This window comes from Oncorhynchus tshawytscha, linkage group LG03, assembly GCF_018296145.1.
Source record: "Oncorhynchus tshawytscha isolate Ot180627B linkage group LG03, Otsh_v2.0, whole genome shotgun sequence".
Taxonomy (NCBI): Eukaryota; Metazoa; Chordata; class Actinopteri; order Salmoniformes; family Salmonidae; genus Oncorhynchus; species Oncorhynchus tshawytscha.
Window position 1 is genome coordinate 46,439,535 of NC_056431.1, and position 288,358 is coordinate 46,727,892.

At 41.3% G+C, this 288,358-nt stretch overlaps 1 protein-coding gene across 4 annotated transcripts; it reads right to left on the minus strand.

The window, feature by feature from the left end:
• Positions 1-89,783: 89,783 nt before the first annotated feature.
• Positions 89,784-201,924, minus strand: LOC112237355 (contactin-associated protein-like 5). 4 transcript variants are annotated; one of them, XM_024405957.2, is made up of 24 exons: positions 201,649-201,924; positions 175,571-175,681; positions 172,214-172,407; positions 165,605-165,752; positions 160,368-160,571; positions 136,984-137,168; positions 136,607-136,750; positions 135,283-135,550; positions 127,944-128,087; positions 118,601-118,754; positions 115,970-116,076; positions 112,974-113,093; positions 112,186-112,386; positions 105,996-106,152; positions 105,627-105,754; positions 105,250-105,420; positions 104,293-104,511; positions 103,115-103,354; positions 99,318-99,542; positions 95,709-95,842; positions 95,415-95,502; positions 92,343-92,546; positions 91,875-91,949; positions 89,784-91,709 (listed from the first exon to the last, which is right to left on the minus strand). In XM_024405957.2, the coding sequence occupies exons 1-24, from the start codon at positions 201,719-201,721 to the stop codon at positions 91,456-91,458; spliced, it is 3,948 nt and encodes a 1,315-aa protein (XP_024261725.1). In that variant the 5' UTR covers positions 201,722-201,924; the 3' UTR covers positions 89,784-91,455. The 4 variants fall into 4 exon arrangements, with proteins under 4 accessions (XP_024261725.1, XP_024261719.1, XP_024261732.1 ...); XM_024405951.2 differs by having other exon boundaries at positions 118,601-118,775; XM_042318116.1 differs by lacking the exons at positions 89,784-91,709; positions 91,875-91,949 and adding an exon at positions 91,956-92,158 and having other exon boundaries at positions 118,601-118,775.
• Between the last annotated feature and the right edge of the window lie 86,434 nt (positions 201,925-288,358).

Here is a 288,358-nt window from a genome sequence, read left to right on the forward strand (position 1 = left end):
TCTGTTCTTCTGAAATAAACTACATTTTCTTCATATCATGTTTCTTTAGACCTGTCTAAAATAAATAATGGATTGATTGTGAGGCTATATTACATCTATTTATTAGACTTTGTCAATGATATCCAGGATTAGACCCACCTGTGTCTGTCTAATCCTGAATGCTTATTGGTTAAAACTGCATTCCAGCCAGTGTCTATTCCACAAGTTACAACCAGCTAAATCCATGATGTTATTAAGGGCAGTTCTATAAGAAAATGCATTTGAAAAGAACAGCATATTTAGAGTTTAAATATATTACTGTGCTTTGAGTGTTGTAATCGTGGTGTAATTCTGCCAAAAGGTTACTTTGAAATAGAGCTCAATCTGTAATTTTTAAGAGTTATGTGGCAAGGTAGGTGATTTGGAAACAACAAAATCTGCTTTTTCTGGTACTATATAGAATTTAAAACGTCTTATCTGCTTGTGACTATAGGAGAATTTGAAAAAGACACATTTTGTCTGCCATTTCCATGCCTCTGTGTCAATTCCGAACTGCACTGTTCATCAGATTCTTCATATACAATTTAAACAACTGATAATATTGTCACACATCAAACGATTGTTAATTTAATATTGTATTTAGGCTAACTATTACTCATTGTGTGAAATGTATTTTTCTATAGTTTGGGTGTACAGTAGTGTCGATGGGCCATCATTGGCTCGGCAGGCTGACTGGTGGGGACCGCACCACTCTCTCACATGTTGACCCTGAATCCACTGTAGTTGAGCCAACTATGTCAAACCACCCTGCTGTTGCAATGATGCTGCACTCCTTTATCTTCTTTTGCACAATCTTTACTGTCCTCACTGAAGTTCACCTTCATTCACACTTTGGATATTTATTTCACTGCTTTCCTCTGTAGCGATTATACCGCAGGAGAAGTCTCTCAAAACGTCTGAACCACAGAGAACGTAGGGGGGAGAGATTTTTATTTTATTTGCGCCAGCAAAGAAAAAGGGAAATAATATTGTAAAAGTAACAACTTGCTCCTCTGAAAAAGTAACTACTGTAAGTAACTGATTACTTAAATTGAAAAACGAATGTGTTAAGTTACTCGTTACCACAAAAAAAGTAATCTGAGTACACCCAACACGTGTTACCCCCAACACTGCTTATATGTTATTAAATATTAGGAAAAAATGCATTGATAGTGAGCACCGTCCGACACCAATGTCCATGGACGGTGAAAAGACATTGAAATTTGTTCGTATGCCCTGGCCTTGATTTCAAAGTCCACAGACATAATTTTTCGGTCCAGACCAAATCTGAATAAATGATTGATGTCTTATGTGCTATCTTGTAAATTAGATCAGACTGAATATTCAGTTCGGATCTCTAGATCTTTGCAGACAATAATAGATGTTGGATACAGATCTGGGTGACAGACTAGGCGTAGGCTATTCAATGGCTCCTACAGTTATGGGAAAGCATATCACTCCTCTTCAGCGAATGAGACCTTTCCACTGGTGCCCTCTTGCAGCTTGGGGCCACAGGAAAGGCATGGGCCACAAACCCAGGTGAATGGTAGATGGCCTCTGGTGAAAGACCTGAAGGCCAGATATCCTTGGAGAGCTTACTCCAACCTGAATGTCAGAAGCCAGTCAATTTCATCGGCCCCGGCCCAGTGCAATCTAATTTCATGGTCTTTTCACCATGCAGCCTTTTCTAAACATGGTGTTCATCTGATGTATAGATTGCTCTATGGAGTTGTAGATTCTATTTGGAATATTTCAATGTAATGTTGTCATGCAGTTTATATGACAGAACAAATCATCTTTTGTATGGTTTGGCACAAAGTGCCACATTCACAGAAGATTTCACAGATTCACCAAAAAAGTAGCAGTTCTTGTAATCTGATACCCATACATTGAACATTTATAGTTGCGGTATATAGCTGTGCCTGCTATGCCCTTTTGTCCCCATTGTCATACAGTACTGTATAGAGGCATTCATTCACATTCATTTGTCAAACCTCATGTATGTCTGCCGTTTCGGAGAGATTCAAGATCGGAGTAATGTTGGCATGACAAGCTCAGATGAAAAAGTATGTCCAAAAGGCTAGATAGTTTGAGTATACAATAAAGTAAGTTTATACTGGTCGTTAATTCATCTAGAGGTCGTGTGAAAGACATATCACAACACAATAGCCGGACCAGAATGTAACATCCTATCTTCTCTCTCCCTTCCACACTCACAATGACCAAAGTCTCTTCAAGTGCGCTCATGCTACAGAGGAATAAAAGCATCACAGGGGGAGCGATCAATAGCCATTGATTGCTACAAGATATTTAGTTCATCCATCCAATTACGTGAGGGTAAAAAAAAGCTGAAGTCTGGATGGAGCTCTTTTTTCTTCTATCACAGACCAAGCTTTATAAATAGACCCTAAAGAATAACCCATTGCTTTGGTGAGAAAACCACCCAGCATGTCAGTTCAGCTGAATTGATTCAGCTTGGAATTCTGTCACCCCTTCCCTGCAAAACACATTAGAATACTTTGGTGTGCATGGGGGGAAAATCGTTTCTGCACATAACAATGTTAATAATCATGGTATTCACAAGTCTGCATTTCCATTCTATATCCGGGCTTGCTCAGTCCAATTATTATGGTTAGAAGACCTAATTATACGTTATACCATTATGGATGTATGTATTATTTATGAATTTTGTTTCGTTTTACCTGTTTTCTATTGATAGTTATTTGTATATATCCATAGAAATGATGCTGATTCAGGATTTTGACTGGCTGAGAAAAGCTACCTGCCTGTCTGTCTCATCCCGACTCCCGACACGTTCATTACTATGGGACAGCTGGAGATTGAATTTGAATATTCAAACAATGTTGCAAACGTTGGAGACAGACAGCAAGGTTTATACAAATCTCCACTGTTGAAAACTAAATGTTAGTCTAAAAGAAATGTGAGATAATGTCTAGATGCTTTTTACAGTTGAGATCAAGTTTGTAAATTGCCTGGCTGGGCTGATGAGACAGTGGAATGAGCAGTCAGACGGAAAAGAGTAAATAGGCATTTTAACCTCTCTGCGCACAGAACCCGGTAACCGGCTGAAATTCCACAACATACGGTGATTGCTACATAAATAGTCATATTAAACATTCATGAAAATACAAGTGTCTCACATGTACCGAAAGCCTAGAACCTTGCTAATCCAACTGCGTTGTCAGATTTAAAAAAGGATTTACCGCGAAAGAATACTATGCGATTATCTGAGGATAGAGCCCCATAAAAAACTATTTCAACCAGCACAAGCTAACAAAATCACAAACTGCATTAAAATAAATCGTTTACCTTTGACGATCTTCGTCTGTTTGCCATCCCAATGCTCATTGTTACACAATGAATTATCTTTTGTTTGATCAAATCCGTTTTTATAGACTAACACGAAACATTTTGTGAACCGCTTGTGTCGTGAATTCTGTCTCATTCCATTTTCGATGACACATTCTAAGGTAAATACCCACACAAAACGTGACTTTTCCAGTCATGTTTGGTTTCATTGCAATCAACTGGTTTGTTTGTAACACAACCAGTAACACAACCAAACCTGATGGGCCATTTCGCGGGATGTATTGACTGAAAGAAACCGATTTGAAGACAAGTAATGACATCACTGTGCACCAATGATATGACCACTGTTTCATTGTTTGACTGTATTTTAACCCAATGACCACTGATCGTCTTGAAATCTAGCTGGATAGATAGCCAATGAGCTGAGGTAAACGGCAATATGCAATGGTTATGTGTTGAAAGACCAACCCATGTAGTAAACTCCGGAGTAGAGAGAGTCATTCACTATTGAAGTTTTATACCGGAAGGAGAAACACATTACGCATAGCATTGTTTGGTAAACGCGCAGATTCAGCTGTTTATACAGTATATCAATCAGTATGGCGACTAAGTCAGGGAAAGCTAAATCGAAGTCTAGATATTCAGGTGTACACACAATTTTAGAAGAAATTGATCGGAAAAGTGAGACCGAGATTGTTGTAGGACGATTAATTTAGCGATTTCCAAGTGGAGGAATATTTTTTGAACGGAGAGAACATGTTTTGGACTGGTAAATTCTTCTCATGCTAATGCTCTTGTTTGAAATTAATAATCTAAAATATATATTTTTTTAGTTATTTTATTTTAGAAGCAATGTGAGATGCGTGTGTCTGCCGCCCCACCCCAACCCACATGAAATAGCCTATTTGAGGCTGTTGAAGGGAGGGCAGGCCCACAACAATGGCCAAAGTGAAATGGAGACAGTAGATACAGCTGGTCTGTTGTAATATAATAAAGACAGTAGATCTAGCTGAAATGTCATTATATAAAAGAGACAGTAGATCTAGCAGGTCTATAATAATATATTCAATCTTACGTTCTCTGTACTCTATATATATATATATATCTGTTTATTATACTTGTTGATACTCACTTTACAGCAGAAATAAACTGCTATGGCACCAGGCAACAGCAGCACAATATTGTGTAGAGCTTTGGCAAAGTGGGTGGGGTTATATCCTTCCTGTTTGGCCCTGTCCGGGGGTCTCATCGGATGGGGCCACAGTGTCTCCTGACCCCTCATGTCTCAGCCTCCAGTATTTATGCTGCAGTAGTTTATGTGTCGGGGGGCTAGGGTTTGTTATATCTGGAGTACTTCTTCTGTCTTATCCGGTGTCCTCTGTGAATTTAAGTATGCTCTCTCTAATTCTCTCTTTATCTCGGAAGAGGACCTGAGCCCTAGGACCATGCGTCAGGACTACCTGGCATGATGACTCCTTGCTGTCCCCAGTCCACCTGGCCCGAATGGTTGCAAGTTCAAATCCCCGAGCTGACAAGGTACATATCTGTCGTTTTGCCCCTGAACAGGCAGTTAACCCACTGTTCCTAGGCTGTCATTGAAAATAAGAATTTGTTCTTAACTGACTTGCCTAGTTAAATAAAGGTAATTAAAAAAATTAACAGGCATGCCTTGTTAAAAGTTAATTTGGGGAATTTATTTCCTTCTTAATGCGTTTGAACCAATCAGTTGTGTTGTGACAAGGTAGGGGTGGTATACAGAAGATAGCCCTATTTGGTAAAATACCACGTCCATATTATGAGAAGAACAACTCAAATAAGCAAAGAGAAGCAGTCGCAAAAACCATCAAGCACTATGATGAAACTGTCTCTTATGAGGACCGCCAGAGGAAGGGAGACCCAGAGTTATCTCTGCTGCAGAGGATAAGTTCATTAGAGTTAACTGCACCTCAGATTGCCGCACAAATAATGCTTCACAGAGTTCAAGTAACATACATATCTCAACATCAACTATTCAGAGGAGACTGCAGGAATCAGGCCTTCATGGTCAAGTTGCTGCAAAGAAACCACTACTAAAGAACACCAATAAGAAGTAGAGACTTGCTTGGCCAAGAAACACGAGCAATAGACATTAGACCAGTGGAAATCTGTCCTTTGGACTGATGAGTCCAAATGTGAAATTTTTGATTCCAACCGCTGTGTCTTTGTGAGACGAAAAGTAGGTAAACGGATGATCTCCGTATGTGTGGTTCCCACCGTGAAGCATGGAGGGGGTGGGGGGTGATGGTGTGGGGGTGCTTTGCTGGTGACACTGTTGGTTAGTTATGTAGAATTCAAAGCACCCTTAACCAGAATGGCTGGCACAGAATTCTGCAGTGATATGCCATCCCATCTGGTTTGCGCATAGTGGGACTATCATTTGTTTTTCAACAGGACAATGACCGAAAACATACGGTGGGGCAAAAAAGTATTTAGTCAGCCACCAATTGTGCAAGTTATCCCACTTAAAAAGATGAGAGAGGCCTGTAATTTTCATCATAGGTACACTTCAACTATGACAGACAAAATTTGAAAAACAAATCCAGAAAATCACATGGTAGGATTTTTTATGAATTTATTTGCAAATTATGGTGGAAAATAAGTATTTGGTCACCTACAAACAAGCAAGATTTCTGGCTCTCACAGACCTGTAACTTCTTCTTTAAGAGGCTCCTCTGTCCTCTAAATACTTCTTTGCCCCACTGTACATCCAGGCTCTGTGACGGCTATTTGACCAAGATAGAGAGTGATGGAGTGCTGCATTAGATGACCTAGCCCCCACAATTACCTGACCTCAACCCAATTCAGGTGGTTTGGGATGAAATGGACTGCAGAGTGTTGGAAAAGCAGCCAACAAGTGCTCAGCATATGTGGGAACTCCTTCAAGACTGTTGGAAAAGCATTCCTCATGAAGCTGGTTGAGAGAATGCCAAGAGTGTGCAAAGCTGTCATCAAGGCAAAGGGTGGCTATTTTGAAGAATCTAAAATATTTTTTTGATTCGTTTAACACTTTTTTGGTTACTAAATGATTCCATGTGTTATTTCATAGTTTTGATGTCTTCACTATTACGGCCGAAACGTATTACTTTTGGTGCATTCAAGACAACTGGGAATTCAGGAAACAAAACGAGATCCGACTGGGAAATATCCTTACATCAGTGATCATCAGGTTGGAGACATCGGTGCTCTAGAATAGTCCGCTACAGTGGATACGATATAATACCATACAACATTGCGGTTGAACACAGAAATGGTTCCAATTGTCTTTCCAGCATTCATTTTTCACATCGTGAATTTTACAAACACTTCAAATGAAGTATGTTTTTGGTGTAGGTTTACCGTGGCGTGACGTTTTGAAAACTCTCAGACAAGGTGAGTTTTATCAACATATTTGCCGAAATTTACTCTCAAAAATGTGAAATGCTAATTAGTAATGGAGAAGACCTCCTGCATGTCATCGCTAGCTTCTTACTTGTCCTTTCTCTGTCTTAGCTAGCCACTGACTACACTTTAGATAGCTAGTTAGCAGAGCAGTTGATACAACATTTTTGTTTTATTACTTAGCCTAGATAATTGTTTGTACAGTATGTCCACTTTGGTGTCTATTTCAGAGCTTATGTTATTTTTCAATGATGAGCATAAGAGCGTTCAAAGGGGAGAAGACCACTATAAGTCTGGCCATGTGGAGAAGTGCAACCATAGTGAGGGGCAACTTATCGGTTTGGTGAGGGCCTGCATGACGGATACTGTGTTGGTGAGTGTAGCTATTAAGTTAAGTTTGAGCATCTTAGCAATACAATGTGTTATATACAACTGTCAACATTCTACAAGGAAAGAGCCACTAAATCAGTTTTATAATCATTAACCAGATTACCCTGGATACCAGACTTAGATGAGTGATAACTCAGTTCTAGAATGTTGTCATTGATGAGAATGAATCTAAAAATCTTTTGACATTCAGAATTGACTTTGTTTAGAAATCCAGCATGTACTGTATGTAGTTGCATGACCAGAGACAAATCTTCAAAGTCACAGTATTTATTTATTCAGAGTGGTACATGCATTTACACAGTAAATTTATAGTTCTGATAAAATCCCAAGTTATAAAAGTTTATTAAAAAAACTGAACTTGCCCTTATATGATACTTTTGGTAACGTAGTGTATGTGGACACCTGCTTGTCGAACATCTCAGTCCAAAATCATGGACATTAATATGGAGTAGGTCATCCCTTTGCTGCTATAACAGCCTCCACTCTTCTGGGAAGGCTTTCCACTAGATGTTGAAACATTGCTGCGGGGACTTGCTTCTATTCAGCCACAAGAGACAATGTTTGTCTATGGCGATTGGCTGGCTGTGTGCTCAATTTTAAACACTTGTCAGCAGCGGGTGTGGCTGAAATAGCAGAATCCACTAATTTGAAGGGGTGTCCACATACTTTTTATATATAGTGTAATTACATATTTTTTATCAAATATTCTACAGCTGTAATGTCATCAATCAAAACTTCATTTATATAGCACATCTTACAACAAATGCATTTCAAGGTGTTCAAAGGCATGCATTGAAAGGCATGTGGCACTTAAAATCCTTGCTTTTGGCAGGTCTCTATAGGTGACCAGGGGATTCTCTCTACCACATGCAAATGCCTCCGTGGAGCTCATAAGTGTAGCCATGCAGCCTATTTTGGCAGTTCACAATATCGTCCGTACCGATGTGGAATGCGAGTGGAGGAAACCAGCCTTGACCAACCAGGTGCAGTCAGTGGAGGACCTGTACCCGGCCGAAAACTACAACCCTCTGTCCCGAGACCCCACAGAGGAGGATCTTCAGTGGCTAAGGAACCATCTCCCCGGGGCAGGTTCCGTGGAATATCATGTATCCTTGAACCTGAGGCAGAACAACCGCTACCCTCCCTGTCATCCTTGTCTGTACCTGACATTGTTAAAAAACAAGGGCATCTGGGGCATGCAGGCATCCTGGCTGGCATAGGCTGTCGGTGGAGCAGCAGGAGGCTATATGGCAGGCAACAGTTGGACAGCGCACCAGTCTCAACTGGCACACCATGAGGAGAGGGAGGTTGACGGCCAGCAATTATGGAGCAGTGGTTAGGGCCAAACGCATTACACCATTGCTGCTAAAAAGGGTTCTCAGATCACAGTTGTTGGATGGGGTGTTGTCAGATAATAAACAGATAATAAAAAGGTAATAAAAATGGCTACAGGGATGGATGTGCAGGAGTCAGAGCTTTGGGTCACGGGGTCTGGGATCCTGGGTGCCTCACCGGATGATCTGGTGGGCACCACAGCAGTGGTGGAGGTCAAGTGTCCCTATGGTGCCAGGTACCTTACCATTGAAGAGGTAGTGAAGTCGAAGGATTTCTATATCCAGGAGGAGGGAGGGTCTTATCGCCTTTGTGAAGACCATCCTTATTGGCAAGAGGTCCAAGGTCAGCTCCACATCACTGGAAGGGACACCTGCTTTTTTGTTGTGGGAATCACCAAAGCCTCCATCACCATCCCCATCCAGCATGACGACCTCTTACAGACTCATATTGCTCCTCCTGTCAGTACCTGTTTTCAGGGAAGCCAATAGTCCAAAAATATTCCACATAGTTCATACACAAACACTAGGCTCCTAGAATATGTTATATTACATTTAGTTTTGCTCAAAGCATACAAATACAGTAATGTAGTTAACTTTTGTTAAATCACAAATGCTGGTCTGAGTACTTCTCCTCACAGTTTCATTCAGTACAATGAACAATTCAGTACAATTCAGTACATTCAGTACAACACAATTCACATTGCATTTTATCATGGGCACAGTGGGAATTTATATCTGTAATGTTTAAATGATGTTTTAACACCAAAGTGAGACAAGGGTACATCACTTCCAGCAGATCTCCTTGCTGAGTGAGACGTTGATCATGGACTGCTCTCCTGTGGTGAGCCTAATGTTCCACATGTCATGCCTCATGTCTAAAACATGGGGAAAAGGAGACAAAGTCAACATTTCAATGCATCTACAAATTCAATGATTTACTCAATATTGTATCATACTGGATGAGTTACTGACCTGTCCGTCCACAGGCTCGCTGTGCTGCAGTCTCCACAACTGGAAGCCCGCACACGGATCACACTGGCACAGGATGTCCATGCATAGGATGGTCTGAGGGATGCACTCCTGTTGGACGAGAAAACAAAGAGACATTTGGTCAGTGGTAGGTGTTTTTCAATGCATATCAACATCTTCATCTGGACAGAAAATGCGTTTATCATGACACAAACCTTGGACAATGTGACAAGTGGTCCCTCAACACTCAATCCTCATGCCTCATTGTTTGTTCTTGTTTTCCAATCAGCAGACTCGATCTTCCCCTTCTTCTATGGTTGTGGAGCTACCGTTTCTGGTAAATACATGTCCACTACTCTTTTGAACTGGAAAATGGCAGCTGCAGACCAGAGCGTTGACACTGGGTTTCCGGTCCGCCCATCTGAAAGACAAAGCAAAGTTATGTTTACTAGCTAGCTAAGTGTATTACTAAAATAGTAAGATCTATACTAAAATACCATAACCCACAGACTTTACAATAGTAACAGTAAAATAGACTGGACTTTGGTCAATCTGCAATTCTAAAATCCTACTATGTGGATTGGACATTTCTGCTGGGAAGGAGTAAATATCTGGACAGTCTAGGGTACTATTTTCTCAAACAGGTGAAGTATTGCTATTAGCTATACGAATGTACTTCTGATTCTAGTTCTAAAGACCTTTAAACATGTCAACATTCACAAGGCTGCTGGGCCAGGCGGATTACCAGGACATGTACGCCGAGCATGCACTGATCAACTGGCAAGTGTCTTCACTGACATTTTCAACCTCTCCCTGTCTGAGTCTGTAATACCAACATGTTTCAAGCAGACCACCATAGTCCCTGTGCCCAAGAATACTAAAGGTAACCTGTCTAAATGACTACCGACCCGTGGCACTCACGTCTGTAGCCATGAAATGCTTTGAAAGGCTGGTCATGGCTCACATCAACATCATTATCCCAGGAACCCTAGACCCACTCCAATTTGCATACCACACCAACAGATCCAGAAATGATGCAATCTCCATTGCACTCCACACTGCCCTTTCCCACATGGACAAAAGGAACACACATGTGAGAATGCTATTCATTGACTAGAGTTCAGTGTTCAACACCATAGTGCCCACAAAGCTCATCACTAAGCTAAGGACTCTGGGACTAAACACCTCCCTCGGCAACTGGATCCTGGACTTCCCGATGGGCCGCCCCCATGAGGTAAGAGTAGGCAACAACATGTCTGCCACGCTGATCCTTAACACTGGGGCCCCTCAGGGGTGTGTACTTAGTTCCCTCCTGTACTCCCTGTTCAACCACGACTGCGTGGCCAAACATGACTCCAACACCATCACTAAGTTTTCTGACGACACAACAGTGGTAGGCTGTCACGAGAATTTCCAATCCCAATGATAATAACAATCAATCAATAGCTCTGACCAGTTCCCGAGGTTTGTAAGACCATGGGTATAATAATTAGTCAAAGACTCAGCTTATGCAAAAGGTTAGTACAGTTTATTCAGAGAACGTTGTAAAGTCAAGAATACAAAGACATCCATTTTATAGCTGCGCACATACTTCCACACAAACAGTAGATATCCTACGCACATACATACACACAAACAGAAGGTATCCTACAGTCTCACTACCCAGTCGACAGAGATTAGGGAGACCTTGACCTTGAGACGTACTCCCCGTTCTCTCCCAAATCTCTAGTCAGGTCGGCACAGAATTTTGCTCTGACAGTGTGTTTAAAATACCATAAAGACATAAACATTAGCTATATTGTTTTATCCTAAATCTGACTAGGACTACACATTTATTGATTATGGTTTTATACATTCTAATCAATTCCATACAATTATATGTTTCAGGGTGGAATATTCTAATCATTCAATTAACAGATAAATCCCATTAACATAGGCCTGATCACCGACAACAATGAGACAGCCTATAGGGAGGAGGTCAGAGAACTGGCAGTGTGGTGCCAGGACAATAACCTCTCCCCTTAATGTGAGCAAGACAAAGGAGCTGATCGTGGACTACAGGAAAAGTCGGGCCAAACAGGCACCCATTAACATCAACGGGGCTGTAGTGGAGCGGGTCGAGAGTTTCAAGTTCCTTGGTGTCCACATCACCTATGAACTATCATGGCCCAAACATACCAAGACAGTCGTGAAGAGTGCACAACAAAACCTTTTACCCCTCAGGAGACTGAAAAGATTTGGCATGGGTCCTGAGATCCTGAAAATGTTCTACAGCTGCACTATCGAGAGCATCCTGACCGGTTGCATCATCGCCTGGTATGGCAACTGCTCGGCATCTGACCGTAAGGTGCTACAGAGGGTAGTGTGTACGGCCCAGTACATCACTGGGGCCGAGCTTCCTGCCATCCATGTCAGAGGATAGCCCATAAAATTGTCAGAGACTCCAGTCACCCAAGTTATAGACTATTTTCTCTGCTACCGCACGACAAGTGGTACCGGAGCGCCAAGTCTAGGACCAAAAGGCTCCTCAACAGCTTCTACCCACAAGCCAAATTTCCACTGAGTATTTACATTGAACCCCCCCGACTTTGTACACTGTTTCTAATCACTGTTTGTTATCCATGCATAGTCACTTCACCCCTACCTACATGTACAAATTACCTCAGCTAACCTGTACCACCCCACACTGATTCGCTACCGGTACTCCCTGTATATAGCTTCGTTATTGTTATTGTTATTGTGTTACTTTTTATTATTATTTTTACTTTAGTCGGTATGGTAAATATTTTCTTAACTCTTCTTGAACTGTACTGTTGGTTAAGGGCTTGTAATTAAGCATTTCACATTAAGGTCCACACTTGTTGTATTTGGCACATGTGACAAATAAAGTTTGATTTGATTTAATTGGGAGTCCCATAGGGCGGCGCACAATTGACCCAGCGTCGTCTGGGTTTGGCCGGGGTAGGTTGTCATTGTAAATAAGAATTTGTTCTTAACTGACTAGCCTTGTTAAATAAAAACAAAATTAACTATGAAATATAACAAATCAGTTTTCTTGATGTGCTGGTTATTAATGTCAAAACCTCTCCCTCTAGAGATCTCCATAGGAAACCTACATTCAGGAACACCCTCCTAAGAGGTAACAGCTTTCATCCACTTATTAAAAGTCTTCCTGTAAGTCAATTCAGCCGCATCAGAACAACATGCAGCTCTGATGCTTCTTACCAGAAAAATACCACGGACCTCACACAAACATTTAAGGAAAGGGAGAACAAAGACAATTGGGTAAAACATGCCAATGATAGTGTTGAACGGCTAACACAGTGGTTGCTCCACTAAAAGTTTTCTGATCATGCAGCTGGTAATTTCTGGTTTAGTACGGTACCCTGCATCACCACTTCATTGCTCCAGACCAGCGCAAGGGGGAGTTATAGCACTGATTATGCTTTGAGTCCTACTGTGTCTCCAACTGACAATGAATGGGTGACATAAACCTAAATAGAAACTGATAATTGTGCACAACTTCAGTACTACTTACTAAAACTGTTGTTACACTAAGGTTTTTATTATTTTATTTTGTTAGGATTGTTTTTCTCTTACTGTAGTACTGTAGGCCACTCCCGACCGGTCACCTTATACAGTGCCTGAGTGGTGCAACAGTCTAAGACACTGCATAGCTGTGTCGTTACAGATGCTGGTTCAATATGCTGTGTTGCTACAGATGCTGGTTCAATACCTGTGCTGTCCTTGACTTGAGACCCATGAGAAGATTCTAGGTTTTTGGTTTCTCTCCCTCTAAAAACAGAAATAAATCATTCTAAATAACAAACTGGCCTTATTTTACAAATTAGTAACAATTTCTCACTCCATGTTCAAGAATGGCATTTTTCTCGCTAATTTTAAATGATTTGAAAATGAAATAATCTCCAAAATATTGTTATTTTTTAAACAAAGCGATTATTATTATTATTAATCATTTAGAAATATATAAAAGCCCGTTGGATATTCCCACAGATATATTATTAACACTGTTATTAGCAGGACAATATATATTGGTCCTAGTGTTCATGGCTGCCGAGTGGTACACAATGGGATTGCCTTGCAGTTCTCCAGCTGTATCCACTGAAAGCGTGCGAGGTTCAAGGCACGAGGGCAGCGGGCGTGGGATGGGCTGCAGAGCCGCGCACAGAATACCGACCTAGCCCACGGGGAAGGGGGGAGGAAGGGGGAGGGGGCTTTGCACTATAAATAGTGCTGACTAGGGAAATGTTCAAACTATAACAATGTGACTAATAATGGCATCTTTATGCTTTCGTTAATAAAATAATGATAAAAATACTCTTTAAAATGCAGATGTTTATTTAGTTATGGATCCATAACAAATTACTATGGGAATAAATATCACTGAATTACAGAAATATCATCCAATCCTCTATATGTAATTATTGGCGGAGAGTCAAGTCATATTTTTCGATATACTGTATGCCTATCGTAGGCAACATGAGTCTCACTAGTGTCGAGTAATGTGCTGATAAAAGTGTTGTAGGTGTTATTTATTTAAAGAGCATATTGAAGTTAGAAGCAATAGGATTTGAAGCATTAGAACAATTTTAGCCCCATTTCGGTCTTGATAAATCAATGAGATTTTTATTTTCACCAAATCTCCGTTTGCGTATTGGTTAGACTAGAATTAGACAATTAGGGTGTATAAATGTTATGCTCTTAGTGTAACCTTCATTTAACTAGTCAAGCCAGTTAAGCAAGTACCAGGAAAAATCTGACACAGCTACTCATTCCAGGGTTTTTCTTTTTTTTAAACTATTTTCTACATTGTAGAACAATAGTGAAGACATCACAACTATGAAACAACACACATGAAATCAGTTAAGAACAAAAGATTATTTACAGGGACAGTCTACTCCTTCCTCCCCATCAGGGAATTGAACCCCAATCTCCCGCGTGCCTGCATTCTAGTACAGCCACTATCAAATGATTCTCAAAGATGCCCCCTGGTGGTCAAACTAGCACTAATTAGCATTAATGGTACCAGTGGTTCACACTTAAAAATGTGACATACAATTCTGCTGCACCATGCAAGCTGTGCCGCAGCACGCTGCACAACTGAGCAAGAGGACAAATACATTAAATTGTCTAGTTTGAGAGACAGACGCCTCACAAGTCCTCAACTGGCAGCTTCATTAAATAGTACCCGCAAAACACCAGTCTCAACATCAACAGTGAAGAGGCGACTCCGGGATGCTGGTCTTCTAGGCAGAGTTGCAAAGAAAAAGCCATATCTCAGACTGGCCAATAAAAAGAAAAGATTAAGATGGGCAAAAGAACATAGACACTTGACAGAGGAACTCTGCCTAGAAGGCCAGCATTCCGGAGTCACATCTTCACTGTTGAGACTGGTGTTCTCACTGTTGAGACTGGTGTTTTGCCGGTACTATTTAATGAAGCTGCCAGTTGAGGACTTCTGTGGTGTCTGTTTCTCAAACTAGAGACTCTAATGTATTTGTCCTCTAGCTCAGTTGTGCACCGGGGCCTCCCACTCCTCTTTCTATTCTGGTTAGAGCCAGTTTGCGAGATCTTCAGTTTCTTAGCAATTTGTCGCATGGAATAGCCTTCATTTCTCAGAACAAGAATAGAATGACGAGTTTCAGAAGAAAGGTTTTTGTTTCTGGCCATTTTGAGCCTGTAATCGAACCCACAAATGCTGATGCTCCAGATACTCAACTAGTGTAAAGAAGGCCAGTTTTATTGCTTCTTTAATCAGGACAACAGTTTTCATCTGTGCTAACATAGTTGAAAAAGGGTTGGTGATTGATTATCCTTTTAAAATGATTAACTTGAATAAGCTAACACAACGTGCCATTGGAACACTGGAGTGATGGTTGCTGATAATGTGCCTCTGAACAGCTATGTAGATATTCCATAAAAAATCTGCCGTTTCCAGCTACAATAATCCTTTGCAACATTAACAATGTCTACACTATATTTTTGATCAAATTGATGTTATTTTAAATGACCAAAAATGTGCTTTTCTTTCAAAAACAAGGACATTTCTAAATGCCCCTAAACTCTAACTTGTAACTTTTTTCAAGCTATTTGAGATGAACACCCTACATGGGGCAAATCCAATACGACAAGTTACTGAGTACCATTCTCCATATTTTCAAGCATAGTGGTGGCTGCGTCATGTCATGGGTATGCTTATAATTTTTACGGACTGAGGAGTTTGTCAGGATAAAAAAATAAAAGGAATGTTGTAAAGCACAGGCAAAATCCTACAGGAAACCTGGATCAGTCTGCTTTCCACCAGACACTCGGAGTTGAATTCCCCTTTCAGGAGGACAATAACCTAAAACACAAGGCCAAATGAACACTGGAGTTGCTTACCAAGAAGAAAGTGAATGTTCTTGAGTGGCCGAGTTTCAGTTTAGACTTAAATCTACTTGAAAATATTTCGCAAGACCTGGAAATGGCTGTCTAGCAGTGATCAACAACCAAATTGACAGAGCTTGAATATTTTTGATAAGATAAAGGGCAAATGTTGCACAATCCAGGTGTGGAAAGCTTCTCAGAGACCCAGAAAGACTTAGTGCCAAGGGATGAGGGCCTGTTCGGGTGTCGGGAGTAAATCCCTCTCGTCCAATTCAATTATTCATCCAATTCAAGGTGAGTAATCGCTGTTCTGATGCCTGCCGACCTGTTCCTTTGCCCCACTTCTGGATTATTGACCTCTGCCTACCTTGACCCTGAGTCTGCCTGCCGTCTGGTACCGTTGACCCACCTCTGGTTTACTGACCCCGGCCTGCCTTGATCTGTCTATTGCCTGCCCTTTTGGATTATTAAACCATTGTTAATTTGACGTTGTCTGCATCTGGGTCTTACCTTCATACCTGATACATAGAAAAGCTGCCTTTTCATATTAATAAAATAAACTGGAAGGAAAACTACATTTCTCATATTGTAATTAATTATAGTAATGTTTCAAAGAAATCTGGAAACACTGGACAGTTACTTTACTTTAATTATGTACACCCTTCAGCAGCACTAAGTTAATAATTTGATATTACCCCTACTTTCTCTCTGAGAAGAGCGCTGAATAGTTCCTGTTTTATATTTTTAAATAGTGGCTTGCCTTTAAAACCATGTAGGGTGTTCATCTCAAATAGCTTGAAAAAAGTTACAAGTTAGAGTTTAGTGTAATTTAATCAGCATCTACATTTAAATAATTTCAACAACTCATTGTAATCCACCATTCAAATCCAAGTCTGATACAGACGAAAATATAGGTTAATCTATCGTGGGGACTGTGAAACATTTGTTTGGATAGACGCAGTTGCACAAGTAATATTTCTATTTGATATTACAATTACTTGTATTTATTATGGATCCCCATTAGCTGCTGCAGTTTATACCATTTTAAAAACATTACAACACATTGTGTGCCCTCAGGCCACTAATCTAATAACACATATCTACAACACAAAATCCATGTGTACGTGCGTTTATATGGTGTAGGTTTTTGTGTGTGTGTGTGTGTGTGTGTGTGCGTCTGTGCCTGTGTTTGTGTCTCTTCACAGTCCCTGCTGTCCCATAAGGTGTATTTTCTATATTTTTTTATTAACCTGATTCTACTGCTTGAGTCAGTTGATGTGGAATAGAGTACCATGTAGTCATGCCTCTATGTAGCACTGTGCACATCCCATAGTCTGCTCTGGACTTTGGGACTGTGAAGACACCTCTGGTGGCATGTCTTGTGGGGTATGCATGAGTGTCCGAGCTGCGTGCCAGTAGTTCAAACAGGCAGCTTGGTGCGTTCAACATGTCAATACCTCTCACAAATACAAGTAGTGATGAAGTTACTCTCCCCTCCACTATGAGCCAGGAGAGATTGACATGCATATTATTAATGTTAATTCTCTGTGCACCTCCAAGAGCCAGCCGTGCTGCCCTTTTCTGATCCAATTACAAGTCCCTCTTTGTGGCAAATTGCAAGTCCCTCTTTTACTCAAAGCCAGTGTCATGTCGTTAGTAAAGATTGAGAATAGCAAGGGGCCTAGACAGCTGCCCTGGGGAATTCCTGATTCTATGTTGGAGAGGCTTCCATTAAATAACACGCTCTGTGTTCTGTTAGGCAGGTAACTCATTATCCACAATATAGCAATGGGTGTAAAGCCATAACACAAGTTTTTCCAGCAACAGACTTTACTTTTTTTTTTTTTAATTTAACCTTTATTTAACCAGGAAGGGCTCATTGAGATTTAAAATCTCTTTTTCCAGAGTGTCTTGGCCACGATAGGCAGCACCAAGTCATTACAAAAATTACAGACAAACAACATGAAAAACTACAAGTAATCTAGTAAAAATCATAGAATTCACAAGAGTATAACAAAATCAAAAACAGCAAATTAAAAACATTGACAGGTCAGGGAATCAGTCTCAAGATCATTCATCAGTGATTTAAAAATACCAATCGGGACAAGTTCTTCCAGTATAAAAGTATTTTGTAAGGCGTTCCAAGATGATGGAGCAGAGTACATAAAAGCCCTTTTACCACTATGAGACTATGATCGAAGTCTAACAAAACAGCCCCCACAATCTTTTTATCATCAATTTCTCCTAGCCAATCATCAGTTATTTTTTTGTTAGTGCTGTGCTTGAATCTCCTTTCCTATAATTGTGCTGAAAATATGTTGTCAATTTGTTTACTGTAAAATAGTATTGCATCTGGTAACAGGCTGATTGGTTGGCTATTTGAGTCAGTAAAGGGGGCTTTGCTATTCTTAGCGGAATTCCTTTTATTTCCCAACAAGGCCTGAGGGCACACACTTTCTAGTAGGAGTGGCAATTTCGTCCACTATTACCCACAGTAATTTTCCATCCAAGTTGTCAGACCCCGGTGGCTTGTCGTTGTTGATGAACAAAAAAATAAATAATAATTGTAACGAGTGCGCTGAGAGTTGGGAAGCCAGTACAGGGAGTGAATGTTTTAACAAACACGAAACACAAACAATGCACCAACATGAAACTGAGTCAATAACACCTGAGGAAAAAAACAAGGGGGTGACAGATATAGGGAAGATAACCAAGGAGGGGATGGAGTCCAGGTGAGTGTCATGAGGCGCTGGTGCGCTTGACAATGGTGACAGGTGTGTGGAATAATCAGCAGCCTGATGACCTAGAGGCCGGAGAGGGAGTATACGCGACAATGATGATCTCCCATGCATGTCATCCTTTGGGTACTATACTGAAATGATCTAATAGAACAAGAGGAATTATAAGAATTCATCTAAGCAGCAATATTCTTCAACCAGGCAGACACAATTGTAATATTCCCTCACCTGGGATACATACTCTGCTTCAAAGGACAGATATGTGTAAGTAAAATACTCAAAATACCAAAATAGAGATTTGAATATAGGTTGATGCGATTGTTGATGCGTATAACTCACAACATGCAAGGCCTCTCTGTCTCTGCCTGGCTGGCTTCCCTCTCTCCATTGGGCTTCTTTGCCTCTGACCCTATTAAGGGTCAATGGCTTGCGAGTCAATGGCTTGCTTGTGCTCTCTAATATTGTCCCTAGGAGGGGTGCATCACATCGTGCCATGCATTCTTCGCTATACTTGACTTGAGTCTCTGACGTGATATTCCTGACCGGTTTTGTGCACCCCCGGGCTTGTGTGCGGTGGGGGAGATTTTTGTGGCCTATACTCAGCCTTGTCTCAGAGTAGTAAGTTAGTTGTATGTTGATATATTGGTGTGGGGCCTGTGCTTTGGCAAAGTGGGTTGGGTTATATCCTGCCTGTTTGGCCCTGTCCGGGGGTAACTTTGGATGGGGCCACCCCCCTGTCTCGGTCTCCAGTATCAATGCTGCAATAGTCTATGTGCCTGGGGGCTAGGGTCAGTCTGTCCTATCTGGTGTAAGTCTTTTTCTCTACACCTCTACACCTCTACACCTCTACGAAAAATAGAAAACACATTGTTCAAAACATACAATTCTCAGGGAGAAGTACATTTTTAATCGAAAAAAATATTCATATTTTTCCATCATTGTCTTTTGATGAACAAAAACATGTTCTATCATAGTAGCTCAAAATTAATCAGAAATTACTACTCTGCTTTGCAATTTTGTTTTTTGTTCTTCCTCCTCCTTGTACCCCTATTTTTACAGTACTGTACCCTGCATCTCACAAACTTGTCCTTTGTCTCTGTGATACTATAATTCTTGTTCTTTGTTGATATGAACCTGCAACCAGTCAAAATCTATTGAGCAATCAGTACTGTTAATAAATGGAAAGCACAATGTTCAGGGCCATACAATCTGTCCATTGTACAGTATACAGCCTACAATGCACTGTACTACAGTATCCATTCTCAGACTTTCTCCTTCCCACCTTCAACAACCTGTTTGCTCTCTGAACTGGCTTATATTGGTTGTGTCGCATCATTTGAAACAGGTTAAATCAATTTTGAGTGGTTGTGTTCAATCAATGACATATGTTCTCTATTTGTATTTGATTGTTGCCACTTGTGTTTACCAGTATGGATGACATGTGCATTAGAGTGCAGAATGTGTTTTGAGAATGAGAATGTGTTTAGAGTTTTGCTGAAAAGTCTAAGTGAGATCTGCAAATTGTGTTTTACCATGTGAAATGGTTTAAGGTATTGACAACAGACTGCATAGGCAACTGAGAACTTTGTTCAGCCAATGGGTTTTAGTGTTTTAGCAATTGAGAAAAACTGTAATAACCACTCATATTATTATTTGACCCTTCTGGTCATCTATGAGCATTTGAACATCTTGAAGAAGGATCTGTCCTTAATGGCTATGTACTCGTATAATTTCCACCCGGCACAGCCAGAAGAGTACTGTCTACCCCTCAGAGCCTGCCTTTCTCTTTGGGGTTTTAGGCTGGGTTTCTGAATAAGCACTTTGTGGCAACTGCTGATGTAAAAAGGGCTTTTTAAATACATTTGATTGATTTGAATGGCAATGTACTCATATAATTTCCACCCGGCAAAGCCAGAAGAGTACTGGCCACCCCTCAGTGCCTGATTCCTCTCTAGGTTTCTTCCTTTCTAGGGAGTTTCTTAGCCACTGTGCTCCTACATCTGCATTACTTGCCCTTTGGGGTTTTAGGCCGGGTTTCTGAATAAGCACTTTGTGACGACTGCTGATGTAAAAAGAGCTTTATAAATGCATTTGATTGATTGATTGATTGATTGAATGCTGTGATACTATCTACAAACACCTGAGGAATAACTTTCATAAGGCAGAACTTTTAGATTGTCAAATTGTGACAATGGTACTAATGTCCCTCTTCTCTAGTGTCAAGGTTCTGTCTTAGACTTGCCCATTGGACTTTAAGACGAATGGTTATCTCAGGAAGAGTTAGCTTCTCTATCAAAGCCTAATTTGTTTTAGAGAGCACTCGCACCAGTGTATGAGCCTGAGCCTCACAAAGACCATATTAAATCAATAAGAATACAAAAACAAACCAGTGGGAAATAATGTACTCCTTTCTGCTCAGTCCTTCAGCGTCATCCATTGATCCTTCCCCCTTTGGAGGCCTTCAGACGGAGAGAAAGAGAGAACTAAAATAAATGGTGTAAGTAAGCAACCCTACCTATCCCTTTACACTTCTCTCTGAAGGTGTGAAGACACATTTATACTAGAACATTAAAAGCACCTTTTTACACTTCTCTTGGTGGATTTGCACCTTCAGTGAGACCACACTGGAGCTCAAAGTGGTGAGGGAGGAAATTAGTGCAATGTTGCCCTAGGTGATGATAGAGCTAAGCCTTATGAAAAGGTACACGCGCCAATGCATATAAACAACCCAAAAAGTTTTAAGTCCTATTGGAATTATTTTAAAAGTGTGTATTTTTTCCTAATGTTCCATAAGGATTTGTGACTGGGAAGTGTCAGCCCATTGGAGTTTTGTTTAAGCTTGGCAAGGAATGTTTACTGAATGTTTGATTTCCACCAAGAGACGTCGATTAGTCAAGGATGTTTTCTCCTACATCTCAGGGGATAAGGGATGTAGCAACACGATTCCAATGAGGATCACACTTTTATTCTGTAGTTTATTTGGAAATCTAAAGAAAAGTTAAACTAGGTGAAGCATTGAATTTGGGATATTCCACTTTATACTTTGTAGCAAATGATAATGTAATAACTGCCAATAATGTAATAACGTTTGCATTTCTAACATAATAAATGCTGATAATGTAATACATTGCCAATAATGTAATAAATATGCTAAATGCATTTTTGTACATAATATAATATGATTATTACATTATGAAGGAGGTATTTATTTTCATGAATAGTGTCATGCTTCAGTAATAGCTGACTACACACCAAACCACATTCCTGAATCCTAGCTCTAAACCTGACTTTAGCAGTAATATTAAGACTTTCAATTGACCCCAATACACACCCACAACCCCTAACCTCACCCAATATAATCAAATAAATTCTTCACCTCCTAAGATGCTGTTTACTTTTACTAGTAAGACCAGGCACCACAGGATGAAATTATATTTTTGCACCAACCTATCAATTTTGGTCCATTAATATTAGTATTTTCAAAAAGTAAACATAAGAATGTCAAAAACTTCATGAAAATGTATATTTGGTTAAGTTTATCATACTACCGTCATCCAATAGAAAAAAAAAAGTTTAGTAGCTACGATCTTGTCTCATCGCTCCTCAACCCCTCCCTATCCCGGATGACACTAGGCCAATTGTGCGTCGCCCCACAGGCCTCCCGGTCGCGGCCGGTTACGACAGAGCCTGGGCGCAAACCCAGAGTCTCTGGTGGCACAGCTGGTGCTGCAGTACAGCGCCCTTAACCACTGCGCCACCCGGGAGGCCCGTCATCCAATTTTTTAAATCAATTTTAATCACTTTAAAATGGACATCAAAAATGTTAAAGCTCACTACATTGAATTACACATCATTTCAAACCCTGTTTCACCGAGAATGTTACAAACTGGACTACATTTAGTAACTTATTTTGAAGAGGTGATTAGATCTAAATAGGCTTTTGGCATTTGGTAGTACTAATTCAGTGTACTTGTCTTTAATTTGGTGAATGAAGATGCTTATTGTGTGTGGTTATCCTTAAATATATTCTCAAGACTTGCCCAAAGGGAATTGCTGATGTGTTGTAAATGTTTAATTCTTAATAACATTTTATTTGGAAAAATGCATCAAAAATAGTTTTTACAGATTGAAAGATTTAAAAAGTACTTATCCACAATTTTTTCACCCACCTGTTTTCACCTTTAGTTTACAGTCTAACCAGGTAGGCCAGTTGAGACCAAGTTCTCATTTACAACTGCAACCTGGCCAAGATAACGCAAAGTAGTGCGACAAAAACAACACAGAGTTACACATAAACAAACGTACAGTCAATAACACAATATGAAAATCTATGTACAGTGTGTGCAAATGTAGAAGAGTAGCGGGGTAAGGCAATAAATAGTCCATAGTGGCAAAATAGAGATACTGGGGTGCAAAAGAGCAAGAGGATAAGTAACAATATGGGGATGAGGTAGTTGGGTGTGCTATTTACAGATTGGCTGTGTACAGGTACACAGGTGCTCTGACAGCTGATGCTTAAAGTTAGAGAGGTTAGATCTAAGACTCCAGCTTCAGTGATCTTGGCAATATGTTCCAGTCATTGGCAGCAGAGAACTGGAAGGAAATGGGGCCAAAGGAAATGTTGGCTTTGGGGATGACCAGTGAAATATACCTGCTGCAGTGCGTGCTACGGGTGGGTGTTGCTATGGTGACCAGTGAGCTGAGATAAGGCGGCGCTTTACCTAGTACAGACTTGTAGATGACCTGGCGCCAGTGGGTTTGGCAACGAATATGTAGCGAGGGCCAGCCAACAAGAACATACAGGTCGCAGTGGTTGTCACACCCTGGCCTTAGTTATCTTTGTTTTCTTTATTATTTTGGTTAGGTCAGGGTGTGACATGGGGGATTTGTGTGTTTTGTCTGGTCTAGGGGTTTTGTATGCTTATGGGGTGTTTTCTAGTCTAGGTGTTTATGGAAGGATCCGCCAGAGCCGCCATTCAGCCAGGATCCGCCAGAGCCGCCATTCAGCCAGAAGCTGCCAGAGCCGTCAACCAGCCTGAGCTATCTCTCAGTCCTAAGCTACCTCTCAGTCCTGAGCTACCTCTCGGTCCTGAGCTACCTCTCGGTCCTGAGCTGCCCCTCGGTCCGGAGCTGCCCCTCGGTCCGGAGCTGCCCCTCGGTCCGGAGGAGTTTGTTTAGTCCAGTAGGGCCCTTTAGTAGGGTTGCCAATCCTAGGTCGGCGGCGAGGGTCGCCGTTCCTAGGAGGAGACTAAAGCGGACAAAGACTATGGTGGAGTGGGGTCCAGAGCCGCCACCGTGGACAGACGCCCACTCAGACCCTCCCCCTGGGGGTACTGTCACGCACTGGCCTTAGTTATCTTTGTTTTCTTTATTATTTTGGTTAGGTCAGGGTGTGACATTGGGGATTTATGTGTTTTGTTTGTTGTTTTGTATTTTGTAGTGTTGTCGTTTATGGTCTTTATTAAACATGTTTGACACTAACCACGCTGCATTTTGGTCCTCTCCTTCAACGGAAGAAAACCGTTACAGTGGTAGGTAGTATATGGGGTTTTGGTGACAAAATGAATAGCACTGTGATGGACTGAATCCAGTTTGCTGAGTAGAGTGTTGGAGGCTATTTTGCAAATGACATCGCCAAAGTCAAGGACTGGTAGGATAGTCAGTTTTACCAGGGTATGTTTGGCAGCATGAGTGAAGGATGCTTTGTTTGCGAAATAGGAAGCTGATTCTACATATAATTTGGAATTGGAGATGTTTAATGTGAGTCTGGAAGGAGAGTTTACAGTCTAACCAGACACCTAGGTATTTGTAGTTGTCCACATATTCTAAGTCAGAACCGTCCAGAGTAGTGAGGCTAGTCAGGCGGGAGGGTGCGGGCAGCAATCGGTTGAAGAGCATGCACTTAGTTTTACCTGCATTTAAAAGCAGTTTGAGGCCTTGGAAGGAGAGTTGTATGGCATTGAAGCTTGTTTGGAGGTTTGTTAGCACAGTGTCCAAAGAAGGGCCAGATTTATACAGAATGGTGTTGTCTGCGTGGAGGTGGATCAGAGAATCACCAGCAGCAAGAGCAACATCATTGATATATACAGAGAAAAGAGTCGGCCCAAAAATTGAACCCTGTGACACCCCCATAGAGACTGCCAGAGGTCCGGACAACAGGCACTCCGATTTGACACTCTGAACTCTATCTGAGAAGTAGTTGGTGAACTAGGCGAGGCAGTCATTTGAGAAGCCAAGGCTATTGAGTCTGCCGATAATCTGCTCTGGACAAGTCCGGTCCTGCAGTTTCTTATCAAAAATAAATATATATATATTTACGCTGACTTCATCCAGTGTCCAAGTTTTTGTGTGTTTTATGCAAATATGTGCAAATTTAATTAGATATAATCAAATATATTATTCAACCTTAACACAATCACAGATTTACTCAACAAATTTGGCACTATTTTAACTTGTGCTCAAATCTTTAATGAACAGAAATCTTTAATGAAAAAAGTAATCTTGTAAAACATGTACTGTAACCAATCTTTGCTCCACAGTTCTTACAACTAACTAAAAGGTTATACATTTGGGGATGACATTTTTCTCACAATTAACTATCACTTAACAATCAGGTATTTTACCTTTTATTCTCTACCTTTTATTCTTCCAGCAATTTATAAAAGAAAATATAAAGTATTACATCTGTTACTTTTTAATGAACTGTGCTGGAAAAATATTTTCTTTAATTATGTGCAAAAAAATATCTATTTGGGTTTTTTCTTTTAACTTCTTCCAGTAATCCATCACTTTTTTTGACCAAAGGCCACTGTATATGCCTGACCACAATCCAGCCCTTCATCCAAGACTTGTCGTTAGGGAATCATTTTATCCGTTGTTTAAATCCACTGCCACGTCCAGCTGCTTTATATAGCTTCATAATGATCATGCAACAGTAACTTCTGTTGTCCCGTACCACATTATCTACCATAGAATCTCTGATATGTTGAAAATGTGGTCTAGAAATTTCTCTGTAATGCAGCAAAACTCTTTTCAATGTCCCAAGCATGCACATATTCAGGTCAAGGGTTATGTTGAGAATTGATGACCAGATTTACAGTGTTTGTTTTATAGATATAACCCAGTTGTAGACTGAACTGAAGTGTAATCCTCTCTGACGGTCATAGGGGTGGTGTTGGTGGAGACACATCAGGCAGTGTGAGAGGGGCTACCCTCTGCCTCGCCACAGCCTGCAGCAAGTGCTGCCGAAGAGATGGTTGTCCCACCCAGACATGAGTCTAGTTCCATCTCCACTCTGTAAGGCAAAGTAGCCTGGCCAATTCTGGGATAAGGAGGAGTTAAACTCCTGTTAAATAGTTTTGTGATCATTAGAATTTAGCTAATCATATGACTGCAAGGTGTGTCCTCAAAATGAGGAGTTTTGTCTTGTTTTCTCTGACAAATTTGGATGTTTGCAAGGTCAAAACGGAAGTGTACTAGTAACACCCCCATTCCAATTCTGTTGTGGCAATGAATGCAAATGCAGAGTGTTCCTCGAGTGTGTGACACTTAATATGTATGCCATTAAAGAAAGCGAGTGATTATAGGTTGCTATTACATTATTGGTTTAAGTTATTACATTTGATGGATTTTTTTGTGCCACTTTATAATGTAATAATAAATGCATAAAGTAATCATTATTACATTATGCACAAATGCTATTACGTTATGTGTTCAGAATATTTATTACATTATTGGCAAATTATTACATTACCCTCATTTATTACATTAGAAATTCAAAAGTGATGCATCATTAGCAGCCATTACATTATTGGCAATTGTTACATGAACAATCTGCTCTCTGAAACAGTTTGCTCTCTGAATCACATTGTTCATGGCTGAGTAAGATCGAGTCATATTTAGACTGAACATCGCTAAGGGAGAATACTTTCTATTTGTAGTGAGTTCAAGTTATAACACTTACAACAATTGATCAGATTCACAATAGAAGCCTCCTCACTACATTGTTCACACAAGTGAGAAGAATGTGTGATAACACGATTTGTAGCCTACTCAACACCTGCCAATTCAGGAACACTGTACCATATAGACCTCTAGATAATTTTACATATTTGTTCAATTTCTTTCTTATTATTTCACTCTCTCACATTAGTCTTTATAAACCATTTTGTGCTAATTTAACCCTCATCACAAGTGTGACTATTGAAAACAACAGTGGGTGCAGATCATCACTAAACAATGGGCAATGCTCATATATGTTTAGCTCTGTTGATAGCATCCCATATGTGACTCGTTTCAGGAAAGTAGGCGTATGTCGCACTTCACTACTTCACAGGAGAACCATTTGAACCTAACCATTTTTTCCCTAAATCAAAATGTGTTTTTTTCTCTCGCAGAAATGCCTTCTGTAACATGTGAACTTTCATGTGCTTTAATAACAAACATGTATTCTATCCCAAATACAAATGAAATTGTTAAAATTAGTTGGTTTAGTCACCGAAAAAGACGCTAGCCATGATTGGTTGAGATAATGGGTGGGCTGGACATGCCGGGAGATGAGTTAAGATTGGTCTGCCATGTAGCAGACTTCTGTCTATAAAACTGAGCTGCTCAGTATGTGTTGATTGTCCTTTCTACCATGCCTTTTCTATTTTTTTTATACATTTCTAATTTTGTCAGTAAAAGCATAGTTAGCTACAGTAGCTAGCGAATGTTAGCTTGCTGGCTCACTAGCTAACGTTACATGAATGATCTGTGTAATAATATTATTAGAATCAGAAATCCATTTGCATTAATAGTTATAGCCTAATGTTAGCTAGCTAGCTACATGTCTGAACATGTAGCTATTTAGCTTCCCGCAGATTCAAACTTCAGCTATGACAATGTTTGTATTGGTAGTAGTATGAGTTGGGATTATCCTGGTTCATTGTTTAGCTAGCTAGCTACATGTCTAAACAAAAGACTCCACTTCGCCAGATGATTACATGACCCATCAAGTTAGTCAGGTGTGTCTTGTGGTGATTACGGCAATCTATTGTATTTCATGAACATGAACACATGTCGAGACAATAGTGACCCATCCACCCAGCTAGATGTGGCTGGGGAGTGGTTATAGCATTTCCTTCCTATGACCCATCAATTTAGACAAGTGTGTCGGGTAAGCGTCATCTAATAATTCTAAAATATTTTTGGACACTTTCTGTTTTTGATATTGCTACTATGCAAGTAACCACTTCAATGCACTGTTTACACCTTCTGTATTCTGTGCATGTGACAAATAAATTTAGATTTTATTTAATATAGTGTGTGTTTACCAGAGAGAGTAATGTGAAGAACAACATGAACTGCACCAAGATAAAGTGCATTTTTTCCTGGTGTTTTTCCTTATTGTAGGCTACTACTTTTACCACTTTGTCTTGAAATCTTTGGGTGTTTACTAAACTACTCACTAAGAGTTAGCGCATGGCCTCACATGTGAATCTTTAAAGAGATGGGTGGGGCTAAGGCTTAAGCGAGTGTGAACAATGCTGAATGGGTGTAAACAAGGAAGAAGTTGTACCGAAACATTGAGGGCCATTTTCTCAAAAGTTTATCAACATTCAAAGCAGAATTAATTTCCCATTGTTCCTCAACTGTAGTGTATGATATATCATTTTGTAGCTCTGAGTCTTTACTTTCACAATTTCAAATTTTGCTACAGAACACCGTATCGAGGCAGTCGGTCACATACATCGTCTGAAATCCAATTGACTTAAAAAGTCAATATATTGAATAAAGGAAAGCTTCATACTGTTCATATGCCAATAACGAAAATGTAATGGCATTTCATTTCAGCATTGGAAATCAAATCATGATAAAACTGAATACTTTGATAGTGCAAAGGAAAATCAAGGGAGATGTGTTAACATACTGTACAACATTTGGAGAATGGGTGCAATGGATAAGAAGCAAAACCTCAATTTGTTGCGTTAATACCTTTACAAGGGTATTCAATTTCAAATGGCTAGAAAACTGGTTGTCTTACATAAGCCTGCAATCAATTTCCCTCCTCCTATCTTATTGCGAGTAATGAGAACAGGTCTGGGAACAGTTTATCTCAGGGGTCACCATGCACAGAAACCATTATCCTTTTCCTTTGATTTGCTTTTAGAGTGAATATTACCTACAAACCAACGCCACTGCTGAGGGATTGTTCTCTTTGAATTCCTTTTAATTCTTTTGCAGTGCATCGCCGCGAGGAAGGAGAAGAATAAAATGGGTGGAAAAACAACCTTCTCCGCTGGGATTTCTCTTACAAGACTGTTTTGCGAGTCGGAAACAGAGAGGAGTGGAAGATAGCAGGAGATAAAGCACTCACTTTACACTTCTTACTATCTCATAAAGAAAGGCACACATTTAAACGTTTACTAAACTGTTAGTTACTTGCATTTCCCAAATGTCTCAACTGTCTCCAATTAAATGTTCACATGACTCAGTCATCTTCTATAGGGGGAAATGTTGTTAATTATAGATTACATAAACTGCCATAATGTCTTTGCCTGTATCTGAGAAGGAGATTATCTCGTTGTTGCGTAATCCCACGAAACAGCCACACAACTAAATCCTGCAATTATGCACCATTGTGCAGAATGAGACTGAAAGAGCTTTGCTTGTTTAGGTCATGAAGAGACCATTTTGGTGAGACTATTGGTTCTAATGTATTATTCTCATTAGTTCTCATTGCTCACGCTGCCAGCTATAGGGATACATGTTCGATTAAGCCACAGGCTTTCATTCTTGCTCTGGTTTGCCAGCCAACCATGTAATTGTTTTTAATTGGATAATTTATTCAGACTAATTCAGCTAGTAATTACTGCTGTGCCTTACTTCCTCTTACCAATTTGTGAGAAACATCATTGATTCACTATCAGTTGTTTGTAAGGAGCTGTATTTCTCTGTCCCTACACATATGGGAAGATGGATTGTGTGTACTTTTTGTTAATATTATTTCCTGCATGAAATTCAAGAAGGAGTTGTTGCCCAGATGAACACACAGGAATGGGCATAAATGACAAAATACAATTACAAAATACCCTGAAGGACAATGTACTAAAATAAATCACAAAATACAGTTGAAGTCTGAAGTTTACATACACCTACATTTAAACTCAATTTTTCACAATTCCTGACATTTAATCAGAGTAAGCATTCCTTGTCTTAGGTCAGTTAGAATCACCACTTTATTTTAAGAATGTGAAATGTCAGAATAATAGTAGAGATAATTATTTATTTCAGCTTTAATTTCTTTCATCACATTCCCAGTGGGTCAAAAGTGTACATACACTCAATTACTATTTGGTAGCATTGCCTTTAAATGGTTTAAATTGGATCAAACATTTCGGGAAGCCTTCCACAAGCTTCCCATAATAATTTGGGTGAATTTTGTCCCATTCCTCCTGACAGAGATGGTGTAACTGAGTCAGGTTTGTAGGCCCCCTTGCTCGCACACGCTTTTTCAGTTCTGCCCAAAAGTATCTATAGGATAGAGGTCAGGGCTTTGTGATGACCACTCCAACACCTTGACTTTGTTGTCCTTAAGCCATTTTGCCACAACTTTGGAAGTATGCTTGGGGTCATTGTCCATTTGGAAGACCCATTTGTGACCAAGCTTTAACTTCCTGACTGATGTCTTGAGATGTTGCTTCACTATATCCACATAATTTTCCTTCCCCATGATGCCATCTATTTTGTGAAGTGCACCAGTCCCTCCTGCAGCAAAACACCCCCACAACATGATGCTCCCACACCCGTGCTTCACGGTTGGGATGGTGTTCTTCGGCTTGCAAGCCTCCCCCTTTTTCCTCCATTATGGCCAAAAGGTTATATTTTTCTTTCATCAGACCAAAGGACATTTCTCCAAAAAGTACGATCTTTGTCCCCATGTGCAGTTGCAAACCGTAGTCTGGCTTTTTATGGCAGTTTTGGAGTAGTGCCTTCTTCCTTGCTGAGTGGCTTTCAGATTATGTCGATATAGGACTCGTTTTACTGTGAATATAGATACTTTCTACCTGTTTCCTCCAGCATCTTCTCAAGGTCCCTTGCTGTTGTTCTGGGATTGATTTGCAATTTTCGCACCAAAGTACGTTCATCTCTAGGAGACAGAACGTGTCTCCTCCCTGAGTGGTATGACGGCTGCGTGGTCCCATGGTGTTTATACTTGCATACATATTTGGAAATTGCTCCCAAGGATGAACCAGACTTGGAGGTCTACAGTTTTTGGCTGATTTCTTTTGAATTGCCCTTGATTTCAAGCAAATAGGCACCGAGTTTGAAGATAGGCCTTGAAATACATCCACAGGTACACCACCAATTGACTCAAATGATGTCAATTAGCCATTCAGAAGCTTCTAAAGCCTTGACATCATTTTCTGGAATTATCCAAGCTGTTTGAAAGGCACAGTCAACTTAGAGTATGTAAACTTCTGACCCACTGGAATTGTGATACAGTGAATTATGAGTGAAATAATCTGTCTGTAAACAACTGTCGGAAAAATGACTTGTGTCATGCACACAGAAGATGCCAAAACAATAGTTTGTTAAGAAGAAACTTGTGGAGTTGTTGTAAAACGAGTTTTAATGACTCCAACCTAAGTGTATGTAAACTTCCGGCTTCAACTGTACGGAAACGGAAACAGAGAGGAGTGGAAGATAGCAGGAGATAAAGCACTCACTTTATACTTCTTACTATCTCATAAAGGCACACATTTAAACGTTTACTAAACTATGTTAGTTACTTGCATTTCCCAAATGTCTCAACTGTCTCCAATTAAATGTTCACATGACTCAGTCATCTTCTATAGGGGGAAATGTTGTTAATTATAGATGACATAATCTGCCATAATGTCTTGGCCTGAATCTGAGAAGGAGTTATGATTATCTCGTTGTTGCGTAATCCCACGAAACAGCCACACAACTAAATCCTGCAATTATGCACCATTGTGCAGAGTGAGACTGATCGGCTAAAAGAGCTTTGCTTGTTTAGGTCATGAAGAGACCATTTTGGTGAGACTATTGGTTCTAATGTATTATTCTCATTAGTTCTCATTGCTCACGCTGCCAGCTATAGGGATACATGTTCGATTAAGCCACAGGCTTTTTTAAAGGTAATTCAAATATCAAATACAAATCACACATGTACAGTGCCTTGCGAAAGTTTTCGGCCCCCTTGAACTTTGGTGGGAGGTGGGAGACTCTGTCCATAGGGCAACAATCAGTCGTATATTGCACAAATCTGGCCTTTATGGAAGAGTGGCAAGAAGAAAGCCATTTATTAAAGATATCCATAAAAAGTGTTGTTTAAAGTTTGCCACAAGCCACCTGGGAGACACACCAAACATGTGGAAGAAGGTGCTCTGGTCAGATGAAACCAAAATTGAACTTTTTGGCAACAATGAAAAACGTTATGTTTGGCGTAAAAGCAACACAGCCATCACCCTGAACACACCATCCCCACTGTCAAACATGGTGGCAGCATCATGGTTTGGGCCTGCTTTTCTTCAGCAGGGATAGGGAAGATGGTTAAAATTGATGGGAAGATGGATGGAGCCAAATACAGGACCATTCTGGAAGAAAACCTGATGGAGTCTGCAAAAGACCTGAGACGGAGATTTGTCTTCCAACAAGACAATGATCCAAAACATAAAGCAAAATCTACAATGGAATGGTTCAAAAATAAACATATCCAGGTGTTAGAATGGCCAAGTCAAAGTCCAGACCTGAATCCAATCGAGAATCTGTGGAAAGAACTGAAAACTGCTGTTCACAAATGCTCTCCATCCAACCTCACTGAGCTCGAGCTGTTTTGCAAGGAGGAATGGGAAAAAATTTCAGTCTCTCGATGTGCAAAACTGATAGAGACATACCCCAAGCGACTTACAGCTGTAATCGCAGCAAAAGGTGGCGCTACAAAGTATTAACTTAAGGGGGCTGAATAATTTTGCACGCCCAATTTTTGTTTTTGATTTGTTAAAAAAGTTTGAAATATCCAATAAATGTCGTTCCACTTCATGATTGTGTCCCACTTGTTTTTGATTTTTCACAAAAAAATACAGTTTTATATCTTTATGTTTGAAGCCTGAAATGTGGCAAAAGGTCGCAAGGTTCAAGGGGGCCCAATACTTTCGCAAGGCACTGTAAGTAGACCCATAAAATACAATATTACAACAAACAATACAACAATATTCTCAGTAATAGTTAAATAAACATGTTACTGTGATTTGTGGTTGTTTAAAATTGAAAGCACTATGAAAAATGGTATAGAAATGTATTTCGTATTTTGAAAATGTGTAACATTACATGGTGAAAAATGACTGTTATAGCCAAGGATACAGCATGGCTGGGGGTGAACTACTGTATTTAATTTTTATTAAACAACCACATATCACAGTAAAGGTTGGTAATATTTTGGTATTTGGTATTTTATTAGGAGCTCCATTAGCTGTTGCAAAACCAGCAGCTGCTCTTCCTGGCGTACACACAAAACATGAAACATAATACAGATTGATATAATACAGAACATCATTAGACAAGAACAGCTCAAGGACAAAACTACATACATTTTTAAAAAGGCACACATAGCCTACATATCAATGCATACACACAAACTATCTAGGTAAAATAGGGTGGAGGTGTTGCTTTATCTGTTTTTTAAAACCAGGTTTGCTGTTTATTTGAGCAAAATGAGATGGAAGTAAGTTCCAGGGCTCTATATAGTACTATACGTCTTGTTCTGGATTTGTGGACTATGAAAAGACCACTGGTGGCATGTCTGATGGGATAAGTGTGTGTGTCAGAGGTGTGTAAATTGACTATGTAAACTATTTGGGATTTTCTTATAAAAAGAAGAAGTGATGCAGTCAGCCTCTCCTCAACTATTAGACAAGAGAGACTGGCATGCATAGTATTTATGTCAGACCTCTGGTTACAACGAAGAGCAAAATGTGTCGCTCTGTTCTGGGTCAGCTGCAGCTTAACTAGGTCTTTCCTTGCAGCACTGGACCACATGACTGGACAATAATCAAGATTAGACAAAACTAGAGCCTGTAGAACTTGCTTTGGAGTGTGGTGTCAAAAAAGCAGAGCATCTCTTTATTACGGCTAGACCTCTCCCTATCTTTGCAACCATTGAATCTATATGTTTTGATCATGACAGTTTACACTCTAAGGTAACACCAAGAAATTTAGTTTCCTCAACTTGTTCAACAGCCACACCATTCATTACCATATTCAGGTTTAGCACTTAAGGAAGGATTTGTACCAAATACAATGCTCATAGTTTTAGAGATTTTCGGGACCAGTTTATTACTGGCCACCCATTCCAAAACAGACTGCAACTCTTTGTTTAGGGTTTCAGTGACTTCATTAGCTGTGGTTTCTGATGCGTATATGGTTGAATCATCAGCATACATGGATACACATGCTTTGTTTAATGCCAGTGGCAGGTCATTGGTAAAAATAGAAAAGAGTAGAGGGCCTAGAGAGTTGCCCTATGGTACGCCACACTTTACATGTTTGATATTAGAGACGCTTCCATTAAAGAAAAGCCTTTGAGTTCTATTAGATAGATAGCTCTGAATTCACGATATGGCAGAGGTTGAAAAGCCATAACCTGTTGTTGAAAAAACTTAAGTGCTATGGTCAATAATATCAAAGGCTGCACTGAAATCTAATAGTACAGCCCCCACCATCTTCTTATTACCAATTTATTTCAACCAATCATCATTCATTTGTGACAGTGCAGTACATGTTGAGTGCCCTTCTCTATAAGCATGCTGAAAGTCTGTTGTTTATTTGTTTACAGAGAAATAGCATTGTATTTGGTCAAACACAATCTTTTCCAACAGTTTGCTAAGACCTGGCAGCAAGCTTATAGGTCTGCTGTTAGAACCAGTAAAGGCTGCTTTACCACTCATGGACAGCAAAATTACTTTGGCTTCCCTCCAGGCCTGAGGACAAAGACTTTCCTTTAGGCTCCTTAATTGGGGAGAATGGGCTCGTTGTAATGGCTGGAGCGGAATTGTATCAAATAAATCAAAAACACATGGTTTCCATGTGTTTGATGCCAATCCATTTGCTCCGTTCCGGCCATTATTATGAGCCTTCCTCTCCTCAGCAGCCTCCACTGGTGCCAGGCCTTCTCCAGTTAGATTCCCTTTTAAATCAAACTTTAAATGAGGTATTTCCAATGTGACCATCACTTTCCTGTGAACCTTGTGCTGCGGACAATAAAAGGCCAACATAATTTTAGACAATTTGGCAGTATGTCCAACTGGCCTCACAACTGCAGACCACACCAGGACCTCCACATCTGGCTTCTTAACCTGCTGGATCATCTGAGACTAGCCAGGGTAGGGACTAGCCAGACTAGGGTGCAGTCATAGGTGGGCCTGGGAGGGCATAGGCCCACCAATTTGGGAGCCAGGCCCACCCATGCCTGCACCCCTGCCCAGTCATGTGAAATCCATAGCTTAGAGCCTAATTCATTTATTTCAATTGACTGATTTCCGTATATGAACTGTAACTCAGTAAAAATTTTGAAATTGTTGCATGTTGTGTTTATATTTTTGTTCAGTATACATGGAGATAAGTATTTGAAGACACAATAAAATAATTACAAAGCACATAGAATTTTCTGATGTATTGTTTGGATTCTACTGGTTAAGCCTGTTTCTCTTTTATTTGAGTGACAAACGGGGACATCCTCCAACACACCATCTGTGCTGTATTAGGGCGCTGTAGAGGATGTCATGGTTGATAAAGCTTGTAACGGCGAGACCCATTTAAAACTACTGACTGGTTCTGGGTCGTGAGAGATTAAAAGAGTGATGGACTTTCACTCAGGCTCTCAGCATATGCTCTCACTGGGGGCCAAGTTCAGAGGAGAGGAGAGGGAAGAAAATAGATGTTAACTTTAATGTTTTCAATGTGACTGAATATGGCTTTCTATTTGTTTTGCTGTAGAGTACAATGTTTAATGGATGTATTGTGATGCATTATTTTTAAATTGTATGGAGATGTTACAAGGAAAAACTATGAAATGATTATGTGACGTTACATGTGTGCCCTTGTCACTATAGCTACCACAAATTAAGACTATGGTCATCTAAATTCTTCAGAAATCTCTAAAGCTTGACTTTCACAGAGAACCTCTGATTCATATAAACATCACACATAGCGTTCAACTTTTTTTTATCCTTCATCCCATAACGTCAGTGGTAATCTGTTGCTCTCCATCTCTGCTTTTGTTTTAGTGACTTTGGACGTAAAATTGCATCAGCTCATAGATAAGAATACGCCAATGTTCTTTTCTGACTTTCATGCCTCTTTTTTTATCAATAGATTGCTATTAAACCTTGTGTGTCCTACACCTCAGGGTCAAAAGCACCCCTTCAACAGACTCAAAGACATTTTATTTGTCAAATGCTTTGTAAACAGGTGTACACTAACAGTGAAATGCTTACTTACGGGTCCATCTCCAGCAATGCAGAGTTAAGATAAAGATTTTTAAAAATAGTGACACGAGGAACAAATACACAGTGACTAACAAAAAATAGTAATGACTAAAAGTAACATGGCTATATACATGGAGTACCAGTACCGAGTCAATGTGCAGAGTATGAGGTAATTGAGGTAGATACCGTATGTCCATACACTGAGTGTACAAAACATTAGGAACACCTTCATCGGGGCATGGACTCTACAATGTGTCAAAAACGTTCCTCAGGGATGCTGGCCCATGTTGATTCCAATGCTACCCACAGTTGCGTGAAGTTGGCTAGATGGCCTTTGGGTGGTGGCCCATTCTTGATACACACAGGAAACTTGTGAGCATAAAAAAAACAAGAAGCATCGTAGTTCTTGACACACTCAAACCAGTTCGCTTGGCACCTACTACCATACTCCGTTCAAAGGCACTTACATATTGTCTTGCCCATTCCCCCTCTGAATGGCACACATACACATTGTCCATGTCTCAATTGTCTCAAGGCTTAAAAATCCTTCTTTAACCTGTCTCCTGTGGATTTAACTGGTAACATCAATAAGTGATCATAGCTTTTACCTGGATTCACCTGGTCATGCTATGTCATGGAAAGAGCAGGTGTTCCTAATGTATAGGTTGAGTTAAAGTGATTAGGCACCAGGGTAGATGATACACAGTAGCTAGGTGTTTACCATTTCTGTGACATCAAAGTCTGAATTGCACACTTGCAAATTTAAGATGAAGTGTGCCAATGGCAGTGTAGTGTATTATTAACCCAAGTGATCTACTAATATCTGAACAGGTTCTCTCTCAGAGGCTTTGGTCGAAATATTCGATGAGCACCCAATAATTGGAGTTCATTCTGGAAGTCGGTACTAACATATTGCAAACAATGTATCGGCTGCTTCAATCCCCTCAGTTTAACTTTATAAAGCCTCAGAAAAAGAAAGTCAGGCTATATTCTTGGAGCTAAACTCCCAACCCAAGAATGTTAATAATCCTGCCATAGACCAATTTTCCATGTTGGTTTGAAATCCGCCCTCGGATCTGCCTAAACCAGAGGCTCACACAGGCTCTAAAAGTACGGACCAAATAATTAGGATCCACACAGCATATTGAAGAGTATTTTTGCTTGTTCTAATGGATGAAAAATGCTTGTCACCTTGCCATTGAATGTCCCACATCCTTGCAATAACAGTTTTCTAATTCAGGAAAAATCTATTCCCCTTGCCGCCCTCTTCTAGAGCACAAGCCACAAACAAGGGAGTATGCATCATGTCATTGATTCAATCTCCACCCCCTCCCTCAGAATAATTATTTTATTGAGTCCAGAGAATGTTCTGATTGATCCACACACAAATCACAAGGATGGTTTCATTTGTATACAATTTCGATTTGCTAACTTTTGTTTGACATGCTATTTATGTGCATTGCTGTTTGAAATTGATATGCAACTCAACAATAAAGGTCAGCATTGTTTACTGTGGCTTGCTGGAATAGGAGTGCGTCTCGATTACCCTAAGGACATCCACGTTCATCCTTGCCATGTCTACTGAGGTGGAGTTGAGGCCTAAAGATGAGTCATATCAGGACCAAGTCAGTCAACGTCTTCATTAGGGCAGGAAAAGAATGCTCTTCAAAGAAATGTCTTGTTTTGATAGGTAGACAGACTGTTGCTGAAATTGTTTAATCATCCATCCTGCAGTGGTATTGCGCAAGAGCAGAACTGCCCAAAGTGTGGCCTATGGGTAAAAAATTGCCAATGACAGTGTTTTGTTTGAGTCAAGTGGATTGGACATACCATACAAAAAGCTTGAAGGGAGGATGATAAATGTATTCTCTTTGAAAGACCACTAGACACTACCATACATCTTGCTACATAACCCATTCAGATAAATTAAGTTACTTCCATCTTGAACAACAACAACAAAAATCACAAGGCTAGGAGTTTTCCCATGCTGTTATACATTAAATAGATTATAGTGGACTCATAGACTAGATGTAACTTAGTAAAGGTAAATCTGGGACACTTAAATTAGTATGATACAGTATGTTATGTTTGGTATGGTTACATAAGACAGATAGTTACTTAAGGCAAAAACAAAAGTGGTTGCGAGTTCAAATCTCAGTGACAATGTTAGCTACTTACTACTTTTTAGCTACTTTGCAACTACTCAGCATGCTAGCTAGCCCTTCCCCTAACCTTAACCATAACCCTTTTAGGTAACCCTTCCCCTAACCTTACCCATTTTAGCTAACCCTTCCCCTAACCCTAACCTCAACCCTTTAACTTAAATCCTAAACTTAACCCTAACCTTAGCTAGCTGGCTAATAGCTAGGCCATGGGTTAACGTTAGACACCTAGCCATAATGCGTAACATACAATGCATTTGACAAATTCATAAAATATAGTACATTTTGCAAATTTGTAACATATAATATGAATTGTAAGTCCTAACATATGATTCGAAATGCGTGACAGACATCCACAAATTAATACATACCATATAAAATGTAACATATCATACTAAATGGAGTGTAACGGGCCTACGTACAGAATAACACAAAATGCCCTGAGACCAGGTTGTCTCAAGAGACATAGATATACAGTCCAAACTTTCTCACTCCCTCTATTGTCTTTGACGGTCCTCATATGTTTGCCACTATCATGGGTGCCATGGAGCTCTGTGATTTTATTGTTTATTTGGTGAAAGTGCACCCAAAGGGTGATTAATCATCAAAAGGCGCTACCAGATCAGCAGTGAATTATCTGCATCCTCCCCTAGTGCCTTATCCTGAGATAATTACCCGCTGTGTTTTCCTCTTCTCTGTGGCCTACAACATGCACTTAATTAGATTAAGACATTCTTGAGTGGAGATGAGATTAATCATTGTAATTAGTGACAGATATTTTGGGAAGAGCAAGGATGCACTCATCGTTGGACACTGATAGCAGAGATAAAAATATAAGCATGTATTTAGCTCATTATGACAGGCTTTGGTTTTATCATTGAGAGGATGCTCCATACTGCACATGTTTGGATCATGAAAACGATGCATTTATACCAGGTATTTATACCCCAAATCCTCCCTTAATCTGAAGATATTCCAAGGATTAGTTCACTGTCTGAAAACACAGTTGTTCCACAATGGGTGTGACATATCATTGAAAACAGCGACTTGACTCTGTTAGGAAAGCCCTGACTGGTAGCAAAATTTACCAACTTGGATTAACGATACATATAATGACAAAGATTGCAGTTGCTTTATTAGCAAGACAGCACAATGACAGGCTGAAACATGCTCTTGCAGATTGTATCAGATTGTTTTCAGTGTGATCTGGTTGTGAGTGGTAGCCAAACAGGTGTACTAATTGGATGAACATCCTGCGCGTGAAAGATGCTGAGCAATGCTTTTGTGGATGTCATTTAGCTCACAGCAAATGCATTCCAGCTCAATCGTCCCTTTAACACTACCCATGTTTTTGATGTACCACCTGGGATGAGGAGTGGCCCTTGTCATATAACAATCTTACAGTATCTGCAATACTTTGAAACCCACCCACTGGGTACACACTGGTTTTATCAACATTGCTTCCACATAATTTCCATTCAACTAATTTGAACCAATGTGGATAAGACATTGAATTGACGTCTGTGCCAAGTGGGCAATGAATATGCAAAATGTGGTAGCATATTGTGTAAGCTAATACAGGATAGGGGCCTTAGGTAGTTATATACATATCATCCTGACCAACCTGCCCTCTAAATACACCTCTGCTGTCTTCAACCAGGACCTCAGCGATCACTGCCTCATTGCCTACGTCCGTAATGGGTCATCATTCAAACGACCACCCCTCACTGTCAAACGCTACCTAAACACTTCAGCGAGCAGGCCTTTCTAATTGACCTGGCCCGGGTATCCTGGAAGGATATTGACCTCATTCCGTCAGTAGAGGATCCATGGTTGTTCTTTAAAAGTGCTTTCCTCACCATCTTAAAAATAAGCATGCCCCATTCAAAAAAATGGAACTAAGAACAGATATAGCTCTTGGTTCACTCCAGACCTGACTGCCCAGCACAAAAACATCCTGTGGCGTACTGCATTAGCATCGAATAGCCCCCCTAATATGCAATTTTTCAGGGAAGTTAGGAACCAATATAAACAGGCAGTTAGGAAAGCAAAGGCAAGCTTTTTCAAACAGAAATCTGCATCCTGTAGCATGAACTCCAAAAGGTTCTGGGACACTGTAAATTCCATGGAGAATAAGAGCACCTCCTCCCAGCTGCCCACTGCACTGAGGCTAGGAAACACTGTCACCACCGATTCAATAAGAATTTTTCTACGGATGGCCATGCCTGCAACCTGGCTACCCCTACCCCGGTCAACAGCTCTGCACCCCCACAGCAACTTGCCCAAGCCTCCCCTATTTCTCCTTCACCCAAAATCAGATGGCTGATGTTCTGAAAGAGCTGCAAAATCTGGACACCTACAAATCAGCTGGGCTAGACAATCTGGACTCTCTCTTTATGAAATTATCTGCGGCAATTGTTGCAACCCCTATTACTAGCCTGTTCAACCTCTCTGTTGTCTGAGATTGTCTGAGATCGTCTGAGATCCCAAAATTTTTGTCTGAGATCCCAAAATATTAGAAAGCGGCCGCGGTCATCCCCCTCTTCAAAGGTGGAGACACCCTAGACCCAAACTGTTATAGACCTATATCTATCCTACCCTGTCTTCAAAAACCAAGTTAAACAGATCACCGACCATTTTGAATGCCACCATACCTTCTCCACTATGCAATCTGGATTCCGAGCTGTCCATGGGTGCACCTCAGCCACGCTCAAGGTCCTAAAATATATCATAACCGCCATCGACAATAGACAATACGGTGCAGCCGTATTCATCGACCTGGCCAAGGATTTCCACTTTCGGGCCTGCTGTCCGGACCTCTGGCAGTCTCTATGGGGGTGCCACAGGGTTCAATTCTCAGGCCGACGCTTTTCTCTGTATACATCAATGTTGCTCCTGCTGCTGGTGATTCTCTGATCCACCTCTATGTAGACGACACCCTTCTATATGGATACGGTGTTAACTAACCTCCAGACGAGCTTCAATGCCATACAACTCTCCTTCCGTGGCCTCCAACTGCTCTTAAATGCAAGTCAAACTAAATGCATGCTCTCCAATGATCGCTGCCCGCACCTGCCCGCCCATCCAGCATCACTACTCTGGACGGTTCAGACTTAGAGTATGTGGACAACTACAAATACCTAGGTGTCTGGTTAGACTGTAAACTCTCCTTCCAGACTCACATTAAGCATCTCCAATCCAAAATGACATATAGAATCAGCTTCCTATTTCGCAACAAAGCATCCTTCACTCATGCTGCCAAACATACCCACGTAAAAAGGACTATCCTACAGATTCTTGACTCTGTGATGTAATTTACAAAATAGCCTCCAACACTCTACTCAGCAAATTGGATGCAGTCTATCACAGTGCCATCCGTTCTGTCACCAAAGCCCCATATACTACCCACCACTGTGACCTGTAGGCACTCGTTGGCTGGCACTCACTTCATATTCATCCAGGCTCCAGGTCATCTCTAAGTCTTTGCTAGGTAAAGCTCCGCCTTATCTCAGCTCACTGGTCACCATATCAGCACCCACCTGTAGCACGCGCTCCAGCAGGTATATTTCACTGGTCACCCCCAAAGCAAACTCCTCCTTTAGCCAACTTTCATTCCAGTTCTCTGCTGCTAATGACTGGAACAAATTGCAAAAATCACTGAAGCTGGAGACTCCCTCACGAACTTTAAGCATGAGCTGTCAGAGCAGCTTACAGATCATTGTACTCGTACATAGCTCATCTGTAAATAGACCACCCAACTATCTCATCCCCCATATTGTTATTTATTTTTTTGCTCCTTTGCACCCCAGTATCTCTACATACACCTTCTGCTCATCTATTACTCCAGTGTTGAATTGCTAAACTGTAATTATTTCACCACTATGGCCTATTTATTGCCTTACCTTCCTAATCTTACTTCATTTGCACACACTGTATATAGACTTTTCTATTGTGTTATTGACTGTACATTTGTTTGTTCCATGTGTAACTCTGTGTTGTTTGTGTCGCACTGCTTTGCTTTATGTTTGCCAGGTCGCAGTTGTAAATGAGAACTTGTTCTCAACTGGTCTACCGGGTTAAATAAAGGTGAAATAAAAATAAATGCTAAAAATATACACATATTACATGTTATTACATGCTTACTTTAATATATAACATCTTGGAATTGTGAACATTGATAATTTTATAATATTATTAATTCCCTCACAAAATGGCGCCGTAGAGAGAACACTGTGTTTCAGTGAGCTCCCGTGGCATTCGTAAATTTATATTTTTACATTAATCTCCTAGCTTGAAAAAGTGGTAGAATTGACTAAATAAGTTATCCTACAATGAGTCTTGACGGCTATTTCTCAAAAATCTCCGACAACATGCCCAACAGAACTACTAAGAACTTGACCAAAACCACCATCCCTGTAGATGTGCAGGAGGAACTAGCTAACGTTAGCGAAGCTAACACCATTGCGGATCCAGGCACAATGGACCTGGTGATTCAAAAGATGACAGATAACATTACTAAAGTGATTGATGTTCAGAACGGTCTTGGAAGAAATAGCAGGCCATTCAGCTGAACTACAGAGGGTTGTCAAACGTGTTGATGAGGCGGAAGGAAGAATTGTTACAGTGGAAACTTCAACTACATCTATGGACACTAAGATAAAAGCACTTGAGAAACAGGTGCGCGAAATGGCGGAGCACATTGACGACTTGGATAATCGAGGACGCAGATGCAATATTCGTGTTGTGGGACTCCCGGAAAATTCTGAAGGGACACGTTCTGTAATAAAATTTGAGGAATGGATCCCTGGCTACCTACAAATGGACACTAAGGCTTGTCGTGTGAAGCTGGACAGAGCCCATCACTCTCAGGCACCGATACCCAGTCCCAACCAGCGCCCACAGCCAGTGGTTATAAAGTTCCACAACTTCACCGACAAGCAGCGCGTCATGGATGCAGCTAGAAACATCGGCTCTGACGGTAGTCAACGTAAAGGTCCAAAGGTCTCATTCTTCAATGATTATTCCACAGCGGTTGTACGAAGACGCAAAGCGTTTGATGAGGCCAAGGCTCGACTCAAGAGAATGAAGATGGACTACACACTGCTGTACCCGGGCACATTGAAGATTATGGTCATCGGATCGCCTAAAAAAACTCTATACACCTGAAGAGGCTGCTGCGTTTATTGACTCTCTCGGGTAAATAACTTTAAGCTGCACCTCCGCAGCATTGGATAACTTTTATTTTATTTGAATCTGATCATGAAACTGTGGTGTGAGTTCTCACGTGCTCCGGTTGAGTAATATTTGTATCTTTATTATTTTTCTTGCTAAAGTAACTGCCGCTATAGCACAGGCTGAGATATGTGTGAATCTATATTGGTGCCCAGGCTTGGTTTTAGGTGGAAGAGCCTCAATCTTCTTCTATTGATTTTCATTTCCATATATATAAAGAATGAGGCTATTGAGTGGCAATGCGGACTTAAGAGTCTACATTGGAAAGTTGAAATCCCCTGCATGTTAGCTAGTGGGAAAACCCCCTTTTGGATCTTACATTTTTGGGTTTAGTATAGTTTGAGTTCAGGGTTCATATCGTTTGTGTTACGAAAAATGAAAAACACGCTTTAATGTCTCGGAAACATAACATGAACATGAATGTCCCGGAAACATAACATGAACCAAAAGTAGAAAACAAATGATCAGAAATATAAACGGACAGCGTGAAACTGCTTGGTAGGTGATCAAATACTTATGTCATGCAATAAAAGACACCTGTCCACACACTCAAACAGACTCCAACCTCTCCACAATGGCCAAGACCAGAGAGCTGTGTAAGGGCTCCATGCAAGATCTCACCTTGTGGGGGCATCAATGATCACGAGGAAGGTGAGGGATCAGCCCAGAACTACACGGCAGGACCTGGTCAATGACCTGAAGAGAGCTGGGACCACAGTCTCAAAGAAAACCATTAGTAACACACTACGGAATGGATTAAAATCCTGCAGTGCACGCAAGGTCCCCCTGTTCAAGCCAGCGCATGTCCAGGCCCGTCTGAAGTTTGCCAATGACAATCTGGATGATCCACAGGAGGAATGGGAGAAGGTCATGTGGTCTGATGAGATAAATAGAGCTTTTTGGTCTAAACTCCACTCGCCGTGTTTGGAGGAAGAAGAAGGATGAGTACAACCCCAAGAACACCATCCCAACCGTGAAGCATGGAGGTGGAAACATCATTCTTTGGGGATGCTTTTCTGCAAAGGGTACAGGACGACTGCATCGTATTGAGGGGAAGATGGATGGGGCCATGTATCGAGAGATCTTGGCCAACAACCTCCTTCCCTCAGTAAGAGAGGTGAAGATGGGTTGTGGCTGGGTCTTCCAGCATGACAACGACCCGAAACACACAGCCAGGGCAACTAAGGAGTGGCTCCGTAAGAAGCATCTCAAGGTCCTGGAGTGGTCTAGCCAGTCTCCAGACCTGAACCCAATAGAAAATCTTTGGAGGGAGCTGAAAGTCCGTATTGCCCAGCGACAGCCCCGAAACCTGAAGGATCTGGAGAACGTCTGTATGGAGGAGTGGGCCAAAATCCCTGCTACAGTGTGTGCAAACCTGGTCAAGAACTACAGGAAACGTATGATCTCTGTAATTGCAAACAAAAGGTTTCTGTACCAAATATTAAGTTCTGCTTTTCTGATATATCAAATACTTATGTCATGCAATAAAATGCAAATTGATGACTTAAAAATCATACAATGTGATTTTCTGGATTTTTGTTTTAGATTCCGTCTCTCACGGTTGAAGTGTACCTATGATAAAAATTACAGACATTACATTACGTGTTCTCCCCACTGTAAATATAGATTATTACGCAGGTATGTGTAAGTGAGTGCTTTTTTTTGTTGCTTTGTCTCTGTTGTTCTATCTCTTAATATGGGTGAAAATTGTGAAATTCCAAAAGGTACAATATAGATGGTGAATATGAATCTAAAAACCAGACATCTTTCACTGGCATGGAGACATGATAGGCTCCGGGAGAAATCAGGCAAAATAGCTGGTATCAAGGGACAGCAAATAAAGACATCAGAAGATCCCATTAGAAATAAAAGGCTCTTTGACTAAATGGCAGCCCACAGAATGTCTGTCAACTCAGGAGGGATCTGTTACTGGGTCTCTGATGGGTTCATTTATAGTCATCTTCACAACATCAAATGTTCCTTTACATTTTTTGTGACCATTACGAAAGCTAAAACTGAATAAAAAAATCAAAGCCAAGATCGTAGCTGCTATCCTTCGTTTCTAAAAATATAACTTTATTTTGATTTGTCATAGCTGTCAACTTTAGACATAGACAATGACAATAAATAAGGATATTCATCATAGACACTCTTTTCTCTTGGTTGATATCTCCACCCGGAGCCCAGTAAGAACATTTTGTGACCGTACTCAGTATATGTTCTACAAAAACTTAAACCACAAAAGTAATGTAGACATAGGTGATGTAACAATTAATTATAATTCACAACTTACTGGCTTCATCACCATACGAAAACATTAAGTATATAAAATAAAGTGTTTTTACTTTGTATTTTATTTGTTCAAAGTAAGGGAACATCATTCTTCTCAAAAGTCCCCTATTGTGTGCATAATAAATAGTTATTTTCTGACAAGTTTCTTAGCCTCTTAACAGTCTTCTGCTGAATAGGCTCCCAATCAAAAATTAACATGGAATTGCTGCACTTCGAAGCTACACTTCGACTGAGCTACCTACTGATGAGCTATTCTCCAAGAGAATGGACTGCATTTGAATAGTTCTTCCCACACTCAAATTACAGAAATCAGTTTGACAGCTTGTTTGACAATAGAGAACACAGTACAACAGTGCTTTACTGGTTTGAAGGTGTCACGTCCTGACCATAGAGAGTCCTTATTTTCTATGGTGGAGTAGGTCAGGGCGTGACTGGGGGGTTAGTCTAGTTTATTATTTCTATGTGGGTGTTCTAGTTCATGTTTCTATGTTGGTGATTTGTATGATTCCCAATTAGAGATAGCTGGTAATCGTTGTCTCTAATTGGGGATCATATTTAAGTAGTGTTCGTTCCCACCAATGTTTATAGGAATGTGTTTTGAGTTAGTGCACGTAGCACCTCTGTAGTCACGGTTCGTTGTTCGTTTATTGTTTTTGTTAAGTTTTCACTATTAATAAATTATGTGGACCTCAACATTCGCTGCGCCTTGGTCCGTCTCTACAAACGATCGTGACAGAAGGTCTCTAGCATTCACACTACTGACTGTAGGATCCACACCAATACCTTTCTGTTTATTTTCTGAGTATATGTAAGGATAACTTTTAGATTGTAAAATAAGTGTAACTAGTAAGTTCACAATTGAAGACTAATGTGAAGACTAAGTCAGGCTTCTATTCACAACTTAATTACAAATAATAAAACAACTCTGGTTCTGTGGGAATCAGGACCCCACAGAGACGAATGAAGGATGCCAACTTGTCCACTCTGCCCGGGCAGGCTGCACAAACTTCTGCATGTCCGCAGAAGGTCCCCCTTGCCATTTTAATTGTGTAGAAATAAGCTCTTAACAGGTAATTACAACAACAATTATCCTGTTCAATGGTTCATTATGCCTCCTACCAGCGGTCTATTAAGGGCAGATTATAGGGAGGTAGAAATACATGAATATCAACGAGCTTAGACCCACTATAGAGTCACTGAACAGGACTGATAATAACAATCACTGGATGATTAATATGCACAGTGGCATGGCGAGGTCAAGAGCCCCCTTGGATGGAGGTCAGTCTGTAAATGTTTGCCAAAGAGTGGCTTCCCAACTCCTTTGGGTTCCGTGCCTTCAAAATGCTTTCATTTTGAGAGGAATTTACGTCGATAATAGTGCTAGGATGACGCATGTTTTATAGTCATACTATAACATTTATAGTTGGACCAAACTTTCGTCTTGACCAACTATATTCTCAAAAGACTGCATGTTCATTTTGGTTTTGATGAGAGAGAAAAGATCAAGACATAAAATGTGACTGCAATCCCATGGCCATCATACAGAGCTGAAAGTAATACATGTTGTAAACATGGGCAGTGCTCCCCCTAAAACATAAACATTAAAAAACAACAAATACAATTAAGTGTGTCAGTGCAATTTATTGTATGAAAGCTTGTTCTTTCAGGTGAACACTAGCAAACCCTGAAACATTTTATGTCCATGCTTGTGGTGTTACACAGACAGAATAATTTCAGTTCATTATTTTTGCTTCAATTCAAACTTTGTGATAGTTTAGCATAAGGTACATTGAAAAAACTGTCACGCCCTGACCTTAGTTATCTTTGTTTTCTTTATTATTTTGGTTAGGTCAGGGTTTGACGAGGTGGTTTGTTTAGTTTTTGTATAGTCTAGGGGTTTTTGTATGTCTAGGGGTTTATATGTCTATGGTTGCCTAGATTGGTTCTCAATCAGGAGCAGCTGTTTATCGTTGTCTCTGATTGGGGACCATATTTAGGTAGCTATATTCCTTGGGTATTTTGTGGGTTGTTATTCTGTTTAGTTACCTGTCTGCACTAGCCATATAGCTTCACGGTTCGTTTGGTTGTTTTGTATAGTTTGTTCTGTGTTCGTTCTTTCATTAAAAGAGTTATGTATGCTTAGCACGCTGCGCCTTGGTCTCCTCATTATGACGACCGTGACAAAAACAAGATGTGTGAAAAAGTATTCTTAAATTAAGTTGATCAAGCTTCTGAAACAACATGCTGGAAAGTCAAAATCAACCAGAAAAATACTGTACTACAATTTTGGTAGTATTACATTACTTGGAGTACATCTGGTAACACGGAATTTTACAGGGTCCTTAGTGTAGTTACATATGTAATTACACTGTAACAAGTATTGTAAATCATTTTAATAATACATAGTTACACTGAAATAACAACATGTAACGGGTGGTAATTGCCATCTGTAATTACAGAGGTGTAATAATGAATGCTTATTGCCATGCTTGTTACAAATGGGCAAGTTTTCAATAGCATCACAACCATATATGTGACCGACCAGCTTGATTTCGTCTTACGTATAAAAATTTGAAATTGTGATTTTTACATTGGATAAAAGCAAAGACACAGAGCTACAAAATGGTATATCATACACTGCATTTGAGGAACAACGGGATAGTAATTCTGCTTTGAAAGTTAATCAACCTGTAACCTCACTTTTGAGAAAATGGCCTTTGAATGTTTTGGTACCTACTGGAGAGCTCTTTTTGTCTTCACCCATTCAGCATTGTTCACACCCTCTTAGGATTTAGCCCCACCCATCTCTTTGAGGATTGATCCAAGTGTTCTGTCCTAACAACAATGTAATACTTCCAGGTCAACTGTAATATGAAAACAATTGTAAAGCTCAATTTCTCCCCTTTCCAGCAAAAGCAATGACGAGACCTTCATGCTGCCCGTCTCTGTGTGATTGAAGAAGGCAATGAGCTCTGTCGGGTCTTTTTTTAAATGGCGGGTGGGGGAGCAAAACCTACTGCGAGATTGGGAAAAGGGGAGAAAAGCCATGTGGGGAAACAGCTTTATTCACCCGATCTGTCCAACTTATCACCTCAAATGTCAATAAAACGCTCTAAAGAGTTTATATAATGTATAGTTACATACCTATTTGAAGGTTTGTGTCGAATTTGAATCAGGTTTTTAGGGTGGAAGTTATCTTCAGAAGTAATCAGCGGCTGTCGCGGCTTTTGAGAGTCAAAAAATGAATGCATTCAGCTGTACAATTGACAAGGTATCACCCCTCACCCTGTCCCTTTCTTGATTTTAATCTGTGAGAGAAGCGCTTCACCTGGTGGAGAGAGGCTGTATGACACAGAATGAGTTGCATTATGCGTGCTGACCGTTACGTCATGACAAGTCAAAATTTAATGTACAGTGTCAGAGGGGTGAGTTTATTAAACTTTTTCTGATACTATCGGGCCATTACCATGTCAATCAATGTTTGAAAAGAAAGTTCACACTCCAGATTTTGATGCCAACACAGTCACTACAGTCCCATTCGTTTTCATTGCAGCCTCGTTTGAATGCCCCGGTTGCGCAAATTTGTACAGAATGGGGATAGTCAACAGTACTACCCTGCATGAATCTGCAGACGTAGCTAACGAGGGGAAAAATGTACCATAATCTCAACTCATGACGTTACTACCCTGCATGTATCTGCAGGTACAGTTGATGTCGGAAGTTTACATACACTTAGGTTGGAGTCATTAAAACTCGTTTTTTAAACCACTCCACAAATTTCTTGTTAACAAACTATAGTTTTGTCAATTCAGTTAGGACATCTACTTTGTGCATGACAAAAGTCATTTTTCCAACAATTGTTTAGACAGATTATTTCACTGTATCACAATTCCAGTTGGTCAGAAGTTAATATTCACTAAGTTGACTGTGCCTTCAAACAGCTTGGAAAATTCCAGGAAATTATGTCATGGCTTTAGAAGCTTCTGTTAGGCTAATTGACATCATTTGAGTCAATTGGAGGTGCACCTGTGGATGTATTTCAAGGCCTACCTTCAAACTCATTGCCTCTTTGCTTGACATCATGGAAGAATCAAAAGAAATCAGCCAAGAACTCAGAAAAAAAACTGTAGACCTCCACAAGTCTGGTTCATCCTTGGGAGCAATTTCCAAACGCCTGAAGGTACCACGTTCATCTGTACAAACAATAGTACGCAACTATAAACAACATGGGACCACGGAGCCCTCATACTGCCCAGGAAGGAGACGTGTTCTGTCTCCTAGAGATGAACGTACTTTGGTGCGAAAAGTGCAAATCAATCCCAGAGCAACAGCAAATGACCTTGTGATGATGCTGGAGGAAACAGGTACAAAGTATCTATATCCACAGTAAAAAGAGTGCTATATCGACATAACCTGAAAGGCCGCTCAGCAAGGAAGAAGCCACTGCTCCAAAACCGCCACAAAAAAGCCAGACTATGGTTTGCAACTGCACATGGGGACAAAGATTGTACTTTTTGGAGAAATGTCCTCTGGTCTGCTGAAACAAAAATATAACTGTTTGGCCATAATGACCATTGTTATGTTTGGAGGAAGAAGGGGGGGCTTGCAAGCCGAAGAACACCATCCCAACTGTGAAGCACGGGTGTGGCAGCATCACGTTGTGAGGGTGTTTTGCTGCAGGAGAGACTGATACACGTCACAAAATAGATGGCTTCATGAGGAAGGAAAATTATATAGATATATTGAAGCAACATCTCAAGACATCAGTCAGGAATGGACAATAACCTAATGGACAATAACCCCAAGCATACTTCCAAGGTTGTGGCAAAATGGCTTAAGGACAACAAAGTCTTGGAGTGGCCATCACACAGCCCTGACCTCTATCCTATCAAGAATTTGTGGGCAGAACTGAAAAAGCATGTGCGAGAAAGGAGGCCTAGAAACCTGACTCAGTTACACCAGCTCAGTCAGGAGGAATGGGCCAACATTTTCCCGACTTATTGTGGGAAGCTTGTTGAAGGCTAACCGAAACCTTTGACTCAAGTTAAACAATTTAAAGGCAATGCTAATGCTAAATTATAATTAAGTGTATGTACATTTCTGATTCACTAGGAATGTGATGAAAGAAATAAAAGCTGAAATAAGTCATTCTTTCTACTATTATTCTGACATTTCATATCCTTGAAATAAAGTGGTGATCCTAACTGACCTAAGAGATTACATTTTTATTATGATTAAAGTCAGGAATTGTGAAAAACTGAGTTTAAATATAGTTGGCTAAGGTGTAAGTAAATTTCCGACTTCAACTGTAGCTAACCAACAAGGTTCAATGTTAGCTAGCTAACATTAGGCTATAACTAGTAAAGCAAATGGCTCTGAGAAACGAATAATACGATCATAGCGAGCCAGACAGCTAACGTTAGCTACCTAGCTAACAGTACACTTTAACTTGAAATTAAAATTACTTTCTGTCAAAATAAGAAATGTGTCAAATCTGAAAATGTAGCTAACTAGACTATCTTACATCATGGATGGACTTTCCTCCCTGAGGAAAGGCTGCCCTTAGTTTGAAGATGTAATCCAGAGACAGGTGTTCTCTCCATCTCCTTAGCTATCATTCTCTAATACCACTAATTTCAAAGCTCGGTGCTCCAGAAAGTGGAGAGCAACACTTTTTGCAGTTCTACTACGCAATACATTTTTTTAAAGACACTTTAGACACGATAAAGGGCTCTGGAGTCTGATGCCCAGGCCTAATGGCAAAACAAGTTCACAAATGGTTCACATCAAATAATACTTTACATTGTTAAATGTGCATTATGCAGAAATCGCTCCACCATTTACTTGTTGCTAAATTTCTAATAGTTTTCCTAGTTTCAGTTTGTGACAAAACAAGCAAGTACAGTGTAGAGATTCATTGTACCAGCTAAAATGTTGTGAAATATATTTTCCATATGCACAAATATTGTATTTTCAGCTGTTTGAAGCTGTGTACAAAACCAAAAGTAAAAGATGCAAAAACAAACCTTAAGAACAGAAAGAATAGAAATAGAGCACATAGAACAGATCTACTGATTCTTAGATGGTGCTGTAATGGGAACCATGCTCCCGAGTTGCCGGAGTGCCCTGTTAGGGTAAAAGAGGTTGAAGTAGCTAGGATCAGGGCTATCCAGCAGGTCTCCTATGTGGAGGCAGTGCAAATAGTGGAAAGAGCAAGTGGAGATAAGATGAGAGTGGATATCCCACAGCCTGCAGTGAATACCGTTCATCAGAGGGATCCTGAGATACTAACAAGGAAGAAGGTAGACTTTGTTGCATTTGTCAAATTATATATTGCACTGGACATACTAATACAAAAATCAAAGAAACTGCAAATCAATGTGAGGGCGGCAAAACGATTTTGGGATCTTCAGGACTTCATGGCCAAAACGTTACAGGGAATACTGAATGAAGAGTTTCCTTCACTCCGACTCCTGAACCTGCGTAGGAATCTGAGAAGACATTTGAATCTGATTGAAGGGGTAAAGTTTTGTTTTTTGTTCACCCTTCCCCTATTTTTTCTGCATTCAAGTGGATCAGTTTTCATCCATCCAGTAGGTGGCAGCATGCACCTATATCATTGTTTGTGGACAGCCATAATACCACAAAATAAAAAGTGTGCAAAGAACACGTCGAGAATAAGTTCGGTGTGCAAAATCCAGATAACTAAATGTTGTAGACATGACAAAAATGTCAACACAGGAGATAGAAGTACAATTTGTTTTGCTTTTTTGAATACTTGAATTCTGGTGGACAATTTAGCATAGTTAGGTAGTTAGCTAGTTATCATTTGCCAGCTAGCTATCCTAGTGTTTGCTAGCTAGTTAACTGTAGCTAGCTAATGTTAGCTTCTCTCGCATTTTTGTTAGGCCTACCAGCTAGGCTAGCTAGCTAGTTACCATCTACAAAATAGACTTTCCATGTAATCTGTTGAGTGTTTTTGGATTAGGTTATTTTTAACCTTGACAAGCAAGCTGCCTAAAGCAGGCCAATAGCTATGTTATGGTCGCTACTCGCTGGCTAACTAGTTAGCTAAATTTAGATGGATTTGATGATCTTATCTTCCCCTGAACCTTGTTCTCAGGGTATATGGATAATACCCCAAGGCTATTATGTGAGACACACCCAGCATGTTAAATGTTACTTGTGTCAACACACTATGAGTAACATTAGTTCCTTTTCAATGTGGTTAAACATTAGCTAGTTTAGTGTTCGCAAGCACAATTATTGTTAGGTGGATAATACAACAACTAACTAGGTAGCAGGCCTAAACTATAGAAATGATGGTGATGATAACTAGTATAGGGGAATTAACATTTTCATAACTACATTCTTCTTCTCTACCACAGATTCTCACAAGGTCTCAGACTCAAGGATGGGATAATGCTTTTAACAAAGAAACCGATAAAGACAGAGTTGTCGATTTACATTGTAAAGAAAAAGGCAATACCGTTTTATAAATTTGCTATTTAGACTACTACTCACCACCACTAGAATATTTTGTTTTATGTTATTGAGTAGGCCTATATTTTTGCTTAATCTAATTAATCAAATGATCAAATTAACACAAACAAATCCTTTACATTCTTAAGTTATTTTTACATGTTGCAATAAAGTTGACTAAAGGAGAAGTTCATCTTTTGTTTGTAGGTATTTTTACTTGGTGATGAAAAATATAAATGCAACATGCAACAATTTCAAAGATTTTACTGAGCAACAGTTCATATCAGGAAATCAGTCAAATGAAATAAATAAATTAGGCCATAATCTATGGACTTCACATGACCGGAAATACAGATATACATCTTTTGGTCACAGATACCTTAAATCAGTAGGTATCTGGTGTGACCACAATTTTCCTCATGCAGCGCGACACATCAATCTGTCATACGTATCCCAAACATGTTCAATGGGTGACGTCTAATGAGTATGCAGGCCGCACAGTAAAACCCCTTGCCTAACAAATATCCTTTTCATTTTAAGCACGTTAACGCCAGGTTTGCATTATATACATGGAGATACACAGAATACATGAATGGCAATGTGACACAGCTTTTGTTTCTCATAGCCCGTACTTAACCTTATTGCAGAAATACAGTTTGACATTTGCTATCCTTGTTTTCTATGTTGAGTGCAGGCTTCAAAGTTTCCATGGTAACAGTCATAGGTATAATTTCATTAAATCATCTATCTTTACCATTCTAAAGCAAATAGTCACAGTTCAATGTAATGGCTGCGTTTAAAACACATGAAAGACACACCCTCCTCCACTTTCCCTCGCCTTATGTTCTTGGGGGAATCCCCACGGCCATCTTTGTCACCATTCCAAATGAATAGCCAAGCAAGGGAAGTTGGCAATGTAAGCCCCTCAGCCCTCATTTTTGTTTGAGTTTACAAGTGTACAATTATGTTCACTGCAGTGCCTGAAATGCCCCCTAATTCAAATTGCGATGATTGTACATCCGCTAAGAAAAGTCAGCCAAAACTTAAAACCAACATAAATACTGGAGAACAATTTAAATAAGTTAGAAATTGTGCTACTAAAGCACACGACAGCTCAAACACATATCATAAAAGTAATTATGTTTTTGTTTGGTTAGCTTTTGGAAATGTTAGCTAGCGCATACAACTTTCCCTGACATCACACTTATACATTGTAATTTTCGTTTTACCTGATATAGTCGAATGGCTATCATTCGATGTCTGCGGATGCATTGTCTTCTAGACATGATATGAAATGCAATCATAATTGACTGTAGCACATATAATGCACACACAACAGCTACCGGTGGTTCCATGATGACTGAAAACACAACTGTGGGACGAACGAGTGACACATTTATGGGCAAGAGCGGTCCATTTAAAATTAATTAATTCTTCCCTCGCCCCTTGCCCTGCAAGTTTAAACTCGTCAGACGTCATAATACGTAATCAGAAGTGTCCACTTAATTTGAGGGCTGAGGGTGTCTTTTACGTGTTTGGAATGCAGCCAATGTCTTGTTTACCTCCGTGCTGTCTCAGCAGCATGGATGCCGCGGTGTTCTGGTAAAGGAGGTCTGACCGGAATCCCAGGGTTAAAATATGGTTCCACCCGGACATTGGGAAATGCCAATACTCTGTTCACCCGGGGGAACTATTTTTTCCCCTTGATGAGTTTAAAATAGTGAAGTAGTTATACATTAATATTGTGTACTGTTATTGCTAAAATAATTATGGTATTTAAAAACATAATCCGTACATCTAAACATTATATAATTATTGTCTGAATGTAAAACTTGATGGTTCGCAGACTCCCCTTGGAGCATGGAATGGAACTGGTCGCTCCCCTTTTGGTCTCTGTGGAACATCCCTTCAGTTAGTTGATTTTGGTTTATGTATATTCTCTTCCGGGACATTAGAGCATGGTTATTTTTTAAGTTAAGACTTTATAGGGCTGCGCACAATTGGCACAGTGCTGGCCGGGTTAGGTGAGGGTTTGGCCGGGGTAGGCCATCATTGTAAAATAAGAATTTGTTCTGAACTGACTTGGCTAGTTAAGTAAAATAAAATAGTCTGTTTTTCATTTCTATTCATTTATCACTTTGTATATTTTAAAGCACTTTGGTTTATTTTCCACGTTTTGATAAATAAAACCCTTATATTGCACCCTACTCCGTTGTCTCTCGATGCCTGCTTGGTCATCCCTGACATAGTACTCAGTATTGCTTGCCTGAACACCAATTGGTCTAATCTTAAAAATACTTCCTCTATATAGCCTCGTACTTTCTCATGTTCTTCATATTTCTTATTTGTATTTCTCGTCTGATGTTGTTCTACCTTACGTTATTTTTAGTGCTATATTGATATGGATTACTGCACTGTTGGGTTTGGAGAAGGCAAGAAAGCCATTTCACTGTACTTGTGTACGTGACATTAAAAAACAAACTTGAAATATAGCCAAATAATCACTCCATGTGGCACTGCAATTAACGCATGATGGAAAAACCTGTTTTCTGAAACATTTGTAACATTACGTAATTTTCAAGCAAAAGCTCCTCAGAATATACATTTATTTGGAGTAAACATACTGTAGATATATATACTGGTTGCTACATCCTCATGTTCAAATATTTGCTGTATCAAAAATCGCAGTATCAAAAATCGAACACGCTGTGCTGAAATGGCAGTGCATCTAAGACAAGCCTGCAGATATGCCTTCGAGGGATACTCAATACTGTATCACCCAGTGCAGAGTCTATGTGTGGTCGAAATTACTATAGATATACCATGGTATACATTTGTTCCAGCTTCTCCACCACATTCACCAAGTTGTGCCAATGCACACACGTTGGTTTTACAAACACATTAATGACCGTTAAGTGGGAAATTATTAACATTTCCACCAACTGTAATTACTGGAACTGCATGGAATTTAGAGATAGACTGGACTGTATTTGACATATTATTAGATATCTTGACATGTTCCACCAGGAGCAAGGTCAAAAGGACAAACTAGCAGTGCCTGGCACTTTGGCACTGACTTTGATATCTGGAATTCATTTAAATTTCCCATTAAGTTTAACTTCCATCTGTTTGTCTTTCATTGTGAAATAGCATACATTTCATGAAATAGTGTTAGTTGCCTTTTTGGGTCAGGGTGAAGCTACATGAAACATTTTAATTATTAATAACAGAGCTTAAATTATTCATCCCATTGCTTTAAAGCTTACTGTAACAATGAGATCGCTGCATACTTGCATACTTACTGTAGACATCAGACCATAGAGAGGGACATTTGACAGGAAATAGTGACCCAGACTTTGCAATAATCAGTCGCCCCCTTCTCTTTTTTTCACATACACTCATTTCATATTGGAAGCATGTATGCATGAGGACTCTTCTTTAGGATGGATAAACCACCCGCCTCCCCTGATATCCTTTGAATGAAACAGTTTGCACAGCAAACAGAGTTCAGAGAAGAATTTAGAATGCACTGTGTCTCCTCAAACCATAATCCCTGGTGATCCCAGTAGTTGGCGGGTTCAAAGCAGCAGCTGCAAGGAAACACTCAGAAACCGGTGGTCATTTGAGGCTCACTACAGTACATGCTCAAACTTATACATTATGATTCATTTCATATCAACCTGTATGGCCAATCGACCCAGAGCAAAGGTGTCTGAAATCCACTCTCCTGGGCGTTAGAAAGCATCGCCCAGAAATATGATAATGGAATTATTTGCAGTTTTCCAGTTTCATAGTTATTTTGACAAATGGGCACACTTTGGTGAGCCCTATGGTTCTTTTTGGTTGGTCCTGGGTATACATCATTTCCTGAAGATTGTACTCTGAGGATCCCCCAAATCTAAGGAAATATATAAATATCTGGCTAAATGTACTACTAACTCATTGAATATTTGAACACATTTCACACTGCTAATATAAACCCGAGCATTAGTTGGTCTCAGGAAGTCAATGTCACTGTGGGATGCTAAACCCAGGTGGCTACGACTTGCCATCCACTTGCTATCCCTATACATCTTGGCTGTCCCTGAATGTTCTCAGGCAACTACCAGTGAATGCCAAAAGTATTTAATAGTGTGAATCATACTGTAGACTCTAGTCTTTGTTTTATTAACATCAGCTCACAAGAGATGTGTGTCCTTTACTAATAGGAAAATACAAGTGGGAGTTATTCATTGTAACTTTTGTTTGATGAGGTTCATTCATCTTGTCCAGCTGGCACTCCTTTTTAATTCTGCGGCTCTCCAAGTGTGGTGGCATGGTTTAGTTCAATTTATTTTCAAAAGAAACCCCAGAATTAGTGTTCCCCCTCCTTTCTACTCCTTTTCATATTTTATTTATTGATTTTGTGGAGAACAAAAAAGTAAATGTATGAAGCAAAGCCTAAAACACCAGAGAGAAGGAGGTAGGCATACATTATGTCTCATTAGAGGGGGATTTCACTAGTTACACTTTTGAGAACATCATCCATTAGAACTTCTTTCTTGTATCTTTTTAAACATACATAACATAGAAACGTCCCAATTTCACACAATCTCCACCTGGAGATAATGAATATGAGGTATTTAATAAAAATATGGAATTCCCCTTTAAGGCATCAAACTCTCAATTGAATTATGAAATCCCCTTGTATTTTTAATGCACACCTCAAATTATTTTCAGACACAGCTACTGTATGCACAAGGTTTAAATGGGGGTGATCAGAGTGTGATTTGAATGGATGCCTGTAAATAACTATCATGGAAAAGCAACCAATGCCAGGGACAGTTTCATCACTTCCAATGCCAGTAACCCCTTTGCCCTTGCATGTACCAAACCCAGTCTCCAAACTGTATGGTATAATTTCCATAATTGGCCCTTGAACATAATTATATTGTTGAACCCTCTTTGCTTGATAACCCTACTTGATGTCCCTCGCCCACTGCATTCAGAACTACAATGCAGGGGTTGTCATAAGATCACAAATTCAAGGCTTCAGTTACAGCAAACAAAGTATATCATTTACGTGTAGGTGTGTGGTCTATGATGGTCGACATTATTCCGGGGTGGTTGAATAACCGGGCAAGGACCATTTAAAGGTAGCGGTAGACGTATAAAGAGAGGAATTAAATAGTGGTGACTTTTCGCTGTACATGTTTAGGATATTTAGATTCAGGAGTAATACATTCTCTTTTGGAAAGTCTTCTTGGAGTTATTTATAGACCAGGATATTAAGTGTTATTGCGCAAATCAAATCAAATGTCATTCTTCTGTATAAAAAGGAGGAGGGTATATACTGTATGTTTGAATGTAGATGTGTCTGACTCATGCGGGATAAATATGTCTGGGCTATGTACTCATGAAAGAAAGGCATACTTCATATCTGATATAACAGTATCACTACATTTTCTCTCTATCTTTTAGAAATATGTAAGTTTTCTGTATGTGTTGCAAGACTAAGTGTGCATAGAATTTGATCATGCGGTATATTTCTGGATTTACAGTTTGTAGCACATCAATTAAATCAATATTGGTCTTGTTGTAGATAGGTACTGCAGGTACATGTTTCACGAGGTTCCACACGTTTTCATGTTTTTAACCATACATGGCAGAATTATTGATTTAATCAACAAATGCATTCAACTGTATAAATAACATGGATTACTGGCAACAGAGAATCAAATAAAGAGAATATGGGCCACTGCTTGTAAATTATCTTACATGCTATACAGTACAATTACAAGGACATCCACACTGTCTCTCCATTTTAAAGTTTAAGATACATTGTCCATAATAATATTTTACTAACACACTGGCAAAAAGTACATTCTATCATCAACATCATCCGGCCACAACAAAACTGTAGGTGGCAGACCTTTACTTTGTCACTCTTTTTCTGCTGCATCAGGATATTCAAATGAGCCTTGTGAGTCCCTGAGAAAGAACAGTTATCTTTCTTTCCATGCGGGGGCAGTCGAGTCATTGGGATCAGGGCTTGCTATCAAAATAACTGTATTTCTTGCTCGCTCAAACGCTAGACCTAGATCCTATTACCGCAACATTCAAATGTACAAAAATCTATCTGAAATGCAGCAATAAACATCAACAACTGTTGTTTTATATACTGTAGCTTAATAACCCAGCATAGATATTGGTCTCCACTGGGCTACGACATACAAGTGTCAAGGTTATCCCAAGGTCAAAATTAATTTCAATTGTGGCCTGGGGTAGTCTAGCGGTTAGGGACACTGCTTACAGCGCGCACATATAGACCTACCGTTTTGGCGTGGGTTTGTGTAACGGTTCTCTTGTGGTGAAGGAGAGTCGGACCAAAATGCGGCGTGTAGATTGCGATCCATGTTTAATAAACAAACGTAAAACACGAATCAATACAAACACTACAAAAACAAAGAACGTAATGAACGTAACGAAAACCGAAACAGCCTATACTTGTGAAAACTAATAAAGACAGGAACAACGACACTAAGGACAATCACCCACGAAACACTCAAAGAATATGGCTGCCTAAATATAAATAAACATATAGATATAGATAATATAGATAAACACCTGCCTCTGATTGAGAACCACTTCAGACAGCCATAGACTTAACTAGAACACCCCACTAAGCTACAATCCCAATACATACACACCACATACAAAAACCCATGCCACACCCTGGCCTGACCAAATAAATAAAGACAAACACCATATACTTTGACCAGGGCGTGACAGAACCCCCCACCTAAGGTGCGGACTCCCGGACGCACCTCAAAACAATAGGGAGGGTCCGGGTGGGCGTCTGTCCATGGTGGCGGCTCCGGCGCGGGACGTGGACCCCACTCAATCAATGTCTTAGTCCCTCCTCCTCGCGTCCCTGGATAGTCCACCCTCGCCGCCGACCATGGCCTAGTAGTCCTCACCCAGAACCCCACTGGACTGAGGAGCAGATCGGGACTGAGGGGCAGCTCTGGACTGAGGCAGCTCGGGACTGAGGGGAAGCTCGGGACTGAGGGGAAGCTCGGGACTGAGGGGAAGCTCGGGAGTGAGAGGAAGCTCGGGAGTGAGAGGAAGCTCGGGAGTGAGAGGAAGCTCGGGAGTGAGAGGAAGCTCGGGAGTGAGAGGAAGCTCGGGAAGCTCGGGAGTGAGAGGAAGCTGGGAGTGAGAGGAAGCTCGGGAGTGAGAGGAAGCTCGGGAGTGAGAGGAAGCTCGGGAGTGAGAGGAAGCTCGGGGAAGCTGAGAGGGAAGCTCGGGAGTGAGAGGAAGCTCGGGAGTGAGAGGAAGCTCGGGAGTGAGAGGAAGCTCAGGAGTGAGAGGAAGCTCAGGAGTGAGAGGAAGCTCAGGAGTGAGAGGAAACTCAGGCAGGTTGATGGATCTACCAGGTCCTGGCTGGCTGGTGGTTTCGGCAGATCCTGGCTGGCTGGCAGATCCTGGCTGACTGGCGGATCCTGGCTGACTGGCGGATCCTGGCTGACTGGCGGATCTTGCAGATCCTGGCTGACTGGCGGATCCTGGCCGACTGGCAGATCCTGGCCAACTGGCAGTTCTGGCAGATCCCGGCCGACTGGCGGATCTGAAAGAGTCTGGTTGACTGGCGGATCTGGAAGAGTCTGGTTGACTGGCGGATCTGGAAGAGTCTGGTCGACTGGCAGATCTGGAAGAGTCTGGTCGACTGGCAGATCTGGAAGAGTCTGGTCGACTGGCAGATCTGGAAGAGTCTGGTTGACTGGCAGATCTGGAAGAGTCTGGTTGACTGGCAGATCTGGAAGAGTCTGGTTGACTGGCAGATCTGGAAGAGTCTGGCTGACTGGCAGATCTGGAAGAGTCTGGCTGACTGGCAGATCTGGAAGAGTCTGGCTGACTGGCGGATCTGGAAGAGTCTGGCTGACTGGCGGATCTGGAAGAGTCTGGACTTGATCTGGAAGAGTCTGGATCTGGAAGAGTCTGGTTGACTGGCGGATCTGGAAGAGTCTGGTTGACTGGCGGATCTGGAAGAGTCTGGTTGACTGGCGGATCTGGAAGAGTCTGGTTGACTGGCGGATCTGGAAGAGTCTGGTTGACTGGCAGATCTGGAAGAGTCTGGCTGACTGGCAGATCTGGAAGAGTCTGGCTGACTGGCAGATCTGGAAGAGTCTGGCTGACTGGCAGATCTGGAAGAGTCTGGCTGACTGGCGGATCTGGAAGAGTCTGGTTGACTGGCGGATCTGGAAGAGTCTGGTTGACTGGCGGATCTGGAAGAGTCTGGTTGACTGGCGGATCTGGAAGAGTCTGGTTGACTAGCAGATCTGGAAGAGTCTGGTTGACTGGCAGATCTGGAAGAGTCTGGCTGACTGGCAGATCTGGAAGAGTCTGGCTGACTGGCAGATCTGGAAGAGTCTGGCTGACTGGCGGATGCTGGCAGATTGACGGATCTGGCTGCTCCATGCTGACTGGCGGCTCTGGCTGCTCCACGCTGACTGGTGGCTCTGGCTGCTCCATATAGGCTGACAGCTCTGGCTGCTCCATGCAGACTGGCGGATCTGGCTGCTTCATGCAGACTGGCAGATCTGGCTGCTTCATGCAGACTGGCAGATCTGGCTGCTCCATGCAGACTGACAGCTCTGGCTGCTCCATGCAGGCTGGCAGCTCTGGCTGCTTCATATAGGCTGGCAGCTCTGGCTGCGCTGAACAGGCAGGAGACTCCAGCAGCGCTGTAGAGGAGGAAGGCTCTGGCAGCGCTGAACAGGCGGGAGACTTCGGCAGCGCAGGAGAGGAGAAAGGCTCCTTCAGCGCTGAACAAGCGGAATACTCCGACAGCGCTGGAGATGAGGAAGGCTCTGGCAGTGCTAGATAGGCGGGAGACTCCGGCAGCGCTGGAGAGGCGAAAGGCTCTGGCAGCGCTGGGCAGACTGGCTGCGCTGGGCAGACTGGCGGCACTGGCGGCGCTGGGCAGACTGGCGGCGCTGGGCAGACTGGCGGCACTTGCGGCGCTGGGCAGACTGGCGGCATTTGCGGCGCTGGGCAGACTGGCGGCATTTGCGGCGCTGGGCAGACTGGCGGCATTTGGAGCGATGGGCAGACTGGCGGCATTTGGAGCGCTGGGCAGACTGGCGGCACTGGCGGCGCTGGGCAGACTGGCTGCGCTGGGCAGACTGGCGGCACTGGCGGCGCTGGGCAGACTGGCGGCGCTGGGCAGACTGGCGGCGCTGGGCAGACTGGCGGCGCTGGGCAGACTGGCGGCACTGGCGGCGCTGGGCAGACTGGCGGCACTGGCTGCGCTGGGCAGACTGGCGGCGCTGGGCAGACTGGCGGCGCTGGGCAGACTGGCGGCACTGGCGAGGCTGGGCAGACTGGCTGCGCTGGGCAGACTGGCGGCACTGGCTGCGCTGGGCAGACTGGCAGCACTGGCGGCGCTGGGCAGACTGGCGGCGCTGGGCAGACTGGCGGCGCTGACGGCGCTGGGCAGACTGGCGGCATTTGCGGCGCTGGGCAGACTGGCGACTCTGATGGCGCTGGGCAGACTGACGGCACTGACGGCACTGACGGCGCTGGGCAGACGGGAAGCTCCGGCAACGCTGGAGAGGAAGGCTCTGGCAGCGCTGAACAGGCGGGACACACTGTAGGCCTGATGCGTGGTGCTGGCACTGGTGGTACTGGGCCGAGGACACGCACAGGAAGCCTGGTGCGGAGAGCTGGCACTAGTGGTACCGGGCCACGCACCTCCGGGTGAGTGCAAGGAACAGGACACACCGGGTTGTGAAGGTGTACTGGAGACCTGGTGTGTATAGCCGGCATCAAATCCCCCGGAACTCCAACACACGTTTCAGGCTGAGTACGAGGAACTGACACGGGTGACATCGGACAGCTAACACGCTCCTCAGGGCGAATGCCGTGCATACTATGCCAAACCAACAGCTTTCTCTCTACTCTGTCCAATACATCCTCAACACTCTCAGACTCAGCACTCAGCTTCGCCGACAGCTCCAATTCCATCCATGGCTCCTTACGGTAAACAGGGGGAGTTGGCTCAGGTCTGACTCCTGACTCTGCCACACTCTCCCTGTGCCCCCCCAAGAAATTTTTTGGGGTGCCTCTCGGGCTTCCAGCCGCTCTGCCGTGCTAGCTCCTCATAATGCCGCCTCTCTGCTTTCGCTGCCTCCAGCTCGGCTTTGGGGCGGCAATATTCCCCTGGCTCTGCCCAGGGTCCTTTCCCGTCAAGGATATCCTCCCAAGTCCATTTATCCAAATAGTGCAGCCTCTCCCACTGCTGCTGCTGCCTCTGTTGCTTCTCCTGCTGCTGCCTTTGCTGCTGCTGCTGTTGCTCCTGCTGCACCTGTCGCTTCTTCTGCTGCTGCTGTTGCTGCTGCCTCTGTTTACCACGCCGCTTGGTCCTTGGTTGGTGGGTGATTCTGTAACGGTTCTCTTGTGGTGAAGGAGAGTCGGACCAAAATGCGGCGTGTAGATTGCGATCCATGTTTATTAATAAACAAACGTAAAACACGAATCAATACAAACACTACAAAAACAAAGAACGTAATGAAAACCGAAACAGCCTATACTTGTGAAAACTAACAAAGACAGGAACAACGACACTAAGGACAATCACCCACGAAACACTCAAAGAATATGGCTGCCTAAATATGGTTCCCAATCAGAGACAACGATAAACACCTGCCTCTGATTGAGAACCACTTCAGACAGCCATAGACTTAACTAGAACACCCCACTAAGCTACAATCCCAATACATACACACCACATACAAATACCCATGCCACACCCTGGCCTGACCAAATAAATAAAGACAAACACCATATACTTTGACCAGGGCGTGACAGTTTGATTCTAAGAACTCAATTGACTTGATTTATTTACACATTTCAAATGTAGACAGTCCAGGGATATTTTACCCCCAATGTTGATAAAAAATGACCATACCAGGCACTTTTGGATAACATAAATACGAAACAAATAGAAGAATAATAGCAGTAGGCTACACCAACATTAGTTTCCATTCATATAAATTGCCTGGTAAATTGCCACAGTAGATTTGCTTGTCAAATAGATAAATTGTCCTTAGTCTGTTCAAAAAGGAATAAGTTGCTCCGATTACAATACCAACCAGAGGCCGAACATATCTTGAAGTCTTTGGTTGCAAGCAGGCTAGGGTAACACCGACGTCATCTTTTAGGGAGCTGTAATGAGGTGGCCAATTGGTTGCAATTGAGATCAGCTGTGCGGAGGAATTTAATGTTTCTTGATGGTTTAACAGAATTGTTCAATACCAATTTCTGATTGGCTAGAAGGGGATTCTAGAATGAACATTAAAAACAGATAACGGGACAGTTGGAAAAGATATCAGGACACCTTGCAATCATGACACAATATTCACCTACACATGCAGACCGTACTTGCTACAAAGTTACAGAAAGTACACATACTGGATACAAGCACACAATTGGATACATTTTAAACGCAGGTCCAACAAAGACAAAATGACCTAGCTAGCTGGTGTAACGATCTGAGTGTAGTGGGTGAGGAGTCAAGCGCAGGAAGCAGAGAGTTCAGGTGAGTGCTATTTTAATGCACCGACAAACGGCGAACATAAGCCAACCCTCACGAACACACAGGGCGTAATGAACAAACAAATGCCCCCAAACAGGGGGACTTAAAACGGTCCAGGGAAAACCCTCAAAATGGGAAAAACACAAAACCCATAGACGTGCACACAAGTACACTAAACAGATGGTCACAATAATTAATCCCGCACAAGGAACTCTGCGGGCCGACTGACTAATAAAGCCTACTACCTAATTCAAAACAGGTGCACTCAATCAACACATAAGGAGGGGGAAGAAAATAATCAGTAGCAGCTAGTAGGCCGGCGACGACGACCGCCAAGCACCACCCGAACGGGAAGGGGAGTGTCCTTCGGTCGGAGTCGTGACAGCTAGCTAGAAATTTATTTGTTTTTGCAGAGACATACACTACTACAAAAGTTTTAGAACACCTACTCATTCAAGAGTTTCTTTATTTTTACTATTTTCTACATTGTAGAATAATAGTGAAGACATCAAAACTATGAAATAACACAAATGGAACCATGTAGTATCCAAAACAAGTGTTAAACAAATCAAACATATATTATATATATTTGAGATTCTTCAAAGTAGCCATATCAGGACGGCAGAGAGGTCAGAACAAGGAAGACTAAGAAAACAAAAACTAGAGCACAGGAAACACGGGAACACATCTGGTAAGAATTGACGGGACAAGACAAACTGGCAACAGACAAACATAAAAAACAGGTACAGTTGAAGTCAGAAGATTACATACACTTGGAGGTATATCTGTGGATGTATTTCTTGGCCTGCCTTCAAACTCAGTGCCTCTTTGCTTGACATTATGGGAAAATCCCACCCCAAATTTTGTAGACCTCCACAAATCTGGTTCATCCTTGGAAGCAATTTACAAATGCCTGAAGATACCACGTTCATCTGTACAAACAATAGTACGCAAGTATAAACACCATGGGACCACGCAGCCATCGCACCGTTCAGGAAGGACACACGTTATGTCTCTTAGAGATGAACGTACTTTGGTACGAAAAGTGCAAATCAATCCCAGAACAACAAAGGACCTTGTGAAGATGCTGGAGGAAACAGGTACAAAAGTATCTATATCCACAGTAAAACAAGTCCTATATCGACATAACCTGAAAGGCCGCTCAGCAAGGAAGAAGCCACTGCTCCAAAATCGCCATAAAAAAGCCAGACTATGGTTTGAAACTGCACTTGGGGACAAAGATTGTACTTTTTGGAGAAATGTCCTCTGGTCTGATGACACAAATAACTGTTAGGCCATAATGACCATTGTTATGTTTGGAGGAAAAAGGGGGAGGCTTGCAAGCCGAAGAACACCATCCCAACCGTGAAGCACAGGAGTGGCAGCATCATGTTGTGGGGGTGCTTGGTGCAGGAGGGACTGGTGCACTTCACAAACTAGATGGCATAATGAGGAAAGAAAATTATGTGGATATATTGAAACAACATCAGTCATGAAGTTAAAGCTTGGTCACAAATGGGTCTTCCAAATGGACCCCAAGCATACTTTCAAAGTTGTGGCAAAATGGCCTAAGGAAAATAATGTCAAGGTATTGGCGTGGCCATCACAAAGCCCTGACCTCAATCACATAGAACATTTGTGGGCAGATCTGAAAAAGCGTGTGCGAGCAAGGAGGCTTTACAAACCTGACTCAGTTACACCAGCTCTGTTAGGAGGAATGGGCCAAATTCACCCAACGTATTGTGGGAAGCTTGTGGAAGGCAACCCGAAACGTTTGACCCAAGTTAAACAATTTAAAAACAATGCTACCAAATACTAATTGAGTGTATGTAAACTTCTAACCACTGGGAATGTGATGAAAGAAATAAAAGCTGAAATAAATAATTCTCTCTACTATTATTCTGACATTTCACATTCTTAAAATAAAGTGGTGATCCTAACTGACCTAAAACAGTGAATGTTTACAAGGATTAAATATCAAGAATTCTGAAAAACTGAGTTTAAATGTATTTGGCTGTAACGGATATCGTCCTTTTCGTCTGAGGAGGAGTAAGGATCGGCGTGGTAAGTGTTCATAATTTTAATTAAAGAAAGCATTGAACACTGAATCAATACAAAATAACAAAATGAACGAACAAAACGAAACAGTCCTGTCTGGTGACATACACACGTAACACAAAGACAGAAAATAACCACCCACAAAACACAATGGAAAACAGGCTACCTAAATATGGTTCTCAATCAGGGACAACAATTGACAGCTGCCTCTGATTGAGAACCATACCAGGCCAAACACAGAAATAGAAAATCATAGATAAACTAACATAGACAACCCACCCAACTCACGCCCTGACCATACTAAAACAAAAGACAAAACAAAGGAACTAAGGTCAGAACGTGACATTGGCTAAGGTGTATGTAAAATTCTGACTTCAACTTCAACACAATATTTAATGGAGACAAATGGGAGACACCTGGTGGGATGTTCCACCCTTTGCCTTGATGGCATTTTCTCAACCAGCTTCGTCTGAAATGCTTTTCCAACAGTCTTGAAAGAGTTCCCACATATGCTGAGTACTTGTTGGCTGCTTTTCCCTCAGTCTGCGGTCCAACACATCCCAAACCATCTCAATTGGGTTTAGGTCAGGTGATTGTGGAGGCCAGGTCATCTGATGCAGCACTCCATCACTCTCCTTCTTTATCAAATAGCACTTATACAGCCTGGAGATTTGTTGGGTCATTGTCCAGTTGAAAAACAAATGATAGTCCCACTAAGCGCAAACCAGATGGCATGGGGCATAACTACAGAATGTTGTGGTAGCCATGCTGGTTAAGTGTGCCTTAAAGTTAAAATAAATCACCAAAAGTGTCACCAGCACAGCACCCCCACACCATCACACCTCCTTCTCCATGCATAGCTATGTGAACCACACATGGGGAGATCATCCGTTCACCTACTCTGCGTCTCACAAAGACACAGCTTTTGGAACCAAAAATCTCAAATTTGGACTCATCAGACCAAAGCACAGATTCCACCACTCTAATGTCCATTGCTTTTGTGTTTCTTGACCCAAGTAAAGAAAGTAGTGCTTTCTTTACAACAATACAACCATTAAAGCCTGATTCACGCAGACTCCTCTGAACAGTTGAAGATGTGTCTGTTATTTGATCTTTGAAGAATTTATTCGTGCAGCAATTTCTTAGGCTGATAACTCTAATGAACTTAGAGGTACCCAGAGGTAACTTTGGGTCTTCCTATCCTGTGGCAGTCCTTATGAGAGCCAGTTTCATCATGGTGGTTGATGGTTTTTGCAACTGTACTTTTTACCAGATTGACTGACCTTCATGTCTTAAAGTAATGATGGACTGTCGTTACTCGTTACTTATTTGAGCTGTTCTCGCCATAATATGGACTTGGTCTTTTACCAAATAGGGCAATCTTCTGTATACCACCCCTACCTTCTCACAACAAAACTGATGGGCTCAAAAGGACCATGAAGGAAAGAAATTCCACAAATTAACATGTAACATGGCACACCTGTTAATTGAAATGCATTCCAGGTGACTACCTCATGAAGTTGGTTGAGAGAATGCCAAGAGTGTGCAAAACTGTCTTCAAGACAAAGGGTGGCTACTTTGAAGAACCTCAAATATATATATATATATATATATATATATATATATATATATATATTGATTCGTTTAATAAACAGATTTTTGGTTACGACATGGTTCCATATGTGTAATTCCATAGTTTTGATGTCTTGACTATTATTCTATAATGTAGACAATTGTAAAAACAAAGAAAAACCCCTTGAATGAGTAGTTGTGTCCAAACTTTTGACTGGTACTGTATTTTGGTGATGATCTAACGTGTTGCTTGATAAACATGGATTTCTCCAGTCCTTACTGTAGTCATGACGCAACTGGTGCTATGCTGTCCTCCCACATGACATTTTTAGTTTGATCAGGTGTTTTCAGCAACTGATATTTTAGAATTTCGTTGTCATATTGGCAGGTTTACCAGCAACAAATTATTTAGCTAGCTTCCAGTATAGTATTTGATATGCAATGTCATATCCTCGTAATGAACAAGGTCGATGAGTGTCCTGACGAGAAAGCATTATGCCAGGCAAAATTGAGCCTTATCAGCTCATTGTTATGGATTTATCGAAATGATATCCAAAGAAAACTGTTTAAACTAACACAAATGCAGCTACTTTGCTGCTATTATTTGTGTCAAATCGGAGGGCCAGTTGTCCAGACCTCTGGCAGTTTCTATGGGGGTGCCACCGGGTTCAATTCTCGGGCCGACTCCTTTCTCTGTATACATCAAGGATGTCGCTCTTCCTGCTGGTGATTCTCTGATCCACCTCTCTGCAGACAACACCATTCTGTATACTTCTGGCCCTTCTTTGGACATTGTGTTAACTGACCTCCAGGCGAGCTTCAATGCCATACAACTCTCCTTCTGTGGCCTCCAACTTCTCTTAAATGGAAGTCAAACTAAATGCATGCTCTTCAACCGATCGCTGCCCACACCTGCCCGCCGTCTAGCATCACTACTCTGGATGGTTCTGACTTAGAATATGTGGACAACTACAAATACCTAGATATCTGGTTAGACTGTAAACTCTCCTGCCAGACTCACATTAAGCATCTCCAATCCAAAATTAAATCTAGAATCGGCTTCCTTTTTCACAACAAAGCATCCTTCACTCATGCGGCCAAACATACCCTCGTAAAACTGACCAACCTACCGATCCTGGACTTCGGCGATGTCATTTACAAAATAGCCTCCAACACTCTACTCAGCAAATTGGATGCAGTCTATCACATTGCCATCCGTTTTGTCACCAAAGCCCCATATACTACCCACCACTGCGGCCTGTATGCTCTCGTTGGCTGGCCCTCGCTTCATATTTGCCGCCAAATCTTTGTCGCCAAACCTTATAGATGACCTGGCTCCAGGCCATCTATAAGTATTTTCTAGGTAAAGCCCCGCCTTATCTCAGCTCACTGGTCACCATAGCAGCACCCACCCGTAGCACGCGCTCCAGCAGGTATATCTCACAAAGCCAATTCTCCCTTTGGCCGCCTTTCCTTCCAGTTCTCTGCTACCAATGACTGGAACGAACTGCAAAAATCCCTGAAGCTGGAGACTAATTTCTCCCTCACAACCTTTAAGCACCAGCTGTCAGAGCAGCTCACAGATCACTGCACTTGTACATAGCCCATCTGTAAATAGCCCATCCAACTACCTCATCCCCCATACTGTTATTTATTTGTTTTATTTAGCTGCTTTGCACCCCAGTATCTCTACTTGCACACTAATTTTCTGCACATCTATCACTCCAGTGTTGAATTGCTATATTGTAATTATTTTGCCACTATGGCCGATGTATTGCCTTACCTCCCTTATCCTACCTCATTTGCACACACTGTATATAGACTTTTTCTATTGTATTATTGACTGCATATTTGTTTATTCCTTGTGTAACTCTGTGTTGTTGTTTGTGTTGCTTTATCTTGGCCAGGTCGCAGTTGTAAATGAGAACTTGTTCTCAACTAGCCTACCTGGTTAAATAAAGGTGAAATAAAAAAAGAATAAGAACAATTCTCTCTGCAGAGGTCATGACTGCGTTTGCCGTAGCCACTTGGCTAACTAGCATGCAAGGGATAAGAACGTTGCCAGCAAGCATGGCAATGGAACATACAGTACAGAACAAACAACTGGGTCGCGTCTTTAAATATAGGACTAACAGAAAGAACGACTGGCTCGCGCGAGTCTCCAGGAACCAAATGATGAGAAAGTATGAATTTGATTAAAAATATATATTGTTTTAAATTATACTGGTAAATGTGTGCTTAAGTATTGCTTTCTTTTGTAACTATGGTATAAGAGGGATACACGCCACTGTTCTGTACAATACAGTATCTTGGAAAAATTAACTCCGCTGTTTCGTCGATTATTGGCAAGATAATGTACAGAAATTAAGTGTTGATTCCTTACATATAATTTTGGTCTTTGATGTGGATTGAACGCCTGTATTGTGGGGTTTTAATATTTCATTTAGTAAAGCTGACAAGATGTTTATGCATTTGAGCCTATCCAAAGACGATTCCGTTGAGCTGAGACATTTTTCTTAACTTTTTGAAAACATTGAAATAAATGCAATTAACTTGTGCCTAATGTAGTCTCAGGCTGGTCAGTATATCACCCAGCAGTGGACCCTGACTCATGAGACTCAGTACTGGAGCGCGCTGCATAGATCACTGTGTTACAGCATATCGGAATGCTCTGTCATGCACTAAGAATACTGATAATACACAGCCTTGTCATTTTTTATTATTTTGTTTTAAGCCTTCCCCAAACCATAGCCCTAATCTTAACCACTCGTTATTAATGCCTAAACTGATAACCTTTGAGTTGTTTCTGTTTTAACCCTGTAACCATGCAGAAGTAATACATGAAAAACAGATATTTTTCCATGGGCAGTGGGCCAGATTTGAACACATTCCGCCTCTGGAATATGTGTGCTAAGGTCAGTGGCTATAACCGTTGGACCACACAGGCAGGCCCTGAGGTAACTAATAATTTATTCTGCATATTGCTTGCCTTCAACAATCAGTGCCAGTCAAACATTTGGACACCTACTCATTCAAGGGTTTTTATTTATTTTTACATTGTAGAATAATAGTGAAGACATCAAAACTATGAAATAACACATATGGAATCATCTAGTAACCAAAAAAGTCTTAAACAAATCAAAATATATTTTATATTTGAGATTCTTCAAAGTAGCCACACTGTGCTTGATGACAGCTTTTGCACACTTGGCATTCTCGCCTGTAATGCATTTCAATTAACAGGTGTGCCTTGTTAAAAGTTCATTTGTGGAATTTCTTTCCTTAATGCGTTTGAGCCAATCAGTTGTGTTGTGACAAGGTAGAGGTGACATACAGAAAATATACCTATTTGGTCAAATACCAAGTCCATATTATGTCAAGAACAGTTAAAACATTTTTATTTAACTAGGCAAGTCAGTTAAGAACAACTTTTTTCAATGATGGCCTAGGAACAGTGTGTTAACTACCTTGTTCAGGGGCAGAACAACAGATTATTATCTTGTCATTTGAATAATGGGATTTAATAATGCAACATTTCAGTTACTAGTCCAACGCTTTAACCACTAGGCTACCTGTCGCCCCAGTCACAGATAGCAAAGAAAAACGACAGTCCATCATAAGCAAAGAGAAACGACAGTCCATCATTACTTTTAAGACATGAAGGTCAGTCAATCCAGAAAATGTCAATATCTTTGAACGTTTCTTCAAGTGCTGTCTCAAAAACCATCCTGCACCATGACGAAACTGTCTCTCATGAGGACCGCCACAGGAAAGGAAGACCCAGACTTACCTCTGCTGTAGAGAATAAGTTCATTAGAATTACCAGACTCAGAAATTGCAGCCCAAATGAATGCATCACAGAGTTGAAATAAAAGACACATTTCAACATCAACTGGTCAGAGGAGACTGTGTGAATCAGGCCTTCATTGTCAAATTGCTGCAAAGAAACCTCTACCAAAGGACACCAGTAAAAAGAGGAGACTTGCTTGGGCCAAGAAACACGAGCAATGAACATTAGACCGTTGGAAATCTGTCCTTCGGTCTGATGAGTCCAAATTTGAGATTTTTGGTTCCAACTGCCGTGTCTTTGTGAGATGCAGAGTAGGTAAACAGATGATATCCGCATGGGTGGTTCCCACCGTGAAGCATGAAGGAGGAGGAGGTGGGATGGTGTGGGGGTGCAAAGCATACTCAACCATCATGGCTGTCATGGTTTGTGCTTAGTGGGACTATCATTTTTTTTTCAATAGAACAATGACCCAACACACCACCAGGCTGTGTAAGTGCTATTTGAACAAGAAGGAGAGTGATGGAGTTCTGCATTAGATGACCTGGCCTCCACAATCACTCAACCTCAACCCATTGAAGATGGTTTGGGATGAGTTGGTGTGCAGAGTGAAGGAAAGACTCCTTCAAGGCTGTTGGAAAAGCATTCCAGGTGAAGCTGGTTGAGAGAATGCCAAGAGTGTGCAAAGCTGTTATCAAGGCAAAGCGTGGCTACTTTGAAGAATCTCAAATATAACATATATTTAAATGTTTTGGTTACCACGGGATTTCATATGTGTTATTTCATAGTTTTGATGTCTTCACTATTATTCTACAATGTAGAAAATAGTAAAAATAAAGAAAAACTTGATTGAGTAGTTGTGTCCAAACTGTTGACTGGTACTTTATAATTAAACAAATGATGTAAAAAAAAAGAAGAAAATCCGTGTTGAAATATACATCTACCCCCTATAAATGTCTATGTGTTATCATCTACATACACTATACATATACTATACTATACACTATACATGTGCTGAAGTGCTGAAGCGCGTAGCGTGTAAAAATGATCTGTCCTCGGTTGCAACACTCACTACAGAGTTCCAAACTGCCTCTGGAAGCAACGTCAGCAAAAGAACTGTTCAGAGCTTCATGAAATGGGTTTGCACGACTGAGCAGCCACACACAAGCCTGAGATTACCATGCGCAATGCCAAGGGTCTGCTGGAGTGGTGTACATCTCATCGCCTTTGGACTCTTGAGCAGTGGAAATGCTTTCTCTGGAGTGATTCATCACCTTTCACCATCTGGCAGTTCGTCAGATGAATCTGGGTTTTGCAGATGCCAGGAGAACAATACCTGCCCCAATACATAGTGCCAACTGTAAAGTTTGGTGGAGGAGGAATAATGGTCTGGTGCTGTTTTTAATGATTCGGGCTAGGCCCCTTAGTTCCAGTGAAGGGAAATCTTAATGCTACAGCATACAATGACATTCTAGGCGATTCTGTGCTTCCAACTTTGTGGCAACATTTTGGGGAAGGCCCTTTCCTGTTTCAGCATGAGAATGCCCCCGTGCCCAAAGAGAGGTCCATACAGAAATGGTTTGTTGAGATCGGTGTGGAAGAACGTGACTGGCCTGCACAGAACCCTGACCTCAACCCCATCGAACACCTTTGGGATGAATTGAAATGCGAGCCAGGCCTAATCGCCTAACATCAGTGCCCGACATCACTAATACTCTTGTTGCTGAATGGAAGCAAGTCCCCGCAGAAATGTTCCACCATCTAGTGGAATGCCTTGCAAGAAGAGAGGAGGCTGTTAAAGCAGCAAAGGAGGGACCAACTCCATTTTAATGCCCATGATTTTGGAATGAGATGTTCAACGAGCAGGTGTCCACATACATTTGGTAGTGTAGCATAAGAATTAACATGAGTTACGGTGTGCATTGTATACAAACACTGCCTCTAGCTTCCCCCCAGATTCTAAATATTTCTTCAGAAATTCTAATTTTCCTGCTGCAGGAAAGATGTTAATTTAATATAATATTACACTATGTGTACTACTGTACTTTAGTAAAGCTGTAGTTACTTTTTCTGTCCAAACATTTGGTATTTTTTTAAAATCCAGCTCATTAACTGATGTCAAACTCAACCTTAATGTGATTCGAGTACAGATCCAGACAAACCCCATTTTAACCTTTTTCAAAATATCAATTGCTTTCTCCCAGAACAGAGGTTGGCCAAACCTCATATTGACAGCGGTACAAATCAAAAGAGCAAAGCAATCACATCATAACTCATTTTTATTATAGTAATTTTGTTGGTGTCAAGTATGTCTATGATGAGCTTACAAAGCAACAATCCAGAGTGAACTAAAAAAGGTAAAGAATGGTCTGAACAATGCTGATGGTAGCAACCCTCATGTGGCTCTGATGTTGGGGCTGGAGAAAGAGCTGCTGCTTCCCTCCTTCCTCTTCGTGTGCCTGCGCAGGTAGACAAGTGTGGCTCCCAATGACCCTGCCGTCTTCACAATTAAACTTAGCAAATGTGCATTATGGATGTTTCGAAATGCTCCACGGATGGGAGTGCACATGTTCATATCTCTACTGAGAGTGACATTGTCACCAGAGCACTAATGGTTGAAATGAACCTCAGTCACAGGGTGTCTGGATGTCGCTATCATGTAAGTATTAAACGCAAAACAAAGATCCAATCGGCTGTTAAGGCACAGTAGATAACGACGTTGGTGTTCCTTCTCAACCAGATGAAGAGCGGTCTCTGGTTTGGGACAATCTTGGTGTAGTAGAACATGCCGAGCCATAAACATGAAGACATGCTCGACAATGTTGGGTACATTAAAGTGCAAGTGAGAGCATTATTGATTTTTGTGTTTGGTGGCAAAAAGCTGAAGCCTGAAGAACACACTTGATGCAGAAATGTTAATAATGTCAATAAATTACTGGTAGCTCAAATGAAATCAAATCTTATTTGTCACATACACATGGTTAGCAGATGTTAATGCGAGTGTAGCGAAATGCTTGTGCTTCTAGTTCCGACAATGCAGTAATAACCAACAAGTAATCTAACCTATCAATTTCACAACAACTACCTTATACACACAAGTGTAAAGGAATGAAGAATATGTACATATTGATGCAGTAGATGGTGTAGAGTACAGTATATACATATGAGATGAGTAATGTAGGTTATGTAAACATTATATGAAGTGGCATTGTTTAAAGTGGTTAGTGATTTTTCCATGTATTTTTCTATTGTTAAAGTGTCTGGAGTTGAGTCAGCAGCCAACATACCAGAACATGTAAAAAAATATACCAACAAATGAAACCAACCCCATTATTATTGTATGTACTATACTCATCGCAGATCTCTCTTGGAAGGTTCTGAAGTTGAGTAGAGAATATTTCCACTCATTTCTCCCCTGTTGCAGTTTCAATATAGTTGGCCCATGAAGCTTGTTTTTTTATGCTAATGATGCTAACAGGCTATAGGGAAGGAAGACTCAACAACATGAAGACCAAAATAAACAGTGACCTATAGGGATATTTATTTCCTGGATTCAAGCAAACGGCAATGCACCGACAGGGTACCGGCACAGAGTCAATGTGCGGGTCACCGGTTAGTGGAGGTAATTGAGATAATATGTACATGTAGGTAGAGTTATTAAAGTGACTATGCATAGATAATAACAGAGAGTAGCAGCAGAGTAAAAGAGGGGGTGGGGGTCATTGCAAATAGTCTGGGTAGCCATTTGGTTAGATGTTCAGGAGTCTTGTGGCTTGGGGGTAGAAGCTGTTTAGAAGCATCTTGGACCTAGACTTGGCGTGACGGTACCGCTTGCCGTGCGGTAGCAGAGAGAACAGTTTATGACAAGGGTGGCTGGAGTCTTTGACAATGTCTTATATGGGCAAAAGACCTGCCCATCTAGATGTGTGAAGGTTAGTGTCTTTTCTGTAGGGAAGCTAATGATCCACCATGTATGACATTCCTGGGAGTGAGTAAACTTACATTCTTTGTTACCATAGCATTTTTTTATGTTCTCTATAGTTTATGTACTTGAAAATGTATAAATGGACCAATTCGGCACATTTGGGCTAACTCCTAGCAAACTTGAAACCAAATGTTGTGTAGTGTTGTAATTCTTCACTGGATCAGTCTGAAATGTTGCACACACACTGCTGTAATTTTGTGGACAACATCTAAATTACACCTAAAATCCTATCTGAATGTATGGCCTTTCTCTTGCATTTCAAAGTTGATGGAACAAAAAACTATAGAAATTGCATGTTTTTTCGGTTTGTATTATCTTTTACCAGATCTAATATGTTATATTCTCCTACATTAATTTCACATTTCCCCAAACTTCAACGTATTTCCTTTCAAATCGTATCAAGCATATGCATATCCTTGCTTCAGGTCCCGAGTGACAGGCAGTTAGTTAGATTTGGGTATGTCATTTTAGGCAAAAATTGAAAAAAGGGTCTGATCCTTACTTCACTTAAAAAAATGTAACATTGACCTAATGAAAACAGTTCTGTAGGAATAAGGTTTTGCCGTAAGCCTATTACATTATCACAGCATATTGGTTATATGCCTGCCAATATTGCTCTTCTCAGACCATATCATATTTCAAAACTCAAACTTTGATAACAAAATAAATCTGTTGTTCTACTTTTTTTAACCAGACAAGTGAGTTAAGAACAAATTCTTATTTTCAATGACAGCCTAGGAACATTGGGTTAACTGCCTGTTCAGGGGTAGAACAACAGATTTGAACCTTGTCAGCTCAGGGATTTGAACTTGCAACACTTTCAGTTACTAGTCCAACACTCTAACCACTAGGCTACCCTGCCGCCCCACTTGAAAGGCACAGCTGATCATAAATTGAAATAATTCGCTTTTTTTTATCTTACTGGACTGATGGTACCTGCATCTGATGATCATGGTGGTTTCAGGACAATTGTGAACAATTGTGAAAAACCAAGGTAATCATGACATCAGTGATCTTCAGGTCAGAAAGTTGAAACTCATAAAACATACCCGAGTTTCCGACTTTGAATTCCGAGATGGATGACTGTTCAAAACAGTCGGATCTCATTTTTTTCAGTTCCCAGTTGTCTTGAACGCGCTGAAGACAGAAGTCTGAGATTTCCAAGTTTCCAGTTGTTTTGAACACGACATTACTCTCAGCGGAGGGAGAGAGCAGCATATTGTCTGCCTCTCACAGTCCCTGCTCATAAAAACAGCAGCTCTTTGCTGTATTCTTTGACAGTCACTCTCTGGTCATGGTTTTATAAAAGTCATGAAATCTTACGTAGGCTAGTTTCAAACTTTGCTGTGGCCAGGGTCGTGGAAGCTATAGGCAAGGTGATTGGAGTTATCCAATTGGCCAGCACAGTAGACACACCCAGTCCGCCAGATACATGGAGTTTGTTTTTTCAGACAAATGAATGGTTCAAAATGGGAACACTTTGTCTACCTGGTGCACAGGTCCTCTGAATCAATTCTGCCTACCGCCAACAGCGCAACACAAATAAAATGAGGGAGCGCAAGCCTTTATCGTTGGCTTTTCTACAGAAATGGTTGGTGATCGAATAGGAATGCCTTGACGATCCCGATTGACCTGTTGGTGACCACTGCCTTACATGATACATCATACATTATAACCAAACCAAACTAAAGACCTTATATTATACATCACGCCCAAAACAAACTGAAGACTTTAAACATTATACACTCAACTCCTTATTTAAAATTTGGAAATGTTGCTCTCAACTCCAACATTTTTGATTTGAGATCAAATGTTTAATTTGATGCGACAGTACTGAATGTCACCTTTTATTTGAGTGTATTGTCATACATACAGTATCTGTTTAACTGTTTGGAAATGAAAGCACTTAATGTAAACAAAGGCCGTCATTGTAAAATAAGAATTTGTTCTTAATTTACTTGTCTAGTTAAATAAAGGTAAAACATTTTTTCATAAAGATTTGGACAAATTCACTTATAGTGTATTAAAGTAGTCAAAAGTGTAGTATTTGGTTCTATATTCCTAGCACACGATGACTACATCAAGCTTCTATTCTACATTGTTGTTAAACAATGTAGAATAGAAGCTTGATGTAGTCATCGTGTGCTAGGAATATAGAACCAAATACTACACATTGTATGCAATCTATTGACTTAGCCATCAACAACTGTTATGCATATCTTTTGCAAAAGGATCACAGTGTGTTGCTTTTAAACTGATACCAGGCTGCAAAATAACATATCTAACGACCTTTTTTCAGAATGAAAATTAATTAATCCAATTAACAAATTACAAATACCAGTATATGTAAATACAACCATTGTGTAAAATGTAAAAAGAATACAAGAACAATCCATTCTGATTTAATTAGATGTAGAAACCAAAGTGCCAGTGATGCTTTCTCAAGGAGAGCAGTAAACATTTCCCTGAATACATACTGAGAGAACCCCAGACACATATAGTTACAGAAGCTAATGACAGGGGCAACTGTGTAAAGTACTAACCCATCTTTATTTAGTTGTTAGTTGAAGTCCAATTGAAATATGGAGTTGAATGTTACTGTCCATATGCAGCCTAGTAGGTATAGAGCAGCCTGTACTGTGGATGTTACTGTGACCCTCAACTGGCTCTGTAGCTGGGGCTGGGAGAAAGGGCTGCTGCTATCCGCCATCCTCTTCATGTTCTTTCGTACTGCTGCCGGAGGAAAACATGATTGAAACAGTGGTGAGCCGACATTTAGGGCAGGTGGGTCTAGAAAAAATATATACAGTACCAGTCAAAAGTTTGGACACACATACTCATTCAAGGATATTTCTTTATATTTACATTGTAGAAAAATAGTGAAGACATCAAAACTATGAAATAACATATGAAATCATGTATTAAACAAAAATGTGTACTATTTTAGATTCTTCAAAGTAGCCACCGTTTGCCTTGATGACAGCTTTGCACACTCTTGGCATTCTCTTAACCACCTTAATGAGGAATGCTTTTCCAACAGTCTTGAAAGAGTTCCCACATATGCTGAGCACTTGTTGGCTGCTTTTCCTTCACTTTGCGGTCCAACACATCCCAAACCATCTCAAATGGGTTGAGGTTAGGTGATTGTGGAGAACAGGTAATCTGTTGCAGCACTCCATCACTCTCCTTCTTGATCAAACGGCCCTTACACAGCCTGGAGGTGTTTTGGGTCATTATCCTGTTGAAAATCAAATGATAGTCCCACTAAGCACAAACCAGACGGGATGGCGTTTAAGTGCAGAATGCTGTGGTAGCCATGATGGTTGAGTGTGCCTTAAATTCTAAATAAAACACTGACAGTGTCACCAGCAAAGCACCCCCACACCATCACACCTCCTCCTTCAGGCTTCATGGTGGGAACCACACATGGGGAGATCATCCATTCACTTACTCTGCGTCTCATAAAGACACGGCAGTTGGAACAAAAAATCTCAAATTTGGACTCATCAGACCAAAGGACAGATTTCCACCGGTCTAATGTCCATTGCTCGTGTTTCTTGACCCAAGCAAGTCTCTTCTTCTTATTTGCTGTCCTTTAGTAGTGGTTTCTTTGCAGCAATTTGACAATGAAGGCCTGATTCACGCAATCTCCTCTGACCAGTTGATGTTGAGATGTTTCTGTTACTTGAACTCTGTGAAGCATTTATTTGGGCTGCAATCTGATGTGCAGTTAACTCTAATGAACTTATCCTCTGCAGCAGAGGTAAGTCTGGGTCTTCCTTTCCTGTGGTCGTCCTCATGAGATCCAGTTTCATCATAGCGCTAGAAGGTTATTGCGACTACACTTGAAGAAATGTTCAAAGTTCTGGAAATTTTCACAACACAACGGATTGGCTCAAATGCATTAAGAAGGAAATACATTCCACAAATGAACTTTTAACAAGGTACACCTGTTAATTGAAATGCATTCCAGGTGACTACCTCATGTGACTACCTCACGCTGGTTGAGAGAATGTCAAGAGTGTGCAAAGCTTTCATCAAGGCAAAGGGTGACTACTGTGGAGAATCTCAAATATGAAATCTATTTTGATTTGTTTAACACTTTTTTTGGTTACTACATGATTCCATGTGTGTTATTTCATAGTGTTGATGTCTTCACTATTATTCTACAATATAGAAAATAGTACAAAAAAAAACCTTGAATGAGAAGGTGTGTCCAAACTTTTGACTGGTACTGTAGCTTTCATTAAATATGGAATAAATCACAAAAACAGAGCTGTATTAGGATTCCCATTTTCGACAGTTTCCCTTTAACAATAGAAAAGCCGGGCCTCGATATACCCCTAGGCTACCTAAGCCAATGACAAATCTTCTTGACGTTAACATTCTAACAGTCTAATAATTCATGTATTAATATAGGCCTATGCCTATCGCAAAAATAATCATTTGGTTGTGTTGATGAAGATCTTAGGAGAAGAAAATGTATTTAGTTTTGACGTCTTCACTATTATTCTACAATGTAGAAAATAGTCAAATAAAGAAAAACCCTTGAATGAATAGGTGTGTCCAAACTTTTGACTGGTACTGTATATATATTTATAGTTTTATTTTTTGTTGTTGTTGCCTGTTTTGCATGTGCTGGTGGGGGAGACAGCAGAAAATACAGAGCGTAGGGATTGGTAATGTTCTCTAGTAGCACTGTGATTGGCTCAGTGTTCTGTCACTCATGGGGACACCACGTCACTGCAAGAACTACAGGAAGAGCTTGAAAATTCAAACCCCTTGTGTGCTGCCACTGATTTACATTAGAAGTGCCTATTCAGGAAGGCTCAAGGTCATAGGGCACAGAGAAAATTACATAAAATCAGGCTATATCTACCATAGCTTTGATTGGAATGATCATGTCAACATTATACTTCCAAAATCTTAGCTAGTAAGCAGTCATCATAATGACGAGTGGTTTCGGCGCACTGAGGAGATCTGGAACACTGGGTACACTCGTCTCCAGCAGGCCGCACGTCGGTACAAGGAACAGGCCGATCGCCACGGCAGTGAGGCGCCTGTTTTCTCTCCGGGCGACCAGGTCTGGCTCTCCACCCAGAACCTGCCCCTCCGCCTGCCCTGCTGGAAGCTGAGCTAGTGGTTTGTGGGGCCGTTTAAAGTCCTGAGAAAGGTTAATGAGGTAACGTACTGTTTGCAGCTCCCTGTTGATTACAACATTAACCCGACTTTTCATGAGTCTCTCCTCAGGCCAGTGGTGCCTGGGCCCCTCACTGAGGCTGGACCCAGTGATGCCCCTCCGCCTCCTCTGGACATCGAGGGAGGTCCGGCCTCCTCGGTGCGTGAAGTCCTGGATTGGAGGCGTCGGGCGTGGGTCTCCAGTGTTTGTTTTGGGCTTTGTCCCCGTCATGTTCATGACATACTCTTTTTTGGGTAGAGAAATAAAACCCTCTATTTCGTATTCCTGTGCCTGTCTCCTATCATTATACAATTTGACAACTACAATGACTTGTGATAGCCAATGTCATTCCAAACTGGATTTTGCGAAAAGGGAAGGCCCATACCATACCCAGTGAGCGTGGACCATACCCAGTGTGCATATATCATGCAAACCATAGAGTGAGTCAGCAGGTACTCTGCACAATAGAAAACAATAACATTGTTCCATTGCTGCGAATATTTGGTTGTAGAAAATGTAGACATTGTACATATTTACTATTTCAATGACAGTACAAAATCTATTTTGTTCACAATAATGTCATTGTATTTGTAATCAGATTTGTCTATGGGGACTTATGTCAAAATTAAGTGATTTGCAAAAAAATATATACAATAAACATTCATAAAAGTACAGTCTCAGAGCTTCAAAATGGTATATCATACTGTAGGAAACATGCTGCTTTGAACGTTGATAAACTTGTTATCCCAATATGAGACAACTAGAAGAAAATGGTCTTTGTAAGATTGTCATGAGATTTTCACACGTGCTAGTGAGCTCTTCTTTGTTTAACCAGGTAGGCCAGCTGAAAACAAGTTCTCATTTACAACTGCGACCTGGCCAAGATAAAGGAAAGCAGTGCGACACAAACAACAACACAGAGTTACACATGGAATAAACAAACGTACAGTCAATAACGCATGGCTTGCCAGGAAGGATCCTGTCTTTCTACAGTGCCGAGCAAATGTCTCCACACCCCTTTTCTTGTTTTGCTGCCTTAAAATTAAAAAAGGAAAAAAGGATACAATTGGATTGGTTTCTTACTTATATCCACTACCTGCTCCACATTTTCAAAGTGAAAGAAACACGTGAAAGAAAAAACTAAGATGTCTTGATTATGTAAGTCTTCACACCCCGGAAGTAATACTTGGTGGAAAGAATTTTGGCAGCAATTACAGCTGTGAATAATTTTGAATAGGATTCTACCAACTCTGTACAACTCTTAAGGCAACATATATGGACGGTTCCACCAATTCGGTGCCGTTTGAGATGTGTCAATTGGTGAAAAAAAACATTTGGCAGTCATAAAAAAAAATGTTTTATTTGACCTTTATTTAACTAGGCAAGTTAAGAGTCAGTCAATGACAGCCTAGGAACAGTGGGTTAACTGCCTGTTCAGGGGCAAAATGGCAGATTTGTACCTTGCCAGCTCAGGGATTTGAACTTGCAACATTTCAGGTATTAGTCCAACACTAACCACTAGGCTATCCTGCCACCCTGGAAGGGGCAAACGACCTAGTCATTTGTTTGATTAGTTTGATATTTACAGACGTGACCCAGTTGTTCGCCCTTAATGTTACGTTGCCATGCTCATTGGTAACGTTCTTTTCCCTTGCTTGCTGCTAGCTAGCCAACTAGCTACAGCTAAACAGTCACAACCTTTGCAGCCAGAATAACAGCAACATGTATTGCTTTGCATTTGTTGAAGTTTTTGTCCCGCTTATAGTTTTTTGTCCCGCTTATAGTTACAATTAGTTTGAAATCTGTGGACTTGACCCAGTCGTTCGTTTTTTATGTTCTGTTGCCATGCTCACTGGCAATGTTCTTATCCCTTGCTAGCTACAGTAGCTACAGCTAACACAGTCACGACATAACACAGTCACAAAGTATATGTTTTCTATTGACATTATTTTGGATAAATCCATAACAATGAGCTGATAATGCCCAATTTTGTCTGGCATAGCTAGAAATGTTTGCCTTCTCGTCAGGACACTCGTCAACACTGTTGCTAGCAAACCTTCCAATTTGACAACCGAATTCAAAAATATAAATGGCTGAAAACCGCTGGTCAAACTAGAAACATGTGGGAGGATTTGATAGCTTTAGCGGCGGAGGGGATTGGAGAAATTCATGTTCACTTAACACATTAGGTGTTATCCAAATCTCATTTTAATGTTCATTCTAGAATGCCCTTCTAGCCAATCAGAAATTAGAATTCAACAATGCTGTGGTATAAGGCTGATTTAAAATTAAATCGTCAACCTTGTTATGGTCAACCTTGTTACTTTATTTGGCACTTAATAGGCACATACTATAGTTATTTTAGTATTTAACCTCTTCAAATAGGAACATGTTTTTTATTAAGTTGAACATGTGCTCTTCGGACTGGGGACCCTAGCAAAGGTCCCGAATGGACGGGAGATTCCGGCAGCACCGGACAGGTGAGAGACTCGGCAGTTCCGGAGTGACGGGCGACTCTGGCAGCTCAGGACAGACGGGCGACTCTGGCAGCTCAGGACAGACGGGCAACTCTGGCAGCTCAGGACAGACGGGCGACTCTGGCAGCTCAGGACAGACGGGTGACTCTGGCAGCTCAGGACAGACGGGAGACTCTGGCAGCTCAGGACAGACGGGAGACTCTGGCAGCTCAGGACAGGCGGGAGACTCTGGCAGCTCAGGACAGGCGGGAGCACCTGCAGGAAGGAGACGGAGAGACAGCCTGGTGCGGGGCTGCCACCGGAGGCCTTGTGCTTGGACGAGGCACCGGATAGACCGGAATGTGGAGGCGCACAGGAGGTCTCGAGCACTGAGCCTGCACAAGCCAGGCCAGTGCGGCGAGGTGGAATAGACCGCACTGGGCTGTGCTGCCGAACCGGGGACACCATGCGCAGGGCTGATGCCATGTACCCCGGCCCGAGGAGACGCACTGGAGACCAGATGCTCTGAGCCGGCTTCATGGCACCTGGCTCGATGCCCACTCTAGCCCGGCCGATACAAAGCGCTGCGATGTAACGCACCGGGCTATGCCTGCGCACCGGTCCACCTCTCTCCATGGTAAGCACGGGGAGTTGGCTCAGGTCTCCTACCTGACTTAGCCACACTCCCCGTGTGCCCCCCCCCCCAATACATTTTTGGGGCTGCCTCCTCGTGCTGCCTCCTCATACCACTGCCGCTCAGCTTTCGATATTTCCCAGCCAAATGTGTCATTACATACCTATTTGAAGGTTTGTGTCGAATTTGAATCGGGTTTTCAGGGCGGTGCTAAAGTGATCTTCAGAAGTAAACAGTGGCTTTGAGAGTGATGCTCGCTTGCAGTGATGATGCAAAAAATTACTAGGTATCCCCCCCTTACCCCCGTCACTGTCCATTTCTGGTTTTGATGTGAGAAGTGCTACACCTGGTGGAGAGAGATTGTAAGACAGAAATAGTTGCTTTATGCGTGCTGTACGTTACAGCATGACACGTCACGATGTAACGGAGGGTCAGTTTTTCAACTTTTCTCCAATACTATAGAGCCATTACCATGTCGGTCAACGCTTGAATAGAAACATAGTTCACACCCCAGATTTTGAAGTCAACACTGTCGCTACAGTCCCATTCGTTTTCTTTGCAGCCTCGTTTGAATGTCGCGATTGCGCACATTTGTACGGAATGGGGTGAGTTTACGTTAAATGTGTGGTTTCACACTATGCTTTACACTATGATTTGACTAGTAGATGTTCAGTGTTTCTTTTGAAAAAAATATTTTGAAAGAAATACACTGAGCATACAAAACATTAAGAACACCTGCACTTTTTCTTTTTTCCCTGGGGTAGATCAGCTTTAATACTGCAGATAGAGTTTAGCTTCCATCAATTGAATTGTCTGCATCATTTCCAATCACCCATATATTTTTTGAAAAAATATATATACACTATATATAGATGTATTTTGAAATACATTTTCCTTTATTATTTTCCCCTAACCCTACCACCCCTCCCCTAACTGGAGTAAACTAATGGATAACAACACTTAGGCTTCTAATTCCAGTTTATACATACTATATACATTTTACAGACACAATGTATTTTACAATAGTTATCTTTTGTTTGTTTTTAATCCCATCCTTCAGATACCATCAACCCCTCCCATTTATCCCTGAAGACCATCCAGTTTGATCTCTATTTTTCCACACATTTTTAACTGTGCTGTTTCACAACAGTTCTGAACCTAAATTCATTTTGCAGTCACAGTATATTTTACATGAGTTATCTGTTGTTTTTAATCCCACCCTTTAGAGTCACTCAATTTAGTGTATGTAAACTTCTGACACACTGGAATTGTGATACAGTGAATTATAAGTGAAATAATCTGCCTGTAAACAATTGTTGGAAAAATGACTTGTCCTGCACAAGGTAGATGTCCTAACCGACTTGCCAAAACTGTAGTTGTTAACAAGAAATTTGTGGAGTGTTTGAAAACTAGTTTTCATGACTCCAACCTAAGTGTATGTAAACGTCCGACTTCAACTGTAGTTAAACTGGGTAAACATCTGCTTTTTCCATGGCATAGACTGACCTGGTGAATCCAGGTGAAAGCTATGATCCCTTATTGATGTCACTTGTTAAATCCACTTCAATCAGTGTAGATTAAGGGGAGGAGACAGGTTAAATTGTATTTTTAAGCCTTGAGACAATTGAGACATGAATTGTGTATGAGTGCCATTCAGAGGGTGAATGGGCAATACAATATTTAAGTGCCTTTGAACAGGGTATGTAAGTAGGTGCCAGGCGCAAACAGTTTGTGTCAAGAACTGCAACACTGCTGGGTTTTTCAACAACTTGTGGAGTCCATGCTGAACGAATTGAGTCTGTTCTGAGGCCACCCTCCGAGGAAGATGTTCCTAATGTTTGGTATACTCTGTTCTGTTTCACCATATTAAAACAAGAGCTCAGTTCACAAAACATGGTTGACCTTTTAAACTTAAAATGAATCATTCAATAATTAATAATATTCAGAAATGACTTTGTCAAAGTAGCTAAATACTGTAACTAGGGTTCTACAATGATGGTGAAAACTTGGAGACATGTTGGGGTTTAGTGGGTTAAAATATTCCTTGAAGTCACAAAGGGTGCATAGAGGGAAATGTCAAAATGCAGAATGTTGGCACTTTAGCAAGTCTTTATTCATATACAAAATCGTATTTATTGAATTATCCATGTGCTCTATATTAAAGGTCACTTCATTGAATATAACATGTTTTTAAAATTCAATATTGGTGCACAATGTCTAAATACCAATTCCTCATTTTGTGGCACTCCCCATACTGCCACCACAATACAGTTTATTTTTCAAACGACCATACTGTGAAGTAGGAACTAGCTTTAAACGCCCTCGATCCTGTAACCAGTCACATTTGTTTGCCTAACATTAAAGAGTGCTTTGTGTACACCAGTGGCGGTCAGTGCCGTATAAGATGAGGGAGAACATTTTTTTTTCATGAGCATGGCCTTATTTCTATTACAGCATATTGGATGACTCATTCAAATTCCATTTGCCCAGTTCAATGTGACAGCAATAGGTTCAGGCTACTACATGATGCTCAAATTTGCCCTATACCCATCATGAGGCTGCTACCTAGCCTATGAATGAAAGTTTACAATGTAGGTGCACACAGGTTGAGAGACATTTGAGGTGACAGACAGTGACACATAGACAGACAGTGACATTCAACACCGCCTTGCACACACTTGCCTGCATCTAGCTGATATAGGGTGTAATCATTAGCCCAACTGTCGCAAACTATAATTTCTATTGGACAAATTCTGGTTTGTTTATCCCTGTTTTGTTCCATTTGCTTCTGTTTTAAGAAATGTTTTTCAACAAAATCGGTGGAATGAGTACACCCCTGATCATGCGTAATAACAGTTCACTTCATAGGAGCCACGTTGTATTCCTTCTATGCGCTCTCCTCTCACCTTGTCCCTTTGCTTGTGGCCTTCAATACAACACATCAGCTGCATGTGACCAGGTGAAAAAATCTTTCCAAGCCAAACCACTACACACAGCCTAAATCATTGTCACCATATTAGCTAAAGTAAAGTCATAGTCAGCTTAACTAATAGAACTAATGCGTTAGTAAACCCGCTACAATCATGCAGTAATGTTAGTGTACAGTCAGTAAGCAGTTACACCGGGGACCCGGTGGCAATAAATTAGTAATACCAAAAGCTTACCTTGACTTGGAAGAGTTCCAGTGTTGTGTTGGATAGTCAGAGCCAGCTAGCTAACTTAGCATCCCTCTGTTTGAGCAGGGTTTTTCAGTAGGCTAAACTAGCTAGCTGCATTTGCTAGCTAAGGAAGTGAAACCCGAAAGTGAAAAAAATATAAAATCTCTCTCCATATTTCTCTCTTGCTTCTTCATTTTGGAAAAAATTATTTGTTCAAAACTGTTCAACTATTGTCTTTCTCTCTCTTTGAGTCAACTACTCACCTCATTTTACGCACTGCAGTGATAGCTACTGTAGCTGGTGCTTATGCTTTCAGTACTAGATTAATTCTCTGGTCCTTTGATTGGGTGGACAACATGTCATTTCATGCTGCAAGAGCTCTGATAGATTGGAGAACGTCCTCCGGAAGTTGTCATAAATACTTGTAAGTCTATGGAAGGGGGTCAGAACCATGAGCTTCCTAAGTTTTGTATTGAAGTTAATATACCCAGAGGAGGATGGAAGCTAGCTGTCCTCTGGCTACACCATGGTACTACCCTACAGAGTACTATTGAGGCTACCTTCTTTGCAAAATTGTTTTAAACAATTGTTTGGTGACGTGATTATATTCAGTATTGTTTTCTTAATCAATTGTTTGGTGACGTGATTATAGTCAGTATAGTTGTATCTAAAAAGGATAACTTTTAAAATGTTTTAGAATTGACATTTTTAGGAAATTCACTGAGGAGGATGGTTCTCCCCTTCCTCATCTGAGGAGCCTCCACTGGTGTACACAGTATACTAATACAAAGTAGCTCCATGCTGGCTGTAAACAGAATGAGAGAAGCTGAAGCACAGGGAGATACAGAGGGAGAACTGGTCCTGCAAGGCTCAGTTGGTATCACATGGCACTTGTACCACCAGGGTTGGCGGGCCACCCATACTTAAAATGTATGCCCGCATAACTGTATTTCGGTTTGGATAAAAGTGTCTGCTGAATGGCATATATTATTATTAACTGATAAATCACAGTGTGGGTCCACAGGGATCCATGTCACCATATAAGTATTTTCTACACATGCATATTACAGTGATCTACAGTGTCTGCATCATGTATGTCACAGTAACCCTCATCTGGCTCTACAGTGCTTGGGGCTGGGAGAAAGGCCTGCTGCGTTCTTCCATCTTCTTCATGTGCCTTCACAGGTACACAAAGGTCCTTCCCCAGGACAATATCATGATGTTCGAAACCCAGGAATAGATATACCAAGTGAATTGGTGCTACAGTACACCGTGTTCTAGATATGAGGGGGAATCTCAAATAAACACAACAATTATGTTTACCACAGTGGTGGTAAAATGAATGTCTCCCCAAAGACCAGTAAACACAGCATTATCCATCTTTGAAAATACTCCCTTTCACTGGACACATATTTTACAGCCATACCTTGAGCAACCGTAATAGATCTGGAGCAATCCAGTTTGCATGCACGCAAAAGGGGTTTTCTCAGGTGGCTTTCCACTCATTTACGTTTTGAGAAGAAAACACAACTAGCAATATGCAAAGTATTTTAGCTGAAATGAAACTTCCTTGGCCTTGCCCATTGCCACACTACTAAAGCCACTCATGGAGACACCATGTTATCTTATGATTGACAGAACCATGGGTTAGACCAGGGTATAATAGAAACTCCACGGTAATACATTTATGATGCAATTAATTAAATAAAATAGCAGGAATTCATTTTTTAATTGGACACTTAATTGGATGAATAAGAATATATCCCGGTGTTGTAATATTTGACTAGACTCGTCAGGATAAAATACTGCAGAAAGCACAATTAATTTAGAGACAACACAATTTCCCACCCATTAAAGTAATTAAATACTGTGGCTTTGTGATTGAATTAGGTCAGATTCCATTTTGCACATTTACCATAACAACATTTATAGGAAGGAGGATGTAGTTTCACAGCACATAATGAATGTTTCTACTACATCAGAATACAAAGGACCACCTCTTGGCAATTACCATCTTTGGTCTATGTATGCTTCTACACGCATGTAAAAACAACACAATGACACATATAAAGACAATAAGAAAGTTAAAGATTGAGATACAGGTTAAGTAGCATAAAACTTATCTGAAAGAGATCATTATTTTTCAAAAAGAATGTTTGGTTTTATTAAACATATATTCATAATATACCTGTACAATTATAGCCATACAAAATGGGCCCTCAAAATAACCACAATATCAACATGAGTACAAAAAGGATTTCAGAGTCTCAGAGGTTAACCATAACTTGCTGTCAAGGACACTTTAATATGAAAGAAAAAAATGTTTTCAGGCAATACTTCCGCCAATTTCATTATTTTGGTGATGGTGTGTTTATGAACTGTTGCTCATCAAAGATGTTTGCGTATACGATTTTCATTCTCATTCTCTGTTTTATTATTGATAAACTGTCAAACTGTGTTATTTTGCACTTAGTGCCGATGATCCTTTCCCACTTAATTTTCAGAGAAAAATTACACTAAACTAAGCATCAATATCCAGCATTAAATACCAGTATATACTAATCACTTTATACTGTAGATCTAACACAGGGATACTGTTGACGTCAAGCAGTAGCAATGAATTAAAAACTTTTAATAAAAAATACGATATAAAATGGTAGCAAATGCGTGAACGGATCAAACATGTGACAGAACAAAATGTTTACTGAAGGAAACAAACAAAACAATAAAAATACCCCAAATAAATCTAAAAAGCTTGGGTGAACAACTTAAGCTTTGTATATGGCAGCTCTTTGAAGACTCCTCTAACCCTTGGCCGGCAGCCACTTCTGTGGTATATGATGGTTAGGTTTTCTTGCTAGGGGACCGCTAGCAGATGTTCCAGTTAGCTGGGTTATTTTTACATTCCCTTTCTTGCAGCAATACAATCCAGCCCAGCATGTGTATTAGAAACCTCAAGAACATTGTGGAGAAAGAAGAATTTTAAATCAAACTTTCAAATAATTATAATGTAGGAAACCGGTCCGGGGCACCTCATTTTTAAATGGCTTTATTTAAGGATATATTGAAATGGAGATTTAATTTAATATCAGTTCTTTGTGGAATTAATTTAATCTTAATTAATCATTGCATTATCAAGATCAGTAAAACAGTACTTATCTTACTCTGTGTTTTTCAATAGTATATTATCTAAGATGGCCTTTGTGTTTAGTCTTTTCAACCATTCCATTCTGTTAAACTTCTAACCATTTTCTTAGGAATTTGAAATAGATTCATTGCATGTGTGCGTAGATTCTCTGAGTCAGAACATGAGATTTCGTCCCCACATGACAGTGGGAGAGTTTAATCTTCGCAATCTACATACATTGAGCCACCAAAACAGTGCCACTGTCCATGTTTTCTTCTATGTGGCTTTATACCATAACATTGCCTACACTTCCTATAACATTGCCTGCCTATTCTAACCCTTCCAGGCTCTTTGTATTCCTATCATTGGATAAATCCGTTGCACCATACCCAAATGCTTCAATCTCTTATGGCACCATTTTCCTGTCCCATCACCAGCATTCGTAAGCCGACCGGTCAACATCTTTGCAGCTACAAGTCCTGTCCTACGAAATATCTAGACAGAAATGGGAAGACGTTCCCCACCAGGATATTCCCACAGTTCCCTAAAGGAGAATGAATTCTTCATTTCTACCGCAGAGGAGCGAGGAAAAAGTCTGGATGTCTCCTCCCGTGCAGACAGCTGGACAAAACAGAATAAAGGTAAGCAGCGATGGCTAAAAGGCTTGGCTGGATGCTGTGGTCAGATGTAGTACTCCCTGTTGTCCCTGAGGGTGGCGCTGTCGTGGAGGTGGAGCTCTGTCCGGTAGGCTGATTCGGCCCGGTAGACCGGTTCGGCCTGGTAGGCTGCTTCTCTCCGGTAGGCTGTTTCCAAGTTGTGTCGGTGCTCCTTCTCCTTGATGCTGGCATCTCTCTGGGCTTGCCGGTGTTGGTAAAGGAAATGGGTCATCACCACCACCACACACAGAGTGATGAAGACCACTGCTGTCACCACTCCTGTAGACGAGCAAGGGTTAGTTATGACATCACAGGTTAGGTTATCAAGGAGACAACCTCAAAAATTAGTGTAAGGTAAGAGAGCGAGAGAAAGGAAGAAAGAAAAATAGGCTAATTTCATATTAAGACAGGACCAATAAATTAAGACAAAATAGAGAAACAAACCTCCAATTACTGCTGAATCATGCCGGGTGTCATTGCCTTGCTGCTCCTTATCTTTGTTTGCTTTCGCAGCTTGATCTGGCAGAGAAGAAAAGAGAAGCCGGCTAATTAATTAACTTTCAGTAATGAGTGAATGAGCTGTGCAGCCAACGGATGTTCCTCAACCGGGTGTATGTGGCAGAAGATAACGTATTTTTGTAACTGTGCAAACAATGATAACAAAACTTCCATTAGGCTGTCAGGCATCCATCCGCTCATTGTGGTGTCGATTCGTTCCTGATTTATCCCTAAAATGTAATAATGATGCTTTAAGCCAGAGACAAAACTGGACATCCACAGTTGATTCCACACACCTTCAAATGGTTTCCAGAATGAAAGCTGAACAGCTGTGGCATAGTAAAACAAATATATTTGTTCGACCTGAGTTTTATCCAGTTAGCTAAGTGGAGACTGTGTTTTACAATAGCTCACCTGAGAGTGGGTGTGAGGTTGTTGAGTCAGCCAGCACCCCACAGTTAGACTCCACCAGGTGACCCCGTACGCTGACCAATGAGCTACCACGGTTTAGTAGCGCTGCCTTCAGTGGAGCCACGTGATTGAACTGGACTGATGAGAGGCAGCCAATGAAGCCCTTAGATCCTGCCTGCATCACCTCCTCATCAAAATTTTCTCCTCCTGTAATTCAGAATTAACATTGAGCTGTTAAAGCAGTATAGTCTCTCACGGGAAAGAAAGTTATCCCACAAGAGAACAAGTTTCTTGTGAGCTAAAACAAACAAAACATATATCAAATCAAATCAAATTTTATTTGTCACATGCGCTGAAAACAACAGGTGTTGCTTACTTACAAGACCTTAACCAACAATGCTTTAAGAAGTTTAAAAAAGTGTTAAGTAAAAATAGATAATAAAAAAATTACAAATAATAACATATAATTAAACAGCAGCAGTACAATAACAAGCGAGGCTATATACAGGGGGTACCGGTACAGAGTCAATGTGCGGGGGCACCGGTTAGTTGAGGTAATTGAGGTAATATGTAGGTAGAGTTAAAGTGATTGCATAGATTATAAGCAGAGAGTAGCAGCAGCGTAAAAGAGGGGTCTGGGTAGCCCTTTGATAAGCTGTTCAGGAGTCTTATGGCTTTGGAACTAGACTTGGCGCTCTGGTACCACTTGACGTGCGGTAGCATAGAGAACAGTCTATGACTAGGGTGACTGGAGTCTTTGACAATTTTTAGGGACTTCCTCTGACACCGCCTGATATAGATGTCCTGTATGGCAGGAAGCTTATCCCCAGTGATGTACTGGGCCGGACGCACTACGCCCATAGTTCTTGCGGTCGGAGGCCGAGCAGTTGCCATACCAGGCAGTGATGCAACCAGGTCTCTGACCTCCTCCCTATAGGCTGCCTCATCGTTGTTGGTGATCAGGCCTACCACTGTTGTGTCGTCGGTAAAACTTGATGATGGTGTTGGAGTCGTGCTATGTTATGCAGTCATGAGTGAACAGGGAGTACAGGGGGGGACTGAGCACGCACCCCCGAGGGGCCCCCGTGTTGAGGATCAGTGTGGGGGATGTGTTGTTCCCTACCCTTACCACCTGGGGACGGCCCGTCAGGAAGTCCAGGATCCAGTTGCAGAGGGAGATGTTTAGTCCCAGGGTCCTTAGCTTAGTGATGAGCTTTGAGGGCACTATGGTGTTGAACGCTGAGCTGTAGTCAATGCATAGCATTCTCACATAGTTGTTCCTTTTGTCCAGGTGGGAAAGGGCAGTGTTGAGTGCAATAGAGATTGCATCATCTGTGGATCTGTTGGGGTGGTATGCAAATTGGAGTGGGTCTAGGGTTTCTGGGATAATGGTGTTGATGTGAGCCATGACCAGCCTTTCAATGCTCTTCATGGCTACAGACGTGAGTGCTATGGGTCGGTAGTCATTTAGGCAGGTTACCTTAGTGTTGTTGGGCACAGGGACTATGGTGGTCCGCTTGAAACATGTTGGTATTACAGACTCAGTCAAGGACCGGTTGAAAATGTCAGTGAAGACACTTGCCAGTTGGTCAGCGCATGCTCAGAGTACACGTCCTGGTAAAGGTCTTACTCACATTGACTATGGAGAGCATGATCACACACAGTAGCTCGCAGTACACGTCCTGGAAATCCATCTGACCCTGCGGCCATGTTAATGTTGACCTGTTTAAAGGTCTTACTCACATCGGCTACGGAGATTGTGTTCACACAGTCATCCGGAACAGCTGGTGCTCTCATGCATGTTTCAGTGTTACTTGCCTCGAAGCGAGCAAAGAAGTAATTTAGCTTGTCTGGTAGGTTTGTGTCACTGGGCAGCTCGTGGCTGTGCTTCCCTTTGTAGTCTGTAATAGTTTGCAAGCCCTGGCACATCCGACGAGCGTCGGTGCCAGTGTAGTACGATTCAATCTTAGTCCTCTATTGACGCGTTGCCTGTTTGATGGTTCGTCGGAGGGCATAGCGAGATTTCTTATAGGCTTCTGGGTTAGAGTCCCACTCCTTGAAAGCGGCAGCTCAACCCTTTAGCTCAGTACAGATGTTGCCTGTAATCCATGGCTTCTGGTTGGGATATGTCACACCAGTATCACTACTTGTACTCCAGTGTTAATCTGCTAAATTGTAATTACTTCGCTACTATGGCCTATTAATTGCCTTACCTCCTCACGCCATTTGCACATTTCCTTTTTTTTGTTTTTCTATTGTGTTATTGACTGTACGCTTGTTTATTCCATGTGTAACTGTGCTGTTGTTTGTGTCGCACTGCTTTGCTTTATCTTGGCCAGGTCACAGTTGTAAATGAGAACTTGTTCTCAACTAGCTTACCTGGTTAAATAAAGGTTATTTTTTTTGTTTGTTGATGAAGCCAGTGACTGATGTGGTGTATTCCTCAATGCCATCAGAATAATCTCAGAACATATTCCAGTTTGTGCTAGCAATTTGTGCTTTTATGATGTACAAATTAGTCATTGTGGAAGATATGTATGTAGAGCATATTTAGTAGATCTTCATTTGTATGCTTTTAATTAGAGGAGTGAGTGAGTAGGATACAGAGAGAGAGCGAGAGAGAGAGAGAGAGAGAGAGAGAGAGAGAGAGCGTGAGTTGGCTTTCTGCTTAGGTTATTGTATTCAACTTTTATTTGCTCTCTGTCAGAACCCTTTTAGTCCCCATCAATGAATCTTTATTCAGCCTATATTAGATTCAGCCTCCCCATCAATTAATCTTTATACAGCCTTTATTAGATTTAGCCTCCTTTGCCTCCTGAATTGAAGATAGGGTTTCTATGGCAACAACAGTGAGGGATAAACAAATAATTATGCTACATCATTGATGGTAACATCTTTAAATCTGCATGTCCGGTTTTACAAAAGCTATTCTGAGAAGGGGTTTGAAAATGTGGAGAAATAGGTATGAACAGCATCACATAAAGTCATGAAACAACACACGTGTGCGTGTGGTCCTCATTTCATTATTCAAAATAGCTCCATGCAATGGCAGTATCATTTCATAGGCGGGCTTACCGATGACTTTGCCCAAAGTCAATGATCTGATTAAGATCAACTCCGCATCAGATGACAGGGTGTACTTTCTGTGGATGTCCTGATCGATCTGGGGGAATGTGGAAAGCAATCAAGTAATAAAAGCGAGAATTACAGGAAATACTGAATCATCTAAATGGCTGCAAATTGCTGTAGTCCAGCTAAATTGATTGAGAACTAAAGCACTTTCTTAACAGTATACAATATTGCCCAGATGCTGCGAAGGAATTACACTGCACAGTATCTACACCTCTTGTACATGTATCCATTGCTCACCTGTAGGTAGACATCTTTCCCCTGACGGTGGATTCTGATACGGTGGAGGCGTCCGTCTGCCAGGCTGCTGGGGCTGGGGCTGAACACATCTGGCTTCCTGTACACATGGAGACGATACCAGATCTGGAGACTCCCTGCAGAACACAGCACAAACTGGGTGAAAACCATGCATTGAAAGATCTAAAACTCACAGTGCCTTCGGAAAGTATTCAGACTACTTGACCTTTTACACATTTTGTTCCGTTGCAGCCTTATTCTAAAATCGATTCAATTACATTTAAAAAAATCAGCAATCTACGCACAATATGCCCATAATGAGAAAGCGAAAACAGTTTTTTATTTTTTATTTGCAAATGTATTATTTACGTAAGTATTCAGACCCTTTGCCATGAGACTCAAAATTAAACTCAGGTGCATCCTGTTTCCGTTGATCATCCATGAGGTGTTTCTACAACTTGATTGGAGTCCATCTGTGGTAAATTCAGATGATTGGACATGATTTGGAAAGGCACACTGTCTATATAAGGTCCCACAGTTGACAGTGCATGTCAGAGCAAAAACCAAGTCATGAGGTCGAAGGAATTGTCCCTTTGAGCTCCGAGACAGGATTGTGTTGAGGCACAGATCTGGGAAAGGGTGGCCTCCATCATTTTTTAATGGAAAAAGTTTGGAACCACCAAGGCTCTTCCTAGACCTGGCCGCCCGGCCAAACTGAGCAATCGGGGGAGAAGGGCCTTGGTCAGGGACCAAGAACTCGATGGTCACTCTGACAGAGCTCCAGAGTTCCTCTCTGGAGATGGGAGAAACTTCCAGAAGGTCAACAATCTATGCAGCACTCCACCAATCAGGCCTTTATGGTAGAGTGGCCAGACGGAAGTCACTCCTCAGTAAAAGGCACATGACAGCCTGCTTGGAGTTTTCTAAACGGCATCTAAAGACTCTCAGACCACAAGAAACAAGATTCTCTGGTCTGATGAAACCGAGATTGAACTTTTTGGGCTGAATGCCAAGCATCACGTCTGGAGGAAACTTGGTACCATCCCTACGGTGAAGCATTGTGGTGGCAGCATCCTGCTGTGTGGATGTTTTACAGCGGCAGGGACTGGGAGACTAGTCGGGATTGAGGCAAAGCTGAACGGAGCAATGTACAGAGAGATCCTTGATGAAAACCTGCTCTAGAGCACTCAGGACCTCACACTGGGGCAAGGTGCACCTTCCTACAGGACAACAACCCTAAGCACACAGCCAAGACAACACATGAGTGGCTTTGGGACAAGCCTCTGAATAGTGGCCCAGTCAAGTCTCTCTTTAGTGGCCCAGCCAGAGCCCGGACAAGAACCCGACCGAACATATCTGGAGAGACCTGAAAGTAGCTGTGCAGCTCCCCATCCAACCTGACAGAGCTTGAGAGGATCTGCAGAGAAGTATGGGAGAAACTCCTCAAATACAGGTGTGTTAAGCTTGTAGCATCATACCCAAGAAGACTCAATGCTGTAATCACTGCCAAAGGGTCTGAATACTTATGCAAATGTGATATTTCATCTTTTATAAGTAATACATTCACAAACATTTATATAAACCTATTTTTGCTCTGTTATGGGGTATTGTGTGTAGATTGATGATAATTATTATTTTTTGTTGTAATACATTTTAGAATTAGACTGTGATGTAACAAAATGTGTAAATTCAAGGGGTCTGAATACTTTCTGAAGGCACTGTACCTTGATGCGTGGGACTATTGGACTTATTTAAATCATGCAACGAAGTCAATGTGGGGACTATGCAAATATCTCTAATTTTCATTCGGGCTAAAGTATGCACGAAAATGAAAACGTATTTTGAAATATCCATTAAATGCCCTTTTGGTGCTTTGGAAATGTTATTGCCTTTGTTTCTTTGAATTTGGCAATTTTCCATGAGCTGTGCCGATGAGATTGTCCCGAGAGTTGTTTATTCATTAAAACGCCAGAGGCTTGACAATAACCTTTAATTTAAATAGATAAACTTATCTCATGAGGATCACCTCATTTTAACCTATTCAATGCCCCACGCACATCTATCAATCTAAATTAGTTTGGAATGCCAAGAACCATATAAATGAAAATAGCATTCTGACTGAATGAAAGAGAGGAGACCGGTTAAAGAAGGATTTTAAGCCTTGAGACAATTGAGACATGGATTGTGTATGTGTGCCATTCAGAGGGTGAATGGGTAAGACAAAATATGTAAGTGCCTGTGAACGGGGTATGGTAGTAGATGCCAGTCGCACCGCTTTGAGTGTGTCAAGAACTGCAACGCTGCTGGGATTTTCACACTCAACAGTTTCCCGTGTGTATCTAGAATGGTCCACCACCCAAAGGACATCCAACCAACTTGACACAACTGTGGGAAGCATTGGAGTCAACTTGGGCCAGCATCCCTATGGAATACATTCAAAACCTTATAGAGTCCATGCACTGACAAATTGAGGCTGTTCTGAGGGCAAAAGGGGATGAACTCAATATTAGGAAGGTGTTCCTAATGTTTTATACACTCCAGTGTGCTTCTCTATTGATGCCCCTCAACAAAGGAGTGATGAAATTAAGATCCTACATCTGTAGATGTATAAATAGTTATCCTCGAACAGCCTCAATGTTCCTCCCACACACACGACACTCAATCTGAGAGGCAGAGAGCTTTGCATTATCAAGTGAAGATGGGTCAATACTACAATTCCAGCTCAGTTCGGCGAATGGTTTTATGATATGTTTGAGAAACCCCTGACAGTGCCCGGGTGCCGGAGATTACCATGGATGAAATGTCCTCCTGATCCTCCAATATTTACAAAGGCGTGACTCTTCCACATGCACCGATGAACACAAACGAGCATAAAGGAGCGACGACTTAAAGATAAATGGTGTAACTCAACACGATGCTGGTGGGCTTTCTGTTCTACTTGGAAGGATGTCAGATTAGAGGTCTAAAGTGCGTGATCTGGAGTGTTCATGGCGTCGTTATGGATGAGGCTGAATAGGCTGAGACGCATTGCTAAACCTGGATCTGTCAAGGTTCAATTTTTTTTTTTATTCCTGTCCATTATGTAATGGATGGAAATATTCTCAACATGACATATTACTTCTTCCATATTTGTGAAGGGACTATAATTCCATCATTCTATAAAAAAAAACATATTGCATTTTTTGTGTTGAAAGTTGTGCAAGGCAACTTGGTTCTTTCAGCCTTTTGCTGTGAGGTACAATGGGAGAAAACACTCCATATAATGAGATTAAATTCTGAATTTAGAGTTGCACTCTGCTAGCTAATTGAGCCATTACAACCCCCTTTGCTAAAGCCTTGGTGGAGCGCCAACTTTTTCCAGAAATCTGGAAATATGTTCAAAGCATAGACAGGACACATTAGAAATGATTCAATTATTGTACGTACTACAGACCAGTGGAGGCTCCTGAGGGAAGGACGGCTTATAATAATGGCTGGACTGGAGTAAATGGAATGGTATCAAACACGTGTTTCATACCATTCCCTTCACTCCATTCCAGCCATTATTATAAGCCATCATCCCCTCAGCAGCCTCCACAGTTACAAACAAATGAATGGTAGAGGTGTCCCTACCATTGAGTGCCAGGATGACTGCTATGTACTGCTGGCTGAAGGTGCTGACAGTGAGCAGCATGGCAGGGCTTTGTGTGGTCATGAAGCTGAAAGCCATGTTCTCTCTGGCCCTAGTGCTCTCTCTGTAGACTCTGGACGCCTGGGAGCTCCTGTTCTGCATCACAGAGAAAGGCTCCTGGAAGGTGTAGGTCACCGACGACTCTCTGTCAAATGACACAGACACCTCTGCATGGACACAGAGAGAGAGGATGGATCATTAGGGGAGTCATGCTATTATACACTGAATTCATTACATCAATTGTTGATTACATTTTATAAGTTGTAGCTGCACTTAGCTGAACCTAATCACCAGTCAGAATTTTAATCACCAACACTCCTGACAAATACACGTTCTGTCAATGTCATTGGACGAAATAGAACGACATGTACCTCCTATAAGAAACAGAACACCCTTTGTTAAAGAAGTGTCTGCTCCGTGATAATGGAGGCCTAGATTAGTGTGAATGTGAGAGCCAGATCCTCTCAGACAGACCAGAGAAAGCAGAGTAGCAAGGATCTGTCATCTCATCTTCTCCCTCTTTGATGTCTTTTTCAGATGGACTCCAATCTGCACTCTGAATGCCACTGATCTCAACACCTCCACTTTAAGAGCAAAGTGAACACCTCTCAAAACATTCCGTTCTTTTCTCTTCCCACGTTCTCTTCAAAATTATTCATGGACAAAGGAAGATATTGCATAATTATAGCTTTGTCTAAGCACATTCTCAGCGAGTTTTATGTTTTCATAACTAAGTTTCATAACAAGTCATGACTTTGTGGAAAGAGAATGAAAAGCGCTCCACCCACACAAGAGCAGACAGTGGAAATAAAGAAGAATCTACAAAGACAGAACAGGGTTATGATAAGTCAATATTGCTTTCGTTCTTAAACATGATTGAAGGCAAGGATTGCTTAACTGGAAAGAGGCTCAGGAACAAGTATATCCAGTGCTTCAGAGAAAAACAAGCTTTCTCAAAATATGCAAGAATCCCACACATGCAGTGGTCGCTACATCCTGCTTTTTGCTTAAAACTGCTCTTTCTAGCCTCGTTTATACCTGTGGCTAACATGTCTGTGTTTACACAGGCAGCCGGATTCAGGTCTTTTTTTCACTAATTAGTATGTTGACCAATCACATCAGATGTTTTCTCATAATTTTTCAGAGATGATCTGATTGCCAAAAGACCAATTAGTGAAAAAAATGTCAGAATTGGGCTGCCTGTGTAAACGCATCCAATGTGTCCTTTGTCCTGATCTTATTTACTTTCTGATTGTGCCCACATTGTAACTGTTGCATCAACACATGGTAGCAAAATGTGTCTCTTATCCATCCACTGTCTCTGCATTGTGATCAGATATCCTGGTCCCTGCCTCTATGCTAATTACTTGACAGATATTCTTTCGAAATAATATTTATTTATTTTAAGACACACATTGATGCCATAAGTCAATGGCATCAATATGTGTCAATGATTTTATAGGGCGGGATGATGATTTAAATGGTTTCACTGTGGAGATCCGTCTACAATTGTAAGACAGACACAATGCATCTGACTACCTCGGTAGGTGTTGAGGAAGATCAGATCACAGTCAGATCTTTAATCATCTACACTTGTCAAAATAATGTGGGCATAATCAGAATGTGGAAAAGATCAGGACAAAGGATGCATGTTAGAACCAAGTATTAACAGGGCTTCTGTTGTAAATTATGACTGTTCCAAACCTGGCAAGGTAAAAAAAGAGTTTCCACAGGGGGGTGGAGAAGTGTACATATGAGTGTAATGGTTCACCAAACCCATGGTTCAGTACCTATTGTGGTTTTGGGGTTCAGTTTGGTACATCGGGAAAATGAAATGCCATTCACAATGTTCCTGTCTGTTGTGACAGGGTTGTTATGTTGGGCATCTCAAGTTTCCACTCTGATGCTACGTATGTAACCATGTGGCAGGTGGAGTGCCAGGTATCCTAGTGGTTAGAGTGTTGGGCCAGTAACTGATAGATTGCTGGATCAATTCCCTGAGCTGACAAGGTAAAAAAAATATATATAATAATTATGCTGTTCTACCCCTGAACAAGGCTGATAACACACTGTTCCTAGGCAGTCATTGTAAATAAGAATTTCTTCATAACTAACTTGCCTAGTTAAGTAAATAAAAAAAAGGTGGAAGTGTATCAGTTGTGATGTTGTAAATATCAGTTAGATGCGTTAATGTGATTTGTACTTTGAACTGTACAGCTTTCATGCTTACAAGTAAATAATAATAGATTGCTTTTTATAAATAATGTTTTGATGTTGCATTTAACTGACGGAAATGCTGTTCTATAGTCTGTTTCCTTAGTAGGTGACGTCAGAGGTCACCATGTGGGAGAAGTGGGTGCTCAGGATGATAGATGAGTTTCCCACTAGTAATTACCATTTGGAGAGCCGTTCAAGTGGATTTTTCCCAGTCGTATGTGGTAAATTCCCACTTAGTTTAGGAACGCACCATCATACTGACTCCTTGAGTGCCAGATGCGCAGTTGTGACTCTCATAAAGGGGGCATGTCTGTAGCACCGTACCTTTCCCACTCTGGGGTAATGTGATGGGCTGTCACTGTTAAGTAAGTGCAACACAGGGTGAATTGGCCAATTCATTGAAAACTTTGGCTTTGGCTTGTTTATATAGCTGGGTTAGCTGACAACGTCACTAACACAATGGGGCAGAAGTCCGTGAGTTGTTGTGACTCTGGGTGGCCAGATGGCGAGCAACAATGACAAGACTGCCATGTGGGGAATCGTGAGTGTCTAGTTTCAGCTAATTTAATTTGGTTCTTGATACCATGTCTTGTTTGAGGTGTTTTGACTGATTTCATGTCAATGCTAATATGGTTACATGGCTAACCAACAAATGTAACAATGTATTTAACAGACAACAAGTGCTCATAGTGCACATTTATTTATGTTTTCAATAAACACTGAAGACTAAATATTGTTTACATGTTGTCAAGAATCTAAGCCAACCCCGTATGTTTTGCCCCATATTTGCGCATGTCTTGGTATTTGTTGCAAAATAACAAACTCGTCTATAGAGCGGGTATTAACTGTTTGCTGAAATGGGTGCTAGTGGGAAGGTCATAACGTGTCTCGAGCACTTTCACGAGGTGCTGAAACCCCCCATTCTCAACCACAATGAATGTCGCATATCCGTGTCTATAAACCAAAGACTACAAAATATAAACACAGCCTACCAATCACTCTCTTTTTTTTGGCCCGGTCAGAATCAGCTGGCAAGGAATGCTTGAATGCAGAGGGGAGAAGATGTTGTGTTGTTTTTTCTTTGCGTTTCCGTCTTGCTCCGGCTGCATAGGCTATTCTCATTGAGTGTGGCGACATACTGTTAACTTCTAATCCACAACTCTCTGTCCATCATCGTTGTAATCTACTGGGAAGCTAAAATGTTCCCAAATTGTAGATTTAAACGATTACGCAGGATCGGCCATCGAACCGAATATGTGTACTGTTACACACCTAGCTGTACAGTACCAGTTGCATATGGATGTCATCACTCTATTGTATAATACATGCAGTGTGATGAGGACCTGGAGAATGTTCCAAGTACCAACTGTATTATATAAATTATTAATAATTTCAAAGTGTAAGCCTACTCTTATGTCTTAATCATTGTGTTTTAAGTGTTTTTCCATTTAATAATTCATTATAGACAATCTCATGAGTGATCCCATTTACATCTAGCTTTTTGGGGCATATCCTCACAGACCTTCCTTGCAGGAGGGTCCCCCGTAAGCAGACTGGGAGCAGTCACAGACGTAGCCGCTGTTCTTCTCGATGCACCTCCCTCTGTTGTGGCAGAGACTGCTGGAGCCGCTGCAGTGGCCGGGGCAGCCTGCACTTACGCCCGGGGTCATCTTAGCCCGCTCCTCCAGGTTAAAAGTCATGCCGTTTATATTCAGAGTTCTGATGCAGCCCATGAAGCCCCTCTGCCTGGCCGCTGTTCCCCCTGGAGGAGGGACCACAGGTTATAATGACTTGATATGGCTTTTACAGTGTTATAACACATTTATAATTAGTATATCATGCATAGTACTCTGTGGAATATTATCTGCTGTTCCTCCTAGAGGTGAGGCTCCAGGTTATAACTAATTAATAATGCCTAATAGAATGCTATAACAGATGTATAACTACTCTATATAGATAATACAGTCCAGGAAACCCCTCTGCCTGGCTGCTGTTCTCCCTAGAGGAGGAGATGACACGTTATATACATTATAAAACATTTCTAACTCGTCTTTATACCTATGAAAGCACCCCACTGATTTACTGCAACCCTTGATTTAATTCCAGTAAGCATCTAAGACATCTCTGGAACTATTCATGTGTGAGAGGCCTCATTAAGACTAACTATATGCAAATATGGAAGAATATCTATAACGATGAAGTGTTGGGCTGACCTTTCAAGCCATTATGAGCAGAAGAAACAGTATAGCCCCCGAATGACAAATCAAGATTTATGGCCAAATAAAGGTTTAATCTCAGGAAAAGCTCATTGGGAATTTCTTATAGGGAACCCATTCATGTGTGTAATGCCTTGGCATAACCAGAAAGTTACAGTGAAATAATGATAATGAATATGAAAAAGAATATCTAATAGCATTATAATTCATACCTTGACCTACTGTCAAATTTGAGGACACTGTAAATCCTGAGATAGAAACTGTACCGAGACAATACAGTATATCTCTGGTGGAACTTGAGGGGGAAAGGCCACAATTAAAGGCTGTCTAATTAAATAAAATATATTATAATTACTGAGGCCAAGGCCAGCCCTACCAACACACAACTGGTTATTGAGACTGAGACTGAGAGCAGAACAGCCCCATCCACAAACAGCTGGCAGTTGAGACTGAGAATAAGGCTATGAGGACAAGCCAGTCCTACCCACAAACAGTTGGCTGTTGAGCCGGAGGCGGAGGTGTCCATCAGATGGAGCTTCCAGGAAGCGTAAGGGCAGCTGGTCCACCTGCAGAGAGGCCTCCTTCACATTGCGCTCTGCCCTCACATAGTGCCACTGCCTGTCATTCAGGGGCACATGGGACTTGACGGCAAGGACCACCCCCCCGTTTCCCACGTCAAATGAGAACGTCACCACGGATGGAGCTGAGGGAGCAGAACAGGATGAGAATAGCTGACAGTCAGGTCACAGAGAACACATCCTTCACATTTTGTACTTCCATTTTCCTGTCAACGGTTTCTCACATTTTCCCTTCAATAGAAGTACATCCGCACAATGAGTTCTGAGAATTTCCTTTCCCACCGCCTGCTACCCCTCCAACCCTCTTTTATGCTCTTTCTCTCTCCAAGCACATGGGTCATTTTCTGCATCTATTCAAAGCTAAGTTGACAGCTTGATGTTAGCGCTGTAATTGTGCTTTATATTACATCTTATAATTTGGATTACATTATGAAGTTTATATCTGGATGGACAGCTTGGACAGCTTTTTGAAGCACATGTCATCCTATTTAACTACTGCTGTACACACCTTTTATACTAATATATTGTCCATAATGTCTATACACACCATGATATACGTAAAGTATATTTATATTACAGACTCAGACATTGCTCAACCAGATATTTCTTAAATCCTTCAATATTTTTTTGGGGGGATTTGTGTGTATTGTTTTGTATTCTTAGGTATTACTGCACTGTTGGAGCTAGAAACATAAGCATTTCGCTGCACCTGCGATTAACATCTGCAAAATATGTGTACGCGACCAATAAAATTAGATTGGACTTGTGATTTTATGTCACATGTAGTGCTCTCATGAAATGAAGTGCAGATTATTTCTGAGCGTGTGTGTGTTTGTGCGTGCGTGTGTGGCCCACAAACTCACAGCTAAGCTCCACTCTGATGAAGTCCCTGAGGCCCAGGTCCTCCAGAAAGACTCCTGATGGGACGCTGGTCTTGAAGTAGAAGGAGATGTCAGCGCTGAGCTCTGCCTGGAGGGTTGGGAAGTGCAGGTAGGATGACTCCTGGTAGAAGGACGCCGCATTCCACACAGACTCTAGAAAACAGGAAATACACATTTCTTCTTAGAGGAAAGTCCTGACTCACATAAGAAAGATACAGAGATGAGGATGAATATCTTGGGACTGAGTGGAGCGTTTGAACATACTCAATATTTCATCAGCATTTGGCGTGGAAAAACAAGGATGTTTAAAGGGACCATCTGTAAGATAAAAATGTAACAAAACAGAAGAGTTCACCTACTGTCACCATAACAACGCAGTGGGCCGATTCTGTAGAGTGCCTCAGAGCCTGTTCTGTTGGTGTCTCCAATCACGATCTCACTCACTGGTAAGTGCTCTTTGTAGGAGAGGACTCCTGTGTCATTAGCCCTACAATACAGAGAGGAGAGCATGGTCTCTGTGGAAGGAATCAAACAATGATGGAACCCTCGCCTACCCTGTCGTGACCCACTTAATCTCAATATTTGACAAAAGGTAATATACTGAATAGTGTACAAATGTGGAAATGTAAGATGAGACAAGAAATAGAAGATATGCACACAGATTCATAGCTAAATCATATTGATGGGCAGGGCAGTAGATACACAGAGAGCCATATTTGCATTGTTACCATGAGTCTGTGTCGGCATCACAGTTGCAGAAGTAGTTCATATCCATGCAGTTTTCCTCCAGGCTGCAGGAGCACTGCTGAACCCCCGGCAGGAAGCCTCCCCAGTAAGTCCGTCTCTCTCCACCCTGGTCCACCCACCAGGACAGGGGGCTGCCATCTGCACCAACCACAGTATTACAATTAGGTCCGCATATAGAGTAGCATAATCTGTACAGCATCTGTTGGCATCCCATGGCATTGTGTCAATTAACCCTCAGTGATGCCAGTCAGACAGGCAGGGCTCATTTCCTGGAGCATCTGTAAGTGGCCCTGCTACAGCCATCCGTCAGACAATATGACTCTGCATTAGAGACACTCCAGGCCTGTAGGGAGTAGCCCCTTAGCTCTCAGACTCTACTCTTAAAACAGGAGAGTGGTGGGAGAGTGGGGACCGTATCATAGGAACATTACATTGAGAGTAATTTGATAAGTGTGGGCATGGGGGGTTTGTAACAGCGGTACTGGTCAAGACACACTGACTGACATTGACAGTGTATGTTGTGGGGTAACGGATTACAGTGTACCAAAGTATGTAATCCAATATTCTTCTGCCTTTGGTCATCATGTCAAATTGACATTGTTACTCAATCGAAACAAAGCAGAATAGACCACCGAATATAGAAATGGTTTAGGAATAACAAATTACATGCATGGAAATAAGATGAGTATATACATTTGAAGTTAGAAGTTTACATACACCTTAGCCAAATACATTTAAACTCAGTTTTTCACAATTCCTGACATTTAATCCTGGTAAAATTCCCTGTTTTAGGTCAGTTAGGATCACCAATTTATTTTAAGAATTTGAAATGTCAGAATAATAGTAGAGAGAATGATGTATTTCAGCTTTTATTTCTTTCATCACATTCCCAGTGGGTCAGAAGTTTACATACACTCAATTAGTATTTGGTAGCATGTCCATAATTGTCCATTATTGTCCATTTGGAAGACCCATTTGCGGCCACGCTTTAACTTCCTGACTCATGTCTTGAGATGTTGTTTCAAAATATCCACATAATTTTCTTCCCTCATGATGCCATCTATTTTATGAAGTGCACCAGTCCCATCCTGCAGCAAAGCACCCCCACAACAGGATGTTGCCACCTCCGTGCTTCACAGTTGGCATGGTGTTCCTCGGCTTGCAAGCCTCCCCCTTTTTCCTCCAAACATAACAATGGTCATTATGGCCAAATAGTTCTATATTTGTTTCATCAGACCAAAGGGCATTTCTCCAAAAAGTACGATCTTTGTCCCTATGTGCAGTTGCAAACCATAGTCTGGCTTTTATGGTGGTTTTGGAGCAGTGGCTTCTTCCTTGCTGAGCGGCCTTTCAGGTTATGTCGATATAGGACTCATTTTAATGGGGATACAGATACTTTTGTACTTGTTTCCTCTAGCATCTTCACAAGGTTCTTTGCTGTTGTTCTGGGATTGATTTGCGCCTTTCGCACAAAAGTACATTCATCTCTAGACAGAACGCTTCTCCTTCCTGAGCGGTATGACGGCTGCATGGTCCCATGGTGTTTATACTTGCGTACTACTGTTTGTACAGATGAATGTGGTAACTTCAGGCATTTAGAAATTGTTCCCAAGGATGAACCAGATTTGTGGAGGTCTACAATTGTTTTTCTGTGGTCTTGGTTGATTTATTTCGATATTCCCATGATGTCAAGCAAAGAGGCACTGAGTTTGAAGGTAAAGCCATGAAATACATCCACACACCTCCAATTGACTCAAATGATATACATTTGCCTATTAGAAGCTTCTAAAGCCATGACATACATTTCTGGAATTTTCCAAGCTGTTTAAAAAGCACAGTCAACTTAGAGTATGTCAACTTCTGACCCACTGGAATTGTGATACAGTGAATTATAAGTGAAATAATCTGTCTGTAAACAATTTTTGGAAAAATTACTTGTGTCATGCACAAAGTACATGTACTAACCAACTTGCCAAAACTATACTTTGTTAACAAGAAATTTGTGGAGTGGTTGAAAAACTATTTTTAATGACTCCAACCTAAATATATGTAAACTTCCGACATCAACTGTACTAGAATTTATGAGTTTGGAGTGGTGGTAATTCTACACCAGAGGATTTCCCCATATTCATGCATTGATGCTACAATAATGTTTGATATAGAAGGTAGCAGGTAGCCTAGTGGTTAGAGGGTTGGGCCAGTAACCGGAAGGTTGCTGGATCGAATCCCTGAGCTAACAAGGTAAAAGTCTGTCGTTCTCACCCTGAACAAGGCAGTTAACCCACTGTTCCCTGCTAGGCTGTCATTGTAAATAAGAATTTGTTCCTAACTGCATTGCCTAGTAAAAGTTTTTTTTAAAGTATATACAGTGGGGCAAAAAAGTATTTAGTCAGCCACTAATTGTGCTTCTTCCTGGCTTCCTTGCAAGTTCTCCCACTTAAAAAGATGAGAGAGGCCTGTAATTTTCATCATAGGTACACTTCAACTATGACAGACAAAATGAGAAAAAAAATCCAGAAAATCACATTGTAGGATTTTTAATGAATTTATTTGCAAATTATGGTGGAAAATAAGTATTTGATCACCATCAAACAAGCAAGATTTCTGGCTCTCACAGACCTGTAACTTCTTCTTTAAGAGGTTCCTCTGTCCTCCACTCGTTACCTGTATTAATGGCACCTGTTTGAACTTGTTATCAGTATAAAAGACACCTGTCCACAACCTCAAACAGTCACACTCCAAACTCCACTATGGCCAAGACCAAAGAGCTGTCAAAGGACACCAGAAACAAAATTGTAGACCTGCACCAGGCTGGGAAGACTGAATCTGCAATAGGTAAGCAGCTTGGTTTGAAGAAATCAACTGTGGGAGCAATTATTAGGAAATGGAAGACATACAAGACCACTGATAATCTCCCTCGATCTGGGGTTCCACGCAAGATCTCACCCCGTGGGGTCAAAATGATCACAAGAACGGTGAGCAAAAATCCCAGAACCACACGGGGGGACCTAGTGAATGACCTGCAGAGAGCTGGGACCAAAGTAACAAAGCCTACCGTCAGTAACACACTAAGTAACACACTACGCCGCCAGGGACTCAAATCCTGCAGTGCCAGACGTGTCCCCCTGCTTAAGCCAGTACATGTCCAGGCCCTTCTGAAGTTTGATTGAGAGCATTTGGATGATCCAGAAGAAGATTGGTAGAATGTCATATGGTCAGATGAAACCAAAATATAACTTTTTGGTAAAAACTCAACTCGTCGTGTTTGGAGGACAAAGGATGCTGAGTTGCATCCAAAGAACACCATACCTACTGTGAAGCAGGGGGGTGGAAACATCATGCTTTGGGGCTGTTTTTCTGCAAAGGGACCAGGACGACTGATCCGTGTAAAGGAAAGAGTGAATGGGGCCATGTATCGTGAGATTTTGAGTGAAAACCTCCTTCCATCAGCAAGGGCATTGAAGATGAAATATGGCTGGGTCTTTCAGCATGACAATGATCCCAAACACACCGCCCTGGCAACGAAGGAGTGGCTTCATAAGAAACATTTCAAGGTCCTGGAGTGGCCTAGCCAGTCTCCAGATCTCAACCCATAGAAAATCTTTGTAGGGAGTTGAAAGTCTGTGTTGCCCAGCAACAGCCCCAAAACATCACTGCTCTAGAGGAGATCTGCATGGAGGAATGAGCCAAAATACCAGCAACAGTGTGTGAAAACCTTGTGAAGACTTGCCAACAAAGGGTATATAACAAAGTATTGAGATAAACTTTTGTCATTGACCAAATTATTTTCTTATTTTCCACCATAATTTGCAAATAAATTCATTAAAAATCCTACAATGTGATTTTCTGGATTTTTTTTCTCATTTTGTCTGTCATAGTTGAAGTGTACCTATGATGAAAATTACAGGCCTCTCTCATCTTTTTAAGTGGGAGAACTTGCACAATTGGTGGCTGACTAAATACTTTTTGCCCCACTGTATAGCCTGATTATAATATTTGCATAAAGATTCTTTCAAAAACGTTCAACGATCATGATGAATCGCAATAAATCAGTTGTTTGCTTTCCATTAGCGTCAGATATAGTTTGAGGATATAATTATGGTTTTGGGGAGTCTGGGATAAGAGCTAGGTTAATAATTCAACAAAATGCAGGGCATACACTTCCATAGATCAGCTTAACGGAAGTGCTGTCCGTGTATTGTTTTCCAGTTAAATCAAAGTAATCACGAGGAAATTGGTTTCCAAACGTGCTCAAACAAAGGGGAAGATCTGATTAAATCTATATTTCCGTATAGGGATATGAGCTACCGTCTCAAGGAGTTAGGAATAACTTATTTATCAAGACCCTTCCAGAGAATAAATTACTTCGAATTTTCAATGACAGGAGAGACAAGGTGATGCTTTCATCTAGATAAATGGTGAGAGTAAATGTTTCCTGTTACTCAAATATGATGTTATGTAAGATCTTCCTGTCATTATCGTGAAAAGGTGAGCAATATAAAGTTTCCCTTTTTTCATGCAGATGAAACATGTACATATGAAGTAGAAGTTATCATGTTATGATAATCCGTTTTTTACAAATCCCTTCTTGTTTGCTTCAGTTCAACCTCTTTTAGTTTTGCACATTATGCAGCTTTTATTTAGCATATGGATCTATTTCTGTCTCTGGCAAATGAAGTGTAGGCCTGGCCATAATGATAACCTTTCTGTAAAGCTTCTTATGATGTAGCATGAAAAAAGCCATCTTTTATACAGCAGGATAGAAAGTGCATCATTAGCTAGGTTTCCATTCAATTGGCGACAGATTTTCATGCAAATATTCAGGAATCTGCATAAACAACATATTAACATTTCCCACCAGTGCTATGTTTCCACTAAACTGACTTTTTCAGGATAAAAACCAGTGATGACGTAGTCAAGACGAACTGTACATTTTCGCATAAGTGTTCATGTACTGATTAAAACCGAAAGTTCAATGCGTTTCCATTGCATTTTCAACTTTACCGACAGTTTTGTCACAAAAACTGATGCGTTAAATAGCAAATGTGCCTACTCTGGTCTTGGCACCTGCGCTCTAGCCAACAGCTCGCAGATACAGTGCCGGTAGGCTGTGAGGGTAGGCTAGGCTTCATGATGAGATTATTATGGATAAGAGCGAGAATGTTTTTAGTTGTCAAACGGTAGTCAAGCATCGATCATGATGTCACCAGAATAAGACCTGCAATATTTATCGGAAAGCAGCATCAAGCTTATCACCGTGCACTTTCACCACCCTGTGAAGTTTATTGTAACTTATTTTATCTGTAGCCTAAAAAACTGAATGGTTTCCCAAGTCGTAGTGGGAGGACCACACACCATATCATCGCGTGACTCCTGATTTACTTCGATATGATGGTTATTATATCAATATTTGTGCATTAAAGGCGTTTCCACCACCATTTCCTGCATTATACATTTTACCGACACAAAAAGATCCCAACATGTTGAATGAACAAATGATCTGTCTGCATTTATAAAATTACACCGAATCTTCCTCTTTCCATTACAGCTGCCATTTTTTTTTTGTACTTTATGACTTTACTTGCATAAAAAACTGGATGGAAACATGGTTACAGTGGTAATATAAGGAGCCTCTTTTGTTTGCAAGTCCAATTACAGTGAGCTGTGTTTTTAAATCTCTTCTTTTTTTAGACAACAACGGTTTCTGAAGCATTCAAGTAAGCAATGAAAGCAATTATGTTTTGTTTCATATCTACTGGGCCTGAAAATAAAAGTATTTTCTTCCTTTAATGATCTTGTTGTTTGGGCATAATAAAGTTGTTTATTGTCTGCGGTGACATTGTATTCACCTCATAGAGATCTGACTACATACATTTTTCATAAATGATTAACCTATAGTTGGGTTCTCCCCAAGCGATGAGAAAACTGAGGGAATAAAGGGGTCTCACTGGCTAGATGAATTCTTCAACTCCCCATGTGACGGCACACAAACAATGTTCAATAGAATTTATACAGCTGGGAATAGACAAACTCTGCATGGACAAACAATGGGTATTAAATGGGTTGTGCTTCGGTTGCCTGCTAAGTGAAATGTGCGAAATATCTGTAACTGAACTGTTTTGAGGAGATAAAGTTTCAGTCATGTTGCAAGCCAATACGGGAAATGCTCACCCCAAGTGTTAAAGAGGCGGGACTTCCTGCAGCTGTATACTACTTCCTGTTGACACTGCTCTGACCCGGCCACGAGGGCCATCAGTTGTTCAGGTGAGGCGCTGTAGTTGAATTTCATAACGTAGGGCTTTTGGAGAGTAGAACCCTGGACCCTGACTGGATCTGTGCTGTTGTGGGTCACCACTGTCCAAACCTTGTCCTCTACACACACAATATGGAGCAAATAAACAGGTTTTAGTTTAGTTTATTTTGACACTTTTAAAAACAGATGTAAAAAGGCACATGCATAAATAGAATAATTGAGGATGACAAGTCAGAAAGTCAGAGTCAGAATCTGAGAGCACAGTAGTGATTATACGTTAAGTTTCATTTCGAGGAGTGATTTGAATATGATGTATGATTATTCATGATCCTGTACCAAACTGGGGAGGTATTTACATATCTGACAGTCCCCCTAATTACCAGTCAGTCTCTGTCATCCTCGCTAGAGTGCATTCTGATTTTACAGATATGAAACGGTCTAATGTGGCTGCTTCCCAAATAACGGGATAAAGGGAAAAGAAAAAAGCATTTAATCCAGAATGTACCTATCTTAAATAAAGCCCATGAAGATCAATGAAATAGACTGAGATTGATCTGAATTATCATAATATTGTTGGATTATGATAAATGTCAATCCGATCTAAAGTATAATTCTGGCTGAAAATCTAGATTAGTCTGACAACAAGATCATAAAGGCCATCAGTCTAAATGTCTATGTGGGGTTGAGGGCCAGGATGGCAGCTCACCTGTCATGTTGCAGAAGACCTGTGTCGCCCCCAGAGGTCCACTGCCATCTGGATCAATGGAGAAGTAGCCTGAGGAGCTGCCAGTCAGCCTGTAGGCCTCACATGATGCCTCATAGATGGCTACAGAGGATTACACATGGGAGTAGAGAATGAAAATACAATTTGAGTAGGGTAAATGTAATAAAATATTGTCACAGGCTGTTACAAAAAGAAAAACGCTTGCAGAAACAGTTGTATTATAGGGTTGTGTATATCTTTTATTTGTTTCCATTTAAAATGTGATGGTGTCCTAACAATATAACAATAAGTATGCAAAACAATCTATGGATAAACCTTAAAACATCATATTAGATATGGAAATAGTGAGACTAGATTGTTTATTTACACAGTGAAACAGAATGGGAATAGTGGTCAACCCTGTCGCATATAAACTCAGCAAAAAAAGAAACATCCTCTCACTGTCAACTGCATTGATTTTCAGGAACCTTAACATGTGTAAATATTTGTATGAACATAACAAGATTCAACAACTGAGACATAAACTGAACAAGTTCCCCAGACATGTGACTAACAGAAATGGAATAATGTGTCCCTGAACAAAGGGGGGGTCAAAATCAAAAGTAAAAGTCAGTATCTGGTGTGGCCACCAGATGCATTAAGTACTGCAGTGCATCTCCTCCTCATGGACTGCACCAGATTTGCCAGTTCTTGCTGTGAGTTGTTACCCCACTCATCCACCAAGGCACCTGCAAGTTCCCGGACATTTCTGGGGGGAATGGCCCTAGTCCTCACCCTCTGATCCAACAGGTCCCAGACGTGCTCAATGGGATTGAGATCCGGGCTCTTCGCTGGCCATGGCGGAACACTGACACAGCCTTGAGATCGCCTGCAATGACAACAAGCTCAGTCCGATGATGCTGTGACACACCGCCCCAGACCACGACGGACCCTCCACTTCCAAGTCGATCCCGCTCCAGAGTACAGGCCTCGGTGTAACGCTCATTCCTTCGACGATAAACGCGATTCTGACCATCACCCAAGGTGAGACAAAACCGCGACTCATCAGTTGAAGAGCACTTTTTGCCAGACCTGTCTGGTCCAGCGACATTGTTGCCGGTGATGTCTGGTGAGGACCTGCCTTACAACAGGCCTACAAGCCCTCAGTCCAGCCTCTCTCAGCCTATTGTGGACAGTCTGAGTACTGATGGAGGGAGAGGGCGTTCCTGGTGTAACTCGGGCAGTTGTTGTTGCCATCCTGTACCTGTCCCGCAGGTGTGATGTTGGGATGTACCGATCCTGTGCAGGTGTTGCTGCACGTGGTCTGCCACTGCGAGGACGATCAGATGTTTGTCCCATCTCCCTGTAGCGCTGTCTTAGGGGTCTCACAGTACGGACATTGCAATTTATTGTCCTGGCCACATTTGCAGTCCTCATGCCTCCTTGCAGCATGCCTAAGGCACATTCACGCTGATGAGCTGGGACCCTGGGCATCTTTCTTTTGGTGTTTTTCAGAGTCAGTAGAAAGTCCTCTTAAGTGTCCTAAGTTTTCATAACTGACCTTAATTGCCTAGCGTCTGTAAGCTGTTAGTGTCTTAACGACCGTTCCACAGGTGCATGTTCATTAATTGTTTATGGTTCCTTAAACAAGCATGGGAAACAGTGTTTAAACCCTACAATGAAGATCTGTGAAGTTATTTGGATTTTTAGAAATTATCTTTGAAAGACAGGGTCCTGAAAAAGGGATGTTTCTTTTTTTGCTGAGTAGTATACACTAAATATACAAAAGTATGTGGACAACCCTTCAAATTAATGGATTCGGCTATTTCAACCTCACTCGTTGCTGATAGTTGTAAAGAAATTGAGCACACCACCATGCAATCTCCATAGACATAGATTGGCAGTAGAATAGCCTTACTGAAGAGCTCAGTGACTTTGATCGGATGCCAGCTTTCCAACAAGTCAGTTCATAAAATGTCTGCCCTGCTAGAGCTACCCTAGTCAACTGTAAGTGCTGTTATTGTGAAGTGGAAATGTCTAGGAAAACAACGTGAAGTGGTAGACCTCACAAGCTCAAAAAACGGGACCACCGAGTGCTGAAGGGCGTAGCGGGTAAAAATCTTCTGTCCTCGGTTGCAACACTCACTACCCGAGTTCCAAGCTGCCTCTGGAAGCAACGTCAGCACAATAACTGTTCTTTGGGAGATTCATGAAATGAGTTTCCAAGGCCGAGCAGCCGCACACAAGCCTAAGATCCCCATGCGCAATGCCAAGCGTTGGCTGGAGTTGTGTAAAGCTCACGCCATTGGACTCTGGAGCAATTGAAACGCTTTCTCTGAAGTGATGAATCATGTTTCACCATCTGGCAGTCTGAGGGATGAATATAGGTTTGGTGGATGCCAGGAGAATGCTACCAACCCCAATGCAGAGTGCCAATTGTAAAGTTTGGTGGAGGAGGATGAATGGTCTGGGGCTGTTTTTCATGGTTCGGGCTAGGCCCCTTAGTTCCAGTGAAGGGAAATCTTAAAGCTATAGCATACAATGACATTATAGATTACAATGACATTATCGATTATTCTGTGCTTCCAACTTTGTGGCAACAGTTTGGGGAAGGCCCTTTCCTGCTTCAGCATGACAATGCCCCCAGTGCACAGAGCACTGACCTCAACTCATCGAACACCTTTGGGATGAATTGGAACACTGACTGCGAGCCAGGCCTAATCACCCAACATCACTAATGCTCTTGTAGATGAATAGAAGCAAGTCCCTGCAGCAATGTTCCAACATCTAGTGGAAAGCCTTCCCAGAAGAGTGGAGGCTGTTATTGCAGCAAAAGGGGGACCAACTCCATATTAATGCCCATGATTTTGGAATGAGATATTTGACAAGCAGGTGTCCACATACATTTGGTCATCTAGTGTATTTACACAATAAAACACAATGGGTACAGAGGTCAGCCCAGTCATGTCCCATACAGCCGGAGAGCAGGCAGGACTCACAGTTGTGGCAGGTGGCTCCAGCGTATCCTGTTCCAGAGCAGTCACAGTAGAAGGTGTTCCAGGACTGGGAACACTGCCCTCCATGTTCACAGAAGTTGGGCAGACATCTGGAGAGACAGGGAAGATCAGAGAATAGTGAGAAGGAATCCAAGTAACCTGGTACTAGAGAGGCAAAGTCATGGAGAAAGCAATGCTAAAACAATGTGGTTGTTCCCACTCTCTGACTGAACTGAACAAGCTGGAGATAATGGTTTTGAGGACATTACAAAATATGCTTGACTGACGATGGCAGGTGTTTTGACATCTTCTTAACAACAAAATGACTGTAAGACTTAAAATTGTAATTATTCCTGACACAGTCTAATTTCACAGGGAGCCGTTTAAAGATGAGCATCTGCATACAAAACTCTCCAGTGACAATAGATTTAGCAAACAGAATATTGAGTTTATGTTTTCATAACAATTTTGTTATTGTTGATTTTTGTGTGGGGCTCAAATTCAAGTAAAGCAGGTGTTTGTGTCGGCAGTTGTTTGTAAACATGCATGGCTATGGCAGGTGCAAGCAACCCAACCCCACTCTCCTCACCCCTCTCCCTCTCTACAATGACATTTTTGCAAATCATCTGAGGTCTCTGTAAATGTTAACAATATGCAGAAAAAGTACCAGTGAAACTGGCTATGGAAAGACACTCTGATTAATAGTGCCTTCCTCATGCCTCTGTACCTTCTAAAATTACCTGCCTTTTAAGCTTGCATATATTATTTAATTCCGCCTCAATTGTGAAACCTGTCCCAGGGGAGCTCTGGTTTAGTGGGGGTTGTACATACAACACAGCTATTACAATACCCATTTACCTATTTAGCACTACAAAAGGAGTCAACTGTTCTCCGCATAATGTTCAGGTGATGGTTTAATTATTGCTGTGCTATTTTTATTCATGCACACAGAAAAAGGCTTTTGTGGACCATAAAATTATGCTGCTCAACTTGCAGAACTGTTCCTCCGCAATAAACCGGACAATAAAGTTTTAGTGGTCGGAGTGAATGGCAAGGAAAGCTCTTCAACAAAAGATACTATAATCTCTTCGAGTTTTTTTGTGTTATGTAATTAGTTCCCTCGCTGACAAAGAAATGAATTGCTTTTCTTTAAAGTATGTCACAAGCCAAAGTGCTGAGTTAGGTTGGGCATGTCCCTTAATGGCTTTATTGAACATTCCTAGGAACCCATGGCCCCCACCTCCACGGTGGCATGCGGAGGCCGCGGTCTTCCAGTCAACCTGCGCTGGCTGTTAGGGGACTGCCACCCTGAGCCTGGCAGGGTCCTGGAGGATGACAGCTGCTCATTAATATTTTAAAGCTGGAGAATTGGTGATGGAGAGAGACAGAGGGAGGCCTAGCTTTGCTATGTTATACTATGAATATACAGGCAGTGTTGTGCAGGGGGAAGAATAAATCAACACTTTCTAAAAAGGTAAGACGATAGAAAGAACAACTCCCAGGGTATGTAGTAATCTTGTTTGATTGCAGTGATTTGCCCGTTACAGTGGAGGTTACGCAATTATAAGTAGGTTGTCATTATATTGAAAAGGTTGAAGATGGAAGCTTTTTTATTGTGCTGATTATTGGAACCCCACAAGCATAAACACCGTGCTTAATCCTCACCACAGGAACAAAATACAAAGTCATTCAGAAATGGGTGCGGTTTAAATCACCAGTTCTCCAAAAACACTCCCATGTTGCAGATCCTGAAATAGTGTTTAGTTTAATTACAGTATAGCAATGCATGCAGACATTGGATTATTCATATTGTGCTTTGACTAATGTATTGGGCGCTGGTTCTATACATAAAAATAGCAAAAGAATGTTCAAGATTTTAACACTAAGAAACAAGTTGCCTCTTTTGAGCTTTGCCACAATTATTTTTGCTTACTCTTTCTCATGTTAGGTTCCCAATTAAAATATGTTTGGTGAGGTGTCATAACATGAGACATTTTGCTCCCGACACTTTTGGAAACACCAAAGAAAAATAAGCTCCTCTCCTCATCATCACTTCTCAGGGGATTTTGTCTCTTAGGTTAACTGGTTCCTTGGTTTCATCCCAGTAAAAATTGTACAGTAGACTGTCAGTCTGGCAATCAGTCAATCGGTACTCTGACTCCAGTCACAGTTAATTAGAGACACAGTCGAAAGCCCAATCAGCTGCTTTTTCCATTGGGCAAGATAGGAACCTACCACGTTTCTATAATTACTCAACCCTCCTCAGTAATTACTGTAGACCCTGTAAAGGCTGCTGACTTCAAAGGTCCCCTGCCTTAGAACGTGTGTTAATGTTAATTTGCTCACACTTCAGCTGTGAGAATAGGATTTCACAAGCTTCAGGTCCAAAATAAACTACAATGTTTTATAGCAGCGCCATAAAATCAAATGAGACAGCAATTATGTGCTTGCACAATCCAAACAGAGTTGCTGGAACATACTATATCAAACAAGGTCTGACAATAATCAAGTGTTAAGTTTTGTGTTAGTTGCATAAGCAAAAAACAAAAGTCCCATGCATATGCTTTGAGTTGAAGGTTGTCACCTTGGCACATCATTTCAAAATTCTAATATTGTATACAGAAATTGTGATACCTGTCATGGATGCCACATGTGTCAAACTGCAGCTCCTTGTACTTTCCCAGCCGTCCTTGTTGCACCTGGTTCAGGTCCATTGGCTGGCTGTTGATGGAGATGAGACGCATGCAACCCTGGAATGCCAATGTGGGGTTCTCACAGCCTGGGTCAGCTGGGGACAAGGAGGGACAGCCTAATGGAACACACAGCAGAAGGATGTTTACGTAACAAAACGTCTGCCTAACCAGCTTCTATTATAATAATGCAAAGTATTCAGGCCGCTTGACTTTTCCCACATTTTGTTACGTTACAGACTTTAAACGGATTAAATAAATGAAATCTACACAAAATACCCTATAACCTATAAAAACAAAAATACCTTCTTTTAAAAGTTCCGAGCTTATGCCGCGACCGTTAGTGGTAGATGGTGGCATTCTGTCATCACAAGGGGGAGGTAGAACGCGGAACTATTGGTAGTCTAAACTGTGGCACAAATGTACTATCTTTTCGTAAATTAATGGAAGTGTTTTCAGTCTGAGAGTCTCTCTTCTCTGGCACTAGAGTCCGGCATCAGGCAACAACAAAAAATGTTGGTGGTCCTGGAGTTAAGAGAGAATTTGGGTAAATACAATTGGGGAATTTCATTTGACATGTGGACTGACGATTTTCGAAAAATAGGCACGGTGGGATTTCAGTTGGTCTCCCTCTAAAAACCTAAATAAATCGTTCAAAATAACAAACTGGCTTTATTTACAAATTAGTAAGAATGTCTCACCCCATGTTCAAGTGTGGCCTTTCCCTCTTTTTTCAGATTACAACCGCTCTCTTTCGGTTATTTGAAAACGAAATCATCTCCAAAATATTGTTATTTTTTAAACAAGCCATAGAAAGTTGGTTTCAATTTCAGTTTAATCCACCAGAAAAGACAGAACAAATAATACAACAAATTATTGTGGTTAAACTCAAATATACTATTTGATTAAAAAAACATTGTCAATTGGAACCTTTATCAAGTGGAAGGGGGGAAAAGTAGTGCAGGGCCGACAGACGTAACACATTAAAGAACAAAATTGGTTAAAGAAATTTGTGATAAATAAAAATATATACCATTTTGCAAAATAGTTGGGAAGAGATTTTAGATGTACCGATTCCATGGCACATGGTTTATAAATTGACACGCAATTTTCCATTAATTATAACCTACTGCAGACCACCTCTGGGTTTGACCTTCTGAATTAATGATTATATTGAAGTTAGAAGCTGCCTCTTAATGAGTTCTGAGAGATGATCTGTTATCCAATTATTATTATTATTATTATTATTATTACTGAATGACAGAGCTGGTCTTGATAAATCAATCAGATTTTTATTTGGAAATGTTAGGATTATGATTGTAAAATTTATCTGATTGTGATTGTAAAATGAATCAGCTGATGCATTGGTCCAGAGCCAGGAGGTATTGGCGGAGAGTCACGTCATTGGCAGAGAGTCAGGCGGCATTGGTGGAGAGTCAGGTGGAGAAAAACGAGTTGAAGAGGGCGAGGAACGAGATGGAGTCACAATCCATGCCAGCCACACCTGTGAGCTCTGGAACTCTACCTCCTGTTTGTGGACTCTTCAAACAACGTGCCATTGATGAAAATGCCTGTCTATTTGTGAAAAAATCACCCTGATTAACTTCTTGGTGACAGGGGGGCAGTATTGAGTAGCTTGGATGAATAAGGTGCCCAGAGTAAACTGCCTGCTACTCTGTCCCAGATGCTAATATATGCATATTATTAGTAATATTGGATAGAAAACACTCTGAAGTTTCTAAAACTGTTTGAATGATGCCTGTGAGTATAACAGAACTCATATGGCAGGCGAAAACCTGAGACAAATCTGAGGTTTGTAGTTTTATTTAAGTGATTGCCTGTCCAATATGCTGTGTCTATGGGGCCAGGTTGCACTTCCCAAGGCTTCCAGCAGATGTCAACAGTCTTTAGAAAGTTGTTTGAGGCTTCTATTGTGGAAGGTTGTCGAATAAGAGCTGTTTCAACAAGTGGACTAGGCTGAGGCCAATCAGTTGTTTACTGCGCGGTCACGCGGGCGCCCAATTCCTTCTTTTTCCTCTGTAATGAATATGCTATTGTCCGGTTGGAATATTATTGAAGATTTATTATAAAAAGACCCTAAGAATTGATTGTAAACATCGTTTGACATGTTTCTACAAACTGTAATGGAACTCTTTTGACTTTTTGTCTGGATTTTGCATTGTGCCTTTGGAATAGTGAACTAAACGCGCAAACAAAACGGAGGTATTTGGACATAAATATGGACGTAAACAAACATTTCTTGTGGAAGTGGGAGTCCTGGGAGTGCATTCCGACGAAGATCAGCAAAGGTAAGTGAAGATTTATATGGCTATTTATGACTTTTGTTGACTCCACAATTTGGCGGGTAACTGTATGGCTTGCTTTTGTGGCTGAAGGCTGTTCTCAGATTATTGAATATTGTGCTTTTGCCGTAAAGCATTTTTGAAATCTGATACAGTGGTTGCATTAAGAACACGTTTATATTTAATTCTATGTAAAACATGTATCTTTCATCAAAGTTTGTGATGAGTATTTCTGTTATTTGATTTGGCTCTCTGCAATTTCTCCGGATGTTTTGTAGGCATTTCTGAACATGGTGCCAATGTAAACTGAGGTTTTTGGATATAAATATGAACTTGATCGAACAAAACATACATGTATTGTGTAACATTGAGTCCTGGGAGTGTCATCTGATGAAGATCGTCAAAGGTTAGTGATTAATTTTATCTATATTTCTTCTTTTTGTGACACCTCTCTTTGGTTGGAAAATGGCTGAATGCTTTCTGTGACTAGTTGCTGACCTAACATAATGATATGTTCTGCTTTCGCCGAAAAGCCTTTTTGAAATCGGACACTGTGGTTGGATTAACGAGAAGTGTATCTATAAAATGGTGTAAAATACTTGTATGGTTGAGGAATTTTAATTATGATATTTCTGCTGTTTTGAATTTGTCGCCCTGCAATTTCACTGGCTGTTGGCGAGGTGGGACACCAGAGAGGTTAACTCTTTAGTCATATCACAGTTCACATATTTGCTTATGGTTTTGACTACACCTAGCGACCTGTTAAAATTATATGAGCAAAAAATATTCCATTTAAGATCATATTGTCTCACCCCATGTTCAAGAATGGCCTTTTTACCTTTATTTAGATTACAACCGCTCACTGTCAGGTATTTGAAAACAAAATCATCTCGAAAATATCGCTGATCTATCAGTAGTCTAAACTGTAAATTGACTACCTGTTCGTAAATGAATGGAGGTGTTTTCAGTCTGTTAGTCTTTAATAAATAAATGTTTTGACGGTTTTGACCAAGTTAATCTGTTCATGTTGTGTGTGTGTTCAATAATTTGTGACATTGTGGTTACAATAAATAATGTTACCAAAATAATTCCTATTCATATTGAATAATCAGATGCGTGTTGCACTTTAAACATTTGTATAATAAAGCACATTTAATTGGTTGATTTTAATACTTCTGACAGACAAAATTCTAACTCCACCTATAACATTTGGACATTAAACATTCCTAGAAGGCATAGATTATTATAACCTACTTGCAGGCCTAAAACCTATGGGTCCAATAATGTTTCCATGATGGGCTATTAGCAGGACGACAGACTCTTCAACCTTTACAAAAGGATGGCTTCGCTAGGTGTGAAAAAAATCCCCCCAACTTGAAATGTATTAAGTATTCTAAAGTTTTACATTTCTCCAAACCTCATTCAACCGCAAAATGTCGGATAAAGCATATACTGTACAGTATTACTTCATCGACATCTTTATGCTTTCGTTAATAAAAATTATGATTAAAAAAACTCTTTCAAAATGCAGACGTTAATTTCAACTATCAGCAGGACAATAGACTCTTGCCAAGTTTAGGGACTTTACATATATATATATATATATATATAACGGATGCATATCGATTTACTATGGGAATAAATATCACTGAATTACATAGCATGGGGACTGGTCTTGATAAATCAATCCGATTTTTATTTGGAAATGTTAGGATTATTTTGCTCTTCATTATCACAATATTAAAAACTTTCAAATGCATTCATGAATTAAATCGCTTTAGCCGACATGTTGCGGTTCATCTGATGAAGGCGCACATGGGCCTATTTATATAATGAATATGAATTCGGAGGGCAGAAATGATTAAATAGTAAAGCATTAGACCTCTCACTAAAGGTGTTAGTCATACAAAAGTTATAATTAAAACCGTACTGATTTTCTATCAAATTAGTAAGAATGTCTCACCCCATGTTCAAGAATGGCCTTTGTACCTTTATTCAGATTACAACTGCTCACTTGCGATTATTTGAAAATGAAATAATACAATAAATATTGTAGTTAAACTCAAATACACCAATTGATTTAAAAAACATTATTTTTCATTTTTTTTTTTTAAAAAGGTAAAACTTTGTAAATGATATCATAAATAGGACTGGTAGAGTTATGTTACACATGCAGCTAACACGGAAATGTCTGCTCTACCCAAAATTACAACCAACTAATTGCAGCATTACTGCAAAAATGGAAGAGGCAAGCAGAAGGGGGAAAAAGTAAGCCTGGAGGTATTTGAAAACGTGTTCTCAAACACTTGTTTTTCACAAGGGCTATTAGTAGGACACTATGTGGTCACAAAAACACCTCTCTGATATAGGGTCCTGCATAACTCTTGATGATGTCATTGAATGTCTCGCCAGCTTTGATCCATGCCTGGGCCTGCAGCACGCAAAGTTCTCTGTTTGTCAGACCAATTATTGTGACAAAACTACAGAAGTCAGAAGATTACATACACCTTAGCCAAATACATTTAAACTCAGTTTTTCACAATTCCTGACATTTAATCCTGGAAAAAAATCCCCTGTTTTCGGTCAGTTAGGTTCACCATTTTAGTATTTGGTAGCATTGCCTTTAAATTGTTTATCGTGTGTCAAACGTTTCGGGTAGGCTTCCCCAAGCTTCCCACAATAAGTTGGGTGAATTTTGGCCAATTCCTCCTGACTGAGTCAGGTTTGTAGGCCTCCTTGCTCGCACACGCTTTTTCAGTTCTGCCCACAAATTGTCTATGGGATTGAGGTCAGGGCTTTGTAATGGCCAGTCCAATACCTTGACTTTTTGCCACAACTTTGGAAGTATGCTTGGGGTCATTGTCCATTTGGAAGACCTATTTGCGACCAAGCTTTAACTTTCTGACTGATATCTTCAGATGTTGCTTCAATATATCCACATCATTTACCTTCCTCATGAAGCAATCTATTTTCTGAAGTGCACCAGTCCCTCCTGCAGCAAAACACCCCCCACAACATCATGCTGTCACCCCTGTGCTCCACGGTTGGGATGGTGTTCTTCGGTTTGCAAGCCTCCCCCTTTTTCCTCCAAACATAACATAATAGTTCTATTTTTGTTTCATCAGGCCAAAGGACATTTCGCCAAAAAGTACGGTCTTTGTCCCCATGTGCAGTTGCAAACCATAGTCTGGCTTTTTATGGCAGTTTTTGTGTTGGAAATGGAATACAAAATGTGCAGCATACAGTAAAGACCAGCAGTCAATTTATTTAAGCATTATTTTCAGCATTATTAGGCCAACTTTACAGCATTGTAGCCTACTGTACCTGTTCCTTTTCCTGGGCTGTCGCGTTCGGCGTAACACAGGCGAATAGCACTGTCCGTGACCATATTCCCCAAGCCTAACAGCATTTTACCTACATGTTTAATTATTCAAGGCTCCTTTCTCTTCTCTGTGCTGGAGTTCTTTTAAGAATACAAAAGAAGTCATCCACCCTTGATGGGCTATCAGCAAGACAATAGACTCTTACCGGGTCCACCAAATGCATTGTTTTCTAACCACATCTGGATGGAACCATAACGAATTACTATGGGAATAAATATCACTGAATGACAGAATAAAGTAGGCTAATGAAGGCAACAAATAGTTGCTTACTGGAACACCCAAAGTCATCCAAATTGTTATAATAGGATTTGGTGGAGGTCGAGGAACGAAATGGAGTCACAATCCATGCCAGGCATACCTATGAGCTCTGGAACTCCACCTCTGACAGGCAGAGTCAACATATGTGGCGGGTTCGTCAGGTCGTCGGTTCACTCTGACATTTCCATTCCTCTTCTGACAACAAAACTTGAAGAACTGCTCACCAGGCACTGCGAGGTCCGTCCGGACTGTTCTGCTATTCCCAGGATGTGTGACCGAAGAGAGATAACACGAATTGACACAGAATACCATTTGGGATGGATACCAAGGCAAATGTGGCTTACCAGTGAACCTGTTCATCATTAATACTGACTTTCAGAGGTTTCTGTCCATGACTGATGCAACCCGAAAAAGCATTAAAGACAGAGTTTATGAGTACTTCAGGTCATCGAGAAAGTCTGGACATGGCCTGCTCTCCCTTATGTAAGTAATTAGGCACATTACCATGTTTACTATGTAATGTAGGGTATGTTTACTAGTCAGACTGCACAGTAGCCTAATAAACATTTGCATTTTGAAATAGTAAAAAAAACAAAAAACGAATACAATAACGTATTTCTATCACGGCAGATGCTGTGTTTTTGGTTGATGGCCAATATTAAAAACAGTCAAATGCATTTGTGAATTCAATCCTTTCTCTTCTATGTGCTGGAGTTCATTTAAGAATAAAGTAGGCTAATGAAGGCAACAAATTGTAGCTTACTGAAACTCCCAGTCATCCAATTGTTATAATAGGATTTGAAGCAATCGCCTACCGGCGTGTGGTAAACTATGCCAGCACAGTTTCACGCTGCTCTGAGAATAGCATGGGGACTGGTCTTGATAAATCAATTAGACTTTATTTTCACTGAATCTCCATTTGGGTATTGGTTAGCCTACAATTATGGTGTGGAAATGTTAGGATTATTTTGCTCTTCACTTTGTACAGCGCCTGTCACGACTTCCGCCGAAGTCGGCTCCTCTCCTTGTTCGGGCGGCGTTCGGTGGTTGACGTCACCGGCTTTCTAGCCATCGCCGCTCCAGTTTTCATTTATCCATTTGTTTTGTCTTGTTCCCTTGACTCGCTATACTGGTATGCGTTTATTTCCGTGTTTTATTTCACGAGGTATGTTTATTTGTTTGTACATATTATTGTGACTGTTTGCGAGTTTTCACTTTTGCCAATTGGCTGGAGGTTTCGATGCAGTGGCGTCCGTCTGTTGGTTTCTCCTGCCTAAATAAAGTGTGTGCCTGTTCACAACTCTCTGCTCTCCTGCACCTGACTCCGCTCCCAGTACGCACATCATTGACAGCGCCATATTTTACTAACGAAAACTCTGAGGGTTTAGTTTTTAGTTTTCCTTGGAATTAGAAACACAAATAATATTAATCAAATTAATTAAGTTACATTTCTTAAAATCAATCCCATATACTATGATCTTACAAAAAAGGTTTTAAATTCTCTCGTACAGCCAATATTGAAAACAGTCAAATGCTTCACAATGGTGCCCTCTGGTGGTCAAACTAGGACTAACTAGCATTAATGGCAACAATGGCTGACACTTAAATAACATGCCATAAAATCCTGCGGCAGCCCGCAAGCTGTACTGCAGTATGATGCAACTTCTAAAGGAAGATCCAGTGTAAATTACATTTATTGGACATGATTTAGAAAGGCACACACCTGTCTATATAAGGGCCCACAGTTGACAGTGCATGTCAGAGCAAAAACCAAGCCATGAGGTCGAAGGAATTGTCCATGGAGATACGAGACAGGATTGTGTCGAGGCACAGATCTGGGGAAAGGTACCAAAATATTTCTGCAGCATTGAAAGTCCCCAAGAACACAGTGGCCTCCATCATTCTTACATGGAAGAAGATTGGAACCACCAAAACTCTTCCTAGAGCTGTCCACCCGGCCAAACGGAGCAATTGGGGGAGAAGGGCCTTGGTCAGGGAGGTGACCAAGAATGTGATGGTTCCTCTACAGTTCCTCTGTGGAGATGGGAGTACCTTCCAGAAGCACAACTATCTCTGCAGCATTACACCAATCAGACGTTTATGGTAGAGTAGCAAGACGGAAGTCACTACTCAGTAAAAGGCACATGGCAGCCCACTTGGGAATTCTCTGGTCTGATGAAACGAAGATTAAACTATTTGGCCTGAATGCCAAGCTTCATGTCTGGAGGAAACCTGGCACCATCCCTACGGAGAAGCATGGTGATGGCAGAATCTTGCTGTGGGGAAGTTTTTCAGTGACAGGGACTGGGAGATTAGTCTGGATCGAGGCAAAGATAATCCGAGCAAATTACAGAGAGACCCTTGATGAAAACTTGTTCACCTTCCAGTGACCCTAAGCACACAGCAGAGATAACACAGGAGTGGCTTTGGGACAAGTCTCTGAATGACCTTGAGTTGCCCAGCCAGAACCTGGACTTGAACCCGATCGAATATCTATGGAAATACCTGAAAATAGCTGTGCTGCAGCGCTCCCCATTCAACCTCACAGAGCTTGAGAGGATCTGCAGAGAAGAATGGGAGAAACTCCCCAAATACAGGTGTGCCAAGCTTGTAGCATCATACCCAAGAAGACTCGATGCTGTAATCGCTGCCAAAGGTGCTTTAACAAAGTACCGAGTAAAGGGTCTGAATACTTATGCAAATGTCACATTTCAGTTTTTTTGTTGGTGAATAAATTAGCAAAATATTCTAAAAACGTGTTTTTGCTTTGTCATTATTGGGCATTGTGTGTAGATTGGTGGGAATAAGGCTGTAACGTAACAAAATGTGGAAAAAGTCAAGGGGTCTGAATACTTTCCGAAGGCACTGCATGTTAAGTTGCTAAGAGTGCTGACTGACTTACTGACTGGAGACATGCAAGCAGAAAATACAACATTTGTGATTTAGTGACAATCATGTAAAGTTGTTAAACCTCTGTTATGGCAGAGAGAGTAGTCGCCCCAAAAAAAGAGAGCAGAGTTAAACCTGCCAAGACATGCCATTATACAAGTTGAAGCCTTTTAAAAGCAGCTTAGTAAAATGCCAGCTATCAGAAGATTTGAGATGTACAGTACATGGCAAGTTTTGGGAAGCTAAAGTTTGTACAGGGATGTATTAAGTTAATCTCTGCTTACAAGCCAATGTAAATTAAGAGCCACTATGGCACTTGAGTGACGATGCCAAAGAGTGAGGATATTTAGGTATTACAGTCCCCAGTTTCATCAAGTCCTTGCGTTTCTACTGTAAATACCAGAACATATATTCATACCTATCGAAGTATTGGTCATATTATCTGTCCTCTTACCTCCAAAGTAGAGATTGTCTCCTGCGTCCATGTGGTCCGCCAGTTCGATGGTTGAAGACGGCTCGCTGTCCAGAGTCATGGTGACCTGGAGACCTCGGGAGCCGAGACTCACGGTGTGCCACAGTCCATCATTCACCCTGTGACCTGTGGAGACAGCAGGGTGTAGGTTCTGGGTGGTTTGGAGACTTTAAAATACACTATCAATCTCTGCACATCACTGTTATTTTACCATAGCAACTACACTGTTATAAAAAACTATTTACAAAAAAAATGTACAGTTTTATATTTATATATACAATCTGTTTGTCTGCAACAAATCTCTGCATTCACTCTGTTGCTCTCACAGATGTTGATTTTATGGATCTCCCTCCACACTACACACACATTTCATATAGTTTCCCTTACATGACCAAATAAACAAAGGATCACCCACAATCACCATCTGTTGTGTTTGTAGTTCCATTCTGAGATGGAACCAATGGTAAACCTCAGTGGTATAATCTTTGGTGTTTGATTTAATTAAGCTCAGGCCTTTACAGTGAAGGGCATCCAAGCTCTGTGTGTGTCTGCTCTGTCTACAGTCCCCTCTGTGCTTGCCATCTGCTTGCAGGGTTGCAGGCTAGGAGAATTACAATGGAATGTAATTAAATGTGCTAGATTTCAGGCAGTAAATTGTTTGAAACAAACAAAAAAGCACACCTGGTTCAAACATTGACTCTGAGAAGCCTCCAACATGCAACAGATGGAGGACGACCTCGGATTGTTACTGATAACATCTTGATTATGTTGCAGTGAGTGAGATCAGTCTCAAATGAGCACACAGACACAGAGACGGGTCAAACATAACTCTGTCTGTGTGCTATGTCTTGCTAATAAGCATGTAAAAAATAACTCAATCCAACAATATGGAATCCCACCTCCATGCACATTTCATCTCCCCATTGTTAAAAAATGGACAAAACCAAATGCTTATCTTTTTGTGTGACAGACCTGGGTTCAAATAATATTTCAGGCAGTTCAATTACTTTTCAATACATTTCAAAACAAGTATTCAGATAATCTTGATTTGAAAAGCAGACATTTTTCTCAATACATTGCAGTCAATGGAAAAAGACAAGTGTCACAGGTTGGATGTTTATGATATACATTGAATTCAATGGGAAAATATGAGTGTCACAGGGTTGACGTGTATTTCAAAACATTGCAGTCAATGTGGAACAATTAGTGACAGTGATGATGCTTATGTCAATAGGAAAAGATTAGTGTCACAGGGTTGAAGCTTATGTCAATACATTGCAGTCAATGGGAAAAGATGAGTGTCACAGGGTTGATTCCTAAGTGAATACATTCCACCCAATGGGGGAAGATTAACATCACAACATGGAAGCATAGAGAAAGGCATCACAGACATGAACCGTCCTCTCCCTCTGCCTCCTTCTCTCTCTCTCTCTCTCTCTCTCTCATATCTCTTTCTCCCTACCTCCCCTCTCTCTATCTCTCTCTTTCCACCCTCTCTCCTTCACCCTCTATCTCCCTCCTTCTTTCACTGCACTGATGTCCACAAGTGAAGGGAAAAGGTGAGAGGAGGAGAATGTGTAGATGCAATAAGGAATTATAGTACATTGAGCAAGTGATCATGCTGTTGTATGTGGCTGCTATGAACTGTGTTTGCGTGTGATCAGCGGTGTATTCATTCCCGCCAATTCTAGGGCTGTCCCTGACTAAAACAAATCTTGAACACCTGGGAGTCGTCTGTTTTTGGTCAAAAGCTATTGGTAAAAAAATGTTGTGTATTTTTTCCATATATAGACCCACCCTATGTTTGAATAGAATTAGCTATATGTATGTTACTTGAGCATGTCTAATGCTTTAAGCACTGCAATTTGAAAATTAAGACACACATTACTAGAGGGATCCAGAGATCAATTCAGAGAGATCAATTCCACCAGAGGACAAAAACCTGTTCCTGACCCTCCTGCTTCTGCTGCATGCTGCTGCTTGCTCCGGAAGTTGCCGGTAATAAGCAACCTTTTAAATTTGGAGTGGCAAGTTATTATACCATTTCTATTGATCTGCATGCCAGTTATGATTTTCATGGAACAGATTCATTTCATGTGTCATGTGGTTATTCAAAATGATAGCTAAATGAAAACGATACAAATATAAAAGTAACTTCTATTGCCATTGCCATTATGTCAAAAATTGCCCTACATAAAGCCATCAAATAAAAACATTGCAGCCTGCAGGTAGAAAATATGCTGATAAAAATGAATATCCTATAAATCACATTGGATATGCATGGCCTGTCTGCAAGGAACTTGAAACATTGTATCAGCTATTAACTTGGTCCAGCCAAAAGCTCCTGCTAGCAAACTTTCAACATTGTATAAAATATTCTGGGCCCTCAGAGTTTCAGGTGGCAGTGAGCTCCTGGACAGACAGACACAGCTGTAGGCTATTTGCCCAAGGGATAAGAAGTAATTAGGTAGGCCTTTTTTATGACGTTTCACCGGATCAGAGCATTACATTTTTTTCTCCATTCATGCTGAATAGTTATTGAAAGGGAGAGAGCTGGAAAGATTTTTCAAATAAGCTAGGTTGAGGAACTATTCTCATTGGATGTAAAAACAGACTTGTTTACTTGCTGTTTGAGGTGAAGAAAATGGTGAGTTAAGACAATCAGAAATAGTATCAGATCCCCAAATGGGCACATTTATAAGCCTACATTTGCACGCAGGCCAGGTAGCCTAGGCCTACTTCTATGCGTAAACAGGTGCGTGTTCTTACTCAAGACTGACAGGAATGCTCCAAACAAAAGACAATTAATACTTGTAAATGGAATTAAATAAACCCAAACTTTTTTCTCACAAGTGTAGCCTAGGTTGTGCGCTACGCAAATAATGTGTCCACTCCTACAAACACAATGGTAAGACTGTAATAATAATATATTGAATGCATTAACAGAAATGACCATAACCAAACAAACATTGTAGATTGGAAATTATGGTAATTAATGTTAAATGTACCACTGGTAATACTGGTGTGCCATCCCCGTGGCCTCCACAATGGATTAGTCCTCTCAGACAGGCCTGAATCAAACAGGTGTCTCGTGTGCCATATGTATATGTTTTATATATATTTTTCTACTACTTCACTAAAATAATCTTGGTTGACCAACAGCCTATCGACCAAACAATTGAACAATCGACAAAATGGGGTCAGCCCTAGCAGATTCTGTTGAAAAATGTTTCTTAAAACTTCTTAGGGATCAAATCCAGTTGACGGGATCGATTTGACAACATCCAGTGAAATGGCAGAGCGCCAAATTCAAATTAACTTACTATAAATATTCAACTTTCATGAAATCACACAAGCAATACACAAAATTAAAGCTACATTTGTTAATCCAGCCAACGTGTCAGATTTCAAAAAGGCTTTACGGCGAAAGCAAACCATGAGATTATCTGAGGATAGCACCCCACCAAACAAACACATGACATTCATATTTCAACGCGCCGGGTGCGACACAAAACTCAGAAATAACAATATAATTCATGTCTTACCTTTGAAGATCTTCTTTTGTTGGCACTCCAAAATGTCCCATAAACATCACAAATGGTCCTTTTGATCGATAAATTCCGTCGTTATATATCCAAAATGTCTATTAATTTGGCACGTTTGATCAAGAAAAACACAGGTTCCAACTCGTGCAACATGACTACAAAATATCTAGTAAGTTACCTGTAAACTTGTTCCAAACATTTCAAACAACTTTCCTGATACAACTTTAGGTATTTTTTAACGTAAATAGTCGATAAAATTTAAGACGGGATAAACTGTGTTCAATACCGGATGAAAACAAAGTGGAGCCTGCTTTCAGGTCACGTGCCTCTAACAAACAGTACACTTCACTTTACCCTCGTTCTGAACTGCCCTACTTCAACATCAACCAATTTCTAAAGACTGTTGACATCTAGTGGAAGCGATAGGAACTGCAAGCAAGTGTCTTAGAAATCCAGATCCAAATAGAAATCCCATTGAAAAGAGAGTGACCTCAAATTTATTTTTCCCGGACAGTTTGTCCTCTGGGTTTCACCTGCCAAATAAGCTCTGTTATACTCACAGACATAATTCAAACAGTATTTTCTATCCAAATCTACTAATAACATGCATATCCTAGCTTCTGGGCCTGAGTAGCAGGCAGTTTACTTTGGGCACGCTTTTCATCCGGACGTGAAAATACCGCCCCCTAGTCTTAAGAAGTTTTAAGTGGAAGCAAAAGGAACGAAACATGGATAAACCTATCTGAATTTGTACAACAGAAACTATAATTTCAAACTGTTGGACGAATGATTACACCCTAGATTAGCTAGATGCAGGCGAGAGTGTGCAAGGCAGTATTGAATGTGCCACTGTCTATCACCTTTCTCTCTACCTGTGCACCTATGTTGTAAATTAGGCTAGGTTGTAGCAACTTCATGGTGGATTTAGCGAAAATGTAAGTATCATGTAGTAGCCAATGTTACACTGAGCTGGGTGGAATATGAACGACAGTCATCCAATATGCTGTAATAGAAATAAGGCTGTAGATGTCCTAACCAACTTGCAAAAACTACAGTTTGTTAACAAGACACTTGTGGAGTGGTTGAAAAACGAGTTTTAATGACTCCAACCTAAGTGTATGTAAACTTCCAAATTCAACTGTACATTTGATATATAATTTTACTGCAAGAAAAAAAATATTAATTCTGCAGGAGTTATGGGAGAGGATATAGACCTACAGTCAGTCTCCAGTTTTCAGTTTCCATTTAACCCATCTGAACAGTGCAGTTGGCTACAGTTCCATTGACGTGCCAGAGGCATATTCTAAGTCCCCGTCTTGTGAATGTCATGGATGTCATGGATGAATGTCGTGGATCGACTAACTTTTTTTACCAGTTCTCAAAAGCATTTGGCGATTGGCGTGTAGGCTATTTGGCACGCATATGGTTAGGCCCTAAAGCTTAGGCTTACGCAATAATGCCAGATAGACAACAAAATAATTATAGAAAACCCTCAATGTAGCCTACAGATACACCCATCCTTTAGCCATACAATATTTAATTACCCTAACCTCGCTCACCCTTCGGATATACAGTGCCTTCGGGAAGTATTCAGAGCTCTTGACTTTTTCCACATTTTGTTAGGTTACAGCCTTACTCTAAAACGGATTCAATCGTTTTTATCTCCTCATCAACCTACACACAATTTCCCATAATGATGCGTGTTTTTAGACATTTTTGCGATTTCTTCTTTTTTTTAATGAAAAATTACATTTCATAACTATTCAGACCCTTTACTAAGTATTTTGTTGAAGCACCTTTGGCAGTGAGTACAGCCTTGAGGTTCCTTGGGTATGACACTACAAACTTGGCACACCTGTATTTGGGGCGTTTTTCCCATTCTTCTCTGCAGATCCTCTCAAGCTCTGTCATGTTGGTTCCGGAGCGTTGCTACACAAACGGGTTCAAGTCCAGGATCTGACTGGGCCACTCAAAGACATTCAGAGACTTGTCCCAAAGCCACTCCTGTGTTGTCTTTGCTGTGTGCTTAGGGTCGTTGTTCTGTTGGAAGGTGAACCTTCGCCCCAGTCTGGGGTCCTGAGCGCTCTGGAGCAGGTTGTCATCAAGGATCTCTCTGTACTTTGCTCCATTCATCATTCCCTCAATCTTGACTAGTCTCCCAGTCCCTGTCGCTGAAAAACATAAAACATCCCCACACCATGATGCTGCAACCACCATGCTTCACCGTAGGGATGGTGCCAGGTTTCCTCCAGACATGACGCTTGGCATTCAGGCCAATCTTGGTTACATCAGATGAGATAATCGTGTTTCTCATGTTCTGAGATTCCTTTAAGTGCCTTTTGGCAAACTCCAAGCGGGCTGTCATGTGCCTTTTACTGAGTTGTGGTTTTCATCTGTCCACTACCAGACAGGCCTGATTGGTGGAATGCTGCAGATATGGTTGTCATTCTGGAAGGTTCTCCTATCTCCACAGAGGAACTCTAGAGATCTGCCAGAGTGACCATCAGGTTCTTGGTCACCTCCCTGACCAAGGCCCTTCTCCCCCGATTGCTCAGTTTGGCCGGGCGGCCAGCTCTAGGAAAAGTCTTGGTGGTTCCAAACTTCTTCCATTTAAGAATGATGGAGGCCACTGTGTTCTTGGGGACCTTCAATGCCTCAACACAATCCTGTCTCTGAGCTCAACAGACAATTCCTTCAACAGTATGGCTTGGTTTTTGCTCTGACATGCACTGTCAACTGTGGTACCTTTATATACACAGGTGTGTGCCTTTCCAAATCATTTTCAATCAATTAAATTTACCACAGGTGTATTATAATCAATTTGTAGAAACATCTCACGGATGATCAATGGAAACAGGATGCACCTGAGCTCAATTTTGAGTCTCATAGCAAAGGGTCTGAATACTTATGTAAATAAGGTATTTCTGTTTTAAATTTTTTATCAATTTGCAAACATTTGTAAAAACCTGTTTTGCGCTTTGTCTTCATGGGGTATAGTGTGTAGATTCATGGGGGATTTATTTAATTTAATCAATTTTAGAATAAGGGTGTAACGTAACAAAATTTGGAAAAAGTTAAGGGGCCTGAATACTTCCCGAAGACACTGTAACTGTGGGGACATCGGGTTATGAGTCAACCTACACATCACTACCCTCTAACACTCACATTTTACCATTGATGGCAATATATTGAGAAAAATGTCAGCGACTGTGACATTTTACCTTTTGCAAAAAACGTGACAGGATGACATTTTTCTATGATATCATGAATACAAGAAGTTGAATATTGCAATGAATTTGGAAATACTCAAAATACATAGACTTCAATACATTACGTTACATTAACTCAGGTATTTGACAATTGTATTTTAAATAAGTATTTTTAAAAAAATACATTCGAATACAATTTGGTCGACTATTTGGTACTTGTTTTGGGCTGTGTATTTGAAAATAAGTAAATACACAGAAAAAAGCATTAAAATATGTAATACTCAAAAACACATGTATTTGAACACAGGTCTGGTTTGTGAACTCAGAAGAGATAAGCACAGGTCCAACTGAATGGATTCTCTCTTCTTATAAGCTTTACTCATAATCTTTACTATCACTATCAGACTATCTCTGTGTAAAACCACAAACATACTCTGCAGTAATAAAATGGGTTTCTCATTGTCTGCCTTCTTCACTAGAATACAATAGAGTCCCCATAGGCAGAACCACTGATTCCAGCCCATAGTGTGGGTCAGCTAGGCTAGAGGCTGTTGGTCTGGCCCTCACCGGTGGAGACCTCTTCTTTCTGCTGGGCTGACGTGTGATGGGTCAAGCGCAGCCGGCTGTTGCTTATCTGCAGCTCCAGTCTCTGGGGCTCCAAGGCCAGCTGGGTGGAGAGCAGTAGCCCATCTGGGTTCCATGTTCTGAACTGGAAACGCACCGTGAAGCCTCCTGAAGCAGACGGCGTGGCCGGGAGCGACAGGAAGCTGCTGCTGGAGCTCAGGAATGTGGTGGACACCAGCTGGGGCTGCGAGCACGAGAAGGTCACGTTGCCCTGGTGACACACGTGGAACACATAGTCTTACAGTCACCTCAAGATCAACTTTCAACATTTAGGGGTTAATTAAAAATCCTTACTGGCCCCCTTCTAGAAAGAGAGAAAGAAAATGGCGGGTATAGTACGAGACCAACAAAAAAAAGAGAGAGAGAAAGAACAATAGAGAGAACAGTGGAATGAGATAAAATCAACTCTGTAGGGAGCTGGGTTACATGCCACTGCCAACCCCACTATGACTCCTAGGGACAGGAAGAGCCAGTACAGAAGACATGAGTTTCTGTACACAGGAAAAGGTCAGAGCAGTGTGGGGATGAACACATCATCGATCCTGGTGACATGGAGTGGCAGTGACATGGAGCACGTTCACTAAACCCTCCACAGGGACTCTTCCATCAAATCAACCAAACTTGATTTCAGTATCCTCCTATTTCAATAGGCTGACACTAACTCACACCGAATCATTGATAACTTATTTATGCTAATGCTATTTCAGTGTTAGCGGATTTGTTGTTAGAGGTTAGGTGACACCCGTTGTGTATCACACCTCGTGTTTGGGGCTGTAAGACCACTGAGACAGAAAGTTTCTCAAGGTCAATATCCATTAAGATGTATCATTTAGGGGCTGCACAAGGCCCTGACATCTCCGAGAGGACTACCTTAAATAATGCAATTTACCTCGGGCTACAGAAGGTAATAATACCTCTATATTGAATGGATCACTGAATACAGCTCCTGTTCCAACTCATCACTGAGCCCTGATCTCTTTCCAAAATAAGAACAAGAGAAGAAAATAGAAGACTATTCTCTCAGCTCTAAGTGGTTCTTGCCATGCACCCTGTATTCACATGGATACCTATCCGTAGTCTGTAATTTGTTATGCAACAACTGTTATGGTTCACTAGTTCTCTAAGGTTAGGTGTTGTTAACCTCCACTTCTAATACAATGGAGCATTATCACTTACATAAGTTAATATATTGGTAATTCAGCGCAAAATAAATGTGGCCTTGGCCTACAGTTTATGCATTAAAAATGAGTAGCTGAAAAGCTTTTACCACACTGTAGATCTGAGGCTTGCGTCGCTTGGCTAGGTCAATGATGTTGATCCCGTTGTAGTAGAGGTTCTCGATGCAACCATGGAAGTTCTTCCTCAGGAAGGTGCCAGGCTTACCTGGTAGTGGGATGCCCCCGAAGCTGAGCTTTGATGAGGAAAGAAGGTGAAATATATAAAGAAATAGAAGAAAAGTCCTACGAAAGTATAGTGTCAGGTGTCAGGTTGAAACAAGATGTCAGGTTCTAACGAGATAGACCAAGTATTATTCTTAATCTCACCTTGGTATTGGGGTGATGTGTTTTTCCTGACTGGATGATAGTGGTGTAATCTACTCAGACCTACTGTAAGGAAATATTCTGGATGTTTGGATAGACACACCTCATAGTCCACATCCAGAGAGTCTCCTTCCCCCTTGGTCCTGAAGTGCTGTGTGTGGGTGTCCACGGTGAGGTTGACTTGCTTGTTGAAGCGCTCGATGAGGACAGAGTGCCAGTGCTGGTCATCCAGAAGACTGCCCAGAGTGACCGCAACACGACCACTGCTGAACCGCAACCGGGTGTCATCTGAAGACAAAAAAAAACAAATTGAAAATATAAGCATGGCCTTTTTAGGATTTAGGACTGGTCGGACACCACAGAGTGTGTTAACAGAGGCAGCTGTCGTCTGTGTGTGTTGCGCTTTTTCTCCAAGTTGTAAAATCAAGCAGATTAGAAACTGGCTACTCTTTATTTGACTGATGTTGCTGGCAAGATAACTGCTGTTTGACTCAACAGAAATAAATATATATTTATTCCCCCAGTGCTGAGTTAGTAGTGTAACTGACATGTAATGTTCGCCAATGCATTACATGTTTCATCCCCTCTCGATGGAAGTGCTGTCTGAAGTGAATGAACTAGCTAGCTAGCTAGCTATTAGCTACCAAAGCCAGTTCAGCTCTCGGGTCTAGCTACAGTATCTGTTAGGTAGCAGTATATAACAGTTCTTGTGTGTATGGGAATGTTTTGTAGCCTTTGTTTCAATCTTGAGTTGATGGGTAGGCTACAGTCTGGGATCTGGGAATAATGGTAATTTCAATTATTGAACCATTGACTCTATTCTTGGATAATATAATGTATAAATGTACAGCAAGGTACTTCTTTGTCATGCCTCATCTGAGCAGGATCAGATGGCGACAGTGGTCTCAGCAGGATCAGGCAACCAGGGAAGAGCAGTCTGTGATGGCGTGGAGGTGAACTTTTGCAGATGCAATACTTTGTCTGTGCAGCAAACACTGGCCAAGCCAGAAGCTTCAAAGATTTAAACAATTTTTAGACAGTCTGACAAACCACTAAAGATGAGTTCCAAATTGTATTAAGGGCTGATATAGAGACCACATAAATTACTGTAGTTTAATACCATCCATAGAATGCACTATATACCAGTGAACATGAATATAATCGACACAGAAATGTAATTCCACTGCTGGAGGTGTAAAACACAAAAGGGGGCATATCTGCTTATGTCACGCTCTTGTGAATGCTGGATGAATTCTGGCAAGGAGTATGTGCTCTTATCTCAGCATGTCCACAGATTCTCCCTTCTCCCTGCTTTTGTTTGCTTGGAAATGTTGATACTGAAGACTGTTATAAGAAGAAACTGTTTAACCTAGTGTTTATAGCGACTAAGAAATGCATTGCCATTAATTAGAAGGTTGATTATCATTCCACAAAGTCACAATGGATGGCAGAAATGTCAAGTTATATATCACTCAATTTGATTTATTACATGATTAAAGGAATTCTGTGCAACTAGCATAAGGTCTGGATGCCTTATATGGAATAATGTATGAGAAAAGGAATCTGTATTAAAAACATGCCCACGTCAGGGGAGATAATTATTTAAGAAATCCCTAGCTGCTGGGCTGCTCAGTCCTGGCCCTGGGGGTCTGCCATACTGTTGCTTGTCACTCTGGCCTTAGACAAACACACCTGAATCCAATAGTGAATGTTTCACTAAAATGCTAAAGCTGAGCGGGGTGTGTTGGATTTGGGCGCTGCGGGGCAGTGGACCCTTAGGGACAGGATGGGGCAACCCAGCTATGTAGTGCAAGTAAAAACAGCTCTACAGTAGTATTGGGCCTGTGATATGAATTACAGTGTCCTCCATATTTATTGGCTCCATACTCCAAAAGTTTGGATTTGAAATCAAACAATGACTATGAAGTTAAAGTGCAAACGGTCAGCTTTAATTTGAGGGTATTTTCATACATAGAATGTAAAAAATTAGCAAACCCTGCCCACCCGGGGCACTGGGTCAAGCAAAATGAACCCACCCAATGGAACCTCTTCCCCAGATAAGACGTGTGGCAAGTACTTGCCCTTGCTCAGAAAATAGCTACTGTTGTGAAAATGGGCTTCCATGAAGTTGTTCAACAATCTTGAGCAGATGGCCAGGACAGGGATTACATCTGACTACTTTCTACTTGGCCTGTCAACCGTCAAACCAGAGACAGGTGTGTTGTTGGTAAGTAGCTCAATTTGGTTTATAGCTATGTCCTTACTTGACAGGCTATGCTGCAATGAAACTAGCCTATTATGCTGTGATGTAACTATCTAAATTAATAGCCTCTACCTGACGTGTAATGTAAGAGGAAGATTTGCATAGCTAACGTTGCACCTGAAGACAGGTCTGAAGAATGGCGCTGAAAAGTATAGTGGCCGTTTTATGGGCTCCTGACCAATTCTGCTATTATGTGTGTTTTTTTGTACATAATGTTTCCTCCATTTCCTATGACGAAAAGAGCGTCTGGACATCAGAACAGCAATCACTACTCTCAATTTGAATGAAGATCTCTACTTCAAAGGGTTGGCGGCGCAGGACATACTGATCACTCCGGACCAGGCCCTAATACCGGACAATCGGAAGAGAAAGAGACGGCAATGCGGGCACCCTGATGAAACTACCCTCTCTTCTATTGGCAAATGTACAATCACTGGAGAACAAACTGGACGGGTTCCGTTCGAGACTACCCTATCAATGGGACCTGAAGAACTGTATTATCCTATGTTTCTCAGAAATTTGGCTGAACAAGGATATTGTTAATATACAACTAGCTGGTTTTTCTATGTATCGGCAGGAAAGAATGTCAGTGTAAGCTCAAGGGGGGTGGCGTGTGTCTCTTTGTTAACAGCAGCTGGTGCGCAATCTTTAATAGTAAGGAAGTCTCTTGGTTCTGTTCGCCTGATAGAATATCTCATGACAAGCTGTAAACCATACTATTACCAGTCTATCTACCAACACAAACCGATGACAGCACTAAGAACCATCAAACAGACAAAGCGACAATACAGAACTATGATCGAATCCCACTACACCGGCTCTGACACTGGATGTGGCAGGGCTTACAAACTATCACGGATTACGAAAAGAAACCCAGGCGCGAGCTGCCCAGTGACGCGAGCCTACCAAACGAGCAAAATATATTCTATGCTTGCTTCGAGGCAAGCAACACTGAACCATGCGCGAGATCACCAGCTGTTCCGGATGACTGTCTGATCACACTCACCATAACCGATGTGAAAAAGACCTTGAACAATAGAAATAGAAAAAAGTCATTTTGACTGCTCTTTTTTAATTATTATTACTCTGCCATTTTCTTGTTGTCATGCTCCCCTCTGTCCTTGACTTTTACTAAATAAGTCTATACACACACTGTTGATGTTAGAATCTTAATATCACCAACAGAACTTGAGTTATAACCAGTTTACGGAGGGTCATTTTTTAAAATGGTTTTCCCCTTTGGTCCCTCCTTCTCCCAAGGGCCTGTTCCGCTCTTTCTTCCGGCAGTTGAAAGTGCAGTGACCAGCTGATAATCACACCGATAATTGCCTTGAAACTGAACTTAAACTATACCGAAACTATTTTCACACATATAGTAACAGAATAAGTAAATGTATTTTTTCATTTTCTTATTTCACCTTTATTTAACCAGATAGGCCAGAACAAGTTCTCATTTACAACTGCGACCTGGCCAAGATAAAGCAAAGCAGTGCGACACAAACAACACAGAGTTACACATTGGATAAACAAACGTAGAGTCAATAACACAACAGAAAAGTCTATATAGTCTATATACAGTGTGTGCAAACGTAGTAAGATTAGGAAGGTAAGGCAATAAAGAGCCCATAGTGTCGAAATAATTACAATATAGCAATTAAACACGAGTGATGGATGTGCAGAAGATGAATGTGCAAGTAGAGATACTGGGGTGCAAAGGAGCAAAAGGAAAAAAGTAGCTTGCTTGCTAAATCAGCCCTTTCCCAAGCCATGGATGGAGATGGGGATTTGGACTTGTGGTTTTAACTTAATTCTCTGTACAGGCCAATGATTATGAGGACGATTCTGATCTAACCATAACTTAATATGTTGTGCCACAGGCCTGAGACGATTAATGTTCAATATGTGATCGACCGCCTTGATTCAGTCTTCGGGCTCCCAAGTGGCGCAGCTGTCTAAGGAACTGCATCTCAGTGCTAGAGGTGTCACTACAGACCCTGGTTTGATTCCAGGCTGTATCACAACTGGCTGTGATTGGGAGTCCCATTAGGTGGTGCACAATTGGTCCAGTGTTGTTAGGGTTTGATCTGAGCATTCTGTACTAAAAAAGCAGCCAACAAGTGTTCAGGATATGTTGGAACTCCTTTAAGACTGTTGGAAAAGCATTCCTCATAAAGCTGGTTAACTTCTTGGATATAGGGGGCGCTCTTTTAATTTATGGATAAAAAAACGTGCCCGTTTTAAGCGCAATATTTTGTCACGAAAAGATGCTCGACTATGCATATAATTGGCAGCTTTGGAAAGAAAACACTCTAAGGTTTCCAAAACTGCAAAGATATTATCTGTGAGTGCCACAGAACTCATGCTACAGGCGAAACCAAGATGAAACTTCAACCAGGAAATGGGCAGAATTTTTGAAGCTCTGTTTTCCATTGTCTCCTTATATGGCTGTGAATGCGCCGGGAATGAGCCTGCCCTTTCTATCGTTTCTCCAAGGTGTCTGCAGCATTGTGACGTATTTGTAGGCATATCATTGGAAGATTGGCCATAAGAGACTACATTTACCAGGGGTCCGCCTGGTGTCCTTTGTCTAAATTGGTGCGTAAGCTACAAGCTGCACGCAGTCATCCAGTGATTGAGAGGAGAGAGGAGGCTTTCAACGAACGATATATCATGAAGAGATATGTGAAAAACACCTTGAGGATTGATTCTAAACAACGTTTACCATGTTTCAGTCGATATTATGGAGTTAATTTGGAAAAAAGTTTGGCGTTTTGAAGACTGAATTTTCGTTTTTTTTTGGTAGCCAAACGTGACGCACCAAACGGAGCAATTTCTCCTAAACAAATAATCTTTCAGGAAAAACTGAGCATTTGCTATCTAACTGAGAGTCTCCTCATTGAAAACCTCTGAAGTTCTTCAAAGGTAAATGATTTTATTTGAATGATTTTCTGGGTTTTGTGAAAATGTTGCCTGCTAATGCTAAAGCTAAATGCTACGCTAGCTGCGCTAGCTGTTACACAAATGCTTGTTTTGCTATGGTTGAGAAGCATATTTTGAAAATCTTAGATGACATTGTTGTTAACAAAAGGCTAAGCTTGAGAGCTAGCATATTTATTTCATTTCATTTGCGATTTTCATGAATAGTTAACGTTGTGTTATGCTAATGAGCTGCGGGGATAATTACACTCCTGGATACAGGTTTTTTTCGTAGCTAAACGTGACGCACCAAACGGAGCGATTTCTCCTAAACAAATAATCTTTCAGGAAAAACTGAGCATTTGCTATCTGAGAGTCTCCTCATTGAAAACATCTGAAGTTCTTCAAAGGTAATGGATTTTATTTGAATGATTTTCTGGTTTTTGTGAAAATGTTGCCTGCTAATGCTAACGCTAAATGCTACGCTAGCTGCGCTAGCTGTTACACAAATGCTTGTTTTGCTATGGTTGAGAAGCATATTTTGAAAATCTGAGATGACAGTGTTGTTAACAAAAGGCTAAGCTTGAGAGCTAGCATATTAATTTCATTTCATTTGTGATTTTCATGAATAGTTAACGTTGCGTTATGGTAATGAGCTTGAGGCTGTATTCACGATCCTGGATCCGGAATGGCTCGACGCAAGAAGTTAAGAGAAGGCCAAGACTGGGCAAAGCTGTCATCAAGGCAAAGGGTGGCTACTTTGAAGAATCTAAAATATATTTTTTAAACACTTTTTTGGTTACTACATGATTCCATTTGTGTTATTTCATAGTTTTGATGTCTTCACTATAAATCTACAATGTAGAATATGGTAAACATAAAGAATAATCCTTGAATGAGTAGTTGTGTCCAAACTTATGACTTGAATTTATTCCGCCCCTGTGAGACTGGTGTCTTTTTGTTGTCACGGCCTTACTGTATATCACCATGGCATATGAACGAATGGGTTGTAGAGCAAACAACGCAATTATCACAACAGCGGTTGTAAAATGTACTTTTTACTGGCTTTGCATGGCTTCCTCAGAGATTTTACCCACGCACCGCTACTGAAACTGGAAATAAACCCTGTATCAGTCCCAGTGTCGACCCGTCATTCATTCTGTTTTGAGCCCCACCTGTCTGGCTAGTTTGTTTTGCATGTTATTTTGCCATTAATAAGTGTCACATATCAGGTTGCAAAACAATGTACAAAAATAAATAAAAATCTTTAACTTAATAAAGCCGCACACAAACACAGCCTCTTAGTAAGGCAGCTCTAAAATGCAGGTGTTTCAGCCTATCTCAGAGCTTGCTGTGGTGGTGGGGTAGCCAGTGAAAAAAACGGAGCATAGGGGTTGGTAATGTTCTCTAGTTTTGCCGTGATTGGCTCAGTGTTCTGTCACTCATGGGGACACTACATCATTGCTAAAGAGCTCAAAAATTCAAACCACTTGGGTGCTACCATAGAGTTACATTATAAGTGCCCATCCTAGAAGGCTCAAGGTCATTGCCCACAGATTAAATGACGACAAACCACGTTATATCTACAGTAACTTTGATTGGACTGATCATGTCAACATCATACTTTCAAAATCTTAGCTAGCAAGCTAGCAGTCATCATCATGAATCAAGTAGACAATCTACTGGCAAATCATGTTAAATTTTTGTCATATGAAGAGAAATTATGAAGAGAAGTTAGAGAGAAAATGTATTGCTTCTCCTCGGCCATTGGACATAAACATTACACAACAGGTTGGAAATCGCAAATTCAACAATGAGTGGCTTGGAAGGAATCATTGGCTAACTAAAAGCATTGCCAAGCAATCACTAGCCTGCTATTCAGTGGAGTGGATGTGTGGTCCAACTTTGGGTTTATGGGTCTCTTTTCCAAGCTTAAAAGGATAAACATTGGCCATGCTGTCAATCCAGCATGACTTCTGCCGCTTTCAAAACTGGAAACTGGGAGATCCATATAAAAGATTTTACTGAGTCACACAAAAGGAAATCAGTCAATCGAAATAAATAAATTATGCCCTAATCTATGGATTTCACATGACTGGGAATACAGATATACATCTGATAGTCACAGATACTGTACCTTACAAAAAAGGTAGGGGCGCGGATCAGAAAACCAGTGGGTATCTGGTGTGACCACCATTTCCCCCATGCAGCGTGACACATTTTCTGTGCATAATCAGGCTGTGTTGATCAGGCTGTTGACTGTGGTCTGTGGAATGTTGTCTCACTCCTCTTCAATGGCTGTGCGAAGTTTCTGGATATTGGCGGGAACTGGAACATGCTGTGGTACACGTCGATCCAGAACATCCCAAACATGCTCAGTGGGTGTTATGTCTGGTGATTATGCGGACCATGGAGGAACTGGGAAATTTCCAGCTTCCAGGAATTGTGTACAGATTCCTGCGACATGGGGCCATTATCATGCTGAAACATGAGGTGATGGCGGCAGATAAATGGCCCGACAATGGGCCTCGGGATCTCATCACAGTATCTCTGTGCATTCAAATTGCCATCGATACAATGCACTTGTGTTTGTTGTCAGTAGCTTATGTCTGCCCATACCATAACGCCACCGCCACCATGGGGCACTCTGTTCACAACGTTGACATCAGCAAACCACTCGCCCACATGATGCCATACACGTGGTCTGTGGTTGTGAGGCCAGACTGCCAAAGAATCTAAAATGACATTGGAGGAGGCGGCTTATGGTAGAGTAATGAACATTCAATTCCATGGCAACATTGCTGCAGTGAGCATGCCAATTGCACGCTTCCTCAAAACTTGAGACATCTGTGGCATTGTTATGTTGTGTGACAAAACTGCACATTCTTGAGTGGCCTTTTATTGTCCCTAGCACAAGGTGCACCTGTGTAAAGATCATGCTGTTTAATTAGCCTCTTTTTTTATTTTTATTTTACCTTTATTTAACTAGGCAAGTCAGTTAAGAACAAATTCTTATTTTCAATGACGGCCTAGGAACAGTGGGTTAACTGCCTGTTCAGGGGCAGAACGATAGATTTGTACCTTGTCAGCTCGGGGTTACTAGTCCAATGCTCTAACCACTAGGCTACCCTGCCACCCCTTTATATACCACACCTGTCAGGTGGATGGACTATCTAGGCAAAGGAGAAGTGCTCACTAACAGGGATGTAAACAAATTTGCGCAAAAAAATTGAGAGAAAATTGGCTTTTTGTGCATATGGAACATTTCTGGGATCTTATATTTCAGCTCATGGAACATGCGACCTACACTTTACATGATCATAATATGTGTAACTACATTTTAAGTAAATACCTGCAGTCAATTTGTGCAATACATTAGGAGATCAAGCAGATTGTGTTCTTCATTTCACCTACAGTTTGACATTCGACATTTGAAGTCGGAAGTTTACATACACCTTAGCCAAATACATTTAAACTCAGTTTTTCACAATTACTGACATTTAATCCTAGTAAATATTCCCTGTCTTAGGTCAGTTAGGATCACCACTTTATTGTAAGAATGTGAAATGTCAGAATAATGGTAGAGAGAATGATTGGTAGAGAGACTTCTTCCAAGATGGCGTAGCAGTCAGACGTCTTTGTCTTCGTCTTGTCGTGTCCCGTGTATATATCTTTTTATATATTTTTTCTTTGCATATATTTTTAAAGTATTTTTCTTAACCTCATCTTCAACATACTCTCCTGCAATCCGCCTCACCCAATGTGGTATGGATCTGCTATTTTTTAACCAGAACCCCGAACAGAAGCTAGCCAGCTAACTAACTACTAGCTAGTAGTCAGCTAGCCACTACTAGCGGTCATCAGCTAACCTTTAGCCCGGACAACTCTTGCCAGTCTGCACAGCGCGATTCAAACCAGAGCATATCGGGCGTATTTTTCTCCATTATCTCCGGATTCCTACCGCAAGCTCTGAACCTTTTTACCTGGATCATCGCAGCTAGCTAGCAAAGTACCCTGAATGCCCATCTGCTAGCCTGCTATCCGCAGCCCGCTAGCTGTCTAGAGCATATCGGACTTTTAGCTGAAGAGGCCCATCGCACAATTTCTTTGGCCACTATACCTATTTTGCCAATTGGCCTGGACCCTTTTACCACACGGAGCTCTGCTGATCACGACTGGTCTGCCGACGTAACAGCACAAGGGGGCTACAACAGACTTCTTCCATCACGGCGTCCCCCTTCTGCTGGCTTGCTAGTCGCGGCCCGCTAGCTGTCCGAATCGCCGTGCCTCCAGCCCGCCGAGCTACTCATTGGACCCCTATGATCATTCTGCTACGCATGCCTCTCCCTAATGTCAATATGCCTTGTTCATTGCTGTTTTGGTTAGTGATTATTGCCTTACCTCACTGTAGAGCCTCTAGCCCTGCACAATACGCCTTAGCTAACCCCTCCCACACATGCGGTGACCTCACCTGGTTTAAATGATGTTTCTACAGACAATATCTCTCTCATCGTCACACAATGCATAGATTTACCTCCACTCTATTCACATCCTACCATACCTTTGTCTGTACATTATGCCTTGAATCTATTCTACCGTGCCCAGAAACCTGCTCCATTTACTCTCTGTTCCAAACGTAATAGACAACCAGTTCTTATAGCCTTTAGCCGTACCCTTCTCCTACTCCTCCTCTGTTCCTCTGGTGATGTAGAGGTTAATCCAGGTCCTGCAGTGCCTAGCTCCACTCCCATTCCCCAGGCGCTCTCATTTGTTGACTTCTGTAACCATAAAAACCTTGGTTTCATGCATGTTAACATTAGAAGCTTCCTCCCTAAGTTTGTTTTATTCACTGCTTTAGCACACTCTGCCAAGCCGGATGTCCTAGCCGTGTCTGAATCCTGGCTTAAGAAGACCACCAACAACCCTGAAATTTCCATCCCTAACTATAACATTTAGAACTGCCAACGGGGGCGGAGTTGCTATCTACTTTTAAAAATCCACCTTTCCAGAAACAAGTCTCTCACAGTTGACGCTTGCTATAGACCACCTTCTGCCCCCAGCTGTGCCCTGGACACCATATGTGAATTGATTGCCTCCCATCTATCTTCAGAGCTCATTCTGTTAGGGGACTGAAACTGGGACATGCTTAACACCCCAGCCATCCTACAATCTAAGCTTGATGCCCTCAATCTCACCCAAATTATCGATGAACCTACCAGGTACAACCCCAAATCAATAAAGATGGGCACCCTCATAGATATCATCCTAACCAGCCTGCTCTCCAAATACACCTCTGCTGTCTTCAACCAGGATCTCAGCGATCACTGCCTCATTGCCTGCGTTCGTAATGGGTCTGCGGTCAAAAGATCCACCACTCAACACTGTCAAATCCTCCCTAAAACACTTCAGTGAGCAGACCATTCTAAACTACCTGGCCCGGGTGTCCTGGAAGGATATTGACCTTATTAAGTCAGTAGAGGACACCTGGTTATTCTTTAAAAGTGCTTTCCTCACCATCTTAAATAAGCATGCCCCAATCAAAAAATGTAGAACCAGGAAACCAGAACCAGAAATGTGCATCCTGTAGCACAAACTCCAAAAAGTTCTGGGACATTGTAAAGTCCATGGAGAATAAGAGCACCTCCTCCCAGCTGCCCACTGCACTGAGGCTAGGAAACACTGTCATCACCGATAAATCCATGATAATTGAGAATTTCTATAAGCCATGCTTTCCACCTGGCTACCCCTACCCCGGTAAACCTCTCTTTCGTATCATCTGAGATCCCCAAAGATTGGAAAGCAGCCGCGGTCATCCCCCTCTTCAATGGGGGAGACACTCTAGACCCATATCTATCCTACCCTGCCTTTCTAAGGTATTCGAATGCCAAGTTAACAAACAGTTCACCGACCATTTAAAACCCGCTATGCAATCTGATTTCCGAGCTGGTCATGGGTGCACCTCAGCCACGCTCAAGGTCCTCAACGATATCATAACCGCCAACAAAAAGAGACAATACTGTGCAGCTGTATTCATCAACCTGGCCAAGGCTTTCGACTCTGTCAATCACCACATTCTTATCGGCTAACTCAAAAGCCTTGGTTTCTCAAATGACTGCCATCCTTGACTTCGGCGCTGTCATTTACAAAATAGCCTCCAACACTATACTCAGCAAATTGGATGCAGTCTATCACAGTGCCATCCTTTTTGTCACCAAAGTTCCATATTCTACCCACTACTGCGACCTGTAAGCTCTTGTTGGCTGGCCCTCGCTTCATATTCGTCGCCAAACCCACTGGCTCCAGGTCATCTATAAGTCTTTCCTAGGTAAAGCCCTGGCCTTACCTCAGCTCACTGGTCACCCACCCACCCATAGCACACGCTCCAGAAGGTATATTTCACTGGCCACCCCCAAAGCCAATTCCTCCTTTGGCCGCCTTTCCTTCCACTTCTCTGCTGCCAATGACTGGAACGAACTGCAAAAATCACTGAAGCTGGAGACTCATATCTCCCTCACTAGCTTTAAGCACCAGCTGTCAGAGCAGCTCACAGATCACCGCACCTGTACATAGCCCATCTGTAAATAGCGCATCCAACAACCTCATCCCCATACTGGTATGTATCTATTTTGCTCCTTTTCCCTCCAGTATCTCTACTTGCACACTCATCTTTTGCACATCTATCACTCCAGTGCTTAATTGCTATATTGTATTCCTTACCTCCCTTATCCACCTCATTTGCACACACTATATATAGACTTTTTCTATTGTATTATTGACTGTATGTTTGTTTATTCCATGTGTAGCTCTGTGTTGTTGTTTGTGTCGCACTGCTTTGCTTTATCTTGGCCAGGTCGCAGTTGTAAATGAGAACTTGTTCTCAACTAGCCTACCTGGTTAAATAAAGGTCATATAAAAAATTAAATAACATTTCTTTCAGATGTTATATCTTTCATCACATTCCCAGTGGGTTAGAAGTTTACATACACTCAATTAGTATTTGGTAGCATTGCCATTAAATTGTTTAACTTGGGTCAAACATTTCAAGTAGCCTTTCACAAGCTTCCCACAATAAGTTGGGTGAATTTTGTCCCACTCCTCCTAACAGAGCTGGTGTAACTGAGTCAGATTTGTAGACCTTCTTGCTCGCACACACTTTTTCAGTTCTGCCCACAAATTTTCTATTGGATTGAGGTCAGGGCTTTGTGATGGCCAATCCAATACCTTAACTTTGCTATCCTTAAGTAATTTTGCCACAACTTTGGGAGTATGCTTGGGTTCATTGTCCATTTGGAAGACCCATTGTGAGCAAGCTTTAACTTCCTGACTGATGTCTTGAGATGTTGCTTTAATATATCCACATAATTTTCTTCCCTCATGATGCCATCTATTTTCTGACGTGCACCAGTCCCTCCTGCAGCAAAGCACCCCCACAACATGATGCTGCCACCCCCGTGCTTCATCGTTGGGATGGTGTTCTGCAGATTGCAAGCCTCCCCCTTTATCCTCCAAATATAACGATGGTCATTATGGCCAAACAGTTCTACTTTTGTTTCATGAGACCAGAGGACATTTCTCCAAAAAGTATGATCTTTGTCCCCATGTGCAGTTACAAACATTAGTCTGGCTTTTTATGGCGGTTTTGGAGTAGTGACATTTTCCTTGCTGAGCGACCTTTCAGGTTATGTCGATATAGGACTCGTTTTACTGTGGATATAGATACCTTTGTACCTGTTTCCTCCAGCATCTTCACAAGGTCCATTGCTGTTCTGGGATTGATTTGCACTTTTCGCACCAAAGTACGTCCATCTCTAGGAGACAGAATAAGTCTCCTTCCTGAGCGGTATGATGGCTGCCTGGTCCCATGGTGTTTATACTTGCGTTTGGCTGGTAGTCACACAGGTAAATGAGCTTACAAAAATGATGCATGGCCACCATATTTCTCATGTTTATTATAGACAGAATGTAGCCAGCTTCAGTCAATTTAGCATTTTACCAGAGAAAAGTAGGCTGGCTACACCAAGAAAAAAAGTAGAAAATGATCTACACATCAGTCAGAGCCAGGTCTGCTGATAGAATGCCTGTTATTGAATTATCATCGGAGTTGAGAAGTGCAACTGAAGCACGAAATGTGTTTGATGCCATGCAGAAATTACAATAAGTAGCTATTTACATCTGTGTTTACAAAATGCAGCAAGTATTTCTTATGTGTTGTATACTTAACCCTATGTGAAAAACGCAGAAATCTGTATTAGCCTGACCCCTAAATTTAACATGCTAGTTAATCTAAGTAAGTTGCTGAATTAATAAGGTGACAGGGCATCATATAGTGTTTGTTTTCTGCCATGTTTGAGAAGTCAAAGCCCTTTGGTTAGTTATTTGTACAGCTGCCAATGCTATCTTGAATTCCTTGCGTATTTTCTCCTCTCTGTTCTTGGCCCATCTTCTCCTCTCCCCTCTTCTCCGAGCAGGGTCCATCTTCAGCTCTCCCCTCTTCTCTAAGCAGAGAAGGCAGGCCTGTCGCCCAAATGACTGAACACAGATTGAGCGTGTAGCCTACACATGCTGCTCCAGAGCCAGTACTGGTCTTTCAGACAAGCAAGCCTCAAAACTTTGTTCAGTTGCAAAATGTCTCTCTCACATTCACTTGTAAATGTACAAACTCACCAAAATGACATTGGGTAGCTCCTACCTATGTCTAAATTCATGAGCTGGATTGCCTATATTTTCAATTTGTTTATTTTCATTTGAGCTCTCTAACATATTTAGCTAGCAGCCTCCATTGAAATTCGCTGTTACTTATGCTCATTTTGTTAGCAGATAATAGAAACACAATGGGCTTTTTGTGTGTTATTTGGCACCCCCTTGTGTACTAAGCCAGTAATACTGTATATGCCGGTATGAGAGAAGGACGATGTGACGATACGAAAGTCTGAATACCGCCCAACTCTAATTCTAATGTTACCCAAGGCCTTCATAAACACAACCAAGTGATTATTTTTGCATTAGCATAAATTAAATATATTAATTACACTGTGAGAATATAATTAGCTTGAAGGGGGGTCCGTCAAGGCCCAGCGGTTCTACTGTGAAACAGGTTAACATTCACAAGGCAGCAGGGCCACAGGGATTACCAGGACGTGTACTCAGAGCATGCGCTGACCAGCTGGCAAGTGACTTCACACATTTTTAAACTCTCCCTGACCCAGATTGTTATACCTACATGTTTCAAGCAGACCACCATAGTCCCTGTGCCCAAGAATGCCAAGGTAACCTGTCTAAATGACTATCGCCCCGTAGCACTCACATCTATAGCCATCAAATGCTTTGAAAGGCTGGCCATGGCTCACATCAACACCATCATCCCAGACACACTGGATCCACATACCGCCCCAACAGCTCCACAGATGATGCAATCTCTATTGCACTCCACACTGCCCTTTCCCATTTGGACAAAAGGAACACCAACAGTATAGTGCTTTAGAAAGTATTCATACTCCTTGTCTTACAGTGGCTTTCGAATGTATTCACCCCCATTGATATTTTTCCTATGTTGTTGCATTACAACCTATAATTGAAATGGATTTTTATTTGGATTTCATGTAATGGACATACACAAAATTGTCCAAATTGGTCATGTGAAAAAAATTACTTGTTTAAAAAATAAATACACATTTTTTTACGGAAAATTGGTGCGTGCATATGTATTCACCCCCTTTGCTATGAACCCCCTAAATAACATCTGGTGCAACCAATTACCTTCAGAAGTCACATAATTAGTTAAATAAAGTCCACCTGTGTGCAATCAAAGTGTCACATGATCTGTCACATGATCTCAGTATATATACACCTGTTCTGAAAGGCCCCAGAGTCTGCAACACCACTAAGCAAGCGGCACCACCAAGTAAGCGGCACCATGAAGACAAAGGAGCTCTCCAAACAGGTCAGGGAAAAAGTTGTGGAGAAGTACAGATCAGGGTTGGGTTATAAAAGAATATCCGAAACTTTGAACATCTCACGGAGCACCATTAAATCCAATCTTAAAAGATTGAATGAATATGGCACCACAACAAGCCTGCCAAGAGAGGGCCGCCCACCAAAACCCACAGACCAGGCAAGGAGGGCATTAATCAGAGAGGCAACAAAGAGACCAAAGATAACCCTGAAGGAGCTGCAAAGCTCCACAGTGGCGATTGGAGTATATCAAATCAAATCAAATTTATTTATATAGCCCTTCGCACATCAGCTGATATCTCAAAGTGCTGTACAGAAACCCAGCCTAAAACCCCAAACAGCAAGCAATGCAGGTGTAGAAGCACGGTGGCTAGGAAAAACTCCCTAGAAAGGCCAAAACCTAGGAAGAAACCTAGAGAGGAACCAGGCTATGTGGGGTGGCCAGTCCTCTTCTGGCTGTGCTGGGTGGAGATTATAACAGAACATGGCCAAGATGTTCAAATGTTCAAAAATGACCAACATGGTCCAATAATAATAAGTCCATAGGTATATGTCCATAGGACCACTTTAAGCCGTTAACTTCACAGAGTTGGGCTTTACGGAAGAGTGGTCAGAAAAAAGCCATTGCTTAAAGAAAAGAATAAGCCAACACGTTTGGTGTTCGCCAAAAGGCATGTGGGAGATGAGATGAGATCAGATGAGAGTGGGAGATCAGATGAGACTAAAATGTAGCTTTTTGGCCATTAAGGAAAATGCTATGTCTGGCCGAAACCCAACGCCTCTCATCACCCCGAGAACACCATCCCCACAGTGAAGCATGGTGGTGGCAGCATCATGCTGTGGGGGTGTTTTTCATCGGCAGGGACTGGGAAACTGGTCAGAATTGAAGGAATGTTGAATGGCGATAAATACAGGGAAATTCGTGAGGAAAACCTGTTTCAGTCTTCCAGAGATTTGAGACTGGGATGGAGGTTCACCTTCCAGCAGGACAATGAGCCTAAGCAGACTGCTAAAGCAACACTCAAGTGGTTTAAGGGGAAACATTTAAATGTCTTGGAATGGCCTAGTCAAAGCCCAGACTTCAATCCAATTGAGAATCTGTGGTCTGACTTAATACACCAGCGGAACCCATCCAACTTGAAGGAGCTGGAGCAGTTTTGCCTTGAAGAATGGGCAAAATTCCCAATGGCTAGAAGTTCCAAGCTTATAAAGACATACCCCAAGAGACATGCAGCTATAATTCCTGCAAAAGGAGGTTCTACAAAGTATTGCCTTTGGGGGGTGAATAGTTATGCACGCTCAAGTGTTCTGTTTTTTTGTCTTATTTCTTATTTGTTTCACAATAAAACATATTTTTCAGCTACAAAGTGGTAGGCATGTTGTGTAAATCAAATGATACAAACCCCCCAAAAATCTATTTTAATTCCAGGTTGTATGGCAACAAAATAGGAAAAATGCCAAGGGGGGTGAATTATTTCACAAGCCACTGTATTCCACATTTTCTTGTGTTATTGCCTGAATTCAAAATGGATTAAATCGTTTTTCCCCCTCACCCATCTACACTGCCGTTCCAAGCAAAAAGGCAGTAACTGCTCATTTGGTCGAAAATGAATGTCATTTTTGCTACCTTAAATGCATGCTTAATCGTGTGGACAAGTATCCTGCCTCTATTGTATTTTGGAGAAAATGGGGGTCATGTTAGCTGTAACTGCATAAAGTTACTGTGAAACAAAGGTAAATAAAAGCAATTTTTCCACACTATGTGCAAGCCTTTTTTGCTTGTTAGGGCATGTTTTTAGACATTGTGAAGGAAGCCTGTACAGAATAAAAACATTCCAAAATATGTTGTAACACACAATACCCAATACTGACAAAGTGAAAACCTGTTTTGGAAATGTTCTCATATGAATTGAAATGGAATACAGAAATATCTCATTTACATAAGTATTCACACCCCTGAGTCAATACTTTGTAGATGCACCTTTGGCAACAATTACAGTTGTCTTTGTATGTACACAGTCTTTCTGTGTAAGTCTCTAAGAGCTTTCCACACCTGGATTGTGCAACATTTGCCCATTATTCTTTTTAAAATTCTTCAAGCTCAGTCAAATTGGTTGTTGACCTTTTCTAGACAACCTCTTTCAGTTGTTGCCATACCTTTTTAAGTAGATTTATGTCAAAACTGTAAATTGGCCACTTAGGAACATTCACTGTCTTTTTGGTAGCAACTACAGTGTATATTTGGCATTGTGTTTTAGGTTATTGTACTGCTGAAAGGTGAATTCATCTCCCAGTGTCTGTTGGAAAGCAGACTGAAGTAGGTTTTCCAATAGGATTTTGACTGTGATTAGCTCCATTCCATGTATTTTTTATTCTGACAAACTCCACCGTCCTTAAGAATTACAAGCATACCCATAACATGATGCAGCCACCACTATGCTTGAAAATATGGAGAGTGGTACTCAGTAATGTGTTGTATTAGATTTGACACAAACATAACACGTCGCGGACCAGGATGTCTTGCTCCCAGACAAGACTAAATAACTTTTTTGCCCGCTTTGAGGACAATACAGTGCCACTGACACGGCCCGCTACCAAAACCTGCGGACTCTCCTTCACTGCAGCCGACGTGAGTAAAACATTTAATCGTGTTAAGCCTCGCAAGGCTGCAGGCCCAGACGGCATCCCCAGCCACGTCCTCAGAGCATGCGCAGACCAGCTGGCTGGTGTGTTTACGGACATATTCAATCAATCCTTATCCCAGTCTGCTGTTCCCACATGCTTCAACAGGGCCACCATTATCCCTGTTCCCAAGAAAGCTAAGGGAACTGAGCTAAACGACTACCGCCCCGTAGCACTCACTTCCGTGCTTTGAGAGACTAGTCAAGGACCATATCACTTCCACCCTACCTGACACCCTAGACCCACTCCAATTTGCTTATCGCCCAAATAGGTCCACAGACGACGCAATCGCAACCACACTGCACACTGCCTTAACCCATCTGGACAAGAGGAATACCTATGTGAGAATGCTGTTCATCGACTACAGCTCAGCATTTAACACCATAGTACCCTCCAAACTCGTCATCATGCTTGAGACCCTGGGTCTCGACCCCGCCCTGTGCAACTGGGTACTGGACTTCCTGACGGGACGCCCCACAGGTGGTGAGGGTAGGTAACAACATCTCCACCCTGCTGATCCTCAACACTGAGGCCCCACAAGGGTGCGTTCTGAGCCCTCTCCTGTACTCCCTGTTCACCCACGACTGCATGGCCATGCACACCTCCAACTCAATCATCAAGTTTGCAGACGACACTACAGTGGTAGGCTTGATTACCAACAACGACGAGACGGCCTACAGGGAGGAGATGAGGGCCCTCGGACTATGGTTTCAGGAAAATAACCTCACACTCAACGTCAACAAAACATAGAAGATGACTGTGGACTTAAGGAAACAGCAGAGGGAGCACCCCCCTATCCACATCGACGGGACAGTAGTGGAGAGGGTAATAAGTTTTAAGTTCCTCGGTGTACACATCACGGACAAGCTGAAATGGTCCACCCACACAGACGGCGTCGTGAAGAAGGCGTGGCGGCGCCTCTTCAACCTCAGGAGGCTGAAGAAATCTGGCTTGTCACCAAAAGCACTCACAAACTTCTACAGATGCACAATCGAGAGCATCCTGTCGGGCTGTATCACCGCCTGGTACGGCAACTGCTCTGCCCACAATCGTAAGGCTCTCCAGTGGGTAGTGAGGTCTGCACAACGCATCACCGGGGGAAAACTACCTGCCCTCCAGGACACCTACACCACCCGATGTCACAGGAAGGCCATAAAGATAATCAAGGACAACAACCACCCGAGCCACTGCCTGTTCACCTCGCTATCATCCAGAAGGCGAGGTCAGTACAGGTGCATTAAAGCAGGGACCGAGAGACTGAAAAACAGCTTCTATCTCAAGGCCATCAGACTGTAAAATAGCCACCACTAACATTGAGTGGCTGCTGCCAACACACTGACTCAACTCCAGCCACTTTAATAATGGAAATTGATGTAAAAAATATATCACTGGCCACTTTAAACAATGCTACTTAATATAATGTTTACATACCCTACATTACTCATCTCATATGTATATGTATATACTGTACTCTATCATCTACTGCATCTTTATGTAATACATGTATCACTAGCCACTTTAAATTATGCCACTTTGTTTACATACCCTACATTACTCATCTCATATGTATATACTGTACTCGATACCATCGACTGCATCTTGCCTATGCCGTTCTGTACCATCACTCATTCATATATCTTTATGTACATATACTTTATCCCTTTACACTTGTGTGTATAAGGTAGTAGTTTTGGAATTGTTAGATTAGATTACTCGTTGGTTATTACTGCATTGTTGGAACTAGAAGCACAAGCATTTCGCTACACTCGCATTAACATCTGCTAACCATGTGTATGTGACAAATATAATTTGATTTGATTGATTTGATTTGTATTCAGTCCAAAAAGTACAGGCTTTATTCTGTACAGGCTTCCTTCTTTTCACTATGTCAATTAGATTAGTATTGTGGAGTAACTACAATCTTGATGATCCATCCTCAGTTTCCTCCTATCACAGCCGTTAAACTCTGCAACTGTTTTAAAGTCACTATTGGCTTCATGGTGAAATCTCTGATTTTCCAGTTTCCTTCCTCTCCGGCAACTGAGTTAGGAAGGATGCCTGTATCTTTGTAGTAACTTGGTGTATTGATACACCATTCAAATTGTAATGAATAACTTCACCATGCTCAAAGGGATATTCAATGTCTGCTTTTAGCCATTGGAAACCTCTCTGGTCTTTGTGACTGTATGTGTTTGAAATTCACTGGCCAACTTACAGATAATTGTATATGTGGATACAGAGATGAGGTAGTCATTCAAAAATCATGTCAAACACTATTATTGCACACTGAGTGAGTTCGTGCAAATATTATGTGACTTGTTAAGCAAATATCTACTCCTGAACTTATTTATGCTTGCCTTAACAAAGGGGTTGAATACTGATTGATTCAAGACTTTTCAGCTTTTCACTTTTAATTAATTTGTAAAAATATCTTAAAACATAATTCCACTTATGGGGTATGACATTATGGGGTATTTTGAATAGGACAGTGACCAAAAATCTGAATGTAATCAATTTTGAATTCAGGCTGTAACACAACAAAATGTCTAGAGGAGTGAATACTTTCAGAAAGAACCTAAGGAAAGACCCAAAGGGAGTGCCAGATATAGGGGAGGTAATAAGTGAGGTAATGGAGTCCAGGTGTGTCTGATGATGACTTGCAGGTGCACGTAATGATGGATACCAGGACCGGTAGATAGTATGCCCGGCATCGCCAAATGCCGGAGGAGTGGGAGTAGAGGTGACACTGCTACCGCATGGCAAGTCAAGTCTGGAACCAACAGGACCTTGAACAGCTTCTCCCTCCAAGCCATGACCGCTAAGTAGTTAGTTAAATTGTTAACCAAATAGCTACCCGAACTATCTGCATTAAACCTTTTTCACTAACCTTTTTGACTCATCACATACCCTGATGCTACAGTTTGCTATTTGTCACGTTATTCCTAGTTATACAGTACGTATAGTTGAATTCGGAAGATTACATACCCCTTAGCCAAATACACTTAAACTCAGATTTTCACAATTCCTGATATTTAATCCTAGTAGAATTTCCCTGTCTTAGGTCAGATAGGATCACCACTTTATTTTAAGAATGTGAAATGTCAGAATAATAGTAGAGTGATTTATTTCAGCTTTGATTCCTTTCATCACATTCCCAGTGGTTCAGACGTTTACATACACTCAATTAGTATTTGGTAGCATTGCCTTTAAATTGTTTAACTTGGGTCAATCATTTCGGGTACCCTTCCACAAGCTTTCCACAAAAAGGTGGGTGAATTTTGGCACATTCCTCCTGACAGAGCTGGTGTAACTGAGTCAGGTTTATAGGCCTCCTTGGCTTTGTGATGGCCACTGAAATACCTGGACGTATTTGTCCTTAAGCCATTTTGCTACAACTTTGGAAGTATGCTTGGGGTCATTGTCCATTTGGAAGACTCATTTGTGACCAAGCTTTAACTTCCTGACGGATGTCTTGAGATTAGCTTCAATATATGCACAAAATTGTTCTTCCTCATGAAGCCATCCATTTTGTGAAGTGCACCAGTCCCTCCTGCAGCAAAACACCCCCACAACATGATTCTGCCACCCCCGTGCTTCACGGTTGGGATGGTGTTCTTCGGCTTGCAAGCCTCCCCCTTCTTCCTCCAAACATAACGAAAGTCATTATGGCCAAACAGTTCTATTTTTTGTTTCATCAGACCAGAGGACATTTCTCCAAAAAGTACGATCTTTGTCCCCATGTGCAGTTGCAATAGTCTGGCTATTTTATGGCGGTTTTGGAGCAGTGGCTTCTTCCTTGCTGAGCGGCCTTTCAAGGTATGTCGATATAGGACTCGTTTTACTGTGGATATGGATACTTTGTACCTGTTTCCTCCAGCATCTCTACATGGTCCTTTGCTGTTGTTCTGGGATTGATTTGCACTTTTCACACCAAAGTACGCTCATTTCTAGGAGACAGAACGCATCTCCTTCCTGAGCGGAATGATGGCTGCATGGTCCCATGGTGTTTATAGTTGCGTACTATTGGTTGTACAAATGAATGTGGTACCTTCAGGCATTTTGAAATTGCTCCCAAGGATGAACCAGACTTGTGGAGGTCTTTTTTCTGAGGACTTGGCTGATTTCTTTTGATTTTCCCATGATGTCAAGCAGAGGCACTGAGTTTGAAGGTAGGCCTTGAAATACAGTCACAGGTTCACCTCCAATTGACTCAAATGATGTCAGAAGCTTCTAAAGTCATGACATAATTTTCTGGAATCTTCCAAGCTGTTTGAAGACAGTCAACTTAGTGTATGTAAACTTCTGACCCACTGCAATTGTGATACATTAATTATAAGTGAAATAATCTGTCTGTAAACAATTGCTGGAAAAATGACTTGTGTCATGCACAAAGTATATGTCCTAACTGACTTGACAAACTATAGTTTGTTAAAAAGACATTTGTAGAGTGGTTGAAAACCATGTTTTAATGACTCCAACCTAAGTGTATGTCAACTTCCGACTTCAACTGAACTTATCTACCTCAATTACCTAGGACATATGCACATCGACTCGGTCCTGTTACCCCTTGTATATAGCAAAGTTAGCGTTACTCATTGTGTATTTATAAATACTTATATTGTTATTACTTTTATTGTTATGTTGGGCTCCTGAGTGGCATAGCAGTCTAAGGCACTGCATCTCAGTGCAAGAGGTGTCACTTACATCCGGCCATGATTGGGAGTCCCATAGGGCGGTGTACAATTGGCCCGGGTTCAGCCGGGGTAGGCAGTCATTGTAAATAAGAATTTGTTCTTATTAACTGACTTGCCTAGTTAAATAAAAAATATATTTAACTTTTTTTTTCTATCTGTATTGTGGGAAAGGGCCCTGACAAAGATCCATTTCGGATCGAAACGTTGTCAATAAAGCGGTGAATTGGGAGCTTTAACAGTGTGCGGGCCTTCTTGTTCTATATAAGGGCCCGTAATTAAGCATTTCATTGTTAGTCCACACCTGTTGTTTACGAAGCATCTGACGAATTACATTTATTTTATTTTATCCCTGCTAGCTAATGTTTTTGCTTGATTATGACAAGCTCATAATCAAGTAAACCTGACAACATTTTTGATGAATGTTGCCAGCTTGCTTTCAGTGATATTTCAACTAGAACTGGCTAGCTACTGTCCTTGTTTGTTCTGATAGAATGGCAAAGACACACCCACATCAAACCACACCCCGTAAGATAACTCTCATTTGCATTAAGTGATGGCAGCAAGCTTTTCTTAATGAGCATTGACGAAAATGAGGCCAAATCAGGAAGTGCCGTTGTCCTTTAAGAATTATCTTTCCCAGCTCAACTGCTCACAATGTGAATCCTTAACAGTCTGAGTCCAGCTAGTAAATGGAGCTCAGGTGCAGTGGTAATTGGAAGGGGAGTAGAATACAAACATCCAGACTGCTTACCTGACTCCTTTTAAGGTTCAAAGGACTCCTCCCTACTTACCCAGAGTGCCGTGTGTCCTGTTACCCATGATCACTAATCTCTGACCTCTAACCCCTGACCAATGTGAGCAAGGTTGAGGTGCAGGGCCAGCAACTTACGTAGGTTGAGGTAGAGAGCCAGCATGCCTTAGTGTGACAAACTCCCTCAGGTTGAGGTAGAGGGCCAGCTTGCCCCGGTGTGACAAACTCACCCAGGTTGAGGTAGAGGGCCAGCCTGCCCCGGTGCAGCTCCAGAGTGATGTAGTCGCCCCTCTGACCCTCTCCGTGGAGCAGCACCCCCTCAGCCTGGCGGCTCTTGAATCGCAGTGAGATCACATCTTTCACCGTGCTCATGGACTTCTGGTTAAACCGGTAGAGCAGGGAGCTTCTGCCATCAAAGTCTGCCACGTACGATTCTAGATGAGGATTGAAAGAAGATCAAAGAATCATTGCTTTTTAGAAAATGGCCTCAGTTATGGCACTGTGTCACGTCTGAGCTGTGAGTTTTCTGTTGCCAGTACTTTTGAGAGGAATTGAAGTGGCAAGTTACATTTCTTTTTACAGAATTGACTTTTCACCACAAATTCTGATTGGAAGTATATGTCAAACTTTTTCTATTTATTCTGAGGTACTTTTATCACAACTCTCTAGCTCTGTCTAATACATTATCTAACACTGCGCCTCTGCTCCATGCTCGGTTCATGTGGATGGGCCTGAACTGAAGATATACTGTAGTGAGCTTCAGCAGCAGGAGAAATGTTGAATTCCTGTTTTTAAAGCCTGAATACATTATATTTTCTGATGGGATTCAGTTTCTGTAGGCAAAGCTGTCTGAATAAATAATGCAATCTCTAACATGCACCTGCTATTCCAACACAGAACTGAGGGAGGGTGATGTGCCTAGAGAAACAAGGGAATCAGCAATGAGTAGGAGAGAACTTGACGTGTTTGGGCAAACTGTTCAACTAACATTTACATTACATTGTATCAAAGACATGACTTTGCTATTGTGTATTTAAAGAATGTTTAACACGTTCGTAAACATACAAACACAATTCTAGAATCGCCCTACCTCTTAGAATTGTTTACTCAAACGAATAAGTAAAAATAATAACAAAATCTATGTTTATTGGTCACGTATACAGATTTGCAGATGTTATCTCAGGTGCAGCAAAATGCTTGTGTTTCAAGCTCCAAAAGTACAGTAATACCTAGCAATAAAAAACAAGACACACATAATCCAAAAAGTAAAGAATAAAGAAATTAGTCCAGAATATAAATATATATATACAGTATCAGTCAAAAAGTTGGACACACCTACTCATTCCAGGGTTTTTCTTAATGTTTTACTATTTTCTACATTGTAGAATAATAGTGAAGATATCAAAACTATGAAATAACACATGCTGGTTAAGTGTGCCTTAAATTCTAAATAAATCACAGACAATGTCATCAGCAAAGCTCCCCCACACCATCACACCTCCTCCTCCATGCTTCACAGTGGGTACCACACATGTGAAAATCATCCGTTCACCAACTCTCACAAACACACGGCGGTTGGAACCAAAAATCTCAAATTTGGACTCATCAGACCAAAGGACAGATTTTCATCGGGCTAACATCCATTGCTTGTGTTTCTTGGCCCAAGCTAAATTTCTTATTATTATTAGTGTCCTTTAGTAGTGGTTTCTTTACAGAAATTTGACTGTGAAGGCCTTCACGTAGTCTCCTCTGAACAGCTGTTGTTGAGATGTGTCCGTTACCTGAACTCTGTCAAGCGTTTATTTGGGCTGCAATTACTGAGGCTGGTAACTCTAATGAACTTATCCTCTGCAGCAGTGGTAACACTGGGTCTTCCTTTCCTGTGGCAGTCCTCATGATAGCCAGTTTCATTATAGCACCAATGATGGACTGTCGTTTCTCTTTGCTTATTTGAACTGTTCTTGCCATAATATTTTAGTCTTTTACCAAATAGGGCTATCTTCTGTATACCACCCCTACCTTGTCACAACACAACTGATTGGCTCAAACGCATTAAGAAAGAAAGAAATTCCACAACTGAACTTCTAACAAGGCACACCTGTTAATTGAAATGCATTGCATGAAGCTGGTTGAGAGAATGCGAAGAGTGTGCAAAGCTGTCATCAAGGCAAAGGGTGGCTACTTTGAAGAATCTCAAATATTAAATATATTTTGATTTGTTTATCAATTATTTGGTTAATACATGATTCCATATGCGTAATTTCAAAGTTTTGAAGTCTTCACTATTATTCAAAATGTAGAAAATAGTAATAATAAATAAAAACCCTGGAATGAGTAGTTATGTCCAAACCTTTGACTGGTACAGTATATATTTATTCATTGCATTGTGAAAGTATTCAGACCCCTAACCTTTTTCCACATTTTGTCATGTTTCAGCCTCATACTAGAATGGATAAAAAAAATCCTCATCAATCTACACACAATACCCCATAGCAATAAAATCAATACCTTATTGACGTAAGTATTCAGACCCTTTGCTATGAGACTCAAAATTTAACTCAGGTGCATCATGTTTCCATTGATCATTCTTGAGATGTTTCTAAAACTTGATTGGAGTCCACCTGTGGTAAATTCAATTCAATTGATCATTTAGAAAGGCACACACCTGTAGACATAAGGTCAGAGCAAATACCAAGCCATGAAGTCGAAGGAATTGTCCCGTAGAGCTCCGATACAGGATTGTGTCGAGGCACAGATATTCTTTTTTTTTACAGCAGTGGCTTTCTGCCTCAGGGCCTGGACAGCTTGATATCATTGATGGAATTCCCAAGTTTATCAAGCCATTTTGCAGGAGAATGTAAGGCTATCTGTCCGCTAATTGAAGCTCAACAGAAGTTGGGTGATAAAACAGGACAACAACCCAAAACACAGAAGTAAATCAACGATAGAATGGCTTCAACAGAAGAAAATATGCCTTCTGGAGTGGCCCAGTCCTGACCTGATCCCGATTGAGACTCAACTGATCCGCAACTACAGAAAACATTTGGTTGAGGTTATTGCTGCCAAAGGAGGGTCAACCCGTTATTAAATCCAAGGGTTGACAAAAAATGTCCACCCTGCCCTGTCAATGTTTACACGGTGTGTTCAATAAAGACATGAAAACGTATAATTTATTAGTTTAATCACACTGTGTTTGTCTAATGTTGTGACTTAGATGAAGATCAGATACAATTTTATGACCAATGTATGCAGAAGTCCAGGCAATTCCAAAGGGTTCATAAACTTTTTCTTGCCCCTGTATTGTTGATACCTACATCGCACATTGATTTGAATCACACTGTTGCTCTCTCATTTAGCTATTTGCGCCTTACGTGGTTGTTGTGGATGGCTGTTCACAAATCTAAATGTTTATTTGAATATATATAATTTAATCGTATTATTATATGTAGTAGTGTAAAGGTTTTCTTCCTCTTCCTCTGAAGAGGTGTAGCAAGGATCGGACCAAGATGCGGCGTGCTAAGTGTCCATGGTTGTTTATTTAAAAACATAAACTCAATAAACACTCAATGACTACAAAACAATAAACGTGAACAAAACCGAAACAGTACCGTGTGGCGAACAAACACAGCCACGGAAACAATCACCCACAAAACAACAGTGAAACTCAGGCTACCTAAGTATGATTCTCAATCAGAGACAACTAACGACACCTGCCTCTGATTACTAGGCCGAACACAGAAAACAACCTAGAAACACAAAACATAGAATGCCCACCCAACTCACGTCCTGACCAACTAAAACAAACAAATAACACTAGAACTAGTATCAGAACGTGACAAGTAGAAAGCAATGGGTTAGAAGAAGTCTACATAACCAACCCATTAAGTAAAATGTAACATCCATATATGGCCAGCTATGTAAACTTTAAAAATGATTTATCCTGCAATAGATGTCATTAAATTGGTAACATACATTTTTGTCTTTTTCTAATGCCTCTTAACTGAATGTAATAAGATTACATTGCTGAGTTTATGTAATCCAAAAGTTACGTTACTGATTACAATTTTGGACAGGTAACTAGTAACTGTAACAGATTACATTTAGAAAGTAACCTACCCAACCTTGTCAATTACAATAAGGCATTATGGAAATTATGGGGAATATTCAGAACAAAAGTAAGAATTGTTCTCGTGATTAGCTGTGAAAATAAGTTAAATCGTTTTACCCTTCATTGATCTGAAGTCTGAGGGTCTAGTGAATGAAAAACAAAATGAGATGGAGAGACATGGGTGTGACTCAGTCTCCAGGCAAAGGACAGCCCTTCAGTTGACATTAACAAGATTTGCAATAAGTGTGTGAACATAAAAAAATGTAATCTGCATTCTAATGTTGAAATATTTCTTCTGTTGGTGTAATTAAAGTAGACATGTTATGTTTGAATCATGCTAATTTGGGCAGTACCGACCACAGTTAAGCAAATGACAGCTAACTTCAACATTTTTCATTGATTGTGCCCGGATCTTATGCATGTCTGTAAATCATTTTAGAGGATGTATAAAAGTCAGACCTTCCTATCAGCAAGATTTCCATAATGATTATGATGAGCCGAATACAGATTCCAAGGGCTTACCTATAAGTGCAACTTTGTCATCTATGACATGTTCAATGGTACTGCGTGGCTCCAAGATTCTTCACTTCCCCTCTGTATTTGCTCGTTGTTAGAGCACTCCGGAGTTTCATTTTAACATTGAGGTGCATGTCACGCAGCATTTATTAGCAAAGCACACATTCATCCAACATTAATACAGGGATCATGCTGTGGAACAGTTTGGCATTATGAAAGTGCTCACTCAGGGTTAATTGTAACTGTCTTTCACAAAGCAGTAATTCACTGGCTGATCCAGTTAATGCTGCTTCAGAATGTGTGTGAGAGGCGTCCCAGTTACTCCCCTTTATTTATTTAGCATTACCCAGGCAGAGACTGGCTCTCAACTGGCACGCCTGGCTGGCTGTCACTGTCTGCCTCTATTAACTGGTGAGGACTGTGTTCTGTCAGTATTTGCTTTGATCTTGTATGAAGGAAGGCATGCCAGAAGGAAATGTCTCTTCAGTTAGCACATACTGTATATCTTATTAAATAATGGGCAACAATGTAAAGGATGGTTACAATGACATTACTGGCTAGCATAATGCTATTTTCTCATGGATTCCACCGTCAACATGGGGATACAATCAGCCACATGATAGATGACAAGCCCCAATGACAAGTGTTAGAGTCTGGACAGGTCTGAACATGCTCTTGTTAGAGCAATGTCCAATGCAGTCCAGGAGTCCCACAGAGTGAATACCAAATGGGTTAGAATCACACATGCCAGAACACTATGATATTAGCTCAATGTGTATGGAGTTATTATGATATTAGCTGAACACGTTTGTTTTCTGTAATGTTGGTGATCTGGTCACTCACTGTAGGCACAGCCGTACACCTCCACTCTGAGTCCCACCCAGCCACTGGGGTTCCAGTCCAGCGGGACGAAGCGCAGGAAGCGGCTTCTGATAGAGTGGGACAACTTGTGGTGGACGACGCCATCAGCGTTCACGTTCCCCACAAACCTCTGGAGACACACAGAGAGGAAGGAGAACAGGCAGAAGGGTTACATAAGATGCATTAAGTGTCTTTCATCGTTCATGCAGCGTCACTACAGTAACCTTAAGCGCACCCTGAGAGGTGGAAAAGTAAAATGCAAATTTAATGAAGATACTCATCATATGTATCCTCTTAATCACATCATCGACTCTACTGTGTAAGCCATGACTGAACATCCATCCATTCTCAAAGGAAATATTGAGGGCAACACAAATGGACAAACTCTCTTTGTTCTCCATCCATTGTACAGATGGTAGTTCTCAACTGTACAATACATGTTTTGTTACATATTTTGTTAACAAGTCCCAGTACATATCAACACCTTCCAAGCACGTGTCATAGTGTCTTTAGACACATAGGCCTACACCCACGCGCACACAGTATACAAAATATCATGGTCACTAGATACGGACTAAGGACACCCATACAGTGAAATCATAATCATGCAGATTCTGTCCTGCATTTTGCGTTGTTGTACTGTGGCTTCTGTGCACACTGTTTTACTTAATGAAAACACTTTGATACCACAATATGAATAACAACATGGCAAAAGCTATTTACAATTCAATTTGCATGAAGTCATTAGTATTCTGTTTGAATTAGAATGGCCTGGAAACATATACTATACACTGCATGGTGCAATTTCATCATTGTTTTCCTTTTTCTGTTTTCCAAGTGTCAGCTTTCATAATATTGGATTTTTTCCCCCCCTTTCATTAGGATTTATATAGCAGGATATGTTTATTAATATTATTATTTTTTCAAGGCAAATGTTTTCCCCCCTAATGACTATAATATACAAATGCCATTTCATTTCTTGATATTAAAATCTCTCCTATATGTCCAGGATATCTTAGCATTTCATAATCATCTCATCAATAGCATACAAGAAAATGCCTTACCTAGAACGTAGACAATAATTCAATAGAATGTATCTATCAGCGTTATCTAGCGTTGTTTGGGTCAATGACACTCTTCATTAAATCCTTAAATCAACAGTATAGGCATGCAATACTGATCAGTAATTCTCTCTTTGTAACATTTCTGTCTCTTGAAAATTAAGTAATGGAATCAGCACTGAAATGACTTATAATGATTCAATCATACTGTCAAGCCCAAAGGTTTGTGTTGAACTGAGTAAGACCCAGAGGCAGTATCTGCATGTCTCCCTGTTGGCTGCAAAAATCATGGTTAAACTCTATTCAGTTAGAGAAAGTGAGTTGAGTGAGTAGTGAGTGAGTACCCATACTTACAGGCCCTCGAGGGTAATACAAATCGTCATGAGTGTCATCTCTTTCTTTCAAATTAGTCATATACAGCAGACCTAAGACACATTTTTTGTTTGATGTTTGGACTGAAATGGATGAGTGCATGGTGTGTGTGACCTTGGAAACACATGTACAACAAGTGATTCAGCAGGGACAGTGACTTTAAGCTTTGCAGCTTGTTTTACAAAAGTCCCAGCAGTCATCTTGCGTCATATCAGGAACATCAGTCTCCCGCAAGAGTGATCTATTTTAAAGCACAATGGAAACTAAAACCTGTCCCAGAACAACCCTTGTTATTCCAGATCTGAAAAAATGGCGACAACACATCCGCCCAATTACCGTGCAGATGTGAACCAGAGTCTTTGGCTAGAACCCCGAGGGAACAGAATACCTCCCATTGGACCACAGGGCTTTAGGTTTGTCACTGTCCACATAAACAGCTACTAACCCCACAGTGACTTCATTATTTCTATTCCTGTATCGACTCTTGAACCAACGGCCTCCCTCCCATTCATTAGGACTCTTTACTCTTCCTCTACTGTGATGAGGTCCCTAATGTCATGCACGTCAGCTGAATGCACACTAGCTCTAGGGTAAAATATTCACTCCCCTGCTATACGAAAATTTAGGATAATAAAATTCTAAAGACAATATATTGTAACAACATAGGCAAATGGCATGTCTCCTCGTGTCATGTAGACATTTGAAAGGATATGAAAGCTCTCTGAGGATAGTTTCTACTATTTTGAGGCATTGTTCACTCGATGCAAAACAAACATACAAACAGTACATTAAACAAAGGAAGATGTATTGAGTTGTAGAAAAGAATGCCCCAGTGTTTCTTTTAGCTACAGTACAAGCTTTTTAACGTATCTTCCTTCCCCTTGCAGAAAGATGCTTTATATGGTCCCTTGTGCCGGACTTAGCTATGTGTCAAACACAAAGAGCACCTGAGTGCCATGGTTACCGGGCTTACAGGGGAGGCAAAGGCAGCCAAGTTCTCCCAAGGGGTTACGCCAAGCGCTTTCTTCATTCCACTGTCTCTGATGCTCTGCTACACTTGCACATAGGCAAACATCAGAGACAATCTATTATTTACTCTGTTCAATGAGGAAGAAAACACAGAATAGCACCTGGGACAGAAACTTTGAGAAAAGATGAGTTCATTATTCATCACAGTACGTCTACATGTTGCATCGCTTCTGTCTGAGGCATCAGAAACTGAAGATAAAATGTAACAAAAACATACTTGTAAATACTGATATATGATTAGCCATTCTCTGATATGGAATAAATATGAGTTAATAATCACAGATTCTGTGATCGGATGAGATGTTGGTATACTTTGTTTAAGTAAGTCAATATTTATTTATTTGAAAGGATGCTGTCTCCCATATTGATATCTACGGAATCAAGCTCTTGCTGTCCTCAGAACCGCCATTGAAACAATATTGACTCACAACAACAATGGAGACAGAAAACACATTGATGCATTAACCAAACATGCGCTACTGCTACTCAAGAAAAGCATATTTCTTAGGATCTAAGGAAAAACCGATGAAGCTCCTTAAAAGATACCCCGTGAAAGCAATTACAATTTCCTCACCACGTAATTTGAAAATTAGAAAACTAGTCAAATTCAGGGAAGTAACTAGCCTGGTTGACTCACGTGGTACACAGCAAGGGAGAGATGTGACACACTAGTCTGGACAGGAGTCCGTTGTAAATGGAGTATTCGTGCAGAAATGTGCTGTTGTTTGATTGGTTCTTTCTCAAAATTTCCTGGGGGTTGAGGCCTCAGGTTGTTTGGATTTGAAAATCAAACAGTTGTATTGTAAAGGGGCGGAGCTCGAGGGCTGTGTGTGGTTGTACATGCGGGTGTTTGAGTCAGAAAGACACAGAGGTAAAAAAATCCCAGACCCCATTATCGATTGCATTGTGCCTACAGCATCACGCAGCCTTCCCAGACTCTGAAATCAGAAAGACTTTGAGTTTGTTGTTAGCTAAACTAGAAAGCTACTACATTGCAGAGACTATGGACCACAATGATTGCTAATTCTGCTGCTGAAAAATATTCTGCATGTGTGAAATAGGACCAACTAATTCCTGTTTGAGGACAAATAATAGGCCAGTATGTGACTTTATGGGTCTAGTTAAAGTACCAGATAGGGAACAATATCATTATGTATAGTTTTCTAAAATGTATGTGTACGTTGTCATTCAAATGTAATCCAAGCTAACCGTTAACCTCTGTTTCTTGGAAGTTAACTTTCACTCATCATCAACATCACCAATCTTTGTTTAATATTAAGCTATGTGTTAAACAAGTGAGATATCCACCCATGGAGATAAATGTGTCTTCTTCTCGCCAATTACTCAGCATCAGTTTGGAGCTTCCGATCCCCTCGACAATCCCAACGAACCTTCCATCAATTAGACCCGGAGAAGATCTACACTGACCACCAGACCATGCTCTTGCACCCAATCTTCACATGGTAATAGACTCCATATTGATTGGCCTGTGGGCTGCTTAAGCCTCCCTGTAATGGAAGACTTGAGAGCTGGATATTGGAAATGAACCGAAAGTATGGAGAGCACATGATCTGATGTATCTGGTCATGTGGTCAATCAGGGGTTATGAGAGCCTGGGAGCAGCACTCAGCACTAATGGGAGGTCTGTTAATCTGTTTATCGGTCACACTTTGAATGTTTAATGAAGCCTCCATAAGCCCTTTATAATGCCTACATAACTGCATGACAAATCATGTATGCAAATGTCCTTATGTGACCCCTTTCTCAAGGTTCAAAACATACATGAGACATAAAATGTAAGATGGCTTCAAGATGCATAGGTTTAAACAAAGCACAACCTGTTTATATCGAAGGCTCCGTTTCTCCACATTTGTATGCAGAAAGTCCAATGTTGTAGCTGCTCTGGTCTTTCACAGACTTTGATCTTGGAAACCGGGTGAAAATTACCAGCAGCACGTCAATGAATACCATTTTCGAAAAAAGGTGCCCCTGTCAATTTAAAAAAAAAAAAAATGTTTCTGAAAAGTGCTGTGCTCCTACATCAAAAGAATCACTGAAACCCTTCATGGAAAATGAAGAGTGGGTTGAACCTGGGAAACCTTTTCAGCACAATGGTTTGAATGAGTGACATCCGCTGCTTCTTTATCAAGGGCAAAGTCTCTCGGAGAAGAGAAGCACAAACCTAATGAGATTTGCTGGTGGAATAAAGGTTCAATGAAAAATACATGTTCATTCTTATGGTTATCAGCACCTTTTAGAACATTATGGTGTGCAACATAATTCATGTTGTGTTAACCCTTTCATACATGCCCTGTAGGCAGAATTAGCTTATGACCTCTGCTATAAGATGATCATTTAGAGACAAAGTTCATAATTTATCATCTCAAATGTCAAATACATAACCATCAAATAATTACGATGTAACTTGCGTAGCAGAATTGTAGTTCATTTTGTGAGAAATATTTCATTTTCAACTGCTATGTAATGGTTAACCAAAAATAACCATCATTACCTTGGTCTATTTTTTTTATTTGTTAATCTGTCAGAAAAATATGATGCCTTCTCAAAGTTATAGCTTTTCATTTTATTAACAAGGCTGTTGACATTATTTTGGCAATTTCCATTCCTTTCTTTGAATGGCAATACTTTCATGACAGACAAAGTACATGCATTTATGTCAAGCAAAGTACCACTGAGTATAGACTATGCCCTTGAAAACTATTATTGAGATGACAACCTATGAGGCATGAAAGTGTCTAAAATGCATGTCTTTGGGGAAGACATGCGATGACAGTAATAACTGTGTAGCAAGCACTCAGGAAGCCCCTGCACTCAGCACTTTCCACTACGAGGAATCAAGGTTCACCTGCCGTTAAGTGACAAAGGCTAGGAGATGAAGAGAGATGAGGGTGTGGAGAGATATGTGTCAATGTCAGCTCTATAAGAGCCCTAAGCTGGCTTGTCAGCACAAGCACAGTTATGGCCACTACTCTGAATCCAATGGATCCTACACCTCTCACACCAACAACAATACTACAAGGTTTATGACTGCTTGGTTTCGAGTGACACCAACTAATAGAGAGGTCACTGAAATTGCCGTGGCACCATCTGCAACGCCTCTATGATATAGGAGTGTCGTTGGTCTATAGCCGGACCTACCCTATATGACTGCTACATGAGCAGCAGCTGAGCTCAGTCATACTGTACCAGAAGAAGAAAAGGTGTTCTTTCATCCATGTGTTTCTGAGCATGTGAGTGATGAAAAGTTCACACCTCCAGGTCGAGATGCATTTTGAAGAGGCCCAAAAAAAATGGACATGATAAGTCAATCAATCTTTTCTCCTGTAATGTGACTTTGCATTGGCGCATGTTTACTCTACTCTCTGCTCACACACTGAACGAGAGGGGGAAAAATAGAGCCACGTGCAATATTTATAAATCATCAGTTGACATGGATAACAATTCTTATTCCACACTCTGGAAGGGTGTGATAGAGGAACCTGTGTGCATGTTTGTCCATGGGGTGTAGTTGCCTGATGAGTATGTGCATCTGCAAAAGCCCTCCTTTGTTAGGATTTCAAATCCAAGTTGGGATTTCAAACCACAGGAACAAAAAACAGTCAAGACTCAAAAAATCTTGATCAACCGTTACTCTGTCCCTCATGGCAACGCTAAAATGAAGTAAAGACTTGAAAGAGTGGATTAAAACTCCCTTGTATCTGGCAGAGTGAAGATAGAGAGAGCTCAGACACTGAGTCATATGTTTCTTATCCAAGTCTTATTTAGCAGTGTCACTCTTCCATAGACTTTTTGTCATTCTTTCATACTTTTAGTCTGACTCAAATCCACTTCAGCAAACCCAAACATTGCAGTCAGCATGTACTGCTTCTGAGTTGACAGGTAGGAGGCAAACTAGTTAGCTATGTATCTTCCCAAGGAAGTCTGACGTTACTGTCAGATACAGCTTTATTTGACGCCTTCTTCCGGGTGTTGTCATGGGGAATGAGAACGACAGTTACAGATCTGAAGCGCTCACATATTATTGAACACGGCCTGCAAAAATGTTTAAAGGATTCAAATGGAGAACAGAGCCTTTCCTGGTACAGAAATCATTAGCGAGCAGACTCACCCCAACCCCATCCTCCTGTCGGTATTGCTTCCAGGCTAGGCCGGTGTCACTGAAGAGCAGCAGGTAGCCGCTGACCCAGTCTGAGCTGCTGTAGCGCCCCTGTGTGGCGACGGCCGTCACCTCCATCCTGTCCCTGAGGTCCAGCTGCAGCCACGGCTGTCTGTCTGTCACCTGGGGAGACCAGCCTCCCGCTCCTGAGACCAGAGAAAGAAAAAACATTTCAGGACAGGAAGGTGCAAAGAGTGACCTAGCATGGCTAGGTGTGACACAGCATGAGTAGATAGACAGACAGACACGCACACAACCCCAAACAGATAGGTAGTCCAGACAGCTATCTCCAGTGAGAAAGATTATTTTCCTTAAAGCTCCAGCCAGAGAGCATATAGAGTGTGTGGGAGAGAGTGGGATTGTGTTTGGTCACTGGTCACTGTTGCAGTTATTATGTCTGTAGGGCTGTGAGTCAGACAGAAATAATAGAGAATTTTTCAGATTTGGCATTTGGGTTAACTCATACAGACTCACTGGCTGTACTCTACTATATGTGTTCATGAGCACGATTGTCTAAACCCTGTCTAAAAGCAGTTTAATGTGGCATTATTGGAGGTGATTCAGACAGTTTTGGCAGTGCCTTTGCACTCTTAGACTAGTCAGTCCTTTGAGCCGGATCGGAAACAATTTGAACCAAGGGTTTTTCTTTCTCATCTTTGTAGTACTGAACCATTAATGGCTTCAATCATGTAGTTGTGCCTTAGAAAAAATAAAATAAAAACAAAAGCAACTAACTTTGATTCTGGTCTGGTATTCAGCATTCTATAACACATAGCCGTTACTCTAAAATATGGACACGGTCTTGATATCCCTAAGCCTGTGGACCTAGTCTCCCAGAGAAACTAACAGAGAAACAGACATGCTAGCAGAGATGTATTAATAGCCTATCCTCCGACTGCATTGAGATTCTGATACAGTAGTATGTTTTTCCGTCCTGGCATGCTGTCAATTAACTTCTGGGCCACATCCTAACTGGTGGCAGCCCATACTTGTATAATCAATGCTTAGAGTTTGTCAGAATATGTGGGTTTTTGTTTGTCCACTCGCCTCTTGAGGATTGACCACAAGTTCTCAATGGGATTAATGTCTGAGGAGTTTCCTGGCCATGGACCCAAAATGTCAATGTTTTGTTCCCCGAGCCACTTAGTTATCCCTTTTGCCTTATCGCAAGGTGCTCCATCATGCTGGAAAAGGCATTGCTCGTCACCAAACTGTTCCTGGAAGGTTGGGAGAAGTTGCTCTCGGAGGATGTGTTGGTACCATTCTTTATTCATGGCTGTGTTCTTATGAAAAATTGTGAGTGAGCCCACTACCTTGGCTGAGAAGCAACACCACACATGAATGGTCTCAGGATGCTTTAGTGTTGGCATGACACAGGACTGATGGTAGCGCTCATCTTGTCTTCTCTGGACAAGCTTTTTCCAGATGCCCCAAACAATCGGAAAGGGGATTCATCAGAGAAAATGAATTTATCCCAGTCCTCAGCAGTCGAATCCCTATACCTTTTGCAGAATATCAGTCTGTCCCTGATGTTTTTCCTGGAGAGAAGTGGCTTCTTTGCTGCCCTTCTTGACACCAGGCCATCCTCCTTGATGACGGCTTGTGTTTCCTTGCAGGTAACCATGGCTGACAGAGGAAGAACAATGATTCCAAGCACCACCCTCCTTTTGAAGCTTCCAGTCTGTTATTCGAACTCAATCAGCATGACAGAGTGATCTCCAGCCTTGCCCTCGTCAACAACGAGAGAATCACTGACATGATGTCAGCTGGTCCTTTTGTGGCAGGGCTGAAATGCAGTGGAAATGTTTTTGGGGGATTCAGTTCATTTGCATGGCAAAGAAGGACTTTGCAATTAATTGCAATTCATCTGATCACTCCTTATAACATTCTGAGGTATATACAAATTGCCATCATACAAAATGAGGCAACAGACTGTGAAAATGTAAATTTGTGTCATTCTCAAAACTTTTGACCAGGACTGTACAGTATGAGAAGCTTGTCAAAGTGTGAGGTGAGTAGTATATTTTGTCATTGTGTGTGTGTGTGTGTGCTGTGTGTGTGTGTGTGTGTGTGTGTGTGTGTGTGTGTGTGTGTGTGTGTGTGTGTGTGTGTGTGTGTGTGTGTGTGTGTGTGAGAGAGAGTGAGTGAGTGAGAGAGAAAGAGAGAGAAAGAGACATTGCACGCACACACACACACACAGTGCGTCTGCGTGTGCGTGTGTGTGTGTTAAACTACTTAAACATTGGGAGCATTAATAGCTGTATGTTGCAGTGACTTTTGTGTTGTTTATAGTGAAAATGCTATTAAAACATTCTGATGTAGCCTAAAAAATCTGACAATCAAAGCAAAGTATACATGTTACTCAATGAACTGCTTTTTTTCTATAGGGACAAATTTGAGCAAATTCAACAACAAAAAATGAACTAATGCCATTAACTTGATTCATTTATGTTAATCGTTTGAGTAGTCCTAATTGTAATGTATGTTATGTTCCTTAAAGATGTGTTTAAGCCCCACAGCTACTCAGCTATCAAGAAGAAGAAACAGGTCAGCTCAGGCAGAGATTCATTACTCAGCTGCTGTGGGCTGGGACACAACACCATGGGAGCAGATGAGCTCTGAATATCAAACCAGAGTCTCAGTCACAGAGGAAGCATCGTTTACGGAGCCCCCCAGAGAGAAGGATCATTCAGGTTCTTACAGACTCACAAAGGGAGGTTGGCTGTGGCTAAAAATAACCTGGGGTACAGTCAGTGTTTGATGGACAGGGTGTGAAAAATATATGTGTATATACAGTATGTTTCCCTGGAAGGCCTCTGTTTGTTATATATATATATATAAGTACTGTATGTTAAAGGCCAAACAGCATTTTTTAAGTCAGGCAACTCCAACAACTCTGTTGTTACCACATTGACAACTTTCCAGACTGAGGAGTATGGAGTGTCTGGGACAATTAGGTTGGCCTTTGGAGTTCATCAATACTTTGACAAGTTCTCATTTACGTGAGTGAAAGCCATTGATGTATAGTGATCAAATGCAGATGGCGGACTCTAAAGGAAACAGCTGGCAATTAACTGCTCACAACCATATAATTAAATGACAAGCAATTGTTGTTTACAATCCATCGATCAAATCAATTACAGCTATACACAGATCATTTGTGTTTATTATGCTACACGTGGAAATGAAATGTTACAGCAACATGCTCTGCACAGGATGTTCATGGGAAGTTGACTCTGCGTCAAGAGGTTATCACTGATGGATAGGTACTTATACACAGCGTTGAGCGTGGCCTTAATCTTTACTCACCATCTCTTCTGTTGAGCTTGGAGAAGTGTGGAACGTTGCTGGTGGAGGACTGCGAGGAACTCTGAAATGAGGCCTGGGGCAGATTTGATACCAAAGGACCATCACAGTTATCTAAAGAGATAAAAACCAGAGCAATCAGGTTAGCGTGATAATACAGTAAGTAGCCTTGATACACCTCTGAGAACTGTGGCAAATATGCTTTCAACATACATTTTGTAACATTGAATGATCCTGTTTCCTGTGATCTCCTTGAGCATGTCTTATACTGTCTCTAGTGAATGATTGATGACATTCAAGTGAGGTTCACTGCCCCCAATGTATGACAAATGACAGTGTATTGTATATGCAGACAAATGTGACAACCAACTCATTAAGTTCTGATTGCATTAGACACAAAAGATGGGAAAGACAAACGGTTCTGATAAGGGTTATGCCTAGTGCTTCATTTCAAAGTCATGCACAGGCTGATGAAATATGAGTTCTGGTAACCTTTTCTCTTCGTTTAACCAAGCTCTGCTGTTCTATGTTGACTGGGAGATGTAACTAATTACATGCGTCATAATCAGTCAAATATTTGCCATGTGATGGAGCACTACAGTGGAAGTTAATTTACCCACGAGACAAGAATCATGGGAAATAACAGTATTCTCATTAGAAATGATCAGTCAGTCATATGTGTCATGTATCATTGATTCGTATTGGATAATACATGGTTTCCAACATGTTGAAGCTAGCTCCCTTCACCTAGGACTGTGCACCATTTTGTTCAGGTTTGTCTTTAGAGGATTTGGATGCTTTGAGGTTTGGTTATGCAGAAAGTAACAGAGCCCCTTCAAATGACCGACAACGTACCGCCTAGAAAGTGTTTGACGCGATCTGTCCTGGTTCAAAGGGGATACAAGTCTCTTTAATCTCTCATTGTAGGGACAGAGTCATTTTCAGTTCAGAGGAAATCAACAAGCAATCGCCTCCTTGTTCACATAAAAGACCACAAGCGCTTTTTCTTATTTTGTCTGCTTGCTGCTTGCCCTTCCTCCAGCAATTGACACATTAATTTATCTGTTTAGAATAATATCAAGAAAACCCAAGAGACAATCCATTATTGTTCTTGTTTTCAATTGTGGCTTCTATTGAAGCATCTGCGCTGAATTTGATTGTGTCGCTGCAGGGCTTTTATCTCGCATACCAAGCAAATATCACTTCGTTCTCTCTTCTCACATTCTTCTTTTCCCTCCATTCTTATCTCTATTGCTCAGACTTTCTCTCTTTCCTTGAGGCCAATTAGTATTCCGAGGTTTCATTACATCACTGATTCAGTAGTACCTCATTGACCTGCTGAGACCTGCTGCTTTCTATTGCACCTTATTGGCCTTCACCATGGGTACGCCGAGAGCGGTTTGTTTACAGACGAGTGAATGCCAGCATGCGATTCAGCTCCACAGAGAAGTGTGGTATACAGTACATCTATAATACATCATCTCCTTTTCATAGTACTGTATTCTCTCTGGCTCTCTTTTCTTGTTTCCACTCCCTCTTCTATTTCCTAGTTGTTTTCCCTTTCTTACTCCTCTTCTCTCCTCTCTGCACACTTGCCTGCCCCCAGCTCTACTGTCTATCTCTCTTTCTCATTAGAGCATATTTCCTTTCATCTCCTCTCCTCTGTGATTGCTGGGGACAGCTTTTTTCCTCGTCATCTTGATGAGACTTTGCCCTCAGACTGCAGTCTGGGACCTGTCACTGACCCCCTCCCTCCCTCCCTCCCTCCCCCTCCCTCCCTCCCTCCCTCCCTCCCTCCCTCCCTCCCTCCCTCCCTCCCTCCCTCCCTCCCTCCCTCCCCCGCTGTCAGTCAAGCCCTCTCTACCATATCCCATGCCATGAGGCATCTGCAGGTGAGCTGAGCAGGCTCCAACATCAACGAAGACAGTGACAGGCTTTTTTGGGGGGCTCACCCTGGCCTTACCCCCATATGCATGATTACTGATTTATTTGACATGTAATAGCATGGGACGGGGAGTACTTTGAGCAAAACCCAATGTTCGTCCCAGGTGAACATTCATGGGATCGGCTATAGCTGTACTAGCAGTATGGTTAAACACAGAGGAAGAGCCCCTAACCATGTCTGATACACTCCATAGAGGCCAACAGTTTAAGCTGCCAAGCAGTAGCTAAGCTGATTATTCAGCTAATTAACCTTTTCACAGGTCTGCTCAATGAGCCCCACATCAAAAATGATGGCTCCAGATTTTATTAATTGATTTCCAACATCATCATGAGAGAGAAAGAGAGGCAAGGGTGACAGCAGGAAGAAACACATGATGGAAGAGCATGGAGAAAGGGTGCAGAGGGGCCCGGGAGTGTGTGGAGGCCCTCTTGTTATCTCTCAGTGTGCTGCATTTCCACTAAACATCAGAGCTAAGATACTTCAGAGACTGATAGGGTTTTAAGCCCCAAAGTAGGCTTGACATTCAGTTATAAAACAATAAGAAGAAATGCTGGAAGATGAGGTTGTGGAGTTCTAAGCTGTGAGGCTGTAGTGGCCAGAGAATTATATGATACCCAATGGTAATCTCTCAATGAGGGCTCTAAGTACCAATGAGGGCTCTAAGTACCTAAAGAAATGGAGAGCAAGGAGGCTCAAATCTGCTCAGAGACATACAGGGTGTACAGTAGAATCACTGGGATATATCCCCAAGCCTCACCCTCCACGATTTGGAGAGAAACATTCAGAACTTCACACCGACCACACATATTTTGTGGTGTTACTTTCTGTGCTAAAATACAAAAAAAAAAAAGATGTGAGAATGAGGTAGGTGTCCCTCGCCTTCTCTGTCTTTCTTTCTCTCTTTCCAATTCTCTTTGTTGAAAGACCTCAAGCAGTTTGCCTACCATGTCCTCACACACACTCTTTTTAAAAAGGGTTCCAAAAGGTTTCTTCGGCTGTCCCCATAGGAATTTTTTCTTGAGCATATGGTTAAGGGGCCGGAACATAATAAAATGATTTATTTGTAGACTGCAAATTGACCACAAGAAGCCTAAACGGATATAATATTTGACTAAAACATAATCATTTCAAACCTTGGTTATAGTTGGGAGCATTGATAAGCATAGGGTGCCGTCTTTCGGATGGGACGTTAAAACGTCCTAACTCTCTGTGGTCATTCAAAATCCCACTTATTGTAAGAGTAGGGATGTTCACCCCGGTGTCATGGCTAAATTCCCAACCTGGCCACATTCCATCATGGCCACCTAATCATCCTCCTCATTCCTAATTGGCATATATCACTGCTCATCTCATCAACTGACAGCTGATGTGTGGTGAGAGTTCTTGCACAAAAATGATTGCTGTGCATCACTGAGGTGGGTGCTACACATTGATGGTGGATGAGGTGAGTTTCCTCCTACTATGTAAAACACTTTGAGCACCCCAGTTGGTAGAAAAATGTTATATGATTCCAATCAATTATTATTAATTACTATTATTTGTATACAATCACATATGTCTCTCTATTATGCGTGGGAATATTTGGGAACAGATTTCCAAAATGAAAATCACTTGGAGCTGATTTCCTGGTCTTTTTACAGTCTTTTATTTCCAACAATGAAAATTGTTGGAGAACAAAAATATATTTGTTTTATTATTAGTTTTTTCCCAGAAAACTCAGAAAACCACCAGCGGGCCAAATTCGGCACACGGGCCGCCAGTTGGAGAACCCTGCCATAGGAGAACCCCTTTTTGGTTCCAGATCAAATCCTTTTTGGTTCTATGTAGAACCCTCTGTGGAAAGGGTTCTACATGGAACCCAAAAGGGTTCTACCTGGAACAAAAAAGGGTTCTTCAAAGGGTTCTCCTATTGGGATAGCCGATGAACCCTTTTAGGTTCCAGATAGTGCCTTTTTTCTAAGAGTGCACCGTCCTTGGTGGCGGTCACATCTGCAATAAGTCTTAAGGTTGGCGTCAACAGTATTGGACTACACAGTCTTTGAAAGTAAGGAGGGCCTTGAGTGCAATTCAATAAACTCCTCTTATCGATCTGCATATTGCACTGTTGTAATATCTTGTTTATATAAGCACTTTCTCTCTCTCTCTCTCACGCTCTCTCTCGTGCACTGTGATAATAAAAGTGAGTAATTGTTTCCACTTCCGAGATGTCAGGTTTAGTCATGCAAAGTAATTAAAACAGGACCACCTGCTTTGTGTTTGGCATATGCCAAACTGCATTACATTGATCAGCATTTTAATTTATGCATTACCTCCCATACATTGTCAAAAACAAGTTTTAAACTAAATCAATTCTCACAATATTGTACCTAACATGCAAATGTCTATTCCATTTAAATGAACAATCTAAACAACTCTTGAAACTGGTATATTATACTGTTGGGTCCCGGGCAACAGTTGCTCGTCCATCGTGTTGTTGCACGGTATGCCAAAACGTAGATACTTTTTCTATACAAAAAAACATTTGGCACTAAACTTTTTGTTATGTTCGGTACTTCTGTCAAATGTGTCTCACGTGACTGAGAGGATCAAGTCTGTCTATCTGCGCAGCCCCTTTACAGTGCGAAGAGCAAAGTGCATAGTCCACTTACTCATTAATTGCTAGAGCTGTCGGGGCTGCATTGGTTGATCCCCACTCATGATGCACAAAGGTTAACACACTTGAATACTGCAACATGGCATGCAAAAATGTTGAAACTGTTCATTACTGTTCACAAAACAGTAATAAACAGACAATACTGGTAGCTTCCAGCTTTACTTGTAGGCTACATTTCCTTGCTAGCTTACACCTGAAGCAACATCAATTCAATACCCTAGTACATGTTTGTAATAATATGTAAACCATAACGCAAAATATGCTGATTTCAAAGCTAATTGTCACCAAAAACGTTACTAATTCACTTCGTCTCCGTTGCCACCAAAAACTAATTTACTTCTTTGTCTCCTCCTGAATGACATTCCTTTCTTAAAGAGACAACGCACGCTTTTATAAAAGAAAAGACTGCTTCTTCTTCTACAATGTTGTTGATTAGTACAATAAAATAATACAGTTCCACAAGCTTCCCATAATAAGTTGGGTGAAATTTGGCCGTGGCTTCTCCCTTGCTGAGCGGCCTTTCAGGTTATGTCGATATACGACTCGTTTTTCTGTGGATATAGATACTTTTGTACCTGTTTCCTCCAGCATCTTCACAAGGTATTTTGCTGTTGTTCTGGGATTGATTTGCACTTCACACCAAAGTACGATCATCTCTAGGACACAGAACGCATCTCCTTCCTGAGCGTTATGACAGCTGCGTGGTCACATGATGTTTATACTTGCATACTATTGTTTGTACAAATGAACGTGGCACCTTCAGGCATTTGGAAATTGCTCCCAAGGATGAACCAGACTTGTGGAGGTCTACATTTTTTTTCTGAGGTCTTGGCTGATCTCTTTTGATTTTCCCATGATGTCAAGCAAAGAGGCACTGAGTATGAAGGTAAGCCTTGAAATACATCCACAGGTACACCTCCAATTAACTCAAATGATGTCAATTAGCCTATCAGAAGCTTCTAAAGCCTTGACATCTTTTCTGGAATCTCCCAAGCTGTTTGAAGGTACAGTCAACTTAGTGTATGTAAACTTCTGACCCAATAGAATTGTGATACAGTGACTTATTGTCATGCCCTGACCTTAGAGAGCTTTTTATGCCTCTATTTTGGTTTGGTCAGGGTGTGATTTGGGTGGGCATTCTATGTTAATTTTTCTATGTTTTGTATTTCTTTGTTTTGGCCGGGTATGGTTCTCAATCAGGGACAGCTGTCTATCGTTGTCTCTGATTGGGAACCATACTTAGGTAGCTTTTTCCCACCTGTGTTTTGTGGGTAGTTGTTTACTGTTTAGTGTTCTGCACCTGACAGGACTGTTTAGTTCTCACTTTGTTATTTGTTTTCTAGTGTTCAGTTTTCAATAAAATCATGAACACTTACCACGCTGCGCTTTGGTCCGATCCTTCTTCACCAGACGGCCGTTTCACTTATAAGTGAAATCATCTGTCTGTAAACAATTGTTGGAAAAATGACTTGTGTCTTGCACAAAATAGATGTCTTAACTGACTTGCCAAAATGATGGTTTGTTAACAAGAAATGTGTGGAGTGGTTGAAAAACTAGTTTTAATGACTATAACCTAAGTGTATGTAAACTTCCGACATTAACTGTATGTTTTGCTAGCAGTTGCCAATAAAACAAGTCCTAAATGGAAGGGGTTGTTTGTCATCTGCAGCCCCATGAAATCAGCTAAAACCAACTCAACAACACAATGCATGCACGCACTATTGAATAATATGCATTCACCTGTATTGTGAATAGACCTAGGCTACATCTTCAGTTACCCAGATTAACAATAGAGATTTACCTTTCAACTAAAAGTTTACCATTATGTTGTTTTGTAGTCCCATTTAAAGTTAGATTGTTAAAAACAAAGTCAAATTGATTGTATGATTGTCTTATTGAGTTCTTCATGCATACAAAAAAAAAGATGCCCAGCGATTGAACAGAGCAGTAGCTGAGTTTATGACTGGAGCAAGTGCCATTCTGTAACTTTGGCTTAAACGCCTAATTTTCTGTTGTTGTGGTATTTTTTTTGAATCGAGTATTGTGATGGTATCATGTATCGTGATACTAACCCTGGTAGTGGTATCGAAGTCAAAATTTGGGAATCGTGACAACACTAGTCTATCGTCACTTGTGTGGGATCCATTAGAAATGCCTGGGCTGCAGAAGAGGATATACAACCATATTCTCAACCATGACATTCAATGCTGTGCAGTCCACAAATATGACTGCAGCCATGTCTATCCAATGTAATATTGTACAGTACTTCAGGGGAGCATAAACACACATCCTGTAGATGGGTTAGCTGACAACGTCACAAAAGTGATATAGGCACTTCCATGGAGCAGAGGTCACCGTGTTGTTGTGATTGCTAGCAAGAATGACAAGAAACTGCCATGTGGGGAATCGTAAGTGGCTCGTTTCATCTTGTACTTGATACCATGTCTTATTTTGAGGTGTTTTGACTGATTTCATGTCAATGTCCCAAATATGCCAAAAATTCGCAATCTAGCTAAGCAACAACTGTAATGTTGTATTTGAGAGACAACAAGTGCTCATTGTGCAGATGCAGTCACATTTTACAATAAACATTGGAGTTGAAAGATAGCTCACATGTTGTCAACAATCTAAGCCAACCCTGTCAGTTTTGCCCCCACAGTTGTGCACGGGTCAGTTTTGTTGCTAAACAACCAACCTGTCTATACAACATAATATTGCTCTAGAAACCCAATTTTAACAGAGGTCAAGGTCATTTCCATGGCAACAGCCTTTAGGGCATAAATGTCCCAAATATCTGTTGTGCACCTCTCCTCTACACCTTGACAGGTCATGTATAGGATATTTGAGGATTGGATTGGCATGTGAATATTGTAGTCATCAAAAACATTCCACAACTTGGAATATAACTGTTAGTTATAAAACACCATCCATGTCAGTGTGTGAGACTGCCTGTGGTCCCTAAAGACTTGGGGCAAGCTGCACAGCATGGCTTTGCAGGTTCTGAAACACTGTGGATCATCAGCTATCTTTAAAAATGAAGCCTAACCTGGTACTGGCAACCAGGCACTTCTCTGTCAAGGTCTCAGACCCTTGTGAACAAAGGTTGTGGGGAGGGAGAAAACAAACAGGGATTCAGTGATCCATTGCTTTTTCAGAAGAAACAACTAAACTGCTTCAGAATTCTTATAGTATTCTTTAGAATCTTTCTTCTGAGTTGTGTGATACTCCATACCTCGGTAACTTTCAGTTCTCTGTCTTAGCATATTACTATTGTATCATAGATGAAAGGCAGATGTAGCTAGTGACGTTAACTACTGCAGGGTTTGACGTTTCTTGACCTTTCTGGGGAATTTGCATGTAATTGCAAACACATTTCCACTAAGCTTTCAGCAGCTCACAGCGGCAGCTACCTCTGCATCTACGACTCTCACAGGAGCCAATGGCCTTGAGAGGGAAAAAATAAAATGATAGAAGGAATAGAATATCAATATTTACTCAAGGGAATTCTTAGTTAACCCAGCCCACTGCTGAGGCAGGACATGAAACCCATTTTCATTTTAATATAGTCAAATGTTTCCTTTCACACATTAGTTTCTATAGCAAAGCTCCACAAAATATCCTCAGATGGTTACATTTGCAACAATTACTTTTCTGATAAATAACATCTCCTGGACCCTTAGGTGGTTTTGATATCATTGCCAAAAAGCATTGTTATATATTCCTGTCTGCACAGATTTAAGACAAAGGAAAACAAATGCTGCTGCTACCACACAGTCCAACCAAGGTGCATGACTTGGAGATACAAAGAGATTTTAAATAATAAATCAATAATCTTTTGCTGAACTTCCACTGTCCTTCAGGAGTAGCTGAATATCTCCAGCATGTATTTCAAGAAAAAAACAGAAATATGCGACTGAATACAAATTTTCTAGTACACGGCAACCAGGTAAAGTTACAGTAGTTTGTAGATTCATGGATAACAACATCTAACCTTTTAAATCAATGAGTGGTTATATGAAATCAAACTATTTTCTACACCCATTAAATCCTGAGATTGATTTTCTCCGCTGGTTCTACAAATCACCCACCGGCTTTGATTAGCCTATTACCTGCTTTCTGAGGCCTGAAAATCATCTAGAGATTAACACCTGAAGCAGGGCCTGATTAAAAGTGCTCATTAAAACTGAAATAAAACTCCTATTATCATGGCCAATTAGATAACGACAATATCGGCCAAAGATAAACCTGATAACATGACATTCATTGTACCATTCAGTCAGATTGTGGCGTGCACGTTAACTGAATCATAAATCCAAATTGAGTTGAGTTATAGACGGAACCGGCGAGATCCTGCACGAACACTTGTAGTGTTCCCCTAATCCATCAGTGTGAGATTAGATCACTTCCACCAGGCAGAAGCACATTAAGAGTCCAGTGATCTGAACGTGTCGGGCACATCTCCACTGATCCAGCCCTGCCTGCCAGGCCCCAATAAGAGCAGTGAGTGGGGTGGAGCTCTTTCACTTAGCTAGTTACTGCACCACAACTCTCCTTTGTTGTTTCCACTGAGCAGTGTGGCTTCTGGAGCATCACTGTGTGGCTGCTAAAGAGGATCCCAGGACATAAAAATAACTGGCAAAAGCTTGATTACAATGATCACTGTACACTCTCCATCAGTGACTCATTAATCGATTTCTCTCTTGTTTTGGATGCTGTCTCCATGTTGGAGCTCTCCTCCTGGAAACACCTGCATTGGCTAGTGACCACTCATCTAGTAGACAACAATGCCATGTTAAAAAACAGACAGCATTAAGTCTGTTTGCATGCTTTGGCCCACTGGATCTCATCTGACCTGATTTGGCGGCACTCAGATCACTCGCCAGCAGATGCCTCTGATGCTGAGTGGATCAAGCCATTTTTTAAGACCCAGATACAGCCGGGCAGTGAGATATCTGCCAATGTACATTACGCACATCACTACAACAAGTGCCAACGTGCTCTGAAGGGATTTTGATGTTGACGCTCTCCTCTTTATTCTGTGGTATGCTGCAGGCTACCGTGCACGTTGGCTGTTTGCTTTCTCTCCCTGCCTATCGCACTCTCTGCCCCTCCATCTCCCTCTGCTCCTCTCTGAGCTGAGATGCATGCCATAGCTCTGCAGGGTTTACATCTTCACATCAACATCATGTAAGAGGATCAAGGTTTAGTGATTTAGGATCAGGAGTACATCATATTTTACTTTAAATAGATAAGTACTTGTTTTTTCTCACCGGTCAAGTTCCAAGTAAACACGGCACATATAGTTCATCTACAGTATAGGCGCATGTTCTGTCAGATTACCTCATTTACATCTTTGGCAACACTACCTTTATTATTAAACAACTGAAATAGGTACAGTTTCTATTGCACTTCCACAACAATAACAAAAAAACAGCTGTTTATAACATGTTGTTAGAATAATTACATTTTGACTACACAGGTATTATAGTAACTTAACAAGTCACTTGTGCAGTGTCAACAATACAATCCCCGTCATCACTACAGCGCAACATGTGTCCAAGCACACGGTTAAACTCTCTATCCCGCCCCTGTGGCTTAAGTCGTTAGGCAGGACGAGAAGAGAGCCCCAACTGCAGCAGTGACTCAGCTCAAACGGTCGGTGGTCGCATAATTACATTTCCCTGCAGTCAGCACATTGAGGCTGATGGAGGAAGGCTGGAGCATTGTACTGTAATAGAAGGTTTTAGGCAGCAGCGTTGGACTGGGCAGGACTGGGATGTGCTATTCTCGTCTGCCTGTTAGACCTGAACAAAAGGGCTGGTATTAATTCAAATCCAAAATGACCACCCCTTCTCTGGATAAAGGCTAATGAAGGGATTCGCCTGTTGGATTTTAGTCAGAAAGAGATGTGTTGAGTTGACACAATACTAAAAGCAAACAGATGAAATGGGTTGATACCTGAAGGGGAATTTGATGGATTATTTAGGAATTATCAACTTCAGATGTAAACTGTCTACTTCTCCACCTGAGATGTGAGCTTACAGAAGTTGCATACTCAAATCAAGTGATTCTTCTGTCTGAATCCATGACAAGTTCTGACGCAGTCAAACAAATCCCTGAAGACATAATCCCAAATCCAGTCTGTTTGCGTGGAGAGGACTGTCTGAAGTATAGTATACATATTCCTGAGGGCACGACATGGTTTCATATGAACTCACCAGTAATGAACCAAACACAGACTGAAGGGCATAGAGGCTGCTGGTAGTTTGTGAGCTGAATACTAAATATATATACAGTCAGCAACAACTACAGTACGTGAATCATTGAGATACACAAGCATAACATTACAAACACCTTCCTTATATTGAGTTGTAGCCCCATTTGCCCTCAGAACTGCTTCAATTCGTCGAAGCATGGACTCTACAAGGTGTCAAAAGCGTTCCACAGGGATGCTGGCCCATGCTTCCCACAGTTCTGTCAAGTTGGCTGGATGTCCTTTGGGTGGTAGACCGTTCTTGATATACACGGAAAACTGTTGAGTGTGAAAAACCCAACAGCGCTGCAGTTCTTGACACACTCAAACCGGTCTGCCTGGCACATACTACCATACCCAATTTAAAGGCACTTAAATCCTTTGTCTTGCCCATTCACCCTCTGAATGGTGCTGATGACATGGGTGTCAATTAAGGCAGCCCCCCGCACCTCTCTGATTTATAGGGGTTGGATTAAATGCAGAAGGCACATTTCGGTTGAATGCATTCAGTTGTGCAACTGACTAGGTATCCCCATTTCCCTTTCTCACATACACAATCCACGTCTCAATTGTCTCAAGGCTTAAACATCCTGTCTCCTCCCCTTCATCTACACTGACTGAAGTGGATTTAAGAAGTGACATCAACAAGGGATCATAACTTTCACCTGGATTCACCTGGTGAGTCTATGTCATGGAATGAGTTTCTAATGTTTTGTGCACAGTGTATCTTCTGCAGTTGAATCCTGAATCCCCTCCCTAACAATATGTATTTATAACCATGTTACATAAGATTGCTAACATGGAGAGAAACTAGGTGTGTTTTTATCACTAGAGCTCTCAAAATCATGTTCCAGCCCCAGCATATTGGTTCCATTGGGATATTTCAGGTGGTATAAAATGTACATACTGGGACATTAGAAAAGGGACACAGTCTCATATATACAGATGACTAACAATGATATGCCAACTAAACTGGGTTTAATACTAGTAGGCCTAAATTCAACCAGGAGAAAGGTACTAAGTACTTTTAGAGGCTGAAATAAATATTGTTTACGACCTATTTTTTAACCAGTGGTGCCAATTTTTGCCTTTGGCTCCAACTTCTTTGTCTGTCCTGATGACGGCTTTGATCTCCTCCTGATATCATGGGCCCATTTGTCTGTTTGACAGTGCTTATCAACAGATCTCTCAACTCTCTTTGCTCATTAGCAAGCTTCTCAGACACCAAACAAACATTGCCCTACAATGAAACCAGACTAATTTACGGTAACAAATTGCCCTATTTTCACAAGATAGCTAAGGTACTTTCTCTAGTTAGTCAGATGTTCAAACTGTTATTTCTTTCTTCCACAGACTATATGCCAACATTTTCTTGGGTTTTGATACTAAATGTTAACATCAGTTCACCCAAACTCAGACCTGCCTCAGATATCCATGAGGAGTTGACAGGATGGGAGAACCAATATCACAAAATATCACACAGGTTATATTTTTACCATTCAATTTAGCAAACCTTCTCAACCATAGCCAATGATTCCAGGGTGGTAATTCCAATCATATTTGACACTCCAGGTGATCCTGCCTCACCTCCACTGAATAGCCCCAGTGCTGGGAAAAAATATGGATCCTATTTGGTCCCAAGTGACCCCACACATTAGCCCCCACTGGAAGTCAGCAACCAGGGATTATTGGCTGATTAGCCCCACTGAATACTAGACTGAAGGAGAGGGACTCCCATTCAAATAGAATCATGTAGCCCGGCAGCCCCAGATGGTGGGTCTGACACGACAGCACTCTTTTTCCTGTAAAAATGTCTGCCAGCACACTCACATTTAAATACACTGGAATAATATCACATATATTGGAATACATGGTGCTAATATCATGTGGCAACCCCAAAATCTAAATAGGTATACTGTAAACCATGTATAGAATGTACACTATATGAAGCTGTGAAAGCCCACAGAAAATACAGTGTTTCTATGTCAAATGGTTTTGTTACATTTCAGACTTCTGTGAGGTACACTACCGTTCAAAGGTTAGGGGTCACTTAGAAATGTCCTTGTTTTTGAAAGAAAAGCACATTTGTTGTCCATTAAAATAGCATCAAATTGATCAGAAATACAGTGTAGACATTGTTAGTGTCGTAAATGACAATTGTAGCTGGAAACGGCAGATTTTTTTTATGGGATATCTACATAGGCGTACAGAGGCCCATTATCAGCAACCATCACTCCTGTGTTCCAATGGCACGTTGTGTTAGCTAATCCAAGTTTATCATTTTAAAAGGCTAATTCATCATTAGAAAACCCTTTTCAATTATGTTAGCACAGCTGAAAACTCTTGTCCTGGTTAAAGAAGCAACAAAACTGGCCTTCGTTAGACTAGTTGAGTGTCTCTAGCATCAGCATTTGTGGGTTCGATTGCAGGCTCAAAATGGCCAGAAACAAAGAACGTTCTTCTGAAACTCATCAGTCTATTCATGTTCTAAGAAATTAAGGCTATTCCATGTGAGAAATTGCCAAGAAAGTGAAGATCTCGTACAACGCTGTGTACATCTCCTTTCACAGAACAGCACAAACTGTCCCTAACCAGAATAGAAAGAGGAATGAGAGGCCCCGGTGCACAACTGAGCAAGTACATTATAGTGTCTAGTTTGAGAACAGATGCCTCACAAGTCCTCAACTGGCAGCTTCATTAAATAGTACGTGCAAAACACCAGTCTCAACGTCAACAGTGAAGAGGATGCTGGCCTGCTAGGCAGAGTTGCAAAGAAAAAGCCATATCTCAGACTGGCCAATAAAAAGAAAAGATTAAGATGGGCAAAAGAACACAGACACTGGACAGAGGAACTCCCGGAGTCGCCTCTTCACTGTTGACGTTGAGAGCATGGAGGGCTTAAGTTACAGTGGAGGGCACTGTGTGGATTTATACTGTGAAAAGTGTACTTTACAGTAGGCTTGAGCGATATACCGTATACTGGGTTATTTCGAAATACCGACAGTAAGATTTTCAATACTGTAAAAAAAAATGTAGCATTTATAAAGCAGTGGCATAGCACGCAACCCCACAGCAACATTCAATCCCCTCCTGGATCAAGATCCCTGTTGCCTAAATAGTTTTCTGGGTACATTTTGTTTATATCATAATAAATATATATTTTTAAATAGCTCCCCTTTTGTGCACTTCCGGTAATACCGTATGCCCCAGTATGGTACAGAAACGGTATGATGGTATGAAAATCTGAATACTGCTCAAACCTACTTTATGGTACTTGATTAAGTCTCCCGAATTGAAGATCAAAGGATACAGAAGGAGTATCTGGGACCGCCTGGCCAGTTGGGATTACACCACCGCTGCAGTGTCATCTTGACTGCGAAACTGTCCCCAAATATGTTCAAACAAAAATGGATTAATGGATCAAATATATATTCTTACTATGTTGGGGATTTACAAAGTCTAAAAACAGATTTGTGGGAATTTTTACTTTTGGTTAGTTACTGTATGCCATGAATTAATTAAGATTTTAAAAGAAATGAATAGACCAATATTTACAGCTAATGTATAGGACTCAATAGATGGAGAGTGGTGTTCCATCAGTGTTGGAGTGATTAGATTGTAAATACAAAGACCTCCACTGGCACCACATTTGTCAAATAGATAGTGTGTGTATGTCTGTGTCTGCACAAGTGTGTCTGCACAGTGTGTGTGAGTGTGAGCACACTCAGAAGTGGTGTAACTGAGACCCCATTATAGCTAAATTGAACTGTAATTCTGTAGTATTAATTAATTTGGGCACCCTCAAAAAGAGAGAAACGTATCTCATGCGTGGTGATTGCAGTCAATGCATGCAAATTGCTCAAGTTGATGCAAGTGGATAATTTATTTTCAGGCTGCCATAATTTGTAGCGATTCATCATTTCACGTTATCACATGAAACACCAGCTTAATGAGAAAACACAACCGTGGGGTGAGATGCCCTCAGCTGACCAGAGCTGTCCTACAGCGTCATCTTCCACACACTGGAAGATGAAAAAAGCTTGTCATATATGGGTACTATTTTACCTGGAAACAGCTCATCTCCCCAACTCACTCTCTGTGTATTACTCTGACTGGAAATGTGAAGACACGGCTATTTAATAAAAAAGAAACTAGTTTTAACAAAACTATACTAATTATAAACTAGCTCATAGCAATGAACATGTAAATGCTCTTTTGTGAGTGCGGGTCGTTAGGTTACAGACACATTTAGTTTAGTCTTAACACTTCATCAAGTGTGATAAATCAGAACAGAACAGCAATAACAGTCTGTCCTGCAGACCTATTGAAAGGAAAGCACAATTTACTTGAATTGTCATCTGACACAATATAAAACCATAATCCAAAGCCTAGGGTAATACAAAGCGGACCAGGCACTAGCAAAAACATATCAAAGAAAAGAGAACTCTAATTTGATCGTGAGCTCTGTGAGAGGAAGAAAAAGATTTTCTCTCTGCCTCTCTTTGCTTTGGTACTCAATTCGCCCGGAACAGCTGCAATAAGTCAAACTCAAGAAAAAGAATAGCCACGTTCTCATTAATACAAAAAGCAATGAATTCGAACAGTGGGGGCTGAACCGTTCAAACAGAATAAGTCTGGTAGAGGAAGACATGAACTCTAGTCATTGAGAATGAGGCAGTTACGGCCGTGGGTTTATCCAGAACAGTTGTGTTTGTAATGGATTTAGATAGAAACCCCTTTAGGATAAAGCCAGCTCTATTTTCCCTTTGCCAACTGTATCACTGTCCTGTTCTTTGTGTCTTGCCAACACAAACATTTTAATGCCCCCCGAGGCATATCATAATCTGCATTATCTGTGATCCTAGCAGAGGGCTAGCCATGGTGAGGCAGACGATCAGGATCCTGACGATGATAACGGTTTATCACAATTTCAGCAACAATTTTTCTTTTTCAGCACCAGGTCAACAGCTGATTATCATTTTGGAAATATAGCACATCAGCTGATAGGGTTGTCCCCATCGTAATTAAACAACACCACAACAACATCCCTCTGCATAATTTATAGTGACATTTTGTCCTCCTCCTAACTCCCTGATCACTTAATGGATCCTCATCTATCTTGGAGATCTGGAGAAGGGGAGAAGGGGTGAGTGATGGGGCATTTTAGAGGGCAATTCAGAACACGGCTATCTCTCAAAGTTGTTTCATTCATCTCTAGAGTGACCAATCACTCACTAATTTAAATTACCCCTATTGAAACACCTGGAATAAATTAGCATGGGGTAAAGAGAGAATTACGGCCACATACCACTCCTATTGTATTTGTCTTCCCTCGCAAGGTCATTCATACTGTAGCTTCCCCCGCTGTGTGTGGTGATATGGTCTATCTACGATAAGAGGTATTCATTTACATTTTAGAGGGTTTCAAAGGTTGGAAGGCTCGCTATGTCTGACAGTCTTTGTGTGTCCACATGCACACGCTTATGTGCATGGCTGTAGGTGTGTGCATGTTTAGGAGTATGTGTGCGTGTGTGCATATGTAGGTGTGTGTGTGTAGGTGTGTGTCTAATGTGCTCTTGTATAAATCCCTTTGACTTTGTGTGGGTTGTCAAGACCCATTTCCCCATGGTATTGACAGGATCTGGAGCAATATGCTGGAGCCAGACCCTAGGGAAGTATGTCATAAGTTATACTATCAGTATGAGTTTTTGAAATGGAAACTCCCCCCGCTGTTCCTTGCCCAAGGCAACCTTCACAACCGTACTCTCCCTCCCAGCAGGGTGACTCCATTTAAAACACCTAACATGTTTGACCTCATAATAAAATTGAGGTAAAGACTCTATTACACTAATGCTTTGGTCAAAATTCCACAATCCCCCACAGAGAGTGGGGATGTATTGGGAAATGTGAAATTAGCCACTGCTTTCACAAATATAGTGACATATTACATTATTATACTGTTTTAACCTTTTGAGTACTCACTTACACTATAATATCAGAATAAAATCCTCTCCTGGTTTTAACTCTTTAGCTATACTTTGTAATAGCCTACACCATTTGCAATCAGACAATACAAGTTCTAGCATAAAGAAGTTCATACGAGAGGATTGTTTACTCTATTGCTAGTGTGGCGGCCCTCAACAAGATTGGCTCAATATTAATATTGGCCTAGTCAACCCAACACAGCTTATGTTGAGCCTCTATTAATCCCATTACACACAATTATACACTTGCTTCTATCACAGCTACTGTAGGAGAGACACTTCCCTCTCTCAATTTCAATTCAATTCAGTTCAAATGGCTTTATTGGCGTGGGAAACATATGTTTACAATGCCAAAGCAAGTGAAATGTGAAATAAACAATCAGAAATTAACAGTAAATATTTCACGCACTAAAGTTTCAAAAGAATAAAGACATTTCAAATGTTATATTATGGCTGTCTAACAGTGTTGTTACAATCTGCAAATAGTTGAAGTACAAAATGGAATATAAATAAACACTGTAAATACGGGTTGTATTTACAATGGTGTTTGTTCTTCACTGGTTAACCTTTTCTTGCGGCAACAGGTCACAAATCTCTCTCTCTCTCTGCAAGGAGTGCATGCTCCTCTGAGAGGGTGTGGCTGCCATTATCTCTGTCACCAGACACAGGGGCTACACAAACCACCCATGATGGATATCTGGCTTCTCCTTTTGTTTCTCAAAGGTAAATATGAGAACAGTCATTTGCTTGTCCTCTAGGAGAATCTAGATGTTTTATCTCTGAGCAGCTTGTCAATCCTGATCACGGAGTGAATTTGACATGAATGCAGAATGTTCATGAATGATTGTTCAGACTTGTGCTTAGATTCACCCCGTATAGACGAAGTAAAACTATAATACATGTCTATTTATGTCCATTGCCCATACCTGTTTTTGGTCACCTTTTTTTTACTTGACCAAACATTACACAAACTGGATGCACTGAAACATTTTGGATGGCTAAGCTAAACAATGTTTTGTTTTGATCTGCGGCATGAAATCCTTGCTAAAATACCCAACCAAATATCTACATCAGGAAACCGGTCAGGGTTTGCACATGTTTATTACCATCTGAAATCCCACATGTGCAAGATCGGCTATCAACATTGTTTTTATAGATTAGCCAAAAATTGGGTTTGAAAAGTAAGAACTGTCATGCCCTGACCTTAGTTATCTTTGTTTTCTTTATTATTTTGGTTAGGTAAGGGTGTGACAAGGGTCGTTGGTTTAGTTTTTGTATTGTCTAGGTGTTTTTGCCTGTCTAGGGTTTTTGTAATTCTATGGGGTTTTAGTATGTCTAGGTATATGTAGGTCTATGGTGGCCTGAATTGGTTCCCAATCAGAGACAGCTGTTTATCGTTGTCTCTGATTGGGGATCCTATTTAGGTTGCCATTTTCCATTTTGGTTTTGTGGGTTATTGTCTATGTGTAGTTGCCTGTCAGCACTTGTGGCGTATAGCGTCGCAGGCGGTTTGTTAGTTTGTTTAGTGTTCCTCGTGTAAATAAAGAATGTATTCTTATCACGCTGCGTCTTGGTCTCCTCGTTATGACGAACGTGACAAGAACAAAAGTAAGAATTTACCTCTCGAGGAGATTGAATTAGTTCATGGACATTGGATGAAACAATTCACAGATGACGAGGAGGATGGAAATTAAATCTCCAAAACACATGAATTGTAGCAGTGGGCCAAATGATGGTATGTGTGTGGTGCCGTTGTGCTTTTGAACCGTACCGTGTTGAATGGTTAATGGTGAACGAAGGGTAGCACTTCATAATAATGCCGCGTCATAAAGCATTTATAATGGATTAGTTGTCACGCCTTGGTCTTAGTATTTTGTGTTCTCTTTAATTATTTGGTCAGGCCAGGGTGTGACATGGGTTATTGTGGTGTGTTTTTGTCTTAGGGGTTTTGTGGGCTGTCTACGTAGTCTATGGCTGCCTGAGGCGGTTCTCAATCAGAGTCAGGTGATTATCGTTGTCTCTGATTGGGAGCCATATTTAGGCAGCCATATTCTGTGAGTGTTTTCGTGGGTGATTGTTCCTGTCTTAGTGTTTTGTATTTCACCAGATAGGCTGTTTCGGTTTTCATTATTTCATTTCGTTAGTTTTGTAGTTTCTGTATGTATAGGTTTTCCTTCATTAAAATATATCATGAATCATCATCACGGTGCATTTTGGTCTGATCCTTGTTCTACCTCTTCGTCAGAGGAGGAGATAGAAGAGAGCCGTTACATTAGTAAATAGTTTATTTCTGAATCATTACTCCAATCATAAGATGTTTAATATAGGTCCTTACAAACCATTTAATAATCATTATGTAAGTATTTTTGTAATATATATATATATATATATATATATATATATACAGTCAAAAGGGCTGCAATTTCTGAGGCTGGTAACTCTAATGAACTTATCCTCTGCAGCAGATGTAACTCTGGGTCTTCCTTTCCTGTGGCCGATCTCAAATCAAATCAAATTGTATTGGTCACATACACAAGGTTAGCAGATGTTAATGTGAGTGCAGTGAAATACTTGTATTTCTAGTTCCAGCAGCGCAGTAATGTCTAACAATTCCTAACAACTACCTAATACACACAAATCCGAAAAGTAGTCTAAAAATTCCCCAACAACTACCTAATACACACAAATCTAATGGGGTGAATGAGAATATGTGCATATAAATATATGGATGAGCGATGGCCGAGCGGCATAGGCAAGGTGCAGTAGATGGTATAAAATACAGTATATACATGTGATATGAGTAAGATATGTAAACATTATAAAAGTGGCATTATTTAAAGTGGCATTGTTTAAAGTGACTAGTGATCCATTTATTAGTGTCCACTGATTGGGTCTAAATACAGAATATACAGGTGATTTTTGTCATGTAAGATATGTAGACATTATTAAAGTGGCATTATTTAGAGTGGAATTGAGAGCCAGTTTCATCATAGCGCTTGAAGGTTGCAACTGCCCTTGAAGAAACGTTCAAATGTTCCATATTAACTGACCTTCAAGTCTTAAAATAATGATGGACTGTCATTTCGCTTTGCTTATTTGAGCTGTTCTTGCCATAATATAGACTTGATATTTTACCAAATAGGGTTATCTTCTATATCACCACTAACCTTGTCACAACACAACTGATTGGCACAAACGCGTTAATTTGTGGAATTTCTTTCATTCTTAACTTCTAACAAGGCACAGTTTTTTGGTTACTACATGATCCCATATGTGTTATTTCATAGTTTTGATGTCTTCACTATTATTCTACAATGTAAAAAAATAAAGTAAAACCCTGGAATGAGTAGGTGTGTCCAAACATTTGACTGGTACTGTATAAATGTTTATATATTTTCCTTTATTATTTTCCCCTAACACTACCACCACTCCCCTAATTGGAGTAAACTAATGGACAACAACACTTAGGATTCTACTTCCTATTCCTATTCTTACTTTTAAAAATACTATATACATTTTACGGACACAGACATTTTACAATAGTTATCTTTTGTTTGCTTTTAGACACATGCTTCAACTTCACTCAAACCCTCCCATCTATCTCTGAACACCATCCCGTTTTCAATTTGCCATTTGTTTTTCAGCTGTGCTCTGTTTCACAAAAGTACAGAACCTTTCTTTTTTTCATAGTTTCTACAGATTGTCATCTTAAAGATAAACATGTTTTGCTAAAAGTATTATTACATTATTGATCGATTGAGTATGACTTTTTAAATCGCCCAGCAGTGCTATTTGCAGGGTTAGCTCGAGGAAAATGTTGAAATTCATTAGCCATACAAGCTATCTCCTCCTCATGGACTGCACCAGATATGCCAGTTCTTGCTGTGAGATGTTACCCCACTCTTCCACCAAGGCACCTGCAAGTTCCCGGACATTTCTGGGGGGAATAGCCCTAGCCCTCACCCTCCGATCCAACAGGTCCCAGACGTGCTCAATGGGATTAAGATTCAGGCTCTTCGCTGGCCATGGCAGAACACTGACATTCCTGTCTTGCAGGAAATCACGCACAGAACGAGCAGTATGGCTGGTGGCAATGTAATGCTGGAGGGTCATGTCAGGATTAGAGGTCGACCGATTAATCGGAATGACCGATTAATCGGAATGACCGATTAATCGGTCATTCGGTAATTAGGGTATTTTTGGGCGCCGATTTTTATATATATATATATATATATATATATATATATATATATATATATACATTTAACTAGACAAGACAGTTAAGAACACATTCTTATTTTCAATGACGGCCTAGGAACGGTGGGTTTAACTGCCTTGTTCAGGGGCAGAACGACAGATTTTCACCTTGTCAGCTCGGGGGATCCAATCTTGCAACCTTAGTTAACTAGTCCAATGCTCTAACCACCTGCCTCTCATTGCACTCCATGAGGAGCCTGCCTGTTACGGAAATGCAGTAGAAGCCAAGGTAAGTTGCTAGCTAGCATTAAACTTATCTTATAAAAAAACTAAGAATCAATCATAATCACTAGTTATAACTTCAAATGGTTGATATTACTCGTTTATCTAGCGAGTCCTGCATTGCATATAATCGATGCAACGCTGGGGGATGATTTAACAAAAGCGCATTTGCGAAAAAAGCACAATCGTTGGACGACTGTATCTAACCATAAACACCAATGCCTTTCTTAAAATCAAAACACAGAAGTACATATTTTTAAACCTGCATATTTAGCTAAAAGAAATCCAGGTTAGCAGGCAATATTAACCAGGTGAAATTGTGTAATTTCTCTTGCGTTCATTGCACGCAGAGTCTGGGTATATGCAACAGTTTGGGCAGCCTGGCTCATTGTGAACTAATTTGCCAGAATTTTATGTAATTATGACATAACATTGAAGGTTGTGCAATATAACAAGAATATTTAGACTGGACAGGATGCCATCCGTTAGATAAAAAAACGAACGGTTCCGTATTTCACTGAAATAGTAAACGTTTTGTTTTCGAAATGATAGTTTCCGGATTCCACCATATTAATGACCAAAGGTTCGTATTTCTGTGTGTTATAATTAAGTCTATGATTTGATAGAGCAGTCTGACTGAGCGATGGTAGGCAGTAGCAGGCTCATAAGCATTCATTCAAACAGCACTTTCGTGCGTTTTGCGTTTTGCCAGCAGCTCAGCACTGTTTATCGGTCGACCTCTAGTCAGGATGAGCCTGCAGGAAGGTTACCACATGAGGGAGGAGGATGTCTTCCCTGTAACGCAAAGCGTTGAGATTGCCTGCAATGACAACAAGCTCAGTCCGATGATGCTGTGACACACCGCCCCAGACCACGACGGACCCTCCACCTCCAAATCGTGAGGTGAGGACCTGCCTTACAACAGGCCTACAAGCCCTCAGTCCAGCCTCTCTTAGCCTATTGTGGACAGTCTGAACACTGATGGAGGGATTGAGCGTTCCTGGTGTAACTCGGGTAGTTGTTGTTGCCATCCTGTACCTGTCCCGCAGGTGTGATGTTCGGATATACCGATCCTGTGCAGGTGTTACACGTGGTCTGCCACTGCGAGGACGATCAGCTGTCCGTCCTGTCTCCCTGTAGAGCTGTCTTAGGCGTCTCACAGTACGGACATTGCAATTTATTGCACTGGCCACATCTGCAGTCCTCATGCCTCCTTGCAGCATGCATAAGGCACGTTCACGCAGATGAGCAGGGACCCTGAGCATCTTTCTTTTCGTGTTTCTCAGTCAGTAGAAAGGCCTCTTTAGTGTCCTAAGTTTTCAAAACTGTGACCTTAATTGCCTAGCGTCTGCAAGCTGTTAGTGTCTTAACGACCGTTCCACAGGTGCATGTTCATTAATTGTTTATGGTTCATTGAACAAACATGGGACACAGTGTTTAAACCCTTTACAATGATGGTCTGAAGTTATTTGGATTTTTACAAATTATCTTTGAAAGACAGGGTCCTGAAAAAGGAATGTTTCTTTTTGTTGCTGAGTTTATATATAACATTCTATTGGTTGCATAAATGTTGTATAATAGTTTAAATTGAAAAACTAATGTTACGGTTTTCTAGTGGTGATGAAGGAGAGTCGGACCAAACTGCAGCGTGTCGATTGAGATTCATGTTTAATCAAATAAAGAAACACGAACACTACACAAAACAATAAACGTAATCAAAACCGAAACAGCCTATCTAGTGCAAACTAACCGAGAGTACACATAGGACACTAAGGACAATCACCCACGACAAACTCAAAGAATATGGCTGCCTAAATATGGTTCCCAATCAGAGACAACGATAAGCACCTGCCTCTGATTGAGAACCATTCCAGACAGCCATAGACTTTGCTAGACAACCCACTAAGCTACAATCCCAATACCACCACCAAAACCCCAAGACAAACACACCACAATTACAAAAACCCCATGCCACACCCTGGCCTGACCAAATTCATAAAGATAAACACAAAATACTTTGACCAGGGCGTGACAACTAAGTTTTGAATCCAGCATAGGTTTTTTTTCTCTTTTTTTTCTTTAAACATAATGAGATAGTTAAGTGAAATAATGTATTCACATATTAGACTCTACTGAGTGACTGCTGCAATTCACACTTTGGTTTTGGTAGAAATGTAACACTTATGTTATTTTACTCAGCATAGAGTCTGTCTGAAGTTACACATCCCACTAGTACAACAGTGTGACTGTTTTGGAATAAAATGTTCAATATATTTTCTTAAACATCCTCCATATTGCGTGCCTACTATTTAACCATTGATATGTTCTAGGGCACATTTTGAGACCTTAATGAGCATCAAGTAGAGCTGGAATTTTCTACCAATGGCATGTCCATACTTTTGTGAGAAATTACAATTCTAATGTATAAAGTAGAAATAGCTCATCAAAAGGGGACCATATAAATAGCACACACTTTATATGACGCCACGCAAAAAGACTTAACTAACTCAACCTCTTTTGCGTAATCATATTAATTATTTTTTAAGTACTTTACAAGTTGTTTATACATATGTGAATAACTAGGTTACTAACATTTACAAATGTGTGAGTAATGATGGATAAATAATGAATAAAACATTTACTAATCCATTATGAATGTTATATTACCTTGAGTCATTGTAAAGCGCTACCAAAAGGAGTGCTTGGTTGTAAAGCACAATTCTTTTTATGTCCTTTTGATGTTTGTTATAACTTTGTTACTTATTTACAAACAAAATATAGAAACTAATAGTAAACAATGAATTGCTTGAACAAAAGGGACATGTAACATTTGATGTTTCATGCTTCAGGTCAATGCACACTGTTGACTCAAGTCCATATCCTTTGAATAAATACAGGATGAGATGACGAGCAGCTATCACGACTGATGGATGAGGTCATTGAACCGTTAGGCCATGAAATGAAATGAGCCACACACATATGCACACCACCAGTACTCATGCATGCAACCAATTAGTTACACACACACACACACACACACACACAGAGGAAAGGGTAAACCGCCAAGTGAAAGTTTGCTATTTTTAGTCATCTTTAATCATCCGTTAGACACTGTGTCAAGATAAAATACTGATATGCATTTTAATGTCAGATCAACCACTCTTCTATGCATCCTGTGCTGAGTACATTTATTTCCTCGAGTTGAAATTTAAGCTTTAAAAATAGGGGGAGGGATGGGGAGAATGAACCATGATGATCAGAGCACTGTCTGGGAGGACCATTGAACAGAAGCCTCACTTGATGAGACTCTGATCCAAATAGAGAAGAGCAGCAGGCTGTTCAAACTGTGAGGCACAAACACACTGTAGTGTTTCCCCCTGCTTTCTCTTTCTCGGCCAGGCTGCCTGCCAGGTTGCCTGCCAGGTTGCCTTCCAGCACCAGGTAGAGCTACGGCAAAGCAATGCCTGTCCGACGGGAGACATTGAGCTGCCACCAACCACATTAATACATTACTGTAGGTGAAAAAGGGTACCAAGTCACAGACTAAATGGGTCCCAGGCACTAACATTAGCAGCAAAGCCCCCAATGCACAGTTTTTGCCTCAACCTTAAACAAGGTTGCATACAGTAATGCCATTTAGACAACTCCCTGTTTGAAACAAGGTTTCAAAGAATTATAAGAACAGTAAATGGATTCAGAACTACAGTGCTACCAAATCAATATCAGAGACTGATTCCTTTGTGTTTATTTAAGAGCTTTGGCTTATGAATGTATATTATTTCTACTGATTACTGAACCTTTATGCTGATAATCATGGGTGACATCTGGCATCTACTGTTCAGATGAGGAACCATGTCATATTTGTCTTATCTTTGAGAATATAGTGTTCAGAACTGTCTCATTCCACTTCAAATTGAGCAGTTATATTCTCTGATCGAAGAGCTTCCTGCACCTAAGTAGAATAATTCTGACCTCTAGTGACAGTGCAGACATGGTAACACGGATAGCCTAAGCATTTGCACTTGAGAATGTCATTCCTCTTAGTAAGTTTGATGACCATGGTAGGATGTGCTTCTAGGCATAGGCCTCTAGTCGAATTGGGTTCACATAGGTAGTAGGTATAATGCACATGCATTGTGTTTGAGTGTGGTCTCTAAAAGAAACAGTAGCCTATAGCAATTAAATTAAATAAAAACAGCTTATCCAATTGGGCAGAACACTGATTGAATCAACGTTGTTTCCATATAATTTTAATGAAATTACGCCGAACAAACGTGTAATAGAAGTTGAATTGACGTCTGTGCCCAGTGGGATGTAACCCTACACAGCTCTAGGTTTTCGCAAGGACTTCACAAATCCCGAGATAGGAAAGTGATGTTGAAAACTTAATTTCGAATTTTGCTCCTACTGTTAATACAGAACACTGCAATGTGAGAAAGATGGATCTATGCGACACATGTTTACTCAAATGACATGTGCTAAAACGTGTATCCCAAGTACAGGAAGTTAGTTGATTGATCTGAGTATTATAAACAATCGATTAGATCCGTGTACATCCATTGCAATTGTAGAGACAAAGACAGGTTTTGCAAAACCGCTCTGTAGTTTATCTGACTGAGTTGAGTTTATCATATGCATGCATGGAACTCCATGCTCAAATTTAGATCAGATTTAGGATTGCGAGAGAGAACAAATGCCATACAAACTTAGAAAACAGAACCAACAATCTCGATACAATGTATGTTGTATTATTATCAAGTTACTTACAGTGACTGGCCGCCAGCGCAGCACTGACAACGCCAAGCACCGTGAGAATAAAGGCGATGGCCAGAGATGACATTTCCACCTTGCTTGCCACAGATATCCAGGCTTCTGTATATCCTCAGTGAAAATACCTCCGATGACCGTACTTCCGAGCAGTGTGTTATAATTCCAGCTGCTTCGACTTCACCTATTCACTGCAGAACCATCACGAGGCAGGTCTTCTAGCGCGCGCACAACACCCTCTACTCTGCTGCTGCTCCCAAATCTCCGTCACATCGGTGCGTCTCTCTCTTTCTCTCTCCTCTCTCTCTCTCTCTCTCTCTCTCTCTCTCTCTCTTTCGCCCTCACACAAAAACGCCTTTAATCATTTCGAGTTTATTTTTGGACATTCTGCACGATTAAGCAATGGTATAGCAATATTGACATATGTTGCATTAGTTATGGAAGTTTTTGAAGGTTATATGGCTTATTTCAGAGGAATGGGCACTGAGGAGAGCTTCGGTGGATGCTAACGTGAGCTCCAGTCGCGCTCTCAACTGCCGCTCACACTATTTCAGCTTCACAGCAATAGACAGATCCGCATGCTGCATTCTTCACAAAGCACAGCCAGCAGTCAAAACAATACCAAGCTGCTAGCAGGCCTGGCTCAAATGAATACTTCATATATACCTCTCTCAACTTGTTTGGCTTAATTTTGCAGTTTCTCTAAGTTTCCCTCCAGACATTGTGCCACAGGCTGTATGTTTTAGCTGTCGAGACTGCATAGACTACAGAGACGGTACAAAGAAACACGCGTTTTTTTCCTTCTGTCTCTTTATTTACTTCTGCCCACAGGCGGTAACCGAGCGGTGGATAACCTCCAGTCTCGCCTCGATTACCGTCTATTTCGACTTCTACTGTCTCTATTATTTGATCTAAAAACACATTTCCATTTCGGATGATAATTGACAAATATATATGGGGATCCTTGGGCAAGGAATATTCACGTAGGGTAGGTAGGGTGACAGTAGCTCGATCGTTGTCATTTATTTCATGGTAACACATTGTGAAAAAAATACCTTCAACACAACAGGGCTTTGCACACGCAGACCTATACTGTAGATGCAAATTGTTCAGCTATGCATCAATATTGTTGAAAATCCCACCTCCCACCCATCTACTGTATACGCACTACACATTACCTGCTATATTATCACAGTTTAGATCATATTGGCCACCTTTTGGACTTAGAAGAAGACATTCCTCTCTATTGTATTGATTGTTATGGTGCATTATTGTAATATTATTGTCTTATATTGTCCTGTGAATCATGGAAAAAAACATGGAAAACAGCCATTTCGGAGTAATTTACTTCACCTAACCGTCCGCCTGCTCTCTTCTGCCGTCTTTTTGACATCACCCTGAATACTCTGGCAGAATTCTCCATTAGCATAAGTGCATGCAACATTCATTTATCTAACACCTCTATTCCTCAATGCATAACCCTGGGGTTCTTGTCAGGTGTCAAGGTATGAGGCCTACGCTAAAGTGCTATTAAATTACAGGGCCATATTTGTCACCTTTTTAAGGTCTACAAATATGGTACCGGGTTCAACACCATTTCCACTTGACAAGTGCCCCATGAAAAATGTATACTTTCTTTTAAGATCTCCAAAGGTAGCGGCAAATTGAATATTGAATGAGAGAGTAAAAAGTACATGCATCCCAAAAGCCCTAAAATCACCACATGTGTAGGTCCATTCTACCACGCAGTCAGGCATCAGTGTTCAGTCAGTTCTTTGCTGAGCCGAAAGCAAAATGGCTTGTCTCAAGGAGTTAAAAGATGACTTTTATTTTAGATTGACTTATTGATTTATTGAAATGCTGGTTTGATTGACTGATTTATTGGGTGGTTGATTGACTAATTGTGATTTGTTGGTTGATCACTGACTAATGGATAGAGAGAACTAGGTTGATGTTGAAGAGCTGTGTAGAACTAATGACAGTGACTCATCTCACTATGCCGGTAATGGTTATTAGTGAATGACTGTTCTACTGCAAAGGAAATTGAAAAACCTAATACTGAATATAATGAATATAGTAATCAGAGAGATGGCTACGGACTTAATTTAATTTGATTTTCACAATAGTCACACATTAATAAACCCATTCATCATTTGTGCCCTGCTCTGGTTTGAAGCAATGGGTGTTGTTGGAGGTGTCGAGGGGCTCCATCTGCCCTGTCTTGCTGATGTCTCTGTACCCACTGGGAACAGCTGCTCCCCCACCTGTCCTACACCGCTCCCTTCTACCCCACTTTACCGCTTTGCTGCAGATCACCTGAGTCTGGTATAATCAATGCAGAATCAGGTCTAGACTAGCCGATAGGTCCTACATGTTCTTGACACACTGTATTAATGTGGTGATATTTATAGAACATATCTCCTTGTGTCGTGTCAAGTGTGGAAAGGAGTGTTGATGATTGTCCACTGAACAATGAAGGTGTGAGCTTTGATGCCATATAGATGTAGGCTCTTAATTCGATCATTCTTTTGTGTCTGAGAATTTTCCTGCACAGCAGGAAATGCAAACTTGTTGTGTATTTGAGTTGTAAAAACACTTCTATAGTTTAATTGCCACTTTGAAATTTCCGACTTTATTTGCCCTAACGAAAAATGTATCAACCCCTACAAAAAGGTCCATTAATTATAATCCACATGATAATTCACATTTCCTGCTGCTGCAGGATTATTTTCCTGCTGTAGAAAACTGTCCCCATTAAGACATACATATGTAAGTATTGATGACCATATTTGATAGCTATAGGAATAGCCATGTATTGACAGTATTGTTTGTACATGTATTATAGCTAAATGGAAGTCCACTGAATTGTATAATTTACTAGCTTTCATTAGCAGCCTGTTTAAACAGTCTGTGTCTAAATGCACCTAAATGCTACTCCTCCATTGATTAGAGTACGCCATAATGGATATTGGCACTTTCAGTGGTTACAAGGTAGAGCATTACGAGCAGCATTAGGAGTGCAGTACATTAGCAAAGACAGAGTCCTTTTCATTAAAGATGTTTTGTAGAACTGTCCTAACTTGAGATGTTAAAGTACAAAGATGCTAGCTTTAAATATTCCATCTGCCATAAATCTACACAGAACAAAAATATAAACTCAACATTCTACAGTTCATTAAGAGTTACAATTCATATAAGGAAATCTGTCAATTGAAATAAATTCTTTAGGCCCTAATCTATGGATTTCACATGACTGGGAACACATATCTGTTGGTCACAGATACCTTACAACAAATACAAAATTTGCCTCACAATTGGCGTCGGGATCTCGTCAAGGTATCGCTGTGCATTGAAATTGACATCAATAAAATGCAATTGTGTTTGTTGCTTATACCTGCCCATACCATAACCCCACCGCCACCATGGGGCACTGTTCACAACGTTGATATCAGCAAACCGCTCGCTCACGAGATCGGTTGGCTGTACTGACAAATTCTTAAACACGACAGTTTTGGTAGAGAAATTAAAATTAAATTCTCGGGCAACAGCACAGGTGGACATTCCTGCAGTCAGCTGGCCAATTGCACGCTCCCTCAAAACTTGAGACGTCTGTGGCATTGTGTTGTGTAACAAAACTGCACATTTTGAGTGGCCTTTTATTGTCCCCAGCACAAGGTGCACCTGTGTAATGATCATGCTGTTTAACAGCTTCTTGATATGCCATATTTGTCAGGTGGATGGTTTATCTTGACAAAGAAGAAATGCTCACTAACAGTGATGTAAACAGATTTGTGCACAAAATTAGAGCAAAATAAGCTATTTGATGAATATGGAACATATCTGGGATCTTTTATGTCAGCTCATGAAACATGGGAACAACACTTTACATGTTGCGTTTTATATTTTTGTTTAGTGGTAAGTCAAGGTTTCTAACTCGTGTGGAGAAAGTGTTCAAGTTTACTGATTTCACAAAGGGCAAGTTTGTTAGTTTTATTAGCTTGAAAATATCATGTTACGGCACTAGTCAATAGAGAAGGTCGTTGACCGTTAAAGTTTGCTCAATAACCTTAAGCTTCCCAGATGCTCCACCTAAATTGTTGGCAAGGTGTAATGTTAAACTGCACTAATGGACCCACTTGAGGAAATCTGCAGATAATGAAAATGTGGATAAGTAGATTGAGCTCCTAAATATTTTATGAGAGGAAAATATAAAGAGAAAAATGCAGATGAAACAAAACAGAACTGCTGAAATATTATTCCTGATCAATAATTGAACATTTATTGTTGTATATTAATGGATTTTCCTCTTATTTCATCTACCATATTCTCCATAGTGTATTGTTTTACCCAGAGAGAAATGCTAGCCTCAACATTTGAATTCTGGAGTAAAAACAATTGATTTATGGATTGATGATCTCCCAAGCTACATACTGTGGCTAGTATCATGACTGTGGTATTCATTCAGATAATGTATGTAACCTTTTATTTAACTAGGCAAGTCGGTTAAGAACAAATTATTATTTACAATGCCGGCCTACACTGGCCAAACCCGGACAACGCTGGGCCAATTGTGCGCCGCCCTATGGGACTCCCAATCACAGCCGGTTGTGATACAGCCTGGATTCAAACCAGGGTGTTTCTAGTGACGCCTCTATCACTAAGATGCCGTGCCTTTGACCACTGCGCCACTTGGGAGTTCAATATAGTGGAAATATCAGCAATAGTGATGGTAAACAATCGCATCAAGTGCATGCTTGTTGGAGGAAGGATCAGGAAGAAACACAAATCCAATAAATCTTAGAAGGCAAAGTGGAATGACATAACTTGGCAGTTTATCAGCCAAAATCACTTTGGGCCCCTGTCTGTATCTCTATCATGGATTTTCCTTCCAGAGGCAAGATAATATAACCAGCAGCAACAGATGCTTGAAATAGACATTTGTATTAAACCGCTATGTAGACTTGTGTAAAATTATTGGCATAATCAGGCAAATACCTTCACCTGACCAAAAAAATAAATGTCCTTCTGGGACTCACAGATCACCTAGATCTCCGACACCTCCCTGATTGCTGCATTTTCAGGTTGTCCTCTCCGCCACATTACTCTTCTGTGGACATCCTCAGATGCAGCCACTGTGGAGAATTTAATTTGGGAAACTGAGAGGCTGCCTATAGTTTCACTCATATGGCTGATAGATGAGGCTGAGATCTCAGATGCAAAGAACTCTCACATTTAGGGCTGAGTGATTCTGATGAGGATGCCCTGGAGCGTTTCTCAATCACCACAGGCCTCTGTCTTTATTAAAAAAACTCTAGCAGTGCTTTTTAAAGAATGCTGCCATAAGGAGCCACCAACACTTTGGCCACAGTGCTACTCATTTCTGTGTCCCAAATTCTCTATCAGTTGTCTGTTTAATTTGTTGTAGTCTCTGTGTTCCTTTCCCTTGATCTCAATGACATTTACCCGGACACAGAAAATAGACAAATATGGAGGAGAGATCTGAGTCACAGAGTTCTTAAAATGTCATATTAGCTGCTGTGATATAATAACCATTCATTTCTCACCATTAGATGTATTTGCAATGATATGAAGGTAATATGAGCTATCTGCTTTTGTATTACCTAGAGACGGAGGGCAGATTTTCCTTTTAATCATGGCTGCATTAGCCTTTTCATATTAGCTCTGGTCCTCTCCCTCAGCTGAAGTAATATTGTTACAAAGGCAATAAGTGACAGGGCTCACGGTGGGCGTGCGTTTCCATGGCACTGGATTTGACAAGCCAACCTTCCCAGCAATCCAGCCACAGAGAATAGAACTGACAGTCTTATCAGATGAGAGTGAAATTGGGAACGTCCTGACTTTGACATTGATATCATTACGCCGCTTGATCCACTTACCTTCACCTGATGTTGTTGCTCAAAAACAATTGTGTTTTGTCATATACTGTATATAGTCTCTTAATTATACTCATTTAGTGTACTGTACGATCATGTATATAAAATTATTGTCAGGATAACAAATTAAAAAACATTCCTCTAGTATACTTGTTTGTTCATGGTGGGAAGATGGAGGAGTTGGCAGATAGATATACTGTAGTCTATATATGACATTATCATATTCTTAAGCCACAACACTTGCTGAATTGATGCTGTACCCCCTGGAGATTGTTCCACCATAACTTAATTTCTCAATTGTTTTCTCACTTTAAATCCAATTTATTCTGAATGCATATAGAGTACGTCTGGAATTAACTAGGAACCACAAGCTGATAAATCCTGTTAATAAGCATGGAAGACGGCTGCCATTTTAAATGATGACGTTGTCATGAGGATCCTTGACTTCATGACTTGCTGTATAACTCGACATCTCACCCAGCGCTACTGTGTGACTGGGCATAACTTTAGTTTGGTTTAATGGCACGTCTCATCTCTTCTGACTTATCACCCTAAGTCCATGGGGGACTGTGTGTGTGTGTGTGTGAGTATACGTGACAATGTCCTTCACTGACAAAGAGCTAATGTTGAGACAATGAGCCTGCTCTCCTCCATTTCCTCTTCTCACTTATGTTCGAGAGTCTGTTTGTCTATTTTATTGATGGTCATTAAATCAGTCCAGGCACATATGAAATCATGTGATATACACTGTGTGGTTGGCTACTGTTTCTGCTACAGTGTCTAGCTGTGGTGTGTGTGTGAATTCTGTGGTGTGTGTGTGGACATGTTTAGCTATTCTTCTGGGGAACAGAAGTCGCCACAAGAATGGAAAACGAACACAAATTTGACCAACTGGGGACATTTTTTTAGTCCCCACGAGGTCAAATGCTATTTCTAGGGGGTTTAAATTTAAGGTTAGAATTAGTGTTAGGGTTAGAATTACATTAAGGGTTAGGGTTAGGAGCTAGGGTTAGTTTTAGGGTTAGGGTTAAGAGCTAGGGTTAGGTTTACGGTTAAGGTTAGGGTAAAGGTAAGAGTACGGGCTAGGGTTAGGTTTAGGGTTAGGAAAATTGGATTTTGAATGGGATTGAATTTTGTGTGTCCCCACAAGGTTAGCTGGGTACTGCCCGCATGTGTGAGAGGGCGAGAGTGCTATGCACAGCTTCATGGCACATTGATCAAAGGCAACAGTGGCCAATATTGCTAGATTTCCTAGCCTGTATTTACTCACCTAAATAGGTTTAGAGTTAGCTTGGAGGAAATAATGACCAGACCAATAAATAGGCCTAGGTTATGAAAATAAAATAAATGATGGGACATCCTTTTGTGCGCTGTGTGTGGGTTTAGGGGTGTTGGGATCGCCCTCTCGCTCTCTCTCTCGGTCTCTGTGTGTGTGCTCTGTGTGCTGTATGTGTGTGAGAGGGAGAGTCTGTTTTACCAAAACCTTATTGTGACTTTAACTTATCCTTCATTTTTCATTTATATTAACACACGTTGTTATTATCATCCTACAGGTCAATCAAGAATTCAGATGCTGACACAGTGTTTTGTCAATGTTCTGCTGGAGAAGGAACCGAAGTTCTCCACGTTTCTAAAACAAAAACACTCCAAGCAAGGAGGGAGTGTTCCTGCAGCTTCCCATATGTTCACTGAAAACCTAGCTGAACTGTACCAGCTCTACACCCAGAAAATCAAAGAAGTATTGAAGGGTCAGGATCTCTACGTGATCTTGGACGAGACCACCAACACAAGGGTCAGGTGCGCCTTGGTCATTCTACTTCAGCCAGTAGAGGAGAGACCCATAATGGCAGACTGGACCTTTTTGGATAAGTCTGAGTAGCAATGGGGCGAGCTTCAATCAGTTGTGGGCTGTTGTATCAAATTCAGCCAGCTACATGAAAAAGGCCTTTAAGAAGCTCCCGAAGGGCCTTTTTCCCAACACAACCCATGTGACATATGTTGCACATCTCCTAAACTTTGTTTTAGAGGTCTTGCCTGAAGTGTTCGTGGATATAAACACTTTGTGTGCTCATGTTAAGAGGTCTTTTTGTCCTACACTGTCGCCAGCATCATGCTAGAAGTGGACCTCACTCCTGTAATGCCAGTCTACACAGTACAGACAAGGTGGTGCTCTTAGGTCAGTGCTGTGGAGTGGCTGGCAAAGCACATGGAAGCACAAAGCACACCTTTGCCAAGTGTGTCCAAGATCTGAAGGAGCTGCTGGGGATCCACATATCTTCGCTGAAGGCCTAAGCTGTGTTTATTGTAGAACACAGTCTGGAGCTTGTGGTCCTCCTTAAGAAGCTGGAGAAGACATCGGAGCCATTCGCCCACAACATCGGCAACAAACTGCAGGACCTACTCACGAGTGGAAGGGTCCAGGAAAAGAGATGAAGGACTATGTACACATCATCCCTGCTTTGAGTGAGGTGTCTGAGGAGGAGTGGCACAGGTACACGTCAATAGACAAGACTGATTTCAGAGAGGTGAGAGCAGTAGACTGGTGGGCAGCGACGAAAGACAGGCCGCCAACTCTGGCCCGCATTGCTTCTCTTTACTTGTGGATGTTGAGAAACTCTTCTCACATCACCAGAACTTGTTAACTCAGAACAGAAGAATGCCAAGTTCAACGGCAGCACTGAAGAATGAACTCTCATGCAGTCTCACTCCTCCCCCTCCCCTGCTTGAAACATTAGACATCACACCTCCCTCTTTCTTTCTCTCTTCTCTCTTCTCTCTATTTCTCTCTTTCTTTCTTTTTTCTCCCTCTCTATTTCTCGCTCTCTTTCTGTCAGAATTACTGTAGGTCATACTTACATCATACTCTTAGAGAGTTTAACCTGGGTGGTTCGAGCCCTGAATGCTAATTAGCGGACAGCCATGATATATCAGAACGTATTCCACATGTATGACAAAACATGTATTTTTACTGCTCTAATTACGTTGGTAACCAGTTTAGTATAGCAATAAGGCACCTCAGGGGTTTGTGGTATATGGCCAATATGCCTGTATCCAGGCACTCCGCGTTGCGTCTTGCTAAGAACAGTCATTAGCTGTGGTATATTGGCCATATCCCTCACCTCCTCGGGTCTTATTGCTTAAGTATCTTGGTCACCTGGAAGGTGAACCTTCTGAAGAACCCTGGAAGGTGAGCCTTCTGAAGAACCCTGGAAGGTGAGTTTTCTGGGGAACCCTGGAAGGTGAGCCTTCTGAAGAACCCTGGAAGGTGAGTTTTCTGGGGAACCCTTGGTCTAACAGGTTGCAAAGTTCTGGAATGTTATAGGCAGAAATGTATTTTGTTGAACAGGTATTTAGGAAATGATGTTGGTTGGCGCTTTTACATTCCTGTCTACACCTCTCCAGGTTTTGTTTAAGTATTTGATGGCCTGATTGACTCTTCAAACACAAGTGATTCAAGTGATTCAAATTCAGATGTAAGTGCTCAGGGTATTGTAGTCTAACACCTATTCTGTCAATGAAATTCTTGGATCTTAGTTCATACATACAAAAACATAATATGTTATTGAATTGAAGTTTGCGGTCTGAGTTGTAAAGGCTACATGCACGTATTTTGTTATGTACATCCTCCAGGCAGAAAAGAGCTGACTCTTTCCACTGCACATTTCTCTCTCTCTCTCTCTCTTGTCTTTCCCACTCTCTCTCACACAAAAAAAGTATCGAATTCATGACACTTTATGCAAAACTGTTTATCTATTTATTTATTAACTTACTGTTTTCATATCTGTTTACACAGATTGTACTTAAAGAAAAATCAAGTAAATGTTCGAAATTGAAAGTAAGTGGGTTCATGTTGTTTTACATGTAAACAGGTAACTTTTACATGTAACTTTATTTGTATAAAATGAAGTGCCCCATTACACTGCATGAGGTACACTTACACCAGAGGTTGAACAAAAAAAGCTTCCCGCAGAATTCTGCAGATTTTCATCAGAAATCTCTGCAGAAAATAGAAGAAGACTGCAGATTCCGTTTGGGCCTACACACCTTACGTTAGCTAGCTAGATAGCATCCACCTGGGGCTGTTTTCGACTGCAGCAGTTTACTGTATATGTCTCTGTTGGCAAAGGTCCCCTGTTCTGTCTGGTTTTGTCTGTTTGAAGTCTGCTGTAGCCTCGGCTTCGTCTGTATTCCTCTCATCTCCTCTCTGGCTGTCACAGTGCTCAGGCGGGCCAGACAGAGACAGGGAGACACTTGACAGGTATTGAACGGTTCTGTCTCCAGCTCTGATGCACAGTCAGTGGAGAGGTGATCACTGGGTCACACAAAGAGAGGGCATCCCTCATTTCTTGTCAATGTTGTACCCCGGGACAGTGTGCCAGCTTCATGTGAAAACAGTAATGTAATGCTGGAGGAGTAAATCCTTGAATTAAGCACACCTCTGTTTTCTGTTCCTTTTAGTGTTTTTCTCTGAATGCATTGGTGTAGAAATTATTAGTTATTTGATTGAAAATTACTCTTATCCCTAACTAACACGCAAGGGATAATCCTCATCCATCGCCCATAACCATGCCAAATTGTTTCCCTCTGGGAGGTTCTGGTGCTTCCATAAAAACAGTGATGGAGGAAGCAGCCACTCGTTTCTCCTCTGAACCCGCCGCTGCTCCTCCAGGGAGGCCAGTCTGCAGACAGGCTAAAGGCATATCCAGGCCAATCCTGTAACAGCTGCCTGCCATGGGTGCCACCGCCACAGCTAACCAGTTCTGACTGGAAGGGGAGTGGGACTGGAGGGATAGAGGTGGGGGTGAGGGTTGCCCAAAAGTTCACTTTAAAACCCAGGGGTGGGACAATAGAGCTACGATTGATGAGCCAATAGACCCTGGCACCGCATCCTCTCGGGAGCCAATGAGATGAAGGCGCTATTATTGAGTTTCAACATGGGAGGCACTAACTGCGGCTGACTGGGATGGGAGCCCCCATTTGCCCTGGCAGGCTGTTAGAACCGTCGAGTCATCACTCCAAGGATTAGAACAGGGGATGAATGTAATGGTTGATGTACTGAGTCAGGGTTCCTTCCCACTGCTATCTTCTGCCTGTGGGCTGAGGAAGTGGGTGGGTTTAGTTTCCATCACACAAATGAAACATTACAAGTCTCCCACGTTGATGGTGCCTGTGCTTTATATGCAATCATAATGAGGACATTGGTGTTTCATTCTGTGCTAGAGAGGAACCGTTCAAACTGACTGTCAATGACCAGACACCTGCATGCATGATAATTTACCATATTATTATTCATTACTTTTATGGTGGACATTTGACACTGCACTCCAAAATCAGCTGTTGTTTAACATTATTATAAAGGACTGCATTGTCTTTGCAATCTCAGAGACCCTTCCAAATCCTTATGTCCTTATAATATAGTGTATATCCTGGTAATATACCATACACATTGAGAGCAAATTAGGGTCGTGTTCCCCATTGCATCAACCAATGGGCGATCTCCTGCAGGTTCACGCTGGGTTCATAGCTGAAAAAGAGCAATTTTCCCGGTTGTCCCAAAAAATTACACATATTGGAGTCATCACCTGCATCTGCAAAATGTCCACGCGCTGCACAGCGCTGTAGTAGCTCTCCGCCACATAGCTCACACAGCAACATCTAGCTCGGCAGAGCATGGTGCTTGTAACGCCAAGATGGTGGGTTTGATTCCCGGGACCATACATAAAACATTTTGGCACCCATGACTATACAGTGCCTTGCAAAAGTATTCACCCCCCTTGGCGTTTTTCCTATTTTGTTGCATTACAACCTGTATTTTATATTGATTTTTATTTGGATTTCATGTAATGGACATCCAAATTGGTGAAGTGAAATGAAAAAAAATGACTTGTTTCAAAAAATTCAAAAGAATAACAAAATGGAAAAGTGATGCATGCATATTTGCTATGAAGGCCCTAAATAAGATCTGGTGCAACCAATTACCTTCAGAAGTCACATAATTAAAGTCCACCTGTGTGCAATATAAGTGTCACATGATCTGTCACATGATCTCAGTATAGATACACCTGTTCGGAAAGGCACCAGAGTCTGCAACACCACTAAGCAAGCGGCACTATGGAGACCAAGGAGCTCTCCAAACAGGTCAGGGACAAAGTTCAAAGTTGACCAGTAAACTACCAACATTTTGGTTGGTAGCTTTCAAGATTTTTATTTTTAAAAGATGACATCTACTGGCCTTTTTGGGAACATCAAAATATAATGTGTCTAATTAATGTAATGACATATTTGTAAAACATTATCTTAAATGCAAAGCATCAATTAAGTGAATACCATTGGGGTTTACTATGAGGGTTTCAGCATGAAATATATATTTTTTACACATTTTTATGTCTTTGTTGTAAATGTTTTGGAGCCTAACTGGTGGCAGTTTAGAAAAAATTCAATAGTTGGAAGGGTTTCAGAGTTCATTGAAAAAATTACATTATTGATTAGAGGCTATTTTCTCTTGAATCATATGGTCTATCGACTGGAAACTCATGAACACAGATGTGAAAAAGGAATACTATATAAGAATACATTTTTTAAAGTTATTGTGGTATACATTAACAAATTTACAGAAGTAACTTTAGTAAAATACTAATAGCTTTGCAACCCTAGGCAGGTGGCATGCAAGGGAGGGACAACTGCTCCTGCACCTGACCTAGATATACTGGAATGACCTCTCGTTCTGTTTGTCTTGGACTCAATCATTTGATTGTGACAGAAGTCAAACTAATCTGCACACCTGTTTCTGATTTGTTTGCTGTCTCCTCTGAGGACCCTCAGCCTCTGCATCTCTACTTCTGATTGGTTGACTGTCCTTTCAGAGAACCACTCAGCCTCTGTATCTGTGCTTCTAATTGGCTGCTGTCTTCTCTGAAAACCCCTCAGCCTCTGTATCTCTACTTCCGATTGGATTTCTGTCTCGTTTGAGGACCACTCATCATCTGTGGAGCTAGAGAGGGTAAACAAAGCCCGACGAACAGGTGACAGGATCTGGCAGTACCCAAAGCTTAATTACCCTACTGAGGCAGTCAGTAACTGATTTGGTATGCTCCTGTCTACTACAGCCAGATGCTTATGAAGCCTGATGGATGGGAGTGTGTTCATTTTATATTTCAACTGCTTTGATCAGAAAAAAATAATAGCTTTTGTTGAATTCATGAAGTTCCTACTATAAGTGGATGCAAATGCGTCATTCTAAAATGGAGAGGTAGCACTCGCCGCAGAGTGTGCACCTGAGCTCCATTTAGGCACAAAGCTTAACAAAAGCACATGTTTCTCACTGAAATATAGTTCCTCAAGACTAACTTATGCTTTACAATGGTATCAGGAATGTGTAACCGATGGCACTTGCAATAGAAAAAGAGCTTGCAGTCTCTATAAAAGCATATCACATTGGCCCAGTTCATGGCACACTCTGGGATGAGTAGCTATGGATTCTGCCTGGATCCTCTCTGTCTCTCTGCACTGGAGTGAGAGGGCAGAGTCAGAGCCACTGCATGGAGTTGCCCAGGGGGGAGGGCTGCAGTCACTCTGATGGATGGGGAGGAAAACAGTAAGCTGAACTGACGAGACTGGGGATCACATTTCTCCATACGTCTTCCACAGGGTAGATATGATGAATATTCATCCCTCCCATGGCAGTGGCCAAGCCCTGGCCCAGGTCCATTGCAGATCCCTGAATACCCTGGCCTCTACATCCAGGGGGATCTCCACATAGACAATGGCACTGGGAAGGAAAACAACAGTGACTAATACACATACTGTATACACAGAGAGAAATTGTTGTAATTCAGAATAATTTATACTCATTTTGTATTGCTCTGACAATGCAGATCTACGTTGTTTCAAATGTGGACAATATCAATGGAGATACTCGACCTAGGCTTGACACAATATGAAATCTACATATTGGTATTATTACATAATCAGGATGAGTGGAAAACTATTCAAATGCAAGGGAATAGGGAAATCACAATTTGCTGTAGTTTATGAACTGTACCACTGGTAACAAATTCCCTACATGAATTCATTGTTGCTGCAGCAACAGAGTCCCTTTACAATACAGTCAGCAAAACTGCATCAATGTTTACCATTTCAACAATCAGTGTTGTGGAATTTATATCCAACGTAAAAAAACAAACGCTTCTAAAGAATTCACGCCTGGCCTTTCTGGTAATGGAATGCACAACTATTTCTATTTCACCCACTGTAGCTACATTACACTGTGTAAGCTACTCTACTTTCTGCATTTCAAACGGGCAAAAAGTCAATACAGAACTAAGATAGAATCCTACTATGCCATCTCTGACGCTCGCTGGATGTGCCAGTGTCACGCCCTGACCTTAGTTATCTTTGTTTTCTTTATTATTTTGGTTAGGTCAGGTTGTGACGAGGGTGGTATGGGTGTTTTCACTTGTCTAGGGTTTTTGGTTTGTCTAGGTAAATGTAGATCTATGGTGGCTTGAGTTGGTTCCCAATCAGAGGCAGCTGTTTATTGTTGTCTCTGATTGGGGATCCTATTTAGGTTGCCATTTTCCATTTTGGTTTTGTGGGTTATTGTCTGTGTAGTTGCATGTCAGCACTAGTTGTTTATAGCGTCACGTTTAAGTGTTCTTTGTTTTAATAAAAGAAGAATGTATTCCAATCACGCTGCGCCTTGGTCTCCTCGTTACGACGAATGTGACAGGCAGGACTTCACGGATTACAAACGGAAACCAAGCCGCGAGTTGCCCAGCGACATGAGCCTACCAAAACTGCTGCTCAAAATTTGCTCCATTCATTTTTTATTTAAAAAGATAATTTAACAAACACCCCATCTACTTTTGTGACTATTTACGATTTGGTTTTGAAGTAGGTTATCATAAGAAGCTTCAACATTTCAACAGCATGTCATAGGCTATTAAATAAGGACCTACCTGATGATGGGCTTACCTTTTTTCTAATCTATTAATGATCAGATATTTCAGTTGTAACTGATTATGTTGCTCTTTATTAAACAATAGCCTATATAGAAATCAAAGCATCTCTGGAGCTGCTTCATAGGCTCATTCGTTGTCTTGCCATCAAATACACAGGCTGTGTGACCTATTTCTTGGTGGACTCATATCAACATCAGTCACGGATTCCCCCGGTACTGCTGCTCATTCCGTTCACCAGCTCCGGAGGTCTAAGTCACTGGCCTTCTAGGCGTCACTCAACTGGATCATTACCTCCAACCCCGGACTGTCTTGTCTCATTACGTCCACCTGGTTCCCATTCCCCCTGATTAGTATGTTTATATATGTGCCCTCTGTTCCCCATTGTCCTGCTTGATGATTATTCCATGTCTGTTGGTCTTGTGAGAACCTGTGCTCTGTTGTATCTGCTTTGGTGTTACTGTGTTAGTGTGCACTTGTTATTACGGGTCTCGTTCCGTGTATTTTCTAGAGGTTTACACCTCGTCCTTTGTTTTGCTTACAGACCTGTGAGATATATATATATATATATATATATATATATTATATGTTTTGGGCTTCGTCCCCGTCATGTTCATGACGTACGCTATTTTGGGTAAAGAAATAAAAAAGCATATTTCATATTCTTGCGCCTGTCTCCTATCATTATACAATGTGACAACATCTCAGTGCATTAGTGGTGGGGTAGGCTAAATAAATACAACATAATGGGCCTGATTAAAAGAACAGTGACGAAGGAAATGAAAATGCTGGACAAAGCATGGCCAGATACACACACACAAACACACACCACATACACTGCTGCTACCGTATATTATCTATCCTGTTAACTACTCACTTTTCCTACTCACCTATATCTATACAGCTACCTAAATTACTTCCTACCCCTGGACATTGACTCTGTACTGGTACTCCTTGTATATAGCCATGTTATGTTTTACTCGTTATTGATTTGTTATTCTCTGTGTATGTGTTCCTCGTGTCGCTATTTCAATGTATTTTTAATCGTTAACTCTGCAATGTTGGAAAATGACCCGTATGTAAGCATTTCATTGTTAGTCTGTTTATGAAGCATGTGACAACATCTTACATGATTACTGTAGATTTGATGTGGTATTTCTCATTCTGTTTGTTGGCCACAATACTGCTGTGTGATATTGTACTGTATGAATCATGTAATCAAATTGTTAAAAAGAAAAATGCTATTGCAACCTCTTTGCAATAAGGAATTGAGACCAAAAGCTCAAGAGAAGTTTCAAGTGTTTATTAACAAGGATGCCGTCATCTGAGTGCATATATTTAGAAAGTTGACAGCACATCTTATACTCTTCCCTCCTTTTGGTCACACACTCTTGTAGGTGTAACCTCCCCAGCTATACATTCAATGAGTTTCCCTTATTTCCCCTGTGGAATGTCCATGGCTCTTACTTTGTTTAGCTAGATGTCAGACTCACACTCCGTCCATCTTCATTGTCCTAGGTCTGATCCTGCTCTCTGATCCTAGGCAATTTCCTTTTATCTGATTAGGTCAAACTTTCCAAATTAGCATACACACAGTTTGATGGCCTAAAATCATTAAAACTCACAGTAATCATTCACTAAACAAGATAAAAACAAATGACAGTTTAACTTAAAACATTACATTTTTAACAGAATCCATCTTATCAACTGTATGTGACCAATCAAATTTGTAGTCGGAAGTTAATATACATCTTAGCCGAATACATTTAAACTCAGTTTTTCACAATTCCTGACATTTAATCCTAGTAAAAATTCACTGTCATAAGTAAGTTAGCATCACCACTTCATTTTAAGAATGTGAAATGTCAGAATAATAGAAGAGAATGATTTATTCCAGCTTTTATTTCATCCTTTTCCCAGTGGGTCAGAAGTTCACATACACTCAATTAGTATTTGGTAGCATTACCTTTTGAATTGTTTAACTTGGGTCAAACGTTTCAGTTAGCCTTCCACAAGCTTCTCACAATAAGTTTGGTGAATTTTGGCCCGTATCGCTTGACAGAGCTGGTGTAACTGAGTCAGGTTTGTAGGACCCCTTGCTTGCACACGCTTTTTCAGTTCTGCCCACACATTTTCTATAAGATTGAGGTCAGGGCTTTGTGATGGCCACTCCAATACCTGTTCTTTGTTGTCATTAAGCCATTTTGCCAAAACTTTGAAAGTATGCTTGGGGTCATTGTTCATTTGGAAGACCCATTTGCGACCAAGCTTTAACTTTCTGACTGATGTCTTGAGATGTTGCTTCAATATATCCACATAATTTTCCTGCCTCATGATGCCATGTATTTTGTGAAGTGCACCAGTCCCTCTTGCAGCAAAGCACCACCACAACATGATGCTGCCACTCCCATGCTTCACGGTTGGGATGGTGTTCTTCGGCCAAACATAACGATGGTCATTATGGAAAAACAGTTCTGTTTTTGTTTCATCAGACCAGAGGACATTTATCCAAAAAGTACAATCTTTGTCCCCATGTGCAGTTGCAAACTGTAGTCTGGCTTTTTTATGGTGGTTTTGGACCGGTGGCTTCTTCCTTGCTGAGCAACCTTTCAGGTTATGTCGATATAGGACTCGTTTTTCTGTGGATATAGATAATTTTGTACCTGTTTCCTCCAGCATCTTCACAAGGTCCATTGCTGTTGTTTTGGAATTTATTTGCACTTTTCACACCAAAGTACGTTCATCTCTAGGAGACAGAATGCATCACCTTCTTGAGCGGTATGGCGGTTGCGTGGTCCCATGGTGTTTATACTTGCGTACTATTGTTTGTACAGATGAACGTGGTACCTTCAGGCGTTTGGAAATTGTTCCCAAGGATGAACCAGACTTGTGGAGGTCTACAATTTTTTTCTGAGGTCTTGGCTGATTTCTTTTGATTTTCCCATGATGTCAAGCAGAGGCACTGAGTTTGAAGGTGGTCCTTGAAATACATCCACAGGTACACCTCCAATTGACTCAAATGATGTCAATTAGCCTATCAGAAGCTTCTAAAGCCATGACATAATTTTCTGGAATTTTCCAAGCTGTGTGAAGGCACAGTCGACTTAGTGTATGTAAACGTTTTATCCACTGGAATTGTGATATAGTGAAATAATCTGTAAACAAATGTTAGAAAAATGACTTGTGTCATGCACAAAGTAGATGTCCTAACCGACTTTCCAAAACTATAGTTTGTTAACACGAAATTTGTGGAGTGGTTGAAAAACAAGTTTTAACGACTCCAACCTAAGTGTACGTAAACTTCCGACTTCAACTGTTCACGTGTTTAGCAGATGTTATTGCAGGTGTAGCTGTAATGGCTTTCGTCGTCGGATGAGGAAGAGTAGTCGGTCCAAAGCGCAGCGTGCTAAGTGTTCATATTACTTTATTGAACTCTACACTGAATTAACAAAAACAACAAAGGGAATAACCGAAACAGTCCTGCAAGGTGAAAAACACAAAACAGAAATTAACTACCCACAAAAACCCAGTGGGAAAAGGCTACCTAAGTATGGTTCTCAATCAGAGACAACGATAGACAGCTGCCTCTGATTAAGAACCACGCCGGCCAAACAACAAAGAAATACAAAACATAGAAAATGAACATAGAATGCCCACCCTAGTCACACCCTGGCCTAATCAAAATAGAGAATAAAAGCCTCTCTGGCCAGGGCGTGACCATAGCAAAATGCTTGTGCTTCTAGTTCCGACAGTGTAGCAATATCTAACAATTTCACAGCATCTACCCAATACACACAAATCTAAGGAATGGAATTTAGAATATTTAAATATATGGACAAGCAATGTCAGAGCGGCATAGACTAAGTAACTAGTGTTCCAATTATTAAAGTAGCCAATGATTTCAAGTCTGTTTAAATCGAGCCTCTCTGTGCTAGTGATGGCTATTTAACAGCCTGATGCCCTTGAGATAGAAATTGTTTTTCAGTCCCTTGTCCAAGCTTTGATACACCTGTACTGACCGCGCCTTCTGGATGATAGTGGGGTGAACAGACAGTGGCTCAGGTGGTTGTTGTCCTTAATGATCTTTTTGGCCTTCCTGTGACATCGGGTGCTATAGGTGTCCTGGAGGGCAGGTAGTTTGCCCTGGGTGATGCGTTGTGCAGACCGCACCACCCTCTGGAGAGCCCTGCAGTTGTTGGTGGTGCAGTTGCCGTACCAGGCGGTGATGCAGCCCAACAGGATGCTCTTAATTGTGCATCTGTAAAAGTTTGAGGGTTTTAGGTGACAAGCCAAATTCCTTCAGCCTCTTGAGGTTGAAGAGGCACTGTTGCGTCTTCTTCAACTCACTGTCTGTGTGGGTGGACCATTTCAGTTTGTCAGTGATGTGTACGCAGAGGAACTTAACACTTTCCACCTTCTCCACTGCTGTCCAGTCGATGTGGATAGGGGGTGCTACCTCTGCTGTTTCCTGAAGTCCACGACCATCTCCTTTGTTTTGTTGACGTTGAGTGAGAGGTTATTTTCCTGGCACCCCACTCCAAGAGCCCTCACCTCCTCCCAGTAGGCTGTGGAGGTGTTGTTTCCTACCTTCACAACCTGGGGGCAGTGCGTCAAGAAGTCCAGGATGCAATTGCACAGGGTGGGGTTCGGAACCAGGGCCCCGAGCTTAATGATGAGTTTGGAGGGCACTGTGGTGTTGAATGCTGTGCTATAGTCAACAGCATTCTTACATAGGTATTCCTCTTGTCCAGATGAGATAGGGCAGTGTACAGTGTGATGGCGATTGCAACGTCTGTGAACCAATTAAGGCGGAAAGGAAATTGAAGTGGGTCTAGAGTGACACGTAAGGTGGAGGTGCTATGATCCTTGTCTCTCAAAGCACTTCACAATGACAGAAGTGAGTGCAACGGGGCGATAGTAATTTAGTTCAGTTACCTTTGCATTCTTCGGTACAGGAACAATGGTGGCCATCTTGAAGCATGTGGGGACAGACTTGGATACAGAGAGATTGAATATGTCCGTAAACACACCAGCCAGTTGGTCTGTGCATGCTCTGAGGACTCGGCTGGGGATGCTGTCTGGGCCGGTGAGGGTTAATAACACGTTTAAATATCTTTCTCAAGTCGGCCATGGAGAAGGAGAGCCCACAGTCCTTGGTTGAGGGCCGCGTCGATGGCACTGTGTTATCCTCAAAGCGACCAAAGAATGTGTTTAGCTTGTCCGGAAGCAAGACATCCGTGTCCGCAATGTGGCTGGTTTTCCTTTTGTAGTCCGTGATTGTCTGTAGACCCTGCCACATACGTCTTGTGTCTAAGCGGTTGAATTGTGACTCCATTTTGTCTCTATTCTGAAGTTTTGTCCGTTTGATTGCCTTGCGGATGGAATGACTACTTTGTTTATATTCTGCCATATTCCCAGTCACCTTGCCATGGTTAAATGCGATGGTTCACACTTTCAGTTTTGCATGAATGTTGCCATCTATCCACGGTTTCTGGTTAGTGTAGGTTTTAATAGTCACAGTTGGTACAACATCTCCTATACACTTCCTGACAAACTCAGTCACCGTCTAAGTGTATTCATCAATATTATTCTCGGAAGCTACCCGGAACATCTTGAAGCAGGGATTCCAATTGGTCAGACCAGCATTGAATAGTCCTTAGCACAGGTACTTCCTGTTTGAGTTTCTGCCTATAGGAAGGGAGGAGCAAAATGGAGTCATGGTCAGAATTGCTGACAGGAGGGTGGGGGAGGGCCTTGTATGCACCCCGGATAGTTGGAGTAACAGTGGTTGAGTGTTTTAGCAGTGCAAGTTCTATAGTCGATATGCTGATAGAATTTAGGCAGCCTTTTCCTCAAATTTGCTTTGTTAAAATTCACATCTACAATAAATGCAGCCTCAGGATATAGGGTTTCCAGTTTACATAAAGTCAGGTTAAGATCCTTGAGGGCCATCATGGTATCGGCTTGAGGGGGATATACAAGGCCGTGACCATAACCGAAGAGAATTCTCTTGGGAGATAATACCATCGACATTTAATTGTGAGGTATTCTAGGTCTGGTGAACAAAAGGACTGTATGTTATCACAATTAGACCATGAGTCGTTAATCATGAAACATACACCCCCACCCTTCTTCTTCCTGGAGAGATGTATTTTCCTGTCGGCGCGATGAGCTGAGAATCCAGATGGCTGGACAGACTCCGACAGTATAGCCCGAGAGAGCCATGTTTCCCTGAAAGAAAACCCTTGCCCTGAGCCCGTCAAGTTTATTATCCAGGGACTAAACATTTGCGAGTAATATACTCTGAAGCGGTGGGTGGTGTGTTGGACTAGAAGACCGCTCCGAGTACCTCTCCTTCGCCGGCGTTGTTTTGGGTCGGCCTCTGGAATCAGTTCAAATGCCCTGAGTGGTGCGAACAAAGGATTCGTAATGCTGGTTGTGCTGGTGAGTTACCGCCACTCTGATATCCAATAGTTTTTCCCGACTGTACGTAATAACACATACAATTTTCTGGGCTAACAATGTAAGAAATAAAATATTTAAAAAACAAAATACTGCAAAGTTTCCTAAGAAATAGAAGCAAGGCAGTCCTCTCTGTCAGTGCCATCTTAGGGTTAAGATGAATCATGTAATGTGTTTTTATCTACAGAAACCCTCCTGTTATCCATGGTCTGGTTTACACATTGTTCAATTATTCATATGCTTATTTAATGACACCTTTCAGTTGAAGAACATACACTAGATCAGATTTCCAGGCCATGAATCAATTAGGTTATTTAACTATTTCAAAGAGGATATAGAGGAACAGTGGGAATGTGGAGTCTCACTGCATACAGCTGTCAATCAAAACTCACATAGCCAATGCCACGATGACATGTTCTGACAGTTACTCAATATAATGTTCATGTGACCTATCAGAGGATATGACATGGGTGACAGGGTGATAATATACGTGTTGAGAGAGGTAGAAAGCATGTTAGAGCATCCAAGGGGAAAGAGCACGTGCATCTAGCATACACAAACCTAATGTGCTTGTGTTCTCGGCACTAACTACATTGAAAACGAGTTAATAATCTATTGTTTTTACCGACAAATTTTTTTACGTAACACAATAAAACAAAAATAAAACAATAAATGGCCCCTTTCCTAAAAACCAATTATTGCCTGTGGGATAGCACTTCTTCACTGACAATGTTCCATCAAAAAGATAAGATGGTTTGGTTAATGCTCTTTTTACTAGTGTTTGGCATTTCATCTTCTCTGAAACTTTGAAAGAAGAGAGAGCGAGAGAGAGAGAGAAAAACTCTGTAACTTGAATCAAATTCAGACTTGAAGTGGCCCACTAATCTTCCTCCCCGATGCATTGCACAGTAAGCTCTCATTCTGAAGGAGATTTGTCATAATACCCGGCTGGGCCAGATCCATTCCCATGCAGTTGTCAGGGCCCTTTGTCTTGATCTGGTCTCACTCTTTGATTCAGACCACCGAATAATTTACATGATTGTCAGAAAATGTACAAAATGCAGGTGGAGGCTAGTGATGTGTTATTAAACCCTATGTACATGTTATTCATCGTTATATGGCAATAAACAGCAACAAGACAGATAAAGTCAAGTTCTGAAATCCCTTTTTTTTAACATAAAAACAAATAAGTGTATAATGTTGTGAGTGCAAATTATTGGCTGATGCAGGCCTATCAGTAATCTGTGTGTCATACTTTATACTGTTGGGGAGCCCCCAAAGGGATTCTTCTTCTGAACAACTATGCAAAAGGTTTTATTGTCTTCTCAGGAATTCAGCTTTCTCTGTATTATCAAAGAATAGTTTGTTTTCTTAAGCGTGGTGTAAATGGCTAAGTCAATCTGAATGTAAAAATGTGTGTGTGCTGTGAAAAGTCATTATTTGTTCGAAAATGGCCTTAGAACTTTCACCATTGCTATGCTAATGTTGGGTGCTGTAAACTGAGATGCTAATACATTTAATTTTCAAATAGCTTTTGAAACCACTCTAAACCTACATTGTAATTCTCACACAAATGCTAGGCCTAAAACATGTGTTCGATTGTTGTTTTGATTTAGCTTCAAGAATTGTTCTTGATTATTACAAAATGCATGGTTCTTTTGTTTATTTTCTCATTTTCAAGGCAATTTTCTCTCAAAGGGAGGAGAGTTTGAGAGTTTTAATTTAAAATATACTGTATTCTATGACGCAGTGATCTTTCATATATTTTATATTAATCTGACTGATTTGATACAACTACTTTTGAAGCTGCTATTGACCAATCCATTCAGAAAAACAGACTATTTTATGTTATTAGAAATTAATCTGTAATGTTTTGCTCTTCCAAAGAAAAATGGAGCCTTCCTTTCTAGCTTGCTTGCAGGAATGGTGTTATCTAAAACATTTCCATGTCTAAAGAAGACAATGCTACCTGCCAAAAGGACACTTCTGAAGTGATGCTTATGGACCATAAAATGCTAGACTGAAGGTTGTCTACAGTGACGACTGTCACACCCTGATCTGTTTTACCTGTCCTTGTCTCCACCCCCCTCCAGGTGTCGCCCATCTTCCCCATGACACCCAGTGTATTTAAACCTATTCTCTGTTTGTCCGTTGCCAGTTCATCTTGTTTGTTAAGTCAACAAGCATTTTTGTTATCAGCTCCTGCTTTTCTCAGTCTCTCTTTTTCTCACCCACCTGGTTTTGACCCTTGCCTGTCCTGACCCTGAGCCTGCCTGCCGAACTGTACCTGTGCCCCACCTCTGGTTTACTGACCCCTGCCTGCCTTGACCTGGCTATTGTCTACCCCTGTTGGAATATTAAACCATTGTCAATTTGACGTGTCTGCATCTGGGTCCTACCTTGATTCCTGATAGTACGAGCTGGCCATGACTGACCCAGCAGACCAGGGCCAAATGCGCAACGCCATCTCCACCCAGGAAGCCACCATCGGTAGGCACAAGGAATTTCATCGTGGCCTTGTAGAGGGGGTCCAAATGTTGACTGAACGCCGTGACCGGGCGTTGGACAGTTTGCTGGAGCAATTCCACAGGTTTTCTGGGAGGCCGCCTACCATGGTGGTAACCCCACAGCTCCTCAGCGACTCAGCTGCTAGCAGCACCGTCTCATCGGTCACTCCTCCTTCTTGGGAGCTCCACTTACCTCCTCCAGAATGTTTCAATGGAGAGCAGAGCACCGGTCAGTGTGCCCTCGTCTTCGAGCTTCAGCCCTCCTCCTTCCCCTTGGATCGTTCCAAGAAAGCCTACCTCATCACGCTGATGTCCGGGAGGGCTCTCAACTGGGCTACTGCCATGTGGGAACAACATGGCGGTAGATTTGAGGGGTTTGTGGGAGAAGTGAGGAAGGTTTTTGATGCCCCGTTCTCAGGGCGAGACTCCCGCACTGTGGCTGACTATGCGCAGGATTTACGCACTTTGGCAGCGGAGAGTGCTTGGAATCAAGAGGCACTGTTAATTATGTTCCTGCACGGCATCTTGGAGGAGGTCAAGGACGATCTTGCAGCCCGGAAGTTACCTACGGCGCTCAATTTCCGCTTTGACCATCCGTATCGATGGGCGATTACGGGAACGGCAGAGGCAGAGGAAATTGGTTTTTGCCTGCACGCCCAAGGAACCCACCTAGCCTCCGAGTCATCCCGGAAGCTCCCGACGGTCTCGTTGCTGAGAGAATCCGAGGCTTCGCAACCTGTCCTGAGGGCTGCCGAAGACGGCTGAGTCACCGCTTCCTGAGCCTATGCCACTAGGCAGAGCTGGGCTGCCGCCAGTGGATTGGCAATACAGGATCAACACAAAGAGTTGTCTGTATTGCGGGACTCTTGGTCATTTCATGTTCTCTTGTCCTTTAAAAAACAAGCTCACCAGTAGGAGCGTGTACTCTGGTGGGCCATATGGAGAACGTTCCTGCTTCCCTTGCGTGCACCCCTTTTCATGCTATTCTAATGTGGGGAGACCAGTCCAAATCTCTCCGGGTTCTCATCGACTCTGGGGCCGACGAGAGCTTTTTGGACGCTACCCTGGTGTCCGAGCTGAACATCCTCACTCAGCCCCTCTCCATTTCCATGGACGTTAGAGAGCTGGACGGGTGCTCTATAGAACAAGTCACCCACAACACCATTCCCATCAACCTACGTGTGTCAGGGAACCACAGCGAGGCTATCCAGCTCCCGCTCATTTAGTACCCATTGTATTTGGATTCTCTTGGCTCCAGCGACCCAATCCCCCCATTAGCTGGTCTAATGGTGCCACCATGGGCTGGAGCCCGTTTTGCCACGCCCATTGCCTGAAGTCTGCACAGCCTGCCCCGGGACATCTTCCTGGAAGGTGCACCAGACCTCTCCGCCATTCTCGCAGAGTACCTGGACCTCTGAGAGGTGTTCAGCAAGGCCCGGGCCACTTTTGTCCAGCCACACCGACCTTATGACTGCGGGATTGACCTTCTCCCTAGCACGACTCCTCTCCGGGGACAACTGTACTCTGTCGGCGATGGAGACCTGCATTGGGGACTCCCTTGCTGCAGGATTCATCTGTGCTTCACCTTCTCCTGCTGTCTCAGAGTTCTTCTTAGTTGAGAAGAAGGACAAGACCCTGTGCCCATATATCGACTACCGGGGTCTCAATGACATAACGGTGAAGAACCGCTACCCGCTACCACACATCTACTCGGTCTTCGAGCTGATTCAGGGGGCCACCGTGTTTTCCATGGTGGCCCCCTGAATCCCCCCTACAGAACACCTACCACCTGGTGCGGATACGGGAAGGGGAGAGTGGAAGACCGCCTTCAACACAGCCAGCGCTCACTACGAGTCTCTGGTCATGCCATTTGGACTTACCAACTTGCTGTGTTCCAGGCTCTGGTCAATGATGTTCTTCGCGACATGTTGAACCGGTTCATCTTTGTCTACCTAGATGACATCCTCATCTTCTCCCGTTCCACTCAAGAACATGTGCTCCACATCCAACAGGTTCTCCAATGCCTCCTGGAGAACCAGCTGTTTGTGAAAGCAGAGAAGTGCGAGTTTCAACGTTACACCATCCCTTTTCTGGGTTTCATCACCGCTGCAGGGAGTGTGCAAATCCTGGGAAGGTGTGGTGGATTGGCCCCAGCCTACTTCCAGGGTGCAGCTACAGCTTCCTGGGGTTCGCCAACTTCTATCGCTGCTTTATCTGGGGTTACAGCATCCTGGCTTCACCCCTGTCTGCACTCACCTCGCCCAAGGTCTCATTCACGTGAGTTCCAGCTGCTGACCGGGCATTCCAGGACCTCAAACACCTCTTCACCACAGCTCCCATGTTGGTTCATCCTGACCCTTCCTGTCAGTTCTTGGTGGAAGCTGATGCTTCTGATGTCGGAGTGGGGACGGTCCTGTCCCAGCGTAATTGGATGTTTGTGCCTGACGCTGTCCACTCCTCAGTCCTGGAATGGGCCCATTCCTCCAGGCTTACCTGCTACCTGGGCTCCCGTCGGACCCTGGCTTTTATGCGACAACGCTTTTGGTGGTCTTCGATGGGTCCGATTGTCACCGCGTTTGTCTCCGCCTGCACAGTCTGTGCTCAGAATAAGACTCCTCTGCAAGCTCTGGCGGGTCTTCTGCACCCACTGCCTGTCCCTCACCGTCCCTGGTCCCACATATACCTGGATTTCATCACAGGTCTTCCCCCGTCTGAGGGCAACACTGCAATCCTGACTGTGGTTGACCGGTTTTCCAATGCCGCTCACTTCATTCCTCTCCCCAAACTACCCTTGGCCAAGGAGATGGCCCAGCACATAGTGCAGCACGTCTATCGGATCCATGGAAAGCCCTTGGACATGGTCTCCGACCGGGGGCCTCAGTTCTCGTCCCGGTTCTGGAAGACATTCTGTGGCCTCATTTGGGTCGTCGGCCAGAATCAACGACAAGCAGATCACCATTGGACCCCGGCTCCCTGGGTTCATCTCGGGCAGAATGTATGGCTATCCACCCGGGATCTGCACCTCCGGGTGTAATCCCGCAAACTCTCCCCCCGGTTTATCGTCCCATTTCCCATCTCCAAGATTATTAGCCCCTCTGCTGTTCGTCTTCTGTTGCCCAGTACCCTTCGTATACATCCCACCTTTCATGTGTCCAGACTCAAACTTATGTCTCACAGCCCTTTGTCTCCTGTTTTGTTATCAGCACCCAGTCTCTCTATTTCTCGCCCTCCTGGTTTTGACCCTTGCCTGCTCACCTGCCTGACCTGTACCTTTGCCCCACCTCTGGTTTACTGACTCCTGCCTGCCTTGACCTGTCTATTGCCTGCCTCTGTTGGAATATTAAACCATTGTCAATTTGACGTTTCTGCATCTGGGTCTTACCTTGATTCCTGATAGACTACAGCGTTGGCTATCCGGTTTTTACCACTTCTTTCTGAAGCAGAATCAGATGTTTTCAAGAGAGGATTATGTAAGGCAGTGACTCTTTTTATCAACACTCTATGCAAAAGGTTTTATTGTCTTCTCAGGAATTCAACCTTCGCTATATTATCTGTCCAACACCCACTGTCTCGCCACTGAGAAGCAGAGGTTGCATCCTGTAGGACTGAAATCTGATTGAAGGTTAACTGTACAGTAATACTATTGGTCAACAACTCAGTGTTTTAATCCAAACAACTCAGATGCTTATAAACAGTAATAGATTCGTTCTCTTTTTTTTGTTCCTGAACTGCTTTCTTTCTTTCTCCCACGAGCTATGGGCGTCTATCTCTATCTCTGCATGGGAAATGTATGTTTACATTGCTATAGTAAGTGAAATAGATAATTAAAAAAATAATAATAAAAAGACACTTATAAAATAATAAAGATATTTCAAATGTCATATTATGTCTATGTACAGTGTTGTAATGATTTGCAAATAGCTAAAGGTCATAAGGGAAAATAAATCAACATAAATATAGGTTGTATTTACAATGGTGTTAGTTCTTCACTGGTTGCCCTTGTGGCAACAGGTCACAAACATTGCACACTGTGGTATTTCACCCAAAATATTTTGAGGTTTATCAAAATTGGATTTGTTTTTGAGTCTGTGTAATCTGAGGGAAATATGCGTCTCTAATATCGTCATACATTTGGCAGGAGGTTAGGAAGTGCAGCTCAGTTTCCACCTTATGTTGTGGGCATTGTGCATATAGCCTGTCTTCTCTTGAGAGCCAGGTCTGCCTTCGGTGGCCTTTCTCAATAGCAAGAGTTTGTACATAGTCAAAGATTTCCTTAATTTTGGGTAAGTCACAGTGGTCACGTATTCTGCCACTGTGTACTCTCTGTTTAGGGCCAAATATTTTTGGTTAATTCTTTCAATGTCTCAAGTAATTATCTTTTGTTATCTCATGATTTGGTTGGATCCAATTGTGTTACTCTCCTGGGGCTCTGTTGGTTCTGTTTGAGTTTGTTAACAGAGCCCCAGGACCAGCTTGCTTAGGGGGCTCTTCTCCATGTTTATTTCTCTGTATTAAATGGCTTTGTTATGGAAGGTTTGGAAATTGCTTCCTTTTAGGTGGTTGTAGAATTTAACTGCTCTTTTTGGGATTTTTATAATTAGCGGGTATCAGCCTAATTCTGCTCCACATGCATTATTTGATGTTTTGCGTTGTACACGGAAGATATTTTGGCAGAATTCTGCATGCAGAGCCTCAATTTGGTGTTTGGCCCATAAAATACTTGAATCAGTTATAGAACCCATTGGCCTTTCCAATGGGTTCTATAACTGATTCAAGTATTTTTAGCCAGATCCTAATTGGTATGTCGAATTTTATGTTCCTTTTCATGGCGTAGAAGGCCTTTCTTGCCTTGTCTCTCAGATCGTTCACAGCTTTGTGGAAGTTACATGTGGCACTGATGTTTAGGCCGAGGTATGCATAGTTTTTCTGTGTGCTCTAGGGCAAAGGCATCTAGATGGAATTTGTATTTGTGTTCTTGGGAACTGGACCTTTTTTTGCAACACCATCATTTTTTTCTTACTGAGATTTACTGTCTGTGCAGAAGATCTGGGTGCTACTGTAGGCCTTCACTGGTTGGGGACAGAAGCACCAGATCATCAGCAAACAGTATAAATTTGACTTCTGATTCTAGTAGGGTGAGGGCAGGTGCTGCAGACCTATCTAGTGCCCTCGCCAATTTGTTGATATATATATGTTGAAGAGGGTGGGGCTTAAGCTACAACTACTGTGATTATTATTATTTGACCTTGCTGGTCATTTATGAACATTAGAACATCTTGGCCATGTTCTGTTATAATCTCCACCCGGCACAGCCAGAAGAGGACTGGCCACCCCTCATAGCCTGGTCGCAGGATCTCTCTTTCTCTCTCTCTCTGATCATATCTAGAATAATGCCTTGTCATGCTTGTTAACTTAAGCTCATGCCTTGTATAAATTTAGCATTCATTTGACTAAGTAATTAAATACACTTATATTTACAAATATATTCTCAGACCTTTATTTTGCCTTTCTATTACTGTAACTCAACTATAGTCTCTTGCATAAGAATTCATTTAATGGGCTTAGTCTTAATTGCTTAGTCTTATTATGGGTCGCATATGAGGTATCTATAAGATCATTAAAAAAGTACCCAATTGTAATACTGTGATAAGGTGCGTGAGAGGTGAGAGGTGTAGGAGTCAGGCGCAGGAGAGCAGGGATGTCAGTGAAGCGTGTTTAATCATATAGTCCACCAATACAAATACTCTTGATAATCAGAAACTGAGGAACGACCACAGTTCTGACACTTTACATCCACGTGCGTAATAATGAAATCAACAAACATCAAAGATAATCGAGCGCAAATACACACAAACTTAATCCCGCACGAACTCAGGCAGGCAACAGGTGCCCTATATACACACAGAAATAAACGCAAATGAATGCAGGTGTGAAAAGGAACACAGACAAAACAACCAGATAAGGAAAAAGGGACCGGTGGCGGCTAGTAAACCGGCGACGCCGAGCGCTGCCCGAACAGTGAGAGGAGTTACCCTCTGTAGAAGTCGTGACAAATACTTGAGTAAAATTAAAGATACCTTAACAGAAAATGACTCAAGTAAAAGTGAAAGTCACCCAGTAAAATACTACTTGAGTAAAAGTCTAAAAGTATTTGGTTTTAAATATACTTAACAATCAGAAGTAAATGTAATTGCAAAAATATACTTAAGTATCAAAAGTAAAAGTACAAGGAAAAATTAAGAACAATTTTCTAGTACAGGGGCACACTGACATCATTTACAAACAAAGCATTTGTATTTAGTGAGTTCTCCAGATCAGAGGCAATATGGATGACCAGGGATGTTCTCTTGATAAGTGCATGAATTTGACAATTTTCCTGTGCTGCTAAGCATTCAAAATGTAACGAGTAATTTTGGTGTCAGGGAAAATGTATGGAGTAAAAAGTACATAATTTTGTTTAGAAATGTAGTGAAGTAAAAGTTGTCAAAAATATGAATAGTAAAGTACAGATACCCCAAAAAACTACTTAAGTAGTATTTTGAAGTATTTTTTACTTAAGTACTTTACACTACTGCATAAATATAAAATATTGCCCCACTACAATAGCATAATATAATTGTCAGCTAAAACAGAAATGTTCAAGATATAATTAAATATTTTTCATTCACGAATGTGCACTCACAAAACCACTCTTGAACCCCCTGTGTCTGTGGCTTTCACTTTGGCTGTTTATACAGTAGAGGCTAGGTAAATTGATGTGTTGATTGGTGGGTGAGGTTTGTGCTAATATAAAGCTTTGCGTGGGTATAGGTACAGTACACACATCCCCTTACAGCAGTACCAAGCAATAGGGTTGATGCTATGTCATAAGGTTGGACTTGAGGAACTGTCCATTACATTATTACATTGTACTGTACACAAGGACACACTCTTTTCCAAGCTCTGGGTGTGTAACCTTGATAATAGTAAGTAGAAGGTTTATCAGTTGTTTTGTTATGATTGACAATGGAGTAACTACAGATGTAGGATCTTAATTTGATCACCCTTTTGCAGGAGGACTTTTCTGCAATGAAGGACATTTTAAACAGATAGTGTATTTGAGATTTAAAAAGGCTTCTGAAGTTTGTAATTTCCACTTAGAAAATCAAGTATCATCCAAAATGTCCATTAATTATAATCCACATAATTCATATGTCTTGTTGCTGCAGGATTATTTTCCTGTTGTAGCAAACTGGCTCAAATTAAGATACTGTATCTGTAAGTAGCAGTGGTCCTTGGAAACGTATGATTCTGCCAAGGATAAAAATATATTTTCACGTTGAAATATAACACTTTAAGGCTCTCTCCAGTGCAAACTTGGTTTCTAGTGATTTTACACGTATGTATTATTTATTTTAATGATGCTTTTTTAAGGCTTTGGTTAAAGAGGATGCAATACAGTCACATGCAGTATGTTTCTCGAGCATACACAGTTATAATGCAAATAGTACTTAATCTCTGCACGGTTCAGTCTGCTGTTTCCCAATGCATGCACTGAGCATAAAGCAATAAGTTTAATGATTTTCTTCCCTGCAGCTATTCAAACAGTTCTCTGTAGCAGCAATTACCCTTCATGGATATTTCCCTATGTTTTCATATTGCTTTTGATTGGAAATGCAAATGAGAACTTATGAATTTGGCAATGGTTACAAATGAATGTCATGTGTGATATCTCCATATGGACAACCTGATAACCATACTTTCACAGTACACATAGCTGAAAGCAAAAACATGCTTGTAAATGTCTAAACATTCCAAGTCAATAAAGCCTTTCTGTCTTTGTTTTGAGTCCTGTTTGAATCTGAGCAAATGCTTGTTCTGGGTACCAGATAAGCCATGTGGCTGGTTTTAGATGCAAGAGTACATCATAACCAACACATCAGCAGTACTATAAGGGCACCAAAAACTATTCCCCTACATCAAAAACATAATTAAAAAGCATTTGGCAAAAATGTTATCTGGTGCTTTTACAGCTGATTGGATTGTTAAATATATGTGAACGACTGGCTCAAATCGGTCATAAGTAGCAACATTTGAAATGGCGTTTTTTAAAAAACATTGGATACAATTAGAGACACGGAGATACAAAATGGTATATCATACACTACAGCTGAGGAACAATGGGAAAGTAATTATGCTTTGAAGGTTGATAAACTTATCAACTCACTTTTGAGAAAATGGCTTTTGAATGTTTTGGTACTACTACTGGAGAGCCCTTCTATGTCTACACCCATTTAGCATCGTTCACACCCTCTTAAGCTATAACCCCACCCATCTCTTTAAGGGTTGATACGAGCATTCTGTACTAACTACAGCAGTCAAGCACCCAAGCTAACTTGCTAGCTACTTCCGGACACAAAATAGATAACAGCTCACTGAACATTACTCGCCATAGCAGAGCTGGTTAGGCTGTTAAGTCATCCAGAGTGTTGGTGACTGTAACTGTGCTGTCAGATTGTCCATTCGTAAATTCAGAGCGTTTCGCTCTCGGAGCGTTCAGAGCGTACACTGGACGCTGGCTAAGGAGTAGGGTTGATCGAAACGTTCTGACCTCACAACGGCAGTCAGGCACCCAAGCTAACTGGCTAACATTGGCTAGCTTGCTTCCAGACAAATGAGAGAACAACCCACTCTGACCATTTTACTTGCACTAGCAGAGCTAGTTAGGCTGTTTTCATGTTATCCACAGCGTTGGTGACTGTAACTGTGGTACTGGCAACAATTTAATTACAACAGAACATTGTACTTTCTGCACTCGGTTTGTTGGTTATATATATATATAAAAAATCATTAAACTAAAGTTCTGTTGCTAAGGATTCCACAACCCTGTTAGCCCTTACGGCTGGGACTGCAAGTTTGTGTACCACTTTTTTGAGTGGATTCCGCGAGTGCTACCTGGCTGTACTAAAGACACCTGTCGTCTTTGTGGGAAAGACTCATTGTTATATTTTCGTAAAACAACTGGTTGCAGTAAAGAGCAAACCTGGATACTAAGGACATCCTGAGGGAAATCTACGAGTACCAACAGATTTATGTTATTGAGGAACAACATACACCATCACCACCATCATCACCTCACAAAATAACTTTAACCTACAAAAAAAAGAAAAACAGATTCATCTACAGACATGGACAATTTACTTACTGTTGAAGTAGAGGCTAGTGCTCTGGCTGGAATGCAACACTGGAAAAGTTGTGTGAGGAGGTAGCAGGGCTGAGGGGGAGTTTGGAGTTCAGCCAGAGTGAAATTCTCACGCTCCAAGGAGAAAACAAGGCACTCACAGCCAAGGTAAAAATCCACAATTCCAACATGGATTGTCTTCTCAGGGAAAACAGGGTGATGAAGGAGTCGCTACTAGCATACACGAAAATCATTTTTTTCTGCGATTCTTGAGGACGCATTCAATAATCCAGAGGGCGTGAGCAGAGAATTTATGCAATCCGCCTTGAAACTTCCTATAGAGACTGTAAACAAGGTGGTTATCCACAGAGTACACAGACTTGGGGCTCGGAGTGACGAGACCAAGGGTCCCCGACCGATTATTGCATAATTTGAACACTAACAGCAAAATGAGCTGATCAAAGCAGGGGAAGGGAGCTTAAAGGGACCACATTCGGTCTCAACGACCAATTTCCAAGGGAGATAAACCAACGTTGTAAGAGACTGTATCTGGTACAAAGGCAACAAAGGGAGAAGGGTAAGCGTGCCCTTCTCATTGTGGACAAACTCTATATAGATGGATAGCTATTCCGAGATAGCGCCATAACACCATGGCAGTACTAAATTCCACAGGGACTTCAGGTTACAAACAAAAGAAAGTATGGGAACTGTAAAAATTTCTGAACATTATAAAGTGGATATGAACACACACATACTCAATTACATGCTCGCTTACACATATGGACACACACACATATGGACACACACACACACACACACACACACACACACACACACACCTGATCTCGCTCTCTTCTCTTTCTCTTCTCTTCTCTCCCTCTCTATTTGTCAAGTTCTGACCTTTATTTCCTTTATTTTGTCTTTATTTAGTATGGTCAGGGCGTGAGTTGGGGTGGGCAGTCTATGTGTATTTTTCTATGTTGGGGTTTTGAGTTCAGCCTGGGTTTCACTTTTGAGTTGTGGGTGTTTGTTTTCCATGTGTGTGTTTGTTGCCATATGGTACTGTTTCGGTTTCGTTCGTTTCACATTTATTGTTTTGTAGTGTTCAGTTTGTCTTTAAATAAACGTTATGGACACTTACCACGCTGCGCATTGACTGTCTTTAAACAGCTTATAAAATTCCAGAAAATGATGTCATGGCTTTAGAAGCTTCTGATAGGCTAATGGACATCATTTGAGTCAATTGGAGATATAGCTGTGGATGTATTTCAAGGACTACCTTCAAACTCAGTGCCTCTTTGCTTGACATCATGTAAAAATCAAAAGGAATCAGCCATGATTACAGAAACATTTTTTTTTAGACCTCCACAAGTCTGGTTCATCCGTGGGAGCAATTTCCAAACGCCTGAAGTTACCACGTTCATCTGTACAAACAATAGTACGCAAGTATAAACACAATGGGACCACACAGCCATCATACCACTCAGGAAGGAGACGCTTTCTTTGGTGTGAAAAGTGCAAATCAATCCCAGAACAACAGCAAAGGACCCTGTGAAGATGATGGAGGAAACGGGTAAAAAAGTATCTATATACACAGTAAATCGAGTCCTATATCGACATAACCTGAAAGGCAGCTCAGCAAAGAGGAAGCCACTGCTCCAAAACCGCCATAAAAAAGCCAGACTACGGTTTGCAACTACACATTGGGACAAAGATCGTACTTTTTGGATAAATGTCCTCTGGTTTGATGAAACAAAAATAGAACTGTTTGGCCATAATGGCCATCGTTATGTTTGGAGGAAAAAATGGGAGGCTTGCAAGCCGAAGAAACCATCCCAACCGTGGAGCACGGGAATGGCATTATCATGTTGTGGGGGTGCTTTGCTGCAGGAGGGACTGGTGCACTTCACAAAATAGATGGCATCATTAGAAGAACAATTATGTGGATATATTGAAGCAACATCTCAAGACATCAGTCAGGAAGTTTAAGCTTGGTCGCAAATGGATCTTCCAAATGGACAATAACCCCAAGCATACTTCCAAAGTTGTGGTAAAATGGCTTAAGGACAACAAAGTCAAGGTATTGGAGTGGCCATCACAAAGCCCTGTCCTCAATAACCTAGAACATTTGTGGGCAGAACTGAAAAAGCGTGTGCGAGCAAGGAAGCCTACAAATCTGACTCAGTTACACCAGCTCTGTCAGGAGGAATGGACCAAAGTTAAAAAATTTAAAGGCAATGTTACCAAATACTAATTGACTGTATATAAACTTCTGACCCACTTGGCATGTGATGAAAGAAATAAAAGCTGAATTAAATCATTCTCTCTAGTATTTTTCTGACATTTCACATTCTTAAAATAAAGTTGTGATCCTAACTGACCTAAACCAGGGACTTTTTACTCTGATTAAATGTCAGGAATTGTGAAAAACTGAGTTTAAATGTATTTGGCTAAAGTGTATGTAATCTTCTAACTTCAACTGTATATGGTCCAAATCAGGATGATCCATTCTTCTTCAAAAACAACTTTACCAATTTATTGAACTTACAAGCAACAAATGATCAAATCATTATGGTAGGAGACTTTAACACAGTGTTAAGTTCCTCAATGGACCGCAAAGGAAATCACTCTACAAACTATCATCAACGTGCCCCTAAGGAAATCACAAATATCTTAGACACATTAGAAATAGTGGATATTTGGAGACTAAAAAACCCCGACCTAGTGCAGAGTTGCAAAGAAAATGACATATATCAGACTGGCCAATAAAAAGAAAAGATTAAGATGGGCAAAAGAACACAGACACTGGACAGAGGAACTCTGCCTAGTAGGCCAGCATCCCGGAGTCGTCACTTCACTTTTGATGTTGAGACGGGTGTTTTGCGGGTACTATTTAATGAAGCTGCCATTTGAGTAGCCAGTTTGCTCTGTTATGTGAAGGGAGTAGTACACAGCGTTGTACAAGATCTTCAGTTTCTTGGAAATTTGTCGCATGGAATAGACTTCATTTCTCAGAACAAGAATAGACTGACGAGTTTCAGAAGAAAGTGCTTTGTTTCTGGCCATTTTGAGCCTGTACCCGAACCCACAAATATTGATGTTCCAGATACTCAAGTAGTCTAATTAAGGCCAGGTTTATTGCTTCTTTAATCAGAACAACAGTTTTCAGCTGTGCTAACATAATTGCAAAAAGGTTTTCTAATGATCAATTTGGCTTTTAAATGATAAACTTTGATTAGCCAACACAACGTGCCATTGGAACACAGGAGTGATGGTTGCTTATAAATGGGCCTCTGTATGTCTATGTAAATATTAAATCTAAATAATTGGCAGTTTCCAGCTACAATAGTCATTTACAACATGAACTATGTCTACAGTGTATTTCTGATCAGTTTTATGTTATTTTAATGGACCATTTTTGAGGGATTTTCTTTCAAAAACAAGGACATTTCTAAGTGACCCCAAACTTTTGAACGGTAGTGCATATTCAAATGTCTGGATTTTGTGATTGTAGCCCAATTGATTTTAAAACAGGGCCACATAAAAGGTAGCAAGGTAAACTTCTATCATCAGAGTCCCCGAGAGAGCTGACCGCAGTCTGACCAACAGCCAGTGAGAGATCTCTTTCTCCTCTCCTAAGCATTCCCTCACTCTTATCCAGACAGGCAGGCTGGCTAATTTCACTCAGGAGATCCAATACTGGCAGTCAATGAGCTAATCTAGTCTTTCTATAGTCCATTAAGGAATTGCCCATCCATGCCTACAGCAGCACTTCATTGGGGCTAATAAGGATGATATCAGCTTTATTGAACATGTAAATGTTGCCACTGTTCCACTCTTATAACTAGGATTGACCGTTATGTATTTCTTGGAACAGCTTATTCCAAAGGGCATATACTGAAGTTCAGTTGAGGCCCTGAATATTCTCTGTACCAGCTATTCTTCTTTAATGGTCAAACCAAAAAAGAGAAATAGGCCTATTTTGTTTTATTGTGATGCAGATAGGACCGATTGAACACAAACATTAAAAGAGCAGTCATAACAGAACAGTCAAAGTTTATCTGTGAATGGATCTTAACCCTTGTGTGGTGTTTGTTTTTGTTATTTACCCAATGTTTGCGGTCTGATGGACCCACAGTATTATCCAGTCATAACAATTTACGTAAAAATACTTAATACTTAAATGTTGACTGACATCAGTTACAAGCAATATACACAGCATACATGGTTAATATTTGCCATTTAACTCTGATAGATCCCAATATTCAATAAAGGCGTTATTAATTTTTTTATTTAAAAAAATAATGTCATGGGTGGAATACATCTGTCATGTAGCTAGGATTGGTGGGTGGGGAGTCAGGCGCAGAGAGCAGAGGTTTAGGGAAAACCGTATTTATTCCGGTAAGGTCACGCCAACAACAACAGACGAAAATAATGACAGACCCCAAAACAGAATACCAAACAGTCCAAAATAAACCAAACACAACCATCCACAAACAGAACAGAGAACAAGCTCGCACAAAAGCAGGCGGGTATAAAAGGCTTAAAAAGCCCTGAACCAAACCCCAAAAGAGAAACAAGTGAAACCAATACAGACGCAGGAAAAGGAAAAGGGAATCAGTGACAGCTAGTAGACCGGTGACGACGACCTCCGAGCGCCACCCGAACAGGAAGAGGAGCCACCTTCGGTGGAAGTCATGACAAAATCATGATAATCTTGAACAAATATAAATGAAACAAGGTTTTCATCACTATTGATGTTCATTGCTTTGAACTGAATAAATTGTAACGACAAATTTTACATACAGTATTTTATGGAAATGATAAATGCGCCCCTTTAAATACAAATTAAGTTGTCACGCCCTGACCATAGTTTGCTTTGTATGTTTCTATGTTTTGTTTGGTCAGGGTGTGAGCTGAGTGGGCATTCTATGTCTAGTTTGTCTGTTTCTGTGTTTGGCCTGATATGGTTCTCAATCAGAGGCAGGTGTTAATCGTTGTCTCTGATTGGGAACCATATTTAGGTAGCCTGTGTTGTCATTGTGGGTTGTGGGTGATTGTCTATGTGTAGTGTTTGTGTCAGCATAGTTCTTATAGCTTCACGGTCATTATTCGTTTATTGTTTTGTATTCAGTGTTCAGTGCTTTCTTTAATTAAAATATCATCATGAACACATAACACGCTGCATTTTGGTCCGCTTCTTACGACGATCGTGAGAGAATCACCCACCAACCAAGGACCAAGCGGCGTGGTAACGGGCAGCAGCAGCAGCAGCAGCGGCCAACATCACAAGACTCATGGACATGGGAGGACGAGTTGGACGGAAAAGGACCCTGGGCAGAGCCAGGGGAATATCGCCACCCCAAAGCAGAGCTGGAGGCAGCGAAAGCAGAGAGGCGGCATTACGAGGAGGTGGCACGGCAGCGCGGCTGTAAGCCCGAGAGGCAGCCCCAAAAATGTATTGGGGGGAGCACAGGGAGAGTCAGGAGTCAGACCTGAGCCAACTCCCCCTGTTTACCGTAAGGAGCCAAGGATGGAACCAGACGCCCGACGGAGCGGGTCGGGGATTTGATGGCACCTGGGTCAGCTCTCCATACTCGTCCTGAGGTGCGTGCTAGTCGTTTGGTGAAGACTGTGCCAGCCTCACACACCAGGCCTCCTGTGCACCTCCCTAGCCCTGCACGTCCTGTGTCAGCTCAGCACTACAGTGCTCCTAGCAGTGCTAACCGTGGCGGGCATTGTACTGGTCAGGCACCGTGTTATGCGGTGGAACGCACGGTGTCCCCAGTACCCGTGCTTAGCCCGTTGCGCTACATCCCAGCTCCCCACATCTGCCGGGCTAGGGTGAAGATCCAGCCAGGGCGGATGGTGCCAGCCCTGCTCTCAAGATCTCCAGTACACCTTCACGGTCCGGTCCATCCAGTGCCATCTCCATGCACCAGCCCTCTGGTGGCAGCCCCCCACACCTGGCTGTCTCTCCGTCCTTTGTCTACAGGTGCTCCCGCCTGTCCAGCGCTGCCAGAGCCTTCCAACTCTCCAGCGCTGCTAGAGTCTCCCGTCTGTCCAGAGCTGCTAGAGTCTCCCGTCTGTCCAGAGCTGCTAGAGTCTCCCGTCTGTCCAGAGCTGCTAGAGTCTCCCGTCTGTCCAGAGCTGCTAGAGTCGCCCATCTGTCCAGAGCAGCTAGTGTCTCCCGTCTGTCCAGAGCTGCTAGTGTCTCTCGTCTGTCCAGAGCTGCTAGTGTCTCCCGTCTGTCCAGAGCTGCTAGAGTCTCCCGTCTGTCCTGAGCTGCTAGAGCCGCCAATCTGTCCTGAGCTGCTAGAGCCGCCAGTCTGTCCTGAGCCTTCAGTCAGCCAGGAGCTACCCTTCAGTCCTGAGCTACCCTTCAGTCCCGAGCTACCCCTCAGTCCCGAGCAACCCTTCAGTCCCGAGCTACCCTTCAGTCCCGAGCTATCCTTCAGTCCCGAGCTACCCTTCAGTCCTGAGCTACCCCTCAGTCCCGAGCTACCCCTCAGTCCCGAGCTGCCCCTCAGTCCCGAGCTGCCTCTCAGTCCCGAGCTGCCCCTCAGTCCTGAGCTACCCCTCAGTCCAGTGGTGTTCAGACCTGAACACCAAATATGTAATATAAATGTGTAGCGGGTGCACAGTGTGCAGGGGTGCACAGTGTTTCAGGTTCTTCACAGAAAATGAACCAAGGACAATGAGTCTCAGGTTGAAAAAAATATTTGTGGTATAATTTTTATTTTAGTAAGCATTGAAAATGGGTCCCACAGACCCGAACTCCACACAAGGGTTAAATATGAAATATCAAAACCCCTACTCTATAAATGCTGTTTACACTTTATCAGTGGCCAACTCCCAAAGATTGAGAGTAGGCCTGTAGCATAGAATGTGCATGTCTGGCAGAGGGGGGTGTTCTTCAGTAATTGGCTCCCTGTGTGTTGTTGGGAGGTAGGGAGCTGAGCATGTGCTTTGTCTGCTTGCTTCCATTAGCTTAATGTTCCATTTGTTCCTGATGAGTGCTGAGGTGAGCGTGACTCGATATGAAATAATGAAGCCTACAGTACACCAGAGAGAAAGGGAGAGAGAGAAGGAGAGAGAGATGGAGGGAGGGAGGGAGAGATGCAAAGAGAGTGAGTTAAAGTGAGAGGAAAATAGAAAGGGAGACTAATAGATTGTAATTAAGAAACTTAGAGTTGTTTGTCTTTCAATTAAACAACTTGGTTGTAGTTAACATAATCACAATCTATTTACTGGATCCCGCTGGGAAAAATGTTGTTACATAATAACCCAATCTGACATACAAATCCATCGTGAAACTCGTGGATGGAGAGGGCGGGGTCAGCATCTGGCTGCCTCACAGCAACAGCTGGATCAGAGAATACTCCAACTGCTGCATTGCCCGAGGTGGTAAATCATTTTCAAGCATACCTGAAATGTACCGTACCTGTGGATGCTGGAAGTAGTAACCAATTATTAACAACCACATTCTTATGTTTGTTTGCATCTGTGGAAATTTTGTGAAATCCCAAATGTCCCCATAATGTGAGAAATGATCTGATACCAAAATGTCAAATAGGGGGAGCTTATATTTGTCCTGTTTACCACACGTACAAGTGTGTGGTGTGAAATTGAAATGTGTTTTTTGTATTGTTTAGCTAGTTGCCTAAGGGATTCATATTAGCAACCTTTTGGTTACTAGCCCAACACTCTAACCGTTAGGCTACCTGCTGCCACATTATCACTCAAGAATGTGTACAAATAGTGTCTGCTTTGTGTATGTGCCTATAAAATATATCTATTGTTTAGTTGGAATGGAATGTTCGTATCCTGTATATTTGACTGTGGTACAGGACGTGTTTGTCTCACCTAGCTATCTTAAGATGAAAGCACTAACTGTAAATCAACATGGATAAGAGCATCTGCAATGATAAAAATGTCTCATGGAGTGGACCAGCCACCACCGGCCTGAGGAAAGACACATGGAACGAGGGGTTAATTCGATAATCGGGGGGAAGCATTAACCTGTAACATACCTCGTTCAGTCTCCTCTGGACTTTGAATGGCCCCACAAACAGCGGGCCCAGCTTCCAGCAGGGCAGATGGAGGGGCAGGTTTTGGGTCGAGAGCCAGACCGGGGCCTCACTGCGGTGGCGATCTGCACAGGTTTTCTGGCGCATCACGGCCCGCTGAAGGTGCACATGAGCGACGTCCCAGGTCTCCTCAGCGCACATAAACCAGTCATCCACCGCAGGAGCCTCGATCTGGCTCTGATGCCAAGGCGCCAGGACCGGCTGGTACCCCAGTACGCACTGGAAGGGGGAGAGGTTAGTGGAGGAGTGGCGGAGTGAGTTCTGGGCCATCTCTGCCCAGGGCACGAACGCCGCCCACTCCCTCGGCCGGTCCTTGCAATAGGACCGCAGAACCTACCCACAACCTGGTTCACTCTCTCCACCTGCCCGTTACACTCGGGGTGAAAACCCGAGGTAAGGCTGACCGAGATCCCCAGACGTTCCATGAATGCCCTCCAGACTCTTGACGTAAACTGGGTACCTCGATCAGATACTTTGTCCTCAGGCACCCCGTAGCACCAGAAGACGTGTGTAAACAGGGCCTCCACAGTCTGTAGGGCTGTAGGGAGACCGGGCAAAGGGAGGAGACGACAGGACTTAGAGAACCGATCCACAATGACCAGGATCGTGGTGTTAGCCTGTGATGGAGGAAGATCCGTTAGGAAATCCACCGACAGGTGCGACCACGGCCGTTGCGGAACGGGTAAGGGTTGTAACTTCCCTCTGGGCAAGTGCCTAGGGGCCTTGCACTGGGCGCACACAGAGCAGGACATAAAATGTCCTTAGCTAAAGTGGACCACCAGTACTTTCCACTAAGACAGCGCACTGTCCGACCGATGCCCGGATGACCAGAGGAGGGTGACGTGTGGGCCCAATAGATCAAACGGTCGCGGATAGCAGACGTAACGTACAGACGCCCAGCTGGACATTGGGGGTGGAGTGGGCTCTGTACGTAACGCCCGTTCGAAGTCTGCGTCTAGCTACCACACCACCGGTGCCACCAGGCAAGAAGCCGGAAGTATGGGAGTGGGATCCATGGGCTGCTCCTCTGTGTCATACATCCGGGACAGGGCGTCTGTCTTAGCGTTCTGGGAACATGGTCTGTAGGACAGGGTGAAGACAAAACGGATAAAGAACATGGCCCACCTTGCCTGGCGAGGGTTCAGTCTCCTCGCCGCCCGGATGGACTCCAGATTGCAGTGGTCAGTCCAGATGAGAAAAGGATGTTTAGCCCCCTCAAGCCAATGTCTCCACGCCTTCAAGGCCTTGACGATAGCCAACAGTTCCCGGTCCCCCGCATCATAGTTTTGCTCCGCTGGGCTGAGCCTCTTCAAAAAGGAGGCATAGGGGCGGAGCTTTGGCGGTGTACCCGAGCACTGAGAGAGCATGGCTCCTATCCCAGCCTCGGACGCGTCCACCTCCACTATGAACCCCAAAGAGGGATCCGGATGAGCCAGCACCGGAGCCGAGGTAAACAGAGCCCTCAGCTGACCAAAAGCCCTGTCCGCCTCAGCCGACCACTGCAAACACACCGGTCCCCCCTTCAGCAGTGAGGTAGTGGGAGCCGCTACCTGACCATAACCCCGGATAAACCTCCGGTAGTAGTTGGCAAACCCTAAAAACCACTGCACTTCCTTTACCGTGGTGGAAGTCGGGCCAATTACGCACGGCTGAAATGCTGTCACTCTCCATCTCCACCCCTTAAGTGGAAATGCAGTACCCTAGGAAGGAGACGGACTGTTGAAAGAACAGACATTTCTCAGCCTTGATGTTCAGGTCATGCTCCAACAGTCGACCAAGCACCCTGCTCACCAGGGACACATGCTCGGCACGTGTAGCAGAATTTATCAGAATGTCGTCGATATACACCACTACACCCTGCCCGTGCAGGTCCCGGAAAATCTTATCTACAAAAGCCTAGAAGTCTGATGGAGCATTCATCAACCCGTACAGCATGACGAGGTACTCATAGTGCCCTAAGGTGGTACTAAATGCCATCTTCCACTCGTCCCCCCCCCGGATACGCACCAGGTTGTAAGCGCTCCTGAGATCCAATTTTGTGAAGAAGCGCGCCCCATGCATTCATTCGATCACACTGGTGATGAGAGGTAGCGGGTAACTGTACCTCACAGTGACTTGGTTGACGCCTCGAAAGTCAATACACGGGCGCAGACCTTCATCCTTCTTCTTCACAAAAAATTAACTCGGAGGCAGGTGAAGTGGAAGGCCGAATGTACCTCTGCCCAAGAGATTCGGAACATATATTTCCATAGCCACCGTCTCCTCTTGTGACAGGGGATACACGTGACTCCTGGGAAGTGCTGCGTCTACCCGGAGATGTATCGCACAATCCCCCCGTCGATGGGGTGGTATTGGGTCGCCTTCTTTTTACAGAAGGCGAGAGCCAAATTGGCATATTCAGAGGGGGATGCGCACGGTGGAGACCTGGTCTGGACTTTCCACCATAGCACCCCCGATGGAAACCCCTAAACACTTCCCCGAGTACTTTCGTGACCACCCCGTGAGAGCCCTCTGTTGCCACGAAATAGTGGGGTCATGACAAGTCAACCAGGGTAGGCCCAGCACCACGGGAAACGCAGGAGAATCAATAAGGAAGAGACTGATTCTCTCCTTGTGACCCTCCTGCGTAACCATGCCCAGTGAAGCGGTGGCCTCCCTAATTAGCCCTGACCCTAATGGTCGACAATCTAGGGCATACACAGGGAAAAGCATATCCACAGGAACAATGGGGATCCTTAAACTATGGGCAAATGATCTGTCAATAAAATTCCCAGCTGCGCCTGAATCAACGAGCGCCTTATGCTGGGAATGTGGGGAAAACTCAGGAAAATTAATAAACAAAAACATGTGAGCAACAAAGGGCTCTGGGTGAGCCTGGTACTGACTCACCTGGGGTGACACGAGAGTGCCCTGCCTGCTGCCTCGACTTCTACAGGAACCTCCCCAGCACCGACCGGCCATGTGCCCTCTGCGGCCACATATGGTGCATGGATCGGCCCCTCCTCCGGTCCCCCTATTTGCAGTAACCCCAAGCTCCATGGGCATCAGAGCGGTGGTGCTGGGGGATGGAATTGACAGACCCCGATCTGGACGTCCACGGGTAGCCAGCAGGTTATCCAAACTTATGGACGTGTCCACCATCACGGACAAACTGAAATGCTCCACCCACACAGACAGCGTGGTGAAGAAGGCACAACCCAACCTCAGGCTGAAGAAATTTGGCTTGTCACCGAAAACACTCAAACTTTTACAGATGCACAATCGTGAGCATCCTGTCGGGCTGTATCACCGCCTGGTATGGCAACTGTGCCGCCCGCAACCACAAGGCTTGAGGGTAGTGTGGTCTGCACAACGAATCACCGGGGGCAAACTACCTGCCCTCCAGGACACCTACACCACCCGATGTCACAGGAAGGCCATAAAGATCATCAAGGACAACAAACTCCCGAGCCACTGCATGTTCACCCCGTTATCATCCAGAAGGCGAGGTCTGTACAGGTGCATCAAAGCTGGGACCGAGAGACTGAAAAACTCTTTCTGTCTCAAGGCCATCCGACTGTTAAACAGCCATCACTAACATTGAGTGGCTGCTGCCAACATACTGACTGAAATCTCTAGCCACATTAATAATAAAAAATTGGATGTACTAAATGTATCACTAGTCACTTAAACAATGCCGCTTTATATAATGTTTACATACACTACATTACTCATATCATGTGTATATACTGTACTATATACCTTCTACTGCATCTTCCTTATGCCACACGGCCATCGCTCATCCATATATTTTCATGCACATATTCTTATTCATCCCCTTTACACTTGTGTGTTTAAGGGAGTAGTTATGAATTTGTTAGATGACTTGTTAGATACTACTGCACTGTCGGAACTAGAAGCACAAGCATTTCGCAACACTTGCATTAACATCTGCTAACCATGTGTATGTGACCAATAAAATTTTATTTTATTTGTTCACTGTCAGTGCAGTTTATTGGTAAACTACACAGTAAAGTCAAATGATTACTTTTTAGTGATCCAATGTGTAATATTGTACACTTATCACCAGAGAGGTTAGAAATAGTATATATATCTTCTATAAGGCTGTGGAGGGATCCAAATTTTGGAATTGAAAGAAAACATGATTCATCAGCATACAATTACACCTTTGTTTTTAAGCCCTGGGTTTCTAACCCCTTGATATTATTGTTGGATCTGATTTTAACAGCTAACATTTCATTGACAATAATAAATAGATATGTCGATAGTGGACAACCTTGTTTAACTCCTCTTAAAACCTCTTGCTCCTACTTGAGACGCAGACGTCCCATCTAGAGCTCTGGAAATGCAAATGCGCTACGCTAAACGCTAATAGTATTAGTTAAAACGCAAACGTTCATTAAAATACACATGCAGGGTATTGAATTAAAGCTACACTCGTTGTGAATCCAGGCAACAAGTCAGATTTTTAAAATGCTTTTCGGCGAAAGCATGAGAAGCTATTATCTGATAGCAGGTAACACCCCAAAAGACCCGCAGGGGATGTAAACAAAATAATTAGCATAGTCGGCGCTACACAAACCGCACAATAAAATATAAAACATTCATTACCTTTGACCATCTTCTTTGTTGGCACTCCTTGATGTCCCATAATCAATATTGGGTCTTTTTTTCGATTAAATCGGTCCATATATAGCCTAGATATCGATCTATGAAGACTGTGTGATAAACGGAAAAAAATAGCGTTTCATAACGTAACGTCATTTTTTAAAAGTAAAAAAGTTGACGATAAACTTTCACAAAACACTTCGAAATACTTTTGTAATGCAACTTTAGGTAATAGTACATGTTAATAAGCGATAAAATTCATCAGGAGGCGATGTAAATTCGTTAGGTGGTCGTCTGGAAAAAATGCCCGGAAAAAACTCCAACTCCAACCAATACATCCTGTTGGAGGCCGGAGGGAATCGGTTCCCTTGGGTCGGTTCGACCAAGAATCAAATCCGAAGCAAATGAGAAGACTCTAAACATCCTGTGGAAGCTGTAGGTACTGCAACCTCGGCCTCATTTAATACGGTTCACCTTTAACAATTCCTGGAAGTGGCGCATGGATATTTTTTTCCATTTTCAGTGATCAGATTTTCCTGCGCTTTTCGATGAAACAGACGCTCTGTTATAGTCACAGCCGTGATTTAACCAGTTTTAGAAACGTGAGAGTGTTTTCTATCCACACATACTAATCATATGCATATACTATATTCCTGGCATGAGTAGCAGGACGCCAAAATGTTGCGAGATTTTTAACAGAATGTTCGAAAAAGTAGAGGGTCGACTTAAGAACAATTTGTAACTTTCAACGTAGCCATTATTTACTATTTTATACTACATTTAAAAATTGCAGGCATTCGTATATAAAATCCAATTGTACTTCATCAAAAGCCTTTTCAAAGTCAGCTACTGTATGAATAGCAGGTGTGGTTTCCCAGATTTTTCATAGTGTTCTATTGTTTCCAGTACTTGTCTTATATTATCTCCAATGTATCGTCTATGTAAAAAACGTGTTTGATTAGGATGAATAATATCAATACCTTTTTTTAATTCTATGTACTATGCATTTTGATAGAAATGTAAGAGGCCTCCGGGATCTTTATATTTAGCACTTGGATCCTGTTTCAATAATAATGAAATCAGACCTTCTTGTTGAGTGTTTGATAATCTACCATTTATATAGAAGTGGTTAATTTCACATTATTCATAGAATAAAATATCTATACAATTAGCTTCGGTTAGTGGAGATGGAGGAGACTTTAATGAAAACATATGCTTAAATTACTTTACTTCCTCTCAAAATATTGTTTGGTGAATCATGGGTGTCTCCCTCATTTGTAACACGTTTCAGTAAATTATTTTGTCTGGAATTTCCATTTTGAAGGTACTTTTTTTTTGTGGCGTCTCACCATGTACACCGGTCGGCCATCGATGAGACGAGGGAGAGGGGTGGGCCTGGAAACAGGAGACAAGGGGCAGTCAGACATGGTTTTAACTCTAGACACAGAAAAGGTAGTAAAAATTTGGAGGGTACGGATCAACAGAGGATGAACAGCAGAGGGGCTAATGATCTTGGAGCAGGGGAAAAAGGTCTCGGCTTCTGGGGTAGTAGCCGCGGCGAGCCAACACCTCAGGCTTGACCTTCTGAGATACCGGACGGTGCTGCGGAAGCGAGCGGCTCTGGCCTTACTGAACCCCTCATGGAGGTCCTGGTACTCTGCGGAGCGGTCAGGGGAAATTCCCAAAACCTCAGGAGGACTTCCCGGGGCAGGCAGACCTGACTTCAGGCAATGAGTGTGGCAGGACGGGCTCCAGCCCATGATGGCACCACTAGCCATGTCAATTGAGGGATTGTGTCACTGGAGCCAAGATACCACGGGAACCTGCGGAGACTCAACCAGCAGGAATTGGATCCTAGGTTGACGGGGGTGGTCCTGTGTGTGACTCAGCCTATAAAGTGCCCTTCCAGCGCTCTAACACATAATGACTGACAGTACCACAATACAGACAACTCTGGATGTTCAGTCTGCGTACGCGTTTGGCTGGAGGCAGTCTAGCCCTGCCGAGCTGCATTGGCTCGGAAAGAGGCAGCTTTGCAGTCTTCGGAGGCTCTTGGAAGAACTCGGGTAAGCACAGATCCTCTTGGGGACTTCCAGAGTTCATGAGATGCAAGGTGGGATCCTTCAGTGAGCGATTAGGACCTCAATCAGATCTCTTCTCCCTCCTATGTTCCCGTAACTGTCCATCGATCCGGATGGTTAAGGCGATGAGTGAGTCGAGATCCGTCAGTAACTCCCTGGGCTGCAAGCCCTTTACCCCATCAATAATCCGTGCAGGAATGTGTTGAACAGTGCTTCCGGGTTCTAGGTACCCTCTGCGGCCAGAATGCGGAACTACACCGTATAGTCTGCCACACTGAGGGAGCCCAGCCGGAGCTGGAGTAACTTCTGGGCAGCCTCTCTCCTGGACACTGGAGCCTCAAACTGTTCTTACCTCCACCACGAATACCTCCAGACTGAGGCAGATGGCGGATTGTTGCTCCCGCACTGCCATGGCCTAGGTGAGTGCAATTCCAGACATCAGCGTAATAATGTAAGCCATCTTCGAGCGGTCTGAGGGGAACGAAGAGGGCTGCAGCTCGAAAACGAGGGAGCACTGAGAGAGAAAGGCCCGGCAGGTTCTGGAATCTATCGTCGCGCTCCGGGGGAGGTAAGTGGGGTTCCCGGGAAACCGGGGTGACGGTGCTGCTACTAGCCGGGTTACTGAGGGGCTGGGAGGTTACCGTCTTGGTAGGCTGCCCTGTAGGCAACCAATGGAAGGCTAGGTTGTCACATTCGGCCACGTCCTGGAACCCTTCCATCAGACCACGAAGCATCTCCTCGAGATGGCGTTGCGGAGCTGGTCCAAGTCTGCTGGGTCAGTCAAGGCCAGTTCGTACTATCAGGAATCAAGGTAAGATAGGGTCACCTGACCCTGTATGAAGTAACAATGTTCACTGTAACCACAGGGGCAGGCAAAGTACAGGTCAATGCAGGCAGGGGTTGATAATCCAGAGCAGAGGCTAAAATACAGGACAGCAGGCAGGCACAGGGTCAGTTGAGGCAGAGGTCGGTAATCCAGTGGTGGAGCAAAGGTACAGGATGGCAGGCAGGCTCAGGGTCAGACACAGACATGGTCAGGACAGACAAAGGTTAAAAACCAGGAGGACGAGAAAAATTGACCAGGGAAAACAGGAGCTGAGACAAAACGCTGCTAGGCTTGAACATACAAGACGAACTGGCAACAGACAGACAGAAAACGCACAAGGGATCATGGGGAAGATGGGCGACACCTGGAGGGGGGTGAGACAATCACAAAGACATGTGAAACAGATCAGGGCGTGACAGCTATCTATCTGTACTGTTAGCCCTTCCATTTCCTTTGTTAATATGGACTCGTTTGACTTAAATTGCTTTTGCTTTAGAGAGGAGTACTGCATTGCGTGACCTTTAAAGGCATCTTTAAAAGTGTCCCATACAATAAGGGGATCTGCTGTACCAATGTTATGTCGGAAAAAGTCAGGTATACTGTAAATTCTTCTGTCCTAGTTAAAAACTAGTTACAATCCAATAGTCTTTGATTAAATGTCCAATATCCTCGCCCACATGGAAATTCTGTAAGAGTAATATATTCTCAGCAAAACAAGAAATGTCCTCTCACTGCCAACTGCGTTTATTTTCAGCAAACCTAACATGTGTAAATATTTGTATGAACATAAGATTCAACAACTGAGACATAAACTGAACAAGTTCCACAGACATGTGACTAACAGAAATTGAATAATGTGTCCCTGAACAAAGGGGGGTGAAAAAGTAACAGTCAGTATCTGGTGTGGCCAGCTGTCTTAAGTACTGCAGTGCATCTCCTCCTTATGGAAAGCAACAGATTTGGCAGATTTGGCAGTTCTTGCTGTGAGATGTTACCCCACTCTTCCACCAAGGCACCTGCAAGTTCCCAGACATTTCTGGGGGGAATGTCCCTAGCCCTCACTCTCCGATCCAACAGGTCCCAGACGTGCTCAATGGGAGATCCAGGCTCTTCGCTGGCCATGGCAGAACACTGACATTTCTGTCTTGCAGGAAATGACGCACAGAACGAGCAGTATGGCTGGTGGCATTGTCATGCTGGAGGGTCATGTCAGGATGAGCCTGCAGGAAGGGTACCACATGAGGGAGGAGGATGTCTTCAATGTAACGCACAGCATTGAGATTGCCTGCAATGACAACAAGCTCAGTCCAATGATGCTGTGACACACCGCCCCAGACCACGATGGACCCTCCAACTCCAAATCGATCCCCCTCCAGAGTACAGGCCTCGGTGTAACGCTCATTCCTTCAACGATATACACAAATCCAACCATCACCCCTGGTGAGACAAAACCGCGACTCGTCAGTGAAGAGCACTTTTTGCCAGTCCTGTCTGGTCCAGCGACGGTGGATTTGTGCCCATAGGCGACGTTGTTGCCGATGATGTATGGTGAAGACCTGCCTTACAACAGGCCTACAAGCCCTCAGTCCATTCTCTCTCGGTATATTGCGGACAGTCTGAGTGCTGATGGAGAGAGAGTGCATTCCTGGTGTAACTCGGACAGTTATTGTTGCCATCCTGTACCCATCCCGCAGGCCACATCTGCATCCTCATGCCCCCTTGCAGCATGCCTAAGGCACGCTAATAAGCAGGGAGCCTGGGCATCTTTCTTTTGATGTTTTTCAGAGTCAGTAGAAAGGCCTCTTCAGTGTTTTAAGTTTTCATAACTGTGACTTTAATTGCCTACCATCTGTAAGCTGTTAGTGTCTTAACTACCGTTCCACAGGTTCATGTTCATTAATTGTTTATGGTTCATTGAACAAGCATGGGAAACAGTGTTAAAACCCTTTACAATGACGATCGGTGACGTTATTTGCATTTTTACAAATTACCTTTGAAAGACAGGGTCCTGAAAAAGGACGTTTCTTTTTTTGCTGAGTTTAGATACACAATGAGTAGCAGTCAGTATCTGGTGTGGCCACCAGCTATATACAAGCGGTACAAGTACCAAGTAAATGTGCAGGGTTATGAGGAATTGAGGAAATTAAAGTGATAGACAGTAAATGCAAAATGGGTCAATGCAGATAATCTGGGTCGCCATTTAACTAACTATTTAGCAGTCTTATGGCTTGGTGTAGAAGCTATTCAGAGTCCTGTTAGTTTCAGACTTGGTATATCAGTATCGCTTGCAGTGCAGTAGCAGAGAGAACCGTCTTTGACTTGGGAGACTGGAACCTTTGACAAGCTTCAAGTTCCTCTGTGTCCACATCATTGAGGTCTTAATATGGCCCTCTCACAACAGCACAGTCTTGAAGAAGGCATAGCAGTGCCTCTTCTCATTTAGGAGAATGAAACGATTTGGCATGGGTTCTCAGATCCTTAGGAACGTCTAGAGCATCCTGACTGGTTTTATCACTGTCTGATATGGCAACTGCACCGCCCTCGACCGGAAGGTTGGTGCAGACAGCCATGCGCATCACTGTGGGTGAGCTCCCAGCCATCAAGGACGTACATGCCAGGTGGAGTCTGAGAAATTCCCGAAAAATTGCTAAAGACTCCAGCCACCCGAGACCTGAGACTGTTCTCCATGCTCCTGTCCGGCAAACGGTGCCAGTGAATCAAGGCAGACAAACAGACTCCTAAACAACTTCTATCCCATGGTCATATGACTTTTAAATGGCTAACAACTACTGCTCCCCCTCTCACCTACGCGGCTGCAAAAATTATTATTGATTATATTTATTACTACCACTACGCTGCTGTTCGTTGATTATTGATTTCCATAACCATTAGTATCTATATATTTATCCTACTACTGTTCACTATCCTGTTTACATGTTTATATTACTATTAGTATATTACCCTACGTATTTATATATTCCTGCTACCAGTCACTTTTTAGATGTACAGTGCATTCAGAAGATATTCAGACCCCTTCCTTTTTCCACATTTTTTTTTACATTTCAGCCTTATTCTAAATTGTATTACATCATTTTTTCCCCACATCAATCTACACACAATACCCCACAATTACAGTGAAAACTGTTTTTTGAAACCTTTGCAAATCTATTAAAAATAAAAACAGAAATACCTTATTTACATAAGTATACAGACCCTTTCATTTGAGACTCGAAATTGTGCTTAGGTGCATCCTGTTTCCATTGATCATCCTTCAGATGTTTCGACAACCTGATTGGAGTCCACCTGTGGTACATTCAACTGATTGGAGATGATTTGGAAAGGCACACACCTGTCTATATCAGGTCCCACAGTTGACAGTGCATGTAAGAGCAAAAACCAAGCCATGAAGTCGAAGGAAGAGCTCCAACAAAGGATTGTGTTGAGGCACAGATCTGAGGAAGAGTACCAAAAAATGTCTGCAGCATTGAAGGTTACCAAGAACAGTGGCCTCCATCATTCTTAAATGGAAAAAGTTTAGAACCCCCAAAACTCTTCCTTGACCTGGCTGCCTGGCCAATTGGGGGAGAGGCCCTTGGTCACCCTGACAAAGCTCCAGAGTTCCTCTGTGGAGATGGGAGAAGCTTTCAGAACGACAACTATCTCTGCAGCAGTAGACCAATCAGGGCTTTATGGTAGAGTAGCCAGACGGAAGTCACTCCTCAGAAAAAGGCACATGACAGCCCGCTTGGAGTTTGCCAAAAGGCACCTAAAGGACTGATGAAACACACACACACACACACACACACACACACACACACACACACACACACACACACACACACACACACACACACACACACACACACACACACACACACACACACACACACACTCTTAAGCTTGCATACACACACACACCACCACTCACCCACCCACCACCTATGCTGCTGCCCATGTTAACTATTCTTATTATTTAACCTGCTACCAGTCACTTTCGCCTAATCCCTGCCTACATGTACATATCTTCCTCAAATATTCCAGTATCCCTGCACATTGTAAATCTGGTACTGGCACTGGTTCTGTATCTAGCTTCCACTCTTATTTCTTACTGTATTATACGATGAATAACCACCATGTAGGTATTAATTGCATAGTTGTTCATCATTATAGATTGATTAAAATAATGTCAAATTATTGTTCTTATTTTTACCCCAGAAATCAAGTCAGGCCCCACGATCCCCCAGGAAACCTTATCTTCCCCCTATGGGGGTTGTACCACTAGGTTAGGAACCACTTGCGTAAGGTATCCAATTCTGGTAAAATAACAACATTTTCTAAGGCTATTAGGCCTAAATGAGTTTCAGCTTCCACTGCCAGATAGTATTAATTGCAGTAAAAATATGACCATATACACTCATCAATGATGGTGCCCTTCATGTACGCCAGACTCAAAGTGTGATTGCTTATTGAAGATTGTCTATTTACTTGCTTATTGAAGCTAATGTTTTCTGAATGTAGATGAAATTCTGTCACGACTAAGACCTTTTTTGGGAAGCAACATCTACTAGGCCTGTGGGTAAATATCAATCTAGACGTCAAGAAGTTTAGACAACCTGATTGATTAGGTTATTTTAAATTGCCTCAGTGAATCATTACGTATAGTTTTATCCCACACTCATATGTGAGGTATACATGGAATGTACTAAGATATTGCATAGTAAAATATTTGAACCAACAAAACCTAAACAGCTTCTAAACCCAAGCCGCAGGACCACTAAATGATTAAAACCTCTTTAGGCTAGGGGGGAGTGTTCGGAAGTTCGGATGAATGACGTGCGCAAAGTAAACTGCCTGTTACTCAGGCCCAGAAGCTAGGATATGCATATAATGGTAGCATTGGTTGCAAAACCCTCTGAAGTTTCTAAAACTGTTAAAATAATGTCTGTGAGTATAACAGAACTGATATGGCAAAACCCGAGGAAAATCCATCCGGAAATGTTGTTTTTTGATCACGGGGCGGAAGGGTAGCGGGCGGCAGGGTAGCCTAGTGGTTAGAGCGTTGGACTAGTAACCAGAAGGTTGCAAGTTCAAATTCCCGAGATGACAAGGTACAAATCTGTAGTTCTGCCCCTGAACAGGCAGTTAACCCACTGTTCCTAGACCGTCATTGAAAATAAGAATTTGTTCTTAACTGTCTTGCCTAGTTAAATAAAGGTAAACTAAATAAAAAAATCACAGGCCATTTCAATGATAGTTTATGGGAAAACAAATATATAGGACCCAGATTTCAGTTCCTATGTCTTCCACTAGATGTCAACAGTCTTTAGAAAGGGTTTCAGGCTTGTTTTTTGACAAATGAACAAGTAGTTGTAGTTTTTCCAAGGTGTCTCTCATTAGAAAAGTAGTCTTGTTGCGCGTGTGAATGTAGTGCTTGCTCTTTGTTATTTATCTTCCCTATTGAACATACTATTCTCTGTCTTAAATTGTATCTATTTATGTAGATATTAGAGTACCTGAGGATTAATTAGAAACATCGTTTGACTTGTTTGGATGAACATTAACGGTAACTTTTTGGATTTGTTTGTATGCATGTTGAACGAGTGGATTACTGAAATCGATGTATAATCGATGATATAAAGAAGGCCTTTATTGAACAAAACTACCATTCATTGTGTAGCTGGGACCCTTGGGATTGCAAACAGAGGAAGATCTTCAAAGGTAAGTGATTTATTAAATCGCTATTTGGGATTTTGTGATGCCTGTGCTGGTTTTAAAAAGTATTTTGATGTGGGGCGCTGTCCTCAGATAATTCCGTGGTATGCTTTCACCGTAAAGCCGTTTTGAAATCTGACAATGCGGTTGGATTAACAAGAAGTTAAGCTTTTAAACGATGTAAGACACTTGTATTTTCATGAATGTTTAGAATGACAATATTTCGCGCTCTGTAATTTCACCGGATGTTGTCATAATGGAACGCTAGCGGGACACCGATCCCAAAGAGGTTTTAACCAAATAGCTACTTTGACTATATGCATTGACCCCTTTTGCACTAACTCTTTCTTTTGACTCACCAAATATGCTGCTGCTACTGTTTATTATCTATACTATTGCCTAGTCACTTTACCCCTACCTATTTGTACCTGCCTCAATTACCTCGTATCCTGAATATCGACTCGGTACTGGTACTGTGTGTATATAGCCAAGTTATTGTTAATAATTGTATTTCTTTATTTATTTGTATTTAAAAGAAATTTAAGTGAGGGGGTAGATCAGCTTATAATAGAGATTGTAGCTTCCATCATTGTCATTGTCTGCATCATTTCCAATCCCCCACATCTTTTTTGGGTAATGATATATATATATATATATATATACATACACATAGACACATAAATATACATACATATACACATGCATATTCATACATACAAATACACATACACTACCGTTCAAAAGTTTGGGGTCACTTAGAAATGTCCTTGTTTTTTAAAGAAAAGCACATTTTTTGTCCATTAAAAGGACATCAAATTGATAAGAAACACACTGCAGACATTGTTAATGTTGTAAATGTCTATTGTAGCTGGAAACTGCAGATTTTTTAATGGAATATCTACATGGGCATACAGCGGCCCATTATCAGCAACCATCACTATTGTGTTCCAATGGCACGGTGTGTTAGCTAATCCAAGTTTATAATTTTAAAAAGGCTAATTGATCATTAGAAACCCCTTTTGCAAATATGTTAGCACAGCTGAAAACTGTTGTTCTGATTAAAGAAGCAATAACACTGTGTCACGCCCTGACCTGAGTATTCTTTGTTTTCTTTATTTTTTTGGTTAGGTCAGGGTGTGACATGGGTGATGTATGTGTTTTTTGTACTGTCTAGGGGTTTTGTAGGTTTTTGGGGTTGTTTACTATCTAGGTATTTATATATGTCTATGGTTGCCTAGATTGGTTCTCAATTAGAGGCAGGTGTGTATCGTTGTCTCTGATTGGGAACCATATTTAGGCAGCCATCTTCTTTGGGTATTTTGTGGGTTATTGTCTATGTCTATGTCTAGTTGCCTGTGTCTGCACTAGTATTATTATAGCTTCATGTTCGGTTTGTTGTTTTGTATAATTTGTTAAATGTTCTTCATCTTCATTAAAAAGTATGTATTCTATTCACGCTGTGCTTTGGTCTCCTCCATACGACGAACGTGACACACAGGCCTTCTTTACACTAGTTGAGTATCTGGATCATCAGAATTTGGGGGTTCGATTACAGGCTCAAAAAGGCCAGAAACAAAGAACTTTCTTCTGAAACTCGTCAGTCTATTCTGGTTCTGAGTAATGAAGGCTATTCCATGTGAGAAATTGCCAAGAAATTGAAGATCTCGTACAACGCTGTGTACTACTCCCTTCACAGAACAGTGCAAACTGTCTCTAACCAGAATAGAGAGAGGAGTGGGAGGACCCAGTGCACAACTGAGCAAGAGGACAAGTACATTAGAGTGTCTAGTTTGAGAAACTGACTCCTCACAAGTCCTCAACTGGCAGCTTCATTAAATAGTATCTGCAAAACACCAGTCTTAACGTCAACAGTTAAGAGGCTACTGTGCAAAGCTGTCCTCAAGGCAAAGGGAGGCTATTTGAAGAATCTCAAATATAAAATGTATTTTGATACTTTGACACTATTGTGGGTTACTACATGACTCCATATGTGTTATTTCATAGTTTGATGTCTTCACTATTATTCACTATTACTATACTTCACAATGTAGAAAATAGTAAAAAGAAGAAAAACCCTTGAATGAGTAAATGTTCTAAAACTTGTATACATATCTTTTTAGTATATACTGTATATTCCTTTATTATTCCCTGCAAACTCTACCACCCCTCCCCTAATTTGGAGTAAACCAATAAACAACAACACTTAGGCTTTTACTTCCAGCTTATACATACTATATACATTTTATGGACACAATCTATTTTACAATAGTTATATTTTGTTTGTTTTTAGTCCTGGCCTTCCTCTAATTTCCACCTCTCCCATCTATTTCTGATGTCAATCCAGTTTGATTTCTATTTGCCATAGATTTCCGACTGTTCTATTTCACAAAAGTTCTGAACCTATATACATTTTACAGACAGTATATTAAGCATTTCAGTGTTAGTCTACACCTGTTGTTTACAAAGCATGTGACAAATAACATTTGATTTGATTGGAAAATGGTAATTGCGTAGCAGCCATAGAGCCACTGATGGAATAATCACATAGCAACATTGTACACTAAATGTATCAAAGAAAACAGTATATCCCAATATTATATTCACCATTGTATGAATATGTATACATGAAAGAGCCAGGATGTAGAGCCATAACTTTGACAGTGCAATGACAGCTCTGTGGACCAAAAATATAGCCGAGAATAAAAAGGTTCTCAGGTCCCTGTGGTTGGTGGTGTGAAACCGGAGCAGGTTAATATAAGGAAAATGAAAGGTCCCTGGGAGTGTACAGAGGAGTCTATGTTTCAAGCGTCTAAAGCCAGTCTTAGAGCAAAGTTAAATCAGGTCAAACAGCAGACCAAAAAAAATCTTTGGAGGACAAAGTTTGGAGAGGACATAAAGTTTGCAATGCCATCAGAGGCCAGACTTTGGCGAAAATGCCAGAATAAGCCTGAGGTATTTGAATAAGCAAAAGAGCACAGATTCCAATATGTCTGGGCAGGCAGGAACCATTCACTTATTAATACATTTATTTATACAGTTTGTCTCAATTTATTCCAGTAATATGTTGTTTTTCTAGTTAAAATACATTCAAGGGAATGGGAGGACTAATAGAGTTTGTATAACCGATTACAGGCTTAGGGTGATAAGGTGACTTGATACAGAGTTTTGGCACATCGTTACTCAATGAATGCCATGGGACTTTTAATGACCAAAGAGAGCTAGGACCATGGATTAAAGTCTATTCTGTAGGACAGGCCCATCCACACAGAGGTCACTCTTCATTGTCCTGGGGTCATAGGGATAATTGATGCATATGGGGGGTATACGTAGTCTGGCTAACACCTAACTCTCAAAGTCCTCCTGACTTCATAATCTGGAATGGATCTTTGATGTTGTCTGCAAAATGCATCGATAATGAAGAGGGCTGTGCTTTTAGTGGTTAGCGCTCCTCTGTGTCTTACCCGAATGCTGCCCCTTTCCATTTACAACGGCTGCATTTTTAAATCTAAACAACGAGAGCTCTCAACCTCCGAGAAAAAAATATACATTTCAAAGAACCAATCAAAATCCTTGCACAATTTCTGAGCAAATATTGCATTAACAAATGAACTCCTTTCCAGACCAGTGTGGTCACAGCTCTCCCTGTGCTGTGAGTTACGTGGGTCTCGTCAGCCAGGCTAGGGTATAAGCCCTTCAGTTGCTAATACATATCTGCATCACTATGGCTATCCATGATGGACCCTTATTAACATGATATGATCTGATCATAACATATCAGGCTGATTAGAGAAAGACTAGTAAAAGCAGAAGAGCTTTAAAAGCACAGTTTCATGTGGAGTTTCATGTGGATTCTGTACAAAGTACCTGTTATGGAAATAGTTTACCTAGTTATAAGGGTAGACTTTGTTTAACAAAAAAAACACACAGGAAGTGAAGACTACAATTCTCTTACTGAGCGGTTCAGTGATTCGTTTAATTACACAATGTTCAATGTTCCGGGTTATTCAGATAATTTGAATGGCTCCACTTCAATAACTGTATCTGTTGTGAATAGAATGATTCGTGTTCATTTCAGATACAGACCCCTTTGCTTTTGTTGAGGTATTGTCCAATAAAAGCTGTACTTAATGACTGGGAATAAAAAATCAAAAAAATAATTAAAAAGCCTAGATAGATTTAAAATATCTTAAGCAGTAAAAAAACAAAAGAACAAAAGAACAAACAGGACAGTTAATTGGCTACGCTCAGAAATCACAGCAGTTCCTCAGGTCACTTAATTGTTATTACCCTATTGGAAATACCACTGTAAGTACATGCTGTTATTTATTTGACTTATCAGTTAGCTGTTACTGTGACTTGTGTTTTGTACTGTGGTTTGTATTACCTCATGAGGTTTCTTTTGACATAGAAAGGCAAATTACAGAAATTCTGCAATTTATTTAACACCCCACTGTAGGCTGGACTGTATGGACTATCTGCAGTGACTCTACCTTCACTGGCTATATGCACACTCACAGGTCTCTATCCACACACACAATCTATCCCCCCCCCTCCCCACACAGTATCTACCTCAATTACCACATATCTGTACACATTGATATGGGTATGGTACTCCTTGTATATACTGTAGCTTCATTCCTGTGTGTTTTAATGTTTTATTTTTATTTTCTTATTAACTCTGCATTGTTGGAAAATAGTTTGTAAGTAAGCATATCTCTGTATGTCTACACCTGTCTACACCTGTTGTATTCAGCGCATGTGACAAATATAATTTGATTTGAATCCATTATTAAACTATAAAGCTGTTAAGGCGTTTCTGTCCTCCCTCTACGAGAGCAATCTTCCCCATCTTATCATCCTTAAATGATCCCTCCCCTCTCCTGTCTGTCTTCAGCCATCTGTTGCCAACCACAGAAGTTCAATTACCAGAGGCTGAGTCTTTTTCACAATTACTCACTGGCCTCGTCAGACATGGAGAGGAGTGACTTTTAACGACTTTGAAAAGCACAGAATGTAATCAATAAGTCATTGGACACCTCCAAAAATCCCCCAGTCAGCCGGCTTGTCCATTCCTCTCTCCACAGTTCCACCAAGACAACACAGGGCACTCTTTGAGCAGCTCCACCAGGAAAACACAGGGCACCCTGTGAGCAGCTCCACATGAGCTAGGGCTGACACATCTCATACACTCAGCCTTAGAATCATCTGTCACAGCCGCTATAGAACTGTAGGGATCAGCACAGAACCGTACTTTTTCTTCCACTCTCTCCACTCTCCCATTATGTATATCCTGTATTGTAGGTCTATTTAAAAGTGTCTGACATATTACAGGAAAACCTCTCAAGTTATGATGACACTGGTATGATATGGACCTTTTCTCAAATGGAATGATGTGAATTATATTTTTTTCCCCCTGAGCACAGTAGGACTTATACTTACTGACAGGATTTGCAGCAACACAAATAATTGATGGTGACCTTGTGACTTTAGATCTCAAATAACCACGCTTTGTTCTTCTTTCAGTGAGCTGTAATGTAAATATGGGAAGACAACAAAGCAGTAGTAAGTGTATGTTTTGTATGTGTGATAGATGCTCAGTGACCCCGTTCACAAAAATGGTTTGTTCCTACGGACAGTGAGTCACGTGATTGTGGTTTGCTATATAAGACAGGCAGATGAGGCATTGAGGCATTCAATTGCTGTTAGATTTAACATTAGAAAGCGCAAAACGAGTGACCTAAGTGACTTTGAGCGAGGTATGATCTTCGGTGCCAGGCGGGCCTGTTCCAGTATCTCATAAATGGCCGGTCTCCTGGGATTTTCCTACACGACAGAGTCTAGGGTTTACCGAGAATGGTGCAACAAACAAAAAAACATCCAGTCGGTGGCAGTCCTGTGGACAAAAACAGCTTGTTGATGAGAGGTCAAAGGGGAATGGCAACAAGCGGGCCACAAACAGGCAAATAACGGTGCAGTACAACAGTGGTCTACAGAGCGGCATCTCGGAATGCAAAACTCGTCGGTCCTCGTCACAGATGGGCTATTGCAGTAGACGACCACACCGGGTTCCACCTTATCAGCTAAAAACAAGAAGAAGAGGCTCTAGTGGGCACACGATCACCAACACTGGACAATTCAGGAGTGGGAAAACACGGCCTGACCCGATGAATCCCGGTTCCTGTTGAGTCATGCTGATGGCAGACTCTGGATTTGGCGTAAGCAGCATGAATCCATGGCCTCATCCTGCCTGGTGTCAACGGTACAGGCTGGTGATGATGGTGTAATGGTGTGGGGAATGTTTTCTTGGCCCACGTTAGGTCCCTTGATACCAATTGAGCAATGTTTCCATTCCCTCAGAAGAATTCAGGCTGTTCTGGAGGCAACGGGGTGTCCGAACTTACTAGATGGGTGTACCTAATAAACTGGCCTCTGAGTGTAATTAGCACTGGCGAGTCACAACACAGATTCTCATTGCGTTGAGTGACTGACTGAGTGGTTTATATCTTTAGTGTGATCAAACTGATGTGCCGCCTCCTCTCTGCAGTACGCCAAAATGCTGAGATCTTATGGACAGGCTGTCAACCCCACGCAGAGCGGGGAAAACACCATCAGGTGTCTGGATCTGTCTATCTTTTCTCTGAGTGTAAAAGCTCACGTTATATAACATCTTCATTAAATGCATGATAGAAGAGAATAACTCTCTTTAAGTGTCAAATACAATAACAGGAAAAATAGTCTGAACATGGAATATGAAGACTTGCAGCAGCATTAACCAAGTAAGGTGGTATGATATGATGGAGCCGCAGAAAACTCTGCACCCAGAGGATGGCGTGCCACCTGGCATATCTGTCATCACTGGAAGTGCTGAGACTGTGGATGCTGCCAATAAATATCGGACAGTGCACCGTCTGTCCTATAGCATAGTGTCAACAAACATGTCCTCTCCCATTATGGGACAGTCAGAGGATGACAACAATGCAACAGTATGAAAAACAGAGTTGCATTCTCTCCACAGAGAGAGTTTGTCTCTTAACCCTGCTAAAAGCACAGGGGAAAATAGACCATGTACATTCCTCTCAATGGAAATCCTAAGAAAATGTCTTTGCCTACAAATTCCATATGCAGTTCCATGTGTTACATACAAAGCAAAAAGTTTCCTTGAATAAATATTAGTGTGTACTACCTTCACTGTATGTGGATAGCAAAGTCATCCTAAAGTAACCAGTGCATACAGTCTTGAGCAAACTTTCCCCCCCATGAAAAAATCTACAAGGGAGTCCAAGGTCTCATACGAGCGCTGTCCCTAGCGTATGGGCCGCAAACATTTACACAACCCTGTTGCCATGCATTAAATATGAATCCCATTGTCACCCTAGGCAGGAGATGCCCCGAGGAATGCCCAAAGGCCTCTGAGTAAGACAGGGGATACCAGCTAATATGTTATTGCGTACATGACATATGTGGCCATTTTATGTATGGCCTCATTGCCTCACTCCAAACGCTGATGTTACTGTATGGTTAAAGCAATGTGTTAAATGGAACCTGAAATCATTAAGCCTAATATACACCTTCCACTTCAATCGAACATTTTCCGTCTGCACAGGTTTCCATGTCCGAAATCGACGCCCCTCCTCGTTCGAGCAGACCTAGCAAACGGTGTGGAAATGGAAGGTGTAAATTAGGCTTAATTAGAAGAAATAGTCTCAGCCACTACTATTAATCAAAATGTTTGACATGTATGAATTAAGAGCTTGAGTCCATAGGAGGTAATGGTCCAATGAAAATGATCAGAATACAAATTACACTTACATTTGTTTTCAATTGTTAGTCATGTGTCTCTCTGTCATGGATGAATACAAGTAAATAAATACAATATTTGCTACCCATACTTTGTAATCATGTAATCAATAACCTGGAGGATAAAACATCTACAACACACCACAGTTCATGTATGAAGAATATCTCATTATTATTTGACAATAAACAGTATTGATTACATTCTGATTAATTCATCAACAATCTGACTAATTGGAAGTGAAGCACATCAATTTCACATACTAATAAACAGGATCAGTCATGGATGAATTTCTGCTAATTGGAACTTCAATTCACGTCACATTACAGTACATTACGTTCATAATGATCCGAATATCTTAGTAAGTTTTAGTTCAACCCTCACAATGTGTGTTTCCTCCCTAATAATTAAGTGGGGAACTCTATTCTAACACAATGAACACCATGTTTAACATGTATATGTGAGTAGCCTAACATATGTATGAAAATAGCCTGGAGGATATATTTACTAAAAGATTGCATGTCAGTGTTTTGTATCAAGCAAGGGCTAAATTAGCCTCATGTAAATCCTTAACACAAGGGGTCATTAAATGGTATGGAGACAGGTCTGTTTTTCCTCTCTTGTGGTGAGAGGAATTCACCCCGCGTCCCATGCAATTAGAGGAGGTGGTTGGTGTGAATCGCAGTACAGACATGAGATGGCCCCTGGATGTCAAAGTCAATTTTTCATGGTCGCTCAAGCAAAAGGTTGTGGAGGTCACCCAGAAGTGAAGCCTTTATGTCACAACATGATGCACAATATTATGAGTTTGGTCAAATGGGCTGTTTTTTGCTTTGGGCGTATCTTATTATTTTGCATGCGTGCTGTTGCCCTGGCAGAATTTCCATGTAATATCTTTTGCAACTTTCCATGTCCCTAAAATACCTTCTCTGTATGAAATCATAATCATACAGAAAGTGTACTCGTGATTATTTGATATTATTATTGAGAATACAACTAGGTTTGAATTTTGAATATCGTAGCAGTAATTCAGTTGTGTGGACCTTGCATCCTTTTCACCGTAACTTCATGAAAAGGTACGCAAACGACTTCTAACAGGTCAGACGTTGCTTCTATTGCTTTTATAATGTGTTTCAAGTAATCATCAATACTTAATTATAGAAAAAAATCCATCTATTTCTAGTACAGTGTGAATAGTTATTTTTAATCAGAGCACATCTATTTGGCAATCCTTGAACAGAAATGTGTTAGTCTGAGGACATCCACTTTGAGTCTAAAACCAATGCCGGCAAGCAAACAGAACCAAAACAAACAGCAAATAGCCATGCTAGTGAATTGTGTAATAATTATGACATTTTCCCAAGCACAAGAATACATTAAGAAGTCAAGTTCCAAAGAATGTGACAGAATGTGCACAATGTGAAAGATATGTCTTTATCATCAGTTTCAAATAAAAAAGGGAGAACATTCTAGTAGGATCTAGCTAGCCTGCAGGACAGGTAGGAACCGGGTCTGCTTGCAGAACCGGATCTGCAGGATTTTGCCTGCTTGCAGGTCCATCCTCAGGTACCTATTAGAACACAGTAGAGCGCCACTGCTGTTGTTTACTCTGAGCCACTGAGATGGAATATCCCTGGCTGGGAAACATCTGTGGCCATGGATATCCTCGGGAAGAGATGAATATGGGAATGTCCCCATGGTTCCTCCCACAGCTGCTAAATCCAACTCTTTGGCACATCTGTGATAGGGAATGGGATTTGGTCAAACCCAAGAGACAGCTAAACGCTTGGTTCCTTTGCTCTAATGCAAACCACAAGTGAACGCGGCAGCTGCCATAGGGAAATAGATTTGCAATATGGTATGTCAAAGGAAGGTAACACAGTTTGTTCCTGACTTTAAAAGACTCACCAAAGTTACTTGAGATGACTGTTATGTATCAAATTAACAAACTATGTTTAATTGTTACTCCATTAAATTAATCATGTAACAATTAACACATTGACTGTGCTGCTGCTCCAGTTTCAACTGTTCTGCCGTATTATTATTCGACCATGCTGGTCATTTATGAACATTTGAACATCTTGGCCATGTTCTGTTATAATCTCCACCCGGCACAGCCAGAAGAGGACTGGCCACCCCACATAGCCTGGTTCCTCTCTAGGTTTATTCCTAGGTTTTGGCCTTTCTAGGGAGTTTTTCCTAGCCACCGTGCTTCTACACCTGCATTGCTTGCTGTTTGGGGTTTTAGGCTGGGTTTCTGTACAGCACTTTGAGATATCAGCTGATGTACGAAGGGCTATATAAATAAATTTGATTTGATTTGATTTGATTAGGAATTTGGGGCACCATGGAAGAAGTTATTTAATGAGTTACCATCCCCGAATTAAACTCAAGAAGATATATATAAGTTATATATCGATAAAAGTTACTTATTAATCATTACCTCATATCAGTTCTTATTCTGAACAGTCGTGACCTTCTTGGATGCAAAAGAACCCGAGCCTTCTTCCATCTAGTAAAAATTGTCTGAGTAAACATTATTTCAAAAGACTCCTGTAATTATTTTCCCTTATAGGAGTGAGAACAGAAAATTACAAGGTAGATAAAAGACTGAAAAGACACAGGCAGACATCTTAGGCACTAGAGAGCTCTGAAAAGATTAAAAAACAACTATTTATGAGAAATTATATGATGGAAACTGGTTCAGTGAAGCCTCCAGTTAACAGGAAGAATAGCAGAGCACTGTTTAGTGTAATCGGAATAAGCTAATAATATGTTTTTATATTTGTATTTTTGAGAAAAAAATCTATTTGTCCATCCATTCAATATCAACCAATCTGATTGTTACCGTTACTTTTTCCCCGATTACATGAGAGCTGAATTCATGTCCAACCTACCCCACACATCTTTAAATAGAACCCTTAACAAAACAAGCCCTGATCTGTAGACTGAAGATGTCACGACATAGATGGGCCCATTATCACAGTAAATGAAGCATTTCCACTAATGTCACCCCAAGGCTGTGGAACCAGCAACAACCCAACCCAGAGAGAGAGGGCTCATTTAGCTAACAAGCCTGCTCTCTGTCTTTTTGTGGTCATTATACAACCAGTGTATAATGGCCACATTAAAACCTAATGTATCTGATCTCTGACTGAATGTACCTTTAAAGCATCAGGATACCCTCATTACCTTCAGGGGAGCACTAAGTCAATTTAAGAAATCCATACAGCTCTAACAAATAATCAAAGCATTTTATGAAAGGCCAGTTTGGGTGGCTACCACTGTGGTGCATGCCAAAGTGTGTATCTTTATTATCAGTAATAAATAATTGACCGTTTGTCAAAGAATGTTGCGTTCTTGACAGTGCTGAGCATTTAGTGCTTTTTGAGGTCGGTTCAGTTTCGGTTTGATTATGAAAAACATTATCATGGTTTTTGATTTTGTTTGTGCAATTTTTGTAGATTGATAGATGTAACACAAAATAAAACAATGAATAAAAGTCCCATAATGGTAGTGACTTCCCATTACTGCATATCACTTATTAACTATCATTTATTCACATTACTTTAATAAAATATTTGTTTCATTTGATGACTTTATTATTTAATTCCAAGTCATCATATCATTTCTATAGAGCTGTCTGACATGCTATGCTGTCTGACAAACTCACTAATTTAGTAGTTCTTTAAAAAAAGCCAACTATCAATCACTTAGATCAGGGATGTCAAACTCATTCCATGGAGGGCGTAGTGGCTGCTGGCTTTAGGTTTTCCTTTCAATTAAGACCTAGACAACCAAGTGAGGGGAGTTCCTTACTAATTAGTGACCTGAATTCTTCAATCAAGTACAAGGTATGAGTGAAAACCCGCAGACACTCGGCCCTCCATGGAAGGATTTTGACACGTGACTTAGATAATGTATTTTCAGGCTCCCGAAGCAACTGCTTTCTATCCCTCTTAATTGCACATTCTCTCTTCTCTCAGTCTCTGTGTCTGATCCGCACAGACCGGACAAGCGGGAATGATATGGATTAAGGTCATTGTCATTCATTTTTTAATTGGCTGTTTATTAGTCAAATACATATTTAAAACAACATCGTAGCCCTATCCTTCAGTCAATGACCAAAAGTGCCCTATTTGGCCTATGGGTGGAATGTTTCATATATTTTTATGATTTAATTATTTAAATTCATATTTTAACGATACAATTATTTTGTTATATTTCAGTCTTCAGTGATGTATATAAAGTGTAATATTGGGATGCAAATTCAAAATTGTATATACTTCAACTCTATATCTGACATGGTACAGGCATCTTTCTTTTAAGCCCATAACCATGCGTGTGAGGTGTATAATTGAGTTTCAAAATAGATTTGTTTAATACTACCAATAATCACTCTATGTGACCCTGATTTAGTCCATTGCAGTAAAAGGTTTTGATATCTGACACCAGGAAAAAGAAAACTTTTTCTTTGGTCTCTTTATCGGAAGTGTTCTTTAGACTCAACGTCGTCTACCCCTGGATGTGCCGCACAAGGTAAAGGAGGACTCTTGAATAAACTTGGCTTCAAGGATGGCATCCCTCACAGAACTCCCAAAGAGTTTTTCTTGGCATGTAGCGATTCAGCAACATCTGTTTTTTCTCTCCAGATGTGGAAAAAAGTTCTACATGGTGAGTAGATGTGTTCCACTTTCTTTGATGTTTCAAACAAAAGGAAGGTATTTCTGATCAAACAGATTTGTCCCTGTAATAAATAACTGTAGGCAATGCATTGGAAAACTGAGTCTATAAAGAGACTCTTTTCTTCTGACAGAGCATTTTTGCAATGTTAGAGTTAGATGCCGCACATTTAAGTCCTTTCCTATTGCCTCTCTTCATAGCTTGAATAAACTGTAACAACACCTGCCTTCGGCAAGGGCAAAGATACCCACAAAAGCTACTAAGGTATTTTTGTATTGCTTCTGGTTCCAATAGTTTTTCCACTATTTTCACATAAGGCATTTTAGAAACACATAAAATAAGGGCTGTGTTTCGTGTAGGCTGACACTTGCGGGACGTTTTGATAACAACATTTCTATACGTCAAGGTGACTTTTATCAATATATTTGCCTTTATTTACCCCCCCCACAAAAAATAAATAAAATAAATGCTAATTAGCTGCTAATGTGGCTATCATAAAGCACTACAAATGCACACTCCTGTGCAAATCAATTCCAGAACAACAGCAAAGGACCTTGTGAAGATGCTGGAGGAAACAGGAACAAAAGTATCTATATCCACAGTAAATTGAGTCCTATATCGACATAACCTGAAAGGCCGCTCAACAAGGAAGAAGCCACTTCTCCAAGCCGCCATAAAAAACAGACTATGGTTTGCAACTGCACATGGGGACAAAGATCATACTTTTTGGAGAAATATCCTCTGGTTTGATGAAGCAAAAATAGAACTGTTTGGCCATAATGACCATCATTATGTTTGGAGGAAGAAGGGGGAGGCTTGCAAGCCGAAGAACACCATCCCAACGATGAAGCACGGGGGTGGCAGCATCATGTTGTGGGGATGCTTTGCTGCAGGAGGGACTGGTGCACTTCACAAAATAGATGGCATCACATGGAAGGGAAATTAAGTGGATTTATTGAAGCAACAAAGTTGTTGCAAAATGGCTTAAGGACAACAAAGTCAAGGTATTGGAGTGGCCGTCAATCCCATAGAAAATTTGTGGGCAGAACAGAAAAAGCATGTGCGAGCAAGGAGGCCTACAAACCTGACTCAGTTACACCAGCTCTGTCTGTAGGAATGGGCCAAAATTTACCCAACTTATTGTGGGATGCTTGTGGAAGGCTACCTGAAACATTTGACCCAAGTTAAACCATTTAAAGGCAATGCTACCAAATACTAATTAAGTGTATGTAAACTTCTGACCCACTGGGAATGTGATGAAATAAATAAAAGCTGAAATAAATTATTCTTTCTACTATTATTCTGACATTTCACATTCTTAAAATAAAATGGTGATCCTAACTGACCTAAGACAGGGAATTTTTACTAGGTTTAAATGTCAGCAATTGTGAAATACAGAGTTTAAATGTATTTGGCTTAGGTGTATGTCAACTTCCGACTTTAACTGTATATTGATAAAAGTCACGCCGACACGAAACACAGACCTTATTTTAAGTGTTTCTAAAATCCCCTATGGGAAAAATAAATGGTGGAAAAACGATTGGAACCATTTCCCTGATTGACTGCTAGGTTGTATGGGTATTATCACAACTCCACTGTGGGGCTCTATAAGGGACCTAATGCAAAAGAGGTGAACATGTGTAATAAAGAGAGAAAGTTATGCCCAAAAGTATCGTATAGTTTGTCATAGGCAGTATTCGTCACATTCAGAGTTGAGTTCCATATGGCCCCTTTCAACAAATTGTAAGTCAGATTGCAGCTGGTATGATAGTAAATAATGCAATAGTTCTGCAGGATCGCGATATGCAATATATATATTTTGTAGCGAGGACCTCTCTGACATACTCATTTGATGGCATCTGAGGAGTCACATTTCTCATCCAGGCACAGTCAAACAGAAACGTGGAGGAAACTGAAAACAAGTAAATGGAGTGGAATCATGAAGTTACGTTACACCAAGTTGAGCTAAGATCTTTCAAAACATGTGAGGAAGTGACTTTAGAGAAACTGATGTTTTACGCCCTTTCAAGTTCAAGGCCAATGATACTAAAAAGAGCAAAAATGTTATTTTAAATAAAAAGAAAACACTGAGTTATTTGTTTAGCTTTCGGATGAACTGAATAGTAACACAGATCAAGTACTTATTTCACTTCTCTCACCTCTTTGATGCTACAGTCCCTGCTCTCTAATTAGCAACATACTGTATACATGGCATCAATGTCACTATTGAAATGGTAATTTGCTGATAGTTGGTTTTAGGGTCACTAGGAGTGACACAGCATGCCTATAATAAGCTATGACATTTTGTTTGTGACTTTGCTGAGGCTTTGATCTAGTTAAGTCAATCCCTAACACAAATGACTACAGTAGGACCTGTCTAGACAAGGTCATGCACAGTACAAGAAAACATGATGATGATAAGTTATGTACATATATGAACTATTTATGTACTTATAATTAGAGAATAATTGTCAGTTCTTAAAGTTTTACATTTGTTTAATTCAATTGCAGTATAGAGAGGGACAGCCATTTAACCCTCATACTACCGACTGGGGTCATTTTGACTCCAGAGACATCTTTTTGATCACAGCCCAAAGGACATTCTTCAACATTTTCATACCTTTGTCAATCAACTTGTTCTTAATAAATCTAAATCATTGTTTAGTGTTTCTGTATCACTATAAACTTACACAAAATGTAAGTCCTTTGGGGTCAAAACACCTAATTCAGCAGTTAGAGCATTGGGCCAGTAACTGAATCATTAACCCTAATTTGCTCCAGGGGCCCCATTCAACTATGGCTGACCCTGTAAAACAACATAATTCACTGCACCTATCCGGTGTATGTGACAATAAAACATTTTTAAAAACGATTTATAGATAGGACCTTTATTTGAATCTGCGCTCTTAGAAAAAAGGGTTCCAAAGGAGTTCTTCAGCTGTCCCCATAGGAAAACCCTTCGAAAAACTATTTTCGGTTCCACCAGAACTCTTTTGGGTTCAACGTTCTACCTGGAACCAAAAGGGTTCTACCTGGAAACAAAAAGGGGGGTTCAAAGGCTTCTCCTATGGGGAAAGCCCAGATAACCCTTTTAGGTCCTAGATAGCATCTTTTTTTCTAAGTGTAGGTTTCTCTGGAAACATAATTACACGTTATCCATACCACCAGAGTGTGGAGGGGACCTGAAATAGTGATTTTGACCAGATAGATAGATCATCTGCCAGAGATATAGCTCCCCATGTAATCACCTAAGATTGTACTTTTCTATGCCATGCATTGTGTGCCTTTGTACAATACTTGATAGAAGTGAAATACAGAACTCAGATACACTCTGAATCTACACAGAGAGCTGTATTGGTGTGTATACTCCGAAAAGTAGTTATCCTGGGGAAAACCTGAACAAGTAGTTACTCTAATCCAAATCCAAATTACCTTAGTTGCAGTCAAAACAGCGCATAAAATCATGTCAGTGGTATGAATACTTTGTAGAACTGTAATAAAATAAACTAGCTACCCTCTAAATGTACCCAAGTGCTATATTGGTGTGTATTCTTTGAAAAATAGTTATTATGCGGGAAATGTTATATAAATACCATAATTCCTATAATATCCTTCAATATTCTATACGTGCAACTTATAGTATTTGGGTATATTTTAAAATGTTTATGTAAAGTACCACCACTTCATAAATATGACCAAATTAGTATTTACTCCAAAAATACAAATAAATCTTTTTAGTACTTATCTGGATTTTACTTTGGAAAAAAGTTGAGGGACACGTGTATATTTTAGTTGAAAGAATATGCTAATTAACTGTAATTTGGCAAAAAAAAGGAAGTTTTTATAACATCATTTTCATCTCTTATGATGTTTTGATAAGAAGTTGAAATTAGTTGATCTTTTGCTTTGATTGTTGCTGTAAATTTCTTCTTGGGGTCAAAAGAACACCAGCAGTTAATTCATGTATCTAAAAATATGTTGGTAGTATGAGGGTTAACATCATTATGCAAAGATTAAGGAAAAATGTGCTAATGCAGTTACCATAATCAAGAATAAAAATTGCTTTGAAAATGTCATTTGCTATGAAATGTATTTGCATTTTACCTAATTTTGAGGACTTTATTCATTTCCTATAGTACAATATATCCCTGTAACAATCATCAACATTCCTTGGTTTCTCCTTCTAACTAACAAAGAAAAGTCCCCCGGGTGTCTTGACCTGGAATACGGGAAAATGTTTTTACCTTTTCCTATGTTTCAAGTTCAGAACATCTGGATTTCAGCGACCCTCTTCACTTTAACAGCTGGAGACGAAGTGGTTCGTTTGGGAGAAAATAACAGTTTGAAGAGAAAACAAAACCTCTGTAACCTGCAATACAGAACTGAACACTGAAGAAGTGAAACTGAGGAACATTATTTTATGGTGTACTTCTGAATGACCCCGGCACAAGGTTATAGGGGACAGGCTTTCATGCAGTCCTACAGACATGTAAATGTTTTATGAGGCAAGATCAGTTAAGAACAAATTTTTATTTTCAATGACGGCCTAGGAACAGTGGGTTAACTACCTGTTCAGGGGCAGAACGACAGATTTGTACATTGTCAGCTCGGGGGTTTGAACTTGCAACCTTCCGGTTACTAGTCCAACGCTCTAACCACTAGGCTACCCTGCCACCCCAAATGGGGGTTGTGGTACAAGAAAGAAGAGAGACACAATTCCACAATGGAAAGATCCGCAGGTTGAAACATCTTTCAATGAACAAAGCAGCTGTGTTCTATTCAGATGTCAGTAATCTTTACCATTTTCTTTGGTCTATATTATGCTTTTGCCTGAGTGATTGTAATACAGAATTATGTAGTTTTACTGTATGAAGAGCAAGACCAAGCTGATTCAGACATCCACATGAATACAGTCTAGCTGTAGAACACAGGCATCAAACTCATTCCACAAAGGACCGTGTCTGCGGGTTTTAGCTCCTCCCTTGTACTTGATTGATTAATTAAGGTCACTAATTTGTAAGGAACTTCCCACACTTGGTTGTCTAGGGCTTAATTGAAAGGAAAAAACATCTGCAGACACTAGGCCCCCCATGTAATGAGTTTGACACTCCTGCTGTAGAAGGATTCTGAGAAGTCACAATTGGAAAGATCTAACAGAGGTCATAAAGACATAATAACATATTCAGAAGAGTATTCCCTGCTCTGTCTAAAGACACAGATGGTTGAGCAAAACTACAAATGGACTCAGGGCTGCTGTCTGGGACAGTTGCATGTGGTTTTGTTAGATACACTAGATTGAACCCTCTCTCTAATTCTCACAACACAGATGAAATCTTAATTCTGAGGTAACAGCTTGGTTAGAACGCAAGCTCTTTCAGCTGACCTTGTCATCTCTATAAAGACTAGATGTAAAGCCTTTCTCATCTCTACTCTACAAACATTTACCACACCAAAGCATGACAATTATTTCACACAAAGCAATCATAAGGATTTAAAGTAATGCTCAGAAATCTATTCTAATTGCTTCCCAATTTGCAAATCTAAAACTCATCCTTCATTCATTTGAAACAGGGAAAATATCTTCACTGATTTCTCTGAACTATTTGGTCCTTTCAGTTATTGATCATAATTGCTCCTTTCCAATGTGTCCTAGTAGCCTACAAATCTATTTTTTGTCACTGTGGTTTCCTCTCAGAAAAGTGAGACATCTTCTAGGGACAAGTGGGAAAGCGTCTTACTCCACTGGGAGGGAAAGAAAGGCAATGCTTGAAAAGAAAATAGACATCAATCCTACTAGCTGCTTCCTGTTTCCTCTAAGGCTTTGCTTCAGGCTTGTACTTGTAGTTTTGTCGCAAGCCCATACTCATATTCCACTTCTATTTTTGCATTTTCAAATTCTATTATTTATTTATTTTGGTGAGCATTACTGTGTTACTGTAGATGAATGGATGCTGAGACGTTGACTGGAAAGCCTTCATACCTTAGTTTCACTGCAGAGGAAACTTTTTCCTTAAGAACGAATGGCCTTTTATGCATAAGGGGCAATAGAGAGATGTTAATGTGACAAGCCAATGAGCTCTGGACCCAGATAAATAAAACCACGTACTGTAATTGCTGTACCTCTATTCAATGTCAGATGTAGACTTTCAGATTTTGTAAATAATTATACCTTGGATAAATTAGTTCTAAACTTTAACAAATTGTCCAGTTTTATTTTTATTCTTCATTTTAACCCATAAGGCTGTAATCATGGTATGTGCTTTTCTGAAAAGAGTCTGTTGTTTATGTTGTCTCTACAGAGACTATACTACTCTTCCCATCTAATAAGCATATTTCGTTTCTCTATCTTGCTATGAGAATGTATACGTTTAATTTTCCCACAGATACACACAACGTCCAACACATGAATCCCCAATCCCACTGAGCGCCCCTTAGGGGAACAGATTACAGCTGAGTTCTGAACAGAGCTAGGTTATCTCAAATACATTTCCTGAGCCCTCCTGGCTATTTTAATTAATGTGCTTTTCAAACAGTAAATAACAACTCTGGTGTAATTAAATGCAACAGAAATCAAGAGAGATTTTAGTTATTTACATCACTCCCCTGAGGAGCTATAGGCTTCAAGGGAATAAATCATGAAGCAGACATACTGTGGTTGAGCAATACCTAGGAGAAAATGCAAGGCTGCTTGGGACACAATTTTCTATTCTGGGCTCAAAATCGGGGAAAACTCTGTCCTAAATGCAATCAACTCTCCCTGAGATGAAATTATTTTCAGAACAGCAAAATGCCACAGTTATTCCCAAATGGGAATTATTCAATAGAGAAGATCACATGAACTTGATCCTCCAATTCATAGTTTATCTAATCTGAAGATAACACAGGATAACACAGGAAAGGAATTAATACTCTCTGATTTCACATAACGATTGTAGTATCATATTGGACTATTGGTTGATTACAGTCCATAAACAAAACCAAAGCATGATGCATGTGAATCAATCCATGTGTCAAATAACTCAGCTCGTTGAAAGGAAATTATGAAATAACAGCCAGTGGTTTCTGGAGCATTACAGAAAGAGAGGAAAACACAGGGAGGCTGAAACTTATTTCCTCTCTATTCAACCAAGACGTCCTTAATGCAACCCATTCCCATGGAACAGAGACCCCCAACAGTCCTTGTTCATTGCCTCCATTTTTCTGGGCCATGCTTTCCTGTTATTCACATTCCAGGCAAGGGCTTCAGTTCTCAGTGTGAAATCCCTCTCAAAGATTCAGAATAAACACATCGAATGCAACATCCCACTGTTCCACTAAAAGCAAGTCACAGATTTGTCATCCTGCCACATCCATCTCTCCCCATGCAATACTAATGGCTTTGCCTGAACCATCATTTGGAGACTTTAGAAGCTGTCTGGCAAAATGGAATATGATGAACTATGATCTTTCATACTGTCACATTTTGAAGGAATCTGAAACAAAACTATTTACGTTTTTACAAGGATGAACAGGTAAAATAGTGCTAAGCGTACTTACAGCATCTCTTGTCTTATTTCCTTATTTGAAAAAGCAAAAAAGAACCTGATGTTGCTACTGTTTGCACTTCATTTAAGTGTAAAGTGCAGTGAATACATTTGACTCACATTATGTAATCCAAATGCATAACAGTGCATGACTAAACAAATACAAGCTAATGCATTAGGCTTTGTGTGAATAGAATTGAAGCAGCTATACTGCATCTGGAGTTTGATTAAAGACCCTGTGTGCCTCAGACATGGGGTTAGAGGGAGTGTTGCTAATGGCAAGACGAGCTAGCTGGCAGCCTGGCACCCTGCACTTCCTGGCAAGGCTCGGACTCTCCTCCCCAACCGACACCCTGAAATAGAAATACATAGAAAATAAAGGTTACAGAGCTGCACAGTGAACCAACATGTTCTCCCCACATGCTGCTTTCACCTCCACATGTATTTAAATACACACAGAAGAATGTCATCCTCCTGGAAGAGAAATGTCATAGGGCCACAGGATGGAAAGGAAGAGCCTAGATGGAAGGAAACAGCAACAACAACATATTCATTCCAGTAATTTGTTGATTAGTATTACATTAACTCATGGTGTAATGCCTGAGCTATACTCATATTATGCTCAGGTAATAATCAAAACAAACCAATGACGGGAAGGTTTACTCTATGGTGTGTGGCCCTTGGCTAAAACATAGAATGCTGATTCAGGGATGTGGACACCCATCTCTACTCCATCAATTTTGATAGATTCAGCACCCTGGTCCCTAAAACATACTTATTCAGCACATCAAACTGCAGTGCCAGTGCAAACCTCCCCTCCCAGCTCTACAGTGTGCAGCACTATAGAACCTTAACTTATGATTCATCACCTTGGACAGCGACACTATAGCGCAATCCCTATTCAGGAACATGGACAGCGACACCGCTGTGTCGTAACCTATTTAGGCCCATGGACAGCAACACTGCTGTATAGTAATGTATTCAGGCCCGTGGATAGCAGTCACTATTGATAAGCCCTGGTGTGTAGATGTGATGGCAACTAAAATGTCTCCTTTAATGTGCTTCACATCCCTGGCACCTCCGTTTCTGTTTATCACACAAGCGTAAACTTTGTTTTCACATTAGTGACATTCACAGGGTGACCCAGAGGACAGAGTTAAGAGGAAGTGATACTTGATCATGCACACATAAAGGACCCTTGACTACATTCCTGTTTCGATCCTAATCTAAATCAAAACATTAAAACCTCTCAATATACCTCTCACACACGTCAAACAGCTGAGATGATCTCCAAACATTTTATACTTGTGTGTTAACATAATCATAGTTTCCTGTCTATACCATCCACCACAGCATAGCATCAATCCAACACATGCCACTACACACGATTCAACAAATCTGCTGAATTTTCGTTCCCAGGTATAGAAACAATGATGGTAGAGTACACCTTGACATGTCACAGTAATGACGAACTACACCGATGAACAGACTTTTCCACAATATGGTGCCAATCTGTTATGAGGGTTCAATCAGAGTGAACCCCCTCTAATTCAGGGTCAAGAAAAGGGGGGACGATAATTGTTGATGCACACAGGACACTGCTTGACCCATACAATGGAGTGAAAACAATGGCAGCTGTTCATGAATCATTTATCTCACTCACTCCCACTTTGATGCAAAGGCCTGCGTTTGCCTGGCGCCATGACAACAATACTTAGCTAGGCAACCCTTGCCAAGGCAGCCGGGCAGGCCAAGTAATAAACGGAAGCCATTTCGAGGATCTATGTTGATTTATGAATACTATTTTCTTAAATAATTTCGACAATTATGATGCACACTGAGGTGTTTCAACTTCAATGTTAGGTCATGGTGTAGATGAAGCAAAGCCAGCATAAATACAGAAAATTGTATATAGGTTTGTCATTTAATTTTATCAAAGCATAGCATGGATTCAAGGAAGACAGCTACATACTGTACATAAAAATACCCTTGAGGATAAAATGTAAACATCTGAAATCACATTAAATCTATAATTTCCATGCATATAATATTGATGTACATGAATGCCTCTTGAGTTGCCAGTGTGTTCCACCACCATCTGGGGATAGTGACAGGATCAAGCAGATCAAGAGGTTCCATCATGTGATTCTGGTAAAGACAGAGATGTGGCAGAGGGCTCTTTGTTTTACCTCATGGGCACAACATAAAGAGATATTGTAAACACATGATATTCTTCAATTCCCCATTGAAAATGGCACCCTGACCCTATGGACTGTAGTAGTAGATACTGACTTGAAGGGCCTAAAAATTATGAATCATCAATTATCCCCCTTCTGCAGGGTTGGGGATTCAGGTAATTCTGAAATTGCTTAAATCAATTTCTGTTTCAAGTCTGATAGTACTGCAACATTTGACATGAGGCGAGTAGGAAAGCACTGTAGATCAACACAGTGCTCTGGTTTAGGAGTCAGAAAGCAAACTACAAGTTTACATACGTTTGTATATTTTGATGAAACATTAGGAATATTGTTAGTGTGCCCTCAAGCTTTTCTCAAATCTGTTACATTTTATTGTTGGAGACGTAAACAATCCCATCACAGTCAAAAGATAATCAACATGTAAATTGAAAAGACATTATGGAAATTGTCTGGTTTTACACATTGAAATAATTCCGTGGATGTTCCAAAACAATAAGCCTGTGATTCCAGCTGCCTACTCCTGCCTCCTCTACCACTCCATGAAACAGAGGCCAAGGGATAGAGAGGTCGCCTACGTGTCAGGGTGCAGACATGACACCATTGGTGTGAATTCTAAAGCCGACACTTTCTGGGGGACATCGTGTCACTCAGGGCATCACAGGTCAAGCAGGGGACGAAGCAGGGGAAGCTGTGGAATGGGTTTTCTCTCTTCATGGACTCTGATGAGTCACTTTATGCTAGACTATAGCTGCATTTAGACAGGCTGACAAGTTCTGATATTTTTTCACTAATTGGTCTTTGACCAATCAGATCAGCTCTGAAAAAGATCTGATGTGAAAAGGTCTGATGTGATTGGTCTAACGTCCAATTAGTGAACAAAAATATATCAGAATAGGGCTGCCTGTGTATACACAGCCCTAGTTACCAAGCAGTCTGAAGATTGAGCTAATATAAAGCTAAATTATACAAATATTGACAATAACAATAATATCCAAAACAGGCTCTCCTTTTGCATATGATCATATTAAAGGATAATGCTACATGCATAAATCATATCACGTACAACATGCTATAATGGCTGGTAAACACAGCTGCAGAAGACAACAAACATGAAGGTTGACATGATGTGTTATGCCTAACAATACTGAACATGCTTTTTCCTATCCTCCTCAAACAACAACACTCATTATGAAGAAATACACAAAGACACTAATGCACCCGGACTGAGCTGTTTCCGTGTGCAATAAAATGTGTTTCAACTCGATTTCTCAGTGTTTCTGAAATGTCTGAGATTAGCTACCTGCTAGGGCTTGCTCTTGATAAAACAACAATGTTCTTCCTTGTAGTGCAAATAGATAAAGGCCCCTAGGAACCAGCACTCTTTTGTAGATTTCACTTTGATTTCAAACCCTGTGCTTGTCTACTTACAGAGGATACACTGAAGTTATGAAGGGGTGTGAAAAGACATTCAGTCATTTCTAGCTGTGAGATAATAAGAGGGTGGCAACCTCATACCATACCATCAATGACAGATGCAAATTTGAAAGGCATTAGAATGTCAATTTTCATTAAGTCATTACCATTAAATCGACTGGCCTATCTCAGATGCAGTAAGAGTGAACGACAAAAGAGTACTGACTGCAGGCCTATGTATTAGATTAGTGTCTAATAGCACGTTTTATTACAATCTAATCCCCTGAATGGAAAACTTGATGAAGTTGCTGAAATAACACTCCAGTCTTTAGCTTAGACATAAAATCCTCAATTACTGTCGGGTCTGAAATGTCAGCTGTGCACTCAAATAGATGGGTGGACTGTCTGAAATTATGCAATGTGTTGTAATGGCAGAACCTGTCAATCAGACGATTCCTAGCTCTTTCTAAAGAGTGGGGTATAGGACAGTATTCTCATCTGAAAGTTGTCTGAAATATCAATATCACCATCAGTATTTTTCATTATTGAATGGTCCAAGAAGTTTGGTGGGATAAGAGGACCAAAACCATACTTATTTTTGCTCCTTTGGAATGAAAATGGACACACTTCAATATGGGTTCTCATTGCACTATGGGAGTACTCTAGATATCCATGTACATTTATGGGGAAATGTACCTACCTCTTAAATATTTAGTCCTACTTAGCTCGCGTTTGGAATTGCTTGGAGCTCTGGAGATGAGTGAAAATAGATTGAATCCCTATAACTACCATATGAATATGAATGAAAATGCCTCCTAGAAATCCATGTGGCCTTAGATCATAAAATATTCTCATAGCAAAATTATTGAGTCATTTAAATGGTGACCTTGCTTTGAAAATCACATCAGCAAGAGAAAATAAATGACTAGGCTACTATGTAATTGGTTTTTGCATTTTTTTCTTTTTGGCAACTTGGACAATAACTAAGCTTAGATAATTGTTGGACCTTGACATTCTGTAAAGTATGTTAGTATGTTTTTACAGTATGTTTTATAATTTGTCCAGAGAATGGTCTGTTTGAAGAGTGCCCTGTTGTATTATTCTACCATGGATATATTTTACTTATTGGGATAAATCTTCTCAAATAATGTTTTGCAGTTGTACTGTAAGTCTCGTGGCATTGCTGTATTGGACATTATTTAAGTTTGACTTTCAATGATGGTATCAGTTTGTTGCACCGATGATGGTATCAGCACATTACACCTATTTCTTGAATAAACCTAATATAACCCCTGGGCATTTTTGGTTGTGTTACTATACGGTTGTGCATTTTTCAATCTGACCTGACCTTTCCCCCTCTTATATTTGACAGAGCAGCTGGTCAGGGATTGGACTTCGCTATCTGTGGTCATTTTCAGTGTGATTGGAACCTTCAACTCAGCTGCCCATCTGTGACCATGGTCTGTTACCAGGCCTGTAGCCTTTAGCCCCTGTCTGTGACATTAAATAATGAATTAAACACTTTTGACAAAACACAGATATATACTGGGGGCACTCTGCTAGCTGATATGGCTTAGAGGAATGACCTCACACTGTAGTTGTGGTATTGTGCTGATATGGCTGAGTTGTGGACCACAGCTGAGGGAGCTGCCGCAGCTGTCTCCTGCCCAGGAGGAGCTTCTGACCCTGGAGTCAACCTTATCCATTTACCCCTGTAGGCAAACACTGCTGGAGCTCAGAACAGCTGTTGTTGTAGCTGGTGTAAATACATTATTTTATCATCTGGTGAAAAATGTGTAATGTAATGTGTTAACTACTAAGACATTATAAATGGTTGTAGATAAACTGTATTTTGACAGTGATTTATTAATGATCAGATATTGCAATAATAGGCTGGTCACAGGTTTAGTTCAGCTGTGCGACACACACACACACACACACACAATTCCAAACACACTACGTATATCTGGGACATTATTTGGAGTGCTTAACATGAGCACCACACTCAATCATTTGTGTATAGAAGAGGCAGGAGAATCGTTTCAGGTGAATTGTTGAGGATATTTATTTGTGGCATATTAGAATGATATGTGGTTTCCATGGGCTCGGTATATTTTGGGAGACCTGATGCAAGAGGAATTCTGCCATATATTATGGAACCATTATTACCTGACAACTTTCTACTGCAGCAGGAGTAATTCTATGTTTTAACCCAAAAATGATATCATACCACTATTGTGGTTTTTATTTATTTTTATTTCACCTTTATTTAACCAGGTAGGCTAGTTGAGAACAAGTTCTCATTTGCAACTGCGACCTGGCTAAGATAAAGCAAAGCAGTTCGATACATACAACAACACAGTTACACATGGAATAAACAAACATACAGTCAATAATACAGAAGAAAAATCTATATACAGCATGTGCAAATGAGGTAGGATAAGAGAGGTAAGGCAATAAATAGGCCATGGTGGCAAAGTAGTTACAATAATAGCAATTAAACACTGGAACGGTAGAATGTACAGAAGATGAATGTGCAAGTAGAGATACTGGGGTGCAAAGGAGCAAGATAAATAAATACATAAATAAATACAGTATGGGGATGAGGTAGATTGGATGGGCTATTTAAAGATGAGCTAGGTACAGGTGCAGTGATCTGTGAGCTGCTCTGACAGCTGGTGTTTAAAGCTAGTGAGGGAGGTAAGAGTCTTCAGCTTTAGTGAGACTCTTTTCTGCAGTTTGTTCCAGTCGTTGGCAGCAGGTTCCCTATCAAGGTCTGTGCTTTACGGTATATATTTTTCCATTATGCAAATCCTCTGGTGTATTCAGATCCATATGTAACAGTTTTCATTCTGTCCCTCTCCTCGCCCCTACCTGGGCTCGAACCAGGGACCCTCCGCACACACCAACAACTGACACCCCCGAAGCACCGTTACCTATCACTCCACAAAAGCCGCAGCCCTTGCAGAGCAAGGGAAACAACTATTTCAAGGTCTCAGAGCAAGTGACGTCACCAATTGAAAGGCTATTAGCGTGCACCCTGCTAACTAGCTAGCCATTTCACACCGCTTATATCCTCCTTTTGATATCCTCCTTTTCCGCAGCAACCGGTGATCTGGGTTAACAGCATCAATGTAAGAGTATAGCTTCCGTCCATCTCCTCGCTGCTACCTGGGCTCCAATCAGGGACCCTCAGCAAACATCAACAACTGCCTCCCACAAAGCATCATTACACATCGCACCACAAAAGCCGCAGACCTTGCATAGCAAGGGAAACATCTGCTTCAAGGTCTCAGAGCGAGTGATGTCACCGATTGAAACGCTATTCGCGTGCACCCCGCTAACTAGCTAGCAATTTCACACCGGTTACAATCATCCCTCTTTTGACCTCCTTTTCCGCAGCAACCACTGATCTGAGTCACAGCACCAAGAGTGTATCCGGGGTGAAATGGCTAGCTAGTTAGCGGGGTGCACGCTAATAGTGTTTTAAAATCGGTGACGTCACTCGCTCTGAGACCTTGAAGCAGTTGTTTCCCTTGCTCTGCAAGGGCCCCAGCTTCTGTGGAGCGATAGGTAATAGTGCTTCGAGGGTGTCAGTTGTTAATTTGTGCAGAGGGTCCCTGGTTCGAGCCCAGATAGGCGTGAGGAGAGGGATGGAAGAAAAACTGTTACATCTGAATACACCAGAGGATTTGCATAATGGAAAAATATATACCGTACCGTTACACATAGTAACATAATGTGGATCCAATGAGATGAGTTTACCTGCAAAACATTTAGTTGTACATTCTTATGTGTAAATGTGACTAATCATTCATGATTCTTCACATATTCTAAATCAATCACAGGTGAAACTGTACCAAAAAAAAAACTTTAAAAATATCAAAAACTTCCATCCATGTTCATGCTGAAATGCTTATGGTCAGATAATATGGGTTACAGTATGAAGCCTTTTCATATCGCTAATTAGGGAGAGAAAGAGAGAGAGAGAGTGAGCATGATGGTGCATGGGAAATACAAATGGCATGAACACAATCATAGAAATCATCTATGCCTCGACAATCTCTTTCATGTGTGAAATGATGGTGTCGTCATGGAGACTGCCTATAATTGAATTACAGTCATAAAGATATCTTAACCCTTCCATGGTACATCATGATTCAGTCACGGAGTATGAGGAATGGAGATCAATAACGCATTACTGTGAATTCAATCACACAAACATCTATAATGTTAGTGTTCTTGAATGATATCAGTCTAACAGTCTACCATTACATATCAGCGTTTTGATGTCATCATTTGGGTTTGACAGATACATCATCTGCCTTGACTAGTTACTGTTGATGAATGAAACAGCATACAGACTTGACCTTTGAGTGGACTATGCTAGCTACTAATGAAATCCATGGTCTCAGAGGGTCACATGCGCTAGGGGCATCATCAATAATGATTCCACCAGTCACAAACTGGCAGGCCGTTTAGTAAGAAATACTCACATTTAGTACAAGATTTACTTAACCTGCCATGTGAATGGATTGAGGCTGGTATGAACAATTTCTACATTATGAGTCAAAGCCTTGAGCCTAACCTTACAGTGTTCAATTAATCAGACCATTACTTGGTTAAGGCTAAATAAAAAACCTGTGTAAAAATAAGAAAAAAAAACAGAAGGACAAAATTCAATAAATCCCATAAGTGGTATATATAAAAAGAAGGGATCAAGCCTTGGAACTCAATGTTGGAACAATAACCAAGTAAGGGGATTCCTATGGTCTATAGACCATAATCAGTCTGTCATTGATGTCCGCTGTAGCAGATGGCAGGTGATGGGAGTGGTTATTGAAGCCTGCTGGCTCCATCCCCGAGCCTTATATGTACTTACTGTCACAACGAGGTGAGACTGTCTGACTACCCCCACTGTGTACCGAACCGGATTGGCTGAGGACCCGAGTTTTAGGATTACCCCGTGAAAATGAAGCGGACAACGAGAACGGATTGTGGACTGTGAAATGGTTAGTGAATTCACCCCTTTCACCAGTGTGCATAACTCCCTAATAAACTCCCCATTTGCATTCTAGTTGTGCTCATTGTGCGTGTTTGGTTATTGAACTTGGTGACGTGGAAACCCCACACCCTTGAACCTGCTACACCGCATTAAAGAGAAGAGCAGTGTTTTTCCACTGAGACCCTATCTGGGGAGGCTGGGAGGAAAACCAATTAGACCATAGGCTCTATCCTTAAGGCCCTGTTGGAAAGGCACAATGATCAAAGAAGGAGGCAACACATCAGAAGTCGCATCGACATGTCTGTGAAGTAATGTTTTCAGGTTGTAGGGTCACGGGGGCAGAGGCAGAATTGTAGAGTAGATTGTGTAGGGCGTCTGCTCATTGCAGTGCTTCTGCTGAACCAGGGATCATTACTTTTTTTTCACTCTGAGAACTTCTGCTGTGAGCCCTTTGACGTATCTCTCCTCTGCAGTCAATTTCTGCCACTAGCCCTAAAAGACAGACTGTTCACATATGAGAACCCTTTTGGTTCCAGGTAAAACCCTATTTAGTTCCAGGTAGAACCATTTTGGGTTTCATGTAGAACCCTCTGTGGAAAGGGTTCTATATGGGCCCCAAAACCGTTCTACCCTGAAAACAATAATGAGTCGTTAGGACGTCATCTGGATGTCACGAAATGGTCGCTTAAAGTCGTCAGGATGTTGTGTCATGGTCCACTGGAGGTTTTGTCTAGTTCCCGGTTGGTCCCGGGGACGTCCCCGAGGATGTTTTTAGGATATTCTTGGGACATTGTGTCATGGTCCCCTGAAGGTCCCCTGAACATTCTTGAGACGTTGTGTCATGGTCCCCTGGAGGTTTTGAGATAAATGTGATTCATCACTTAAGTTGACTTGACAGTGATAACATACTTCATAAAGATCTCTAGTTACATTGACTAACCTAAAAATGCTATTCAAGTGGTCGTTCTCTCCAAAGAATGTGAGCAGGTTCTCTAATAGTTTGCGTGTTAATGCATGAGTCAGAAGTTCGATTAAATAAACAGAACAGAACAGCAAGACGGACTTAGATTGAGCTGCACAGATCTAGGTAACTCTGGGGAACCAGGAGAGAAAACGCCCATACATCATCATTATCTGACTGAAACAGAGAAGCTCAGCAACAAGGGCATGACAAATAATATCAGTTCACAATTGACAGGACAACCTGACGGTACAAGCAGGCAATAACTTGAAACTTTAAGATGGTATACCTCAGTGTACCTAATCTAGGATCTGGTAAAGTCAGACTACTACCAAAAGAGTAATGTGCCTGTCCATCTGACTTACATTATCTGGAAACACAATTAGCAAGATAGAATGGTTGGCCTGCTCTTAAAATGGCAATGTTTTATCCTCTAATTGTCAAGATATATAAAAACACAAGAGTAAAAATATGACTTAATCACTGCTATCGTTGTTTCTTCTAAAAAATATAGATTTTATTTTCTTTAGCTCAGGTCATATATCCCATGTATCACACCAAGGCTAAAATATGAAAGTGAGAAATATTTTATTTTATAGTTCAACCTTGTTTAGTCAAACAGATCTGATATCATTGTTGCTGTAATTAGATAGTATGGCTGATGAATCCTGTGTCTATACAGATGGTATATTTCATACATGAAAATTTCACTGCCTGGTGAAACAGGGTAAATATGGACAGGACCATAGAGATATTATAATGTAATTCTATGGACAGCCTATGGACAGGACAGATAAACAACAACTCAGGCTATTGAATGTCTCTAGGCTAACCTGTAAGCCAATGGACACTCTCTAGACTCCCAGGAAAGGAAATCACAACAGACAAAGCTGTCTACAGCTGAAAAATTGACATTGGAGTAGAGCTAGCTCTGTGCCGAGGCGTTGATGTCATTTTGCCGAGCCACTTTCACGTCAGGGATTCTGCTCTGGTTTTTAGTAGAAACCAGGGCCCGGATACTTCAGGTGCTTCTATTATATGCTGTCTGAATTATGCCTGCATGACTACCTTCATCACTTTCTAGTTATAGGTGTAATTCTGCATTGAGAGTATTTCATGCATCTGTTGATGTAAGATGTACTGGTATTCTGAACACCAATAAACAAAACAACAAATTCAGTGTTTGAACGACGCTATTCTACAAAAACAAGGCAAAAAAAAGACCAAGGCAAAAAAAGTAGGAATTATGTAATTTGAACAATTTAGGATCTCATTTAAACAATTTAGTATCTTGTTCAAGTAACTTAGTATCTCAATTATTCAAACAAGATACTAAGTCATTTGAACAACTTATATGGTTTTAATTACTTAATTGTTCTTTTATGTAATTAAGCCAAATTTGTAATGCAGCTTGTCAGACTGTGTAATGGTAGATTTAGCAATTTATTAACTATACAGGGCATTCTGAAAATATTCAGTCCCCTTGACGTTTTCCACATTTTGTTACATTACAGCTTTCTTCTAAAATGTATTTAAAAAATATATATCATCAATCTACACGTCCATAATGCCGAATCGAAAACAGTTGTATTTTTTTTCTTTTGCAAATGTATTACAAATAAAAAAAACAGAAATACCTTATTTACATAAGTTTTCAGAACCTTTACTATGAGATTCGAAATTGAGCTCAGGTGCATCCTGTTTCCATTGATCATCCTTGAGATGTTTCTACAACTTGATTGGAGTCCACCTTTGGTAAATTCAATTGATTGGACATGATTTGGAAAGGCACACATCGGTCTATATAAGATCCCACAGTTGACAATACATGTAAGAGCAAAAATTGTCTGTTGAGCTCTGAGACATGATTGTGTCGAGGCACAGATGGGAAGTGTACCAAAAAATGTCTTTAACATTGAAGGTCCCCAAGAACACAGTGTCCTTCATCATTCTTAAATGGAAGATGTTTGGAACCACCAAGACCAAATTATAAACTGGCACCATCCCTACGGTGAAGCACGGTGGTGTCAACATCCTGCTGTGGGGATGTTTTTCAGCGGCAGTGACTGTGAGACGAGTCAGAATTGAGGGAAATATGAACGGAGCAATGTACAGATAGATCCTTTTTGAAAACTTACTCTATAGCGCTTAGGATCTCAGACTGGGGCAAAGGTTCACCTTACAACTGGACAACGACCCTAAGCACACAGCCAAAACAATGCAGGAGTAGTTTCGGGACAAGTCTCTGAATGTCCTTGAGTGGCCCAGCCTGAGCCCAGACTTGAACCCGATCGAACATCTCTGGAGAGACCTGAAGATAGTTGTGCAGCGACGCTCCCCATCCAACCTGACAGAGCTTAAGAGGATCTGCAGAGAAGAATGGGATAAACTCCCCAAATACAGGTGTGCCAATCTTGTAGCATCTTACCCAAGAAGACTCGAGGCTATAATCGCTGCCAAAGATGCTTCAAGAAAGTACTGATTAAAGGGTCTGAATACTTATGTGATATTTCAGTTTATTTTTTATTTTTATACATTTGCAAACATTTCTAAAAAACTGTTCTTGCTTTGTCATCATGGGGTATTGTGTGTTGACTGATGAGGGAAAAAACAAACAATTTAAACAAATTTAGAATAAGGCTGTAACGTAACAAAATGTGGAAGAAAGTCAATGGATCTGAATACTTTCTATATTCACTGTACATTGATATGATTACTCATTGACAGTTCTTTGATAGCCTAAAGCAGGGCTGCTTTTGAATGCTAGAGCACGTAATTGGGCAAGTGTGGAGCGGGGTGCAGAGTGTTATTCGATCAGGTTTAAAACAATGTTGG

Excerpts from the sequence above, each read along its gene's own strand:
- LOC112237355 (XM_024405951.2), bottom strand. The coding sequence starts at position 201,721 with ATGTCATCTCTGGCCATCGCCTTTATTCTCACGGTGCTTGGCGTTGTC. Across the intron at positions 95,503-95,708 it reads GGAAAGATGTCTACCTACAG|ATCGATCAGGACATCCACAG; the intron begins GTGAGCAATGGA and ends ACATTCCCCCAG. Across the intron at positions 91,710-91,874 it reads TGATTCAGCAGTAATTGGAG|GAGTGGTGACAGCAGTGGTC; the intron begins GTTTGTTTCTCT and ends GCTCGTCTACAG.